We start from the raw sequence: 288358 nt of genomic DNA on the forward strand, positions 1-288358 counted from the left end.
GGAGCATATTACCTATGAGGAGAGGCTAAAGTATTGGTCGTATATAGTTTACAGAAGAGAAGACTGAGGTGTGATTTAATAGCATTCTTCAACTTCCTGAAGCGGTGCTCTAAAGAGGAGGGTGAGAAACTGTTCTCAATGGTGACAAATGGCAGAACAAGGAGCAATGGTCTGAAGTTACAGAAGGAGAGGAGTAGTTTGGATATTAGGAAAAAAACTATTTCACCAGGAGGGTGGTGAAGCACTGGAATGCGTTAGCTAGAGAGGTGGTGGATTCTCCATCCCTAGAGATTTTTAAGTCCTGGCTTGACAAGATCCTGGCTGGATGACTTAGTTGGGGTTGATCCTGTTTGAAGCAGGGAGCTGGACTAGACGACCTCCTGAGGTTCCTGCCAGGCCAATGATTCTATGATTCTTTGATTTGCAGTAAGGCCTGAGCCTACAAAGATTTATCCCCTTGTATAACTTTGAGTGCTGCAAGTGGTCCATTGACTGCAGTGAAATTGCTCTGTGTGTAAAATATATTTTTTTTGCCTTAGTCCCCAATCTGGCAAACTCTAAAGCTACATCTACAGTAGAGTGATCTGTCAGCAGAAGTTACTGCCAAAAGAGCGTGTCCACACACAACAAACAATCTGTTCTGTTGACAGAGAGCAGCCAGACTGCCTGGCCACTTTCTTGACAGAACAGGCCCCGGAACCCCATCAGACAGGGTCGCATGGCCGGCAAGCCCTTCTGCGAGCCCTGGCCAGGCACGCCCTTAAAGGGCCCCCCCCCAACCCAAGCTTCCTGCCTTTGCCTACCTTGTTGAGGGACAGCAGAGCTACTGCAGGGCTCGCACGCTTTCTTTGAGAGACTTTGCGCTTTCCAGATAGCCATGATGCCAGATCAGCCTCTGAGCTTGCGCTGGACCCACTCCCAGTTGCTTGAGCTGCTGCTCGTGCTGATCACGGCCATCCTAAACTTCCTCTGGGGGGGACACGCCTGACCCTGGGACTGAGGAGCATGCTGTGTAGGCCTGCAAGGTGTCATCATTGGGCCAACAATGGCCCTTCCAGCTGCGGGCCCACCCCCCCCATGGTTGTGGGATGCTGACTCTCTTGTCACTGGTTCTGGGGTGCCTGGCTCCGGTCCCGGGGCCCTGGCCCTGGCCCTGGTGGAGTGGTGGGGCTGGCCCAGCCCTTGAATGGTGCAGCTGTAAGGAAGACATGGAGGAGAGATGCTGAGTCATTCTCGCAATACAGCCCCTAAGGATGGGGATGTCCTGGGAGCACAGGCAGGTGTGCCTTGCACGGTGGGCCCTGCTGCACAGAGACCCCGTGGTGCCTTGTGGACTAGGCTGACTGCTGCTCCCTGTGATCCTCTGCTCAATGGGCTAGTGGCCAAGGGTGGGTGTGTCCAACCACATAGAAGGTGGTGGGTGAGCTGGGCACAGCCTGGCCTTACCTAGGGATCTGCTACATGCATTTGGCTCACAGTGCTGTCTGTGGGAGCAGGTGCTAATAATCACCTGCAGTCATGCCTGCTTGCCAGAGCTGCACTCCTTGGCCTGCTTCCGGCCGTGGCAGGCGCTGGTGGCCCCTCCCTCATGCTGTGGGGTGCACGCCACACTGGGTATTTACTGGAGCATTGGTAATGCTGCTTGACAATATTAACCTTTTGTGCTTCAGCATATTCTCTGGTTCCACTGCCAGACTAGAGAGGTTCAACCCACAGTTAATTTGTTTAAGAACCTGGAAGAGCAAAAGCCCTGTATGTTACATAAGGGTTGTTTATTTTCTTAGTTATTTTTGTTTCATCTTCTGTCTTTTAAAACTCTGATGTGAATACATCTCATGCTGACAGCATTTTGATATTGTAATGAACTGCCTTGACATTGTTTACCATCATAATTTGCCATAATAAGTGCCCTCAGTAGACTTGAATTGACAACTTCTTTATATTCCTGGCATTGTAATGCAGGATCAGACAAATGCTTTAAAAGAATTTTCTGAAGGCTGTTTCGTCCTTGGAGGGGGGAAAGAAAGTGTAGGCTGTGCAGTTGTAAAATGTGTTTCTCAAGCTAAACATTTTCATAATTGCCAAAAAGGCAGTTTATACAAAGAGTTGTTAACAATTGGGGTTTAAGTAACTTTTTAAAAAAGCTCTCGCTTAAACCCCAACTCCGCCCACCCACGGTTTGCAACTTAATCCGAAACAATTTTTCAAGGAGAAATTTGCATTCCAGTGAAGATTCTTCTGCACCAAGTTTCTGCTCAATATCATAAAAATAAGGCAGCTAAGTATAAACAAGAGTTTATCATTTGAACAGTCTCAGTTACATTCTTCTGCATAAATGAGTAGATAAATGACACATTTTTCTCATTTGTAATTTTTTAGTCAATGGTTCTCTAGTTGCCAAGATGTTCTAAATTTTGTGTGTGTGTTATTGTAACAGGGCACAGCAGGCTCCCCCTTTCTCCTGCCTGTGCTGTGCTCCAAAAACACTCTGAAACCTTCTGTCTCAGTAGTCACCAATGTAGTTAATTTACATAGTGCCATCCCATCACCTTCTCACCAGGTATAGTTTGGGTCAGTCTTGAGGATTCCATAATCTCTAGACCCAGAAGGGCAGCGCTACTGCACTTCTTCCCTCTGGGCCAGTATATAGCCCCAGGACAATTAGTCTGGCAGTTGGCCACAAGTTCCCCCAGCCAGCTCCAAATTTACCTTCTTTATTGGGAGTTGGAGGGCAGAGAACTGGCTCCGTGATTCCTGCCGAGCAATCTGCTACACCTCCTTCCTCCCCATTACTGAAGGCTCACCCTTGCTCATCCCTCTTCCATCAACTGGAGCGGGCAGCATGGAGGACGTTTTCCTCCTGGTGACCCTGGGAGTCTTCCTTGTGGGGCTTCTAGTATCCTCCACTCACAGAAATTACATTGCATGGGGGGTGGATGACCCCATGGGTTCACAGCTGCCCACAGGCTCTCAGAACATTTGCTATCCCAAATGGGTCCATCTCCTTTTCCACCTTCTTTTCTGGAAGGGGATGGGTGTTGATCTCCACTTTCCCTGGACACCCAGACCCTCAGGTTCTTCAGACCCAACAAGTGGGGCCTGGGCACCTTCTCCTGAGGGTTGCTTTACAGGGAACCCCAAAGGGCCTTTTCCCTCTTTTAAGGGTCCTGGATAGGGTGTGTCACTGCCCAGCCTCTGTTCTCTAGGGCTTTTAATTTATAGCAGATGGGTTCCTCTCTTCACTGGGGCTTTGTTGTTTAGAGATTTCCACCCTTCAACGTGAAGGAAGGCTCCCGTTTTTCCCACTGTGGACTTCTTCCCATCTCCTCCTTTTCCTCTTGGGAAGGGGACCCAATCTGTGCCTCTAGGTAAAGCAGCACCTTCACTACCCAAACCCTTTTCCACTGAAACCTGACCCAAGCCTCAAGTGGCACCTGGGCCACCAGGTGCTATCTCTCAGCCCTATAGACAAACACCAACATTTAGTACACCACAAATGGAAATTCAGTAGCTGACCAACCAAACTAAAACCAAATATTACCTATTTACTGTACAGATATAGGAATGTTTCAGCGGCAACTCACGCAGTGCCACTTCACCATGGCTGGGTTTTCCTGGTTGAAAAGGGATCTTTCTGGCTTCAGTCAGCCCTGATCAGGCTGTGAAAAGTCAGGCTTGTGGTTCAGCAGGGCAAAGGCAGGACCTGCCTTAGCTCTGTGCATTTCCCTCGAATCACTGGGCGTGTCCCTGCAGCTCATAGGCTTATGGGGGGCTGGAGAAGGCTGAGTGCACTGTAGCCCCTGAGCACCAGCTCGCAATTCCTATTGGCTGGGAACCCATGGGAGTTGTGGGAGCAGTGTTTGTGGGTTCAGGTAGCATGTTGGGCCTCCCTGCCACTTTGCCTGGAGCTACAGGGACCTACTGGTCATTTCCAATCAGCCACTTTAGGTATGCACTTCCTGCACCCCTTCGTGTATCCCAACAACCCTGAGCTTCCTCCTGCACCTCAAACCCCTTGGCCTCAGCCTGCAGCCCCTTTTGCAACTAAACGCTTCATCCCTTGTCCCATCCCGAGCCCAAACTCCCCACATGTGAGCATTCTGCTCCAGTCCTGAGCCCCCCCTGCACTCTGAACCCCTCAACTCCAGCCTGAAGCCTCCTCCTGCACCCTAAGCCCTTCAACTCTGACCTAACCCCAGAGCCTGCGCACCAGGCAGAGAGTTCTTATTACCCCCCTGAGCATCCCAATTCCCAGTCACAGACCGGTGAAAGCAAGGGAAGCTTGTGGGGAATGGAGTGAGGGGGCAGGGCCTCAGAGAAGGGTTGGAGCAGGGGTGAGACCTCAAGTGATGGGGTAGGGGTTAAGACAAACATATTTGGTTGTGTACCTTTAGAAATCCTAAAATTGCATTGTGCTGCTTTCTCTCCGGAGAAAGACCTGTGCTTACAGCTCTGGCTGTGAATAAAGATTTCTATGGATATGTTTTTGCCAAATATGAACAGGGTTTAGGCCATTTGTATCAGCCTGTAACTTAACTACAACAGAGATAGGCCTGAAGAGTGCTGTATTTCTCCTTGTTTTCCTTCAAAATTTCATTCTGCTCAATTCTCATGAGATTTTTCAGGTTTCTGTTTTCAGTGGCTGTCTTAATTCCCATCTCCACTCCCCACTTGTGAGTTGTTTTCTGGCTTGTGCTTCTCCACAGACTCACTCCAAGCTCTGAGGGGTAATCTATTACCAGCCATAGTAGCTTGCCTGGGGCTACAGAATGTATCACTTTTGCTTCCAAGCACAATTTGTAACCCATTAACCTCTTGCTCTTCCTAAGTGTATAAAGATGTCTTTCTTGAAATCTGGACTGTATTTGGCATAAGTTGTTTGTGGCTATATGCCATATACATACCTTTTTAAAATGAACACAATAAAATACATTCAGCCAAAAATATATATATATCTGCATTAGAACATTGTTCATTGTCTGACTTTAACTTACAAAGCCATACAAAAACTTCAGTGTTAGATCTATGAATAAGTTAGAGGTGATTCTTTACCATGGGGACTTGCTGGCTAGAAGGGGCTATTTTATACCTTGGGCATGATTTGGTATAAAAATTGTGCTTCTGAAGTATTGCATTTTATGGAAGTCAGATACAGTTTGCTCAGTCAAGGCCCAAAGGATCTGAGAACATTAGATACAGCAAAGAGAGGGTCTGGAAACATGTTTTAAGTCAGTTTCATACTTCTTGAATTTTCTGTCTTCCATTGATTCAGTATAACTCCATGGATTTAACAGTGTAGTAGGATTAAAATATGAGACATCTATATTATCTTGATCAATATCTATGGTAAATGAAACCACACATTAGTACAGCTGTAATGCAATAGGTTTTCGTGTACTATGCATATGAATAATCTCTATGGCTACAGTTTCAAAAACAGCCTCTAAGTTTGCATCTTCATTTGTCGAGGTATAATAATTTGCAGCCACAAAGTATATAGAATTTGAGTATGCAAATGACATTTGCCAGATATGCGTGCACACATTTTGTCTCCCTGGGATTCAAATGATTGAACACATTTTTGGGTACAAGTTTAGAGTCCAGAACAAGGTTCATTTGCAAATGTTGTCTTTTATGTCACATTAACCACAATGTGCAATTTGTAAATAAATGATACTGTCCAGCTAACTGCAGGGTCCTATTTTCTTCCTTGTGGAGAAACCATTGGCTATCAGTTGAGAAATCATCAGGACTGGTTTGATGAGAATGAGGTAGAAACTGAATGCCTGATTGAGGCAAAAAAGGAAAGCCTTTTGGGCTTGGCAAAGTGACACCAACTGCACAACAGAGAGAGAAGTGCAGGCTAAGGCCCAGGAAGAAGTCCAACATAAAACAAGGAATCTGAAAAACCAGTGGAGGACTGAGACGGCGTGAGAACTACAGCAGCTCTCAGACATCAATGATACAAGAGGTTTCTTCAGTGCTACCAAAACTGTTTATGGACTGAGAAACCCTGGAATCAGTCCCCTGAGATTAAAGGATGGTACCCAACTCTTGAAAGACAATGAAACCATTGTATAATGAGCACTTGAACTGCCCCTCCACCGTGGTCCTAGAATCCCTTGACCAAATCCCTCAGCAACCACCTAGGGATGATCTTGCAGCACTTCCTACCCTGAGTGAGGTTCAAGCTGCCATCAAAATGATGAAGTGCAACGAAGCAACTGGACTAGATGGAATCTCCGCTGCAGTCTTCAAAGAAGGTGGGTCAGAGCTCCACAAACAGCTCCACCTCCTGACTCTCAAAGTCTGAGATAGGGAGTAAATGCCACGAGATTTTATCAGTTTCATCAAGATGGGTGACAAGTTGGACTGTGGAAACTATTGTGGCATCTCCCTCCTGGCCATGGCAGGGGAAATCTTAGCTTGAATCCTTGTAAACTGACTCCTACCACTCTCAGAAGAAGTACTCCCAGAATCTCAGTGTGGCTTCTGACCATTCTGGGGAACAGTGGACATGATTTTCAATGCCCAGCAACTGCAAGAAAAATGTGAGCAAAACCAAGTCTTATACGTGAGGTTCATTGACCTGACCAAAATATACAACTCAGTCTATTGTAGCACCCTGTGGACCATACTCTCAAAGATCAGCTGCCCCAAAAATTCATTAGCATCTTGAGGCTGCTTCATGACAATATGACTGCCCCAGTACTGAGAAACAATGGCTCCCAAAGCAATCCCTTTGAGGTCACAGTGGAAGTCAAACAAGGCTGCATCATTGCCCCATCACTGTTCTGCATCTTCGTCGCCTTGACTCTTCACTTCATTGATGGCAAGCTTCCAGATGGCATGAAGATTGAAACACTTCTCTTTCGTTCTATAGACAATCTCAGAGACTGAAGGCTAAAAGCAAAACCTCCATGACCTCAATCATGGAGCTCCAGTATGTGGATGACATGGTTGCTGCTTTTTCTCCAGCAGACCTTCGTACCATCTTAGATGCCTTTTCTGAAGCATATGAGAATCTCAGCCTCACACTGAACATCAAAAAGACCAAGGTGTTCCACCAACTCTCACTGATAGGACAATTTCATCTACCTTCTATTGAAGTCAATGGCATACTGCTGGGAAATGTGGAGCACTTCCCATACCTTGGAAGTCATCTTTCTGCTAAAGTCGACATTGATGGAGAAATCCAGCATAGTCTGAGCCTTGCGAGCTCTGCTTTTGCCTGCTTGCGACAAGGGGTCTTCGAGAACTGGGACATCTATCCCAAGACAAAGCTCCTTGTGTACTGTATGCATGTGAAACCTGCACAACATACAAGTATCATTTGAAAGCACTTGAACAATATCATTAAAGCTGCCTCAGGAGAATCCTAAATGTCTCTTGGAAGGATAGGCACGAGAACACTAGTGTCCTGGAAGATCAAACATGACCAGCATTGAAGCTATTATCATTTTTCAATAAGTTTGTTGGACTGGTCACTTAGTTCAAATGTCTGATCAGTGCCTCCCAAAACAGATTCTGTTTTCCAAGTTGGCGGAAGGATAGAGGAGCATTGGGGGCTAGCGGCAGTGATAAAAGGACATGCTGAAGGTACACATGAAAAAGTGGAGCATTGTTGTTGACCCCTGGGAGAACCTTGCACAAGACTGTCGCCAGGGAAGAATGGTAACCTGCGAGGGCATGGAGCAATTTGAGAGGTCCGCAGTGCAGATGAGGAGTGGCAGAGAAGAAGAATGAGCATCAGAACCAGCTCCATGCCCCTCCAAACAGCTACCAACACCTTCCCCTTCTGTGATAAGATCTGTGGCTTCAGAACCAGGCTGATTGTCCATCAATGGACTCACAAATAGGGTGACATGAAGATGTTCTACTTGATAACAACTGATCACTAAGAAAGAAGAATTTTCATTCAGTCTCCCCACCAGACTCATTCTGGCATCATACTGTGTATGTACTGGGTGTAGCACTTTCTATCTAGGAGTCTTCCATGTTAAATTAATATAGCTAACAGTTCCCTCCTTTGAATGCCCCCCGTCCATCTGTGAAGTAGGCAAATGCTGTTAATCTTATTTTACAGGTTAGAATCTATGGAACAGAGAGTTGAAACAACTTTTCCAAAGTCTTACATGACTACCTTGTTATGGTGTCTCCTAGAAAGTTTAACTGTCATCTTCTGCGAACATGCTGATGTTCTGATAAGAAGGGACACCAATATGGCAGAACACACGTGCCTTCATATATAGATAGTGAATAGCTGTTTCTCTCACTCATGGAGATGCAGTCAAAAAGAATGATTCTGTGGATTGCAACATATCCTGTATTTGTTTTGTTTAATTTTAGATTATAGCATGAGAAGATGCCAATTTTTAAAGTGCCAGTGATACACAGATTTGGAATATTACCCAGCAGGCAATATAAAGAACTCCAAAAGGAATTTTTGAGAAAATATTTTCCAAGTCGTCCATATGAAATCCACAGTGACAAACCAATGTAAGTGCAGTTTAAATATAAATCCTGAAGATCACTTTATTATGTGGTCAAAGGTTCTTTAAATTTCAGTTTCTGCTGATCATTAACTACCCGTACAGGTTACTTGAGCTGACTAACATGTTATTATCTATTTAGCCAGTCAACTCTGGGAATGTGTAAGGCTTGGAAAAAATAGTTTATTCCCAGTAAGAGCGGCAAAATAATGACATCTGTCAGGCTTGCTTTAGAGGCATTTCATGGAAGGCTTGCTCACAGCTTCCCCTTCCTCCTTATCCAAATGCTTGGGGAATTTGGGTGGTTGATTGCAAAAGCTAAAAGCAGTCCATTACTTATAATATTGGTCCTACATCTGGAAATCAGTTAGGCATCTAACTGGTGTCTAATTCAGTTGACATGTTGTACAGAGGTGTAGTTTGACTTTTATATTGGGGAGAGTGAAAAACTTGTGCACATGCATGTGCACACTGAAACCAGTTCCCTGGGCTCACTGGCGCTCTCTGACTGCCTGGAGTGGCACTTGGGCTGCTGGTGCTGGGGAAAGGGATGGGTCCGCTTAACTGGGGAGCCCCAGCTGTTGCTGGAAGCCAGTCGGGCATTGGCTGCTGCAGCAATATCACTGCTCTGGTGCTGCTGTTGCTGCTTCCCTGCTGGAGCTGCTGCTGCCGCCATCGGGAGAACTTCATATTCCAGGCTCCTGCTTCCTCCCACCCACGTCTGTATCCCATTGTCTTCCCCCATCACCCTTCACCCCTGCCCTCCCCCATGAACACTACTGTTGTACAGGAAATGGACAGGCACTAGGATCAAGGAAATGGCATCCAGCAGCCAAGGCACCAACCCGCAGTTCAGGTTAAAAATTACTCTGTCTGGTTCCCTGCAAGCTCAAGTGTGTGTGGAGAAAAGGAATCCTAGGATGAGCAGGACAGACTCTCCTCCTGGGCAGGTGGAGCAGAGCAAGCCCTGCAGGGCTGGTTGGTGCTTGCAGAAACGGGGGGGCAATGGAAGGTGACACCCCTCCCTGGGCCTCACCTTTGTTGTCGTGAGGGGGCAATGTCACCTTGCACTCCTCTAAACTATGCCTCACGTGTTTTACTATTCATATGACTACAGCAGGTCTGATTAACATATGCGTGCTTGTAATGCAAATGGCTTGCTTCCGCAAGGGCAAGATTCCCAGCCATTGTGATTTATTTGAGCAGTGTGGAAAGCTGATCACAAGGATGCAGTCTGATAAAATCCAAATAATTTGAAATCACTTAAGGCCAGATCTTTAGCTGACATCAATGGGTTTAGCTCCCTTGAAAAGTATGCAAAATTGTACACAATTCTGAAGATCCTGAAATCAAACATTCATAGATTACAGTGCCAGAATCGCTGTGATTATCTAGTCTGGTCTCCTTTAATAACATAGGGCTTACAGCTTTCACAAAACAGTTTAGCTTGAGCTCAAAATCTCCTGTTAAAATATCCAGTCTTGATTTGAAAATTGCCAGTGATGCATAAACGACCATGACGCGTGGTAGACTCTTCCTGTAATTGGTTATCCTCAGTGTTAAAAAGTATGCTTTATTTTCAGTCTGAGTTTGTCTAACTTTAGCTTCCAGGCATTGCATTGTGCTATGCGTATGTCTGCTAGTCTGAAGATCCCATTAGCACATACTTATTCCTCAGCAGGTACTTCTGTACTGTGATTGTCATCCTTTAACCTTTTCTTTGTTAGACTCAAGGAAGTTTATTACTTAGTTTATTGCTACAAGGGATGTTTTCTAATTCTTGTGGTTCTTTTCTGAGCCTTCTCCAATTTATTAACACCTTGATTGTGCACCCCAGATATATTTCTGCTGGATAAGGCCACAGCACATCAACCTAAAACTTGAAAAAATACCTAAACCAATCACGCAGAACCAGGTTATTCTTCTCCATTTTAATTTGGACTTTCTAGCAGTTTCTCTTTGTTCTAGTGAAATCCAAAAGGAAATGACTTAAGGGGCATAATCCTAAATCAGAGAGCTGCAATATAATAGAAAGTTGAGCTATAACACATAGTTGTGTGTTCCCCAAAAACAAATCTACTTGAAAACCTTTTCCATCTGTCAGGTGCATTAATCTGCATCTTGTACTTTTTGTGAAACTATATACAATTTCTCTAATGCACTGGGGGAATGATCGTGATGACAAGCAAATTTGCTCTACAGAAAATTGATATTGAAATTGATATTTGTATCATATGTTTTGACTTTTTCCAAGAAGCAGATTGGTAACAGAGGTAAGGATCTCCATGGTGACACTCTTATGAGGAATAAATCTGCTCGGGAATGTATTGACCAGACTGCAGGCTACTGCCTGTAGTTCACTTACTGCTTATAGGACAACTGGTTTGTCAGTTAACTGAGACATAACATAATACAGCATGATTGCAGAAAAATGCTCTTCCTGTGGTGATATTTGTTTCACTGTTCAGGAGGATCTTTGAACAAAGTATTTGGTGTAGCAACATGACAGAGTGGGTCATGATTCTGCTTTAGCGGGGTCATCAGCATTGATGTTAGGCTTGCTTGGGCTTGAGATTGCAGCCAAAGTCCAAGCCCCACTGCCTAGGGCTGAAGCCCTCAAGCTTTGGTGCCCTCCAAGGTGTGGGAGCTTTGGCTATGACTTTGATCCTCCCGCCCAAGGTGGTGGTGCTCAGGCTTTGGTTCCCCTTCCTGTGGTGGTGGAGTAATTTTGATTATCAGAAGGGTGTCACAACGCAAAGGAGTTTGAAAGCCCCAATGTAGTGCTTTGGTATACTCTGCTAGTTGGTCCTTACACCAGTTAAAGAACAGAAGTTGTTAGTAATGTTTTGGAGCTGACAGTTTTTGCTGCCCAGTTGCTTACTGGTTTTTTCCCTCTGTCTGTAATGCTCTGTCACTAGACTCTAATGCCTGTATTTGTAAAGACTTTCTTTTTGCATCAGTCAGCTATTGGCTAGAAATAACTACATTACTTTGCCATTAAATATTCAAGATGAGCTATGGCAGACTGTAAGAAGCACCCAATTAAGCAGTTCAGCCTCTACATATAAGGCTACAAATGAGCAGTCTTCTATCTTTTCAGTAATGCATCACTGACGGGTCAGAAATTACTATATGTAAAATAATTGATAAGGCACAAGTTATTTGTAAAATACATAGTTGGAATAGAAAAGCAGGTCAGAGAGGTGATTTTGCCTTAGGCCCTTCCTCTGACTTAGGGGAAAATGTAACTTACGTTCCATTTTTCTGCTGCCTGAGGAAAGCTGAAATGCTATATCTAATCTCAGTACTTTCTATTTCTGATGGGTGTTCTGTATTACAGAGTCATAGAAATCAGGGATGGAAAAACATGTTAGTTTTTAGTCATCCCCTCAATCCAGCTCATATAACCTGGTGAATCACCAGAAATTAAAAAAAAAAAATGGGAAAAAATATGTGCCCTGTTTTTCTGGTTTGGCCAAGTCAAATTAGTGCAAGACAAGAAATGGGGAATGAGGCAGGGAAGTTGGTTTTGTGTGACTGGTGTGCACCCCATATCCTGCAAATGACCACACTCTGGGCCCTCACATAAATTACTGTAATCTGAAAGCACGTGATAAACTTCTCTGTTAGTTTATTTATATTGAAATTACCACCATATATATGCCTGCCATCTACTGATTAACTATCACCTGTCTTAAGTTAATGAGAGAGGCGGTGTTGTTGCAGCTGTGGAGAACTCTGTACAAACATGGAAGTTTGCCCCTTGTGCCAAATATACACACATACATACATACATACATACATATATATATATATATATATACACACACACATATATATATATATATATATATATATATAAATCTAATGGAAGATATTATCTTGTCTCTTTAATTGGTTGACACACATGTGCTTAATTTCTGATGCCAACTCACTGCTTCTAAGCATACCTACTGCCAGGCCTGCCAACAAGAATTCCAGGCCTTTAGATCGTACTGTCAATGGACCTTCTATCCCCCTCATTTGGATGGAGCCATAAGACATACCGCCCCCCCCAGCATAACCCTGAGTGCCACCCCTCAACCAGAGGACAACCTTGTCAGTTGCAGCCACATCCACCACCTGCCTGGAGGACTCCGACACCATCTGCAGACCCATCTCCCACCTACCTGGGAGAGTCCCACACCAGCAGTATCTCGCCTCCTTTCCTGCACACAACCCACGCTATTTCGTAAAATCATACAACTGGAAGGGACCTCTAGAGCTCATCAAGTCCAGTTCCCCGCACTCATGGTGCACCAAACACCATCTAGACCAGCTCTCGGCAAAATACATCCCGCAGGCTGAATCTGTCCCACCAAGGCATTAGATCTGGCCCTTGGGAGCCTCTGCTGGCTCCATGCCTGCCCTGACCCTGCTCAGCACTCGGAACAGCCAGCTACAGAGCCATGTGTATGTTTGTGAGCACTGAGAGTCTGGGGGAGGGAGGCATCTCATGCTGACCATGCCTCAGCAGCTCCTATTGGATGGTTTCTGCCAATAGGAACTTCCTGTTGGCAGGACAGGCAGCATGTGAAGTACTTTTCCCCTGGGCTACCAGAGTTCAGTTCAGAGCTGCACACGAAGCCCCTGCAGCAGCTTTGAGCAGGTGTGGGGACTGGGAGGGCTGGGACCCTGACTAAGGTACCTGCTGTGCTGCCAGCCAGGAGCCACCCAGGTAAGCACCTCTTGGCCAGAGCCTGCCTCTGGCACCCCAGCCCCTCCCTCTCCCAACCTTCTGCCCCCACAACCCTCTGCACCCTCTCTTTTACTCAAACTCCATGTAATCCAAACCCTCTTCACCCTCACTCCTGCACCCATATTCCCTCCCTGACCCTGCTCCTCCTCCTACATCCCTCTTCTAGGTCAGAATCCTCTTTTGCACCCAGACCCCCTCTCAGACTCTGCACCCCCTCCACCTTCCCAGATCCACACCCTCTTCTGCACCCCAGTGACTTACCCCAAACTCCCTTCTCCCAATGCCCAGTGCTTTTTTCGTGTCAGTACTTCCTGGTACTGAGTACTGACACCTCAGCAGCTCCAGCCATGGAATTTCCTGGGGGCTGGGGTTCAGCGGTGAGCCGGCTGAACACCAGCTCCTTTGTTTTTTCACAAAAAAGGTGCTGACAGTGTCTCATTTCAAAAGGAAACAAGAGGCTTTGTGGAGGGCTGACAGAAATCAGCATGTTCCAGGATCCCAGCTGTGTTTGAAATTTCATCATTTGAAAAATTAAAAGTTATTCTGTAACATCAAATTTTTCTTCCCCTCTGCTTAAGAAGTTTGTTTTCTTCTATAAAATTTTCTTCCCAGGTAGAAACTGAATGAATATCATGAAACCCATTTATTGACTATCAGGAAACATATGTTTGTTGCCAAATATACAGAGAAAGAGGGTCAATTCCCTTTCCCCTCCCCGCTACCTGTCTTAACCTTAAAGCATAGGAGCCCTGCTGAAAGAAACTCTCTTATACTTTTTAAGACTCAATGAAACAAACCAACCTGGAATACCCGATATAAATTGTGCTTAAAAATATTGGAAAATCTAATATGAGTTCCACAGCAGTCTCCGATCTCATGAATACAAGCATCTTTCATGGAATATTTCCAATATCGCAAAATCCATATCTACGCAAACCATTTTTTGTTTCTGTTTCCAGCCTGTGGACTACCAAGCCCTCATGCTGAAACAATGCAGCAGTGAGAGACCATATGAAAGCCAAGACAGCCCATAGGCTGTCAAACTGCTACCCCTCAGCATCCCCTACCCCGGTAAACCCCAATGGAACCCCACAATGGCTCATGGAAAACTGATGTTAAAAATGGAGGCTGTAACTGAATTCAAAACAAAACAAAAACCAAAAACAAACAGAAGACTCTGCAGCCTTGAGAAGACAACACTTTGCACTACACCCAGAGCTGGGCTTAGGGGCCAGCAAGCCAGGTGGTTGCCTGGGGCTGCCACTTTCAAGGGGCTGCCAATAATTTGGTCTGGTGTGTTGGGCTTGGTTGCTGTCTTGGCGGCCATCTTTCCCCCATGCTGCACACTCCCAAGGGGGCACTCACCTCCCAGGCCGGCCCCACCTCAGTGCCCATGCTCCTGTGTGGCCCCTGCCATTCTGCCTGCGCTCCCTGACAGGCTCTCCACTCCTGGGGTGGCCCTGGCTGGGCTGCCTGTGCTCCTGGCACAGCCCCTGCCATGCTGCCTGAGCGCTCTGCTCCCAGGTGGGTGCTTTGCTCCTGGGCCAGCTCCCTCTGCGCTGCATGCGCTCCCAGGTGGCCCCTCCACTCCTGGGTGGCCCCCACCACTCTACAGGCTCCAGGACTGGGCTGGCTGTTTGATGCGGAGCTGGGGCGGAGAACTGGGCTTGGGACTATTGTGGGGGTTGCCAAAATTTGCCTGGGGCCACCACTTGGCTAAGACTGTCCCTGACTACACCACTGGGATAACATGACCATAAAACCAGTATAGCCAACCCACAAGGAATCACCCCAGTGTCTATGTCTAGCCCAGAGGGATTTGTCAGCAAAATGGCTGTTTTGTCAAGAGAACCTGCGGAGCGTCCAGATCCCCACGGATGTTCTGTCCACAGCAAGTTGTCAGAACACAGCGCTTTTGTCAACAGCTGTACCCCGCTCTCCGTGAGGAAGAGCACCTCTGTTGAGAGAGAGCTCTTGACAAAATGCCAGTCTGGATGTTCCGGGGGAACCTTCTGTTGACAGAAGAGGCTTCCAGGATGCCGCACAACCTTGTCTGCTGTGCTTCCGGGTGGCCATTTTGCTGACAGCGTGGCTGGGCAGTCTGACCGCTCTCTGTCAACAGAGCGGATCGCTCGTTCGATAGGGCTTTTGCAGTCTGGCCACGATCTGTTAACAGAAGTTTGTTGCAAGATATCTTCTGATGCAAACTTCTGCTGACAAAGTCTGTAAGGATATTTCTGATACTTGTAGTGATCTCAGGCAAGTCACTTAACTTAATGGACACTTGCAGTAAGTAATTTTCTTCTCCCTCTTCCTCCCCTTTTCTCCCCCTGCTTTCTGTCCTATGTAACTGTTTTGTTCATTTAATCCATAAAATTCATTCAGGTTTTTTCTATCTTTCTGTTAAATTCTCATTGTGCCAGTTTAATTTTTTTCAGAATTCCAGACCTGAAGAAGTGAGTGTGTCCCACAAAAGCTCATCACCTAACGAATTGTCTTGCTAATCTTTAAAGAGCTACATGACTGCTTTTCCGTTTTGTGAAGATTCAGATGAACACAACTATTCTCTGTGCCTATAAAGATATGTCTGCTCTGCAGCCAGGAGGTGTGATTCTCACCACAGGCTAGCTGTGCACAGACTAGCTCACCAAAAATAAGAGTGGCCTGAGTGGCTCAGGTAATACTTTGGGCTGGCTACCTAAACTCAGTCCTGTCCAAGATCTTATGTATGTACTCAGCTGGCTAGACCAACCTGCCATCCAGGCCATCACGAGCACAGTGCTGTTTTAGTGCACTAGCTGGAGTAGAGTTGGTCTGTGTATGTCTACCCAAGCTGGGAATTACACCTCCCAGCTTCAGAGTAGATACGCATTATGGCTACGTCTGCCACATTTGGGATTGTTATGCCGACATCCCTGAACACCTCATTCCATGAGGAAGAAGGGATGTCTTGACAGGGGGTTTCTGACATTTGACCCCTCTCCTGACAGAACTGTTGGCAAAAGATGCGCAAATGCCTTGTGCAATTTTGTATCTTTTGCTGACAGTTCTCAGCAATTTATACACAGCCTGTGAGTGAGACTACATTGCCATAAAGCCTCTGTAGAGGATGGTGTGTGACTGATGCCCCTGCTGTCAGCATACAAGAGCAAAAAGGATGAGTGGAGTTCTAGCCATATTGAAAAGTTAGCGGTGAAACTCCCAATATAGGACCAGTGTGACTACCAAAGTGAGCATCTGGCTGGGACAATCTTGTGCAGTGCCTTTCCTTGGCTGAATTTTCAGCATCCCTATACCTGTCAAAATCCAATGTAGATAAGTAGCAGAGAGGGAGCCGTGCTAGTCTATATACTATCAAAACAAAAAAGCAGTCAAATAGCACTTTAAAGGCTAACAAAATAGTTTATTAGGTGAGCTTTCGTGGGACAGACCCACTTCTTCAGACCATAGCCAGACCAGAACAGACTCAATGCTTAAGGCACAGAGAACCAAACACAGTAATCAAAGTTGACAAATCAGAAAAAAATTATCAAGGTGAGCAAATCAGAGAGCAGAGGGGTGGGGGGTCAAGAATTAGATTACGCCAAGTAAGACCACCCCCCACCCCTCTACTCTCTGATTTGCTCACCTTGATAATTTTTTTTCTGATTTGTCAACTTTGATTACTCTTTTTGGTTCTCTGTGCCTTAAATATTGAGTCTGTTCTGGTATGGCTCTGGTCTGAAGAAGTGGGTCTGTCCCTTGAAAGCTCACCTAATAAATTATTTTGTTAGCCTTTAAAGTGCTACTTGACTGCTTTTTTGTTTTGACAGAGTAGATAAGAGCAGGCAAAACAGTCTGTACAGGCTGATACTTTACAATAACTATTATATTAGAAAAACAACATATTACAACTTTACTTTTTTTTACCCTACTTTTTAGTTTAATTTACTTTTAAAAAATCTGCATTAAATAAACCCCAGAAAACTAATACTGTCCTTGGACACTTTTCTAACACTTGGAAATAAACTGTTTCGGAAGTGAAACATGTAAGTGCAATGATATTTTGGATATTTCTTTAGCAATCCCTTGGAGATCACAGAAAAATTCATTCAGAAGTTCAATGATGCAACAAATCCACAGGATAAAGAAGACTTACTAGAGCTAGCTAAGAAAATGCTTGCCAGATGCAAGGTTTGTGTGCACAAATAAGGGGTAATTTATTTTACTTATTCATGGCATTTGGATGCTTTGTTTCTTTTATTTAAAACACGAAGTGCAAACTTGTTGGGAGAAAGGATTGTGGGGGAACCAGAGGAGCAATAACAAATTATAAAGGAAATGTAATAGTTAATATCTAGGCTCTCTGTTACATATATTAATTTAGCCAGTAAAGGGGCATGTATATACCCCTGTGGACCATCTGTCCTAGGATCTTGTCATTGCTTAATATATATTTTTAAAAAGAGTATAGTAATAGAATATTATACAGCTTTTCACTGGTGTACACCTGAATGGACCTATTTTAAGTTTCTTTAAGAGAACTTTTAGCAATGTGCAGCAGTTAGCTCTTTAGCTGGTATGCTGTTTTGTCTTGTTTTCATTTTGATTTGTCCATTAAAATGTTTGCAACTGTTTTGAAGAGTGAAAACAGTAAATACTGCACTTTGACAGCCCTAAATGATTCCTTGTGGGCTTACTAAGCCAAAAACAGATGATGTGTAAAAACAGACTAGCCATTCAAATTTGAAAGATATTAAAAAAGCAATTTAAATGGCATTTAATAGGCCTTAAAGAGAAGGCTGTGGTGCTAATACAGCTTCTGCACACTTGGGCCCTATTTGCAAATAATGGACTTTCAGTATGACTATTATCTTTTTTTTATTTTAATGGACCTTCTGCTTGGCAGGAAAGGTACATTGGCTAACAGTGTTCCAGACCTCCCCTTTCTCTTGTATAACTGGCACCATGAGATAGAGGCATATTAGTGAGATTTGGCTGATTTTGTACTTGTGTGTAGATTTCCATTTTCATCAGATTGATTCTAGACTTTCTTCAATTCTAGGAGAATACTGTATCCTGACATTGCATCCATCCTAGTGAACAGGAAGGCAGAACTAGAAAACTGCCTTATCTTAGTGCACTTACTAATTGTATTAATTTTGTCACCACAAGGGCACAAAAGCTGTTGCCTTCTCATCCTTCACTGTTGTGCCAATACTCAATTTGGGTTAGGTGAGAAAAGCCAATTTCAATGGCAAAAACAATAAAAAGCCAATAAATACAACCAGTTGCTAGAATGCAGAAGGGAACTTAATGGAAAGAATGTTAAAATAAAATAGTTTCCCAATGTTGATCCCAAGAGCTAAATTCATGCACAATGTTAGGAAAAATCAGATGTAATGTTTTATATGTTTTCCTTATTTAAGCAAAAGAAGTAAGTAAAATGTGCTAGCATTTTGACTTTGAAATCCTCCCTAAAAAGGATATCTATTCAAAGTATTGATGTGGACTAGAGTTTGATCTAAAAGCTGCAGAAGGCTAAAGTTTCTGAGACGTATATTGTCAGGATAGCATATTGTTGATTCCATAACAATTTCAACCCTACAGAGTTAGTCATAACAGTGGCCTTTTACTAAGTCAGCGTAGTCACTACTGTGATTCAGAGATGGTAGTTAAGTGTTTTTCAGGCAAGGTACTTAAGAGAGGTAATAACACTGTAATAAAGTATTCCTAGTCTTAATTAAGTGTTAACCCAAGAGATTACGCATTGCTGCCTCAATTGTTCCTGCTATTGTGTTTTGCATCAGCAAACTCTTACCAATGATGCCTTTAAAATGAACATTTTTATTTCATATGAATTGGTTGGAGGAAAAAGTTTTATTTTAAACTAAATGAAAGCAAAACACCTTTGCCTTTTTTCTTTACCCTTTCCCTCTTTTTTTCCAAACAGAGAAGATTAGGCCTTCGTATGTTAGGTTCTGGGAAGCATGTGGACCTCCCACTAGCGTGGACTGAAGCAATTATATTGGCTCAGTGCAAAGGTGAAATCCAGGAAGGTACAATCTTCTTACATTATATTTCTGTTAACTACTTTAGGATTTTTCTAAATGATCAGTAAAAGCAAACTGAGCTCACTCCCAACTATGAAGACTTGGAAGAAAGCCAAGACAAATAAGAATTTTTTTTTTCCACTTGCAGAAAGAAATTTTACAAATATATGCGGAAACCATGAGGTTGCTGTACTGTTTACAGAGTATTTCAGAGACCTCTGTTTTTATGTTTGATTTGTTAAATTGCAAAATCATTACCATTTAAGCACGTCTTCATGACATTACCTTGTAATCTGTCTCCAAAATCAGTTACTAATTAAATGTAATTTAAAATGACATTTAATGATCTTAAAGGGCTTTAAATAACTTCTTGTTTTTACCTTTCCTAATTATGCCCATTAATAAAATTGCAGAATACTGAGTTCTGAAGACTTTTTAAATGAAAATGTTAACTTGTTGTTTCAGTCTAAAATGCTCTTAATTGTGATAGTCCTTCCTTAGTAAAGTCAGGTAAAGAGAGACTCCTGTGCAGATTCCTGCATGCACACGAAGGTGTTTTCACTTTTTTTACTGAAAGATAGCATTTCATTTATAATAAGATTTATCAAAATAATGTCCAGGCGACATTACAAAAAATCAGGTGTAATGTACTGTAAATCCATAAGCATTGCACATACCTTAGTTTTTCTGGTCAGGCTGGAGAACAGATTCAGTAGAGTGGCTAAAGAGGGGATCATGCAATCCTACATATTTGAAACAGAAATGATGAAATGAGTGCATGTGCGACATCTATGCTCTACAGTCTGCACAACTGATATGTAGGACAAAGCAAAGTCACCTGACTCCTATATTAGAGATGCAATGGAACTCGTGCTCTTTTAAAACTATACAGGGTCATTCCAAAAGTACAATGGGACACCATGCGAATCAGCTTGCCAATAGAGTGATATTGCTGATTAAAAAAATCCTGGGATGGGGGAGTGGGAATAAGTACAAACATTCTCTACATTTTACTGCAATATCGGATCATGATTAGAAGGTCTTTAGATGTAGGTTTTGGATTTTTTGGTGTACTTTGAGATTATGACTGCGACACGTGAAAAAAAGCAAATCTACCAAGGAAGAGGATGCAATTCAATAGCGTGACTGTGAAAGCAATATCAGGACTACTATGTAATCTTCGGCTGCTTTTATTAAGCTGGGTATTCTTCAGGGGTTTGTGGATATTGTGATATCAATAAAAACTACTCTAATGGGGAATAAAAAACATAGAGGGAGTGCAGAGATCAATATGCTCCTCACTGTGCTTTTCCTGGTTTTTCCTTTCTCATTTTGTAATTTTGGGCTGACTTAAACGTTATTTGTTTTGTAAGTTGCAGGGTGTGAGTAAGAAGCTGAAGCCTAAGGCACTTGATTGAAAAGTGCCCTTTTTCTCTTCAGATTCTCTTACTGCTAAAAATCATATGCATTTTAATTTGGTGATGCTGATGACTAGATTATCATAAGACAATAATGTTCACAAAGTTACATAGTCACTTGCATTCTGTAGTTCAGTGACCATTCGTCCCGTTTTCTCCAGGACAGTCCATTATTTAAGCTGTCTCACAGGCATCCTGACTTTTTTAAGAATATGAGCAAATTGTCCCATATTTTGTGGGGTGCATGCTCCCTGGCACACAGTGTCTTAAGGTGTCAGCCCCCTCTGCCAGGGAGCTCCTCCGCTGGGTGGCTGCCCCATTTCCTGGTACTCCAGAGAAGCAGCCCCCATGACCAGTGAGCCCAACCATGGGGTGACTTCTTAATTCCCTGGTGCCCCCCTGCTGGGAGGTTGTGGAGCCCCCATTCCTGGTGCCTTCCTGTGGGGCAGCTACCCTCATTGCTGAGGAGCCTGACATGAAACAGCAGCCCCCCATGCCCAAAGGCCAGTGTCCTATATTTGCCATAGGGCAATGTGGTCACCTTATTCAGTAAACAAATAAATAGTAAGCCAGACTCATTATGATGTAACCCAATTAATGTCAATCCAAGAAAGCTAGGGATGAATTTGTCTCTGTATGCTGGTTTCTTCAAGAACTGAGAAGTCTGAGAAGGTATTATACAAAATCTTATCGGTGACTAGGAGAACAATGTTCAGAGCTATGAAACTTATGGGGGAGGAAAAAGCCCAGAGCTGTCAGCTGATCAAAGATCATATCATTGAAAATGACCGATAATTTGGAATATAAGATGAATGTAAGAAACATCAGAATTCTAGAAGTTCTAATTCTGTGCATTCTACTGTCGTGTTGGGAGACTTATAAGTTCTTTTGATGGATAGTTTGATAAGATTGTGAAACAGGTTTTTGTCATTGCTGAAAAAGGTCGTTCAAAGATCTATTACAATTGGGAAGGAATACTGTATTAATATGTGGATGCATTTTTCTTATGGAGGGTCAAATATCCCTCTTTTAGGTCATGTGACTTAGAAGCAGTCTACCAATATCAACCAGCCACCATCAAATTGTTAACTATTTAAAAAGTAATAATAATACAATAGCTGCACCACTTAGGCTAAGTCTACACTAGCTCCCGCCTTTTGAAAGGGGAATGCTAATGAGACACTTCAGGATATGCTAATAAGGCACTGCCATGAATATGTAGCACCTCATTAGCATAATGCCAGCCACGGCGATTCAAAAGTAGCGCTTTCGAATCGTGTGCCACTCGTGTAGACGGGGGCCTTTCGAAAGGACCCCCCAGTCTTCAAAAGCCCCGTATTCCGATTCGATTCTTATTTATTCCACTTTTGAATCACTGTAGCTGTCATTATGCTATTATATTCATGGCAGCACCTCATTAGCATATCCCGAAGTGTCACATTAGCATCCCCCCTTCGAAAAGCTGGGGCTAGTGTAGACATAGCCTTAATATTAAATCCGTATTCTGAGAAATTATGTGTCTCATTACTATTGTTTGTCCCTGTAGGCCACAATCATGCAACAGTATTCACAAGTATAAAGCCCAAGGCCCTCATGGAGTCCCTTTAGCAGGAACCTCTGTTTTATTCAGACATGAGGATGCTCTTGTCATTCAATAAATAATGGAAGAACATTGTTTTCACTGGCTGCTTTTCTGGAGAAAAGGCTTTCACATAATTAATAAATAAAAGCATTACCCTTTTCCTTTTTATTATTTTGGAGAGGAAAAAGATATAAGAATTTTGCACAGCAGACAGGAGCAAGGAAGGAGCTACAGACTGAACCTCTCTCATCTGGCACCCTTGGTATCTGACTGGTGCCAAACAAGAGATTTTGTGTGACCACGGGAGGTCAAAATTCTCTAGCACATTACCAACACTGCCACTGCTTACTGCATTCTGAGAAGACAGGTGGAGATGAATTAGAGCTAAATAACAGCACAGAACACTTAGAGCCAGGACAGGTGACCGTAAACAAACTTTATGGGACTGTGGGAAACTTGGACGTGGCCATAATAAGTGGTTGTGTAGCTAACTAAAATCATGCCGGATTAAGGATGTTGCCAGATGAGAGAGTTCTGGATTAGAAAGGCTGAACCTTTAGTACATACACACATGATAGTAAGCTCACTGGGAAACGGACTGTGATTTACAGTTCTTAGCACAAAATATTCCCTAACCAGTTGAGATGTTTACATTCAATAATAATATTCACCATCAATAATAATATTCTTCTATTTTTGGACAAGTGGAACTTTTGTTCAAAAAGTGGCTGGGAAATTTGTTGCACAAAGACTGATCCAACATATGTATGGGCAAGATGAGACAGTATTGAAGCTGGAAGATTTAGGAACATGGTTATACGCCTGCTGCAGGATTTGTGTATTTGTGTTGCGAAACGGGGGAGAGATTCTTCTTCCCACAGACTTTGAAAGTTGACAGTTAAGGCAGAGGAATTTTAAGTCAAGAATGAGGAACTTTGGCAGGCACAGATAACAAGCAGTCATTTTTGGAAATGAGCTTTTGTGAGTAAGACCCACTTCCTCAGATGATGATGATGATGATTGTTGCGATCTGAGCAAGTGAGGGTTACCGACGAAAGCTCACGACCTAATAAATTTATTTATCTTTCTTTATTCATGACCTGGATGAGGAGATGGATTGCACCCTCAGCAAATTTGCAGGTGACACTAAGCTAAGGGGAGAGGTAGATATGCTGGAGGGTTACAATCGGGTCCAGAGTGACCTACACAAATTGGAGGATTGGGCCAAAAGAAACATGGTGAAGTTCAACAAGGACAAGTGCAGAGTCCTGCACTTGGGATGAAAGAATTCCAAGTACTGTTACAGGCAGGGGACCGACTGACTAAGCACTAGTGCAGCAGAAAAGGACCTGGGGATTACAGTGGATAAGAGACTGGATATGAGTCAACAGTGTGCCCTTGTAGCCAGGAAGGCTTATGGCATATTGTGGTGCATTAGGAGAGGCATTTCCAGCAGATCGAGAGAAGTTATTATTCCCCTGTACTCGGCACTGGTGAGGCCGCATCTGGAGTATTGTGTCCAGTTCCAGGCTCCCCAGTATAGAAAGGATGTGCATGTATTGGAGAGGCTTCAGCAGAGGGCAACAAAAATGATTAAGGGGCTGGAGCACATGACCTATGAGGAGAGGCTGAGAGATTTGGGCTTATTTAGTTTGCAGAAGAGAAGGCTGAGGGGTGATTTGATAGCAGCCTTCAACTTCCTGAAACGGGGCTCTAAAGCAGATAGAGACTATTCTCAATGGTGACAGATGGCAGAACAAGAAACCATGGTCTGAAGTTACAGGGGAAGAGGTGTAGGTTGGATATTAGGAAAAACTATTTCATCAGGAGGGTGGTGACTGGAATACGTTACCAACAGAGGTGGTGGAATCTCCATCCCTAGAGGATTTTAAGTCCTGGCTTGACATAGTTATGGCTGGGTTGATTTAGTTGGGGTTGATCCTGCTTTAGTCAGGGCACTGGACTAGACCTCCTGAGGTCCCTTCCAGCCCTAGAATTTTATGAGTCTATGAAATTTGTGAGTCTTTAAGGTGCTACAGGACTGCTTGTTATTGGCATGCACGTTTGAGGAAATTTGCATAGTGACAGCCTGGCCTAAACTTTTCCTATGCGTCCTATAAATCTGTCACTTTCCTGACTATCAGAGTCACACAAATCATTAACCAAAACTGAACAAAGCCATAATATATATATTTTTTGAAATGCAGTAGTTGGAAAAGCAATTTAACTGCCTTTTCAACCATAAAAAGCAATTCTCTCTTTTGCACTTTAGTTTTGTAAGGTCATTTTTATTGATATCACAAAAAAGATCAGTGCGCCTAACAAAAAATGACAGAAAAGTTGACACTGTGGGAACTTTCTGAAATGTGACATATCTCAAGGAGCAGCTTACATTATAGTTCTTGGCGGTCAAAGGGTGAGCAGTCAGTTGGACTCAGTTCTCCAGGGTCAGCCTCTACTAGGCTGCTGGTGCTTTATTTACCTGCATGGCCATGGGTACAGCCACTTGCAGCTCCCTTGGGCTGATCCTAAAAGAGCTAGAGCCATACAATGGCTCAGGTACCAAACTCCTTTTGAAGGCAGGGCTTATGCCATGCTCCTCTCCTTGGCATTTCCTATTGGCTGGCTTACCCTCATCATGCTGGCTCCTATGGATTCATTGCTATTTGCCTTAACTCTCGCTGTACAATGTATAAGGCAGGGGTGGGGAATCCTTTTTTTGGGTCAGGGGTCACTGACCCACAGGAAAATCAGTCAGGGCCCACATACAAGTGAGAAGCAAAAATAAATAAATCCATTAAATTAAATTAAAATTAGATTAAAAACACAGACCCCTCACTGATATGGCCTCTGATTGAGACACCGCACACCCCTCACGCTTCAGGCCCATGGGCAGGGACGATGGAGGTGGGAGGACCGAGGTTCAGGGCCTCCCCCTGGGCCAGATTAATTTTTCTGGGGGCCCAGGCAGGACTAGAAATAGAGGTTCAGGGCTCAGGGTGTAGGAGAGGGCTTCCAGGAAGCAGGTGTGGGGTCTAGCAGGAAGGGAGGGTGCAGGAGCAGCCTGAGGGTGGGGGATTGGGACAGGAGGAGGATGCAGGAGCAGGATGGGGGGAGGGTTGGGGTGGGAGGGGGATGCAGTAGTGGGCTGAGGATGAGGGATCTGGCAGGAGTGAGAGCAGGCTGGCCATGGGGGTCTGGGCAATGGGAGGGTACTTACCTCTGTGTGCTGCTGCCTCCACTCCCTCCCCCAACAGGGGGAATGGCAGCATGGAGAAGCACTCCCTGGAGAGGCTTTTCCCCCACCACTTCCAGGCACTGCCCTCCCCTTGCTGCTCTTACTGGCCAATCTGATTGCAGCCAATCAGAGCAGCAGGGGGAAAGGCCTCTCTAGCAGGGGCTGCACAGCTGGTCCCCCAGCTGGGAGAGAGGGAAGGGGAGCAGCATCTTCTTGGGCAGGATCCAGCCCTGGCTTGCCCGACTCCAGCTTGTGAGGCTCATGGCTCTACGCCACAGAGGGCTGGATGCTGGGGGGCAGAGCCCTGAGTCTAAGGGGCTGCATCCAGGCAAGTCACAGGCTGGATGTGGACCATGGGTGAAGTGTTCCACACCCCGGTATACGGTACCTGGGTATTTACCCTGAGGGTGTTGATTCCATGGGATGACCAAGCCCCTGCCGGTAGGTGCTGCAATCCCTAAATTCCTTCGTGACTTGAGCCCTAAGGACTGAACTCTGTATTGGATTTTGTTTAGTTTCGTAATTTAATTTTGTTTCTATTTTGTTTTCACTTTAGAAGTTTTGGACAGCCTTTTAATTTCTTTGGACCATGCTCCTATGGACCCAGAGCATGTCCCTGTTTTATTTTTCATCGCTGAATCCATCTTGTATCGGATCTGTTGTGATGCAGCACGGACACCTTACTTATATTCCAGTGAAATTAAGTTATCAAAGGTTAGTTGTATTTTTAAAGTAGCTTTTAGGTTTTGGGTTTTTTTGCATCTAGACACATGGGCCACATCTACACAAGTGGCTTTTCTTGGCAAAATCAGGCGATCGCTGGTAAAAACTGGGGGGTGTCTGCACGGCAGATGAGCTCTGTCAAGCGTTGTCTGACAAAATCCGGCAGCTCTGCCAGCAGCTTTATACCCAGGTAGGTGAAGCGCCTCTCTTGACAGTGTTCTGTTGACAAAGCACACATGTAGATGTTCTGGGGCCCCTTTTGTCGGGCAGATGGGTCCTCCACAGTGCCAGCCAGCTGGAGCTGGGAGGTGCCTTCTCCACCATAAGTGGGGCTCTATGGTCTGTGTCCCCGGCCACGTTTAAAGGCACAGGCAGACCTGGAAGCCCCATGCAGGAAATCGGAGGTGTGGTTGCAGGCTGGCAGCACATGGCCAGCACTGCATCCCAGCAGCCATGCCTTGTGCTTCAAAAGCATGTTGCAGGCTGCTCAAGACTGGCCTGGCTGGTCCCAGGATCCCTCTCGGGGGACCAGGAAATGGGTCTCTTCCTGGTCCAGCCCTGAGCTCTGGGACCTGCTGGCCCTCTGGGCAGATGAGCCAGTCTTGCTGGACCCCAGTGCCAAGTGGTGCAATGCCCCCAGCTATGGCCATATTGCCAGAGCCCTGCTGGAGTGCAGCTGCCCTGCCCGCACCCTCGAGCAGGAGCATGCAAAAGTAGAAGAACTCTGCCAGGGCTACATGTGGGCCAGAGATGCCTGGCATAGGTCGGGAGCAGGGGTTCCCACTTGCCCCTACTATGAGGAGCTGGACAACATGCTGGGGAGTAATAATGGCACACTCAGCCAGCACACCTTGGACACTGGGGAGAAGCCCCTGCCCTGACCAAGAAGGTGCCTGAGAAGCAGAATGCCTGCCGGAGCCAGCTGAGGACCTGCCCTCCAACCTCGACTCCAGCCAGGCGCCCTCATCATCACCTTGTCCTCCAGCCCTCCCAGTGCAACCATGTACACATGGGCACCTCCAGAGTTGTTCACAGGACGATCTGGTGAGTCCCCCCGGGTCACATACACCTGAGCGGAGCGGGGGAGGTGAGGCATGCCACAGGTGCTGCCGGGATGGCCTGGGCAGGAACTCACACCCTGGGCCTGGCATGTGTACCATGTACGTGGCAGGGCATCCCACCCAGACCCTGCAGGCAGCCCCTGGGCATGGCTGTCGGCCCACTGACAGCCCCACAACAGGCTGCATGATCCCCAGGGCCCTGGAGGGAAGGCTGTCTGCCCCTGTCATGCCTGGGAGCGGGTCAGCCACATGAATGACAGGCCTACCCTTCACCATGGAGTGTGGCCCTCCACTAGCAGGCAATGGGCAGTACCCACTCCCATGAACAGCGCCATGGGCTTCATGCATGTGGCGGACCTCGGGAAGGCCACGTCTGCACCTGGCTCAGCCACCACCCAGGTGGGGACCCCTCCATGTCTGGCTCCCTGCTCTGGGGCACTAGCCTGTTGGACTGGCCTGAGGCTGAAGGCTGGTCCCCATGACACTACTGTGATCCCATGACACTATCTCAAATGGCAGGGCCAGTCATTCGGGGGGGCACAGGTGCACACACCTCAGATAGCCCAATCCCACAGCCTGGGGGTGGGGGCTACTGCTCACTGGGGGGAGGGACTGGGCCTTGGGGGGCTGTGCTGTGGGAAGGAATCATTGTCCCTCCTTCCCTCCCTACAGCTTCACTGTCCCGGGGCCAAGCCAGCCCCACTGCCTAGCCAGGCAGCTCCAGGGAGGAGCCAGGGCTGGCGGAACTGGCACCAGTGCCACGGAGGGAGGGCGCCCCACCAGCACTGAGGTGTGGCTGTGGCCTGAGGGCCCATTGCCACACAAATGAGAATGGCCAACGGGTGGGGCAGCCATCTGCAAGCAGACCGAGTTGGTTTGGCAGTGGCTGCAGCAGGAAGAGGGGTGGCACTGCGACTGGATGCAGGCCTTGGACCAGTGGCTCGCCTGGATCAACTGTGCTCTAGACCTCATGGAGGCCTGGCTGGCCTGGGGCGCTGCACCTGCAGCTCCTGCAACACCCCTTCCCTCTGCTGCTGGTGTCCCCTCTCCTGCCCCTGCTCCCCTGACCCGACACCCTCGGTGTTGTTGCAGGCCCTGCACTGGGCAGTGGAAATGGCCAGCATCTCCGCCCCCACCTCTTCTCCCCCCACCGAGCCTTCCAATAGCCATACCTCCCTGTGATGCCAGCCCTATCCCAGCCTCAAGGGGGACCCCGGATGTGGGGGTGGATGGGGATCCCATGGCCAGCATTGCTCACGGATGTCTACCCCCTCCCAGTTCAGATGCCCCCCATCCTCCTCCCCAGAACGTTGGACACAGTGCACTTTTGTACATAGTTCAAATGCAAATGTTTATTTGTACAGAGAATCGTATTTTGGGTGTTTAAAAAGGTCTGTTTTGTTATGTACATATTTTATTTAGCAGAGTTAAGAGAGTTCTTTAAAGCCCACACCTGTCTCTTCTTGTGGGGTGAGGGCTGGGGATGGGAGGAGTGGAGGAGTGGTGTGGGGAGTGGGAAAGGCTGCGGTTTCAAGGCACCCCCTGGGTGTGACCTGGGGAGGGTCATTGGAGGCAGTGGGCAGAATACTCCTGCAGGGCCTCACGGATGTGCACCCTGTCCATCTGCGCTTGGTGGCTGGGGCCAGTGCCCAGTTATTGACTGGGGCCTCCACCCTCCAGCCCCCACCCCAGGAGGAAGTCCTCCCACTGCTGCTTCACCAGGCTATGGAGGGTGCAGCAGATGGCCACGATATGGTGGACATTCTGCTCCCCCACATCCAGCCAATTCAGGAGGCACAGGAACCTCCCCTTTAAGCACCCGAAGGTGAGCTCTACCTGGTTCCGTGCCTGGGTTAGCCGGGCATTAAATAGGTCCTGAGTGGGGTCCAGGTGCCCAGTGTATGGCCTCATCAGCCATGGCAGGAGAGGGTAGGCCGCAGTGCCCACTATGCACAGAGGCAGCCAGCCTCCTGGCGGGGGACGCTGGTACCCGCCTCCATCCACCAGAACGGATGAGTTCTAGAACTCCCTGGCGTCATGGCTCTGGCCTGACCAGCTGACATACACGTCAAGGAATTGTCCTCGGTGGTTTACCAGGGCCAGCATGAGCAAGGATTGTCAGACCCTCCTATTTATGTATCATGTGCCACTGTGAGCCAGGGCCTGGATGGGGATCTGAGTCCCGTCCAGGGCCCTGAAGCGATTGGAACAGCTGAGGCATTCGAAGCCAGCCATGAGGGCATCCACATCGCTGATCTGGATGAGCCTCCGCAGCAGGATGGCATTGTTGACCCACAACAACTGCAAGGGGAGGAGATCAGACCTGCCTGTGAGGGTCTCGGGGGGGGGCAGCGCCCCTGGGCTCTGGCGAGCCCCACAGCTGTTGTCCCCATCCCCTCTCTGCCCCTCCCCATCCCATTCCTTCTCCCCGTCCCCATCCCCTCTGTCCCCTCCCTGCATGCAGAGCTTGCAGCCTGAGGGTGCCTTACCTGAATCACAATGGCCCCTACAGTGGACCTCCCAATGCCAAACTACTGGCCCAGCGAGTGGTAGCTGTTGGGATCGGCCAGCTTCCACAGGACAGTCATGACCTGCTTCTCAAGGGGGAGGGTGGGCCACATGTTGGTGTCCTGTCGTCAGAGGGCAGGGGTGAGCCAGATGCACAATTCGAGGAACGTCTCCTTGTGCGTCCAAAAGTTCTGGGTCCATTGCTGGTTACCCCTTTGTCCCATGACCGCCAGATCTGCCTGGGCATTTAAGGGGGCAAGGGAGGCTGGGGCACTGTGGTGCTGTGGGCCTGCTCCACAGGCTGCTTGTCTGGGTCATCCCCCCGATGCGGTGGAACAGACTGATGATCATCAGTGGCAGGGCCAGCAGGAGCTGGGTCTCAGTCCAGAGCAAGCCAGGGGGCTGCTCTGGCATGTCAGTGGTTTGGAAAGAGCTAGATGTCTCTCAAATGGCAAGGGAGCCAAGACCCAGCTTTGCTTTCCCTCAACGAGGCAGGCAAGCCTCAGCACAGGCAGAGAGTGTGGGTCAGGGGACCCTTTAAGCGTGCAGAGGGCCAGCGGTCAGAAGGTATTTCCCTCCATGCACGCTTGCCTTCTTGGGTTACGGGGTCGGTTCTGTCAACAGAGTCGCCGGAGTGTGTGGCTGCTCTGTGGAGCGAGCAGATCGCTGTTCTGATCAGCTTTTGTGTGTAGACGCAATCTGCCGATAGAGGACACAATTTGTGTGTAAACGCAATCTGCCGGGGAATCTCTTCCAACAGTGACTTATGTTGACATAGGCTGCCTGTGCAGACATGGCCCTGGTATATATCTGAGTAATTAAATATGGCGTTACCCTGGGTTTGTACTACTATAAATGAGAGCAGAAGATGATTGAATTTGTCACAAAACAAAGTGTTTTCTAATATTGTTTGCTGTATGCTTGGCAATAATTTGGTTTGATTATAACGTTTTATCTCTCTGAATACCTTATGTCCTGGAAGGCCCCCACCCCCCCAAAAAAAAAGCGGGGAGAGAGAGAGATTAGGAAAATGAAGTTTAATCTTTCACTGAGTACATAATAACAGAGTATAAAATACAAATAAAAGTCTATTTTTGTTCATAATGCATACTAAAGACTTAATGGATACAGCACTCTTTCATGGTCTAGTTCTGAGTTTCATTATCCTTCTTTCCTCTTTAACTCTAAAACCCCACTTCCAAAAGTTGTTGATGTGGTAATGCCTCATTCTACAACAAGAGGAGGATTTCAGTCACAAACCGTAAAATGTTATTCACTCATAACGACTGAAATCCTCATTAAACCTGTACAGTCTGAATGAAATTAAGCGCTAAAGCTGGGTGAAATTATTTTGATTGTCTTTGGGGGAGAGGAAGAAAATCCAAATTAGGTTTGAGCAAAACACTGTGCATATTTGTGTCAATTTCACTGAATGTTTTTGGGAAATAAAAAAAAAAATAAGGAAAGAAAGAAAGAAACCAGATGAACAAAACAAAACTTCAAAACCCTAAGAAAAAAGTGTCATTTTCATCGTTTTTGACATAACACATTTTGATTTTCTAATTCAAAATGACATACGGAAATTTCATTGTTTCATCAAGAAATTATTTAAGAATGTAATAAAAAGCTTGAAATCTAAATAATTTCATTTTGGGTCAACCTGAAACAATTATTTTTAGCTTGGATTTTTTGGAATGACCAAGAAACAAACAAAAATCTTATTCACATGCTTTGTTGTAAAATTGATCCCACACAGCACGAACACTAACCATGGTTCTCTGTCAGCACTGTTTCTAATGCTGCTGCTATATGTGTCCATTGTTTCCCCAGATTAAACCTTTCTTTCATGCTCACCTGGCCAAAATAGCTACATAAGAGGAAAGTATGTTTTACTGCCTCTTTCCTTCTATCACAACAAGGAAGAGTATCGGCTTTGAAGGCAGCGTTAACAGCTGGAAAATGCTCCTCCATTCTCAGAACTTGATATGCCATAGATTGGAACAAGTTGCAAGGGTGTGGCTGTATATCCCCTTTATATTGCAAGTTGAAACTGAATTGTTAATTATTTTGGAAAGTTGAAACAAAATTGATTCTGCCATCTTTTAGTTATGTACACAGGAAAAGAGAATTTTTTACACTCATTTCAAGTTCCAATGTTCAGTCATGTCTGAGCTGTCTGCTCGGGGGAAGAAAGCATTACAAAGATAATTAAATGTACAATATATAGGCTTAGTGGCTACACTGTCACATATTTCAATTCAGATTTAACAGATTTTAACTAAAACTTTAAAAAAATACATTTTCCTGCTTTGCTTTAGCATGGAAAATTTCAGCCCCCCCTCCGCCCATGAACATTTTACTTGGAAAATGGATCGTTTCAACTTACGCTCTTTTGCAGCCTCAGTAAGAGCAGTGCCTCATGTACTCTGTGACTGTTGGGGCCTAAATTATGCAGGAATCTCTGTGTAATTTTCTGCACTAGGACAAAGCAGAATTTTGTGATGAATTTATTGTGACAGCCTTATAGAATGTCAGTAGGTTCCTCTTCTAGCTTTTCCTTTTGTGGAAGCACATGAGGACCAATATTTGATGGAACCAGAGGTGAAGGTAAGCTGGTGCTAAGAACCATGAAGCTAGTCAGGTGAAAGGAGCTGGCTGGGGGTATACACGCCTCCCTCAACTCCAGGGGTGCCCCAGTCCCTGGCCCCTCACCCTAGTGCCTGTTAGGGAGGCCAGGGGGTCAGCATCCGCACCTGCTAGATCACTGCTGCTCTTTTGGCAATCAGAGAACGGGGGAAAGTGTGCAGCCTGTGTGCACTCACTCCTGGCTGCCACAGGGAGGGGCAATGGAGTACTTTGTGCAAGTTGGGCACTTTTCCCTCACTCCCTGATAGTCAGGGAAAGAGGAGAAAGAGCAGCAGAAACCTGGTATTTGTGGCTGCAGCCCTCTGCCCTCCTGAAATGACACCCTTGCCTCCTCCATTCACTTCATGCCCCCCCACCCCTTGCTTTGAGAGCCCATACCTCAGTCTCCACACTGCACCCCTCCACCCTCAGCCCTGACTCCTGAACCTCCCCTATCCCTCTGCCCCGAGCCACCCACACCCCTACCCTAAACCCCTCCTCACCTCCATCTGACTCTTGCACCCCTGCACATCCCCACCCTTGCCCTGAGCCCCCCCACATACACTCTACCCCCTGTCCTGAGACCACCTCACACTCTAATCCACGCCCTGACTCCCCCCACAACTCCACGCCCTACTTACATTTCAGTACTGTTGTATTGCACTCCCTCCCCCTTGCCCTGAGCCCCCAAGTAAGTGTGATATGACAATACCTGTAAGACACTTAAATTACTTTCAGCCACGGATTTAACCCTCCTCTTCCTCCTGTTAAATTATTTTCCAATAAAAGGCACCTACCAGGCACACTGCAGAAGATTTACCTTATTGTAAGGAAGCTAAATTTTGGGCTCTTAAACAAGCCTCTCAGGATCTCTTTTTGGTATTTGTTACAAAGCAGACAATAAGCACGCCAGCTGAGATCATTTAAAGCTGAAATTCCTGGAATGTTCCCCTGGTTTTGGTAATGTACATTTTAAGTAGCTCCCTTGGAAACCGGGAGATATTCTCAGCCTCCCATATTCTTTGCGGAATCAGGATCTCCCATTCATTTCCCAAGAGTCTTTGTATCACTGCCAGCATTCTAAATGAACAGCAGAAAAAAATAATTAAACAAATGGAAGGCCTAATTCTGCTCTCAGTCAAGTCAGAGTGTTTCTTCATTGACTGGAGGAGAAGCAGAACTGGCCTGAACTGCACTTTCGGTGGTGCGTGAGTTTGATCTAATGTTTACTGGTGTAAATCAAGCGCCGCATTCTGGAAGCTGATGGAATTGTGTGGATAACAAACTGGTGTGAGGGAGAACTCAAGCCATAAAGGGCCAACCCTGCAATCTGTACACAGCCTGTCTACGGCCTGCAAGGTCAGGCCATTAGTAGCTTCAGCATCTCAGCCAAGTCTTACCCGTCCATATCTGCAAATACTTTAGGAGATGTCTGGTTACAAAAAGCCCCTTACCCACTCAAAATCAGTTGTCTTCAGATAACCAAAATTAAAAAGACAAATCAGAAAAATGTGCTCGTGTCTGGGAGAAGCTGGTCACAATGATGCTTCCCCCTACTTACCTCTGGCTTTCTCCTGAGCTGTGCCATGTTGCCAGGTATTGATCCTGGTCAAAGAAGAAACACTATGAAAACACAGAGAAAGAAATACAAAAATATTCCTTATTCCCTTAACATCCTTGTCGGATCTCTTTACTTACATACAACACTTTTGTGGTGAACCGTTGTTCCAAAATACATGTTTTCTCCTGAGCATCTGTCTGGGAGTTTGGCCAGGAGAAGGATAGCCCTTTTCTTGTGTTAAAAATAGTCTCTAGTTTTTGTCTGTGTTCATAGGATTGGCACAGGGAAGAACAAAACTTTAAAGCTTTCTTTAAATGTAACACATCCATTAGTTTTCTAGGTACTGCCAGAATTCTGTCTTTGTCACAGTAAATACGGTTGCTCTTCCTGCTTCTTGCTCAGGGGTCTTAAATGGAACCCTTACTTTGATTGCATATGCTCTTTCAAGGTACTCTTCTTGGATCTTTAGCTAAATCCATCTGCAATATGTTCAGAACTCACTGTTTCAGAAAAAAGAAAAGGCAATATGATTGTTTGCTCAGCTGCTCCCGGGTGTCCAACTATTATGAAATTTTAAATTCTGAATGGTTTTGCAAGATTTCCAATCTGTTGTTTAATATTTTATTTTCTTTAATGATGGCTATACAGAGATTAGCTTTCTCATTTCTTTTCACACGCTTTGTTGGCTTTGCTTCTCTTAGCTTGGCCTCTGCTATCAAAGCCACTATCTAAACCTGAGGAACCATTTAAACCTGTAAGCCGCCAAACGTAGTATCTGGCTCTATGGTTTCAAAATGGATGTCACTAAAATGCTCATGTCGGCTTGATGGAGTGCTTTTGCCCTAGCACTACCATTTCAGGGCCTGTTCCACACAGCACTGTTGACAAAGATGAGAGCTGTATGATTCTGCTGGTTGGCCTTGTAACCATAGAATCATCATCTGGGGGTAGATTTTCTCTGGTTTTATGTCATTTTTCCTTATTTCTATTTCCTCAAACAGCCTGTTGTGGGTAGCTGTAGGGTACAAATGCACAAGTGACAAAGCATTCTTAATTTACTCTGTGTCATTAAAATACATAGAATGGAAAACACAAGAGGAAGCTATTATTGTTCTACATCTGTGAAATCTGAAGACAAGATCTGATTTAGCATGTTCTTTGCTCCAGTTTCATGGTGGTGTAATTCAGTGGAGTTACATCACTGTACAAGTGGAGGAAGGCAGTGGTGAGTAAAAGCCATAAACCAGAGGTGATGTCTACGCAGTGACTGTGAGTGGTCTTATATAAAAAAATTATATTTCTTTTGACAGGTTGGCTTTTTAGTCTTTTTAAGACTCCTCGTTTTTCACCTGTGTGGTCACCTGGAGTCTTCTGGAGAACACACGTATCGGCTTCACATAGATCTAAAAGGTAGATCATTGTATATTTGCTATATAAGCAACCTTAAAATGACGTTTTACTACTAATTTTGGAAATGGAAGTGACCTAATCAAATGTCTCAAGTTTTCCTGCAATCAAGAAATTGCCATTTGATTCCAAGGAGTACTGTCCTCCTGAACGGAGAATTTCATGTGCACCAGTGAGCATGCAAAGCAGTCAACACAGCCTTGTTAAATGAGGTAAAATAAAAAAAAATAGATCTGTAGGTGAAGAAAGAAAAAAATCAGAGCACCTCTGCATCACTATATAATTAGTAAATAAATGTTCAATACTGATTCAGAAATGCACAGTATATTGTGATTTTTGATACCGTTAGCTGATCTCAAATAGATAGTTGCTTATAAGCAGGAACGCTGAGTATTTTAAAAACATACATGAACCGAATCAATATCTTTTAAAACAAGTTTGGAATGCAATTATTATAAATTACCTGTAAAATCTGATAGAGCACCATCTATTTTTGGTGATGACAGGTGACAGGTCACTGCTATAAATACAAAAAAATGGTATTGCAAAAGTCCTAAGTTTCCCCTCAGGTTTGGCGTTAAAAACAGCCCCATCCTGCAGGTTGCTGAGTGCCTGCAACTCACACAGACTGACAGTGAAACAGGACAGTGCTCATAGGGCTGAGGTCCTGTCACTTATTTGTTATGCTGACATTGCTGGTAAATTAATCTAATGCCAGGTATTCATATTCTATTTCAGACTTTTCAGCAGGCATGCTCACGGTATGCAGTGAATCAATAGGCTGTTGCTGTAGTAAGACTGCAGAGGCATTGCAGTCTTGCTACTATCGCTTGGTTGTCATGGCCACAAGTAATACACAAAATGAAGAACAGAGAATCAGCTGATGTAAAAAAAAATGATCACCCTGGTTTTCCTGAAATCTTATATTTTGCGAGCTTTGTCCCCACCGGTCAGTTACAGAACACATAGAAATAGAAGAGTTTCACAACAGAGCTTCCTATGTCTGCCAGTGCTTACACTGATCTGCATTGAGCAATATTTTGTCATACAGACAGTCAAAGCTGCATTCATCCAACCATTGGGGTGATAGTAATACATCCTTTCAAAATCCTTTTATTAAATGCAGCTGAATTCCTGTGGCTTGCTACATTACTCCATCTCTTCAGTGCCAAGCGTTGCTAGTGAGAGGAATCAAATCCCATTTGCAGTACAGGTAGCCTGTGAATGCTAATCATGGAGCTTCAAGTCTTATCACAGGATATACGTATTTTTGGAAAAAAATGTTCCATGTTAGTTTATAAAAGTTGAATTTGGTTTCCACGCAGCTAGCCAAAAATTAAGGCAGTCACTGAATGACTGCATGAAGAGACATTTTACATTGCGATTCATTGTTAGCTGGGAGCTCCCTCACCTTGTTTGGAGTTAGTCTTAGTTAACTAGGAATTCAGTCATAACAGGAGACTTCAGCTGTATGTTACTCATGGGTTACGTAAGCTATGAATCATGCTTGTAGTATTGTGTTATACCACAAGAGGTCACACAATGTTTATAAATCTACTCCCATGGAAAATTTGCTAATGATTCCATTGACTAAGTAGTGAGGTTAAATAGCACACAATAAATAAAAGGCAAACAAAATAAATTGTAAAACAGGAAGACAATTTTCACAAAATTATTTCTCATGCCACAGCACTTTCAGCTTGTGAGGCTTGCTACCATCCATATCCAAACATCCTAACGGCTGTGCATTTTATGCTGAAGGCTGGAGAAGTCATATGCGGTGCCGTGGTACATTCTGATGTAAGCTTGGAAGAAATACAGAAGCAGAGTCCTCTTGGCATGGTGGGTAACAAAGTGAGATGATATATGATGCATCAAAAAGGATTACTCTGATCAAATAAGCATGCTTGAAAATTCAGTAAAAATAATTAAAGCTGAGCTAGACAAACTACCTGTGGTCCAGGGACAGGATAAACAGACTAGACATTCATTTGTCGTGATCACAGCCTGGATTTGTGAAACACAGCTTTCCACGAATACACTATCCATGTTTCTTTTATGGAATCGTCCGTGTGATACTATGGTGACTCAGTGCATGTTAGTGGCTGGGATGGTGCTGGTATCCCTCTCGAGATTCTGTTTTCATGATAGCATTCACTCCCGGTCTATGGCATCTGCTTCCTTCAGTGTGTGGAAGTGGCTGGGGATAGGTGGTTTTATGGGGAGTTCATGCACAGCTCTTTTGCATCAACATTGTACTTGACTGGACCTTGCTGCCCTTGGGGGCAGGTGGAGTACAGATGGGGGAAGCAGTGTAGACCAGCTAGCTTTTTGAGGGCTCCCCTGAGATGTGCAAGCTTCCCTGTAGATATTGGGGTGGCTGCACAGTTGAATGGTCATATCCCTTGCTCTCTTTGTGCAGCCCCAGATCCCTCCCCTTGAAGGAGATGATGCATCAAAAACTGGGTGCAATGGACCATAGAGAATATTTCTGTAAGTTTTCTCCTCTGGCTGCCTTTTCTGTGCTAGGGGACGATAGGATCCATAATTATGTGATGCACAATAGCCTATCATTTATACGATTAAAAATTGCCTAATTATGTGTCTAGCTCACAGGCTGTAATGACAGGAAAAGGACGGCTGCAGTCTCTCATGGGTAAACAATATTTCCTGCTTTTTTCTCTTTACTTAATTACGTGTTTACCTGAGGGAGCGTAGGCTGTGTGAGGCCTGACTAACATTATTTTCGTTTGTCTTTTCCTAGTCTAAGTAAACACAAATAATATTTATAAAACTAATAATTCTTTGCTGTTAAATAACCATTTTCATCCAAGAATGCCAAAGTACTCTACAAAGGAGGGCAAGTATCATTATCTCAGTTCACAGAGCGAGAAACTAGGGCTGTGTTTGCACTACAAACTTGTCAACAAAAGTCAGCTTTCTTTGACAAAACAGCTGAGGTGCACACATGGAAATAATCTTCCCACAGCTGTAAATCCCTGGCTATGTTGACATCATAAAACCACCACAATGAGCAGCAAAGAGCTATTTGTGAAGCAGTTAGAATGACAGAGCATCAATGTGGATATCTTACTAGGTTGTAAGTATCAGAGAGGTAGCCATGTTAGTCTGTAGCTTTGAGAACAACAGGAAGTCCTGTGGCATCTTATAGACTAACAGATATTTTGGCGCATAAACTTTCGTGGGCAAAGACCCGCTTCATCAGATGCATGAGTGGGGGGGGGGGGGGGTTCCAGAGGGGTATTTAAAAAGTGGAGTCCCAGTAAAAGGGAGGGCCAGAGCTGACAAGGTCTGTTCAGCAAGGTGGAAATGGCCCATTATCAATAGTATGTATCAAGAGAGTCAAAAACAAGTCAGATCAGACAGGGGGATATGAGCCATTGTCAGAGTCTAATGGGGAGATATTAACACCCAGGGCAGAGAAGCTGCTTTTGTAAGGGGCCAGCCACTCCAAGTCTCTGTTTAATCCTTGGTTAATGGAGTTAAATTTGCAAATAAATCGCAGGTCAGAGATTTCTCTCTCCCTCTGGTTTTTGAAAGTTTGATCTTGCCTGGTTGAGTCATTCTGACTGGCCTCTAGAAGATGTCTGCCCTATAATGTCTATTACGACCACTCTGCTCAGCAGTTTGAAATCTACTGCAATGAAGGTACACAATTATGTGCCTCTTCCCCAGTTTAGCGGCACAGGAATTTTTGAAACTTCACTTCCTGTTCACTTCCAGCAGGCGCAGTTCACACAGCATTATTCCCACTGACAAGCTTGGCTTTATGCAGCAGATGCGCTCGTGGATGGAGTGTACTAGAGCAGTTGGATCTGCTGGGTACATGGGGGTAGCCAGCTGTGTAGTCACAAGTTTGCACCAGCTGTAGGATATGTAGTATGTACATGCTGAGTGCTCATAGCCTGCAGCAATACCATGTACAGTCAAGAAGCTGAGGCAGGCATACCAGGGCCATGACTAAAGAACACAGACAATTTAATAGAGCCCAAAAGGGGCTGAGACAGTTCCAACCAGGTTACTGTGACAGGCCTTGCGGGATTGATTGGGGCGTGAGCTTAGAGACAGAGCTGCAGATTGAGGGACCTTACAGGGGCACTAAGGTAAGACCTTGTTGGAGGTACATCCAGAAGGGGGGTTGATTTTTATTGCATACAGACCATGTGATTCTGCCAAAGATCTGAGTGACTTACATCCCACCACAAACAGAATTCAGGCACACACACTGAGATGGGAGTGATCACAACAGATGTATTATGAAGACCACGCAGAAGTAGCCTCTTTGGTTGCGGTACTCCATTGCAAGGTTGTCGGGGGGACAAAATACGATATGCATTCCATTTATTGCCCCATGGAAGTTAGGGAATCTCATTGTCTCCAATCCATCAATTATTTCCTAGACATTACTGAGGGTCACAGTCCTTCATAGCAGGAGGCAATTAATGGCACCATGCACTTGCATCACTGTCTCCCCCTCTGGTGGATTTCCAACTCCAAACTGATTTGCAGCTGACTCGTTGCAGTCTGGAGTTGCCAGCGTCCCCACAACAATTGCCATTTGCTTTTCTGCAGCGAGGCAGTTCTCATTCTAGTATCCTTGTGCCACAGGGCAGTGGTGAGCTCCACACAAAGTTGCAGAAAGGTTCTGAGGCCCTCAGGAGGTCATTGAGTCCAGCCCTCTGCCTAAAGCAGGATCAACGCTAACTACATCATCCCAGCCAGGATTTCTCAAAATGGGACTTAAAAAACCCCTAGGGATGGAGATTCCACCACCTATCTAGGTAATGTATTCCAGTACTTCACCACTCTCCTGGTGAATTAGTTTTTCATAATATCCAACGTACACCTCTCCCTCTGTAACTTTAGACCGTTGCTCCTTGTTCTGCCGTCTGTCACCACTGAGAACAGCATTTCTCCTTCCTCTTTAGTTCCCCCCTTCAGGAAGTTGAAGTCTGCTATCAAATCCCCCCCGCACTCTTCTCTTCTACAAACTAAATAAGCCCAGATCCCTCAGCCACACATAGGTCATGTGCTCCAGCCCCTTAATCATTTTCTTTGCCCTCTGCTGGACCCTTTCTGATGCATCCATGTCCCTTCCATATTGGGAGGGGGCCCAGATCTGGACAAGTTCTATGGCCACTGCTCATCACCTCAGACATGCATCATGATGCAATTCCACCGCTCAGTCCTGGTTTCCTGAGCCCATTGTGGTGCACTCTAGCAAGCTGTTCCGTGAGTACTGACAGCAATCTGAATTATTTATTTCCATGGCAGGAAGCAGGAAAAGCAATGCCGATTCTCTCTGTCTCACAGCTTAGGAAATACTGCTGGACCATACTGAGGATGTGTTTATTACACTCATCCTCAGAATGGTCAGCGGCTCAGGATGCATGTTATCAGGCAGAAATGGTGGGAGCACAGTTTCCAAAGGCTGTTGAAAAATGGCACAAAATTGAATGAGAAGCCCATGAAATGATGTGTCAGAAAGAACTGCACCACAGTATGGCAAGCACATCCCCATGATGCTTTGTGAGCTGTTCCCAGTGGTAGAGAGTGACACAGGATGGCAGGCTGCACAGTGGGATAACTACTCATGATGCCATGCTCTCTCTCAATGCAAGATAATAACTATGGATGTGTTCAGCCAACACAGGGAGCATTGTGTGGGTCAGCACATAGTTGGAGCAGGGGCAGAGTGGGGTGCATGGCCGTTTCCACTCTCTTGGAACCCCCATCATCGGTCGCCACTGGTAGACATACTCCACCGATGTTCTGATCGTCCGCTTAACTCTGCAGTCTAGAAATGGCATAATCTACGGAGAGGGGAAGACTCACATTTTTCACCAACAGTAAAGTACCCAGAATAACGAGCCATCTAGAAAATGTAGACCTAAGTACCTAAGGGTTCAAAGCCACAAAATTGAGCTTGATTTTTCCTTACATACACAAGTCTGGCAGTCAGTTGTTGAAGTTGCTGAGGCGTGGAAACAGTACATGTTCTGAGAAGTGGGTGGTTTCACTCTCAAATTAAATGAACAAAGGGGAGGCATCTTATATAGGAAAAATATTTATTAAAATGTTTTAAAAGCATCCACTCAAGGTTGTAGGCCCTTGTACATAAATGTATTAAGGCAGAAGCATGGTCTTATGATTAAAAGAAGTCATGCACAGGCATCTTCCTCTGTGTACTACTCTTCTAAGCTTAATCTCTACAGTGACTGGTGAATGGCTAAGGCAGAAGGATTGTGAAATCTGGAAGCCTTTAGTCATGAACCAGCATTTAGGTGCTGGACGTATATAGCAGTTGTTCCCTTTTGAGGACTGAGGTGGTAGAATGGTCCGGCTGCTGCATATTTAGGATCCATTCTGCTCACCTCACATGGGGAGTAGGTTAGAAAAGGTGTCCTAAACATAGTCCAACTCAAGCCCCCTGACTGAATAACCATGTCCAATGGGTTCACCTACATGCAGTCAAAATCAAACAGTAAACTTTGGAACATAGAATATTCAGACTCTGGTGGACAACCTAGACAGTGAGTGACCTGAAAGATGCATGGCAATTATTCCCTGTGAGTTGTGATGGTTCAAGATCGATATCGCTGCCCTGGCAGAAACAGGTAGACCAGAAGAAGGGTGGCTAAGAGAAGAAGGCAAAGAGTACACATTTTTCTAGAAAGGAACCCAAAGGAAGAAAAATGAATTCATGGAGTAGGATTTACCATCAAAAACAAACTGACAAAAGTCCTATCTGAGGTCCCTGTTGGCATCAATGGCATCTCATGAGTCTCTGCTTGAAGCTTACCAAAAGCCAACAGGCAACTGTCATTAATGCTTATGCACCAACTCTAGATGCTGAAGATGATGTGAAGGAGAAGTTCTACAACCAACTGAACACAGTCCTGAAAGACATACTCAAAGAAGACAAGATTATTTTCTTCTGGGATTTCAATGCCAGGGTCAGAAGAGAGGCAGATCTCTGGAAGACTACCACTGGGGAAGAAGGAGTTGGCAACAGCAACTAACATGGAGTGCTCCCCCTTACACAATGGCTACGTCTACACGTGAAGCCTACATCAAAATAGGCTATTTCGATGAATAACGTCTACACGTCCTCCAGGGCTGGCAATGTCGATGTTCAACTTCGACGTTGCGCGGCACCACATCGAAATAGACGCTGCGAGAGAACGTCTACACGCCAAAGTAGCACACATTGAAATAAGGGTGCCAGGCACAGCTGCAGACAGGGTCACAAGGCGGACTTAACAGCAAGCCGCTCCCTTAAAGGGCCCCTCCCAGACACAGTTGCACTAAACAACACAAAATACACAGAGCTGACAACTGGTTGCAGACCCTGTGCCTGCAGCATGCATCCCCAGCTGCCGCAGCAGCAGCCAGAAGCCCTGGGCTAAGGGCTGCTGCCCACGGTGACCATAGAGCCCCGCAGGGGCTGGAGAGAGAGCATCTCTCAACCCCTCAGCTGATGGTCGCCATGGCGGACCCCGCTATTTCGAAGTTGCGGGATGCGCAACGACTACACGGTCCCTACTTCGACGTTGAACGTCGAAGTAGGGCGCTATTCCTATCCCCTCATGGGGTTAGCGACTTCGATGTCTCGCCGCCTAACGTCGAAGTTAACTTCGAAATAGCGCCCGGCGCGTGTAGCCGTGACGGGTGCTATTTCGAAGTTAGTGCCGCTACTTCGAAATAGCGTGCACGTGTAGACACGGCTAATGTGTGAAACATGAGCTAGTCATCACAAACACTGTGTTCCACCAGAAAAACAAAATTCAGACTTCCTTGATTGAAGCACTGGCGCCTTATAGACTAAGTCATCATCCATGCTCTGGACTGGCATGATGTACTTGTCACATGTGCAATGACTAGTGCTGATGACTGCTGGACCGATCACTGCCTTATTCTATCCACAATGGTGATTAGGATTGTCACCAAACAGAGAAGTCAGAGGAAACAGATCTGATGAAAGGTCAATGTACAAGGCTTGAAGGACCCCACCAGATGAAGTGACTTTCAGATAGCACTCCAAAGGAAGCTGCCAACAGTACACCCTGAACACGTGGAAGAACACTGTTGTCAGTTGAAAAATGCCATCACTGGTGCTTGTGGAGAAACCATTGGCTATCAGTTGAGAAATCATCAGGGCTAGTTTGATGAGAATGAGGTAGAAACTGAATGCCTGATTGAGGCAAAAAAGGAAAGCCTTTTGGGCTTGGCAAAGTGACACCAACTGCACAACAGAGAGACAAGTGCAGGCTAAGGCCCAGGCAGAAGTCCAACATAAAACAAGGAATCTGAAAAACCAGTGGAGGACTGGGAAGGCATGAGAACTACAGCATCTCTCAATGTCAATGATGTCAATGATACAAGAGGTTTCTTCAGTGCTACCAAAACTGTTTATGGACTGAGAAACCCTGGAATCAGTCCCCTGAGATTAAAGGATGGTACCCAACTCTTGAAAGACAATGAAACCATTGTATAATGAGCTCTTGAACTGCCCCTCCACCGTGGTCCTAGAATCCCTTGACCAAATCCCTCAGCAACCACCTAGGGATGATCTTGCAGCACTTCCTACCCTGAGTGAGGTTCAAGCTGCCATCAAAATGATGAAGTGCAACGAAGCAACTGGACTAGATGGAATCTCCACCGAAGTCTTCAAAGAAGGTGGGCCAGAGCTCCACAAACAGCTCCAGCTCCTGATCTGGGATAGGGAGCAGATGCCACAAGATTTCAGCGACACACTGATCATCAGCCTTTTCAAGAAGGGTGATGAGTCAGTCTGTGGAAACTATCGTGATAGCTCCCTCCTGGCAACAGCAGGGAAAATCTTATCTCGAATCCTTGCAAACCACTTCCTGCCACTCTCAGAAGAAATTCGCCCAGAATCCCAATGTGACTTCTGACCATTCCAAGGAACAGCAGATATGATCTTCACTGCCCAGCAACTGCAAGAAAAATGGCATGAACACAACCAAGCCTTATATGTGAGTTTAATCGACATGACCAAAGCATTTGCGTCAGTCAGTCATAGCACCCTGTGGACCATCCTTTCAAAGATTGGCTTCCCCAAAACATTCATTAGCATTTTAAGGCTGCTTCATGACAAAATGACTGTTACATTATTGAGCAACAGCAGATCCCAAACTGACCCCTTTGAGGTCAAAATGGGATCAAGCAAGGCTGCGTCAGTGCCCCATCACAGTTCTGCATCTTCATTGCCGTGACCCTTCACCTCATTGATAGCAAGCTTCCAGATGGTGTGAGGATTGTTAGTAGAATGAATGGAAAGCTATTCAGTGTCAGGATGCTGAAGGCTAAAAGCAAGAACTCCACAACATTGATCATGGAGCTCCAGTGTGCGGACGACAATATGGTTTTTGCTCTTTCTTCCACAGCTTTCAGACCATCTTAAGTGCCTTTGCTGAAGGATGCAAGCATCTTGGCCACATGCTGAACATCAAAAAGACCAAGGTGCTCCACCAACCCTCACTAATGGGACAGTCTCATGCACCTTCTATTGAAGTCAATGGAGAACTCCTGGAAAATGTGGAGCACTTTTCATACCTTGGAAGTCATCTTTCCATTAAAGTCAACATTGATGCAGAAATTCAGCATTGTCTGAGCTGTGCAACCTTTGCTTTCGCCTGCCTGAGACAAAGGGTCTTCAAGAACCAGGACATTTATCCCAAGACAAAGATCCTTGTATACCATGCAGCGGTTGTTCCAATGCTATTGTATACATGTGAAACCAGGACAACATAGAGGAGTCAATTGGTGGTACTTGAACATTATTATCAATGCTGCCTCAAGAGAATCTTAAATATCTCTTGGGAGGATAGGTGCATGAATGCTAGCATCCTGGAAGAGTCGAACATGACCAGCATTGAAGCCATTATTATTCATCAACAACTTTGTTGGACGGGTCATGTGATTCGGATGTCTGATCAGTGCCTCCCAAAACAGATGCTGTTTTCTGAATTGGGGGAAGGACAGAGGAGTGTTTGGGGGTCAGCATAAGTGATATAAGGACACATCAGAGGCACATATTAAAAAGTGCATCATCGGTGTCGAACCTTGGGGAGCCTTGCCTGAGACTGTCTCCAGTGGAGGGTGGTAATCTGTGAGGGGTAGTGCAATTTGAGAGGTCCCGCAGCAATGCAGACAAGGAGAGGTGGAGAAGAAGAAAAGAGCATCAAAAACTGCCCCGAGCCCCTGCAACAGCTTTTAACCTTCTGCGATAATATGTGCGGCTCCAGAATTGGGCTGATCAACCACCAAAGGATCACAAATAGGGTGACATGGAAACATCTTACTCATTATTGAGTGACTGACATGATTCCTTATGGTTAAGATGCTTGTCCACTGGGACTCAGTAAGCCTAGGTTCAGTAGGCATAGACCATAAAATGGGAATAATAATACTGTACTTTCCTACCTGCCACAGACATTGTGAGGGCCTGGCAAATTAAGTAATGTTTATGAACTTCTGTGATTTTATAGTGGTGAGGCTCATGTCATTACAGAGAGAGAAAGAAAAATGTATATTTAACTGTCCTCTTGAATGTCAACTTCATCTCTCAAAATATAAATGGTCTCTGTCAATCTATCATGAAGAAACCCTATCAAACCACCCATAACTGTCTCATCCCACTTCCTCTGAAAAAGAAGGAAAAAGAAGGAAAAAGAAGCTGAGCATTGGAGAATACTGTGACAATCAATAAACTTGGGCTGTCTCATACCAAGAGGGAAAGAAAGGTAACAAAGAGCCAAACAACACCCCCACCCACCAAAAAAAAAACCCCAAAAAACAAAAAAACCCACCACATCTGGGGAGGAGGAGGTTTGGTAAGAGCTGTTAGGAGTGAGGGGATGAGACAGATGGATGTGAATGGCCTATCCTCTAAGCCTGATGTTGGGACATACCTGTAAAAGAAGATCTTTATTAGAGCACTGAGGAGAACTTTAAAGACCAGTAGAGCCAAGTTAAAGTAAATCATTCACTGAAGAGTACCCATTATAAAGAAAAAAATGCAGGTGTAGTGTGATTGTTACAGCTTGAAGCCTTGAGCAAATGTTCTGCTGTGCAACGGGAATGCACTGATGGAATTGAGGCTTTAAAGCAGGGACGTAAGGTTTGACGTTTAAGGAGGGTTATGTTGCTAGATCTCTGCTAATCTGTGGATATCTGCTTTATATTGGTGAGCATCCACATTCATGGATGGGGGTGCAGACATTCACAGATCATTTTTGCGGATGCAGGTGCAGATACAAATTTTGTATAAGCACAGGGCTCTACGTGTTATAAAGAGGGATACAGGGTATGCAAACTGCACAACTGGAGAAAAAACACAGGTATGATCTTAACAAAAAGCAGTCAAGTAGCACTTTAAAGACTAGCAGAATGGTTTATTAGGTGAGCTTTCGTGGGACAGGCCCACTTCTTCAGACCATAGCCAGGCCAGAACAGACTCAATATTTAAGGCACAGAGAATCAAAAACAGTAAGCAAGGAGGACAAATCAGAAAAAGATAATCAAGGTGAGCAAATCAGAGAGTGGAGGGGTGGGGGGGAAGGTCAAGAATTAGACTGAGCCAAGTATGCAGACAAGCCCCTACAGTGACTCGGAAAGTTCCCATCATGATTTAAACCATGTGTTAATGTGCCGAATTTGAATATAAAAGCCAGCTTGGCTGTTTCTCTTTCCAAAACGGTGCGATAATTCCTTTTCAGTAACACACATACCTTGAGGTCACTGACAGAATGCCCCATTCCATTAAAATGTTGACTAACTGGTTTGTGGATCTGGAGTGTTTTGATGTCTGTTTTGTGCCCATTGACCCTTTGTCTGAGGGAGTTAGAAGTCTGTCCAATATACAAAGCATCTGGGCATTGTTGGCACATGATGGCGTATATGATGTTAGTAGAGGAGCATGAGAAAGTACCCGTGATTCTGTGAGTAACCTGGTTAGGTCCAGTGATGGTATTTCCAGAGAAGATATGTGGACAAAGCTGGCAGCGGGCTTTGTTGCAGGGAAAGGTTCCAGGACTGGTATTCCTAGGGTATAGACTGTGGCTGTTAGTGAGGATCCTCATGAGGTTGGGAGGTTGTCTGTAGGAGAGAACAGGCCTGTCACCCAGGGCCTTCTGGAGTGTGACATCCTGATTAAGGGTAGGTTGTAGGTCTTTAATAATTCGTTGCAGTGGTCTGAGTTGGGGGCTGTAGGTGATGACCAGTGGTGTTCTGTTCTTGGCTTTTTTGGGCCGATCTTGGAGTAGCTGGTCTCTGGGTATTCGTCTGGCCCTGTCGATTTGTTTTTTTACTTCTCCTGGTGGGTAATTCAGGTTTATGAATATTTGGTAAACAAATCGATCTGTTGTTGGTTCTCTGTGCCTTAAATATTGAGTCTGTTCTGGTCTGGCTATGGTCTGAAGAAGTGGGTCTGTCCCACAAAAGCTCACCTAATAAACTATTTTGCTAGTCTTTAAAGTGCTACTTGACTGCTTTTTGTTTTGATAGTGTCTAGACTAGCATGGCTCCCTCTGTTACTATTCAGCATGCAAGGTATGATCTTGTGCTTCTCCCCTGGGAAGTGTGATACAAAACTCTCAGTCCAGGAGAGGTGAAGGTGGGTAAGATAAGAGGCTTTATGCCACTTTTTGTACCCTTCTGCTTCTAGGCTGCTGTAGGGACCACAATGGGATATAATTCAGGTGGCCCCGAGGTGCCACCTATGTTCTAACATATCAAACCAAGGTGCCTGTAGGCAGCAGCACCTTTTGGACTCATTGTAATGGTGCCTGCTCTGGTCTCTCTCTCAGCCCCATCTTAGTGCACCCCTATACTGGAGCAGACAGAAGAGACTTTGTAGTTCCTGTGCTGAGGGAATTCTTTTGTGGCCAGACTCAGGCTTTTTATTATACTTATATGCTGCTGCAGCTGTAGTATCAGAGGAAAAATACCCCTCCCTACTTTGTTACTACATCCAGTATATGGAAAGGCTGCAAATAAACATGATACCAACATTTTAATTAATCTAATCAGGTGATCAAGTCTCCTCAATAACTGGGGAGACATAAGGAGAACCTTTTTGTAACGATGAGCACCACTCACCAGTAGGAAAAGCATGCGTAATACGAGAAAGAAACCAAGGAGAAAGCTTGCCCTGCTGTCAAATCCCTTCTTTCAGTCACAGAACTTTGGAGTATTTTGAAAGTATATAGCTATTCCTCGTCTTTGTTGAAAGATGCAGAACTTCTTAATACAAATAATTAACACTTATAGGGATTACTTCTGAAAACCAACTGTGTCTAAGGCTTTTGAGTGCACTGTCATCATAACCAGGGTGCTAAGAGAACATAAACAATTACCTACAGTTTTCAACAGCAGATTACAGCAGTGTTTTCTATGTCTGCTTTTATTTTACTTATTTCAAGGTCTGCTGTTCTTTGTCATAATTCTGAATCCCTAAATATGTGTAACAGGGCAGCAAGGATTATAGAAATTATAGACTAGTTCAGAACAGACAGCTAAAATGTTTGGAAAGTGATTCGGTTACCATTAGTGAATTTAATTTCTATAGCATATTTAAGTCTACTATATCATAAAATTATTCCCCGAGGCTTACTGAATCAAGAAATAGAGTATCTGCAGCCTTCTCCAGCCAGTGAGGATGAATGACAGCTCCCTCATTGGAGCCCTAGGTAATTTGAAAAACCAATTCTAGTGCACTTCCTGATCCCTGAGCTGCCTGAGTCTTTCTCATATTGCCATGTAGGAAATTTTCTACAACCCTGAGGCTGCATCAACTCAGGCACTCAGTGGCCATCAGTGAGGGAATTCAAGGGCTCGAGAAACAAAGAACTATAAGGTTCGAAGAGCAGTCTGCTCGTTTTCTTGTTGCTTGCCACTGGGCAGCTGTGGAACTGTCCAGCTATGAAGCAGGCGTTTGGAGGAGAGAAGCTTGAGCAGGCTGATGCTATGAATGGATCAGCCGCTGCAGAGCCAGCATTTGTGCACAAGGTCCCAGATTGTTTTCTTCTGGATCAGGCCTTTTTTATTCATGGACTCTGATTGCACTAGTACAGCCATTCTAGTGTAGGTTTAGTCAGGTCTGGCCTGAGGGCCAGGGGAGAAAGGCAATTGCCTTGGTCCCTGTGCCTTCCGGGCCCTGCATTCCAACTGATATCAGCATCCACCACCCAATGGCTAGGCCCCCTCGTCAGCATGCGGCACTGAGCCCCAGCCACTAGCCAGGTCTCTCTCGGCTGGCTCTGTGTTTAGTTCAAAACCATTTTCACAGTGTAAAAGGAATAGACTGTTAAATGGATATCAAGACTATCCAGAATTACAATTAATGAGACATGTGGAGGAAGAGTTACCCAGCTTCATACTTCAGAGTTAAGTCAATTCCTAGCTATTAGAGAAAAGTGTGGGATATAGCATGAAGGACAGACTACTCCACATCTGCTCACATTTTCCTCTGAGGCATCTGGTGCTATCCACTGTCCGAGATTATACTCATTCTAATCCATTATGGCATCCTGTTACCCTATAACGTATGTCACTTAGCCCATGGAGCAGCTAGTCAAAATATTATGTATCAATTTAGTAATTTCTCAATGATAGATTTTTGTCTCACTTCCACTCTAACAGCTTTTAAGGAGCTTAGAAGGCTAGGATTAGTCATGCATCTTTTGCAGGCATTCATCATGTTGATTTGATCCAGTTTAATTACTGAATTATTATAAATCCATCATTGGGGTCAGCAACCCCTGGCCTGGGTGCCAAGAGTGGCTTGCAATCTGATTTCCATTGATTGGCATGTGAGATGGGAGTTCAGCCCTGCCCCTCCTCCCTCATGGAGCTTGCTCAAAGCCATGCCACCTGTGCATTAACATAAGACCAGCTAATGCTATCAACCACCACCTAAACGGTAAAGCTCTGCATCTTTATTTATTTACTAATGAAGCTGTTGTAAGTAGGACTATTAGCGACTTTAAAAAGTATCACCAGCATTCGGCTTGTACGTAGAGGTCAAAAGGTCAAAATTCAGTACTCCCCCCTTGGAAAGGTTGCTGACCCCTGTCCTACATCAAAACTCCAATACTCATGTGGAGTCCCATAAAGTCAGGAGGACTCCACAGTGGAAGATCCTGATACAGGTTTGTTGCTTCAAGTCAGTCTTAGGCAATGCTGACATTTTATACAGCACTCCAACATATAAACAAAATAAGGTCAGTCCTGATTTTGCAATCTGGTAAGTGTGTTGGAAATAGACATTTACCATGGACTCCTATTGGAATTAGTGGGGTTCTGCATGAACATGGGGCTCTGACTACACAAATCAGATTACAGAGGCAGGACTTTGGCTGCTTAAATGCTTTCTACCAGGATACCCAAAGTGCACTCATTTACATTATCAATGAATATTATTTGACTTCATAGACTTCAGCAGTTCTACTTTTTGTTATAGTCTCAGAAGGCTGACCTTTCTTTCTGTTTTTTCTTTTTTTTTTGATAAAGCTAATTTCTGTCTGAAGTTAAGTCTTAATAAAACTGACTTGTACTGGTAGTGATAGCTCAAGCACAAACTTAACAGTAACAGCACAGACTGGGCCACTAGTTTTAAGTATTGCCAAGGAAACAACTTTGGGTGGTGAGCTCTTCACAATATATGGACCTACTGGAGAAACAACAGTAGTACAACTTCTGTTGGCTGGATGTTGAGATTTTTTGGTCACAGGTGAGAGAGGCATTTGTGGCATTGCATTTTCTATGACAATAGAATGCTGAACAAATATTGTACAGGAAAAAAATTCTAACTAAAATATGTGTAGAAAAAAAGAAAGAGTAGCTTTCTATTCAAGAGATTTTACCTGTTGGATTTCACTTTATTTTTTTTCTTAGTTCTTTTTGGACTCTGATTCATCAGTTCAATTAAAGCTCGAACAAAAAGAAAATAAGATTCAGCGCTTTCTTTGGCATAGTCTTGTTGCCTGGGTTTGTGTACACAACAACTCTTCTCGACTAGATGAAGTTCTCCAGCATCTTCTGTTCTATAAGGATGACCTCCATCAAAAGAACTGGTAAGGATAACTCTATAAACTTGATATAGCCCTTATGGAAACAACCTTGTTGCTTAAATTTTAAATAACCTTTGTGCTTAAATGTTAATCACACCTAAATTGCTTATGAAAAAGATTTATAATGTCAGTGCCAAAAGCAGAAAGCAATTTATGTACTTTGCATTACTTCATTTTATCAATAAACTGTTCCTACCCTTTTCGCTAGAAGCACATACAGATTTTGTACTAGTTTATCTTTATTAAATTTGTTATTGATAGGAACTTCATTCCAGAACTTTAAGTTGCCTTACTTTTCCAAGTAGTTAAACAGCAGAAATGAAGTGTGCCATTCTTCTGGGAACTATACCAAATATTGATTATTTTCTTTTCTTTTCTTACTTGTGAAATTTAACCAAAACTAATCTTAAATGATTAAAATTGATTTTGAAAAGGAAAATTTAAGCATCAATAGGCAAAGAAAAATCTTGGCTGTGTTTAGAAGGGTGAGGCTGTGTCTAGACGAGCCCCCAACTTTGAAGGGGGCATGGTAATTAGGGTGTTGGGAGATTACTAATGAAGTGCTGCGGTGCATATGCAGCACTTCGTTAGGCTAAATCTCCCTCGTGGAAACTTCGAAGTGTCAAACTGCAAAGTGCCTGCTTGCGCGTAGCCATGGCTCAGCCGCGGGTACTTCAAAGTGCCTGCGCTACTTCGAAGCGAAATTTTGGGGAGTAAAGGGACTTCAAAGTAGCATTGGCACTTTGACATGTCAAACTTCAAAGTGCCGGCTTAACTGGTTTAATGGCTGGATCCCTCTTGTTAAAGCAATTAAATGGAGTTCCACTTCAGTATGGCAGGACAGGGACTGGGCACCAGAGGATGGAGGGCGGCAGTGGCGGGAGCCACACATGACTCATTGAAGAGTCACATGCAGTTTGTTTGGGAATCCCTGGGCTAAGGAATTTTTCCTAAAACACCTTTGCTGCAAACAACACATCCTTGCCCTAAGCAACCAGCCATTTTATAGCTACCTGTCTGCTGTACTACCCTTCTCTTCCAATTGGTAAGTAATCTTAGCTCCTGCTTACCTTTTAATATTTCTGAGAGTAGCAGAATCTCTCAAACTTGAGTATCTCCAGTGAATGTCATAGAGACGATGTTTATACTCTCAGATCCTTAGAGAAACACTAGGGTTGGATCCTCCTTCCCATCCTTTGTATTTATTCATAACCAGGGGTGAAGGTAATAAAAAAATCTTCCAGGCAGTGCACTATTACAACCTATCCCCACCTTGTGGGCTGGGGGTGGGGGCACTGTGATAAAACAGTGCCTAGAAGAAATTTGTGTTGGGTGGAGTGCGAGGGGTTCAGGGTAGTGGGAGCAGGTGTGTGAATGGTGTCAGGAAGCAGGGGGTGGGGTGTGAGGCATTGTTCCTGCTAAGATTTTTCATCTATGAGTGGAGTGAGTTTTGTCTTGTGCACCAATTCTAAGGTCATGTGTGCTTGTTCCTGTGTGCCACCCTGGCACCATGCCCATCAGGTACTAAATAGGGATGTTTTTAAATCACACATGCGCACCCACATCCCAGAGGGAAGGGGTGAGCCCCAACCCAGCCACACACACACACATACATGACAGTGGGGGTCCAAAGGGGATATATCCCCTTGCCAGCCCTTCAAGGGCAGCTGGGATCTCATGGAAGAGTTTACAGAGGCTGGAGTGGCATTGTGCCTCTCTGCCACTCTCCTGGGGTGGGATGGGACTTAAGGGCTCACTGCCCTCAGCCTGCCCCTTCTGGGGGGGCTGGAGCCCCTGCTTACAAGGTAGCGAAGTTTATATTTTGTCTCATTGTCTCAAAGTCGCTGACTGGTTCTTTAGTTTCTAGACCATATTCCATTATAGAAATGGACCAAAGCAGCAAGTAGGTGGATTTGCAGATGTAAGGTTGGGTTTGAGCCCATCTGTACACAGTAGTCAGACATTTACTTGTTTGACAACAGGACACAAATCTCTGCACAATAAAAGTCCACACAAAAATTATTATCCTGCCACTACCAGCTTCTCATCTTGCCCCACACCATTGTCATTAATTTCCCTAGTTCTATGTTACTTTGTCCTAGGCTTTCCTGAATCTGATAGAGGGGGCAGCAACAAAACTCAAAAAGGCCGTCCGTCACAGTTACCTTTTCACGCATGCAGTGAGGAAAATGGATTGAGTGTGACCAACCAGTGCAGCAGAGGAAGGCGTCTATCAGCCAGCTATATAAATCCCACAGAAGTGGAACAGAGGATAATTAAAATGGCAACCCTTCTTTGTCTTGCAAACCTCCTCTGGCCCCTCAAGACAGTGCTTCGGAGCTTCATGCTCCCTGGTCTTGGGGATCTCCTAACCCCTGCAGGCATGGCACACCTCTTCTGCAAGGATAGGCAATAATATGCATTACCCAAAGACTTAGTAATTAGTTGAAATCTCCCTATACCTGCCAGATGATCCAGTCATCTGGGAAAATGGGTCTTACCCACTAAAGCTCATAGCCTAATACATTTGTTATTCATTAAGGTGCTAAATTCAGTGCAACTTTGCTGTATATATCACGTGGCCTGACTGCACAACTTCAGTCCGCTATGATACCTAGTTCATGGAGCCTCAATTAAGGGTACTGATAACAGTGACAAGATTCAGAAATAAGTTGGGCTAGATCTTTGGGCCAACCCAAGTGTTCTTTGTGTTGCTGCAGCTATTCTGGGGCAAAAAGCTTTTCCCAGGAGCAACAGTTTCTGCCATGGTAAAGTAGAAGCAGCTCTGTGCTGCTCTAATCCACATGAAGACTGAACCAGCCCCTGACTGCTCCAAGGACTGACTGATGGGATGAAAAAAGTGGTGTAAACATCTTTTGCACCCTACTCACTCCAGCTGCACAGAACCCTCTGTGTTCAGTCATGGAACTTTTTTGGTTCTTTTTATTGCTAGACCTGGCAGGTAAAATGCAATATAATGGATTAACACAGTGAAATACGTGCCAGTGAAGTGCATAAGAATCACTTAGAAATAGTAATTTCCAAAGATATGTAGCATCAGCATAAAAGCATCAGTGTGTAGTACTGCAGAACTAGAAAGCATTCATGTTACAAATTGCTCTTTTTAAAGCCATTAATAAAAAGAGGCCAAATTCAGTTCGTAAAATTTGAATCCATTAACTGCTTAGGCACTCTTCGGACGTGACCTCTGAAGGGTGAATTTCAGCCTTAAGTGACTTCACTGCTATGTCTTTCAATTATTTACAATTTGTTTATGGGAGCACCCTATGTGTGTGAGGGCTAGGCAGAGCAGTCCATATGTTGAGACTCTCACAGTTTAAGGATGGACGGGCAGTCACAGATTCACAGAATCATAGATTCCAAGGCCAGAGGTATGTGACTGCCGGTATAACACTGGCCATAGAATGTCTACCTCCCCTGCACCAATTCCTAGAGCTTCCTTTTTTTCAATAATCAGCCAATCTTGATTAAAAGTTTTGAGTGATGGAGAATTAAGGTGATCAGATTGCCCCATGGCAAATACAGCACACCAGCCTCCAGGTATGGGGGTGGGACTGCTGTCCCATGTCAGGGCTCCTTGGCAACGGGGGTTGCTGCTCTTAGGTGGGGCATCTGGGAAGGGATTCTGCAGCCTTCAATGGGGGGGCACCAGGGATGAAGGGGAGTGGTGTTCCAAAGCCTCCTGGCAGTAGGAAATGAAGCAGGAACTGCTCCCTGAGGTGTGGGAGGCTAGGGAATGAGGGAGTTGCTGTGGAGGGGCTCCCTGGCAATGGGAGCTGCCTCCCCTACATGTAGGGAACTAGGGAACGAGGCAGCCACCCCGTTGTGGAGTTTACCGGCAGTGGGGGTGGCTACCATGCGGTGCCAGGGAATGGGGCAACTGCCCCACATAGGAGCTCCCCTGAAGCAGGAGCTGCTGCCACAAAGTGCAGAGCTCCAGGGAACAGGGCAGCCACCCGGAGGAGGAGGTCTCTGGCATGAGAGGCTGCCATCACAAGACACAGGGCGCCAGTGAGCAGAAGCCCCACAAAATATGGGACAATTTGCCCACTTTCTTAAAAAAGTTGGGACACCTGTGAGACAGCTTAAATAAGGGACTGTCCCAGGAAAAATGGGATAGATGGTCACCGTCTGGAGACTCTGTTGTTACCCTGTCTGAGTTTTTCCAGTGATAGTTAATTGGTGTTAAAAAAAAAAATTACCTTATTTCGCATCTGAATTTGTCTCCCTTCAGCTTCTAGCTTTTGGATCTTGTTTCTTTCTATGCAATACTGAAGAGCTCACAATCTAATATTTGTTTCCCATGTAGATAAGGACTATAATCAAGTCACCTTTTGATTATACATCTTTCATCCAAAATAATAAATTCTATCTCTGGTCCTTCTGACAATATCTGGCTTCTTAAGGGCTGGTTGGTGTGGGCTTTACTATTCTCCTCTTAAAGTTGCAATAACACCTGGTGGATACTTGCTTGGTTTGCTCCTCTGCAGCTCTTAAAATGGCGTGGGTGGGTGGGTGGGGGAAGGGAAGGAAACGACAATCTGTTTCAGATGCTCAGCAGCTCATCTGTGATCCACATACCAGCTGGAGAACTGCTCTTTTCGATCACACAGGCCAAATTATGAACTCTTAAACTTTCCATGAACTGCATTTTAAAAGATGCTTCCAGAGCACATGGCATGTCCACCACTAGGAGAGTGTGATGAGCCATATTAAAAGACTCTATGTCTTTGTCCTCCTCTAGTGGCAGGTCTATGTAAGTAGTTAAATAAATCTGCAGCTGGTGTCAGTTTGGGGGCTAACAGTGTATCTATATGGACGGTTTAATTCACAGCTTTTTGGTGTGTGTCTGGTAACCTGTATTTGCATGTGATGCACCCGTAGTATGCTCATAGCCTATTCCATCTCACTTCACGTGACATAAACACAAGGCAGCAGTTTGTTGCAAACACAGCTGGAACCAGAATTGTTCAACATATTCATAAGCGTTCTGGAAAAAAGGGGTAAACAGTGAGATGGTAAAATTTGCGGATGATACAAAACTGCTCAAGCAGACTGTGAAGAGTTACTTAGGGATCTCACAAAACTGTGTGACTGGACAATAAGGTGGCAGATGACTTAACAAGCTGGCAGTGTTGATAAATGCAAAGTAATGCACATTGGGAAATGTTATCACATTTACACGCACACATAATGATGGGAGTCTAAATGAGCTGATGCCACTAAAAAAAGAGATCTTGGAGTCATTGGCTATGTCTAGCTTTTAATGTTTTGTTAACAAAATGGACATTTTGTCGCCAAGAGCTGCAGAGCGTCCAGATTGTCAAGTGTGTTCTGTCAACAGTAAGTCAACAGAACACAACGTTCTTGTCAACAGCTGTGCCCCACTTGCCATGAGGACGAATACTGCTGTCACCAGTCTGGACATTCTGGGAGGCCCTTCTGCCAACAGAAAAGGCCTCCGGGATGCAGGGCAGCCCTCTCTGCTGTGCTTCCAGGTGTCTGTTTTGCTGATAGAGCAGCCAGGCAATATGGCTGTTCTCTGTTGATTGAGCAGATCGCTGTTTCGATCTGTTTGGCGGTCTGGAGGTGATCTGTTGTCACAAAACATCTTCCAGTACAGACTTCTGCTGATAAATCCCTGTAATCTAGACATAGCCATTGTGGATAGTTATCTGAAAACTTCCAGACCGTCTGTAACAGCAGTCAAAGAAGCTAACAATGTCGGAAATCATTAGGAAAGGGACAGATAAGAAGAGAGAAAATATGCTATTGCCTTTAAATAAATCCATGGTACACCCACATCTCGAATACTGCATGCAGGTCTGTCCAGCCCATCTTAAAAAAGATGCTTTGAAATTGGAAAAGGTACAGAAAAGGGCACCAACATTGATTAGGGGCATGGAACAGCTTCTGTATGAGAAGAGATTAATAAAACTGGGATTTTGTATCTTGGAAATCAGAAAACTCAGGGAGCATATGATAGAAGTCTGTCATCACTGGTGTAGAGAAAGTAAACAAGGAAGTGTCGTCTGCTCTTCATAATACAATAACTAAGGGTTATTAAATAAAATTAACAGGCAGCAGATTTAAAGCAAACACAAGGAAGTTTTTCTTTACACAATGAACACCCTGCAGAACTCTTTACCAGAGGATGTTGGGAAGGCCAAAAAATGTTAGGTAAATTCACGGAGGATAGGCCAATCAATGGCTATTGGCCAGGATGGATAGAGATGCAAAACCATGCCCTGAAGTCTTCCTAACCTTTGTTTGCCATAAGCTGGGACTGGGTGACTAGGGATGGATCACTTGATAATTACTCATTCTGCTTATTCCCTCTGGGGCACCTGACACTGGCCATTGTCAAAAGACAGGCTACTGGGCTAGATGGACCATTGATCTGATCCAGTGTGACCATTCTTATGCTCATAAACTGAGGCTACGTTTAGATTGCGGAGAACTGTCAGGAGAGGCTTTGCCGACATTTGCCCCATCCACATGGGGCCAAATGTCAGAAAACCTCCCTTTGTTGAGACCTCCCTTCTTTCTCATGGAACGAGGCATACAGGGCTGTCGACAGAATGCTACCAATGCAGCAGATCTCTTCTGAGAGATCTACGGTCTGGATGCACTCTCTATTGACAAAACTTCTGGCAGCAGAAATTTTGTGGACAGAAGCCTGGAGTCTAGACATCACCTGAGAGGCTAGCGTTTTCTGGGGATATCCTAGTATCCTTTGCTTTACATCTGAGCTGCATGCAACAAGGTATTGGTTTTGCTGTGAATTGTGGAAAGCTATGTAGGTATATATTTTAAAAAAATCCCATAAGTGGACTGTCTCAGCCCCATGCTTCCCATTTGATGCGCCTCATGTCATTTTCCAGTTGCTGTGAGCCAGCCTGATCCCAGCAATGCTCTGCTCCATGGTGGTGACAACTGTGATTATGCACAGGCTGCGTGGGCTGTATTACAGCACTTGGGGTGGCACAGATTCAGCACTGGGTTTTGCTTATCGCACCACTGAACAGAGAACGTTGAAGCAAGAGAATATTCCGTGACAGCAGCAGCAGCTCCCCGAGCAGTAGGAGGATACTCTACAATAGTGGTAGTGGGCTGACGCTGACGGTAAGTTTGCCAACCAACCCTCCGGGATTGTCTTGGAGTCTCCTGGAATTGACAGCAATGACTGCTGAAGGCAATCCTGGAGACCCGAACAAGCTGTTTAAAGAAAACGACATTTTGTCACGTTGGTGAGGGGGGGCGGAATCCCCCAGAACAGCTTCAGTCTGAGTTGGCAACCCGAGCGGAAGACCAGAACAATGCTGACCTGTTGAAGCAAGAGGACCAGTTCTCAGATCAGCCACATGGTATACAGTGCTGTTACTGGGCCTAGGAGATTAGGTTGGATTGGTGGGAGAGGCTCCCTTTGCAGAGCTCTGTTGATCGATCGTAGAAGTAGAATTTCAGGATAGGGAGGACTGCTTTTGAGATCTGTGTAAAACTGCTCTTGGAGCTTCAGTGGCAATATACTAACATGCAGTGCTCCATACGCCTGGAGAAACGGGTTGCCATTGACATCTGGGAAGCTGGCCACCCTAGAACATCATTGGTCCACAGCCAAACAGTTCACCATGACAAGACCAACTGTGACTTTTCATGCACAGGGGCCCCAAACAGCATAGTCATAAGATGCCCTCTCATCCCCTGCCAGAGCCGGAATTTATAGACAGACATTTCTTCATGGTGCTTTAAGGATTGTGGTTGATTACCACGGCAGATTTAAAGACACAGGTGATGAATGGGGGCGGGGGGGGGGTGCACAGCAGGCCCATATGCAGCTCCCAGTGTCGTCCTTCCTCCACTCACCGTCAGCACCATGCTGCTTCTAATGAGAGCAGGGGCAGTCCCACCCCATCCTCGGGGTGATGTGGCCTGAAAACAGCACAAGCTCCCTAGCTTGCACTACTCTCTGGCTGTACCACTCCAGGGGGTGGGATGAGGGATTCCAGCGTGGTGCTTCCGCAGAAAGGGGGAGGCAAGGGCAGAGCAGGGTTGGGAAGGGCGGGGCAGGGGCATGTGGCCATTGTACCCTCTGTAATCTTGGTACTGGTCACCTGTTTACAGACAAGAATACAGGATGGTCTGGGAGGGTCCACGATGCTAGCATTTCAGTGTTAGTTAGACAAATAGAGAGAGGCTCCCAGGATCACTGTAGACAATGATGATGCAGAGGTTGATTTGGTTATTCTGGGAGACCTGGCTTTTCCGCTGATGCTCTGGCTAATGAAGTTGTACTGAAGCTGCCTGGACAGAAAGAACATTTTAATTTATTGTCTCATTGGCTGCAGAATAGTAGTCAATTGTGCATTTGGCTGTTGAAAGGCAGATGTCCCTGTTTGTGTAATAGGTTTGAGACAAGAGAAAAAAAATTTCCAGCCATTCTAACTGCATGTTGTGTTTTGCACAATGTTGTGAGAGTAAAGCCGGAAAGGTGAGTAGGAGGCTGAAGTGAGGAGACTTACATGGAGGTTTAAGCAGCCAGCAAGGTATCCCACAGAACACAGACAACCAATGCTGTAAGGGATGTCTGTTGTTTGTGTTTTGAGTCTCATGGCTGACTTCTGTTATCCCACAGGGTTTGTGCTGGGATGCAGATACTGGGGGATTGTGTGGGTGAGGTTAGTGTTCTCTATGTGCTTTTGTAGAAACAGTGGATTATTTCATTGTTAAAGGGTGTGTTAACTGCAGTGATCACTCATGATGTATATTCTGCGAAGTGCTCATTACAGAACAATAAACAAATCAATCACAAAGTTGTAATAAAACTAAGAGAAATGTATCTTTTGTTGGAAACAACATTCAGTAACCTATCAATAAAATTACCAGCTGTACGCAAAACTTTAAGAAAGTGTCAAATACATCAAGTTGGGAAAAAGAGGTGAGCTAACACTCAGTCTTTGGATCTCTTGTCTTCATGGGTTCTGGGTTAATGGCTGCCGCTCAAAATTCTGAATGGTGTTGAAGAGCTCCCACATGCACGTTTTCTTGGTGTCCAGAGAATGGATCTGAGAGGAGTGGGAACATTGCTGTGGAGATGCAGTGATCAGAGGTTGCTGCTGGTCCCAGTATTGTCCAGGGGCTGAAGGACATGGCTGGGTTCCAAATAATGGAATTGCAGGGCCTGATAGCCTAGCAGCAGCATATTATTCTTCAGGAAGGTGTTGTAGCTCGAGGTCATATCGATGAGGCGCCTCCTCATCTTTCTGTCTTTGCTATGAGTTCCTTTGCCATAATGATTCTGTTGTTACTCACAGCCACTCTTTCCCTGGGCCTGATACACTGTCTTTGGCCACTGCATTGGTTTCCTGGGAGAGGTGCACTTCTTTCTTCCTGTGCATCCTCATGCACAGACGCCACCTCCGTCAGCCTGGTTTTCCTGTGTGACTCAGAGGGTGCCTACTCCACGTGGATGTCAGGATAGTGTATCTGCTTTCATGCGAGTGGGGGGTAGGATGCTCAGAGCTATGTTCCCAGTTTGGTTTTGGAGTTTTGTTTGTGCACTGCAGACCCTCCTGTGGTGTTGGAGATATAAAGGGAAGGCTGAAGTGGTGTAGTTGGGCGTGAGTTAGATAGCAATCCTTTCTACATCCCCTTTGATGAAAAGGTTGAGAATAGCCATTTTCAAAAAAGCAAAAAGTGGACCAGTGAGAGAGGATGAAAAACTATTCACCAGGATAGTACTTCTAGATGTGGACTGGAAGTGGCTTGCAAGCTATACTGGGAGCGTGGGCATGCAACTATTCTCTATAACGTGTGAAACAAAATCAAGCAATTTCTCAGTCTTAATTTCTGTTGCGCCTTCTGTAGTAGACATGGAGTAAATGCAGGGAAAAGGAGAGAGTGTCCTGGCAAGATTGCCAACTTGAATGCATTTTATAGGGCATTTGTATCTCAGCAGGGAGCCAGCATTGTTTGTATCTTGACCAGCTACCCAATGCTCAGTTATGTCTACCTTAAACTACAAGAACTAAACAAATTTCTCCTCCTGGAAGCACAGTCCCAATATACTGTTGAATTCTGCAAACAAATGCTTTCATTGTTTGAATCTGCCACAAGAGAGTATCTAGAAGAATGGGATATTTCAAGCAGCTGGATGGAGAAGGAACACTGTTGAGTGAAAATAAGAAGGGAGTGGTGCTTTGCAGGAGCCTGGGCTGATGGGTACAAGGGTGCATGTGGAACTGAAAGCTTGCTTTGGGGGCAGTACCCTGTGGCAGAAGTGGCCGGTGCATGACAGATGTGCAGTGGGTAAGGAGAGAGCAGCTGGATGTGCAGTACCAGGGAGTGTTGTCTGGAGGCGAAGGGAGACATGAGTCAGAGATATGCAGGTGGCTAAGGAGTGTACTTGTAGGAATGACGTCACCTGTGCAGCATGATGTTGCACACACCGTGTATCGCAGGTCATGCACCATGGGGTGAGGTCACCTTGGTGGAGGTGGGACATCAGAACACCTATAATATTCTGGGAATGAGTGAATGACCACCACAGTCCTGAATCCCAAAAAGATGCCATCTCTGAGGAGGCATCCTTCTGGTGAGCCCCTGATGGACTGAGCTGATTGTCCTCAGTGGAAATGAAGGGACAGTGCAGGCAGAAAACTTTGAACAGTGCCTGGGATGGGTCATATTGTAATTGTGTAAAATCCTGTCCAGTGCACCAAAAATGCACAGATCACAGGTCTTCCTCTGGATTCTCTTTTCATATATCAGTTCAGTGTACTTCCTCTTGAGCTGCTTGTTCTTTATCTGATTGACAACATGGTCATGACCCCTTGCTAGACATCTATTTTGCAATGTCTACAAAACAGTTCTTTATTCCTATGGCTGGCTACAAAAGCTTCCTGAACTATTGCTTCTTCCCATGAGATGAATTGAGATCTGGGGTCTCGTATTTCCCCACAGTAGCAGTTGGAATGTTGTGGGCCTTGTGGACTGCAGTTTTTGTTGCATTGCCAGAAAGATATCCTGAGATCCAAGAGGAAGTGGGCAAAATCTGGTTTTGTGCCATCTTTTGAATGGGCAAAAGCCATCCTGGAAACCTGACACCAGAGCAGTAGGCAGACAGGGCAGTAATGATCAACCTGCAAAGCCATTGGAATGATGCAAAAAGTGGGGCACAACAACTGAACACACATGAACAGACCAAATTAATACAAGTAGAATCAAACCTAATCCATTTTTCAGAAGTTCCCAGTAAAAGCAGAGTTAGTGCACAGTGATGGGTTGTGTCACGAGTATGCACGTAACTGTTTTGATCTGGTATAAATCCCCTATGTAGCCGAAGGTGTGGACAGAAATTGATCTTGGAACAATTTTAAATTCCTTCTTAAGATCACTGTCTCTGTTAATATTTTTAAATCTTGAGTTTTTCTTTTCTCTGCATATATGAAATCATGAGAGACTTCTGGCCATTTTCTTTGTAAGGGCATTTTCTTTCCTGGATAGCCTCATATTATCACTAGCTTTTGTCTTTTCCATCAGTGTTGCTATGACAGCCTTATACTGCCCATATGTTGTTGGCACTGATGCATTTTTTTAATCCATGCTGCAGTTAAGGTGCCTTTGGGTAAAGCTTTTATGTAGGTTGGGAAGATAAAGGTGGAGCTGAAAGCCCTTTTTTATAAAGGCTATATTCAGTTTAGGTAAAGATGTAGATCCTCTGCATTTGCTCAGTTTTTATGTGATTTGTGAGGACAATTTTTCCTGGAATCAGTGTACAAATTAGATTCTAAGTAGTAACTTTGTTCTCTAATAAAGGTCTGTTTTTATGTAAAAAACTATAGCCCTATTGAGATCACAACAAGCCCTTATGGAAAAGCCATATGAAATTTAATAGGCAATTACAACTTGTCTGCTGCATAATTCTTTATTAAATTATATAAGTTTTTAGATTAACTCATTGAGAAATGTGATATCCTATTCACTTGTTTTAATCTCCATGACATTTCTATAGAACTCCATTCATTTCATCTCTGCTAAATTCTTCAGGGCTATGTCTACACGAGAAGCATCTGTCGACAGAAGTAACGGTCAGAAGGGATTTCCTAGCAAAACTTCTTTCGAAAGATTGTGTCTACACACAAAAGAGGACTGAAAGAGCAATCTGCTCTGTCTGGAGCATCTACACAGCTGTTTTCTCAAGAGAACACTGTCGAGAGAGGTTTTATACCTGAATGGGGAGAGGTATAACACTGCTGGCAGATGTGCCTAGTTTTGTCAACAGACTGTTGACAAAGCACATTTTGTGTGTAGATGCTCCGCAAGTTGTTCCAACAAAAGCCCAGTTTCGCCCGAAAAACCCTCTCATGTAGATGTAGCATAGGACTTTTCCATAACGCCAAACACTTTTTTCCTTTGAACCTCAGAAATATATGCTTGGTAGGTTATTTTAGTCATTAAAGACATGATCTAAGTACCATACAAGTCTATATGAGTCTTTCAATGGTTCTCAGTGGACATTGGATCAGGTGCTCCAAAAGTTGTTAAGATTGTAAGTTTCAAAATGTGGACATCTTTAATAAAGCTTTTAAAATATGTTCTGCTAATTTAAATGTCCATTTTTCTTAGCTTTCAGAATTGTGGAAGGCAGAGTTGGAAAGAACCTTTCAAATTATCTCCTCCATCTCCAGGCTAGTTCTCTACAGTACAGTAATCGTGTCTTCCCTTGGAATACTATTCTAGACTACCAGATTGTGCAGTCAGGAAATTTTTCTGATTTGCAGTCTAAATTCCTCTTTCCCTTTTTGTTTCAACCTTGTAAAATATGGCTTATTAAAGCTATTGTGCTATAACACTATTCATGCACAGACAGAATGATTTTATAAAAATCTTCACAGTAAGTAATGTTACAATTACAAATGAAATTATGTCAAATGCAAGATCAACTGTGGCTCATTTTTTCTCCTGTTTTTACACTCACAATCCCATAAATAAATCCTCTCTTTCCTTGGTATGTATACTTTTCAGACATTTATTTCCTCTCATCATATACTCTCCTGCCCGTTACCAGTTGCTTAGCTAATCGGCACTGTACAAACAGACTTAGACCCTTCAATCTCTCTCAAAAGTCAGTTCCTCGGGCCCTTGATAATTTGTGATTCTTTTCTGAGTATTTTTCCATATATTTGGTAGTGAGTGAGGTGTCCAGAACTGAAGGCAACATTCACAACATACGAATGGCCAGACTGGGTCAGAACAAAGGTCCATCTAGCCCAGTATCCTGTCTTCTGGCAGGGGCTAGTGCTGGGTGCCCCAGAAGGGATGAACAGAACAGGTAATCATCAAGTGATTTATTCCTTGTTCATTCCAGCTTCTGGCAAACAGAAGTAGGGACACCATCCCCAAACATCTTGGCTAACAGGCATTGATATACTTATCCTCCGTGAATTTAGCTAGTTCTTTTGTGAACCCTGTTATAATCTTAGCCTTCATAACATTGACTAGCAAAGGGTGCCACAGGTTACCTGCACAGTGTGTGAAGAAATAGTTCCTTTCATTTGTTTTAAACCTGTTGCCTACTAATTTTGTTACCCCTAGTTCTTGTGTTATGAGAAAGAGCAAATAGCACTTCCTTATTTACTTTCTCCACACCAGTCATGATTTTATAGTCATCAATCATATCTCCCCAGAGTTGTCTCTATTCCAAGCTGAAAGTCCAGTGTTATTAATCTCTCCTCATACAGAAGCCATTCTAGTTCCCTAACCATTTTTGTTGCCCTTTTCAGAATCTTTTCCAATTCCCATATATCTTTTTTGAAATGGGGCAAACTCTTCTTCAAACGGTATTCAAGATATGGGCATACCATGCATTTACATAGAGGCAATAAGATGTTTTCCATCTTATTCTTCATCCCTTCCTTAATGATTCCCAACACTGGTTGCTTTTTTGACTGCTGCTGCACATCGAGTGGATGTTTTCAGTGAACTATCCACAATAACTAAGCAATCTCTTTCCCGAGTGATACCTGCTAATTTAAATTGAATGTCATGTGCCATTTTGTTGCCCAGTCACCCAGTTTTTTTTTTGTAGCTCTTTGCAATCTACCTGGGACTTATCTATCTTAACTATCTATTCTGGGACCTGTCCTCTTCTACATATTCATAAATGAGCTTGGAAAGTGCCCCTCACTATTTCTTTTTACTTTTTTGTTTAGCCACAGTGGCACCTTCTCAGTTTATTTTTAAGTCTTTTACTTGGGGAGATGGTATTTTTAAATTGAGCCTCTAGTATGGTGTCATTAAAAACTTTCCACACAGATTGCAGGGATTTAACTTTTGGCACTGTACCTTTTATTTTCTGTTTAAATAACCTCCTCATTTTGGTGTAGTTCCCCTTCCTGAAATGTGATGTACACTTGAATCAGAAACAAGTAGAAAGGATCTATATAATCTCTGCTCCATAATGTGATGTGACTCTGTATGCAGCTCACATTTTAACTAGCTTTTTCTGAAACCATGTTGAATTGTAAACTCATGTCTGATTTGTTATCCATATCACATTTTGGAAGGGAATAATGCTGAAAGTGACCAAGTTGCTGCCTTGCATTAAATACCTGATTCAGATTATTCTCCCCTCAATATATTTGCTTGCATTTTTCAAGGTAAATCATATGGTTATTTGTCTGAGCAAATTACTGAACTCTCTGGATACCTTGGTATTTGTATCCTTCTTGATCTTTACTCCTTCTTTTTGATCACTTAATGAGGACACTGAATAAAGCTTGACATAATATTGATTTTTCTTCAGCTCAGACTCTCCCACAATCCTGAGACATATAGGCTACGTCTACACGTGAAGCCAACATCGAAATAGCTTATTTCAATGTAGCAACATCGAAATAGGCTATTTCGATGAATAACGTCTACACGTCCTCCAGGGCTGGCAATGTCGATGTTCAACTTCGACGTTGCACGGCACCACATCGAAATAGGCGCTGCGAGGGTACGTCTACACGCCAAAGTAGCACACATCGAAATAAGGGTGCCAGGCACAGCTGCAGACAGGGTCACAGGGCGGACTCAACAGCAAGCCGCTCCCTTAAAGGGCCCCTCCCAGACACAGTTGCACTAAACACCACAAGATCCACAGAGCCGACAACTGGTTGCAGACCCTGTGCATGCAGCATGGATCCCCAGCTGCCGCAGCAGCAGCCAGAAGCCCTGGGCTAAGGGCTGCTGCCCACGGTGACCATAGAGCCCCGCAGGGGCTGGAGAGAGAGCATCTCTCAACCCCCCAGCTGATGGCCGCCATGGAGGACCTGGCAATTTCGACGTTGCGGGACGCGGATCGTCTACACGGTCCCTACTTCGACATTGAACGTCGAAGTAGGGCGCTATTCCGATCCCCTCATAAGGTTAGCGACTTCGACGTCTCACCGCCTAACGTCGAAGTTAACTTCGAAATAGCGCCCGATGCGTGGAGCCGCGACGGGCGCTATTTCGAAGTTAGTGCCGCTACTTCGAAGTAGCGTGCACGTGTAGACACAGCTATGGAGTGTTCTCCTTCTTTCTGCTGCTTTGGGAGTCAGTTCAAAGTTGTAGGATGGCACATGCTAGCCAGCCACATTTCCTTCTTTGGTCTGTTGCCAGCTATTCTGCCTCCATAGCAGCAAACTGGTAGATGAGTTCTTTTTGCCAGCTTATTCCTGTATCCATATTTTCCAGCAGCAGTCAACAGTTTTCTCCTCCATCTCCTGGACTGAGTATGAAGCGGTCAGATGGTCAGGCCACACCAGCACTGTAGCTGCACTCTCTTGCCTTGAGATTACCTTTGCTTCTTTTCAGGCATGGCCAAAGAAGTCTCACAAGCACTGAGCTAAATTCAGGCATCAGTGTATCTGCAGCAAAGCTTTTACAGATTCTTTGGAGGGCAAATTTTGTCTTGCCTCTCCTCAGCCAACAGACCTTGAGCTGCTAGGGCACAGGAAGCTCAGATCCAAGAAGCTGTGACTCCAAAACAGGAAATTCTGATTTAGAGATACAGAGTGGGGACTCAGGGACGCCAACGATCAGGAGGACTTCTACAGGCCTGGCACAGAACAAGACCCAAAAGGAAAAATCCCTAGTCCAAGTGGCTCTGAAGCTCGCTCTGGAGAGGAACGGTACTCACACTCAGCTCCTCTTCTTCCCAAACCGAATCGGGGAACTTTGTCGATGAAACCTTACTTCCCAGGCAGCAGGGGTATACGTCTCAGGAGGAGCACAGTGAGAGAGACATAGGTAGAAGGGCCCAAGGCACTGTATAAAACAAATTTCAGAAGACTGTGCCCTAGCAACTAGCAAATAGTTGGGTGACAATCATTGAAAAGTTGGCCAAAAAGATGTAAAAATCTAAAGAGAGAAAAAAAAAAAAGGAAAGGAAAAATATATAAAATGAAAATGTGTCACATGTGTTTATCCTCTGACCCAAACACATCCTCTTTTATTAAGGAAAGGGAACTCTTAGATTCAGGCTCTGAGGAGAACATATTGTGGGGGAGGTGGTAAAAATGTTTTTTAGCCTCTGAAGTATTTGAAAACACAAACAAAAAGGTTATATCCATAACCCAGATCCAGGTGCTAGAAGACAGGTTTCCTTTTTGGCTTGTCCTCTAAATCCTCTTCTGAGACAGCGATCCCACTGTGCCCATCCTTTCAGGATGGGATCAGAATCATAGAATCATAGAACAATAGAGCTGGAAGACACCTAAAAAAGCCATTGAGTCCAGCCCCCTGCTCTAAGCAGGACCAAACCCATCAGATCAGCCCCACCAGGGGTTTGTTGGGGTGATACTTAAACACCTCCAGGGATGGAGACTCTGCTACTTCCCTGGGTAGACCATTCCAATGCTTCACCACCCTCCTAGTGAAAAAGTTTTTCCTAATGTTTAACCTGGACCTTTCCAGCCACAACTTGAGACCATTGTTCTGTGTTCTGCCATCCGTGACCACTGTGAACAGCCTCTCTCCAGTCTCTTTGCAGCCTCCCTTCAGTAAGTTGAAGGCTGTTATTAAGGCCCTCCTCAGTCTTCTCTTCTGCAGACTAAACAGCCCCAGTTCCCTCAACCTTTCTTCATAAGTCATATGCTCCAGCCCCCTAATTATTTTGGTCGCCCTCTGCTGGACCGTCTCTAGTGTATCCACATCCTTCCTATAAATGGGGGCCAAGAACTGGACACAGTACTCCAGGTGCGGCCTCTCCAAAGCCGAATAAAGAGGAATAATCACTTCTTTGGATCTACTGGCAATGCTCCTCTTGATGCAACTTAATATGCCATTAGCTTTCTTGGCTACAACGGCATACTGTTGACTCATGTCCAGCTTCTCCTCCACTACAACTCCCAGGTCCTTTTCTGCAAAACTACTACCAAGTCAGTTGGACCCCAGCCTGTAAAAATGCTTGGGATTCTTCCGGCCCAAGTGCAGGACTCTGCACTTGCCCTTATTGAACCTCATCAGATTTCTTGCAGCCCAATCTTCCAATTTGTCTAAGTCAGTCTGGAAACTTCTAATAAGGGCAAATATGTAAGCAGGCATACACTTAGGTATTACATCTTGCAAGAGAGGAAAAAACGCTTTAAGATCTACCCATTATCAGTGTTGCAGCGACATCTCAGGTATAAATATATATGTATAGTAATCCCATTTTAGGAAGACCGTGGTTTCCTTTCACAAAGATCTAACTGACATAAAGTTGGAAAACATCCTAAAGAAAGGAACTTTGAGGCTTCATTGATTACTCTAAGAACATCTCTGTCCTCTATGTACTTTTCAATAAGCCACAGTGTCCTAGCTGGATCCCCTTTCTGCTAGGAAAGAAACCATCTATTCCTATGAAAACTTTCCCTAGCAACAGCTTTTTCAGCAAATGGATCAAGGGATGCATGAGATTTTCAGCCAGAGCCATGACATCCAGCTCAGCAACCACATGCCACATCTGTCTTTACATCTGGAAGACTGACCAACTCAGAACAGGTTTTGTGCTCATTTAATTTCATTGACTCTCTTTTCTCTGTGGAAGAACTAGACAAAATAGCGACAGAAAGGTCTGCCAATCCAAAACAATCTCTCCCCTCAGTGCTCTAAAGAGGGGCTACAAACCTAGTAACAGAGGAAATGGGTATATATGGGGGAAAATGTTGGACAAGGGATTGGGTGGTATATCCAGAAGTGGTCCCCTGCCTTTAAGAGCCCAGTATGATAGCAAACAAATGCACCTTCACCCAAAACTGCACGTGCAAGGCAGTATTCTCTGCTTTTCAGAATCATGGTTTTGACTGACCACAGAACTAGGTAAGAAAGGTGGCATGTTGCAGATACTCCTCAGACTAAAGCCCCCACCCTATCCCCCAGCTCAGAATGACAGCTCACTACTAGTACCAGTCACTGATTTGGCTTCTCATCAGTCTCCAGGGTTTTCAAGAAGCTGGTGGTAATTATAGCCAGACCTTAGGTCTCAGGATACTCACCTATCCCACTTGAGATTGCATTTTGATTGAAGTGCTACAGTCTAGATGCTGGATCTGCTTCAAGCATATGGATTTGTGCTTATCACCAAGAAGATCTCCTGGGCTCTCTCCACAAAGCTAGTTCACATGGGAGTGGAAATAGAAACTTTGCTCAAAGGCCAATCCCTCACTAGACAAATACCATGAAATCCAGGCCCTGATATCCATGTTGCTAAATTATTCGGGGCCAACTATAATGTCTACAGCTATTGGGACTCCTGGTTTAATGCTCAGGAATTAACCCATGAGGAAGGTCCCATATTGACTTTTCTCTTGAAAGTGTCAAACTGTTCAGCAGGAAGCATGCAAGATCAGGTGCTGGATCTAGGCCAGGAGCTGAATTCTCTCATATGGTGAACAATTCCTATAGAATGTCTGCAAGGGACGTCCCACCTGCCTTCCAGTGCCACAGGTACCCACAGCTGATGCCACCCTGATGAGATGGGAAGTGCATCTGATGAATGAGACAGTGCAAGACACCTGGAATCCCAGGGAAAGAACCAGAACATCAATTTAATTATGTTTCCAGTAAACAAAGTGATACAAATCATTATCTAAGGACTTGTTCCACACCATTTGAACAGAAACCTAGTATTTTTGAGATCCACCAGTGACCTGTTGTTACCGGTACCACAGTGTTTCATCCGTGAATGATGTCAAGGTATAACAGAAGTAAGACACTATTAAGGCATGATGCTAGTTCAGTGGTTCTCACACCAAGGGTTGGGATCCAAAGTGGGCTGCAACTCTATTTTAGGGGGGTTGCTAGGGCTGGCATTAGACTTACTGGAGTGCATGGCTGAAGTCCAAGCCCCGTCCCCCACCCACCCAAATGCTTCAGCCCCAGGCTTGGACTTCAGTCTGGAGCAGATGCGTGATGTCAGACCCACTGCTTGGAGAAGAATTTCTTGGACTTCTGCTTTGGCTCTCCACTTGGGGTGGTGGGGCCCAGATGGAGTCAACCTTCAATTACCCACCATGGCATTGTGTAGTAATTTTTGTTATTAAAAAGGGGCCATGGTACAATGGAGTCTGAGAACAGCTGAGCTAGTTGATCTGCCCTTGCTGTGGATCCAGAAAGAAATGTGGTAAGTGTGTGCTTATTCAGGGCATGGGTATTATCAGACACTTAACTCAACTACATTTCTCATAAACACTGTGGCACACTTTCACTTGTTGTCTAAACTCTGATGTTATCTGGTTCCAACAAATGCCTGCATTTATTGACACTAATTGGTTCTAGCTAAATAGTACACTAATTGCCTCTGGCCAGCCAGTATTTCAAAAATCCATTATTATTTTATTTTGTGTTAAAGCATGTTTTTTTTTATTCCTGTCTTGAAATATTTAGGTTGGATTCTGTATTAGGTTTGTTGGTCCTTGGAGAGGCTGCCAAATTAAACTTGTCCTGCTTGAAGGTTTTAATGGATCTAGTGAGAGATTTTATTTCAAGCTCTATGTCTCTGCAAAAGCAGGTAACAGCAGTACTAATTTAGATGTAGGTGGAAAATGTATTTGTTACAAACACTAAATTGGATAGAAGCAAGGAATTTGTTTTCTTTACCATTTAAAACTGAAGATCATGTTGGTCTGAGCATTTTGAGCATTTTGAGAGGGGCACAGAATGAGCGAACCAGTCATTTCAATAGACACCTGGAAGCTTAACCCTCCTATTCTTCTACCACTGTGTGTGTTTACTGAATGATTATTTCCTCTTCTCTATTACCCATAGGACATTAGACTATATGACGTGACTATGCTCCTATTGTATGCTCTACGTTGTTTTGTTAGAACTTTGATTTTGTGATGGATTTTTTAGGTATTTGACAGAAGTTTTATATTTCTGCTAACAGAAAGACAGCTGCATGAAAAATCTATCATCTTGGAGCTGGGAGATAGGCTACATATATACCACTGTGCTCAGAGACATTTGTTTAAGTGGGATTACCTCAGATTTACAAAAAACAGCTTTTCTTGGATTCTGTGATTGTAGAAAACCACGTAAGCACCCAGAAGAATTACGTGGAGCAAGTTTTTCTGACCTCCTGCATTACAGTCCTTCAGATGGTACACATGACTGTAAGTACTAAATAAGCAAAAACAAAGCAACCCCCACACTTTTGATGCACATTCCTGCCAATTTTACACAGATGCTAAATTCAGCTATAGAAAACTCAGTTTGGTGCCTTTTCTTCACTTCCTTGAAAACTGTGGGATAATTTGCAACTTACTTATTATTAGCCCTATGGTGTTCTTACTATAAGTAATGTAAGCATCCAGGTGCATTAACTATTTTATATTTACATTGTAATTATTCCGAATCACATGTTCTTAGGTGAGTAAATGGTAGTTACAGGTGTCAATGAGCAGAAGCAAAACACAATTGCACCATAATCTCAATGTAACTACAAGGTAAATTACAGAATGCAGAATGCTATTCCTAGCTTGTCCAGTGGCAGGCTGCAGATCTCTTAAGCTTACCTACCTTCATTAATAACCTCCATTTGTAAAGTGTTTTGAGACGGAGTGACAAAAAGTGCTCGATAGAGAAGAGTTAAGCATTATTATTCTTATGAGCTGTGACTTATAAAAATAAATGAATAATAAGCAAGAAATTAGAAACAGAAGCTCCTCTCTCTCTCTCTCTCTCTCTCTCTCTCTCTGCATAAACTCTAAAAATTACTCATTTGACCAGTATCGGAGGGGTAGCCATGTTAGTCTGGATCTGTAACAGCAATGAAGGGTCCTGTGGCACCTTATAGACTAACAGAAAAGTTTTGAGCATGAGCTTTCGTGAGCACAGACTCACTCCAGTGTTATTTTCAACAGTTCCTAACACCTTTAATTTATTTTACACTGGAACATGGCACAGGATGCAGAAAATATTAAGATCCAGTAAAACTTCTCTCTTTCTACCAGTATCCACTTTATATAAGCTGGATGTCTAAATATCTGGACACATGATTCATATGTGCACGCAAATGATTGCAAATAATTATGTTTGCAAATGCCATTATTCTATACACAGTTTATACCATAGTTACATATGAACTGTCTAAATATAGAAATAGCTGGCCACATAGTTATCCTCCAAATGTCCAGTTGCAGGAACCATGCCATGGAAGCACTGTTACATATTTATGTTATGTGCATATGTCTGGGCCAAATATTTGAATTTTTAGGCTAGTACATGTGATCGTTTGGAGTGATTACATACTTTTTAAGGAAAGAATGGACATGTGTATAGAAAAATACAGGATAAAACTTGTTTTTAAGGGACAGCCCTTCACAATTCGTGGACAAAAATCATATCTTAGTATAATGCTACGTGACTCCTTTGCCTTATTGTTATTTTGAAACATGATTTTTAGCTCATCAGATATATCTTAGTAGTTCTCCGGAATTTGCAGTCATTCTGATAGCATCTGTTGCCATTAGAAGTTTTAACTACCTGAAGAACACTACATCCGTGACAGATGCCTGTGAAACCTGAAAGAATATAGCTGTTGTAATATATTTGCAGTTCTAAAAATTTATCTTCTTCATTCCTTCTACCACCACTTTTCTGTAACTACTATACAACTCCATTTATATCTGATGTCCAGTACACAGATGTGCATTTCTTGCAGGTAAATGATTATCTCCCCCTTTAAAAATTACTTGCTCATTGTTGAGATCAATCAAAAGGCTTTGCATGTCTCTTTTGTATCTCCTGCTAGGAAAGCAAGTAGTCCTGTGACTCCTTTTGTCATGATTCATCCTTTTCTTTTTGTCAGATATGCTCAGAGAAAAATGCGGTACACAAAAAGCCTATTATTAACCATAGTATTTCTCTAATAGTATGAGGCATCCTAAATGATCTTCCCACACAGCAATGTCAGTGACATCTGCCATAAAAAAATAAAGCCAAATATATGTATTTGTCATTTTGGAGGTATTCTAAAAAGCCTCATCTCCTTTAGTTGCCAGGTTTCAGAAAAAAGTTATAAAATATATTTTTTTCACAGCACATCTGATCTGGATAAATAGAACTTCACTGCTTGTTTTACTTTTTCCTGATTTCCTTTTGTGGTTTTAAGAAATGCACTGAACTTGGGGGACTAAGGAAAGAGGGTTATGGAAGACAGCTATCACAGCCTCTGCCCCTCTAATGCCATTCTGCTAGGTTGGGATTTATCACCATACATACCAGTCATTGCTGGAGTCCTTAAGGAATTTCCATGTATGTTTCATTCCATAGGCAAGTCCCAAAACTGGATGAAATTTGGAATTAAGAGCTGGCCTGAGTTCATCAAAGACACAGCAGATCAAAAGAATTGAGGTGGGCAGTCAGGGTCAAGGCTTTTATTGGATGGAAGGAAGGAAGTGGCTTGGCCTGGAGATGCCAATGGTTTTGGATGCAATTTGGGGAAAAATTATAGGTCTAGATTTTTGGAAGACTATTTCCTGATGGGGGCAGAAGGTTAAATCAGCTGAAACAAGAAAAATACTTATATGACTCAGATATTGCAGAAAAGGGCATGATAAGGAAGCTTATGCAGATAGAAAAATAGATTTTAAAGGGCCAGGAACAGCACTGTAGTTTGAAACCACTTCTTATTTGCTAAAAACTGATGCATCTGTAGTGTTCACTTCTAATGAATTAACTAGGCAACAAAGAACATTGAAGGACAATGAAACCTGATGACTGATTGACTGAATCCACTTATCTGTAAATAAGCAGAGGGACACTAAGCTAATAATTGTATGCTTGAGAAAAGTGTCATGGAATTCTTAATGAACTTACATTATCAGAATACAGGTTTTATGTTTCCTTAAAAAAATGACACTCACTATAGCACCTACCAATGAAACAGTGTTAGGCCATAGTTTTGATATTTAGTCGAGGCAAAGAATGACCGACTGAATGTCTTACAGCTTCTGCATTTCTTCCTAGAGATCTCCTATCAAAATTAGGACCATTTCTGGCCCTGCTTAGCTAGCTAGACCTGATGAGATGATACCCCGAGGCACTCCATATAAACACAGTATATATACACAGACATCGGCAGATTTATTGCATACCATCAGATAGAGATACTGGGCTTGTTAGAGTTCCCAACATTGGGCACAATGCCTGTCTAACTACTTTGTGGAACAGATGGGCTTTCATGTTTTTCCTGAGCTGGCACAGGGCAACAGTGTCTGGATTTGAACACCCTTTGGTAGCTCACAAAGTAACTGAAGATGGCAAGTCCCCCCCTCCAGCCTCACTGTCTCATTACTCATAGCAACAACTGCAGGGGGGGTCTGCCTCTCCTACTTGCATCATCCATTACACCGAATACACACAGATACCAGGGCTGGATTAACTCTTCTGGGGGCCTGGGGCAATTAGATGTTCTAAGGCACCCTAAACTCCAGGGTGGGATAGAAAATGAGGGGTTCAATGTGCAGAAGGGGGCTGCAGGTGGAGGCAGAAAAGTGGATGAGGGGAAGAGAGAGGTCTCCAACATGGTGGTATGGGTTTGGGGTGGGAGGGGACTCCAAGGCTGGAGCCAAGAGGCTTGGAGCACAGGAGCAGGGCCAGGGTGGAAGTTTGGGGTGGGGATGCAGGGTCTGGGAGGGAGTTAGGGTGCAGGAGGAGGCTCAGGGCTAAGGAAGTGGGGTCTGTGAGGGAGTGAGGATGTAGGAGGGATTTCAGGACGGGGGTTATGGGGTTTGGAGGGAGTTAGGTGCTGGAACGGACTCAGGGTTGGGTGGGGCGGTATAGGAGAGTATAAGGACTCAGGGTGCCTCAGAACTAGGGTTTGGGCAGCAGGGCACTTACCTGGGGCAGTTCCTGTTGGGGGTGGTGGTGCCTCATTGTCCTGCGCTCATCTGCTGGCACCACCCCCTCACAACGCCCCACGAGTCCTGGCCAATGGGATCTGTAAGTGAGGAGCGTGCAGGCAAGGGCAGCACGGGGGCAGCGGGCAGTACGGATGGGAGCGATGTGACTTCAATATTAGGGGAATGGTAGGGCACGGCGCCAACTCCTGCCTCCCAGGAAGGACTAACTCCTTTCCCAATCCAGCCCTGGGTCTGTGAAGCAATGAATGAGTGTAACCTTGATTAGTCACATGCTTAAAAATTAATCATGCTTAACCACGCAATTAATTGTGCTGTTAAATAACACATACTGCACTTGAAATTAGCCACAAAATACAATACCGTTTATTTCAAAATTTTGGACGTTTCCTACCTTTTAAAGTATATTAGGTCGGTGACAACTGAGAATAAGTGGTGTACAATGCTCACTTTCTATTTATTTTTTGTTACTAATACTTGGACTGGAAAAAAACAAGAGAAGCAGTATCTTTTCATCCCCCCCATTACAAGTAGTCTAGTACAATCTCTGCATATATGTAAAGCTGGAGTTACAGATACAGAATTGTATACATTAAAAAAAAAAAGACAACCCCTGTGTTTAGAAATAAAATAATGTAAAGCTTCAGAGCCTGCAAGTCCACAGAGTCCTACTTCTCGTTCACTCAGACAAACACTTTTGTTTACCCTTCCAGGAAGTAATGCTGGCTGCTTCTTGTTCGCAGTGTCACCTGACAATGAAAGCACTTGTTTGCATGGCATCACTGCAGCCAGCATCCCAAAATATTTACATGTCCTGAGTTTAAAAGAGTGCCAGTGCTGGCTGGCCCTTGTACAGACAACTTTTTCTCCCTCCAGGTCAGTGTCCCTGCCGGTAGGACTCAGTGTCCCTGCTGTGGCAGTGATGTTAAAGCATGGACGCAGGAGCACTGCTTGATCCCACCTGCAGGGCTGCTGAGGGGAGAAAAAAGGGCAGCTGCCCCAGGACCCTGTGATTTAAAGGGGCTTAGGGCTCCTGGCCACTGTGGCAGTGTACATGCCCTTCAAATACTCACTAGAGTCCAGCATGAAGGACTGGCTAAGACCCCAGTCCTTTGGGGGCCCAGAGCTGTCCTCTCATGCTAAGGATGCCGGGCCCAGTGAAGGGTGCACCAGTAAGTCCCAGTGTCTGCTTTCACCCGTGCCTGTGCCAGATGTACTAGAGAGTCATATGCCCTTTAACACTTCAGCCACCACTCCAGAAGACATGCATCCATAGTGCTAACAGGCTCTGTTCAATAATGATCCAAAGCAGTGCACACCAACTCATGTTCATTTTCATCATCTGCGTCTGGTGCTACAAACAGAAGGTTGTTTTTCTTTTTCGGTGATTCAGGTTCTGTAGTGTCTGCATCAGGGAGCTGCTCTTTTAAGACTTCTAAAAGCATGTTCCACATCATCCTTCAGATTTTGGAAGGTACTTCAGATTCTTAAACCTTGGGTCAAGTGCTGTAGCTATCTTTAGAAGTGTCACATTGGTACCTTCTTTGTGCTTCATCAAATCTGCAGTGAGGGTGTTCTTAAAATGAACATGTCTTGGGCCATCATCCATGACATGAAATATATGACAGAACTGGGTAAAATAAAGACATACAATTCTCCTCCAGGGAGCAGAGTCACAAATGTAAATAAAACATTTTTTAACAAACATCGCCAGCATGGAAACACGTCGGCTATGTCTAGACAGCATGCTGCTGCCAGCAGGGTGATAAAAAAATGGGGCACTCAACAATGCAAATGGCTGCTCATTTGCATAGTCACAAACCTCATTTGCATAGTCACGTGAGATCACTCTTCAGTGAGAGGCTTGTGTTATCTCAAAACAAGCCGTGTAGATGGGGTTCTGTCAGCGAAAAAGCCCTTTGTTGGCAGCTTTCTGAAAAAAAAAATTAGGAATAAGGGGCTGCTGACAAGGGGGGTTTTCACCAACAGATCCCCATCTACACAGCGTGTTTTGTGATGACAGAAGCTTCTTCTGGGACAACAATCTCTCACAACTATGCAAATGAGAGGCCATTTGCATTGTTGAGTGCCGTCATTTGCATCATCCTGCCAACAACAGCACACTGTCTAGCTGTAGCCATCCTCTGGGATGGTGACCAACACTCAAAGGGCATACAAATGCTTAACATATCAGGCATCTAAATATCCTGCAATGTCTGCTATAAAAGTGCCATGGGAACACTTTTTCTTGCTTTCAGGTGACAATGTAAATTAGAAGTGGACAGTATTATCTCCTGCAAGTGTAAACAAACTTCTTTCTCTTAGTGATTGGCTGAACAAAAAATAGGACTGAGTGGACTTTGAAAGTGCTAACATTTTATAATTGCTTTATTTTTGAGAGCAATTATAAAACAATCTTCATTGTAAGTTGCACTTTCATGCTAAAGAGATTGTTCTACAGTACTTGTATAAGATAAATTAAAATACTATTTCTTGCATAACTATAACTTTTAGAGTTCAAATACTTGTAATAAAAAATTATAAAGTGAGCACTGTACATTTTGTATTCTGTGTTGTAGTTGAAAATGTGAAAAAAACACCCAAAATATTTAGTAAATTTCAATTGGTATTCAATTGTTATTAGTACAATTAAATCAGCTATTAATAAGGATTAATTTTTTAATCATGATTAATTTTTTTCAGTTAATCACTTGACTTAACTGCAAATTAATTGACAGCCATAGTATTGACCCATTTGATCTCCCCCTAGTCAAAAGTTTCCAACTTGGTATGGCCAAGTTTGTCTTCCAGGACCCTTCCAACAACCTCAAATGGTAGGACTACACCTATTCAACCTAGTGGGAGTTGTCAACGGGGAGATTCCTGTACTATAGTAATCTTAATAGATTTAGAAATAAAATTCATTACAAATGATTATGGCAGTGATTCTCAACATTTTTCACACTATGACTCCATGTCATAATAGAAAAAAATTCAGTAGCCTTCATATCAGATGTTTCAGCAACCTCTTCCATCTCATCATTCAGAAAGTGAGGGTGATAGCAACTATCTGCAATCGAGGGCCAAGTTCTGAAATCCCTACTCAGTTTTCATTTTAGTCTTACTTGGACAAATTCCTGTTCAGTGCTTTTTTCAGGCCAGTACTTGCTGGTACTGAGTACGGGGACCTCATCAGCCCCAGCCAGGGGATTGTCTGGAGGTGGTGGTGAGGGCCGAGACGGGAGGAGCTGGCTGAGTACTGGCTCCTCTTTTTTTTTTATTAAAAAGGTACTGCTCCGATTCAAGCCAATGAGAATTCTCTTTCTTTATCTAATCCAGTATTTCTGACAGTGCTGGGAAATCACACATCTGGTTGTCAGCAAGACGACAGCTCTTTTGTAGCCCAATTCCCAGTCTGTGTGAGGTAAAGGGATGCCTTAGTGCATTAGCTCTCTATTCCTTGCCTCACTCCTTCCAACCTTGGCTTGCTAGCTGTCTGCTAGGTTATGCTGGGACTCATTTATTGCCTCCTGCTCCATCCTCTAGGAGCAGCAGGACCCTTACTAACCAATCTCTTCCTCCAGCTGTGGGACTCCACTGCCATCTTGACAAAAGTAGCTTTACCTGCTCTGCTTCCACACTGCACCTGCAGTTGGCTCCTATATCTCACATTGCTCATGGTTTGGTGGCAACCCATCCCGCCCAGGAAGGACCCACTCAATGAGACTGCAAAGATGTTCAACAAAGATGGAGCTGAATAGGCTTTGCTCCCTCCTGGGTGTGTTTTTTTAACATGTTCTCAGAATGTTCCTTGGCCTCATTTTTGGTAGCCCCCTAGAAGATTTCATTGGAATGATGCATCCCACCAGAGAAGGTATTTTCCTAGTCTGCTGTTCTCAGGCCAAGTGCTGACTTTCATACAGCCATAATTTCAGTCTTACCTAGTACAGCTAAGGTTTGCAGTCCGTCAAGCTATAGGTCATTTGTCTCAGTCAGCATATGTATGTTTTATAAATATTCATAACTGCTAATTGTGTGAGGACAGCCATATGAATACAGTTGCAAATGCTGGATGTGAGCTCAACTGCCCAGTTATAAATATTCCTCTGAGCCAACTTGTCTTCTTGGCAAATCACAGGAGACCACAAGTGAAGAAACGGAGACAAACCAAATCAAAATATACAGAAAAAAAAAAAAACTAACAGGACATGGCACAATCCAATCATTTGTGTGCTCTTGAGTGCCTGGCATGCTCACCCCAACATAACAAAAACTATCTGGAGTCCAGTTGGTGAAATATTTATTTTGGAAAGTGGAAATTTCAGAAGAATTTTTAAACGTAAGAAATAGGTTGTCTTCTGTGAAATGCAGCTGCTCTTAAAATCCCTACAAGCTGCATTTTTCTGTCAGGAATGGTGTCAGAATTAAATAAAAAATGTCTAGGAAAATATTGATCTCAGTGTTGTTACACTGAACTTCATGGCCTATACCGCAGCATATTGCTATCTTTCCTGTACAGCGAAATCTTTGCTAAAACTATTAATCATTGTTGTATATAATTAGGTAGTGTCAGTACTCTGCTGGGTGCTTTATAGAAATGTGTGAAGACAAACTCCCTGCCCCAAGCATTAACATTCTGAATAGGCGATATATAACTGCTGACGGGTTAGGATGGGAGTTAACACAAACCTGTAGTTAAACTAGTCACACACAGAAAACTTGAGGGTATTATACATTTATTTATCTCTACAGGGTGGAGTGGAGATTACAGGCCTTTTGATAATGTAAGATGTTGCTAAGTTTTTAAAAACTGTGTCTCTAAAGTTAGGCTTCTAAATCTATATTTAATTTCTAAATAAATGGCCTGATTTTCGTAAGTGGTATTTTAAGATTCCAGTTCTCTATACAAGAATTCATTTCATTGTAAGTAATTTCCCTATGCTTCTTACACAGTTAACTCCTGAGCCAGGATAAAATCCACAGCTCATACTTTATTCCCTGTTGTCTTATCTCCAGGATCATTCAATTTTTTTCTAATGGTGCATTAGGATTTTTTCCCATACTGATTATATAAAAATACCTCTAAAAAGTTTATGTGACAAAGCTAATACCCGCTGAAGCTAGTAGAGCTGCCTTTCAGGAAGGCAAAGAGAAAAATCAATTGACATTTTGCCTGTGTTCTATGCTATATCAGAAAGCAGCAGAATTTATAAACACAGTTCAGACTTCAGCCTCTCTCATTTTCAGAGAGGTCAGTATGCGGAAGAATGTGTCTCATTTAAGATTTACATGCTATCGTAATTGTCTTGACTCTTGCATTAGAATTGCATTGTGGTGATACAGCTGCTGCTGAATTACCAGTGACATTTTTGTTTTCAGTGCATGCTAAATTAACAATAAGCTGAAAGACCAGAAAATGGAATAATCAGAAAACTCAGAATGGTTCGTTTCAGGTCCGTTGAACGGCTAACAATTCCTTCTTCCTTCCATCCTTTCTTTCTACCTTTCTTGTTAGGACTTCTGTTGGTGGCACTTTATATGTTTTTGCCAGAATATTCACTTGGTTATCTGTCAAAAGCAGATTTCCTTTCAATATATTTAAAGGAACATTTTTGATAGCTGTCACTAGGTCATCCAAAGCAGAACAGAAGAGTGCCTTGTGAAGCTGCAGGGGACTGGAATGAGTAGTTTTATAACAGTCAGTTTTCTCTGCAACTGTCTAGACATGATTGTTAGGTTGCAGTCGACTTTTTATGACAGTTCTAACATACTTCCATCTGTCTTTATGAGCAGAATTGTGTGTGTGTGTTTGCATTAACTGTGTGCCATTTGGATGCAATACGTTCTCACAAATATTCTTCTTTAAGAAGACAGCAGCAGAGTTTAAATCAACAAGAGAAGAGCCATAGGACTCATTTGTTAAATCATCAATGGATTTTAAAAGGGGTTTTGACTTGCTGGAGTATAGTTGGCTGGATGATTTTATTATTTTTAATTTATCTTGTGGGTTTTAAAGCAAACCATATTCAGATTGACAGTTCTTCTATTGGGCTGGTAATATATTGTTCCTCACTGAAAAAAAATATATAAGCATGTAAAGGGAGGTGGTTTGTGCAAAACACTCTTCATCAGCTGCTTATGAAAGTGTGAGTGAATGCTATGAAATGGGCATATTTTCACCCTTCTGTTTTGCTATTAATTATCATCTTTGTGGTCGCACCTATAGTCTGAATACATGCAGGATGACCAAACCTTATTGAGCTCATAATCAAAGCCTGCTGTTGTGCAAATTGATCTGGTGGAGGGCAGGGGCAGAAGAGTTCTGTAATGTTCTCATTCGCCTCAAGGTTCACCTGATATAGTCGTAGACAAAATGGTTCGTACACATTCACTACTCCCAAGAGCCCCAAGCTATCCATTATTATCAAAGCTCTATTTCTGATCGAAAATGTTCAACTAATGTATTATTCAGCAGATGCTGGTGAAATTAGACTAATCTATTTACAAATATTTTTTCTGTGATTTCTCCATCTCTGATGCCCGTAGCCAAATATATTTATTCATACAGCTATCATGCTCAAAAATTTTCTTCCACTGCCCAGGGACATTTATACTGTCAGTTGATTTTCCAGCTTAGAACTGGAATATCTCTGAAAGAAGCAGAATCTTTCCAAATAGAGGAAACCCAAGTGCAAATGTTTTAGTTGTGTGTGTGCACGAGTGCAGTATATATGTGCAAAGCAAATTCACAAAGAAAACTCACGTGTAGTTAGCAAATTAATAATTGAAATGCTTGGACACTCAGCATTAAGGCTAAACTTATCATAAGGTATATAAACCCATTCCTTGTATACCCAAATATGACAGGGTCAGACCAGAGAGCTACTACAGTGGGGGAGAGAGCACCCCCAAAAAGGGAGGAAAAGGCCAGCTCCCTTGCTAATGAAAGGTGGATTGCTGCAGGACAGTCAGGAGCAGCTGGCAGGGAACTGGCCTGGGCAGATGAGAATCTGCTGGCTGGTGGCTCCACTTAGGGGCCTGTTGAAGACCTGTGGGTGCCCTTTTAAATGCTGCCTTGGGTGAGAGAAGAGCATGGTAGAGGATCAGAGACAAATATCAACACCAACACCACTAGCTGCTATGTGTTCGGGTTAGCTGGTGGAGGAGGGGGTAGCTCAGAGGGAATAGCTGTATCCTGCCTGGAAACTAGTGGCAAGCCTGACCCCTAATGAGGGGAGATGGCTGCGGGCCCAAAAAGTGATGAGGGAAAGGGAGGCCCTTGTCACACCAAACTGCTGAACTTTATCCCTTTGGTAATCCCAGCCTCTCTTCTGCCTTTCTTTTTTTCCCTTATACAGCTTCTTTGTAAGGTGCAATGTTGGGTTACAATCGAAAATTCATAGAATCCTAGAGCTGGAAGAGACCTCACGAGGTCATTGAGTCCAGCCCTGCCCAAAGAAGGACCAACTCTAACTAAATCATCTCAGCCAGGACTTGGGCAAGCTGGGATTTAAAAACCTTTAGGGATTGAGACTGCATCACCTCTCTAGGTTACCCATTCTGGTGCTTCCGCACCCTTCTAGTGGAAGTTTTTCCTAATATCCAACCTAAACCTTCCCCTCTGTAATTTCAGTCCATTGCTCTTTGTTCTGCCATCTGTCACTACTGAGAACAGCCTTTCTCCAACATCTTTAGAGGCCCCCCTTCAGGAAGTTGAAGGCTGTGATCAAATCACCCCTCACTCTTCTCTTCTGCAAACTAAATAAGCCCAAATCCCTCAGCCTCTCCTCATAGATCATGTGCTCCAGCCCCCTAATCATTTTTGTTGCCCTCCACTGGGCCCTCTCCAATGTATCCACTTCCTCTCTATGCTGGGGAGGCCCAGAACTGATGCTCCAAATGTGGCCTTGCCAGTGCTGAATAAATTAGAGCTTATGAATTGCACAGCGTATAGCCTCATGGAGCACACTCCAGCAGTCTGCAGAGAACTGCCGAGTAGTCCACTGGCTCACATTCATTTCAAGCTCTCATTTAAAAATTTACCTCTTGAATTTAAACACCTTCCATGGAGTTGATCTAGCCTCTTCATGGACCATTCTCAAGTCCCTGCTCCACATCCTATTTAAAGCTTGTACTTGACCTGTCTGTGCCTTCGCGCAATCTGTCCACCATGGGTGTGAAGTGCCTTTGCTGAAATTTCTGCCATCTGGAACGACCTTCCTGTAGCTCTCTGCACATTAGTATTCTCTCTGGTTGAAAATCTTCTGTAAACACATATCCCGCCTCTTCCTTTGACTAAATTTCTTAATTTCTCTCATGTCCCTGTGTTCATTTATGGATTTTAACATGGTAACAATGTGGAAAGCATTTTGTGATAGTTTGTTTAAGGGACCTTCTGCAAACAAAATTGGATTGTATATAAGTCCTTCGTGGTGGCGTTTTTTTTATTAATTCTTATGGTTTTCATGATCTCTTTCTCATCCAATTAATTTTTGTGCTCTCTCCCTAGAATTATCAGTTGCACTATGATAATTAAATTTCTATTAGACTCCACAGCACTAAGCCAAGCTCCCTTCAACACTTCAGGAGAAACCTAACACATAATTTGCTGTACCATTTTTACTCAGCATTTAATACAGTGTTTGTTTCTTTGTCACTTCCTAAACTATATTAATCTGAAACTAAAATTATTACATGTATCACACACAAAATACAATTATTTGCAGGTGAAGAACTATTCTGGGTTATTCGCTATGGTGTTGTTTGCAGTCTGGTTGTGATGTGCAATGAACTCTGTGGAGATGTGAGTCGAGAAGGCTTAAGGAATGTAGTGTGGAAAGCATTACAGAAACAAAAGGTCAGTGAAAAGGATGGTCGAGTCCTGGAAGCTGTAAGAGTAGCTGAGGTATGTATAAAGTCCAGTAACTGGAGTGAACCATCATTTCAGCCGGGTCACTAGTGTAACATAACCTGAACATTTATTTTTAGAGTGATAAAGTGAGGGTGCCTTTAATTAAAGGAACAACCTCTGAGCCATGACTATAGGTTGAACATCACTAGTCTGGCACTCTCTCAGCTGGCACCACCCATAATCCAGCATGATTTCAGTTAGCTGGACAACCATTTATCATGGGTGTGGCCAAGCTTCCTGTAGTTCCATAAAGTTTGCTTCCAGCCACCAGTCCTGGCTTTCAGTGTTCTGTGCTGTTATTTACCTGTAATTTATCCCTAAATGTCTTCTAAGAGCCCAGTAAGCAGTGGAAGTGTTAGTAATGCTGCTAGACAATATTGGCCTCTCATGGGCTGGCAAATTCTCTCATTCAGTGCCAGTCAGTTTCTGAGGGTGCCAAACTAGAGAGGCTTTACCTATGGTAGCAAGTGCATTGGTCTTCAAAGCCTACCCTGATATATGTCAAAAGGTGGAGTGCTTTAATTTAGAATAGTTATTAAAGGGTTGCTCTTTAGGTAAAAGACCAACATTTTAAATTATGAAACAATTAAAAAAAACCCTGTCAACTTCTAAATCCCCCAATATTTTGATCGTGTTCTTATACTGCCTCCATGTTATTCAAACACATCAAAATAGTGAATGACTTTCTCTTTCTGGTTTACGGGTTCACGATAATAAGTGATCTTCATAATCCTAGTGATGGTGCTGATGCTTAGGCCTGCTGACAGGCGGGCTGGGAGAGGGCAGTTACACAGGGGCCCTGCATTTCAAAGGGGGCCAGGAGCTCTGCCCACCATGGGTTGAGCTCCGGCCACCATGGGTTGAGCTCCGGCTCCTTGAAGTGCTGTGCCAGTGCTGCTCTGGGCGATGGGGGGTGGGGGCGGCAGGAAGGAGAGGGGCAGCACCAGGGGCTGAGTGTCCTTGGTCCTCCCCCTTCTACCTTTGCCCCCCACCCCCAGGGTCACAGAGCCGACCCCCACACCCTGCTCTGGGGCCCACAGTAGCTGTCAGCCATGCTGCTGGTACCTAGGCAGGAATAAGAGAGTGCTGTGCCAGCTTTTGTTCAGATGGAAACAAAAGACTAAAAAAGAATTGTTATGGTTTCTAAGGCCCATTCCATCTCCCATGGCAATCAATGTTAAAACTGCCTTTGGCGACTAGAGTGAGGGATTATTATGTGAATTATATTATTGCCTAGAGTCTCCAACTGAGATCAGGTCCCCATTCTGCTAGATAGTGTAAAAACACACAGTAAGAGGCAGTTCCTGCCTCAAAGAGCTTATACTTCAAGTAAAGAAGAGAAACAAAGAGTGGGGAAAAGGGAGTATTACCCCCATTCTACAGATGTGGAACAGGGAGGCCGAGAAAGGAAACAACTTGCTTTAGGTCACACAGGAGGGTCTGTTGGAGGGTCAGGAATTGACCCAGGACCCTAAATCCCACTCAAATGCTTTTATCACAAGACTATACTTCAAAAAATCCCAGACATACGTGCTCACTAGATAGTATCTCTGAGTTGTGTAACATTTCAAGGGACACCAAGCAGGGCTACTGCCTATAGTCATCATTGTTAAGTCTGTGCACTGAGCCTTTGAAAGTCACTCTTCAGATTTAATGAAGGAAGGAAATCAGGGAATTTGACGTGGTGCACAAGGAGCAAAAAACTCTTTTAAATGCCAATGCTGATATTTTATTTAACTTAATGAAAACAGATGCTTTCATTCCGTAACTTCTTAAACTGTCAGCTATATTTGGCTGTATCTCGCAGCAGCAAATTAAACTGAAAACAGTGTCGTCAATAGCTAGAGGGTCTAGCATGCCACATTTGCTCCACAGAATAGAAGTGGATAAAAGGAGAACATCACTGGGACATAAGAATCTGGCAATTATTTTTTCAAGTGTCTTTTAGAGAAGCTGAGTTCTTTGAATGCAGCCTCCATTCTTCATAAGACAGAAACAGAATTACAGAAGTGGGACAATTTATAGTTAAGACAGGTAAGGAAGATAAATTTGCTGAAAATGGCATCTGCAGAAAAGTTAAATTATGTATTAAATTCTCAGCCCCATCCTATTATCTTAGGAAATTAGATAAGAACGTCTGATTTATTTAACTGGGATGAAAATAGGCCTATGAGATTAACTATTTAAATCTTTGATAGCCTAGAGAACACAAGGGGATTTGGCAGTTAGTCACTAGGTATTCTTGGACATTTGCCTTTACCCAACAGAATTAAGGGATGCTGTTTACCTGTTTCTGCACAAGTGCATGCAGAGCAGGGAAGAATGCTCAGACTAGCACTTTTTGAATGCTGGTGGTGGGCAGTTTCACACACAGTAGCAACTCACGGTGATAAGGAGCATGGTGAACTGGGCTTGAGGCACGTCCACAGTTCCTCTAACTTAATGTGTATGCTATCATTTGGCAGCAAGTGCAGGCAGGAGAGAGAGGTGTGCACAATGGGAGGGAGTGCACAATGTACTTTTCACCATCAGGAATATAGGACATTATCCAGCATGTGTCCCCCATTGTTTCAAGAGATCCTCTCTGGTAAAAAACTACTGAGCACTTCCATCCAGCTGCTACAGGTACACTTATACACAGCACTTCTTTTTAGGATCAAGGCTACAGTGGGGGCCTGAAGCCACCTAGCACCTCAGCTGACAAACAGATCAAAACAGAAATTTGGCCTCTTTCTGTACTTTAATTTCAGTGAACCAAATTACAAGACAACTGATAATTCAAGTTAGCTTGAATGGCCCACCAGTACATGTACAGAAGATCTCTTACGGACTATGATTAGTAGTCTGGCACACAACAACCTTGCCTAAAGGTGAATCATATAAACTTTATGAATTAAATTTAGCTATGGTGAGGGCAGGTCCTATTTTGGTCAACAGGTAATGTTTGTGCTTACTCTAACTCTTTTGTCCTTTTAGGAAGAGAATAGTTTCTTTAGGAATAATATTTTTAAGCCTTGCCAGGAATCATAATAGGATTTCAGTTAGAAACTTTGAAAATGAAGACAATTCCTCTCTGTCTTCCCGGATATAAATAGATACAGATTGTACAGTGGCACTGAACTGGATTTATATGTTGCTTTAAAGATATTACAAAATAATGAAAAATTAACTTGCTAGAATAGAATAGCTCGCTGTAATCTATTAAGAGTGAGACATATGACTCCCACATCCTTAAGCAGGTTGCAGTAGCAGTTTTTAAGGTAGCCGAGTTGCTTCTGGGATACAGTGGAATTGCTTTTCAGATGATGGAAGATGTGCATTTGCCATACAAGCCCTCATCGTGAGAACTGCAAAATTCTCCACCACCACCAGTGCTAATAGGAAGACACCCACAGGCTCCTCTAAACAGGTCGGTTAGAGATGTTAAGACCATGTAGAGGATCAGCAAGAGAAGAAAGCAGAAACAAACAGTTCACAAATACTTCTTGCCAAAGGGCAAATCTCTCAGTTTAAAATAAGAAACCCCAGAACTTTAATTCAATCCACAAATGAATTCCAAAAAAATCTTTGCTTTCCAAACCATCTGGTAAGGACTCCTCAACCTCACACCTACCTTCATTCCCACCACAGGGCTTTTCTGTGTTTTATATGTCCTCTCAGGAATCTTCCCCAAATACACACACATGATGTCAGAGTATTGGATCTGCTCAGGTTCAACCTGTATGTAAAAGAGGTGGGCTGGTAGAATGCTGCTGAGTGGGTACAAGGTGCTGCTGTATAGTAGTAAAGTAGCAGGTGACTTAACATTCAGAAGCTAATATTGCACTGAATTAGTAGAAAGTATACAAACAAGATTATTGTCTCAAGAGAATAAATATACTAGGAAAGGAAGCAAAAAGACCATCTAGTTTCTCCCTGAAAAATTAGTCTTATGTGCAGAATGAGTTTTATATCATGCCTTCTAATACACATATTTACTGTTAGGGTGCAGCTGACTGCACTTTGGTGTCCATTTAGGGGAGTTTTTGTAATGTTTAGAAATGCAGGCTAAGGAATTGTCCTGCACACTTTATCAGCACTGGGGCTTGTAATCCAGATGTCATTCTTTGACTTGGCAGAATTCAGTTTTTATTTTTTTATAATTTCAAAAGATGTATAGATGAAAATAAAAATAATATTAATTTCACGTTTGGGCAAAAATGTGAGATCAGACAATTATTAAGCGACAGAGAACGAGGTTCAAAACATTAGAGTTTTATAGCTATTAAAACACAAATTGTCAGCATTACATGGCCGTGTCTACACATGCCCCAAACTTCGAAATGGCCACGCAAATGGCCATTTCGAAGTTTACTAATGAAGCGCTGAAATGCATATTCAGCACTTCATTAGCATGCGGGCGGCAGCGGCGCTTCGAAATTGACGCGGCTTGCCGCCGTGCGTCTCGTCCAGACGGGGCTCCTTTGCGAAAGGATCCTGCCTACTTCGAAGTCCCCTTATTCCCAGGAGACTTCGAAGTAGGCGGGGTCCTTTCGAAAAGGAGCCCCGTCTGGACGAGACGCACGGCGGCAAGCCGCGTCAATTTCGAAGCGCCGCTGCCGCCCGCATGCTAATGAAGTGCTGAATATGCATTTCAGCGCTTCATTAGTAAACTTCGAAATGGCCATTTGCGTGGCCATTTCGAAGTTTGGGGCACGTGTAGACGTAGCCCATATGAAATATACAACTTAAATCAAACTCTGCTGTTCTCAAGCAGATTTTTATTACTTTGCCTATCTGTAAATTTCAGTTATCAATGGAAATTAGTTGGTTTGTGTGTGGACAGCAAAATCAAATCACACATTTACTGAGAAAAATCTAATCCTTCCAACCCTATTCATACTTCATTTTTTCTCTTTCTGTATGACTTCAATTAACCATTTTTCTGATTAATACACAACAGAAAAAAATACCATGAGTGCTTTGGAGGTGGGCCCTATCACATGTGTAATTAGATATGTAAATTCTTACTGCTGATATAGGAACTGACATTTCTTGGGGATGGATTAAGTCAACTGGAGTGCTCTCTCGCACCAGCATAGAGCGACTATGTTAGAAAGCGAGCAGTGGTGCAGCTCTCTACTGCAGTGAGAGCCTTAGATTCATATGGAAATAGGACTCAGCTGTGTCAGATGCTGCACAAGTCTCTCTGCATGTTCCAGTGTGTCCAGTCTCTCCTGCATGCTCCAGGGGTAGGAGTGACAACTGGGTTTGAATGGAGGTACTAGAGGCAAAGAGAATGCACACAGAGTCACAGAAGTATAGTACTGGAAGGAACCTCAATAGGTTAGCTAGTCCAGTCCCCTGCTCTGAGGCAGGACTAAGTATCATCTAGGTAGGGCGACCATCTCTTCCTGTCCCAAATATAGCACAGGGAGATATGTGGGGGAGGAGTGGGTCCTCCAAGTCCCAGGGAGTTGGGAAAGAGGCAGCAGCTGCCAGCGCTCCCTGGTAGCCCAGGAAGGTGGCAGCCGCCAGAGATCCCCCGGATCCCTGCGAAAGCGACAGCCCCCGGCACTCCTTGGGAGCCCAGGGAAGTGGCAGCTATCCACATTCCCTCAGCTTCCCCAAGGCTGGAGGCGGGGAGAAGGCAAATACAGGACAATTAGTCCCTTTAAAAAAAAAAGTCGGGACACCTTTTTAGCATCCCAAATGTGGGACCAACCCGCCCAGTACGGCACAGATTGTCACCCTACATCTAGGACATCCCTGACAGGTTTCTGTTTAGCCTGTTCTTAAAAACTTCCAGTAATGGAAATGCCTCAACCTCTCTAGGTAATTTGTTCCAGTGCTTAACTGCCTTTACAGTTAGGGAGCTTTTCCTAATGTCTAACCTAAATCTCCCTTGCTGCAATTTAAGCCCATTAAGTCTTATCCTATCCTCAGTGGATAAGGAGAACAATTTATTGCAAGGAGTAGGCACCACCATGTCATGTGGTAGGCACTTGACAAAATTACTGGACTCAGTGATGGACACTGGTGGGAGGTTATGTTATTCAGTCATCATTCAACACATAAAATAGTGCACAGTGTCCCAAACTGGAAAACAAACAAACCCAGTAACCTAACTAACTAGCTAATAAATAAATAAATAAATAAATAAATAAGACTAAGAATTCAACTCATGGTAGTGTTTTTTAATGTAACTCACTGCTACAGTCTATTTTTTTTTTCTGAGACAGGGCACTGAAATAAACGTTTACACTAAACTCGTATAACCAGTGCACTATTGTCATTAATTTTATGATTTTTGTTTAAATAATATATTGTGTTCCTATCAAGTATTACTTTTAAATTATATTTAAAACAAAAACCCAAAAAATGCAGAAACCCAGTTCAGATAATTCAGTGAAAGGCCTAATCTTACATCCATTGCTGGTAAGGGCAAAACTCACTGAATTTAGCAGCTGTAGGATCAGGCCCTAAAAAAAAAAACTATCCAGTGGTATTGTGTTGGCTCCAACCTTGTCACAGCTGTACTTGAACAAATGACTTAAGTTTAGAGATAAAATAAATAAATAATTTGATTGAATAGTCAGAATTTTATTTTTAGAGCCAGGTATGGATTATTGCAATACAATACTATTGTATTACATTAAATTGTACCCAATGCTATATTGTTCCAGTATAACATTTAATTTGGCACATCTGCAATTCACTCTGTATTAGTGTTGAAGTTTGAGATTAAAGTGTGCTTTTCAGACTGAAAGAAATTTCGGTAAAAGTACTGGTTCTTTCATCCGATTAATAGCAAGACTTGCTTGGAACTTAGTCTTTGATTTCCTTTGTTTAATTGCGGTCCTAAGTTAATGTAGAAATGGGTGCAGAAAGTTTTAAATTTCAGTATCAATGAAACTTCCCACAATAATGATTTCATTTTATTTCAGTTCAGAAGAGCTGTGGGTTGATTTGTGTGTGTTGAGGGGGCAGGGGGCGGGGGAAAAGAAAAATATAGCAACCAACATCCATATTTAAAACTGGAGAAAAAATTCTAATATGTTTCCTTCTTTCAATTAATATACATGGAAACTGGGGGATGTTGGGGTGTGTCTCTCAGTGGAGGAGGTTTCCCTTCCCCTCACTGTGATCAAGGCAAACCCCCCTTCTGGACAGGGGTTGTCTCAGGGTGGGTGAGAATCTCCTCTGCCTCCTGACCAGGGCATCCACTCTGTGAGGCAGACTCCAACTGTGGTTTGTTGCAAGCAAGAACTGGGGTAGAACAATTTTTTTCAGGGGGGAGGGCACCGCTGGTGGCTCCCTGTTGTTGTTGGTGGAAATGCCGCCACAACTCTGCGTCAGGCAAACTGCCTCTGTCTGCAGGCACCGCCCAACCTGCCATTGGCTGAAGTTCCCAGTCCTGGCCGATGGGATGGTTGGAAGCTGTAGAGTCAGCTGTGGGGGGTCAGAAAGCAAAGGTAATGTGTTGAGCTGCCTCCAAAGACCTCAAAAATTTTACTATCGACACTTGTGTCCGTGTATGGACACATTGCCAGCTCATTTTTATCACCTTCCTCCTTATGTCAGTGTCCCTCCACCCATCCTCTAATGTTCTCCAGAATAAAGAAACTGATTATTTTAAAACAAAAAAGCAGTCAAATAGCACTTTAAAGACGAACAAAATAATTTATTAGGTGAGCTTTCGTGGGACAGACCCACTTCTTCAGACCATAGCCAGACCAGAACAGACTCAATATTTAAGGTACAGAGAACCAAAAACAGTAATCAAAGTTGACAAAATCAGAAAAAAATTATCAAGCTGAGCAAATCAGAAAGCAGAGGGGCGGGAAGTCAAGAATTAGATTAAGCCAAGTATGCCAAAGAGCCCCTGTAATGCCCCAGAAAATTTGCATCCCAGTTCAAACCACGTGTTAATGTGTTGAATTTGAATATGAAAGAGCGTTCAGCAGCTTCTCTTTCTAAAGCAGAGTGAAAATTCTTCTTCAATAAGATGCAGACTCTTAAGTCATTAACAGAATGGCCCACTCCATTAAAATGTAGACTAACTGGTTTGTGGAGCAGGAATGTTTTGATGTCTGCTTTGTGCCCATTAACTCTTTGTCTGAGAGAGTTTGACATCTGTCCAATATACAAAGCATCTGGGCATGGTTGGCACATGATGGCCTATATGATGTTAGTTGAGGAATATGAGAATGTGCCCATGATTCTGTGAATAACCTGGTTAGGTCCAGTGATGGTATCGCCAGAATAGATATGTGGACAAAGCTGGCAGCGGGCTTTGTTGCAAAGAAAAGTCCCAGGACTTGTATTCCTGCAGTATAGACTATGGCTATTGGTTAGAATCCTCATAAGGTTGGGAGGTTGTCTGTAGGAGAGAACAGGCCTGTCACCTAGGGCCTTCTGGAGTGTGGCATCCTGATTAAGGATAGGTTGTAGGTCTTTAATAATGCGTTGCAGTGGTTTGAATTGGAGGCTGTAGGTGATGACCAGTGGTGTTCTGTTCTTGGCTTTTTTGGGCCTATCTTGGAGTAGCTGGTCTCTGGGTATTCGTCTGGCCCTGTCAATTTGTTTTTTTATTTCTCCTGGTGGGTAATTCAAGTTTATGAATATTTGGTAGAGATCTTGTAGTTTTTGGTCTCTGTCAGTTGGTTCAGAGCAAATGCAATTGTACCTAAGGGCTTGACTGTAAACAATGGATCTAGTTATGTATGCAGGATGGAAGCTAGAAGGGTGTAGGTAAGTATAGCGATCAGTGGGTTTCTGGTACAGTGTGGTACCGATCAGGCCATCCTTGATTTGTGCTGCAGTGTCCAGGAAATGTATCTCTTAGCATAGTAATCGAGGCATAAGTTGATGGTGGGGTGCAGATTGTTAAAGTCTCTGTGGAATTCTTCTGGAGTCTCTATACCATGGGTCTGTCCCACAAAAGCTCATCTAATAAATTATTTTGTCAGTTTTTAAAGTGCTACTTGACTGCTTTTTCGTTTTGATAGTATATAGACTAGCATGGCTCCCTCTTTGTGATTATTTTAAGTCTTCTCTCATAAGTCATGTTCCTATATGTTGGTCTCCTCAAGACTTTCCCTAATTTGTTCATATCTTCCCCAGAGTGTGGTGCCCAGAACTGGACGTATTTCTCCAGTTGTGGCATTACCAGTCATAAGCAGACTAGAAGGATTACTTCTTATGTCTTGCTTACAACATGCCTGCAAATGCATCCCTGAATGATCTTTTTTCCCTTTCACAACAGCACAGTATTATTGACCCATAGTTTGTGATCTCCTACCACTCCCAGATCCTTTGCTGCAGAACTGCTTCCCAGGCAGTCATTTCCCATGTTGTGCTGCAACTGATTATTGCTGTCTAAGCACAGTTGTCTGCATTTGTCCTTATTTCATTTCATGCTGTTTAATTCAGATCATTTCTCCAGTTTGCCAAAATCATTTTGAATTCTAACGCTGTCCTCCTAAGAGCTTGCAATCCCTCTCAGCACACTATCATTCACATGCTTTCTAAGTTTGCTGTCTTCGCTATTATCTAAATCACGTATGAAGATATTGAATAGAAACGAGGCAGGGGAGAATCCTGAGGGATCCCACTTAAGGTGTCCTGCCAGGTCAGTTGTGAACCATTGATAATGATTCTCCTGTGCCCCCACATAGGCTCCCTGGCAGCATGTTTCAAAGGGAACAATTGTGCCAGGAAGCCAATGGGAATATTTGGTCCAGAAATTATGCAGAGATACACCGTCATAGTGTGGATGGCCTTGATCACCTGAATGTACCTATGTGTAGAAGCCTACAACCTTTCCCATGAAGAAGGAAATGCTGCAATCTCCCCTCCCCCAACCATAGGATAGGTTGTTGCAGCAGGAGGAGCTTTGGTGGGGAGGGGAATGCTCGTAGACTTCAGGAGTGAGGTGGGCTCTGAAAATCTACATACACAGTAGCTGCCCTTCCAGGCAAAGATGAGCATGTTTTCTTTGCTTGAAAGAGTACTCTGTTCAAACTAGCCAAGTCATGAATTTGGTTGCAGAGGCAAAAGCAATTTCAGAAATTCACGGAAGGTGAAAGAGCTGAACACACAACTGCTTAACTTAGTGCATTGAATGTACTTCCTGAGTGTTCCTTAACTTCCACTCAGCAGGGGCGTACTCAATAGCTTAATGGATTCTTGTCTCTCAGCACACTGAAGTATACATCTGTACCAGACATTTCAGCATAAAACAACTTTTCAGTGGTCTCTCCACCACAGCCATTCTCCAAAGGCTGAAACTGCTCTGTATGATTTTAAGAGACAGGCACTGAAATTGTTGCCTCAAGTAATTAGATTTTGCAGACATTAAGCTATGCTAATATAACATTTCAGAGTTACTTTGATTAATGCAGCAGAAGATTTTTTTCCAGATAACTCTGGCATTCCATTTTATACCATTTTCCCCCTTTTTCTTTTACAGCTGATGCTGCTGATTTCTTTCTAACAGAAACAGCAACCTAAAGAGTATATACTGAGTTGTGCTATAGTCCCCCCTGCTGCTAGAGAACTGTGGGAGGAAAAACCATCTCTCTGATGGTTTATTCCTGTCGAGTCTTAAGAGAACAACAGTGGTACTCATATCAAGGGCTGCCGTCTACCTTTCTTTTCCTGGGGCTAGGTTTGTGCAGCTCTTACACTGGTGAGCACTTATCCATGAGTAGTATACTGGTGGCAGAAGGAACAGTGACCCTGGGATGCTATCCAAGTTCTCAGAAGAATTAGATGCACAGATCCTCTTGCAGACAGATGCTCTGGAGTGCAGAGAGAGTAGATAGGCCAGGCAGAGCTCAGTCACTTTATTTAATGGAAAGACTGTGGTATAGTGGGTGCAAAAGGCAGCAATGCCTGGGGACAGTTCTGTATGACAGGAGCAAATGTCCTGTGCAGCAGTCCTCACTGCAGCTGAGGGACTGACTGTGGAAAGCATATCTAGTGGAGTTAAAGATGAAGGAGGAATACAAAGGCAACAGAAAGAGTCTCAGAGGGATGCTACTAGGAACTCATTCTGTCCATTACAGCAAGGCAAATCCATTCCCTCAAGTACCTCACTTCTCAAAGCATAGCTCGCCTTGGCTTGCTGTATCTGACATGGCATGTGGACAGAGTAGGACATCCTCGATATGACAGAAAGGCCATGGTTCATACCCCAGCTGTAGACATTAGTATTCCTGATGCAGCATCCAACAATAGATGGTAGTACTCCAGCAGGTCCCAAAAAGGTGTTGTGTTTGATGCAGTTTTGGAGCAAAGTGATGTGACCACTTCATGCCTTTGTTTTCACCAACAGTTCCATGAGGACAGTTCAGGGAATGGCAATGCAGAAAGAATCCTGCTTGCTCTTAACAGAGCGTGTATGCCCTGCTATGAAGACTTGGAAGAAATGTGGAGGAAATTTGTATAGTCATTTGTGCTGCACATTTCTGGGGCTACACTGCCTCTTTGGGATGCAGTGAGAACCCTTTGAAAAATTATCTGCTGGATAAGTTTCCAAAGCCACACCTATATTATCCCCATGTGGCAGGTGCAACCCACTAGTGGCTGAGTTGCATGTTTTCACTTGTGGAAATGGCTGATTTAGTACTGCAAACCTTTTGGACCATTCACCTACCCCCGGGTGCACACTAGGTTACAAATCCGGGCGCACCAGATGTTTTCAGCCTTAGCGATGCCTCTCGTAAACTCCCAGATTTGTTCAAGTGAAATGGGTCTCATGCTATGGGCATGCATTTGTTAACACAACACTCACAGTCCAAAATAGAGATTTACAGAGAAGCAGAAACAGAACCCTAAACTCTGCAACCTTCCTCTGGCAAAGCAATAATCCAGACTAAATTGTGAACCTAATGTATGAGGAGAAAATCGAAAATTGCCATACACACACTAGCATAATAAGCAAAGGTTAATTGATGGGCTTTGATTGTGATCGTTCCTGAGAGATTTGCGATGAGCAAGGCTTTGCTGTACAGGCAATTCTGCAGCATATGCTGGCACATCTAGGAAGAGTCATCATGTCTAAGTACTTTCTGCCATCTGCTATAAAACCTGAAATATTGAAAGATTTTCTTCTCCTCTTTCTGTCTGTACAACTGACTTCATTCTTGCCATTTATGACCCATTAATATTTTGTGTAGTCCTCTTTTATAAAAGTTTGTCTGATACATGTTTTATGCTACTGAATTACATTATAGTAATGGGTACAGAAAGAACAAAAGATAAATAACTTTCCAAACTGACAGAGCCAGCTTCATGAATTGGTTGCCTTATAGCCACCTTTTGCACTGCAGGAAACTGGGGTTAACTGAAACAGATGTCCATCATTTCAAGTTTTTCATTTTTAGGTTGTCTTGCAAAGTTGGAGGCCTCCATCCTTAGCTGTGTCTAATACCTATGGATGAAACTTTGAGCAGGGCATTTGTGGGTTCCCTTACTCCCCTTGCCACCAGGAAGCAATCGGATCCTTGACGTAGGTCAGGAAAGCTGCACAGCTGCTCTAGACTAACTAGAGCTCGCAATGGCTATGAAGGGCCATCTACCCCAATGGAGAAAAGCTTTATACTAATAATGCACCATTTCCCCCTGCAAGCCAACAACCATCCCAGCTCCGCTTTGCTGAGGCTGCTTGGAGGATAGCACAGAAAGCAGCTCTGTCACTGTGAACAACAAGAGGTCCTGTGGCACCTTATAGACTAACAGATATTTTGGAACATAAGCATTCATGGGTAAAGGCCCGCTTCGTCAGATATCTGTTAGTCTATAAGGTGCCACAGGACTTCATATTGTTCTCGAAGACACAGACTAACACAGCTACCTCTCTGATATTTGTCACTGTTTACATGTTAATGGTGAAAGAAGATTCAGTGCTTTTTAATCCCATCACAGTACAAAGGAACTGGCTTGGAGCAGAGGGCTATGGCCACAGATAGTTCTGAACTAGTTTGCATCTTTCTTTAGCAACTACTTTGTCAATACAAAGTATAGCACTGATGGTTTCTAAGGAGAGTTAAGTCTCAGGTCTCTTAAGCCCAAAGGACAGATGTATTTATACAGTACAGGACTTTGAGAAGGGGATTCAGAGAGTTTGGCAGGGGTTCCAGGAAGGACTTGGAAAGACTACTAAGATGAACAAACATGTTTGTTTTGGTCTTAAAAACTAAAAAACAGCAGGTTACAATTTATCTTGTGTAGAAATCACCTTCTGGGAAAGGGTGATTCATTGGCAGAGAGACTAACAGAATATGGTGACCCTAAAGCAAGAGGTTGCATATTAGGTCCTTGGTGAACACGGCGGGGAAATCTGCAATGGCTCTGTTGAATTCGGAGGCTTATTTACCCTTTTTCCCATATACCTGAAAGAAATTAAAGGCGTGACTGAGAGTGAACACATGCTCTGTTCACTAGGGAAAGCAAGCTCCTTAGTACTTGTTCCATGTTCACAGTTTTTCTATTAAGGAAAGACAAGGGTTGATAATGTGTCAAAAATATTGAAGTGGTGTAGTATTTTCCCCATTTCGATGTTACAGACAGCCAAAACAATTTTAATGGGCATTTGTGCATAGACAAATCTGATGAGAAATTGTATGCTGAGTCTCTGCACAGACTGAATTTTTACAACTCAGTTACAAAGGTTTGGGTGAAAATAAAGTAAAGCCAAAACCAAAACCAAAACCAGGATTTATAATGGAAATGCTGACAGCCATAACTGTGTAGTGACACTAGCAGAATCTGCTATAAAAAAATTAAAAGGTTTAGGAATTGAAGTGAAATGAAGCAGCAAATTGTACAGTTACTAACTTTCTTAATTGATCAAATGTACCTACATAATGACAGTAATAAACGTTACCTCAAAAAACAGACTTTGATAGGGCTAAGAAGTGTGATTAATATTGATACAAAAAGCTTTCTTTATTCCATCAGTTTACCATGACAAGGGTTGAGAGGGATATAAATGAAGTTTGACTGGTAAAGGGCTGCACAAAGATTTATAACAGTCAGCAGATAGTTTGCCATTGGTATTTTAAAACAGAAGAGACAAGATACAACTTCCGATTTATTTTCAAGAAAGATCAATTATGAACATAAAAAGTGACTGGTTAGAACATTGTGTGACATTTTGAAGCTAGCATCTCCAATGGTTATAAGCAGATTCTAATGAAGAAAAATATGCCTCATGGGCATCTCTTAGTTAAAACATCCCCAGAGAAGAAAAGTAATTAAAAACAGTCAAGGTTATCGTCAAAACAAGATAACAGGAACAGATACATTACTATTTAAATATAAAATATAATAAGAAAAATATTGTTGTCCCTTTCCCAAAAATATGTCATATTTTTATACGCAATATTGCTGTAATTATGCCAGTCCTAGCATATTAAAGAGACAAAGGAGTGAGGTAATATCTTTTATCTTTTATTGGACCAACTTCTGTAGGCGGGAGAGACAAGTTGGGCTAATAAAAGATATTACCTCATCTACCTTGTCTCTGTTCAGAGTTTGTAATTTATTTCTAGTGTAGCTAATATTCTTTTGGACTAAGGGGCAGTTTCTGATATTGAATCAAAATAGTTATATATACTGGAAGATTTACCCAACATTGCCCAGGTCCTTCAGGGCAGGGGGGCTGGGAGTTTAGGGGGTACAGGAGGCAGGGCAGGAGCTTGGGGATGAGAAGGGCTTGTGGCAGGTAGGTGATGGTGTTGGGGAGTACAGGAGTTGTGGTTGGGGGTGGGGGGGGGTCAGGGCAGGGGGTGATGGATGCAGGTGTCAGGACAGAGGGTTGGAAGGTCTCAGGGGGCTGCTAACAAGGCATGGGGGTGCAGAAGTCATGGCAGAGGGTTAGGAGGTATGAGGAGGCTCATGGCAGGGGGTGGGGGATGCAAGAATCAGGGCAGAAGAAGAAGAATCAGGCCCCAAGGCCAGCTGGGCGCAGCAGAGGCCATGCTGCCCAGCTGGTGGTGGCTCCCCAGGGCTGGCACATTTGCTGCCCCTCTGTGTGGTCATTCTGGAGTATAACTGTCCCTGCTATCAGAGCCCTCCCTTTCCATTTGAAGAGAAACACACGGATTCCAGGCACATCCCATTGTCCTGGCACAAGCAAACCCTTAGCTTGCTTTAAATTATGTTAAGAGGAGGTTGCTTACCAATTTGTTGGTCTTAGCTCTTATCATTTAAGAGGAGCTCTTGAACAGTTTCTCTCTCTCTCTCTCTCTCTCTCACACACACAAACTCTCAAATATATTGTAGATCGGCACTGATGTGTATTGGCGCACACGAGGTTCCATTTAAATGGGAGGGGAAAAGTTCAAAGTTTCTGAACCTGACTTCACCTATTTTTCAAGTGCCTCTATTTGCATATATAAAACCAAATTATCAGTCATGGGAAATGAATATTTTACACACACATGTCTTCTACTCAAATTCTATTACCCTGTGGGTGCACAAAACTGCCAGTTTTCCTGTTCTTGGGAGGTGGGCATGCAAAGCTGCATATGTAATTAAAGCTTACAGAATGGCTGTCTGTAAGATTGGAGAGTTACTCATTATACCTTCACAAGGCTCTGTAAAAAGTTTTTAATCAAATAAATTTAGGTAAGATTTAAATTGATATAATAAGTGTTATTTTATTGAAACTGAGAAGTGCCTATTAATGATTCCAAAGAGAAACACACAGGGAAGTTTTATTTTAATCATTTTGTTCTATAAATGTAATCAAATAATCTTCAATGTGCCTTTGATTTCCTTTACCTCACTCTATACGGTGACTCAAAGGAGAAGAACTGAATCAAAGTGAGCCGTGGATGACAGAAAGCCCTATGTGCCTTATTTATAATTCTCACTGTAGATGGATTATAGCCCAGATCTTTTTTGCCATTACCTTGTTTCAAGCAGTTTGTAGTGGGTAGGCTTAATTTAGTTTCTCTTTTCGTTCAACAGGCTGAGGCAAATGGTCCAGCAAATCCTTTTATTAGTTCAAGTGCAAAAGCTTCAGCATGTCCCAGGACTTTTTCCTCCTGCCAATATGTGGGCTGGAGAGTGGCCAGTACACTCTCCCAGGTCTACTTACCACCTGTTGGTCCCACCATCCCTCTGCCAAGCAAACCTCAAAAGAAGCTGCCTTCTATGCAACATCAGTACTCAGAACACTGCGATGTGGAGAAAAAAAACGCATGTCCTTCTCCAAGGTATTTGATTCCTACAGATGAACCGGAGTGCCTGTCCCTTAACTCTGTGTGTTCTTCTGTTTGTAAAGGAGATGTCTATATATATAGGTCCCATGTTAATTATATTTATATTCAATATTTTTACAATACTCCCTTGTCCTCTGAATTCAGCATCTGAAAAGTTTCTGCAAAACATGTTTGGAGTAAAATTAGTCTGGTTGCATCCAATTTTTATGCTGAAAGACTTCTATGCTTTGCATGCAGTCACTTAGGTGGATAACATCTCAGCCTAGTGCATTATCAGTTTAAGAATAGGGCCTTTAAAAACAAAAAGAAACATTTTGCACACCAGAGTCATCAAATTAAGGATTTCCGATTTAATCTGAGCCAAGTGATATAGTAACCCAGCTTTTAGGAAGGTAAACAATAAGAAAAGTGAAACAAGGTCACTCGGGACTGTATGCTGGTTTAAATGAACTTTTCTGGCCCAGTCCTGTCGTCCTGCCACATATGAAAGTAACTCCAAGGATCTCAGTTATTAAATATATGTTTACTAATATTTGAGGAGGGCTAGTATGAAATGTCCAACTTTCCACCATGTATTTAAAAGATGCAGTGCATGGGCAAAATACCACTATTTTACCACTCATCCTGGTACAAAGAAGAGTTACACCTCCATATATACAACTGAAATGTTTGATATTAATTTTTGTATGTGTAAGGACTGCAGGATACTAAGGACTTCAATTAAGCCTTGTGTGCATAAGGCTTTTTTGGTCTCGCATGCCGTTTGGATGTTCATTTTTCTCCTGCCCCCAGAAACGTGATTTTCAGTATGCATGTACACTGGATAAATAGGTGTGAAATTACCAGATCTGTGTGCACGGTTTCCTGCATAAATAGTAAAGTGGGGAGGGGTGGGAAGGGACAGAGGAGAGAACAAAACATATTTAGAAGTCAGTTTGAAGATTTGATTCTATATAGTCGTATCACTGTCTATGTCGTCATAATTTTCCTTGTCTGTTCTGGAAAGATTTTTTCTGTGCCATACCCATTTCTCATTTTATCTTTGAATTGCTATAGCATATTTGATCAGTTAATATTTGTATAGCCCCTCAAAGGTCAACTGCATTATATAATTGCTATTATTATGTAATTAAGAAGTCACTTTCATTTAGTAGAATTTAGTTTTAAAATAGAAAGCACACCCTAGGTCAGTATGAAACATTGCTTTCTGACTCGAAGGAATTAAATATCTATACAACTTCACTTCAGACGAGCATAGGAGAGGTCATATTCCAATTTGACTAAAGGATATTTTTTAGAAGAAAAAAATCAGTGTTCTTTCAGCTACAAATAATCCTGACAAGCTCTGCTTTTTGAAGAGTGGTAAATTCTTAGGTACCGACACATAGCAATGGGCAAAAATACCTTCAGATGAGACAGCTGCATATAAACATGCAACAGCTTCTGGCAATAAATAAAGCATGACTTTCTCCACATGTATCAAAGGCAAAAGGTGTCAGATCTGTATTGAAGTATGACTACTGTCTGTTGCCTAAACAAGAAGGACTATAATCCAGAAATGTTTGATGCTAGTTTTTGAAGCCATGCACTGCTGCTTCAAGATACAGAAAATAATTTATAACGATTATAGTAATTCATGTTCTGAAAGCAATATGTAACTGGGTAGGCTCACTGAACAGAGACAGGTTTGCAGAAATGGATTTTCAGACCCTCATGACCTAGTTTTGTGGCATTGTGGAAGCCAATAATTTATCTAGTAAAAGTGCTTGAACCTTCTCTTTGAAGCCTGAAATTGTGTGATGCTCAACATGTGAAAGTCAAATTAGGCCTCCATCAACTTTTGCCCACAGTCCTCTTCAGTTCCTGAAAAATCTGCTCATTTCATCTGGCACCCTCAGACACCTTCTCAACTCAAGCAAATAGCTACCAGAGTTGTGTCTGAGTTGTGTCTGTCTGTGATGTCCCTCCCCATTCCAGAGACCTTTCAGGCATGCAGGGATTGCTGGAGCACAGCGATGTTCAGGCTATGCCCCTTTTCTCGCAGACATACTCTTAATGTACCCCTTCCATCTGTCCCCAGGCCTTATACTTGGAGAATCTCTAGTGGTGTTGTAGCAGTGTCAAGGAACTGGGGGTGGGGCAAGAGAAGTGAAGAGAGATGTGCCAGTTTACACCAGCTGAAGAGCTGATCCAATATTCTTCTGATGCTAGGAACTCTATGTCAAACTCAATACAACTAAGCAGCAGATTTAAACATATTCTTCCCTTCAGCTGTTTCAAAACACCGTGCATATGGGAGAACCCAAGGGAAAGGAAATCACTTCTAGGAAATGAGAGGGGGCTGAAGCACTTCTGGGCTTGTGAGCTGCCTCCCAGTGAAGTGAAAGGCATGGAACTGGTAATAAACAACCCTCCTCTGAAAAAGCCCAACATCCCCCACACTGAGTCATGCCACAGCCTAGCGACAGCAGCAGGGCTCTGCCAAAAAAGGAGAGGGATTAACTCAGATACCTCCCACAGGCTTCAAAATGCTAGAATCCTGACTGCCAAGATACTACATACTTGATTTTCCATTGTATCTGTGCACTAGTTGGCACTCCCTTCGTTATCCAGCTGGGGTGTTTGAAAGCAACAGGTTAAATACACAAGTACATCCCCACTTCCTCACCATCTCGGCCCTTCCCCACACCAGTGTACTGCGTCTATCACCTTACACAAGGACCAGATCCACTGGGCTGTCAGCTGTTCCTCTGTGAAGAAAGATATCTCCATTAGCTACCTCTGGCCCTTTTGCCCTGCTTACACAGTGTACAGTAGCATTAGCAGTCCAAAGGAAACACGCCCATAATTATTTCTCTGAAGCTTTCAGCTTCAATGTGGGGCAAGGGGTGCCAGGGAGCAGAGCATCAGCCCCACAGCCTGAAAGGGTTGGCAGATTCCAACCCCCATTAAGAAATGTTGCTTTAGGATGCACATGGGGATGGGTGATAACCCTCCCAACCCTCCACACACACGCTGCCTCTCTTCTGATTGGCTTTCTTTATGTCTACCTCTGAGCCCTGCCTGACAGCACCACCTTCTGACTGCAGCCTGCCTGGCAGACTGCAGCTGCCCAAAAGAGGGAACACGGGTGCTGAAAATACAAAACAATTTGCTTTAAAAGAATAAAAAAAAAAAGTCAGGACAGTTGTCTTAAATAAGGGACTGTCCCAGCCAAAACGAGATGGAAGGTCACCCTAATACTAGGTGTTCAGTAACCAGTGGAGGTGTCAGTTAAAACACAGACAGTTCTGTGATCCAGCTGTGTGAGGGACTTTCTCTTCCCCAGTATTGTGCTCTAGGGCTTCGTAGAGATTGCAGGTGTCTGCTGCTTTGGGAGCCTTCTGCCAACATCCTGGTGATCCTCATTCCATGAGGAAGAAGGGAGGTGTTGGCTGAGGGAGTTTCCTGATATGTGTCCTTGTGTAGATGGACCAAATGTCAAGAAAGCCTCTCCCAACAGAAATGATGGCAGGAGATACGCAAATGTATTGCACAATTTGCATACCTTTTGTCAACAGATCGTTTTAGTCTAGATCAGTGGTTCTTAACCTGCGGGTGTGTGATGCCCTTTTGAGGGGGGTGGGGGGGTGGTGAGACATGCCAGATTTTTTTAGATGGTAAATCATCAAAAACACAAATTAGGGACAGGCACATAAACACAACTACTTTGTTTCATCAGATCTGTGAATATACTAACATTATACATTTTAAACAATGACTGTAATACAGAAACAAAAAAAATATTTTCAAGTTTTTAAGCAAATTGTGAAATTAACTCGCTACAAAATATAGTGTGCCATCATGGTGCAAGGTATTTCTTGATGCATGCATAGATAATGATGTGGTAGCGCGGGGACTTTGAATTCATTTAGCCGCTAACTGTTAGCGCGTTGCGTACCGCTTACGTCCACGGCAAAACTCCGCAACACCTCTGGGTAGCACTTTTGTATTTTTGTATGCCAACTGTACTATTGTTTGTGGTGAGTAATAACATAAAACTATTTTACGTATAGTTAATACGCTTTAAAAAGTGTATAGACCTGCCCATCTCCATTTTTTGATGTGGGGTGTGAGAACATATTTGATTATTGATATGAGGTGTGAGAACATATTTTGAGAACCAAAGGGGTGCAGGCTTCAATAAAGGTTAAGAACCACTGATCTAGACATGGCTTGGGAGTAAGAATCTGACAGATCACTCTCATAGCCATTACTAGTCACAATGCTCTCAGAGGCCTACTCAGGCTGTCAGTCCTTCTGAACTGGTGTCTGGCAAATGGCAGGGCACAGAACAAGCTCTTTGTCTCACCAGGCTTTTCACTGAACTTTATAATAGGGGATGGGGTTTGTTAACAGGCAGGTGTGCTGTTAACTAGCTGATTGGTTATTGAGTGTTTTTACTGATGTATAGCACTGAGTTGATTTCAAGGCAGGTGACAGTATATATTTCTAAACAAATAAATAAGTCTGTTGCATAGCTCCTTTGAACCTTAGTTCCAGTCAAAGGTTATTTATTATATAACACTCTTTTCAGTTACCGTGCTGGTCTGTGTTAGCTATGATATGGAAACTGGTTCAGAATTTAACAGCCAAAGAGAGTCACGCGGTAGTTTAAGAGAAGAAGTTAAATACTGCTTGTATTTGCTAAAACTTAAATACAGAAACACTAGAGCCAAATGTGTGTGCGTCCCTCCTCTGTCCCCACCCTTTCCAATCAGTACATAAAGAGCAGTATCTGGTGCTATTTCTGCTGACCTGGTAATGTGTAGAAATAAGTGCATTTTTATAGTTTGTTTTTCCAAACAAGAGACAAAATCATGCTGGCAGTGGATACTAATTTTGTCAGACTGCCTCAGTATATTAACAACTGCAAAATAGTATTTTAAAAAAGTCAGCTAGAAAAAGGTTTTGTTCAAATAACTTTCCTTCCTGGCCAGGCAACAATAAATTTGCTCCATTTTCTAGCTGCTTCTACAGCGTATGCCTTTGGAAACACAGGTACAGAGACTGAATATGCTTGGCTTGATTCACCTCTGCTGGCATAAGGAGGTAAAAGTTGCCTATCACTACTTGCAGAAGGGTAGGAGCAATGTACCCCTGGAGCCCCACTAGTGGATGCTGGCGTAAGTTGAACTAACAGGCCATGTCCTCTCTACAGCCAATACTATTAGCTATTTGTGGACTCATACACCTTGAGGCCAGAAAGGATCATCTTTATCCTCAAGTCTGACCTCCTGCACATTGCAGGCCACAAGACCTCACCCATCCTTTCCTGTGGTAGTCCTGTAAACTCTGGCTGATTTACTAAAGTCCTCAAATCTGGATTTAAAGTCTTCACATTCAGCGAATTCAACATTTACTCTAGTTCAAAACCAGTAACTGACTCATGCCTCATGAGTGGTGAACCACCCCCCGCTTTCCCCCACCGGGGTTTCTGCCAACCTGAACTCAGAGGAAATTCCTTCCCAGTCCCAAATATGATGATAAATTCAACCCTGAGCATGTGGGTGAGACCCACCAGTCAGACAAACGAGAAGGAATTCCATGTAATAACTCACAGCCTTCTCCATCTAGTGTCCCATTTCTAGTGGCTCCATTTTGCTCTGTCAAAACAAAAATATGGCAATTACATGACATACATAACGTCTGTTGTTCGCAATGCTTCAGAATCACCTCCCATAGGACCAGAAAAAAATTATGTCAGTGACTTTATTGCAATTGCAAGATGCCAATTTGAACAAAATTTGACCTATTATCTATTCCACTTAACATCCTTAACTGGCTGAGGTCTCTGCTTTTTCTTTCCAACAAAATAGACAAACCTCCTCTTGCTTTTTTACTCACTTTCACACTGTAATATCGCTTTAATGTACTCATCCCTACAACATTCCACATTGTCTCTTTCCAGCTGAAATGCACTGTATGTTATCTCCCTCTTCCTTCACTACAACCCCCAATTACTCACCTCCCTCTTTCAATCTCTCCTTACAGTAATTCAGGTCTTCCTCCTCTCAGCCACTACTTGTTCCCAAAAAGAGTGGAGCAGCATCAGCACTAACCTAACCACGTATCTTTAATACTTTGTCATATTCATTTATCTTCTTGAGCAGCTTCCACTTTTCTCTCCAGCTGTGCCACTGCAATTTAAGATTAGTAATTGTTAAACATCCATCATATGTAAATCGAATTGTCTCTACATAGTTAGCTGTTAACCAGAGCACAGTAGCTGTCACCCCTACCCCTTTTTTCATTCAGATAAAAAAAAGAGTTCAAATAAAGGGGCACACCCATTGCAAACATTATGATACCCACATAGATCGAAAAAACTAGACAGATAAAAAGAATTCCTCCCACCCAAGTTATTTTATTGTCCTTATGTAGTGATAAACTTTATATAGTCTCATTATTCTCAGCTGTCCTACTTCTAGGCAGAAATAGTTGCTTGTTGTCCCTAAGTTTCCAAGTAAAATATTTTAAGCAGTCATGCAGTTCAACAAATTGTCCATTAGTCTAATGTCAAGAATCCAGAGGCAAACTCGGTGAAAACATGTCACACAAACAAATGTGTCATCAGAGGAGTTGTTTTCCAGCATATCTTCCCTGCCATTGTCTTTTCATTGAGGCTCATTATAAACAAAGCATTCAATCTGGTACAACAGCTGTGACACAACCATCCTAACAGGTATGTCACTTCAAAAGAAGAAACACCCACCCTACAAAAAGCAGACTGTTGCTAGGCCAAAAAGAAACCTCCTTGTAAATATTTTATTTTTGTTTCCTCTGATCTGTTAAATATTGTTTTTCGGATGCTGACAACTGTTTCTTAGATGCATGATTCTTCAAAACCCTCACCTGTGCTGAATAGAATTTACTCATGTGGGTAGCTCAGCTGGAACATGACTAAGTGCTAGTTGCTGCAAAGTAAGGTTTGCACAACTGTGCCCCGAAAGAATTTATCCATTTATTTCAGTGGGGGAGCAGGATAGTGTGAAAAAAGAGTGATGTTCTAAGAATCATTGCTATGAAGTGTGCAATTACTTAGAGGTGATAAACAAGGAACTTATTCTTCCAACAGAATCATTGTTTTATTCATTTCACAGCAGTCCTGATTTCTCTATCCCCAAAGTGCTGAAGAAAGTAGAAACCACATCCCATTGCAGATAATGGATTACCTCAATGCCCTTCTAGTCACCTGCAGCCAAATTATGCAGCTCTTACCTAGGGCTAGTCTGCCCTTTCTGGTAGTTTAATGTTCTAGAGATCGATCTCCCAAGAGGTCAATTTAGCGGGTCTAGTAGGAAAGTGCTCAGTCAACCACTACTCATGCTCCCATCGATGCTGGTACTCCAGGGGGTCATGAGGCGTAAGAGAAGTCAATGGGAGAGTTTCTGGGGAGACCGCAGCAAGTGGAGCTAAGTTGTGTCAACTCCAGCTATGGCATTGACTTAGCTGGAGTTGTGCAACTTGGATCAACTTTGCCTAGTAGGATTAGTACCTTCCACCAGAAGTCTAATCATCTTGAACTCTGTGAGGGTTCCTCACACACTAAGATACTACTTCACCTTAGTAAGGATGGCAGAATCTGACCCCCTAGAAATCAGCCAGGTGTCCTTGAAAGCATTTTCATCAGTGTTCTGGACAGGGATAGTGAGGGGAACAGGGGAAGAGTTAACAGTATCGTCAACTCTTCCATCTCCAGTTCTCCAAGTGATCACACTCGTCAGTATTTTAGTATTGCAATTAATTATTCTCCTCACCAGCACACCAATCAGCCTGAGCATTGTAATGAGGTTATATTTTAACAAGACCAGCTGTCATTTTAATTGGCACAGACAGCCGCCTAGCAGTGCTTAGTGTCAGAAAAGGAAAAGCAGTCAGAGAGCAATACAGTGAGGACAGACTGGCTAAAAAGTCAGACTGGATACAAGAGATGTAGTCAAATAAATGCACATAGCAGGAGGTGTGGTTCATACGCATGCATGGTACCTCCTTGCTGTCACACCTGCAACAATTTAGCCCACTGTGTGGCTCAGTTTCCTGACTCCCTGGTTCTGCCCCCACTTTTCAGGGCATTGCCAGTCCGTTCTCATATTTGCTCTGCAGCATGAGAGTTTAATTCTGTATTTCACCATAGGGAAGACTGTTTCTTACCACATGAGCTTTCAGACAGCTATGAGAACAACAAGAAGTCCTGTGGCACCTTATAGTCTAATGGATATTTTGGAGCATAAGCTTTCGTGGGCAAAGACCCACTTCTGGTGGGCAAATTACTTCTGGTGAAGTGGGTCTGTGCGCACGAAAGCTTATGCTCCAAAATATCTGTTAGTCTATAAGGTGCCACAGGACTTCTTCTTGTTCTTGAAGATACAGACTAACACAGCTACCTCTCTGATGCTTTTCGCCAGAGAACTATGCTGAATGTTGCACTTACAGCCCGAAAAGCGGAGACAAGCTTGTCTCTCTCACCAATGGAAGTTGCTCCAAAAAGAGATACAATGTCACCCACCTCGCCTCTAATGCCCAGGCATCAGCATGGCTACACTACTGCATACAACATTTTCAATGCCTTTAAAATGATTTACCTAGGGATGGCATGAAATATTTGTATGAGAGGATACCGTCATGGGCCTGAGGGAGCTCTTGGGAACCCTTGTTAGAATTCTGCACACAAACCGAAGGCAATTATCCCAGCCTGTCCTGCAGCTCACTTCATCTCTGGCTAAGCATCCCTGGGGCTCATAAAAATCTTTTTGCTTTAGGAAAGGACTATGTTGCATAGATTTGTGATAACATTTAATTCTGGCCCTTCCCACTCCTCCCCTCCCCGAAGTTCGCACCACTTTGCCTGTCTTACACAGGACATGAATATCATGCCACATCTATCACGGATTTTTAAACCACTGTCCGTCACCAGTACATTCTATGTAAAAGCCCCAGGAACAATAGCTAAATCTTTTGCAGTCTCTGGTCCTTCTCTTTTTCTGGAGTTAAAATCTCTGCTTTGGGGTAAGCTTTTGTTTAAAATTAAAAAAAAAAAAAAACATAAGCAGCTGCTACCTGTGTAATAAGGAACACACTATACCACATGAAGCTTTCCAGAATATTATACAATTTGTTAGACAGATGGTGGTCAAGATATTCCTTAGCTGCTCTGAGAGAGTGTTTTTGTTTAACATTTTAGAGCTCCTCTTCTGTGCCCTTGCTCTCTGCATAATTTACACCCCCACTAAATGACTCTGGAGACACATAGATGTGCGTCCCACTGGACACCCCTGAAGGACAAGTTTTGCAGAGCATGGTACAGAAGACTCTTACTAGAGTGGATCAGATCCAATGCTGGGTTTGTGTGCACACACAAAGCCATGGATTACAGTCAAAAGGTTGCTATATGGAACTGAGAATGAAGTTTGGCTCACTATTGAAGGGAAAGGCAGTTATGGCCATGTGCCAAAAAGACTGCATAATTGTGTTTCTAATTTGCACGTTGAATTAACTTTGGCCTATATTGCTTTTGTCATATACGGGACCTAGTAAAGGAGTAGAAAACAGTCAGGAAATAAACATTTAACTTATAGGCCATAATTAGAAGAGGTAAATTACCTTCAAGAACCCAAAACAATCTTTTACACATAATTTCCTTCCAACTGATTTATGTTCTCAGAATATTCCAAATTGTACCAGCCTTTGCTAAGGCGTGTGGGTGTGGCGGGGTTGGGGGAGAGGTGGGACAGGGGAGTTGGAGGTGGCAGGAAGGTAATATTGAAGAATACTATCTTATTTTTTTTTTTTTAAAAAAACGAACAAATAAAAACACTGTGCCACAAGATGGCAACCTAAAGTCACTCTGCTATAGAACACATTCTTTCCATCTTCAGTTCTTAAAAATGTTTTCCAATTACTTCTATTAAGCCTGTGCTGTAAAAAGATATCAGTCATGGTTGTGAAGTAATAAGGCATGTGTTTGCATGTCGTGATCTTTACCTGATGATATTCTGAGAAGTAACAAAGAGTCAAAATTTTATCTGTTAACAAAAAAAGTTAATATTCATTTGATACTTAATTTTTAAAAATAGGGGGAAGGAAGAGTGCCAGAAAAACTTTTGATCATTGCTAGACAGAGTTAAGAAGCAGAACTAGAAAATAGTTGGTTCTAATTATAATTTGAATATTCTGGGGATTGCTGTCTAAATTTTTAGTCTGAGGCTTGAATTCCACCTGGAACATTCTGCAGTTTGCTAGCAGTAACTCAGATTCAGAACTAGTGAAAATCCCCTATTAATGCAACCGAATGTGACAGGTTGCCTTTGTTGTACAGTTTCTCTTAATTTCAATAAGAAGCTGATTATTGGAGCTGATAATTGTTTCTAGTTGGCTCTGCATAATTTAAACTAAATTGAGGTTCTATGAGAAGAAATCGAAACAGAATAAAATGTGAAACAGCATTTTTGAAATTATCCATCCTCTATTCTGAGCATTTCTAATACACATGATAGGAAGAAACCAACACTGCTTAGTATTATGTTTCAAAGTTCTATATGCTCACTAACTGAGATATTTGCATACTATCTCAGAAATGCCTGTGAATATCAACTCAAAATAGTCTGGGTACTTTTTGCTTGTGTTTGTGTTTGCTTTGACCCATTTCTTCAGTGATTCAGTGGTTTAATGAATGATTTGGCTGTTGCACCAATGGGTAAGTAAGCAGTGAATTGTATGCAAGAACTAGAGAATAAATCCAAGAACACAACTGAGTATTCACACTCGAAATCTTGTCAATTAGGGAGAAAAAACATATCTCATGATAGTTTTATCCAATCATGGATACCAACAGCTAGAACTTGATTCTGAATGCTTCTAAACATTTTGAATAGAGCTGAGCAAAACTTTTTATATAAGCTCTTCCCCCTGCACCACTGGAAGAATGCTGATTCAGGTTTACCATGACAATTAATGAATCTGAGTTGTGTTGTTATTTTATGTGACAAGATGGTACATTTTAGCATTTTCAAAATTAAAAAGCATTGACTTCATTTCAGAGAGATTCTTCCATTTTGGATTTTCTGTCAATTTTATAGAGACATGTTTAAACAATTCAGCATATTGAACTTGAAAATTAAACATTCCGTTAAAACTTAAAATGTAAATTTGATTTTGTTTTAACACAAAGTGATTTTTTTCATTTTTTGTACCTGCACACAAACCAAACATACAGTTAGTTGAACAGTGCTATTTATGTCTATACACCTACGATTATTTACAGTTGTACAGGTTATTTTCTCTTTTCTACTAATTAATTCTTACTATATCCCTATAAGGCAGGTGGGTGGGATTATAATCTCCACTTTGCAGATGATGAACAAACAAAGTGAAATTGAATTATTTGTTCGAGTCAGAATGAGTCACTGGTAGAGTTGGGAATTAGAACTCAAGAATTTCTAGTTCCTTTGCTCAGTAATCTAGCATTATGTTTATTCTAGGCTCATAATTTTGGTCTCTGAATGCTACTTACTGTCAGTATACAATATCTGATATATTTTCACAAGTTACCAACAGTGTCATGAGCAAGACATGAGAAGTCATTCTTCCACTCTAGGCCGCATTGGAGTATTATGCCCAGTTCTGGGCTCCACATTTCAGGAAAGATGTAGAGAAATTGGAGAAGTTCCAGAGGAGAACAACAAGAATAATTAAAGGTCTAGAGAACATGAGTTATGAGGGAAGACTGAAAGAACTGGGCTTGTTTAGTTTAGAAAAGAGAAGACTCAGAGAACAAGATAGCACTTTTCAAGTATCTGAAAGAGGGTTACAAGGAAGAGGGAGTAAAATTGTTCTCTTTGGCTTCTGAGGATAGGACAAGAAGCAATGGTCTTAAACTGCAGCAAGGGTGGTTTAGGTTGGACATTAGGAAAAACTTCCTAACAGTCAGGGTGGTTAAACACTGGAATAAATTGCCTAGCGAGATTGTGGAATCTCCATCACTGGAGATATTTAAGAGCAGGTTAGATACACATCTATCAGGGATGGTCTAGACGGTCCTTGGTCCTTCTGTGAGGGCAGGGAATGGAACTCAATGACCTCTCAAGGTCCCTTCCAGTTCCAGTGTTGTATGGTTCTATGAAATCAATTGCAAACATAAAGGTCTCATGACCAAGTTATTGTTGCAAATTAAATTCAGGTTGCTGCTAAACTGTATTCTAATTCGAGAGCCTTGAAAAAAATGAAAGTTCTGCCTCCTGCCCTAGTATTCTCTCCCCCCCTTGTGCCCCTCCCCACCCCTCCTGCCCCAGGTGAGGTGTGTTGTGCTCTGGAGAGCTGAGAGGGACAAAGCTAAGTGTCTTCACTTGGGCTTTTTAGTCCCATAACAGCAGGTTTTGGAACTTCTGACAACTAAAATTCCCTTTTCTTAGATAATTAAGAATATATTACCATGCATTAATGCTGGTGTATAAAAACATGCTTTAAAATTATGATTTAGGAGAAATGTAAATATTAGTTTCCAAAAAAGTTAATAGCATACATCCTAGACTCCTAAGAAAGCCAAAAATTATAACAACTCATCCAGGGTGCCCATGGTAGAGATTGTAGGAAGCATATGCTGCCCACTTGGGGTGAGCCATACACTTAAATGATTGCTGTGCTATACTGAAATGTGTACCAATGCAGTGGCAAGGCCTCAGGTTCCACACAGAGTGCAGGGTTTGGTGGGCATTTAATGAAGGCTGAAGGGAAGTCCTCCACACCTGCATCCACTTCCGCACTGAAGTACAAGTGGGAAGGAAAGGAAGGGCAAACAATGCTGCCTGCTTGTCTGTGTAGGAAAGGGACATAACTGCTTCCCTGCCATTTGTGCACAGCAACCCAAGTGTGAGAATGCAGTCCACAGCTTTAAGGTGTCTGATAATTAGTGCATCCTCAGAAGTGCTGTGCTTCTTATAGCCTTCCATAGATCGGAGGCCTCCTGCTTTTTTACCGAAGGCAGCACTGATTCTTGGAGCCACAAGAGGGCCTTTCATTTTATCAGGCTTCTAGGATTAAAAAAACCCCGCATAATTAATAGTTATGATTCTCCAGGCTACATTTCCTAAGCCTAATTGAAGGCGATTACAGATGCATCTTCCAAAAAAAGAGGCAATTCAAGGATATGCATCAACTCTGGTAGATTCTGAGTCCACGATTAAAAACAGCTGCTTAAAATAATGAACCATCAGTAACTGCAGGAAAACATACATCAGATGCATATTAAAGAGCTACCTATTAAGCAAAACTACATAGTAATTAAGATTAAAATGTACAACGACAGCTCCACCACACAAAAAAATCACTTATGTCTGATCATGCATACTTGATACTAAAATTCTAATAGTGACAACTGTATGCAGCATGAGACAGTAGTGTAGCTTCATATTTCCTTTTCTTAGATCTTGCTTCATCTTGTTCACCATGGCTACAGCTACACTACCTTCCCCTTTCGGAGGAGGAATGTAAATGAGGAAGACTGAAAATGCAAATGAAGCACTGATTTACAAATCTCATGCTTCATTCGCATAATCTTGTGTGATCACATTTCTGGAAGAGACTTTTATGAAAGAAAAAACAGCGACGTAGACAGGGGTCCTTCAGAAAAAAAACCCACCAGTTTTGAAAGAACCCACCTTTCTGAAACAAAACAAGAAGAAGGGCTCTTTTGAAAACAGGTTCCTCTCCCCGCCCGCAGGGAACCCTGTCTACACAGCTGTTGTTGCTTTCAGGAAAGTCTCTTCTGAAAATGTGACCATGTGAGATTATGCAAGTTTGTAAATCAGCGTGATATTTGCATTTTCAATCTCCCTCATGTGCATTCCTCCTCTGAAAGGGGAATGTAGTGTATATGCAACCTGTGAGTACACACTGATTGGTAGGCATGTGTATTTTTGATTAGTTCTGCCAGTGGGAGTCTAATATGGAATAGCATGTATATAGTTATGTTTATCAATACTGTGGTCTGCACTTTCTAGATGTAACAACTGCCTTTGGAAACCCCAACATGAAGCAACCAATGTGAGAAACTCTAAAGGGAGCTGATGTTTCAACTGTGTTGAGACACCCTCTAAAAAGCTCTTTCAAGGGCATCTCAGGTTGGGAGCACAAGAACTGAGGTACAGATGCCCTTAGCCCTTTCTGAAAATGTTACTCTTCTTATATCAATTTATTGAGTATTCCCTGAGCTTCAAGTTAAGCACACCTAAATATTTTGCAGCGCTGCAGCTATGGTGTCTATGTTCCAAGTTCTTTTCTTTATCCCAGCAACTAAGTCCCAGCTCTAGGTACCTCCACAATCCACAAAACCCATGCTAATTTGCCACACTGGTATGTGCTTAGATGCACCTGGGTGTGCTTAATGCTTCTCACTATATGCACCTTGACACCTATTGTCCATCTAATCCCAGCATGATTCACTAGCCATGGAAATATATCAAACATTTGTCTAGGGTTGAGGCTGACTGGTAGGTGGCCTCTGAGTAGAGGGGAGAATTTAAATCAGGTGTCCAGGATTCGAAGTGAGCCTTTTGGGGCTAAAACTTACATGGACATCACCACCACCATGTACAGCAAGGCTGATGCCTAACTCACTCATGCGGGAAGCAGCGTACATGCCTAACCTACCTAACCAGGGGAGAGGTGCTTGGCTGTGGATTGCACAAGAGGTGCCAACCTCAGAGGGAAGAGACTTAGGACCTACCACTCTCACCAACATCTCCCCGTTGTCTGTCTTAGGCAGCTCCTTGCAGAGAATGCCTGCTTGTGTAGCTGCCATTCTTGGGTACCTTCCCCCCAACATTGTATAGGGTGGGAAGGCATCTAGCTCAGCCTTTGTGGAGCCCGTTGCTGGTCCAGTAGTTTTCTAGAGGCCTAAGAGTTCAGCACAGCAATACCCAAGTCCCTTTGTGGGCCTGGGCCTATGGACTAATAAATAGATCTTTTCCAAAGTTTTATAGAAATTAGACGGAAAACATTTAGAGCCAGAATGGAAGCCCATGCTGAAGATGGTGTGGACTTACAGAGCCACACTGGCAGATCCTGGAGATATTGTCCTTCAGAAGGGCAGGAAGGCTTTTAGCGCTCCTGAGGCTCACCATCTCTACACTTCCCCTTACTAAGGTGCTGTGTACACTCGCCTCTGTGGCAGCCAAGTCTGCCAGCTCCTTCAGGCTGGCTCCTGACTCTGCTTCCTCCCTTCTTTTCAGGTGGCTTGCACAGGAATGTTTACACCGGTGCTCAGAGAAGCTTGGAAGTCAAGTGTGTGTGTATGCATGTGGCCTCTCTTTCAACAGAAAGTTTCACTGTCTCTTTCTACAAAATTTGTACATACGTACAAGGGTCAGCCACTTTATATCATCATGCTCTTATGGGAGACCCTAACAAATCTATGACAAAATCTACCACCAACAGAATGTTTATTGACCTGCTCTTCAGGCATTGCCTGCCATATGCTACACCTTCAAATAGTGTAAGTCACAGCATTTTATCAGCTAAAGAGCATCATGCATATGGCTTCTTTGACTCTGCTATTAGTGAGTTACACATCTGTCTGTTTAAAAAAGACCCTCATGTCTATCTTATGTGTAAAAAAGTTTCCCTTTGATCTAATTTTACAAGAATTCTGACCTTTAAATATATGTTAATATGATGATCTACAAGTGAAAATTTATGATGGAAGCTGTCCAAAGTTACACTTCAAACCCAGGCTTAAATTAGGGAAAATGTGTTTAGCTGTAGTGCTTTCTGTCCCTTCATATTGTGTTCTAGCTACTCAAATTAATTTTGAGTTCACTTACTGTAATGTACCTGTTTTTTAACCAAGTCCTATTTGGTCAATAGTCTCTCTATTCTCATAGCGCTAAATTTGTAGCTATGTTTATAAGCTGTTCACAAAATATCGAATTCTGGCTTGCGTTTCAGAATGGGCTGTAAAATTTATCATTTTCTTCTGCAGTTGAGCCTTTGTAGTACACCCCAGTAGGAGAATTCAGCCTTCCAGTAAAAGTGAAAGAACAGAGACTTTGCATTCAAATGATCTGTTTCAGAATAGCCTGAATTTTAATTAGATGAATTAAAACAAGTTCTATGCTTTAGGATTTGACATTTTAACACATGTATGGTATCTGGAGCCGGTGGAGCCCTATGATGCCAGCCTCCGTCACCTTCTCATTACATTTTTCAAAACAACCATCTTAAAGATTTCTCCCATGCTTTTCCCTTATGCTTTGGAGGAACTTGCCATCAACATCTTACGCATCTAGAAACTACTTCCTTCACTTTCAGATCCCTCCCTTTGCATTTCCTTGATGCCTGCAAAAAAAACAAAAAAACTTGTCAGTAATTAGACAGCTGCTAAGCTGTTGTCCCTGCGTGTTGTGTTATTTTGTTTGCACTTCAGTTTGTAAACAGCTGTTGCCTCTTGCCTTTGACTTAGACTGTCATCTCTTTGGGGCAGAGAGCGGTCTGTGTTTGTACAGTACCAAGCAAAGGGGCAGAGGAAAGAAGACATCAAACTGCAGAACACTTTCAGGTTCTGGAAAAATTAGCAGCCTGTCCATTCATGTGGCACATGCAATTTTATTTCTAGAGATAGAAATATCTATTAGCTATCCACATGGGTGTGTGTGCAGCTATGTGCTATCATGTGCATCATGGCTGGCACCCTGCCTCTCACTCTGCTCTTATGACACCCAGTTCTGAGAAAAGTTGCTTCTCTGCATACCAGAGGAGAGGCTGCCACTGGCAAGTTACTGGGGAAAGTATGTGCCAGCCCAAAGCAGTCACTGCACAATGAGCTTTTTATGCCACCGGCTGCATCATCCATCAAGGTCTTATCTGCCATGCCAGAATGTTAAGGTGGAAACGCTCTGGTGTGAGCAATGAATATCTGTTATAATTCCCACCCAGTCCCTTGTCACTGACCCCACATTCTGCCCATCTGTGTTTGACCTGCCCCATTGTCAGTGGTCCATACTGAGTGGGTTCTGAACCGGGTCAGGTCTCCGTGCAGCCAGCCAGTATTGCTGGGGCCTTCATGATAGCCTCTTGTGCAGCTGCAGCACAACAAAGACAGTGACACACATTGTCAATAAATGCCTGCTGACTAGGTGTAGCAGCAGTTTAGAATAATGGCATCAAGCCACTGAAGATACTGCTACTTGGCAAGACAACTGTGCATACCTTAAATAAACTAGATAAAAATGCATGGGGTCAGATTCACCACCTCCCTGACAGCCCTTTTGTGCTCGTGCAAAAGGGCTGACGCAAAGGCTCTGCCTAATTAGCTCTTGTGGCCTAGGCAAATCTCTAAATGGCATAAGGCAGGCAGAGTCTCCTTTGCTGTATCAAGGGTGGTGACACAGGTTGTGCCTTGCTTCATCTAAACACACTGGCTACGTCTACACGTGAAGCCTACATCGAAGTAGCTTATTTCAATGTAGCGACATCGAAATAGGCTATTTCGATGAATAACGTCTACACTTCCTCCAGGGCTGGCAACGTCGATGTTCAACATCGACGTTGCGCAGCACCACATCGAAATAGGCGCTGCGAGGGAACGTCTACACACCAAAGTAGCACACATCGAAATAAGGGTGCCAGGCACAGCTGCAGACAGCATCACAGGGTGGACTCAACAGCAAGCCGCTCCCTTAAAGGGCCCCTCCTAGACACAGTTGCACTAAACAACACAAGATCCACAGAGCCGACAACAGGTTGCAGACCCTGTGCATGCAGCATGGATCCCCAGCTGCAGCAGCAGCAGCCAGAAGCCCTGGGCTAAGGGCTGCTGCCCACGGTGACCATAGAGCCCCGCAGGGGCTGGAGAGAGAGCATCTCTCAACCCCCCAGCTGATGGCCGCCATGGAGGACCTGGCAATTTCGACGTTGCGGGACGCGGATCGTCTACACAGTCCCTACTTCGACGTTGAACGTCGAAGTAGGGCGCTATTCCCATCCCCTCATGGGGTTAGCGGCTTCGACGTCTCGCCGCCTAACGTCGATGTTAACATCGAAATAGCGCCCAACACGTGTAGCCGTGACGGGCGCTATTTCGAAGTTAGTGCCGCTACTTCGAAGTAGCGTGCACGTGTAGACACGGCTTCTGTGTGTGACCAAGCTTATCTCCTAGGTGCCCGTTTGGAAATGCCCAGAAACCTTTCTGAAAAGGCGTGTAACATCTCCAGAATATCATGGCTCATGCAGGAAATGCAAGCTTGGGTATTGGATTGAACAGTTATTTATTATGCCTGTCCAACAAAGCTGAAAATAAGTGAGTGCGTCTATTTATCACATATTAGCCCATGAATCAGATTACACAAAGTGAAGCCTGTGTCAGCTAATCATAGTTTTGAATTAATCATTATTCACTTCAAAATGTTGTTTTTAATTCTAGCGAGTCTGAAACCTGCTTATTCATGACAGTACAATATTCACTTTGTAATTCAGATGAATATTAGTGTTATAGACTTTTTTCTTTTTTTTTGCTTTACTGAGCCTTTTAGAAGCCAACTGATGTTTTACTTCCTAAAGCACAGTGCAGCGTTTTATTGCTAGACATGGGGTTGGTCTGTTACACAGACAAATGATGTAGAGTAATTACATTTTGCTTGGCTAGTGAAGTGAAGCTAGGTGTTTTGTCCAGGAAGAATTATGGAAGTTGGAGAAGGTTTTTGCATAGCTGTAGTTATTAAGTAAGGGCACCAGTGTTTTTTTCTGCTTTGACTGCTACAGAGCAGAGCAGTGAATGACAGTGGCCTGATGAGATCTTTTATGAGAATAAGGTTAAAAGAAGGTCTGTGAGAGCTGAGCCCCTGGCTCTGAAGCTGTAGGGAGACCCAGCCTCTGGTTTTGTTTTGTGAGGTACTATACATATCTTCGCTCATTTGATCTCATATCACGATGTTCATGGAGCTCAGGGTGTCTGATGCTACTTAGTCTTAAGAACAACAAGAAGTCTTGTGGCACCTTATCGACTAACAGACTTCATGGATGAAGCAGGTCTTTGCCCATGAAAGCTTACAGTCCAAAATATCTGTTAGTCTATAAGGTGCCACAAGACTTCTTGATCTCGAAGCTACAGGCTAACACGGCTACCTCTCTGACACTTAGTCACAGTTCAATGTACAATTTTATATAAGCACACTAAATTATTAGTCAAGAAAACTATCTGTCATTTTGAAAAGAAAAAAAAATCTGTACATTTGAAAAACTCCAAATAGCTAGTTAATCTCTATCACTTTTTTAATGGCTTATTTTAAAGCGATATGAGTGAGGCATGGCTGGACATTAAACATTAATTATAGAATCGTAGAACACTGGAACTGGAAGGGACCTCAAGAGGTCATCGAGCCCAGTTCCCTGCCCTCTTGGCAGGTCCAAACACCATCTAGATCATCCCCAACAAGTGTCTATCTAACCTGCTCTTAAATATCTCCAGCGATGGACATTCGACAACCTCCCTAGGTGAGTTATTCCAATGTTTAACCACCCTGACAGTTAGGAAGTTTTTCCAAATGTCTAACCTAAACCTCCCTTGCTGCAGTTTAAGCCCATTGCTCCTTGTCCTACCCTCAGAGGCCAAGGAGAACAATTTTTCTCCCTTCTCCTTGTAACCCTCTTTGAGGTACTTGAAAACTGCTATCATGTCCTCTATATTTTTTCTCTTCTAAACTAAACACCCCAGTTCTTTCAGTCTTCCCTCATAGCTCATGTTCTCTAGACCTTTAATCATTCTTGCTACTCTTCTCTGGACCTTTTCCAATTTCTCCACCTCTTTCTTGAAATGTGGTGCCCAGAACTGGACACAATACTCCAGCTGAGGCCTAATGAGCACCGAGTAGAGCGGAGGAATGACTTCTCATGTCTTGCTCACAACACACCTGTTAATGCATCCCAGAATCATGTTTGCTTTTTTGGCAACAGCATCACACTGTTGACGCATATTTAGCTTGTTGTCCACTATGACCCCTAAGTCCCTTTCCTAAGTGGAGTATTTTGCATTTGTCCTTTTTAAACTTCATTCTGTTTACCTCAGACCGTTTCTCCAGTTTGTCCAGATCATTCTGAATTAAAAATCTGTACTGAACATGTTTTTCAGATTTAATGTTAACTAGCAAGTGTTGACAAACCAACATTTTATACGTTAGTAACCAGAAAACAAATAATTTGAAATCCCTTGATTTACAATATTTTAACAATCAACCCCCACCAAACTCATATGGTATGTTAACTCCACCAGAAAGTCAGAAATAGATTTTCTTAAATGAGGTAACAGGATTCTTCCTCACCCCTTTATTGTGGGCTGCAATTTTCCCTTCTGGGCAGCAGGTCTCACATCTGCTATAGAGATGTCATCATCAAGGCTGGTGACAGATTTCACCAGGCACTGGGCAATGTGTGTGTATGGGGGAGAGGGGGGTGGCTCTAGGGCCCCTGGAAGGAGCAGAACCTCAGGCAGAAGGGGTCGGGCTAGGGACAGGCTGCTGTGTGTACTATGCCACACCTCTCCCAGTGCAAGGGCTCTGCAGGCAATATAAAGGGCTCAGGGTTACAGCCATTGTAGCAGTAGTGCCAGCAGCCCAGAGCCCTGGGCTATTTTAAGTTGCTGGACCCCACTGGACCCCACTTTGTCTTCCCCCATTGGTGGCCCTGGTCGTCATAGTTCTATCATATCTTCACTGTGATCTCCTGCAGTTCCATTTTAACAGTCGGGAGTGCAGGTGGTCAGTTTGATATATCATAATGCGGCTTCAAAAAGGAACATTTCCAAAGAGAGGCTCCTGTGTTACACCCAAAAAATGTTCAGTTGCACAGAGGTAGTTGCACAAGCAAAATATGGAGTAGCTGCACACATCAAATAGCAGTTGTAGGCGGCTGATAATGAGAAGCTGATGCCCTAAACAATGACAGATAATTTACAGTCTCCTCATGTCTTACAGAGACATTACAACGACCACAACGGCAGGCATCTTGCACTGACAAGGAGCAGAAACTTTTTACTGCAACACACTATGCTATAAAGTAACCCTTTGACTATTCTGAGTCTTATAACAACGCAGTAACAACCAGGGAACAATTGAATCTACAGTTAAGGCAAATGCAGACATGGTAGTGCTGATGCCAAGTAATAAGAAAAAATGAAATTTCCCCGTAGTATTCTGTGTTGGAAATTGCAGATAAAAAGTGGAGACGATTCAGCTATTTACTATGTTTTTTTTTTAAGCTGGGATTTATTAACCTTGTTCCATGTCTTCAAACTACTTAGGTGCTTCTGGCCACTTTTAGTAAGTTGTGTTAAAACAAAAGAAAACAAAACAAAAAAAACCAAATACCTGAAGCATCTGAGGCACGCATCAGTTTTCATTAGGTCATGTCGGATTTCATCATCCTATATCATTTGATGTACATTAGCCTGATGCCATCTGAGGATAACATTCTATTACAGGTGTAAAGGTTTACCATTGATATTTTCAACAGAAATAAGTTGAGTGCAATCACCAAATGAGCAGAGAGTTGGTGCGAAGTACTTTCTTGAAATTAAAGAAGCCAGCCTATCCATAGTTTAAAAGAAAATGATTTTCATTCAGTCGGCTGCGGCTATAGCAAATTACCAAGAGAAGAGGAAGAGAATTTACAGAGAGAGAAAGAAACAGCATTGAAAACAAGAATCTCAAAGAAAACCTGTATGCATAAGAAACATCAATTTAGAACTTACAGTCAGGAAGGCATAAACTACCTATGCTAAGAGTGAGGTAAAACAAATATACTCGAACGAATAACAACCACCGCTGAGAAAACTAACACAGCAACCAGCCAGCAATGGAGCAAGATGAAATGGCACAGAGCACTTCAAAGTTCAGAGAAGATCATCACCTCCTAGATTTAAAATACAAAGCCATGTAATGAGGATATTGTCAAAATGATATTTATAAACTACGTCATCCTCAAAAGACTGCAAACTGATTTACAGCCTGCAGGCCAGAATACATACTACATTACAGTAAGGGGCTTAAGCACCTTTCCAGATCATACTCCCTACTGACACATTATGGGCCCACCAAGCACATTACCATCAAGCCCCTCTTGCTTCCCCAAGTCCAGAATACATGATCATCATATTCCCTTTTGTAGGGTCTCATTTACTAAGCATTTATAACAGGGATGGGCAAAATACAGCCCATGGGCTGATCCAGCTCACTGAGTCTTTGGTTCCAGCCTGCAGTCTGGCTGGGAGCTGTGGGGATTGTGCCGGGGGGTGGGGGGGCAGGAGCAGTGCACAAACACACCCCCACTAAGTAAAGGGCTTACGGCACAGGGCGGCAAGTGGCCCCCAGCAGCTGTCTGCTTTGAGTAGCCTGGGGCTGCAGCAGGCAGGAAGCTTGCCTGAGGGTCCTGCTGAGCTGCTGGCCAGGAGCAACCTAGGTAAGCACCTCCTGGCCACAGCCTGCATCTGGTGTCCCACCCCCTCATTCCCTGCCCCAGTTCACCACCCAAACTCTCTGCTTCCTCCCAGCGCTACTGCCCCAAGTCACAACTTCCTCCTTCATTCCAAATCCTTCCCAGACCCCGCATCCCCTGTACCCCAGTCCCCACCCCGAGCTCCCTTCTGCACCCTGCCTCCATCCTCAACCCCACACCTCCTCCATAAAAAATGCAGCCTTTGATCACTTACAGAAAACCTTGGTGTGCCCACCCTGCCGATCAGAAACTATTGCCCATGCCTGCTTGATAAAGATACAGTTTCCTATGATCCATTTCACCTGGGGTTTGCAATTTCACCCGCAGTCCCCAGGGCTTCAGGTTCCCTGCTTCCCCTTCAGGTACCTCAAAGCCAAGGAGTTCTGTCAACTCTACTGCATCCCCTCATCTCTCTGGAGAGTATTTCCCATGCCCTCAAGCCTCCTGTCCCGGACCCTGGATTCAAGTCATGCATTTCGCTGGGTCAGGGATTCCACAGCCCTCCTGGCCTGGGCTGGGCTGGGCCCCAGTCAGGATTGCTCCTGTAAGTCTACCGTTCCCCACCCTTAGTACTAACTCTAGAGCAGGGATTCCCAGCCTATGGGTTGGGACCCAGACATAGATCACCATTCAATTTTCTAAGGGTAGCCAGTTGGGTGGCTCCAAGCCACATGTGGCTCTTTAAGGAGCCATTTGTGACTCCTGCCACTGCTGCCACTCATTCCTCTGGCTGCCAGTCCCTGCCCTGCAGTACTGAAATGGAACTCAATTTAATTGGTTTAATGGCCGGCAGGAGGGATCCCACCCTGAAACCAATTAAATTGAGTACCATTTCAGCAGGCAGGGCAGGGAACTGCTCATGCTGCAGGTGGGGAAAGAGAGTAGGAAGGCTGGGAGGAGCTGCATAGAGGAGGTGGTGGCAGCCCCATGAAAGAGCAGCAGTGACAGTGAGTGAAGCTCGTGTGAGGTAGGTGGGGGGGTGGCAGTTTGAGTCTGAGAATGGTTTAATCTGGGGGGGTGGGGAGGTGCATTTTTCCCAGGGGAGAACCTCCGCCCCATATTGAATTGCTTTGGGTCACAAAGTCTTCCTGAATTTTCAAAATGGGTTTCTTTCTCAAAAAGGTTGGGAACCGCTGCTCTAGGGGCTTGTTTTATCCAACCTGCCCTGCCCCCACTGCTGTATGGCCTGATTTTTGCCACTTGACCTACCTGTCATGGGACTTATTTTCTCCACCCAGGGAAGTAAGCAAAGTATGACCTGGTGAGACTATATCCCTCACCCCTTACTGGGGCAGTCACTCTGTGACATATCCCTTCACACCACTCTGATCGCTAGAAAAGAATTGTACAGACAGTAGACCCAGCCCCCAGAGAATCCCCCTGGAGTAAAGAGCACCTTATGGCACAGAGACATCATAGTGGCTCTGTATTACCTGGTGCCAAGGGCATGGTCTGGGGAAGGAGATGGGATTGCAGAGCTCCTCCTAGAATGACCATCTGAAACCATTAAATAGCAAAATTCAAGTTAAAGCAACCTCAAGACTTCTCCAGTTTATTCTGGCAGCAAAGCCTACCTTCCTGCTGGCCTGAAAATAAGGAAAGCTGAATCTAGTGTCCTTTTGGAATTGTATGGGTTCTCAGAAAAGAGGATAGTACCTCACTGCGTCAGCTACAAATGAAACAAAAAAGTTGCATTAAAATTGAAAAAAAAAATAATTATAGCCATAACAGTAATGTTTTACAATGCAGTTCAGGAACAATCATTCCCCTCGGTTGCATGCGAGGAGAGAACAGTGTAATTCAAGATGGGGCAACAAAAGACATCGTCAATTTGTCACAGCATTTGGGGGTCACTGGGAGATTGGGATGCCTCTGCCATGTTTCTTCCTTCCTCGCTTCCCTTGTGCTGGCCAAATGAGGATGTGTGATGCAACTGCCCTTAGGCCAGCTCCACACCACGGGAGAATCCATAGGTGCAGATAAGTGCAGATTTCTAAACTGTATCAGGGCAGGCCTGACTTTCGGGGCTATGTCTTCTGTTGGTGCTTTTTGCCCCTAATCCCGCCCCCCCATATTTTACACTTTCTCTCTGGTTACCCTATAAGCCCAGGTGCAGGCAGCCATACTGGCTTTAGGGCAGTAACAGAGAGATAGCCATGCTAGTCTATATATTATCAAAACAAAAAAAGCAGTCCAATAGCACTTTAAAGACTAACAAAATATGATCTGAAGAAGTGGGTCTGTCCCATGGAAGCTCATCACCTAGTAAATTATTTTGTTAGTCTTTAAAGTGCTACTGGACTGCTTTTTTTGTTTTGGCTTTAGGGCAGCTTTGCATGGCTCTGACAGAACAAAGGGACCAGCACAAGTGAAGATGAAAGCCAACATGTAAATAAAAAGTACTGTTAACTGCTATAACTAATTTTTCTGTGTGTTTTCAGATCATCCTTTTGTTCCATTTAATAAAACATAAAGCTCTCACTTTGGAAATATAATAGTTCTGGGTTTAAAGCTCTTTCTTCCACTGAGGGCAATTTATAAACTTTTGCTGTGGAGTATGGAGGTGTTTTGATATTTGAAGGAAACCTGCCATTTACAGTAGGAGAATGTAGAAGAGGTACTATGTGGATAATTATCTCAATTCATTAGCACAGCTCAAAGCTTAAGAGTGAGAACTTTATCACAATGATTTACAAGTAAAGTTATCAACACCCGCTACATTAATGCTTATCTTTTATTCAGCATTAAGTAGTTTATTGCGATACATGTAATGCCTATAGAAAATACATCAACAATATGAAGAAAAAATGAAAGATGTGTTGTTTTTATCCATAGTGAAAAAACACTGATGTTACTCACTAGCCATGGTTGCACTAGCACCCCACTTTTGGAAGGGGGATGCTAATGAGCCACTTCAGCAGATGCTAATGAGGGGCTGCCATGAGTATGCAGCCCCTCATTAGCATAATGGTGACCACGCACGTTATGAAAGTGCCGCGTTCGAAATGCATGCCATTGGGGTGTAGAGGGGGGGCTTTCGTAAGGACCCCCAGACTTCGAAAGCCCCTTCTTCCCATTTGGTTTTCGGAAGAAGGGGCTTTCGAAATCCAGGGGGTCCTTTCAAAAGGCCCCCGTCTACACCAGCGGCATGTGTTTCAAAAGCAGCACTTTCGAAACGCACGTGGCCACCATTATGCTAACGAGGCGCTGCATGTGCATGGGAGCACCTCATTAGCATCTGCCGAAGTGACTCATTAGCATCCCCCTTTTGAAAGGGGGGTGCTAGTGTAGCCACAGCCACTGTGTTGGTGGCAGCTTCCTTTTCAGTAAGAATTTGACAAGGATTTCAGTAAGACAATTCAAAGCTGTTAGCTAAAGTGCATATCGCATTCACTGAACTGGCTATTTTGGTCTCATGTGAGGTCAAAGTGATTTCACATTAGTGAATATTTGCTGCTTGTACAGTTGGTTCATATATATCAGGCACTTCAGGGATGCAGTGCCACAGTTAATTGAAAATACTGGGCTTGCACAAATACACTCAGGTATTATATCATGTTGTGTTCAGTGCTACAAGTCCTGCAACCATTTTTCTTCCTCTGTTGAAAATGTATGAATATTACTATTAGAAAATAGAGCGGAAGAGAAGTATCGTGCAGATTAGCATGGAGGAAATAGAAAAAGCCCATTAAAATGTCAGCTTTCAACACTCTGAGATTCCTCTGTGCTAGAGGGCTTGTGAATACACAGAATGCAGTGAGCTGGCTGGGAATGGCTGTTGTTTTGGAAGTCATTTTGTAAAGCGGAGGTCACATTTTCCTCCCCTTTAAAATCTCACAGCCCTGAGCAAAAGTTTAAAGATTATCAGTGTCAACTTATATCCTCAGTGCAGAATCTGCAAAGGTGGATTTGATTGGTAAGTCATCTATTTTCTGTTCACTAGAAAAATCATGATTTGCATTTCTCTTTTTCTTCTGTGAGTCACTGTGCCCTCTATTGATCTTCAGCTACCAGCTTCAACTTAAATCAATTCAGGGTTATTTAGCGTGCACACTGAGAAACTACCACTTGTACTTCAGATGCTACAAAACCAGTGCCAAGGAAATGTAAGCAGATCACATAGTTTCTCTGGATGAAATTGAACTGTGTTATACAGCACAAAATTGAGAGGCAGCTGATGTAGAACTAAGAAGCTGAAAGAGTTTAACCAACCAAATCATCAAAAATGGTACAGGTTGGCAAGAATATGAGACATATATGGTATAGTTAATTGTGTATCACCTTTAATGGTATAATTTGTCCATCTGTGAACTACAGTCTTACTTGGTAGCTAAAGAAAATGGGTTAGGGTTGATATAGTTAAGAAACATTTTATAGGGTTGTTTTTAAAGTTCATATATTATCCTCCTTTTTAGTCGTGCCTAACTGGGCTATAGAAATTCAAACTTAGCTGAGTTTTATCATATAAGATCTTAGTGCTCTGACAGAAATGCACAGGGAAAATGATTATTGTATGGATATACAGTAAACTCTGATATCCAGCATTCTATTATCCAGAAATCTCAGATAACCGGCATTTTAAACATAAATATATTTTAGTTACATTTTCCATAAGCACAGTATAGTGAAAGTAAATACAAATAAATTCAGCAAATACAGTGTAAGTTTACAATGTACAGTGCTACTGTTGTTGGTAAATAAAGTACTCTGCATACGTTTGTTTGTTTCTTAATATCTAATCTTGTTTTTCTTCAGCATTATACACTGCTAAATACCTCTCTATTATCCAGAATATTTGAATATCTGGCAACCTCCCAGTCCCCAGGCTGCCAGATGTGAAACTGTTTACTGTAGTTTTTGAAAGCTTGGAGAGCCTCACTGGTGAAAAACATCTTATTCTTTATATTCTTTATCTAGTTCCATCCAGAAGATGTACTTTATAGGCGAGTAAAAAAGACAGATTCCTGTTCCAGTTTTTTATGCTTTGCTATTAGTAAAAAGGTGTTTTTCATTTTTAAAGAAAGACATTTTATTTGTATCTCTTTGAAGATGAGGAAATATTGGCCAACCTTCTCCCCTATTTGGAGGAAAAATACTTTGAAATTGCTAAGCTTTTTAACTTCAGAAATCCTTTACTGTACAGGTGCAGTATATTTTAGTTACAAAATTGTATTAGGCTCTTTACACATTACCTGAATTTATACTATTTTTACAAGTAGGCATAATTGCTTAAATAAATATGCAATAGTCAATTCAAAATGCTTTGGGGAAAAAAAAAACAAATGAGCAAAATGAGACCTATGCCAAAAATAACTAGATTATCAGGGAAGCCCAGGGGAAAAAATGGGAATGCACAGGAAGGGAGTATTCATTCAACATCATGGTTGTGTCTACATTTGCATTTCTCCTTTGAAAGAAGCATGCAAATGAAGGAACTCAAAATGCAAATGAGGTGCAGATTTACATATCTGGCACCTCATTTGCTTATGCTGCTTTCAAAAGAAGAAAAGCAGTGTAGATGCCTTTCAAAAGTAAACCCCATCTTCAAAAGAACACTTCTTCCCATTTTTTTTGGAAGAAGGGCTCTTTTGAAATGGGGTTTAATTTCCTTTCAAAAGCATATGTAAATGAGGTGCCAGATATGTAAATCTCCACCTAATTTGCATTTTCGATTTTCCTCCTTTGCATGCCTCTTTTGAAGGAGGAATGCAAGTGTGGACACATCCCATGGTCATATGCAAGTAATGCAACTGGCCAGGCTTCATTCAGACCTGAAGTCCTTCACTTTTCTGAGCTCACAATCGGTTGTTTTTCAGTCTTTTCTGTGAGTTAGCAGGTCCCTGTGTAGTTCCATCTCATGCGCTGTAAATCCCTTCATCACCCCCATTTTGACTGGCTACAAATAGGAGGAAACCATAAAATTGAGGCTAAAGAACAAGACTGGGAGGAAGTAGGAGATCTGGGTTCAAGTTGGTGTATAATAGGGTTACTTCACTGTCTAAGAGGTGTTGTGAGGCCAAACTAATATTTGTTTTGTGCTTTGGGATCTTTATGTGACAGGCACTATATATGTACAATATATTGCAATTATTTTTTATTGTTACTACAGGATGACAGTGCAACTTAAATTTTAGGAACCTCCTTTATTTCATTCAGTTTCTGCCCTTTTTCACTGTGCGAAACAGCTCAGGTATAGAAAGAAAAGAAGCTTCACACAATGTCCATTTTCTACCTGACTGCATGTAGGACTTTGTCCTTGTTCCTTTATTTGGTTTCTCACCTTATCTGTTCGATTGGCAAGCAAATTTTTGTAGCTGTAATTCACCACTTGTGCAGCACCATCTGTGGTAGTCACTGTGTAAACTGTACTCTACACCTGATGTAGTGATACTGGATTTTTGACGACCACGTTATGTAATCCTGCGTGGAGCCATGGAGAAAATAATAGCTGAGAGCTGTCTACACTGCAGCCACTACTGATGGAGCTGCATGGGTAGTGAATGACAGTTACAGAGCTTGAAAGTATGAACAAAAGCCCAGAGAAGCCATATTCGCTCACTAACCGTTCGCTGGTTTGTTTCAGTAGCAGATTCTTGGAGGTTTGTGTGCAATGGTTGTCACGGCTCCCGGGCTAGGTCGGCTGGTTGTTGGAGTGTTGCCTGCCCCCTGACACTTCCCGTGTGAAGAAAATAAGGAGGAAAAAGAGAGAGCCAGGTGTTCAGTAGGAGTGTTGCTTTTCAAATTAGATACCTTTGAGGGGAATAGGAGTGGGAGAAGGGACTTGGAGGCCTCTTGGAGCCCTCCATCTGCTCCCATCAGCCCACTCCTGGCAATAGCAGGAGAGTGGGTAGCATGAGGAAGCCCAGCTGCTGGAGACAGGAGGCTGGGGGAATTTCTCTGGGGCCCCATGTGAGTGGTGAGAATGGCAGGCTTAGGAATAATGGTCCCTGCTCTCAAATACCTTCATCAATAAGGAAAAGGATCATAAAAGGCACAATAAACTCTCCCAAGGGCATACTCCTAACAGGACAACATGAGAGACTAGGTTATCCCCAGCATATAAGCACAGGGAGTGAAAATATTCTTCATTTCCATTTCCCCATTCCTTGCATCAGGCTGGTCCTCTGAATTATCACAAGAAGGGGGCAACAAGATCGGGACCTGGGTGTCCAGATTTGCCTTTAAGGGGTGGAGGAACAATTTCTCCCCTCTGTGAGGGGAACTGAAGGGCTTTGACCAGGCATTTTCTTTTAGTGTCAGCCGGCTCCAAAGCCCACCAATGTGAGTAGAAAGATTCCATTACTTCAGTGGGCTTTGGATGGAAGCCCGGTTGACAATTCTGAAAGCAAGCAAGGCAGTGCCATCACTTTTCGGATACATGGTCTTGTAGCCCAGAGTTCTAGGTATTGCAGTAGTCATTACAATGGATCGTTGGAATACTGTTGCTGAATGGGGTTGACAGACCTGCTGAGCTCGTGGGCAAGGCTGGGTGGTCCCCAGCTCCATGGCCTCAGAAGGGGAGGGGCCTTCAGCAGAAGGGGCAGGGCTGGAGCTAGCTTCCCCCAGGTAGCCTCTGTGCTGCCCAGAGTGAGCTGCATGGGACTCTGGCAGCAATTTAAAGGGCCCAGTGCTCCAGCTGCTACCACAACAGTAGCAGCAGCGGCCTTGAGCCGTGCGCCCTTTTGAATTGCCAGGCCCTAAGGCAGTTGCTCCCTTCCCTTTCCTTGTCGGGTGGGTCTGCTGTTGCCCCTCTGCTGAGCAGTAGCAGTAGTCAGCATCTTGCAGGTCAGTTTCCCATTGGAGGAGAAATCAATAACAGAGACTTTTGGTATTTTCTTAATAGAACTTGTTGATTTACTCCAGTTTTGGACAGAAGGAGTTAACCACAACTGCCTTTCAGGAATCCCAGCCCAAATATTAATACTGTAGGGTCTCAACATTTACGAGGATTCCATGTTCAGAACCCTCGTGAATGTTGATTTGCACGAATATGGGGTCACTTGGTGCCCTGGGGAAGTGGCTGCTGCCTGCACTCCCTGCCCTGGAGCCCCAGGAAGCGGCAGCCTCAACCAGCCATTTGCGAATAACTGAATTTGTGAACATTAAGTTCATGAAAGTGGGGACCTTACAGTCCCTGGTTCTCTAGAAGCAACGCATCACCCAGCACTAACTCTGGAGTCTAAGGCAGAAAGCAACTTCTGCCTGCTTGCAACAGCTACCTCTAAAGAGCTCCCATCATAACAAAGCTGACAACACAGCATTTCTTCAAAGACCACCCTGCTCGAGGGGGGTGAGTGAAAGTCGTAAGACTATGTAACAGCACACTCCTGTGACTTCTGCCATAAAAATACCTATTCACAGGATTTAGGTGCTAGTGGGGCTAAATAGATGAGGTGGTACCTTTTACTGAACCAAATGGTGTTGGTGGAAGTTGGGACAGATCGTTTACTCAACAACTCGCGTGTAGCTCAGACCTGAGGAAGAGCTCTATGAAATGCTAAAGTTTGTTCCTGCCACCAACACAAGTTGGTTGAACAAAAGATATTTCCTCACCTATCTTGTCTGTGTCATATCCTGGGATCAACATGGTTGCAAAGAATATTGCAAACAGTTGTAGATACAACTGTGATGGGTATTATAGTTAATTTGATGGTAAAGAGACCATTGCAACAATCATGCGGCAAGTACAGAAGTAGACTTTTTATTTAACTGCAATATTTGTACTTTTTCCTTACATTTAGCACACAATAGGGATTAAGGAGAAACAACATTGCTTGCAGTTGTAAAGATTTCGCTATTGACCATAACTCAGAGCTGGCCTGAGTGATACAGTGATGAAAATTCCTGAGCTCTATTTATGTCATCATGCTGACTGCTGTTTCCATTGATCTAAATGCACTGGTTGAAGATTTCCCCCCAAGGACTAGCATACACAAAGACAAAGTTTATTCAATAGTATTTAATAATATAAACACTACCAAAATGATTTCAGGAAAAGGATTGCTGACAGGTAATGATGTTGGGTGTTTCTCTTTTTACTAAAGGGAAGAACTTTTGCAAGCAAGACTACCAGTGTGTCCATATCCAGATATCCTTACCCGCACAGACAGAGAACTAAAGAAGATAATTGAGGATCAGGTGATTATTTGTTAATAGCCTAATCCTAGTGTCCTGGATTACCACTGATTTCTGACTTCTGAGTATAGAGCACTGTTTTCTTCTGATACGTGTTCCTAACAACTGAACCCAAACCTTTGACTCAGTTTTCTGGTGACTATCCTTTATCCTTGACAGATCAAAAAGATTTTTTCATCAGTTTGTTCTTGTAAGATTTAAATGAGCTGGAGAGTCAGGAGGTTAATCCATTAAAGCAATACATGAATCCACTGCTCTGCATTCAGGCAGAAACTTCTTTATCTAAAAATATATCATTACATTCTATTTTTATTTATTTAGAAAGATATATTCAATTTGACCTTGTTGCTTAAATTCAGCTTACTAGACATGACAATACTACAACTGTAATTTTTCACTCTGGCCTATAGAGACACAGGGCATGTCTTCACTACCTGCTGGATCAATGGCAACAATCAATCCAGTGCTGACATGGGGAGGGGGAAGAGGAGGTTGATTTATCATGTCTAGACCAGACATGATAAATCAAGTGCTGAGAACTCCACCAAAACAACTCTAGTACTCTACCAAAATGAAAAGAGTAATTGGAGTTGATGGGAAAATGTTAGCTGTCGACTTACTGTGGTAAAGATACCACAGTAAGCAGACCTAATTACATTGACTTCAGCTATGTTAGTGCCATTAGCAATTCCTGATTGGCAACAGATGCTCATAGTACTGAAATGTGTCAGGTGCTAAATTATGACACATTGTGCCAATGATTTGTGTAATAACATTTAGTTACATGTTATTAGTTTGTAATTTTGTGTGAACTGCTATATTGTGAATTTTGTCATTGTCATAGTGCCTAGGAACCCCATTCACAGACCCGAACCTCATTGTGATTGGTCTTGTACAGACACAAAATAAAGCAGTCTCTGCCCCAAAGAGATGGATACAGACAGACCAATAGGGGAATCACATGAAACCATGAGACAAGATTGATCAACCTGACCAGCAGTGGTCACAGCCACCCGATTTGCTAAGGCTTTCGAAGGCGCTGTGGCAGAGGAGAGTTTTCAGGGGAGATCTGAAGGAGGATAATAGGTTGGTTTTGCAAATGTTCACTGGGAGCTTCTCCCAAGCATGAAAGGAAGTACGGGAATGACTGCTGCTGGATGATGTGATCTGGAGCTAAGTAGTTAGGGTTGGAACAATACCAGGCTGGACAACAAACTAGCAGGTGGTATAATTAAATAAATGGCTTGCATTCAAGTGGATTTTAATACTGTGATCCTGCTCCCATTAAAGTAAATAGGAGGGTTGCAGTAGGGTCTGGCCTGGATAGTATTATGCCGATACCCTTATGAGGAGATAAGAGGAATGCCGTATTACTTCGATAGCTACCATATTTTGCATCAGATATAAAAGAATTTGACCATTCATGGGTCCACATTATACCTTCAGTTGCATTTATGTTCTGACTTAATTTGGGTTTCACATGTAGAGCAAAATTTAGTTGGTAATAATTGATCAAACAGCCATTTTCACCATTGCTGGGGTGTTATCAGCTGTGGCTGTGTCAAATTCAAGATGCTGTATTCTTCTAACACCGGTTGACAGACTCAAGAGGAGAAGGGGGACCAATTTGCAATTTTTAATCACCATGCCTGCTGAGATCTCCCTAGCATGGTTGGTAGTATTCCTGCAAAAGAACAACCTGCAGTCCTCCTCAATCCTCAGTTTTGGTGGTAACACTGGGAGAGGCCTGTGGGAACATCATACAAATTGGTGCTGGAATCTTGTTTATTTAATGAAGTATACAGGGTCCATCTTCTGTGAACACAGGAGGAACCAAGAATGAAAAAAAGTTCTTAGGTTACAGTCTGTACTTCTTTCAGCCATCAGCCTGACCCCAAAGCTCTCTCTTTCTCTTCTCCTAGGATCACTCTGCTCACAGGCTGCTACTTTGATTTCTTTCTTTGCTCGCCATCTCCCTCATTCTTGTTTGTCCCTCTCTCACACAGACAAAACCCCCTAGTCTGGTTCAATCACACAGCCGTGATGTTGATTGTTCCTGGGCAGACGAACAGGTCTTGTGTTAGGTGTGACCTTTTGACTGTCTCAAAGACTTTAAGGCCAGAAGAGACCACTGTAATCATTTACTCTGGCTTCCTGCACATCACCTCACTCCCACAGGCTCCTGAATTAGACCCGTAATCTCTGTCTGAGTTACTGAAGTCCTCAAATAATAGTTTAACAATTCCAAGTTACCAAGAATCCACCATTTATGCTAGTTTAAACGTATAAGTGACCCAAACCCCTAGAGCCAATTTCAATCTGGCCTTGGGGAATTCCTGCCTGACCCCAAACTTGTCAATCAGCAATCTTCTATGACGGGTACAGTCACACATCAGGTTCAATGAGAATTTAATTCATCCCATAAGAAGATTTATCCACGTTCATAACAATCTACTCTGCAACTAAGAGCGATTCATTTCCTTTTTTGGTACCTTTAATCATGGACTTCATACTCACATATGCCAGACGATCGCACAGTACTGTCCAAACCTGTCTCTGGAAGGATTGTGTTTGAACATCTGAACGTGGAAACGTTTTTTTTTGTTTGGACTGTTATAGACCATTGTAATGAGTTGTGAGCAGTGTTCTCTGTAGGCTGAGTACTTGGGTGGCTGCCCAGGAGAGATTCTAGTGCTGCCCAGCTGATTAGCATGTGTTTCTCTTGGTGGTGCACATCCACACATGCCTCGGTGCATGTAACAAAATTTATCACACATAGGCTACGTCTACACGTGAAGCCTACATCGAAGTAGCTTATTTCGATGTAGCAACATCGAAATAGGCTATTTCGATGAATAATGTCTACACGTCCTCCAGGGCTGGCAACGTCGATGTTCAACTTCGACGCTGGGCAGCACCAGATCGAAATAGGCGCTGCGAAGGAACGTCTACACGCCAAAGTAGCACACATAGAAATAAGGGTGCCAGGCACAGCTGCAGACAGGGTCACAGGGCGGACTCAACAGCAAGCCGCTCCCTTAAAGGGCCCCTCCCAGACACAGTTGCACTAAACAACACAAGATCCACAGAGCTGACAACTGGTTGCAGACCCTGTGCCTGCAGCATGGATCCCCAGCTGCAGCAGCAACAGCCAGAAGCCCTGGGCTAAGGGCTGCTGCCCATGGTGACCATAGAGCCCCGCAGGGGCTGGAGAGAGAGCGTCTCTCAACCCCTCAGCTGATGGCCGCCATGGTGGACCCCGCTATTTCGAAGTTGCGGGACGCGCAATGACTACACGGTCCCTACTTCGACGTTGAACGTCGAAGTAGGGCGCTATCCCCATCTCCTGATGAGGATAGCGACTTCGACGTCTCGCCGCCTAACGTCGAAGTTAACTTTGAAATAGCGCCTGACGCGTGTAGCCGTGACGGGCGCTATTTCGAAGTTAGTGCCGCTACTTTGAAGTAGCATGCATGTGTAGACACGGCTATACTGATGTCAAAAATTAGAGGGAATGCTGGTGGTGAGCCTCCTCTGGTCTGGACGAGCCTCTCCTACTTGCCAAGATTGATGGGACTCTCCATTTGAACTTCAGGGAGGAGGCACTGTTTGTCTCTCAAGCCCATTCATAGCTGCAGTAAGATCAGCCAGGCTAGTGAGATTCACGCTGACTGATCAGACATGTTTCCCAACAGATAAGGGGTACCAAGCCCAGCTCCTAAATTTCTAAGGTATATTCTCTCAGATGTGCAAGAGCGTGAGGTCACATGGAGCTTTGCTCTGCCTTTTGCATCCTTGGGTAAGGGCTGGTTCGAATCTTGTTAGACAGATGAATTTCCGCTCCTGGTGAGTGCCACTGTGTGTGGTTGTCAGATGTTGTGGGCATGCCTGTGCTTTAATTTCTTAGAGCACACCTCTCTGGGATCCAAAGAGCCTCTAGAGCAAGTCTTCATAGACTACACAAAGCTGTGCAAACCTGCGACCTGTTGTATGCGATCATGCAGCATTGCTCTCTCTCTTGCTCTGCCTGTGAGGTCTGATGTACACTTCAGCAGAGCAGGCCACGACCTTTATTGAACTCATTCTCAAAGCCATGTCCTGCAGGCAGTACTATAAGGAAAACAAAAGATTATTGATTCACAGATTTTTGAGTGGATTTCCAGCAAGAATCCCACATTTCTGTGCCCACTTTCGCCACGGTCTTCAGTAGTGTTCAACATTTACTAAACAGAAAAGCATCCAGGTGGCAGGGGCGGAATGGGACCATACTCTTGGTATGATATCAGGTTTAAATGTCTAGTTCTGGAAAGTGGCTGTGCTGGAACACATTCAGTGGAGGGCACTGAAAATGATTAGGGGGCTGGAGCACAAGATCTGTGAGGCGAGGCTGAGGGATTTGGGCTTGTTTAGTTTGCAGAAGAGAAGACTGAGGGGTGATTTAATAGGAGCCTTCAACTTCCTGAAGGGGAGCTCTGAAGAGGAGGGTGAGAAACTGTTCTCAGTGGTGTCAGATGGCAGGATAAGAAGCAATGGTCTGACATTAAAGAGGGATAGGTGTAGGCTGGATATTAGGAAAAACTACTTCACCAGGCAGGTGGTGAAGCACTGGAATGCGTTGCCTCGTGAGGTGGTGGAATCTCCATCCCTTGAGGTTTTTAAGTCCCAGCTTGACAAGGTTCTGGCTGGGATGACTTCGTGGGTTGATCCTGCTTGAAGCAGGGGGCTGAACTGGATGACCTCCTGAGGTCCCTTCCAGCCCTATGCTTCTATGCTTCTGTGATTCCATGATTCGGGCATGCATGTGATCCCAGAGGTCAGTGCTTTGAAGAGGGTTCAAACCTCAGTGCCTGGAATGCAAGTGCTCTAGAGATTGTGTATTTTGCTTCACAAAGAACAATAGTAAATAAATAATTTTTCTTTGTTATGGTAATCAGAAGTAATGTCTTGGTGTTGGGGTTTGCTTTTGCCCTCTCAATTCTCATATGAATCTCCTCTATGAAAGCACAAGATTCCCTTCCTCTTTGTATGCATTATATATGATTCACCTTTCTTTGCTGATTTCAGCAGTGCTGATTTTATAAAGCCAGGCTTGGGAACAAAAGAAATCTATTGTGTGGTTATGTTAAACAGCTTTTAGGTTCAATTTTTCCATTGAATTGTCACTGTGTAGACACCAAAAATTTCACGGGTATTAAAATCTTTTTGATAATTCAGAGCACTTCTCTCAGCTGACAGTCATTGTAACCATGGACAGCATGGCCATGAGCCAGTGGTTTGTTTCGGGCTGGGGAAGGATTTTAGGAAAAGGAAACTTTTTAGGATTGATTACCCTGTAAGGCATCAGTGGCCTCACAGTATTGCAGTCTGCTTCCCAAAAACATGAGAAAATTTACATTTCAGCCCCGAATTCATCATACTTGGTCTTTCGCTCTGCAGTTTCTTCCCTCCCTGCCTCCCGTCCAACATAAACCACCAAAGCACCAGCATTGAGGTTGCTGTGTTACTCAGACTTAGATTTTCTGTATTTAAGAGTCTGTAGCTGCAGGGCCTCCATTAATGCAGTAATAACATTGCCATTGAGGAACAAAAGAAGAGACATTAACTTCTGCTTCTTGATTGCAGCACTGTACTACTTTCAGTCTTTTTCAGCAAAATGTTTTCACTTCTGGCACAGCCTATGTTCCCTTGAAAGGCTGAAATAAGCAAATACGTTTCTGACTGCATTTCCCCCCCCCGCCCCCTCCCCCAGTTTGTCAGCATTGAGAATGTCTGTAAGAGAAACCATGAGACAGATAGGGAATAGGACTACCAATGGTGCTACTTTTAAGGTAGAGCTAAGCATGCAGTCCACAAATGAATAATATTTTCCATGGGATGTGTGAGCCTTCCTCCCTGTAAAATCATATGCTTCTGTTTTAGCAGCAATAGGGCAAGCTGTCATATCCATTCACCAGCCTGACCCTTGCACGCAGCCCCAAATCTCCCACAGACATACTCCTCCTAAATACGTGACCTTAAATTTTCATTAACTCTTGCTGTTTGTGCAACTGTTTTGCTCAGGCGAAGCCCATTTATGTCAAATTGTGTTTTTTCTTATATAGACACCATTCACCAAGATGAAACCATTCTCTTTTTTTGCAACAGTGGCAGAAGGAGTTGCAGATTGGACTGAAGGAAGAGGAGGAGCTCCTGGAGAGAGATCTTCAGGAAAAACAACGGTGGGAGGAAGAGCATTTCAGAGAAATTATGAAAAGGCGAGAAGAAAAGCTGCACAAGACAACCAAACCTTATGAGCTTCTTGCTAAGCACAAAGACGACACTCTGTTACAGTGAATTAACAAGCACCAACTGACCGTGTTTCACCAACCAGCACAGATGTAGGACTCAGTTTCTAATTTAAGTTGAAATACGTGAAATTAAAATAAAAAAGTAGGATAAATGCTTATGCTCCCCAGTGAGTGGTAATATGGCATTGGGTGTCAGGCCTGCAGTTCTGTGAAACTTGGGGAATCCATTCTTCTCAGGATTTCAGCGTACACATGGGAAGTAAGGGTTTTTGCACCTGGTTTCCCCATGCCCAGATGCCAGCCCTGCTGCCGCCAGCCTCAGTTTCCAGACTCTGGGTGGCCCCTGCAGAGTTAGGCTGGCCCTTGTGCAGCACCACCAACCGTTGGAGAGGGGTGGCGGAGAGGAGGCAGTTGCCCCAGGGCCCAGCATTTTAAAGTGCCCAGGGCTCTGGCAGCAGCTGCTGCTGCTTTGGCAGAGGCACTGGCTGGAGCTCTGGGCCCCTTCAAAATGCTGCAGCAGCACTGCTCTGGCTGCCCGTGGCTGTCAGAGATTGGAGGGGGAGCCCCAGTGCCATGGTACAGGTGATGCTGAGGGCTGACTGCCCTTGGCCCTGCCCCTGCCAGGTGTGGCACTGGGGCCCCCTTCCCCCCCTTGCCGCAGGGCCTGTGGTGCCCACTGGTGTTGCTGCCTCCAGGGGTCCCATTGCCCACTGGCCCTGCTGTGGTGGGCTTCACAGCCTGTCAGGCCTGAAGGCCCTGCTGCCAGCCCAAGGCTCTGCTCCTGGCCTCTGTCTGGGGCTCTGCTCCTGGTCTCTGCCCAGGGCTCTGCAGCTCCCCCAGCTGTGGCTCCAGCCTGGGGCGGGTAGTGTGAGGTCAGGATTCCCAATTCTCCCAGGCCATAAAGACTGAACACCATTGCTACAAATGGCATCTGGTGGGTCTGGTCCAGGAGAGCTGGGCATCAGAGGGGCATGAAATAGGTGTGAGAAAGGAGGCAACACTCAGCAGTCCCACCCTAAAAATTATTCCAGTGCCAGTGGCTTTCAGCAGCTCAGGGAGAACCCCTGGGTGTTCCTGAGCTGTTGAAGCATTTCTATGCCAATCACTCTGAGAGGCTGGTGTGTGTTCGGGTGAGGTGTTTTCCTGGGGAAGAGGAAGGGTAGGGCTACACGGCAAAGTTATTTCAAAATAATGGCCGTTATTTTGAAATAACTATGCTAGCACTGACACAACACAACAGGTATTTGGAAATAATTTTGAAATAGTGGTTGGCTTATTTTGAAATGGATAAACCTCATTGCGCAGGGAATAGCGCCTATTTCGAGAGAGAGGCTGTGTAGATGGGAAAGAGAATGTATTTCAAAATAAGCTGTAGTGCATCCAGTGGTTCTATTTCAAAAGAGGCACTGTGATTAGAGGATGCATTTTGAAATAGCTAAGCGTGATTGCGAAGTGCGTTTTTGTGTGTAGCAGCCTTATTTCAAAATAAACTATTCCAGAATATCTCTTCCAGAATAGAAATAAGGCTGCTGTGTAGACATACCTGAAGAAATTGGAGCACAGAAGTATCTAGTCATCCCTTACTGCTGGAATAGTCCCTTTAGCTCATGGGTAGCCAGGTTTAAGTTAGATGGTCCCTTTTGTTACATGGCAGACTTGGGTGGACCTGGTGTCATGGAACTTCTGCCCCACGTGTGACCTGAGCTGATTTTCATGTAAGGCTAATGCATTCAGGTCTTCAGCAGGAGGGAATGAACCTGTGAGTCTAGGGGGCTAAAGCTATGTTCTCTATGGCATGAGCTAAAAACCAGCTTGTGCTCAGCTGGGGGTATAGAGCAGAGGCTTCACTCTCCCTTGTCACTGGTCTCAATACATTTGTTGCATTAGCTACAGCTGAGGTTCTAGCCCATTCCTCCTAGATATGTGCTAAAAGGACCCATTTCAGTAAATGGGGTTAGGGAAAACCTTTTCATAATTTAGACTTCCTAAGGTTCATTTGGAGTTTCTGTTGCATCAAAGCCTCTGCCCCAGCTATTGCTTGATTTTACACATGGATCTTTTTGGAAATACACTACACTGTAAAGTCCTCCCAACATGTGACTTAGAGACTGACAAAACCCGCCTGCATTAGGGATGAGAGGAGAGGGTGTCTTCTAAGTCATTCCATTATTGGTGATTTGTAAATGAGCCTCTGAAGCTTTGTAATTGTTTCTCCAGCATTGTCTTTTAAACCCTGAAACTTGTTGCAACTCTAATCTTTGTAAAACCTTGAAACTTTGTAACTCACAGCAACTTTGCTTCATAAGTTCAGACACTATGCTGGCACAAAACTTTGAAATGGCCATGCAAATGGCCAAATCAAAGATTACTAATGAGGTGCTGAAATGCATATTCAGCGCCTCATTTGTATACCACCAGCCGCAGCTCTTCGAAATTGCTGTCTTTTGCTCCCATGAGGCTCATCCAGACATGGGTCCTTTTCAAAAGGACCCCACCAACTTTGAAATCCCCTTATTCCTATGAGTGTGTGTGTGTGTTTGAGTGGAGACTATTGTGTATATGGGGTTAGAAACTGCAAGGCTGAGCACATGGAGATGAGTCATCAACCCAATCAAGGCTGAACAAAAGAGAGTGCTGACTGGTTGGATCAAGGGAAGTCTGGGCATGCTCTTTGGTGATAAATGTGGATGAGTCACAGGGGTTGTACAGAGGCAATAAAAGGAGAGAGCGAGAGCACATGACAGTAGTTTTTTTTTTAATCCTCTGGCCTTTCTGCAGCTAGTTTCTTTCCTGACCAGCTCTCCAGCCATGTTCAGCAGACAGGTCCTTCAGGACCAACACGGGTTGGCTCCTTCTGCAATCCATAAGCCTGTGTAAGTGTGTGAACGCCTGAGGGCAGGAATGAATGTGTGTGAATTAATGAAGGTGTGTGTGAGTGTGTGTGTGAGAGAGAGAGGGATAGCTGGTTCTCTTTTCAGTTTAAACCTTTAGTGGCAGCTTTATCCTCTTTAGTTAACCATATAGTGGAGTGTTTAATTCCTCAATCAATAAATCCACACTAGCGTAACCCTGGGTGGTCTCACTAGTGTAAATTAAGGTAACAGTTTCTATTTCCAAAAATGACATTGAAGTTTCCAATTTTTACCTGATTCCAAGTCAAAAATCATGTGAAATCAGAAAGATTTTTCATGGTCTCTGTCAGAGCCATCAATCCATCAAACAACATCTCACATTTGGAACAGGACTTGTAAACTTCTGTGAATGTGGCCTTAGTTATGGCTTTAAACAAAGCAGGTGAGTTTTCCTGGGTTCAGATTTCTCCAAGAAAGGCAATAACTGGAGCTTTATGAACCCAAGTGCAAGAACTTTCATGCATCATCACTTTTTTGCTAGACTCATTTGAGATAAGATCTATTTGAAAAGTGGTCCTTGTACCTGCAGCAATTGAGAGGCTCAACTCAGGGCAACTTTCTGTTATATTTTTCCAATAATGTAATTAGCATTTTTTCCTATTAATTCTTGACATGATCACACAGCATATTTTATCATTTGTAAACAGAAGTAGCTGGTGTTCATTACTAAACAATTAAATATGAATTAGTTCTAAATAATTGATAAGCTGCATTTATGAATCATCTCTGAAAAAGAATAAGTATTAACTGAGTTTTGGCTGTGAGAGAAAATCTGAGCATAAAACCTGCTATAAATTTGTCAGAATATGGGAGCAATGAATTGAAACAAATGCTTCTTGAAAGTTTTTTTTTTAAACAAACCCAAAGAAATTAGCAAGAATGAGCTAGAATCATATTACTCTTGAAATAAAGCAGATCTCCCACGGTTGGCAATGGGCCTCTTGGGCGTGTTCTGATGTGATGTGAATGAACAGTTGTAACACTTGCATTTACTAATTAGGCATGTGATTGCATGTTAAGATGTTTGAAAGTCTGACCCTTCAAAGTGTCATTGTTCAGCGCCCTAGCTAAAAGAGCTGTGATGAATGGGGGAGTTTGTTTCTTTGAGCAGAGGTGTCAACTGCCCAAAGACAATATTACATTGCTTCATGTTTGGAAGGTTATTTTTGAAGATCTGTAAAATGCACATTTCAAGACTTGGGGTGGGGGACCCTAGAGATCTCAATACGCCCAAGAGGCCCAGTGCCTTTGAATTGTTCCCCAAGCTCAACTACTCATTCCCCTTTTCTGTGACAATGGGCCTGACTGGAGTCATTTGACCCCTCCCCTCTGTGCCTACTTAACAGCTGTTCTGAATCCCTCCCAAAACACAGGCAAATTCCTCTGTGCCATAGGAGTTAATGTTGATTGGTTCAGAACTGTATCCCATGAGAAACATCTCTGAGGGATTAGGAATAAAATACCATGGAGTATGGTCTTTTCACTGATCCTGCCTCTCTCACCCCCAAGACCTCCATTCCACAGCTACTGCACGCTGACCCTCCAGTGTAGCGGCACAGGGGCCTCTGAAGGACTGGTGGAATTTGTCACAAAGCGCATGCTTCCTCCACCTAGTCCAGCCAGTGTCCATCAGCTTTGGCTCACTTCCAAACTCTGGGAAGAGGCAACAAGACGAGGTATATGGCCCAAACGATAGCACATGTATGGCCATTTTAAATCTGTTGTAGCCACACTCCTTTCAGTGGCAATAACAAGAAGTCTTATGGCACTTATAGACTAACAGATATTTTGGAGCATAAGCTTTTGTGGGCAAAGACCCGCTTCATCAGATGCATGGGGGGGGGGCGGTTCCAGAGGGGTATTTAAAGAGTGGGGTCCCAGAAAAAGGGATGGACAGAGCTGACAAGGTCTATCCACCAAGGTGGAAATGGACCATTGTCAATAGGATGTATCAAAACAGTAAAAAACAAGTCAGATCAGACAGGGGGATATGAGCCATTGTCAGAGTCTAATGGGGAGATATTAACACCCAGGGCAGAGAAGCTGCCTTTTAAGCTGCGAGCCACTCCCAGGCGCTGTTTAATACTTGGTTAATGGAGTCAAATTTGCAAATAAATTGCAGCTCAGAGATTTCTCTCTCCATTTGATTTTTGAAATTTCTTTGTTTCAGAACTGTCACCCTTAAATCTGCCACTGTGTGTCCAGGGAGACTGAAGTGTTCACCCACAGGCTGCTGTACATTACCATTCCCGATGGCTGATTTATGTCCATTTATTCTTTTACGGAGAGACTGTTCAGTATGGCCAATGTAAATTGCAGTGGGGCATTGCTGGCATGTGATGGCATATATTATGTTAGTAGCTGTGCAGGTAAAGGAGCCCCGATGGTATGGTTGAAGTTAGGTCCTGTGATGATGTCACTGGTGTAGGTATGTGAGCAGAGTTGGCAGCAAGGACCATTGCAGGGGCTGGTTCCAGATCTAGAGCCACTGGTTTGTGATTTGTAGTGGCTGGTGAGGATTTATTTAAGGTTGGCAGGCTGTCTATAGGCGAGGACAGGCCTGCCTCCCAAGGTCTGTGAGAGTGAAAGATCATTGTTCAGGATGGGTTGCAGATCATTGATGAGAGGCCTTAGGTGGGGGCTGTACGTGATGGTCAGTGGTGTTCTCGTGTTTTCCTTGCAAGGCCTGTCTTGTAGCAGGTGGCTTCTGGGAACCCATCTGGCTCTGTCAGTCTGTTTCTTCACTTCCTAAGGTGGGTATTGTAGTTTGAGGAAATCTTGGTAAAGGTCTTGTAGATGTTTGCGTCTGTCTGATGGATCAGAGCAAATACAGTTGTACCTTAATGCCTGGCTGTAAACAATGGATTGTGTAGTATGCCCTGGATGGAAGCTGGATGCCCTGGATGGAAGCTGGAGGCTTGTAGATAAGCATAGCAGGCCATGTGTTGCTTCTGATTTATGTAGGTATCAGAGAAGAATCCAAATGGTCTTGTGGTTACCGACTTATTCCTTGGCTTGTATTGAGTATGCTCACATGGACGAAGCATGCTTTGTAATACTGATGAGGCTGTCTGCCTTCACTCTGCCTCCCCCCGGCATCTCTACCAACAGCAGGCACAGGTCAGCTCTGGGAACTGTCATATTTGCATTTGTTTTGATGTCAGATGAAAATCAGAACATAATGACTATGTCTACACTAGCCCCTTCCTTTCAGAAACAGGCTGGTAACGAGCGAGTTGGGGATATGGTAATGAGGTGCTGCCATGAATATGCAGCACCTCATTAGCATAATGGCCAACATACATGCAATTTGAATGTGCCAGTTTAGAAATGTGTGCCATCCATGTAGGCAGGGGCTTTTTGAGAGGACCCCTTGGACTTCAAAAGCCCCTTTTTCCTATTTGATTTTAGGACGAAGGGACTTTTGAAGTCTGGGGGGGGTCCTTTCAAAAAGCCCCCAGCTCCACAGGTGGCGTGCATTTCGAAACCAGCAGTTTTGAAGCATGTGTGGCTGCCATTATGCTAATGAGGCACTGCATATTCATGGAGTGCCTCATTAGCATGTTCTGAAGTGCCCCATTACCATAGCCCTTCTGAAAGGAGGGTGTAGTGTGGCCACAGCCAATAACGTATTAAATATTGGCCATTCGCTAGCACGTCCCCATTGGTTCAAAACAGTAGCAGCTACATTGCCAACTCTCTAAATATTTTATATCTGAATGCTGCTCTGAAACATTTTAATCACATTTGTTCTTTGGGAGAAAAGTGCAGAGAAGGGGGAACTTTTCTTTGTCTGCGAATGAGCATAAACGCTCCAAGCTGTGGAGATTTTCTTTTGGTGGCGTCAGCCTATAAATCACAGGTTGGCTGCCTGTGAATTAAAGCATTTGGAATACTCATTATAACAATCCTAATGGAATTTCCTGACATCCCAGGTGCATTTGGAACCTTATTTATAAACAAAGTTAAATTTGAACAGTCAAGTTCTCTACCATAAATTTGAATATTTACATAGTTTAACCCATTTCATGATGATTCTGTTATTTTTGAACAATAGACATTTTTCAGAGCAACGTACCAAGATGGTGGCTAACTTAGCTTTAATATTATTCACGTGCACCTTCTTAGCCTTAGCTGAGGGCTAATTTACATAATACCTGCTTCTGTATCATTACCTTATTCCCCATTCATATGTTAGAGTGAAAACAAAAAACTAGATCTGTTTTAAAAAAAAACAAAGTGAAAACTACAAGAAGTCCTGTGGCACCTTATAGACTAACAGATATTTTGGAGCATAAGCTTTTGTGGGCAAAGCCCCTCTTAGTCAGATGCATCAAGTGAAAACTGATGTCAGCAGAACAAAAACGCAGTCATGCAGCACTAAAAACTAACAAAATAACATTAGATGATGAGCTTTTGTGGGATAGAGCCACTTCTTCTGCTCATAGCCTAACCAGAACAGCCTCCATATATAAAGCACAGAGGTCAAAAAATAATCAAGGTTGACAAATCAGAAAAATTGTTATCAAGGTTGGCAAATCAGAAGAGCAGAGGGGTGGCAGGAGTGGGGTGGGGAAGTTAAGAGTAAGATCTAATAGAAATAAATGTAATTGGAGGTACACATCTCCTAGAACTGGAAGGGATGTCAGGAGGTCATCTAGGCCAGTTGCCTGCCCTTTTGGCAAGACTAAGCACCAGCCCTGTCATCTATTTGCTCTAATGCCTAAATGACCTCCTCAAGGATTGAGTTTACAACCCCAGGTTTAGTACACCAATATGCAAACCACTGAGCTAGCCCTCCTCCCGTCTAACTCTTAACTTCCCCACCCCATACAACCCTCCCCCCACCACCACCATCTCTGATTTTCTGATTTGCCAACCTTGATAATTTTTGGACCTCGGTTTTTTTATATATTGAGTCTGTTCTGGTATGGCTATGATCTGAAGAAGTAGATCTGTTCCACAAAAGCTCATCACCTAGTAAGTTATTTTGTTAGTCTTTAAAGTGCTACACGACTGCTTTTTTGTTTCGCTAGAGTACAGACTAACACGCCTATCTCTCTGTCACTGGTCTCAGCAGAAGGAGATGTGCTTCTTTGCTGTGAGGACCAACTTATGGCTGCAGCTGCAGAGGCACTCAGTCCTCACAGGTGTGCCTGGGGCTCTTGGGTCTTATTCTCATTCATGTCAAGGCCATTTTACACCACCCTGGTCATGAAAAGAAGTCTTAGCATGTAAGAGCTTGGCTTCATGTGTGGCATAGCTGCACTGCTGTAGCATTTTAGTGAAGACACTGGTACGCCAATGGGGCAGCTTCTTTGGTTGGCATAGCTACACTACCTTCTACAGAGGCAGTAATGATATTGCCAGGAGACATGCACCCCTTAACGTACCGCTAGCTGCACAGGGCCCTCATTCAGGGCTGTGGATTTTTCATACCCTTGATCAATGTAGTTACAGCAAGATTGGTCTCTGGTGCACACCTAGCATACATGTTACTTACACCCACATTGAGGGCTGTTTACGTTGCCATAGTGATATTAGTGGCCCTGGTGTCACTGGGAAACTGTCCCATGGTGAGTGAGCAAGGCTTGAGGCCACTGAGAGCATCACTAGATCACAGACCAGAGCTGCTGCTACTGCTTTCAAGGGTGAAGCATACTCTCCCTGAGCTCCACATCAGGCCGTTATTATGGGCAGTGGCGAGAAGAGGCCATGCACCCTCTTGTCCTTCCCTGCCTGCTCTGGGAGTTCAGTACCACTGTATTAGTGGTAGTTGTGTTAAAGTAGTACTGAAAGGCCAGGACCCTATTACAGAAAGAATGGCAACGTTAATGTCTTGTTCCTCCTTGTTCTCTAATGGGAAATGATGTCATTTATAGCCAATGTAAAGAAAAACTATCAACTGACATGTAACCTCTCCAGGCCGCTCACCTCATCCCAGGGTATTGGCTGAGTACAGCACGTTATTTGGCCTTCCAGTATTTTGCAGTATTGGATTTCTACTGCTGTACCTTTTGCTATTGAGCAAGTGATAGCGTACCAGCCTCAGCACTGACAGCTCCTTCTTTTGAACGTTGAATTTGGAATGCTGTTTTCCATTGAACATAATAGAGGGGACAACTGCTACAACCTCTCCATATGCCATTACCACGGCCCTATTAGACATGCTATATTCAGTCCATGTCTCCCAAATCCAGAAAGCATTACATGATTTTTGTACAGATTTTAGTCAGAAGAAACTCCCGTTGGAGTCAATTAAGCTTGACCGAATGCAGGACTTTAGGATTAGGCCAGTTAATTAAAATGGAAATTTTGTTTCAATAAGGCATAATGAATATAGCCCCCATAAAGTGTGTGTGTGTGTGTGTGTGTGTGTGTGTGTGTGTGTGGTGTGGGGGGGGAGGAAGAGTTGTATAACCAGCTATATACGGCAAAGCAGTTTAACATTTTTCATTAAAGTTCAAGACTGCTTTTATTTTATTTTCTGTCTTGTTACCAGCCCATTCCAACTGGCTCTGAGCAGCATACACACCTACATTTCCTAGGCTTTCATTAAAAGCAAGCTTAATAGTTGAGGCTAGTGGGTGGCCCATCAGCTGCCTAACAGATGGCTGCCAAGCAAGATTGGCATTATTGCAAGGGGGCTGCCAGAAATGTCTTCTGAACCTTACTCCTCCCCTAATAGCACCTAAAGCAGTGTCAGCTGCCAAGACCCTGAGACATAAAGGGCTATATGATCCAGAATGCTGAGCAGTGAACACCACGCCCAGTGTTGCCAACCGTCAGTAAATATACGGACAGCCCGTAAAAAAAGTAGCCAAAATTGGATGTGTCTGTAAAGTCCGTTTAGAAAAAAAAAAAAAAAGTAGGTGTCTGTAAATTTTGTAGAAGTGCAATAAAATTTCAAAAAACAGGAATTATTCCATAGCAATTAAATTTCTTCTGTGCTGCTTCAACCATTTTCCTATGCTTGAAGGATTAATAACTGTCAGAAATGGATCTGGGACAATTACTTCAGCTATGGTTAACAGCATCAGTATTCGGATGTACAGTCACAAAATGGAAAACTTCCAGGACCATGACTAACTGAATGAAAGTGAGTTAAAAAGAATATTGTTCTTGTGATGTATGAATGACGGTGATTACTTTTCACTTTGGGCCATTTATGTTGTTGTAATATAATATAAAAATTATGTGTGTAAAAGAAGTCTGTCTGTAAATTTTTCCCATTTTGCCCATGAATGAAATTTCTGTGGGTTGGCAACCCTGACCACGTCCCCAGTGTGTGCTCTGTGTCTTTCTCTACAAGCCCTGGGTTATAGCAGGTTGCTGTGTCTTCTGTTGGAGACCCGGCAGTTACTGGGTTCTCATCGCTGTTTGCAAATCAGGCCATTTCAGCGCATGTGGATTTAGGAACTTAACTTTAGGCACCAAGTTTAAGAAATCTGGGCCCTATTACAGGTCAGACTGCCTTCAAACCATTAGTGAGAGAGAAGCAAGAAATAATGAGTTCTTTATATTTAACAAATTAAACAGCAGGCAGATGCAGAGATTGGACGGTTGCATGCTGTTACATGGATGGTACCTCGTTGCTGCTGATAGGCCAAAATCATGCTGGTTGTAATGACACTGCAAAGGAGTCACAGCAGGAATAAATTCTGTTCCTTCTGTTCATTGTTGCTGCTATGCTCTGTAGAACAAGAGCTCTGTACTCTGGCATTTTTTTTCTTCATCAAGTTTCAGTTCATTCCTCTAAGAGTGACATTAGAGGAGAAGTGACAGTTCACCCACTGTTGCTGGAATGTTCACCCACAAATGCAGCACTGGGATGAGCTGAGCAATGGGAAAATTCTGCTTGCTCTGATAGTTCTTCACACTAATTTGCAAATTGTTGTTTAGGCAAACAGCAGCACAGCCCAGAATGAAGTGGGCATTTGCTGCCAAAGGACGTCATGTTTAAATTTTCACGATCGTGGAGCTTGTTCTTAAGGGCAGATCCGCACTTATAAAGCTGCCCACCATGATGCAGCTGCATGCTGCTGTTGTGCTTCATGTTTGGAGAACTTTTTGTGTTGGTGGCATTGATCCACTTCTGTGAGTAGTAGTGGCTGTGTCAATGGGAGAAGCCCTCCCACTGACATAATTTGGACTCTGAAAATTCTGGGAGGCACTGGCAATGCATGCAGCCCCTGCATTCTCACATACAAAATGAGAATGGGTGCACAATTACCCATTTAGCGGGCAAAACTACAGATTTGCATAGGCAAAGATCACCTTCCTTTTTTCCTTTTGGTAGTAGAAAATTTGACCTAGTAACATCCAAAGATGCAATTGTGTGCTGTTTGGGTGCAGAGGGTGAAGCTCTTAGAGGAAAACCAGAATGCATTTCTGCTATGGCAAAACGATCAGTCCTCAATCTCCAAACGTGATAGTTTCAAACACCTTCAGAGCCAGGTGCAAACGACACTTTGCAAAATGCAAGGTGAGTGGTGGGAGAGTAAAGCTGATGAAGTCCAATACTACGCGGACACCAAGAACTCCAAGATGTTTTTCAGTGCTATCAAAAGTATATATGGACCTTCAAAGCCAAGTACTACACCTCTCCTGTCTGCAGATGGCATGACCCTTCTGAGGGAGAAGAACAGCATCAACAATAGGTGGAGAGAGCACTTCGGCTACTTTCTCAAGAGACCCTCTATTGTCGATCCTGTGGCCGGAGGCCAGCTCCCTCAGAAACCCACAATAGTCAGTCTTTTCCTACCCCTTACACTGGATGAGGTCAAAAAGGCAATCAGCCAGACCAGCTCTGGTAAAGCCCCTGGGATGGACGGTATCCCTGCTGAAATTTTCAAAGTGGCAGGACCAGTGTTACTTAAAGCCTTTCACAACATCTTGAACAGCATCTGGGAAGAAGGAGACATGCCCAAAGACTTCAAGGATGCCACAATCATCTCGCTCTTCAAGAACAAGGGCAACAAAGCTGACTGTGGAAATTACCGGGGCATCTCCCTTCTCTGTATTGCTGGGAAGATCTTGGCTGGAGTCATCCTCAACTGTCTGATCACCAGCATCTCATAGCAGAACCTACCTGAGGCACAGTGTGGTTTTTGCCCAGGCCGCAGCACCATGGACATGATCTTTGCAGATCATCAGGTCCAGGAAAAGTGCATAAAGCAGAACTTGGATCTGTACGCTGTCTTTATAGACCTGACAAAAGGCGTTTGACACCATCAACAGAGAAGCCCTGTGGATTATTCTGTCAAAACTTGGCTGCCCAAGAAGATTCGTTATCCTCATACGCCTGTGCCACAATGACATGACTGGCTTTGTTCTTTCAAATGGCAAGTCCTCAGATCCATTTGAGATATCCAATGGTGTGAAGCAAGGGTGTGTGCTGGCCCCGGTGTTATTCAGGCTCTTTTTCACTTGCTTCCTCAGCTATGCAGTTAGGGACCTGGACCATGGAGTGTACATAAAATACAGACTTGATGGGTCACTTTTCAACCTTCGTCGTCTGAATGCTAAAACCAAGATGCTTGAGAGGCTCATCCGTGAAGCCCTTTTTGCTGACGACTGTGCACTTCTGGCACACAAGGAATCTCATCTCCAACTCATTGTCAATAAGTTTGCTGATGCCACTCGCCTCTTTGGTTTGACCATCAGCCTAGGAAAGACCAAGGTACTGTTTCAACCTGCTGGGGGATCTGCTGCTGTCCCCCCCTTCAATTTTTATTGAAGGAAAAGAGTTTAAAAACAGTAGAGGAGTTCAAGTACCTTGGCAATGAGCTAACCAATGAGGGCTCCCTTGACAAAGAAATCAATGCCAGAATCCGCCAGGCCAGCCGGGCACTAGGACGTCAGAGCGCGAGTGTTGAATCAGCACAATATCTGACAGTCCGCTAAACTGAAAGTGTACAAGGCTGTAGTCCTGACCAGTCTCCTGTATGGCTGTGAAACCTGGACCTTGTACAGAAAACATATAAAACTGTTGGAGCGCTTCCACACACGCAGCCTGAGGTCAATACTGTGCATTCGATGGAAGGACAGCGTTATGAACCTGGAAGTCCTGGACAGAGCAGGAACCATGAGCATCAAAGCCATGACTGTGAAAGCCCAGCTTCACTGGACAGGGCACGTCATACAAATGGCAGAGTCAAGAATCCCTAAACAACTCCTCTACGGTGAACTCTCCAGGGCAAAAGGAATCAAGGTAGGCCTCACAAAAGGTATAAAGACTGTGTGAAGGCCAACATTGCTCATGCTGGTTTAAAACCAGATCAGCTAGAGCAGCATGCAAAAGACCGAACAGGCTGGCGTGCTCTCGTACAACACGCGTATGACAACTTTGAAAAGCAGCAATGCGTATGCCTCATTGATGCTCGTGAGAGGAAGAAAGTGACAGCAGCAGCTGCACCAACAGAGCCAGGACAGTTCCCTTGCCCCCACTGTGAATGCTCATGCCTTTCAAAGCTTGGACACCACAGCCACATGCGAGTCCACAACCGATGAGCCTGTGCAAGCTCAAGACGTCATCGTTGGACATGATGGACTACCTACTACTACCAGTTGAAAATTTGACCAAGTAACATCCAAAGATGCATTTGCATGCTCTTCGGGTGCAGAGTGGTTGTCTATAGCGTGTCTCAGCCACCAATAACTCATGGCAGCTTAAGCAATTTGTGATGTCTTGAATATGAAAGGCTTAATGTAAAGCCAAATTCAATTCAGTTTAATTTTTAATACATCTGTATAATTTCCTAAGAGTTAGTATTATTTTTCTCCCCTCAAGTGCAAATACTGTCTCTTTAATAAAAGTTTGCAGCAATGTTACTAAATCACAGATTCTCCGTGTACTATTATGACACAGTTCTAAAGTTTCTTGGGTAACAGATTGTCCCTGAATACCAAATGCAAAGTCGCCTTCGTACATGCTGACAGTTCACTGATAGATGACCTTGTACAGATCAAAACATGGTTGGCCTGCAAAATCCCCACAGAAGATTTTCTGTAGCTGGAGGCATAGTTAGGGATTAGTAGCTAGTTTTTTTTTTTAAGCTAGCACAGCAGAGTTACAGGAAATTTTACACTGAGGAAAACTTATTTTGCTTAAAACCTAGGCTTTTTTGCCTTTCACTTTTTAAAAATTTCACTGGCTGCAATATGTTTACTAATTATCAAAAGAATTGTGTTTTCTCCACTGTTGGAATCATGCCATTGCTGCATTCAGGTAGCTAAGAAGTGGCCCGCTCCCTCAATGATAAGTCAAACTAACTGGAAGTTGACACCCTCCATGGTAGGAATGTTGTTAATCCAGCATCTTGCATACCCATTCACTTTAAAATGTTCAGTGATTGAAGAACTTTAAATGATAAGTGCCAAATATTACATATTTGTAATAGCTTTTTCTTCTTTGCTTTACAGCATGCTGACAACCAACACCTACATCAGTGTAAATCTGCAGTGCTTCACTGAAATCAGTGATGCCTTGATTAAGGACAAGTGTACCAGTTCTAAAGTGCTAATAACGCCCTGAAACTTTGCAGTCTCCAACTGAATCCTTTGTAAGGGTCAGAAAAGCCTCTGCATGAAAATCCTGGCTCCACTGTAGACAACAGAAAATTGCCATGACTTCAGTGGAGCCAGGATTTCACTCTGTGGTTTCTTTTCAAATTGTTGGTCTTTGTCTAGGGCTGGCAGACAAAATGCCAAAACAAAGGGTGGTTGCTGTCAGTGTGTTTCTCTCATGGAAATCTCATCAGGTTTCACAGCCAATTTTGCAAATGTGAGATAGTTCAGGTAAGCATCCTAACTTCTGAATGTTTATAAAAACAGAGCTTGAACAGTAAACATTTTGAGGTCCTTTCCATGCTTATTTTTGGCCCAGATCCTCTAAGGTAGGCCAGGGCCCAATTTCCATGAAGTTCAATGGGATTTAGGCACCCAACTAACATTTGATCAGGGCCTATGTGGTCTGAACATTGGTTAAGAGACCCTATGGATTGTTTTATGTTACAGATGAACATATTGGCTTATGATCTTATTTACAGTGTATGAATTAAGTCTGCCTCTTGAGGTACCAAAGATTAACAAAAATCAGTTTCAGTATGGGCCTGGAAAAGATTTTAAGCCTTCAGTGATTTTAAACCTTACTGATATATTTAAATTTTGCTCATTATCTTAAGAGTCCCCACTCAGGAGCCAGGTGTCCTCCACCCAAGAATGAGACGAGATTAAACAGAGCTTCAAAACATGACATCTGTGTGCATTCAACCATTAACACACTATCATTGTGTCTCTGGAAAGAAAACAATTTACATATGCAAAGCTCACCAACATCTGCCTAATCAAGTACACATGAGTCTATCATCAGCATGCATAAGCAATAGTGTGCAAATGCTGCACCTAAAAAGTTGTATAGGAAAGTGGACTGAGGCCCCTTAAAATATTTGGACCCAGATTCTTTTCTAGTGCAAGTTGACATAGCTCTTACAAGCCAACGGAGCTGCCTAATTTATCCCAGGACTGAAACTGGTGCTTGATTGGAAAAGCTAATTGCTCCAGTGACTTTCTTCCAGAATCCCACTAAAAACCTGAATCATGGAACAAACTAAGGTATTCTGATTTGTCAGAACTTCTTAGGATGGTTGGACGATTGGGGGAGGTGATTGATAGTGAGGGTGGATTCTAATGTAAAAATCAATATTTACATTGGAGTACTTCACCCCCTTGCCCAGCATAATAGTGAAAAGAACATTCCCTAGACAAATGGGATACGCGAGCAAGAAAGGAAACCACTCAAGGCATTGTTGGAGGCAAATAGGTTTTATTTTATAAACAGTGGCTGTCTAAGATGTTCTTTAGCACTATGGATTCTATTGGGATAATTTGCAGTTAAGGGTTGAGTTGGTCTTAATTAATGTTCCTTTTCCTTTTTATAAACAAGCTTCTAGAATAACTTCACCCAACATTTTGAGGACATTGAGTGATGTCATTAAAGTCTAACTATGTAATTTCTGCTTGTTTTCTCCTCTTTTAATTTACTGAACAATAAAATCCTAATTTGATTAGCAAACCCAAGACAATTTTGTGGTTATTTTACTTGGGGACAAGATGCTGTCTGATACTTCGTCAACGAACAGTGCCTCCATTTTCCTCCAGGAGGCAGAAAAAGCTTATGGCAAGTAATTGCCAAGTAACTAGTCATGGGTGAGGAGAACCACCTATATCCGTTCCACCAAGACTCCATTAGAACGTTAAGACGCAAAAAGTCACTGAGCAGCAACCTGTCCTGGAATTAACAGGCACTGTTACAATATAAATTAAGATTCAAAATATTGCTTTTTAATCTCACTTAATCTTCCATCCTGTGGCTGCATATGACACTTACATCAGTCCAATCTTTAGTGCGTCTAGTATGAGCTAGTATTCAGAAAGGTGTCAGTGTTTAGATTCATTAGTCATATTACAGTCATTTTGGACAGCTAGTTAGTTAGACAATATATCAGTTGCATTAATACCCAACAGCAACACCAAAAACTGTGCAGTTTTTCTCTTGCTGCATGTGTTTTCCTGATGCAGTAGTGAGTAATTCCACCTACATTACTATTACTAATACACTTATGGGTTATGCAAAGAAATTGGTGGGATATAATGAATGCCCAAAGTACTGTTCCTGCTCCTCAGCTTTTCATAAATATATGTGCACTTGCTTGGTGCTGCAGCGTAAGCTCCCTTGCCAAGTCTCACTTTGGAGGACTTCTTTTAAGCAGAGGTGGAAAAAGTACCCCAAAAGTTACTTGAGTAAAAGTGTAGCTGCCTTCACTTCTGGATACTTGAGTGTAATCAAGATGTGATGTTTGTGCACATGCACATACTTTTACTCAAGTAGTTGTCCAGGACAACACAGTGAATTGTACTAAAGTACAATCCCCTTGCCCCAAAACCAGCTGTACATTTACTCAAGTACTTTTGGGGTACTTTTTCCACCCCTGCGTTTAAGGATCCCAGTGCTAACAATATTTTGCTTTCAGATCCTAAAGTTGCCCATGGCCTATTGGTAATTTCTCCCTTAGCAAGATGCTGACATTCTACCAGTAATATTTGTATCTGATATCTAGTTTAATCAATTGTTTCATGTGCATCTTTTGTGCTGTGTGAAAGCAATGTTCCAAATTATTTTAAATGGGTATTGTGTATAAAAATGAATAAAGGAATACAATAATTCACATCCATTTTCACCCAGAGAACTCCCACCATTAAAAATTCTGAAATCCTTGGCCCCTTGCCAAAATATGCAAGAAATCCAGAGAGCGTTTTTTAAAATATGAAGAAAGCATAGTTCACTTTTAGCATGGTTCTTGCTCTTTTCTGGAAAGAAGCCAGATTGCATGAAAAGTGGTTACTTATCAAACTGCATATTTTCCATTGCACTTAGCTCTTACCCTATTGGCTGGGGTAAGAGCCAGGCTAATATTAAGTACCAGATTACTCCAGGAGCCCTGGCTTTCTCTTTGGGGACACTAGTACAAGATCTGGAAACATGATTTGTCAAGCAGCAATTGCAATTTTATTACACTAGTTTCCTCATTTCATCATCTTAATTTGCACTCATCATTCTGGGCTTATGAATATTTTGGGATTTACATATTTAAACCCGATATGCCACAGAGTATAGATTTGCATGCGCACTTGTCTGGGAATTTTCTCCCTCTGTAAGGATTGGCCAGAGACTATGTATTTCAGTGACCATCTGAGATTATTTTTCTTCACCATAATTAGTATCTTCAGCTTTCCCTTGTTCACTGTTTAGCTATTGAGTTAATAAATATTGAGGCGGACCTTCTTTAACAGAAGTCCATATCTACTTGTTATAGGTTTTTTTCAGGTGCCATGGCAATCTAGAAATCTTTTTGTCAGTATGGAAAAAAGGAAAGTTATGGCTATTCATGGGGCAATATTTTACAATGACTGCTACTCAGAACTTTCCTGGTATAATGCATGTAATAAGAGGTCAAATCTTTATTGCAGGTCTTGTTGCCTTAGTTTAAAATGCCTCCTAACAACCTGTTCACCACCATATTAGAATTAGTGACATATAAGTTCGAAGTAAGAAAGGAAAACAGGACAGGAAGAAAGCTCTGTTTCAATGGTTTGCCCTTCATAGTAGCTCACAGGTTAATTTTTTCTCTAGTCTGCAGTATTTTGAACATGCAGCAGGTCTTCCATGGAGGTAGGAGGAAAGACAATCCAGAGTAAAATGAAATGCAGTAGTATAGTGTGTGTGTGTGAGAGAGAGAGAGAGAGAGACGGGAGATGGTATTTGGGGTAGTGAAGAATGAACTGGTGTTTTCAAATACACTGCAGTTAACAGTAGATGCCACCTAATTTTATTTTTATATGGCAAGAACTTCTAGCTATAGTGTTTGAGAATAAGAAAATAAACAAGAATCAACAACCTTTGTCAAGAGACTTAGTTTATCTCTGAAAGACCAATCATTCTGTTAAAGGAAATTACAACAGGATAGCAGAAATCCAGGACAAATTGGGCTGTAATTAAATTGCTTCATTTTAGCTGGGTTTAATTTAAGGACGTACCTCTTCATTAAAATGCATAGTGCAATGGCATCGTCACACAAATGTACATATTCCACTGAGGTGCTCGCAGGAGTGCGAGTATTCAGATATTCACCTTTCTCTACAGCGCCTTTGGAGATCAGCAACATCTATTTACACTGCCTGAAACTCAATAACTAGGAAAGGAAAAAGATCTATCTGAAACACCTTTCCAGTTTCTGTAAAGGCAGGTCAGTGAGAGTGATAGAATAGCTGGCTTTCCTTTTCAATATCCACAAATGGATCTTGTTGTCTGTGTTTAGGCTATCTCACTGCATCCTAATGGCTCCATGTCATACACTACTGTGTTTAAGGACACAGTTAAACAGGATTCTTTCCATTAACTCCTGTGGAAATAACGTACATCTTATGTGTGGCAGTGTATGTTAATGTCCCTGGATCAACAATGTTTTTATGACATAATTCCATTTGGCCCCCATTTGGATGTAACAACCCATCTTCTTCAATGCAAAAACAACCAATGAGATTAGATGTACAAGCTGTCTATCTGTAGCAAGAATTTCAACCTTGGGGAATTGTTTAAAGAATGGCTTCCTGTTTCGATAGGCAGAAACCTGGGCTCCATGAAAAACTCTACAGCGTCTTTCAGTAGCTGGGAAGTTACAGAGGTGCTGGGATCATTTTTATAGGGGGCGTAGTGATAGAAACCACAAATTTGGTTATTTCAAACCAGGTGGTGTGGCAGTGCTCCCAGCACCCAGAGTTCAAGCACCACTAGAAGCTTCCATGACAGCTGGATCTGTTATAAAAAACTAAACAAAACTTTTTACTTTCATGCCAAGGGAAAAGGTCACAAAGGAAACTCATTCATATAAATGGCTGGTGTAACAAACAGTGAAAACAAACTGAAGGATAAATTGGCTATGATAAATGCTTGTGTTAAACGTGGTTATTTATTATGTGTTCCATTACATAAATTGGTTGCAGAATTATAACAAATGCTCTTTATTAATCTACCTTCCCAGTGGCTGAAGAATGACTTGAGGCAATTATATGTAGTGTGGAGCTCAATTCCATTATTGTTGATGGGAAGAATAGGCCAGCCATCCTCATAATAATACAGAAATGGCGGAAATTCTACGGCACCTGCTTGTCTAGATCTTGCTTCTAACATTTCTTTTCAGCCTGACACGGTGGGTCATTTCATTGCTTGCTAACAACATTAGCTCTAGCCACATGCAGTTTTTGAGCATCTAGGTACGAGAAAGACCAAGTATACTGTCCTTGCCCTATTCTTCTTACTTAAACTATATGTTGTTATAGAAAAAGCAAATTGGGTTTGATCTCAGAAGTAAGGACATTCATCTTAACATTGAGTTAAGTTAAGCTTTTTACTTGTAATGCTATAGTATCTTTCATTGTAAATGCCCTTCAGTGCATAGAGGAGGACAGCTGGAGCGGTAGAGTACAACATGTTATGTCTTAGGTATTTAGATTTCAAGCTTTTCAGTGCTAGGACCACATTTCTTTTAAAAACAGACTTCCACAAGCAGTTTGGATGGGTTATATAAGCACTGGGACATGACCCAAAGTACTCACTGTGAATGAAACCAAGCTGGAAGGGGTTGCAAGTGCTTTGGAGGTTAGGATTATACTTCGAAGTGATCTGGGCAAACTGGAGCAATAGTCTGAGGTAAATAGGATGAAATTCGATAAGTACAAATGCAAAGCCCTCCACTTGAGAAAGAAGAATGGGCTGCAGACATAACTGGGAAACAGTAGTCTAGGAAAAAGTACTGCAGAAAAGGCATCTGGGGGTCACAGCGGACCGCAAGCTAAATATAAATCAACAGTATGCCACTGTTGTGAAAACAAAAACCAAACACTGTCATGGGCCAGGGATTGTGAGCAGAGCCATTTTTTTCAAATTCAGTTACAGAATCAATCCTTCAAGAACCACAGTGCACGTGAATATGAGACAGTCCTTAATAAATAACATCAAACCATACTTTTCGTCACCCCTATTTTAATAACAGCGCACACACTATGATTTAGCCCAGTTAGAACTTTAAGTTACGCCCCCATCTCCAGGTTTTACCTGCCTCAGCACCCAAATCTACCCCACCTAGCCCTAGGCTTTACCTCCCCCATCCCACAAACCGCCCCAGGCTTAATCCCTGACTCTCAACCTCCCCCAGCTTCCGCAGGCTTAACCTCTCTGAGCCCCCCTCCCCTCCCCCCAGGATTAACTCACAGTGCGTAGTTCTGCTGCGGCCTCCCCGCCCCCGCTGGTCCCTGTCACCTCTTCCTCCTCGGTGGGCTGTGTGGCTCCAGCAGGGGCAGGCTCAGCTGCCCATCCCCCCAGCTCTTTTGCTGGCTAACTTCTGCCCACCTGGGGCAGCTTGCTGCCCTGCTGCCCTTGACTGCTCAGCAGCTCTGGAGCTGCCACCACTTAAATGGAATTTATTTTTAAATAAACAAATTCTGTTTAAGCAGCAGCTGCCTCTGGAGCTGCAAATGGCTCCTTAAAGAGCTGCAGGTTGCCAACCCCTGTTCTGGGGTGTATTAACATTAGTGTGAGAAAGAAATAAAGTAATTCTTCCACTCTACTCTGAGCTAATTAGGCACCAATTAGATATTGTGTCTAGTCCTGGGCACCACATTGCAGGAAAGAAGTGAGCTAATTTGAAAAAGTCTAGAGCAGAATAACAAAAATTATAAAGGGCGAGAAAACGTGGCATAAGAGGGAAGACTGAAAGGGGTGTGTGTGTGTGTGTGTTTTAAGTTTAGAAAAGGGAAGACTGAGAAGAGACTTCATAACAGCTTTCAAGTACCTAAAATGGTGTTACAAGGCGGAGGGAGAAAAATTATTCTCCTTAATCACTAATGACAGGAAAAGGAGCAATGGGCTTAAATTGCAGCAAGGAAGGTTTTGGTTGGCCATTAGAAAAAAATTCTTAACAGCCAGAGTGGTTAAGAACTAGAATGAATGGCCTAGGGAGGTCATGGACTCTCAGTAACTGAAGATTTTAAAGAGCGGGTTAGACAAATGCCTGTCAGGGATAGCCCACATGACGCTTGTTCTTGCCATGAGTGCAGGAAACTGGACTTGATGATACTTTGGCAGTGGTGATGGCTGGAGCTCTGGCCCCCTTTGAATTGCCAGGGCAGTGCTGCTGCATGAGGCTGGGTGGGGCGGGGGTGAGATTCAGCACCGTGGTCCAGGTGGCACTGAGGGCCAAATGTTTTAGGTCCTACCCCTTCCGCTCTTGCCCTGGAACCTACAGCGGCTGTCAGTGCCATTGCTGAGGCCTAAGGTTTTTGGGCACCTGATTCTAATCAACACTAATGTGTAACCACATTGACACGAATTAGGTTGTTGCTGATCTACTTGAATGCTGGAACAATAAAAGGCTTTGTGACCCAATGAAAGTGAAGCTCCCATAAAAATTTTACATCTTCCCCCTAGAGACGCCACATGAACAAGCACCCCTTCTTTGGCCTAATAAAGACGTCATAGAACTGGTGGCAACAAGGTTACCAGTTATCCAGTTTTTGATTTGCACACCTGGTTGAAAAGGGACCCTGTTGCTGTGGTTAGCCACACAGTTGCGCTAAGGCAGTCTCTCTATTTGCCCTGCCTTGGCATGGCCTCTGGGACATCCCTTCCTGCACCCCAACCCCAAGTTTCTTCCCACATATAGAACCCTTCGGTTCCAGCCTGGAGCCACTTACTGACCCCAAAGTCCTCATCCTGGCCCCATTCCAGATGCCTCCAGATGCTTGGGGAAAGTGAGGAAGAGGTAGGGAGATGGAGTGAAGGGCAGGGCCACAGTGAAGGGCTGTGTTCACTTTTGTGCCATTAGAAAGTTGTCAGCCTTAGCTGGCAGTGGACACTGAGGGGGAAATAGGGACTGGCATGATGGCCCTCTGCCTTCCTCCACCCTCAAGAGGAAAAGGCCTATCATGCTTCTGTCACTTTGTAACAACAGATACTGTCAGACCTTTCGTTTTCTGTCCATGGGCTGTGCCTGGAACTCTTTCTTGGGATGTGCAGGGCGGAGTGAGCAGGGGGCGAGCTGAGGCCTGGGAGATAGTTTGGCAAAATAAAAAAAGAAAATGAAAACAGGAACTAAAAGGAAACTTATCTTCAACATTTGGGTTAAATGCTCTCTCTTATTCTACGTCCATTTTACCTATTTAGATTACAAGCTTTTCAGTGCAAAGACCACATCATCCTCTGTTCATACAGTACTTACCAATACCTACTCCTGTCGAAGGCCTCTGGGTGATACCACAATACAAATAATAATAATAATAACAACAACAACAAAAATAGCCTCCTCATGCAGCTATAAAACCCAGAGCTTAAACATATAGCCACTGGTTCAGACAGCTGAAGGTGTATAGTCCAATCTATAAATAGGAAATGGTTTTATCTAATAGTAGTCCAAGGTCCTGCCAGGTCAGCTATGGTAGTGAAGGTGTCATTAAACCAGAGACCTCATGTCCCAGACAAGAAATAATCCATTACATTATCTTGGATTCATAATGTTGTACCTCTTACTAGTCAGCCAAAAAAACCTACAAACACTGTAATATAGCAAGGGAGATAGAGCCAATCTGCCATGTCCAGCACTTGCATCATTCGCATCGTCCCTTGCAGAAGGAGCCTGAAATAACTATGGTGATCATAAAGTCATCAGGTTAGTGTGTCCCAATGTGTCCCATTGCCCAGAGGCTGGGTATTAGCTTTTATAAAGGGTTACATTAACTCCCACTGTATTTTAGAAGTATTACTGATGGCTTCAGTCTCTTTTCCCTCTCCGTACTTCCACAGCTCCATAATACGGATGTTACGTTCTATCGGCCAATTGGCCATTTACAATAGCCTCATTACAATTCATGTCAATTAGTTGCCATGGTATACCGTCAGCTAGCACGGGTACATTTTGATTAACCTCATCATCCATTAAGCTCTTCACCAAATCCCCAAAACATACATCTGCAGGCCTCACTTCACCTTCCAGCACAGAACACGTTTGTTTACGGTAATACCAACCTTGTGATTTAACATTGCTTATCAGTCATCTCCCTGTCCCAAGCCACTCATGACCAGGTTGACCTTAGTTACTGTAAGCTAATTGTTATACTGACCTAATGGTTCTTGCATTGCCACCTTATAATAACTATGTAGTATCTACATAACCAATGTATGGCTCAGATGCCAATGACAAGCGAAGGGCCCCACAGCTGCTAGTAAGTGGAATTTTCACCATCCCCCTCAGGAAAACTGCATTGATAACAGACAGCAGTATTTGCAGTGGGTGACCTTATTGTGATAATTATAAGACAAAGGCCTCTTAGAAGATGAGCAGGCTGAGGACTGGCTTATTACTGCTGGGAGTGTGAGGCTAGAAGAGTGCACTCATCAACGGCATGTGAACTGTAGGAATGCCCGGCTGTTTGGTCTCTGAGCAGACCAGGCCTCCACAAGCCTTCATTTTGGTTGAGGGATGCAGTGACCTGCACAGATTCTCTTTCCACCAGCTGGCCATTTCCCAGCCCAGAAGTACCAGGAGTCATCATCCAAAAATGCACTGTCACATCTGTCTTACTGCTATTATGAGATGAAGTGCAGACCCAAATGAACAGCTGGTGTGCTGTGACCACTGCTTATGCCACATTTCAGAGACACATCATCGGGTCTTGTGTTTCCCACCTCCATCTGTTTGTTGTAGCCCCTGGTGTCTCTTGTCTTAAACTTAGATTGTAAACTCTTTCAGGTGGCGAACAGCTGGTGCTGTGTGGGACCAGTGCCTCATACAGTGGGGCCCTTGGCTCAAGGTATTTGTATGGCACTACTAAATCTTATTAATACACGTCAGAAAAGCAATTATGTGCATGCCTTTCCTCACATGTGGGTAAGATATTGTTTTCAGACAATTGGAAAACTCCATTTTCATCCATCAAATTCCAAAGACACTTCATACTAGGTTTTTAACAGTCAAGAGCTATACAGAGGTTTCTCAAAGCTGTGTAAGAAGTTGGAAACAAAATTACACAGAAATGTTTCAAATGCTACATGCAAGGACTGCCTGCGGTTTGGCTAGTCACATCCACATCAGACGTTTCCTAACTTTTTATTTATAGGGTATAACAAACAGTTAGGCAGTGCACTGTTTGGAAATTATGCGCATTTTTCAGGAGGTTTAACTTGTTCTTCCAAGTCTGCTGTCTTAGAATATGGTCAGCACTGCACCGGGATATTGTATTGTTATCTACACAGCGCACTCAAGTTTTACAGCAAGGAACCAGCACAAAATTTCCTGTGTCAGGATAACCATCCAAACTTTTTGCTACATTAGCATATCTGCCTATTTCAGATGCTTGCAATTAATTATCTTGAAATCCTTAGTAATTACCAGAGCAGCTACTTCTCTGCTGATCAGCAAATATACTGAGGCATTTGTGTTATTCAGAGTTATGAGATGACCAGGCTTAGTAAAAGATCAATATTTGTATAAATGCAAGTGAATGGGTGCAGCTGAGATGGGGGTGGGGGAGCAACATTTCTTCCCATTTTCAGAGACATCAGCTATTTACCTGATTTAATATTTCACATCAACCTATGGAATGCATTGGAGGCAGGAGAGGAAGTGTCTTGTTGCGACTGGGAATATGAGAAAGTTCAGCAAATATCACCTGTTATACACCCACAGCCTCATTTTAGTCACCTGCCTTTTGGACTGCATATGCTCATCCAGAAGCTCTCCTTGGACCAGCTGTAATCTGTAATACATATATTCATTGCTGCCTTTTTAATTTAGCTACAGGCAAGACAAATCCTACCCAGAGTGTTAAAAGGTGGAATGACAGGCATGAAATATATCATTTGGTATAACGGTGCTGCATGATGAGAGTGTCTTAAAACACACTGCTTGAGAAAGTGACCATCAGCCAGCCAGCAGTTCTGTAACACCCTTACGCAGCATCTCCAAAGCACCAGACTTGGCACTGAAAACATATCAAAGGTAAAAAGCCGCCCTAGGATTCTTTTTCTGAAATAAGCCCAATGAGCTGCACTCATACTTGCATGGAACTGGGCTTGTGGGGACACTGATATCTCCTTGCTGGAGCTCACTGAAGTATACGGGCTACACGTAGTGTTTGGCAAGACAGCCATGGTGAGAATGAATATCAGCAATGGCCCCTCCTAACAAATCCTGAGGGCCTTCCATCACAGAAAGCAATAAGAGGCCAACACCATACCCCTTGTGTAATTATGCTGACTTGCAGAAGATTTGTACCTATGATTAATTTGACACATGTGCATTTATACTTACATTATTAATATTTACAGTTAAAGGTGAATAGGGTGATTATCAAAGCCACAGGAGGCAGGTAGGTGCCTAATTACCATTGAGAAACTCGTAATTCTTATTACTATAGAGGTGGAGAAATATCTTAGAGCTCTGGAAGATAGGAGAGAGGTCCAGGAAGCCAACTATAGCCTGCTAGGGAAGAAATTGAAGTCCTGAACCTCTACCGTACCATTTTCTGAAATGCTTCCAACATGGCTGGCAGGTAGATCCCCCTTTTGGGAAGGCTAGCCCCTGGCTTCTTGCATTCTGCTTATTTCTCCCCACATTCCCTTGGCTAGATCCCGGCTGAGAGCCCACTGCCAGCTGGAACCACAAGGCACCCTCTCTCATGGAGGAGCCCCAGTAGGACTGTAAACCTACGTGCCATTTTCCTTGGCTGGAGAGGACCCAGGCCAGCCACAGCCCTGTCATGCCTTCCCATCCCCAGACCTCAGGCTGCCCCAGGGAAAAGACAGAGGTTGATAAAGTACAGGCAGGAACTGAAGAGAAGCTGTAAGACCAAAAAGGGTCTCAAATCAATTGTACCACAGAGAGGCAGACAACTAAATATTTATTAATTTTATAAGTGTTTATACATAATTCTAGAAGTCTACACATTAAGATGACTGGCCAGTATTAAATAAGGATATTGTAATACTAAGCATCATAGAAGCATGGTGGAATGATGATAACCAACCAGACACATGAAGATATAGACTAACACGGCTACCTCTGAGACTATTCATCATGCAAATCACTGCATTTAGCCATTTGGAGTGGAAATCAATCAACTACATGAAGAAACTTGCACAGATCCAGACAGACATCATCTTCCTTCCCAAGTGCAAGAAGATCGACATAATACCCAAAGGACTAAAAGTGAAAAGCCCATTACAATCAACCTATTGTGAAGCTACAGACTAACATGGCTACCTCTCTGAGACTGTGCAGCCAGACGTGGTAATAGTGAGGTGCAAAATGCATAAGAATGGCAGACTAGGTCATGAACACAATGCGAATTCCAGTGGCACCTGGTAGACCTGTGGTTCTTAACCTGGGGTATACACACCCCCGGTGGTGTGTGATGCACTTCCTGGGGGTGTGAGACATGCCAGATTTTTTTAGAAGGTAAACCATCTAAAACACAAATTAAGCACAGGCACATAAGTACAACTACTTTGTTTCATCAAACTATGTATTTATTAACATTATACCTTTTTTAACAATTACTGTAAGACACAAACAAAACATTTATTTGCAAGTTTTTAAGCGAATTGTGGTGAAATTATCTTGCTACAAAATACAGTGTACCACCACATTGAGGGGTATTTCTTGACGCGTGTGCAGCTGATGATGGGGCAGCACAGCGGTTTTGTTTGAATTCAGTTGTCCACCAACTTTTAGTGCATCAATTACAGTTTATTTCCAAAGCAAAACTCTGCAACATCTCTGGGTAGCACTTACATATTTTTGTATGCCTACTGTACTATTATCGGCGGTGTGTAATAACATAAAACTATTTTACATATATTTAATAGGCATTTAAAAGTGTATTGTCCCCCCCATCTCCATTATTGATTTTTCATAAGAGGTGCGAGAACATATGGTGAGAACCAAGAGGTGCAGTATACAGTATAGGCTGAGAACCACTGTTAAAGACTAGCAGGTTTTTTGGACCATAAGCTTTCATGGGCAAAGACCTACTTCATCAGATGCATGTTGGTGAGGGAGCAGCTTCACATGTGAAAGAAAGCAGCAAGTCAAAGATGGCAAAAATTCTAATTGAATCAAACTGTATCATAACATTTCCATGAACCGCAACTCCACTCTTTAATGATAAGAATGCAGGAGTAAAAATGTACCACCAACCTCTTGACCAGAATGGGGACAGTGATTGTGAGAAGCTCAGGGATACTAGAAATGCTACAAAAACAGCAAACCCAGTAATAATGGGGGATTTTAGTCATTCTCTTGTTGATTTGGTCTCCATCACCTCAGGATGGGATTCAGTGAGAAAGTTTCTAGATACTGTTAATGGCCTCTTCTTGGACCAGTGTTCCTGGAACCTACGAAGGAAAGGGCAATTCTTGATTTAATCATACATGGAACACAGGATCAAGTCCTGGAATATGGCTGAATAACTTAGCAATAGTGACCATAAGGTAAATATAACATTCTTATAGGGTGAAAAATATCAAAGGGACCCACCACAGAATCATTTAACTCCAAAAAAGGGGGAATTACACCAAAATGAGGAAGATAGTTAAATGGAAATTAAGAGGAAGTCACAAGAGTGAAACAGCTGCAAGGTATATACAACCTTTACTAAAGCACCATATTAGAGGCTGAAAATAAATATATTTCCGAAATAACAATAAAAACTGTAAAAGAGCCAAAAATGCCTCAACCTCTACACAACAGTGTAAAAGAGAGGGCAACGGGTAAGAAAGACATCTTTTAAAAATTGGGAATCAAGTGCTGCTGAAGAGACGGAGAATAAACGCTGAGGAGCCAAGTGCAAGAATATAGCAACTAGTAAAAAACCCACAAATACTAAGATCAGAAGCAAGGAGCCTACCAATCAGTAGTGATGGCAGATGGAGGTGCCACAGGAGCACTCCAGGTAAACAGGGCTGTTTCTGAGAAGTAAAGTGAATTCTTTCCATTGGTCTTTGCTAGAGATAAAGTGTAGGAGAGTCCCACATCTAAGCCATTCTTTTTTGGTAAGAAATCTGAGGAACTATGCCAGATTGATGGAGATGTCAGTGGAGCAGATTTTGGAACAAGCTGACAAGTGAAAGAGTAGTAAGTCATCAGGACCAGAAGATGTTCATTCAAGTGTTCTGAAGGAACTCAAATATGAAATTGTAGCACTGTGAACTATTTTATTTTGCCCATCTCTGAAATCAGCTACTGCACCAGATTACTGGAGGACAGCAAATATAACACAGAACTTTAAAAAGGGCCCCAAAAGTGGTCCACTACAGCTCAGAAAACCTAACTTAAGCATCCGATAGACTGCAATTCTAGTAAGAACCAGAATTATCAGACACATGTATGAACATGGTATGTTCGGGAAGGGTCCATATGGCTTTTGTAAAAGGAAATCATGCCCCATCAACCACTGGAATTCATTCAGAGTGTCAACATGCATATGGACAAGGGTGATTTGGTAGAGAAAGAGCACTTGGTCCTTGGGAAAATCTTTGATTATGTCTCACCCCAAAGCCTGTTAAGCATAGTAAACTCTTATGGCATAAAAGGTAAAGGTTCTCTCATGGATGAGTGAAAGGATGAAAGATAGGAAACAAAGGGGACATATAAATAACCAGCTTTCACAGGGGATAGAGGTAAATAGAGGGATAAGTTCAAAGCAGATTGAAGAGGTACAAAGGGATCTGAGAAAACTGGATGATGAGGGAAGAAAATGGCAGATGAAATTAAGTGTTGATAAATGCAAAGTAATGCACATTAGAAAACAATCACAATCAAACATAAAAAATCATGGGATCTATATTAGCTGTTACTAGGCAAGAAAAATGTTGATGTCGTCATGGCTAGTTCTCTGAAACGAACATGCTCAATGAGCAGTTACAGTCATAAATAAATAAATAAATAAACAAAGCTACATAAATGTTAGGAACCATTAGGAAAGCTATAGATAGTAAGACATAAATAATATCACCATATAAATCTGTGGTACACATTTCCTTTCATTATATATTCTTGGCAACCCCATTTCTGAAGTGTGCTTTTGGTTTTGCTACATTTGCATCTGTGGCATCTCCCTGAAATCAATAATCAAGTCTGGCTATGTCTACACGACAGCCTAACTTCAAAATAAGCCACTCTATTTGTGCTACAATAATTGCAGAGCTTATTTTGAGTGTAGGTCAAGATAGACTATTTCCAAACATCCCTTACTCCTCCTGCAATGAGGACTACAGGGATGCTGAAATAGCATGCCTGTTATTTCGGAAAAATATTTTGAAATAATGGGTGGTTATTAAAGACACTGAGTAGCTATTTCAGGATACTGAGGTAGCCAGAAATAGATCAGCCTTGCAGGCATAGCTTCAGTGAAATTCTGTAAAGAAAAAGGATCATGTGTCCAGATCAGAACATTTCTCTAATTCCTTAACAATAGGAATTTAGGGGATATATCCCAGAATAATTCCTGCATCCATTTTCAATCGAGCCATAAATCTCACAATTTGAGACATTGCCAGAAAATATAGGCCCCGATTCTCATTCATGTCATTACTTTGCTTGGACACAAACAGTGGTGGCTGTACTGTACTTTCTAGTCTATGTTGTGAGACAATGAAGGGGGCCTATCTGACCATGTAGTGAGTCAGTATGGCCTCCTGCAGACTCAGAGGCAGAGGAGGCTGCGCAGAGGCCCTGGTGGGCGGGTCCGGGGCCAGAATACCAGAGGCCTGCCCCTCAGAGGGCAGGGCCCAGGGCTAGAAGAGCCAAGGGCAGGGCTCAGGACCCATTAAAGCCTGGGCCTCCGGGCAGGGAGGAGGCGCCTGCACGAGCTCCCCAGCGCCAAGGGTAGAGGGCCTGTCGCCGCCCGGCCAGGCCGGAGGAGCAAGCCCCCAGCGGCTCTGAACAACCCCGGATCCAGATGCCCCAGGGGGACTACCCGGACTTCCCAGACCTGCCAGGACCTTCACGCCGGCGGAGACCGCGCACCTTGGAAGGAGCCCCAGGAGCGGTCTGCCCCAGAGTCTCGGAGGATCCCTACAGCCCTCAGGCCCAGGATCGCCTCGGGTCCCCTGTGCTACCGCCGCCCGACTATCCCAATGACATTGATATGAGCGACTGGCCGGAGCCCCTGAAGGTGGACGACCTGGAGGAGACCGACCTAGAGGGACCCCCCCGACCAGATGGACTGGGACCTTCCGCCAGCGGAGGGAGAGGTAGGAAGTGGCCCGGGGAACGACGCTCCCGAACCCATGGCAGCGTGTTGCGGCCTGGATCCCCACTGCCGTGGTCATGTGTGAGCGACCCCCAGGGCCCCGGGCCGGGTCGCAGTAGAGTGGGAGGGCCTGTGACCCCCTACCCCCTCCTTGACAGGGCCAGCCCACGCTGGGCCTGTGCTCAAACCCTTGTGCTGTTGCCCCGCCCCAAACTGAGGGCTGGGCCTGTGCTAAACCCTTGCGCTGTTGCTCCACCCCAAACTGAGGGCTGGGCCTGTGCTAAACCCTTGTGCTGTTGCCCCGCCCCCAAACTGAGGGCTGGGCCAGAATTGTACTGCTATTGTGAACTGCTGTCCCGCCCTGAACTGAGGGCTGGGCCGGTACCGTATTGCTATTGAGAACTCCTGCCCTGCCCTAGACTGAGGGCTGGGGGCCTGTATTGTATGGTAACGGTGAACTGCTGACCGCCCCGAACTGAGTGCGGGGCTGGTGTTGTAACCCCTTTTGGGCACCACCCGCCCTTGGCCAAGGGGCTGGGCGTCCCAGGACTTCTTACAGACCTCCTTAGTAAATTAAGCAGGCTCAACACTACTGATGCTTATGTTTTGGTTCCCAGGGTCTCCACAGAAATTGGGAATAACTGCAATGCACTGCCATTCTGCCACACTTGGGTATACCCCAAACAGACCCTTACACCATAAACTGGACATAGGGCTGCTATAGAACTTTGTGCTAGAAGGAATGAGGCCCCTGGGTTGGTGATAGTCTCAGGGGTACTTCTGTTTGTTTGAAAGCCCCTTTGCACTGGCAAGGTGGCATTAAAGGGCCTTTGCATAACAGGCAATCAGGCAGTGGCCCATTAAGATGATTGCCAACACCATAATGTTCCCTCAAGCATTTTGATGTTAATTTTGCATCTGTTTTGTTTGTAAGACTGGCATGCAAAATATATTGTATAAAGAGATGTTTATTCTCTGATATTCACTGGCACTCCCTGCACGAGGGAATGACAATCAGACACCAAAACACCCCAAACAGAGAAAAGAAAGAAGGTTTAAATCTCTGAGGTAAGCTGTTAAATCAACTGATTGCGTACAACATTAATGTTGCCCTAAAATATATGGTGTTAGGTCTTTTATGAAAGCTCATTATCTTCTGCACTTAACTGACGTGAGCTCTGTATACAGGTTGTGTGTGTGCACATGCAGAAGTAGACATTGTATCCACGGTATAATTTCAGCATCACATGACTATAGGGGTGGTGAAACAATCAGACAGGGAAGGGCTTACCTCTCCAACCAGTAAGTCCACTTTCAGGTACTCATTTATTGTCCAACACAGCCGATTGACAAATTCCTTACTTTTAGCTTGAGAACTTTTTTGTTGAAATTTTGTTACTATCTCTAAAGTTTGTGAGCAGTTCACATACCATAATTGTGGCACCATCAAGTAGATAGATGCCTCTTAGCACCTGCTGTGCTTCTTTCCAGAAACCAGAGCTATGGAAAAGAAAACATTTGCAATTTCCTAGATATAGGCACATTTACTCATGAGCTGTTAGAAATCAAAGCTATGTTGTATTCTTAAGGCACACTCTTTCAGTCCCCATACTAGACTATTAGGTATATCTGTGGTGTCCACTGCCACAATATCTTTTCCTCCTGCAAGAAATTGATTCTTTGTATGATGTTTGATGTGTAAGCCTTCCCATTGTGCACCTTAACACTTGTTCAGTGTGTTAGTATTTATGTCACCACAGGTGCAAAGGATTTCCGTATTAGATCTCATTCATCCTGGGTAGGTAGAGGCCTAAGGAGCAAAACAAACCACCTCCTTTGTTCTCCAGACTTCAGAGATCCAATACTGGCTAAAGTTCTAATTAATTTTCGTACACATGGGGTCTCTATCCTACAGTACCTGTACTTTGCATGGATAAGTTCCCTTTCTCATCTTATTTTTTACATTGTTGCGTACCTAATTTTCATACACATGGGGTCCGTATCCTACAGTACACCTGGGGTCTCTGTTCCTACAGTACCTGTACTTTGCATGGATAAGTTCCCTTTCTCATCTTATCTTTACATTGTCGCGTACCTATTTGCCCTTTGCTTTCTCTCATTCTTTATTCAGATCACTTTTCATAACAGATTATTTAATACAATTGGGTATGTGGGTAAAGTAATTCTACTGGCAGCTAGCGTGTGGGTTCCTGTGTCCTGATCTGGACTTTTCCAAAATTATTACATAGAGTAAAAAACCTCAGAGCTATTGTATGGAAAACACTAATAAGTAGCTGGTATAAAAGGAGGCTGGATCCAAGGCTGGGTTCAGCATATAAAATACCCACTCCCTAGACTTTGCAAGGCTCTTGTTCTCTGGAGCACTGTCATCCTCTCGCAAGTCCAGCTCAGTCAGGCATGAATTCCCAAACCCTCACTTCACCCTACTCACTCTCTGTAAGAGAGACAGGATTCCAGATTAAAGCAGTTAGGTGATGGCTAAAGACAAGCACTGCAGACACTGAGGGTTTATTGGGTTGACGTATGCTCCCTTGCCTAATTTTCCCTCTAGTTCCATATAAAAACCTTACTGTGGACCAAATGTTATCTCAGCTGAGGGCTTTCCTAGTAAATATTAAGCTGGAAAAGCACTCGCCTGCATCCAAAGTGATACAGGTTGAACCTCTCTAGTCTGGCACTCTCTCATCCAGCAACATCCATCATCCAGCATGATTTTCGTTAGCCAGACAACCACTTATCATGAATGTGGCCAAGTTTCCCGTGGCCTCATAAAATTTGTTTGCAGCCACCACTCCTGGCTCTCAGTGTTCTGTGCTGTTATTTCACTGTAATTTACCCCTAAACGTATTCTACATGCCCAGTAAGCAGTAGGAGTGTTGGTAATGCTGCTAGATAATACTGACTTCCTGTAGTTCAGCAAATTCTCTGGTTCAGCGCTGGTCAGGTCCTGAGGGTGCTGGATGAGAGAGGTTCAACCTGTGCAGGAATTGTGGCTCAGCCCCCAGAGCAGACATACATATCTGCTGATCTTCCATCTATCAGCAGCTGAGTAGATGTTGCTGTATGTAGAAGCTGCCTCCCTTGGGCTCTGACTGGTTTCACTCTCACGTGTCTAAGGTATGACCAGCCAGGTGGGTTGCCAACAATATGGTCACAGAACAGCTTCAGTACATGTCTAGTAACTTGCCTGTAATAGGGCAGTTTAACCCATTAATAGCTCTGTTAGGGGAACAGAGAGTCAGGAAACCTAGGAGGCACGTGCTGGGTATCAGCTGATCAGCAGTTTAGGACTGGATCACTCTCTGAGCTGGATAATATGAAGCAGAGCTCAGCTTCGTGAGTGAGGTGGAAACCATGACAGCGAAAGGATATACTCTGATAATCCAAACAGGCAGGCTAACCCCATAGAACCATTACCTTCCCATCTCCCTTTAGGACTGGAAAGAGCCCAGCCCAACCGCTACCTGTGGCCAGAGGACCCTAGTCTGAACCCCTGACTGGAGTGTCATTTCTGTTATTTTTTGCACACCTATCTTTCATTGGTTGTGAAGACAATGAACAGAGCTGTGGAGAAAAGGCCAACAAACTAACCTGGGTATGGCTATCTCCAGCCAGGGACTAGGTCCCTCATCATATACTGTTACAGTTGTTTTGGATGTTCCTGAGTCCTTCTAGATGAAGCTCCATTCCCTGCAAGTGGCCAGAGACAGAATATCCACCTAAGATCCAGGAATCCTTTCATCTCCTCCCTGCCAGAGGAAAAAAAAAACCAAAAAAAACAAATGCTGAAGTATAAAGCACTAGAGATACACGAGCACTGCGTTACTGATCCTTCACAATAAAGCAAATAGGAACTCCTCACTCCCAACACCCTTGCTGTTGTAGTCCTAGATCTCATCTCAGTGCAGACAGACGTTCCTGCCGTCACGTCTCTGCAGCATTTTGAATTAGGCTAAACCCACCAACTCAAAAGGCCAGATTCAAACTACATAAACTAGAATTCCTCTCACCTTGCTGGCTGAGGCATAATGGCAAAGTTTAAGTCTCAAGGCTGGTATACCAGAGCCATGCCTGGTAAATATGGACAAAGGGCTATGGACTCGGCACAACTACTTTACCTTATAGGCTGCACTTTGAATACAGGATTATCACAAATTGATTTTCATTTTTGCAATGTTAACTGTCAATAGTTCTGAAACCAAGGAATGTTACACACCATTTTATCAAAATGTAATTTGTCATTAGCCAAACTGTAGCAGGGTTAAGAAGCTGGCAACAAAATCATACACACAATAGCTGCATCAGGTCACGGGACAGCTGTACAATTGCACTAATTGGTAGTTAAATGTTTAACATAGGGGAATCTGTCAATACAAAGTACATAAGGGAAGCCTTTCTACTGCATGTGTGGGACATTTCTTTTGCTCTGAAAATAAAACATCTTTAGCTCAGAGCTTGCTTTTCTGCAAAAGAACATTAGGAGGACCAGGGATATGCCATACCACATCTCAGACCCATTCTTACTAAATCTATTTCAGGACCGTCTAGATACCTAATACACATTTATCAGCCAAAGCGCTCATTACAAATGAGTGAACTGTTCAGCTGGTCCCCTGCTCCTTGTCTTGGCATGAACTGGGTGTGCTTTGGAAATGACGCTTAGTGCTCAGAGGAAGAGAACCTCCTCTGCAGTACAGTAATCTGTCTGGCTAGCTCAAAGTGTCCAGCCCTACTCATTTGATAGGACATTTTCCATGAACTGGAGCCTTGATGACAGGGGAGAAATGAAAGATCCTGCCTGTTCACAGAATGAAGAAGGGAGAAAAATAACACAAAAAGCCCTCTATTTTGAAAGAGAGAAATCTGCTGGTAAAGATAAAAAGGAAATGGCTGAGATACTCAAAATCTTATACTTCATTCTGAGGTTACACTCCTGTGGAGACAATGAGAAAAATGGGTGAATTAAGGCTGGACAGTCACCCACCTTGCATTTCAAGGTATTATATTTCTCCTTTATGTCCAAGCTTGAACAGGGGGCAGAGATGGGCTTTAGTATTCGGTTTTGTTGTTTAAAAATGAAAATCTTATTTATCAGGTGTGCATAGATACATTGCAGTAGATTTCAAAATGTCCCTAAACACGTGGTGTGGGGCACCATTGGAAAGATAACTAGAAAAGATTGAGAGGCTTGGAAGAAAGAGTGGAGGATGGTCCTAACCTATTCTTTCAGGGCACAGTCTTGCAAGGTACTCAGGATCCTGGTCCAGATGCAGCAAAACAGTTAAGCACATCCCTCTCTTCAGTCCCATTGAATTTATCTGGAAGGAAGCCACATGTTTGGAAGCTCTTATAATTTCATATGATCATAGACTCCTAGAGCTGGAAGGGACCTTAGGAGGTCATCTAGTCCAGCCCTCTGCCCAAGCAGGATCAACCCCAACTAAATCATCCCAGCCAGGACTTTGTTAACCCAAGACTTAAAAACTTCTAGGGATGGAAATTCCACCACCTCTCTAGGTAACACATTCCAGTGATTCACCACCCTCCTGGTGAAATAGTTTTTCCTAATATCCAATTTATCCCTCTCCCTCTGTAACTTCAGGTCCTTGCTCTGCCATCTGTCACTACTGAGAACAGTCTCTCTTCATCCTCTTTTAGTTCCTCCCTTCAGGGAGCTGGAGGAGTCTATTCTCACTCTTCTCTTCTGCAAACGAAATAAGACCATGTCCCTCAGCGTCTCTTCATAGCTCAAGTGCTTCAGCCCCCTAATCGTTTTCATTGCCCTCCAATGGACCTGCTCCAATGCATCCACATCTTTTCTCTGCTGGGGGGCCCAGAACTGGACACAATACTCCAGATGAGGCCTCACCAGTACCAACTAGAAGGGAATAATAACTTCTCTAGATCTGCTGGAACTACCTCTTCTACTGTACCCCAATATGCCTTTAGCCTTCTTGGCTACAAGCTCACATTACTGACTCATATCCAGCCTCTCATCCACCATAATCCCCAGATCCTGTACTGCTATTTAGCCAGGTGGCCTGCAGCTTGTAACAATGGCTTAGATTCTTCCATCCCAAGTGCAGGACTCTGCACTTCTCCTTGTTGAACCTTTTGTTCCAATCCTCCAATTTATCTAAGTCACTCTGGACCCTATCCCTACCCTCCAACATATCTACCTGTCCCCCTAGCTCAGTGTCATCCACAGATTTGCTGAGGGTACAATCCATCCCCTCATCCAGGTTATTAATAAAGATGTTGAACAGTACTGGCCCTAGTACTGAACCTTGGGGATCCCCACTTGAAACTGCCTGCCAACCAGACATTGAGCCATTGATCACTACCCGTTGGCCCTGACCATCTAGCCAGCATTCTAGCTATCTTACAGTTCATGTATCCGGCCCATACTTCCTTAACGTATGGGCAAGAATGTTGTAGGAGACTGTATCAAAAGCTTTGCTAAAGTCAAGGTATATCCCATCCATTGACTTCCTCATGTCCACAGAGCCAGTTACGTCATCATAGAAGCTGATCAGATTGGTCAGGCATGGAGCCAATAAAAAGGGTCTGTTGTTTTTGTGTGGGTGTTAGTATAGAGGTAAGTATTTTTACATGCCCGTGACTGTGGTATCTGTGTGATGGTAAGAAGTAGGTGGCGGGGGCAGTCGGTCTATGTACAGGTATGTGTACTGGTGTCTAGGCATGCACAGTATATGGTTTTGCACATAGGTGTGTTTAGGTATTTTAAAACACTTCCTCCCCCTAGAGATTCAGAAAACTTATAGAGAACCATTAGAATTCATTAAAATTAATAGAGATATGTATTGTTTTTGAGAAATCCAAAAATGTACCAAGTTTTCCCCACCCTGCTTTCATAAATAGTGCATACTCAATAAGCTAGTGACATCAGGCCTTTTAAAACACTACGTACTGGACCAATCAGAATAGAAGATCCCTCGTCTTGCTGGCTCCAAGGATGATGACATTAGTGATGCAGCCAGCTTGAAGCAGATATTCATTTGCAGTTTTCAACCCTGAAAGAAAATTGCCAGCCAGATGCTGTGTTTCTCTGAACTAGAGAATCACTCCTTTAAATGGTAGCATCCAAATGTAAAGTAAAAAAGTGATTTTCGTATTCAATACTCAATATCAACTTTAATTAAAATTGATACATGTTTAAATTATTTAAATTAGGTTGCTCTTCTTTGATCATGAGCTCTCATTTTAAAGAGAGAAGAGTGCACATTCCAGCCATGATGCCCTAATTAAAGGTGATAGCCTTAATTAGCTTCCAGCTACTTACTATGTGCATCACATCTCTGGCCAAAAATCTCTCTTTATCTCTCTCTCCCTCTCATTTTAAAAACAGTTTTGTATTCTCACAAAATTGATAAATAGCAGCAGTGACAAGCCTGTGTTTCTTTCTGCTCCAAGACAACATGGAACAAAGTGATAACACTAATACAGAAAACTTTTGCTGGATATGGCAGGTTGTAATAATTTCTTAAACAAGTATGGACTGAAACTCATTTCACAGCAGCCAGCCAAATTTTTATGAAGCATGTTAGTGGGGCCTTCATTGTGCTGTCTCTAGCATCAGATCTCTCTCCCAAATGCTCACAACCCTCACAGATATCTTTTAAACATCTGACTGACAGCCATCAATTCTACTGCCTTTGAGACAACTGGTCCCCAGACCAGTGAAGCTCTCATATGAATTTTGCCCATACCCACCCCTGCCTTGCAGTGAGATGGAGAATATGCTCTTGCTCCTATGACAGACACTTTGGAGGTGTTTACGCTGATTTTTGTAGGTCTCTCTCCTGTCACTCTTCCAACACTGATGCAGACCAGCTGCATGTGGCATTGGTGGGAACACTAGTGTAGACCAGCTGCCAGCAATGATACCTTTATGCTGACCAGAGCAGATCTAGATGACACGGTAGTAAAAATACCAAAGAACAGTTTAAAACATTGTGATTCCACAAATCTATTGACAGCCTCTTCAAAGAATATCACTGATAAAAGCATATAGTTGTAAGAGCTCTTAAGATACATTGATTGCCTGATTTATGCTATGGACATAGGCATAGAAACTATATTATACTTTCACAGCTAGAGCTGATTCCTTCTGGTATAAAGTGAGACACATTGACAGACTATTGTGGCTGAGTTTGAACAGCTAATCATCATACTGTAGCAACCGCACAAAAACTTCAACCTCCAATTCTCTGGATCTAGAAAATAACTTCAAAAAACAAACTTAAGAAGAAATAATTACAGTGTCCTTAATCTGAAAATACAATTGGAAAGGGGATATGTCTCATATTGGCAGCTCATGAAACAGGAAAAAGTGGAAGAACGTACTTATGTTTAACCTTGAACTGCTCCCTGAGAGAATTGGTGTGCTTTTTCATTCAGAAAAAAAAAAAGCCAGAAGATTTTAAACCACTCTTTCACAGATGCGAAAAGAATATGAAACACTGAATGTCATGCTGTAGAAACCTTGCTATTATTTTGAGTTAAAACTGAGCCATAGGAGGAACAGTTTTATTGTAACCGTACTTTCAATAGGGCTATGGCTCTATGGCAATTTGTTTTCAAAATAATTTACACAGTGTGAGCTATGTAAATAGCATAAATTATTTCGAAATAACTTATTCTGAACGTGGTACCCTCCAAACGGCACCAAAGTTTGGAATAAGGGGTTGTTCCAAATGTTCTGTTACCCTCGTACAGTGAGGGGTGCTGGAACTGGAATAGTACACCCGAAATAGCAGTGCGATTTTGAGTTCTGTGAAAATCTGTGGCTATGCTATTTTGGCATAGCTTTGTACTTCAAAATTGCACCCGTCATGGAGCTGTAGCCTAGAAGACTTTTTTACTTTCCAGATCTCTCTCAGAATAATGAGTTGAAGGTTTTGCTTTTGTATTTTTTTTTACTTGACTCAATGGGAGCCTTTCAGGATTTAAGGTTTTGGAAGTGATTTGCCATCATATAATGCTGTTTAATTGGCATTTTGTAAGAAATAAATGTAACAGAGCAATGGATGGGATAAGGCTTGCGCACACATAAGGATCAGGGTAATGTGCTAGAGGGTCCATAATTCTAACAACAAGAAGAGATTTTCTAAGAGTTCTTTGGAGCAGAAAGACCTGAATTCTAGCTCCAATTTTGCCATGTACAGCCTAGAGGCAACCGTAAAACACTAGGTAGTGAAATATTTGTTTAAAGATGTACCAAAATGGAATGCTTGTACTTGGGAAATAATTTCTTATGGATTTAATTTGATCTACAGATAGTATTAAAAACAACCAACCCCTGTGATATACTGTGGATTACATAAACCATACACAGCCCTAATGAAATAAGACGGGTTGCACAGGATATAAATTGGCACAGAACTCAGGACATTTGGCAAGAAGTTATGTAATATCTAGGATCCTTGGTGTGGAGAAATATAGGTGCCTTATTGTGTTATCTTTTAACTGTATTAAGCAGCTTAAAAATTCTTGTGCACAAGAGCAACATTAGAAAAGTCTGAGATGAACTTAAGCTGGTATTGCCGATAGGAAATCCATCATATTACACTGACTATATTTCATGATACCATATTAATGTTAATTTTGCTGATCAGATTGCTAATATGACAAATCTGCAGTTGTATTAGCAATTTTTCATCCTATCATATTTGCATTATAGAAGAAATCCACTGATGCAGCAAGACCTTAAAAATATATCAGCAAAAGAAAGTCTAACTGTAAAATTATATGATGAAAGATTACTAATTCAGGGCAGCGAGCTCATTCAGATGAAATTTTGGCACAGACTCTCTCAACTTTTCCCAAGGTAACGGACACCTTTCTTGTGACGCAGGAATTCGTGAAACTGAACAGTGTAAACAGTTAAAATGTCTAATTAAAAGTCACTGGAGTGGATAGATCTTGAACAAATTATATGTCATCAATGCGTAGAAGAAGCGGACAACTTTCTGGATTGGATTTACTGTCACAGAAATTCATCTGGGGGTGGGGTGGGAGGGAACATTAATACCACTGTCTTACTCTGGAGGTTTCCTCCAGGGAAAGACAACTTTAACCTGCAGACAAGTCTTCACAGGGAGCCTGCAGAGGGAGCCCAAAGAGATGCGTTGAATCAGCTATCTGGCCAGGCCTTTTCTTCAGACAGTGATATCGAGTTCTAGACTTTACACCACAGAACAGGGACTGACGGCATATTTTGTCATCACTCCCCAACTCCAGAGTGTCTTCGTACCTACTGGGTCCCCTATCACAGAGGTGAGCCAACTTTTTATGTTGGGCCCCACTTTTTGGCCCTGCAATTACCAGGGCACCCCCAACCTGTCTAATGTACTCCAAACCTATGGAAATTTCAGTTATGTTCATATGAAAAAAAAATCCTTTTGGCGTGTGTAACCAAATATGTAGAATGTAAAAACTTTACTAACTGGTATATAAATGTGACTGCAAATGCATAAAGACAGTAATATATTTCAACCTTTTTAATGAGATGGAGGAGCCTGAGAACCAGCAGCCAATCATGCTGTACCCCGCTTAAAATATCTCACGCCCGCAAGGGGGCCTTTCCCTCCACTTTGTGCATCCTGTGTGCACCTCTGTCTTATAACATGGTTTCTGATGGTCAATATTGACAAAACCCAGAGCTAAATCAAGTGCTGACAGTGTTCCAACGATATGGAGTGAGGCAGTCCATCTTATGTATCGTCAAAGAGATCTCATTCAAGACTAATGCTAAAAGTCATCTGCAAAATACTATTTCTTAGGTCACACTTTAGTTCCTTTAATTTTATCTGGGCTAAAAATGGACACTAAACTTGCTTTTTGAGCCCTCTCTTTTGGGAGCTGGAGGCTTGAGGATGGATAATTCCTTCTGAAGGTTTTATGGCAGAATTTTACAAAGCAAATATTCCCTCCTCTCCCTTATTTTATACAGCCCTGGCAAACAGAAGTGCTGAGTCATCTAATTACACACCCTGTCTGCACCAGTCACAGGTCTGCATATTTGGCTACTGAAACTTGAAGAAAAAAGTGAATTTGAATCACAAAGCTACATATCAAGAGAGATAAAAGAAGGAAGCTAGTAAATAACCTGACTAGCTCAGCAACTGATATAACAGTTCTGCAACAACAGTTTAATGTCTCCATGTGGGAGCCATTAACTCTTCTGCATATAAATATTCATATTGTATATTTATGATATGCCACTGAGAGAAGAAAGTCAAGAACAGTATTAGGTTGGGCCTATTATATAAAAGGTTAAGCATCTTGAGGAAACATCATTGTACCTCACAAATTAGTCCCCAAATAGAAATTTACAAAAGAATCATTGAGAACATGTCACTATGACTTCATAAATGAAGTATGGATCACTGAAATGACAGCTCCACTTCTAAATACAATGGAAATCTCTGCCACAAGATTGGAAGCTCTGTCTCCTGTACAGACAAGCATCTCAAGGGCTGGAGTGAGACTGTTCAATAAACTACCATCTGAGGACTATTAGAGATACCACCGTCTGGTCCAAGTGTAAGGCCCACTTCTCAAATCTTGTCTTCTCTAACAGACAAGGAGGAGTGTATACATTAAAACCAACCAAACAAAAACCAAAAAGCAACCACCCAAAATCAAAGCTCTGCTGCACACAAAGACCTCCTGTGTGTTGAAGATAAGAAAAGAATAAACCATATTTGATTTATCATCATCATCATCATCAACAACAACAATGGGCTCAGCGCCCATCAGTGTCCAATGCCTCCCTTATTATTTCCTTCCATCTTTCCCTGTCTAGCGTGGGATGGCTTAGTTTCTGTACACTAGCTCTGCACCAAACTACTATATCATCTACCCACTCTCTGTGGGGTCTGCCTCTCCTATTTGAACTGTCCATTATTCTGAATACCACGGTCTTGACATTTTGCTCATTGTTCATTCTGCAGATATGCCCAAATAGCTGTAACTTCCATTGTATAACCTCCTGCAGTAGGTTCTCTTTCAGCTGTATCTTCCTATATAATCCCTCATTGGTCACCTTTCTAACTGTTCCTTGATCTGGTCCATCACGCTTTCTAGGTGCATGATTAAGATACTTGGCAATATCAGATCTCCTTGTCTCGTACCTCTACTCGTTCTAAACCAACTTCCCAGAACTCTGCACATTCTGACCTCTGCCTCCTCACTGTCATTGATATCCCTCAACAACCGTGTCAGTCTGCTATCCACTCTTTATGACTCCAACACCACCCAAGTCACTTTCTGATCTATACTGTCAAATGTCTTCTGAAAATCGATGAAGCAAGTGTAGATGTTCTTGTTCTTTTGTTGAGCTTTCTCTGCTATCAATCTTAGTGCCAATTTCCATTGTATAGTACTTCTATCTTTCCTGAATCCCGCTTGCTCATCCACTAAATGTTCTTCTACCTGCGATCCCAGTCTCTGTACCAGTAGCACCAGCAGCACCTTGATGTTAGTTAAGTTGCTAAAGGAATAGCTGGAAAGTGCTCAGCTGCTATGGTCACAAGGGTGATGTAAGATCCTACATAAAATAGAAAGGCAAGATTTGGTTTAACATTTAACCCTCACACTGAGATATAAAGGAAAACCCATCCACAGTTCAGGACTCCTCTGACTTTCACTTCACAGTATTTTAAGAGCTCGAATACAGCATTAAAATGTACCAGCTCACCTATATTTTTAATACCGAATACTCACTCTTCAGCACCTGCTGAATCAATAAATAAACAAATATAGAAAAGGAACACTATTTTTTTCTCTTTATCCTATATACTTCTAAAGATACCTTCTTGAACTTATTTTTGGGCAGTGAAAATGCATAACAAGATGAAGCATTAGACTATGATGCTTTAACATAATTTTAAAGTTAATTTACTTCTGAGAAAAGGTGCTCTTAGAGATGCAAGTGTTCTAGTCCTAAAATACTGCCAATAGCAGTAGTTGAAATCCTTTCCTGCAACTATTCATCTTCCATAATCAATAGGGACAACTTCAGCTGGGGAAAAGCCAATTCATTCTCCATTGCCCATTCAGTCTTTGACCTTGCTGCTGACATTGCCAGGAAAGGTGACAATTATTGCTACTTTGGGTAGATGTTGTGATATAGGCAAAAACATAACAATGGCCATACAGGGTCAGAACAATTGTCCATCTAACTCACTGTCTTCTCTTCTGACAGTGGCCAATGCCAGTTCCTTCAGAGGGAACACACAGAAAAGGTAATCATCAACTGGTTCATCCTCTGTTGTCCCTTCCCAGCTTCTGGCAAACAGAGGCTGAAACTGTTTTATTTTAAATCTGACTTATTGTCAAACATAAACTTCAGAAGAAATGAAATTATGATCACAGAAAAGGAGAGTGTGAAATTCAATAATTAAATTGTCCCTGGCTTTATCACTGGGCCATGGAGTTGCTGTGGGGACAAAAGGACTCATAGGTCTCCTCTGGAAGGGCGAGAGGATACTGAAGTCCCCATTCCTCTTAAAACACGCCAGCACACTCAGGGTTACAAACCACTTCAGAAAGTAGAGGAAAGCAGGTGGGGTAATAATGCTCAAAGGCAAGTCTGTTATGCCTTTTTGCGTTCCCCTGCATTATGGAGCTTTCAGGATGATTATGTGATAGGGATCATTTCTCATTATTTTTACAGAGTAAACAGTCTGGCCCTAAACTTGTGAAATTGGGTGACTGAACTATTACTTAACTGAATGTGTTTGTAACATGGGACTGCAGCTGTATTTTCTCTATAGAAAAACCAGACACTAATGTGCACTTTGACTCCTAATATCAGAAAGTTTGTACACAGAGATCAAAACAACCTTCCCTGTCATTACAGTGAAAACCTCCTTCCCTGTAGTTACAGTGATGAGATTATTTCAGCGCACAAAGACTATTTTGAGAAGGTCACGTACCACAACTCAGCACTAGAGAGGAGAGAGAGAACAGATTTCCCTGCCTTGTGAAGAAAAAGGTAGAATCAACAAGATGACTTCAAGGTTAGTGCCAATCCAGAGATGCCTGACTGAATAGCGTGGAAAGAAAGTGTGACATTTGCAGTGCTTCTGAAGGATATGTTCCCTTTGTTCTGTAAGATTACAATAATGCTTCCTGTTCTTTAAGCTAAACATTGGTGGCGAACTGACTCTTCCACCTGAGATAATGCTTAGCTAATACACTTGAAAAAATGAAACTGACTTTGGAAGGGGAATGGGTGAGGTGTAGCTTTCTGCTTACTGAATCAAAAGGGTCTCTTCTACAAAATATGCAGAAGAAAAATACACCCCTGGCCAAGGTCTTTTATGGGGAACAATAAAAAAAAACACCGGACCAAGCTTCTGGTCTTTGCACTACCCATACACATTAAACACACACTAAGCAAGAGGAGGGAAAGGAAACATCTCTCTCTCTCTCATAACCAGATGTGTGAGGGAGCCTAAAAGGCACCCTAGACTAAGAACCAGATGTATGGTAGTTTCTTGAACGCTATAGCCAGATGACCCTAGCTGTGAATTCAGATGCTTGGTAATATTTTCAGAAGGCCCTATGTGACTCAGGAGCTTAGGGCTAGATTCAAAAAGGGGACATAGGAGTCCAGCTGCCTCTTTAGCTATGTAAATCCAAAATTTAGATCCTCAAAACCCCAACTCAGCTGCTGCCTAACTCAATAGGCCCCTAAATTTCCGTTGGCAAGGCTCCCAAGTTACCTAAATGTAGTCCATACCAGAAAGGTGTTCCCAGCAGTGGATCTCAAGTAGAGATAGGTGCCTCCTTTCAGCCTGGACTTATGTGCTGAACTTCATGAAGGGGGCAGGACTTAGGGTGCACTCTCTCCTTGGTGCCTCCCATTGGCTAATTATGTGGCTGCCCTTCCTAGCACGCTGGCTTTTGTGGATTCCATTTGTAGGCTTCTATCTCTTCCTGAAACATTGTACAGGAACCTCATCTAGGCTTTGTAGATTCTATTGCTGTTCCCTTATTTTCTAGATGCTTGCAAAATAGAGCCTGCAGTTCTGTGCTGCAACATCTAGGGCCTTTGTGGCTCTGGAGAAAAGGGTCTTAAGACCCTTGATCAACAAATTGATAAGTTGAATGTCAAGTGATTTTTCATAGTCCTCTTTTCTGAGTTCACAGTTTAATCACTGAAAACAAGCTGAGATGATTCAGTTGTTGCTTTCATGCATCAGTTTAGGCAGAAACTTCTTTTTTTTTTCTTCCTGTCTAGAAGCTGGACCATATCCCATCTGAAAAAAATCTATTGGCAGATGACTACAAAGCCTAAAACATCTGCTCAATGTAAATGTTGTTAACACCTTTGCCCATTGATGAGTTCTTAAATGCTCCTTTGGAGAAGAGAACACTGCAAGAATCTGACTGTGTTATCTAGTGAAGGGGAGAGAGCTATTTATTTACTTTACTTCTAAATGCCAATACAGTTCTTGTGTGGTGGAAGCAGCTTTCAGGGCAATCTCTCCAGTGAAATACTTGTACCTTACAGAGAATATGCCAAGCGCATTTGGGGGGAGACTTGAAATACTTGGCATGCTAGAGAGCACACAAATGCATTATTTATAACTCTAAAAATGTTGACCATCAGCATTAGATTTTAATTCCTTACCCTCTGCTATCCATCCTGTATTTATGTATGTGTGTGTGCGTGTCTGTATCTATTTTGTGATGATGCATTCTCAACTTTGGCGTCAATGACATGATGTAATTACTGTTTGTTGGGGCTACACAAAAATGAGACTATAATACATAAACGAGTGTAGATTAGCATGGGGTAATCATGTCTCTCCAGTATTACAAACTTTAAACTACAGCTAAATTGCTCCCATCTCTTATGGGGTTTGAATAATTATCTCATGAAATTTATATTAAGTTATATTGCTATTAGAAAATGCATTCAGTCTAGAGGTAATTGGTATATTTTTTATGCTGAATTAAGTTAAACTTGTAATTTTAACAAGGCAACTGTCTGAACTGAGGCTTTTGGCCTCATTTATATGCACAAGATATTCTGATCATCCTTGAATCAATGCTGATATTTTTTTCAAGTACAGCCTGCCTCTACTTCTGACTTCACTGTGTCTTTCTAAACTTACTCTCTCCAAAGCTCATATCCTACTAAATATTGATGAGTAGCAGCAACCAAAGCATTAGAACTTTCTCATCAGCTGCAGTCATACATTTGCCCTACTGTCAGAAAAACCAGCCTGAGGCAACCATGTTAATGCCCATCAGCAGATTTTTGTGTAAGCCTCACTATGACCTGGCCAGCTCCTGGAGCTGGGGGAGAAGTGGTTATTCTGTCCTACAACTGACTATGGTAACTGGTGACAGAGCGCTCTGCTCCCATTTCTCACCATGCTCACAAAGATTCCTTCTGAAGAGCTGTGAGAATGTAGGACCTGGGTCAGGCAGTGTCAGCCTGCATTAATATTTAGTCTTCACCAGTTAACCTTACCCAGCTCTAATTTGCTCATTCCCAGTTGAATCTCCCTCTGTTGTAGCGATGGCTTAGGGCTCGTCCTTTCTTTGATGGTGTTGGTGTTGACATACTGGGCTCTGTATGCTTTGCCAGCTGTGGTAACTTTATTCATTTTCCCAACAGGCAGCATCACTAGTGTTCTGGATACAGTGAGGAGTCACCTTGGATGGAGGCACCACTTATCAATAAAAAAGAATCCAGGAACCTAATGTGATGAGAAGGAGAACACTATGGAGTGCTAAAGGCCTTCAGCCTCTTTGGCCTAAGGCCACAAAAGCACTTAGGTGCTGCAGCACTGACCTACAATGTCTGTTTGCAGGACTCTAGAAAATAAGGGAACAGCAATAGGATCTATGAAGCCTAGGTGAAGTCCCTATACTATAAATGGGGCGAGGGGGAGATAGAAGCCTACAAATGAGATCCATAAAAGTCAGCATGCTAGGTGGGATCCGCCTAATTAGCCAGTGGGAGGTGCCAAGGAGAGGGGTGTGTCCTAACCCCTGGCCTTTCTCATGGAGTTCAGTAGCTATGACTGGGCTGCTAGGAGGCACTGCTGGGAACCACTTTCATAGTGTCCGGAGGCTTAGGTGCCTAAGTTGTTCCATGGGAGAATGAATTAGGCACCTATTTCTGTACACACGAAGACTGGCCTCAAAATTATGAGGTGAATGGCAGCATGTCCACCCACATATTTTTAATGAGGTCTTATCTGGTCAGTGTTCCCTAAGTGTTCCCCTTGGCTTGAACCCAGCCAAGGAGATAGACATTCTCTTCCCTGTCTTCACTGATTAGCGGGGAGATAGCACCTACAGTGAGTCAGCTGTGTGCATATTGAGAGGCAGAATATTTAGGCACAGAGAGGACTTTCATAGAAGAAATTTAGGCACGGAGTGAGTTTAAACATCTTGAGAGTTAGGTAGCAAGTGACTGAGGGTTTTGTGGATCACAGTGGCGCTGAAAACTTGAAATGAAGTGCCCACATCTTTCCTTTTAGGCACTGTAACAGAGATCCTATTTTCCTGAAGAGTCCTGTGGTTCCAGGTAGCAGAAGGCTGAGTATTTTCTCTCTTCATCTGGGAAAACCAGCAAATGCTGGTTTAATTGCTCATCTCAGTAACTCACCACAGTTCTTAATCTAACCCCGTCACTTCAGGGGCAAGCCATAGTCTGATTCAGCAACTCTCATCATTGGCTAGCAGAGAGGAAAGGATGGGGGAATCTCTTTGTGTCTGATAGTTGCAGGCATGGAGGCAAAACGTTACATTCTTTAACTCAGTCTCTCCTTCTCCAGCAGGAGTGTACCTCCCACAGACATGAGGGGCTCCAGGTGGCTCTTCTCAAGGTATGGCTTTTCCTGCCCCTCCCCACTGTCTCTGCAAGTTTCCCTCCTGATACCTGACAGTGTTCCTTCTTTTCCCATTCTCCAGCAGCACATCATCCTCCCACAGCTCCTGGGGTGCTACTGAATTGACTGAAGGGGAGGCTTTTTAACCAGTTCCAGCTAGTCCTTGTTTGGCTTCAGGCGTCCCAATCAATCTAACTGTCTCAATTGGTCCTAACAGGTTCTTGATTGCCTTCTGGTGTCTTGATTAACCTGAGGTAGACCTTGTTTGGTTACCAGGGAAACAGGGATTTGTTTAGCCTGGAGCTAATATGTCTGCTTTCTACTACTTTCTTTCAGCCATCTTACCTGACCCCTTCACAACGACTAAATCCTTTGGGCTATGGTTACACTATAGTGATCTGTCGACAGAAGTTACTTTCAGAAGAGATTTCCCGACAAAACTTCTGTTGACAGAGTGGGGCCATACACAAAAGACAATCGGAAGAGTGTTCCACTCTGTCGACAGAGCAGCTGGACTGCCTGGCTGCTCTCTCGACAAAACAGGCACCTGGAAGCACAGCAGACAGGGCTGCCTATTGTTCTGGATGACCTGTCTGTCAACAGAAGGCCCCCAGAACATCCACACAGCTCGTTTGTCAACAGAATCTGTCAACAAAGATGCTCTTCTTCATCTGTGGGAGGCAGAAAGTTGTCGGTGGAGGTGCCAACTTTTGTCAACAAACTGTCAGCAAAACTCATTTTGTGTGTGGACGTTCCACCAGTTTTGTCGACAAAACTGGGGTTTTGTTGGCAAAACTTGCTAGTGGAGCCATAGTCTTTGAGGATTTGGGCCTTTGCCATTCAGAAAGAGAACATCTGTATCTTCCACGAATGAAACTTTATTTCAGTAAAAAGAAGTCAGTAAAAAACTGGTTCATGCTTAGCTTATAGCATGGTGACCCTCATTATTTTGACACTTGCTTGGACTTGGTGTCAACATTTGCTTCCAATACATAACTAAGAGAGTATTTGATGGTAGGATTTCAATCCACTCTATACCAGCCATGCTTGCTTCCAAGAAGCTGTCTTCATTATGACTGGGAAAATTCTAACATTTGAATAGGGCCAATCCCGGCCTTCACGACAGCTAAGAAAATCAAATTCTGCCACTTATCATTCTGCATAGGAAGTGACCTGACATGTCTGGTGGTCACGTTATTCACTGTCAGACTTCTGTGTGTGTAGCCACTCTCACCAAAACAAAATCCACACTAGAGGGCTGCTCAGAAGGAGTAGCAGCTTTTTGACAGGCAAAGCACAAAACACAAAAGAGCTATTTTCACGTTGCCCACTGTGTAATTGAACAGCTGTTAAAAACTTACCTTATAGTTGGAGCTGCCACAACCTGTTCCAGAATGCACAGCAGTGTATGAGGTGAGCCTAGCACTTGGCAGTGGTGCCTCATGCTGGGGCAGGTGGGGGTGGGTGGGGAGAGGAGAGATGAAGGGTGCAGTCCTCATCAACGTCCCCTGCATGTTTTCTGCAGCGCAAGCTTAACAGCTACCATCTTGCTGGGCCTCACCAACAGTGATTACAAGAGCAGCCTTATAAAATAGCTCCTGAGAGTGGTAAATTGCCATGGTACTAAGGCAGCTTCTTTAAGCACTATCAGTTAGACCAAAATTTGTGCCTCACCCAGCACACCATTCTTCAAACTCTCTGGATCTGCATTTTCCTACTGGAACGAGCAAACTGTGACATTTAAATCAAATCAAAATTTCTCCTTCAATCTGTACATATTTATCAATTAAATGAAAAGGAATATGCGAAATGTATTGTGTACCTTTTAAACATTCTTGGTTAGATTGTGCCTCACTCAACTGGACTGACAAGCCACCCCTGTATAAAAGGTCAAAGACTTTTTTGTTGCTCCAAAGAGCGTAAAGATGCATAAGGGTCAGTGGAATTAAAAAAAAAAAAGTTGACTGATATAAAGATGGTTGGCTGATGGGATGACTGGTTTTGTCATAAATATTGCAAAAGGGATTTGATTTACTGAACTGAATGAAGCCTTGAAACTGACATACGAATCTTTTACCGTTGCAGTTATTGTCAATAAATCCGGATTCCTGGCCATTTGTATATTGTAATTCCAATCTGAATTACTCAAAGGCACAGTTAAATAAACTATGGAGGTATATCTATGTAGAGTGGTAAATATGGGAGATCAAAGTCTGATTGTGTCTCGTGCAATGCATGGTTTATGATTTTAAGAAAGCTGAAGATGTATATGTCTGAAGACATGTACTTCTTGTTCTGAACCTTGTGCTGCTCATTAAAGCTGCGTCTACACGTGCACGCTACTTCGAAGTAGCGGCACCAACTTCGAAATAGTGCCCGTCGCGTCTACACGCGTCGGGCGCTATTTCGAAGTTAACTTCGACGTTAGGCGGCGAGACGTCGAAGTCGCTAACCTCATGAGGAGATAGGAATAGCGCCCTACTTCGACGTTCAACGTCGAAGTAGGGACCGTGTAGACGATCCGCGTCCCGCAACGTCGAAATTGCTGGGTCCTCCATGGCGGCCATCAGCTGGGGGGTTGAGAGATGCTCTCTCTCCAGCCCCTGCGGGGCTCTATGGTCACCGTGGGCAGCAGCCCTTAGCCCAGGGCTTCTGGCTGCTTCTGCGGCAGCTGGGGATCTATGCTGCAGGCACAGGGTCTGCAACCAGTTGTCAGCTCTGTGTATCTTGTGTTGTTTAGTGCAACTGTGTCTGGGAGGGGCCCTTTAAGGGAGCGGCTGGCTGTTGAGTCCGCCCTGTGACCCTGTCTGCAGCTGTGCCTGGCATCCCTATTTCGATGTGTGCTGCTTTGACGTGTAGACGTTCCCTCGCTGCGCCTATTTCGATGTTGGGCTGAGCAACGTCGAAGTTGAACATCGACGTTGCCGGCCCTGGAGGATGTGTAGACGTTATTCATCGAAATAGCCTATTTCGATGTCGCAACATCGAAATAAGCTATTTCGATGTTGGCTGCACGTGTAGACGTAGCCTAAGTGATATAGACAGCTGTCTAGTTTTCATTATGAAAGATGTCTTACAAGAAGTGAACTGTCACAGGCAACATGCCATGAAGTTTGCCTCAGGCCCTGCAAATAGCAAGTCTGGCATTAATGTCACCTTTCATGAAATGTCCAGTCTCTGGTTAATTCTTAATGGAATTAGCTTAATAGAATTATGTCACTTCTAGGAAACAGAAAGCAATCCAGGATAGCTATCTTTGTGTTTCCGAAGATTCATATTGGTCAGTCCTTCTGTTAGCAGGAAACAATCCTTTTCAAATAATATATCTGTGTCCAGGATGCTGAATACACACTACTGCATCATAATGGCTAATTCATCCAAAGGTAACGTGAACCAGAAAATTCAGATCTACATATGACATTCTCGCAAATTCTAAAAGTATTAAAATCCCATTACAAAGGCAGAAATGCAGAAATATAAAGAAAATGAGGTCAGGGAAGTAGGGAAATTACTGGGAGATGGAGGGTAGAGTCTTGGAATACTTCCCCAGGAAAAACTGAAAGAGCAAATGCAATATTATTATTTTAAAATATTTTCAGCAATTAAGAGCACATTTTATGGACTAAATTCAGGATTTTTATACGAAATTTTCTAAGGGGAAAATTCACCCCATCCAGAGAGCCAGTGTGACAGACTGTATCTCTGTATTCATACCGTACACACTATTGTAACAATCTTTGTCCAAGGTATGCCTTTAAAATCGTCAACTCACAAGGCCAAGGCTGGACAGGATTTATGGGATTTGCTTCAACTCAGAGCTGATTAGGGATAATTGTATTTTATTAAGCTTATCTATTCCATGTTACTGCAATTAATTCACATAGATGAATGAGATGCGATTTGGAGTGCTTACATCCCTTTCTGCCACAGGGAGTTCCGATCCTGAAGTGTCTCACATCTTGGCCACAGCGGACACTGCTCCAGCTGGGGAAAAGGCCCAGGATGCTCCTGAGGCTGAGAGTCCCGGGCTGAAATTCCTATAGGGGCAGTATCATCCTGATAAAATCTATGTGATAAAACTATACATGAAATTACAAGATTCCACTATCTGTTGGCAATAACAAGTTTTAAACCGAGGTTGGCAAACAGGTCTACCTCAAACCAAAGAACATATGCACTGTTTAATTTGCATGTAAGCAGTAAACAGGGTTACCATGCAGGAAGAGAAACAAAGGAAGTGCAAACAGGCAAGGAAAAAAGCAGCAGGGAATATCCTTCCCATAGACGTTTTGTTTTCTGGAACCAAGCTGGAAATGTTTTTCCATGAGGGGACTGAAACTATTCAAATACCTCAAGGAACCTCCCTCTCTTTCTCACTACTAATCACATTCAAAGAACCTTATACAACAAATGAAGCATTATTTGGATTCTGGGAGAAGCAGTCCTGACCTTAGGAATTTTGTTATTAAGACCACTGAAAGTATGTGGTGGGAAAACTTTGCTTTGAATTTACCATATTTGTTAAATTACATACCAGCTGTGATTATCTTTCTTGTAAACATTTCTGGCTTGGGTGACTCATCATTTGTACTCCATTAAAACCTATCTCTTTGTAGTTAATCAGCTGGGTTCATTGTTTTATCTAATCCCGTGTGTTTAAATGGAACGATCTGGGGAATGCCATTTGAGGTGGCATTTCTTTCTATTCAAGAAATCATGGACTTTACGAGATTTATATTGTAGTATGCTGGAGGGAATTGGAAGTGTGGTTGTGTTTTCAAGTGACCCTACATTATAACCAACACTGGTGAGAGTGAGAATTTAACTGAAGTGTAGCTGGCAAATGGCAGTAGTATATAACCTCTCAGGTTGTCGTATGCTTGCTGGACGGCTCATTGTGAGTGGGCTCAGCTGGAGCTCCTTCAAAAAGGCATCGTAAGGCACCATTGGAGACTGTGCAGCAGTGACACAGCTACTCATTAGTCTAGATTGTGCCCTGGTATGTCACAGCCAGTACAAAACCTATGCATTGCTTAAATCTTAGTTAAGCTTTATTGTAGTGGATACAATGACTTTGTACTCTGCACTGAAGTTAATTTCAGCCAGGTAGAATAACTTGCAAATGGCAGGCTAAATTCTATTAGGAAAAATGCATGTACCCCAATCACTGAACTTCAAGCATGCTAATGTATTTCTTACCAGTCTCACCTGAAATAGAGTGATAAGCCAATCTGTGTTGTGTATTAAACTGAAGTGGTGCTTGCTGTGGGTGTATTGTTCAAATCTCATAACTTCAACCACCCTAGAAGTGTGCTTAAAATACTGTGAGGTTTTAAATGGCATGTTTGTTTAAATTAAACACCTTAAAATACTGTGAGGTTTAAAACGGCATGTTTGTTTAAATTAATTTTAAAACAAAACTTTTATTACATCTCTTTCCGGTAGAGTGGGCAATTATCACCCCCAAAGCAGTGTGTAGTAGAAATATTCTAGAAACTAGTAGCTAAAAAGTTAACACCACTTAACTGATATTTTGAGCCTATTCATTGTCACATTAGATTTTTTTAAAATCACTCTTATTTTTCACAAGTTCCCTGAACTCAGAAATTTCATTCTCCTCCCTCCTGTTCCCCCATGAGCCCATCTGCCTTTTCTGTAGCAGTTCATGGTTCAACAATTCTCCTTCTTTATTGGCTAAACTAAATGAGATTCCTAATTTAGTTTTTCAATAGAAAGTGAAACCTGACAGTGGTTTGTCATCCATGAATGACTGCAGAAAGCACTGTCTGTTCAGTGTTCAAGCAGAGAGAGAGAGAGAGAGAGAGAGAGAGAGAGGAAAGACAGTGCGACATTCAAGCTTTATTCCTTCCTCCACGGATGCTGTCCTCGCTCATCGAGCACTTCCTGAAAAGGAGAGCTTGAGACACAATCATATATCACAGCCTCTATTAGGAAGCTGTTTATTGTAACATTGATGTCTTGCAGGGGACGAGGCTAGTTTACGCTTGTCATATCTTCTCCTCCTACCCCCTTGCAATTGCCACTCCACTGCTCTTCTCCTCTTCCTGTCTCATTTTCCCTAAGAGGCCTAACTGAATGGGGAGTTGAAAAAGCAGCTCCTATTTAAGGTCCTGTAACTAAACGTCGGCTTCAAACAGCAGTGGCTTCTTTTTGAAGGCTGTGATTTTCTTACTCAGCTGCTGGCTGCCTTTACATAGGTCTCCATTATTTCCATTTATTTAAATTGGAAATAGTAATAAAGTGCTGCTGTTGTTTTACCCTCTCCCTAGAAATGTCCATTTCTGCCTCCCTTCTCTTTTTGTGGGCCACCTTCTCAAGCTCACTTCCGGAGGGAACCAATTATGTCGCCTTTCCTAAGACTGCATTTCTGCTTCTGTATATCTAGCTTTTGGGAGCTCTCTTAGCCATCTCATATTACCTCCTAATTCAGCCCACATCTTCCTGAAACATGTTCCCTCAAACCTCTGCCACCTTGGTACATTTGGTGACTTGGGAGCCCTCTTCCCATTCTCCCTGCCTTCTTCTTTCTTCATTCTTATCTCCTTCCCTCAGTAGCTACTCCCCAGCACTCATTCCTAGTATCAGTTCCCAGGAGCTCTCCAAGTCTATTATTACTCCCCTGACGCAAGTCATCCTCTGATTCCAAAAAGTCTCCCACCTCCTTTCCTTCCCCTCATCCCAGTCTCAGGAGACCCTCCACACTCAAAATCTTTCCCTCATGGCCTTGGCCAGTTTTCTCTTCCTGACCCGTTTGCCCTGCCTTGCCACCTGACCTCTTTCCTCTGCTGGCCCGGTGTGTAGTGAGCCTTTTGTGTGGCTGCCTGATGCCTGTGGGGCAGAATTAAAATTATTCCTTCAGGCCTCCTGCTGCCTCATGGGCTGAAGGGACTCTTGGAACCTAGGTAACCATGCTGGGCTCTGAGCTGAGGCAGTGCTGTTTCCATTCAGCAACCCACATCTGTAAATTGCAATGGCACCATGGTAGGATAGGAGACGAGCAGTTGGGGCACCCAGAGAGATATAGAGAAATCATTCTAGGGGCAAAAGGTGAGGTGTGTATATCCACCTGTATCCTCCCTGCTACGGAACCTATGCTAAAGATACCATCATTTTCAAACTCAGATCACACAGAGTATTTTGAGTCTAACTCATCTGTAAGAGACCTGAATTGCACAATCTATATGTACCGCTTCCATAAAAATAATGAAACCCAATTAAAATTCACACTAGTAGTTATATTTATCAGGTGGGGAAAATATTGTGATGGCAACTTCCTTTCAAGGAGGAGAAGGCCCACTGGCCACGCTGACTTGTGCTGACTGAGCAAATGAAAGAATAAGTATCTCTTTCTGCTGCTATTTAAATGTTAGGTCTGTTGTGTCTGTCGACAGGAGGTGAAACACTCAGAACTGACTTAACCAATTACTGCAGCCCTTCGCTGTGGCTGAACTTGCTGTGAGTGTTACAATTGCACCAATACAGATGAGACTCAAACTGGGACCCACATAGACTGCAGGAGACAAGTCCACACAATGAGGTAAAAGACATTTCTGACAGCAGAGTAGAACTAGTAGGAGTTCCAATAAGCTGTTCTCAGCACGGTCACCATTTTGCACAAGAGTTATCATAGCAGAAGCTTTTAATGAGCCTTTTATCACAAGTTGGCTCTCCCTAGCCGATCCTTATTACTTTTAGGCTAAAAGCAAAAAAGAAAAAAAAAAAACTGCTTTGTTGGAGAATATAGGCCCATGCGCTTCTTTCCTTCCTGTAAATTTTAACCCATCCCTCCCAAACATACCAGATACAGGGGAAACTTTATGGAAGAGTTTCACAAATCTAACGGAATCAGAGTCCAAATGCTGTTCTTCTTCCCTCTGATTCTGTGCAGCCAAGGAAGCTGAAGTTCTTATGCATGCAAACTTTGAGCCCCTAAACCTTTATTTTGAATAGCTGATCACACTACGATTTATAACATTACGTGCACAACATATAGGTGCACTCATGTGACAACAAACCACAGTAGGAAGGGATTGTAGTGCTTCTCAATTAAAAACACTAAATAAAAGTCGTGCATTCATTTATGGTACAGTCATTTGAATATGTCAGAAGATTTTGGCTGTTAAAGTACACAAGAAGCAAATAAAACAAATGCAAACTCTACTAGCACCACTTGAGGGGCGGAGGTTCTGTAGGTTTCCTAAACGTTTAGTTTCACAAAGAGCAAACTGTCCCCTTATTAGATTCCAGATCTTACTTTGCAAGAAAATCTTCACACATGCACAAGTGGCTACTTAGCTTATGAGCTGGGTAGTCAATAGTTACTTAGATGCTTCCCCACACAGACATAAGTGAGATGTTAATCGCAAAGAAATCATCTCTTACTATCATGGGCAAAAACAAAGGACAGCATACCGAGAAGCAGTATGGGCAAATGTGCCAACACGTCAGCAAACAGCACAATTAGCCTTTGTCTACACCACCAGCTTTTAGAAACAGCGATGTGCTGACATATCCATGTTGCTAAAAGTCAGTCAGTGTAAACACTGTTTGTTGGTGCATTTGCTGACAAATAATTTCTACCATCTAGGACAGGGGTCTATAACCTGCAGCTCCAGAGCAACATACGGCTCTTTAAGAATTTCTTTGTGGCTCCCAATGTTCTAACTGCAAAGTAAAAAGACACCCTCCTGATTATTTTTGATAAACAGTGAATGTCTAAAAGCCCAACAATGAACAACTCATATCAGAGGCTGCTTCTACACATGCCACCTCCCGCTGGAGTTGGCATGGTAACGAGGCAATTCGAAGGAGGCTAATGAGGCACTAACATGAATATTCAGAGCCACAGTAGCATAATGGTGGCCCCCTGAATTTCAACGTGCAGAATTCGAATTGCAGATTGACAGTGTAGATGGGAGCAGCTTTGAAATAAGCGCCCCGCTTTGACATTCCCTTACTCCCACAGAACTAGAAGAAGCTGCCCCCGGCTTCCCCGTCAATCTGCAATTCGAAGTCTGCATTTTGAAATTCATACGGCTGCCATTGTGCTAACGAGGCTCTGAATAGGCGTGTTAGTGCCCCATTAGCCTGCTTTGAATTGCCTCATTATCATTCCACCTCTGACAGGAGGTGGCACACATAGAAGCAACCTAAATAGCAAACGATATGTGATCTCCAACTGTTGGATAACTCCCCCTTTAGTATGTGCAGTGCACTGCAAGATATGCTACTGTATTTGTGTTTTGCTCGTGTTGCTAATAAAGTTGTTATTTTGAAAAGGGTGCTTGCGGCACTCCTGCTGTGAAGGGCAACACGCATTTTAAGAAAGAAAACTGAAATTAAATGTGAAGTAAAATGGGCATAGTTAAAATAGGTTTGGGAGTGAAAGTCAGGAAAACAGTGGTGCAAACACACACATGCAAAGTGTGAGGAACTAGAACATGTCAAAAGTTTATAGATGTCCTGCAGTAAATATGTATTGCATTGCAAACCATTGTGTGTGTGTGTGTGTGTGTGTGTGTGTGTGTGTGTGTGTGTGTGTGTGTGTGTGTGTGTGTGTGTGTGTGTGCTGTTCTTACAATCGAGGTTACAAAACGTACGGTTTGATGTTATTAAAGACCATCTTGTATTCACATGAATCATAGGTCTTGAATTACTAAGTTTTTACTGAATTTAAAAAAAAATTGCTCTTCTGCTTGCTGACCCCTGCTGTAGGAGCAGCCTTCGAGCTGTTGATGGGAGACCGCTCCTGCTGACAACGACCTGTTTACACTGCAATTTGTATACATTTGTCTTTCAGGGGAGGGTTTAAGCACTTGTGAATGACAAAAGTTTTGTAATTCAGCTGGCTGTGCAGACAAAGCTTTAGGTACAGGATTACCCTTAAGAAGAGGCAGCTGCAGAAATCTAGGAGGGTTTGCAACCTAGTGTGAAGTAGGCCCTCAAGCTGAACAAACATTAATGATAATAATTGGAGATATCCCCAGATCATCTCCAGGTAGGACTGTGTAAATTGGAATCACCTCATGTTAAAAACATAACATAAAAATAATGTTTTAAAGATGCAAGTGACTGTATTCTAAACATTTCAACTGTGGGAGATGAGGTAGGTGAGATAACCTTGTCACGGACCACCAGCTCTTGGTGGAAAGTATAAGCTTTTGAACTACACACAGCTGGGGAAGGAAATAGAGGGAGCTCAAAGGATTATCTTACCTACCTCACTGATGTCTTGGGACGAACAATGCAAAATATAAAATAGTAATTCTCCCTTTAGGGTGGGAAATTGGTCTAGATAGGAGATGGATTCTGATCCTTCCCCATTTTTCCAACTTCAGCCTAACTAGATGAAATGTTACGAAAGGTGTTTCACTCACTGTTTTTCTCACTTCTATATATTCATTCTTTCACTGGTGGCCTGTTCATGACTGTACTGAAGCAGAACATAGGAGGAAGGCAAGAAAACTTCCCTCCTGTAATGTGCCTTTTCTTAAGCTAAGGAAGCTCAGTTTATAGCCTTTGACTCTGAGCTTCAAAATTATCATAGGAACCATAAACCGTAGCGTAAATTCTTCCTCTGACTGACATGAAAAAGGACTAATTTGCTTGGTCAAAATCCTTCACACTATCAGTTGATGAAAGAACATTTTGTTCTGATTAGCCCTTCTGGTGTTTCTTATTTAAATAATATTCAAAAGCCTCCCAACTTGAGAAGTAGCTGGCACATGAGAGGTGATCTGACAGGCCTTTCCACCTCCTAAGTGCTGGGAGAGTTCAAACAGTGTATCTGAATTTCATGCCTCAGGTCCTTTTACACTTGGAACACTGGCTGAAGTAACCGTATCGGTGATGAAGCTGTCTGCTCTACAGTGTCTCCATTAAGGGCTACAATATTTTTGTCATTCTAATAACCTTTTCAAATCCATATTTAATTAGGAGATTGGCCCATAGGCCAACCTGGCCTTTATACTCATGAAACTTGTAGTTCTTTCTCCCCCTTGATTTTTAATATCTCAGTGCTTCTGATTCTAGCTTCTTTGATTGAAAAGTAACTTTGTCAGCTATGGGCACCCGCATGGCCCCACCATATGCTAATATATTTATGGCTGACCTGGAACAATGATTCCTCAGCTCTCGTCCCCTTTTACCCCTCCTCTACTTAAGATATATTGATGACATCTTTATGATTTGAACCCATGGTATAGAGACTCTAGAAGAATTCCACAGCAACTTTAACAATCTGCACCCCACCATCAACTTATGCCTCGATTACTCAACATGAGAGATACATTTCCTGGATACTACAGTACAAATCAAGGATGTCCTGATCGGTACCACACTCTACCGGAAACCCACTGATCGCTATACTTACTTACACCCTTCTAGCTTCCATCCTGCACGCATAACTAGATCCATTGTTTATAGTCAAGCCCCTAGGTACAATCGCATTTGCTTTGATCCTACTGACAGAGACCAAAAACAACAAGATCTTTACCAAATATTCATAAACCTGAATTACCCACCAGGAGAAATAAAAAAACAAATCGACAGGGCCAGACGAATACCCAGAGACCAGCTACTCCAAGATAGGCACAAAAAAGCCAAAACCAGAACACCACTGGTCATCACCTACAGCCCCCAACTTAAACCACTGCAATGCATTATTAAAGACCTACCACCTATCCTTAATCAGGATGCCACACTCCAGAAGGCCCTAGGTGACAGGCCTGTTCTCTCCTACAGACAACCTCTCAACCTTATGAGGATTCTCACCCACAACCACAGTCTATACTACAGGAACACCAGTCCTGGAACTTTTCCTTGCAACAAAGCCTGCTGCCAGCTTTGTCCACATCTCTATTCTGGAGATATCATCAATGGACCTAACTAGGTTATTCACAGAATCATGGGTACATTCTCATGTTCCTCAACTAACATCATATATGCCATCATGTGTCAGCAATGCCCAGATGCTTTGTATATTGGATAGACTTCAAACTGTCTTAGACAAAGAGTTAATTGCACAAAACAGACATAAAAACTCTCCTGATCCACAAACCTGTCAGCCAGCATTTTAATGGAGTGGTCCAATCTGTTAATGACTTCAAAGTTTGCGTCTTACTGAAGAGGAATTTTCACAACCCTCTTGAGAGAGAGGCTGCTGAACTCTCTTTTATATTCAAATTCGACACATTAACATGTGGTTTGAACTAGAATGTGAATTTTCTGGGTCATTATAGGGGCTCTATTGCATACTTGGCTTAATTTAATTCTTGACTCCCCCCACCCTTCTGCCCCTGTACTCTCTGAATCACTCACCTTGATAATTTTTTTCTGATTTGTCAACCTTGATTACTATTTTTGGTTCTCTTACTATTTTTGAGTCTCTTCTGGGGTGGCTACGGTCTGAAGAAGTGGGTCTGTCCCGTGAAAGCTCACCTAATAAATTATTTTGTTAGTCTTTAAAGTGCTACTTGACTGCTTTTTTGTTTTGCCAGCTAAGTGCAAACTGGACTGAAAGTTTGCCATTGTGAATTTTCTTCATTAAAATGTTTGTCCTGCTCTCTCTGCTTTTACCTTTGTCTGATCTTAAGAGCTTACAAAAAATTACAGGCCAGAGCCTCCACTTTTCAATGCCAGCTGATTTACAGGAGGAGAGGGGCTGCCATCAGACTGAAACCATCAGAAGAAGTTCCCTTACAGCTGACTGCCAGGCAGTTGTAGTAGAGTCGATTCTCTTGCAGAGCTACTCAGGTGGCATCTCGCTAAAAGGGGACAGCTCAGCTGTGTAACTGGCTTATGTGCAGGTTGCCCACACATGGAGAATTTGTAAAGCAACTAGTAACAGAGAGATAGCCGTGTGCCACTGGACTGCCTTTTGGTTTTGTAAAGCAACTAGCTCTTGCGGCTGGTACTGTCACGTAAATGATAACAGTAAAGCAAACTCTAAAGCCTGAGGACATCTTAGCTTACAATAAACTGGGCTGTATATTAACAGTTTTCCTCTTACCTCTCTTAGCATACCAAGTGACTTTCAAAATGCAGGTCTTCAAAGGGTGGGATTGATGGGATTCCTATGTTTCTTTGGCTAACAGCTCGTGCCTGATCCGTCATTGCTTCCGATGTTCTTTTGTATCTCCTGTCATTACCAATAAAAGCTTTCATTATGAGTCTGGTCCCTTCTATTGCAAATATAAATAAAATCTAGCAAAATCGTAAGTAAACCCTTTATTGCTAGCAGTTGATAGGATAGGGCAAATATTAATTTTATGCCTGAAGAATCTCATTAAGCAGCTTCATTGCAATAAAAAGAATTGGCACCAGAAACCACGTATTTCACTGCTTTGTCTTTTCTGTCATTCAGCACAACTGGTAATACTACAAAATGTCAGTGGAGAGGGGGAAACACTCTGTTTCTCTCATATGTGTTCAGAAATTTAACACACATCAGCTGTAGTGGGGATAATATCCGGAGCTGTTTTTCCTGAGGCATAGCAATGCTCCCCCCAGAGACCACAAGGACAAACCAGAGAAGACTTACTTAGAAAGGGCATTGTGGTTTCATAAAAACCATTAAATGAAGTGCACTGAGCTTATGACCAGATTGTATTTCACAGACTAAGCAAACACAATTGTTCCACAATGCATTGTAACGCACTGGCTCCTTTTAGAATACTTCAGTTTCTAATTTTAACAGCACAGAATGTCCTAAAGGCAGGTAGAGAAGATAATCAAATGAAGTGGGAATTTAAAAAGGGCAGAAGAAGCACACAATAATTCTCCTGCTTGAGGAGTGCTACATTAAACGCACAGAAGCCTTTACAGCTTCATGATTCCTGCCAAGATGTCAACTTTGCAGAAGTGCAAATATTCCCACATGTCCCTCTGGGCAAAAGACAAGGTGATTTTTGATTCTAAATTAATAATTGATTGACACTAAGCATGCCTAATCACCCTATTTTTCTGTGTTTGATTCATAAAGTGGAAGATCAATGAGCCATTCACTATGTTTTATGAGCTCTTTCATGGCAGGGATGCTGTTGACACAAAGAGGGATGTCATCTCTTAAATTTGTTGCTGTACTGCTTTCGGTCTCTATTACTTCCACATCCTTTTCTGTCATATATCACTCTAAAATTAATATTATATACAGGACAAATTACATTTCTTGGTAATAATTATTTATGTTTGCAGACAGCAGACTAAGTCAATAATAAAAACCCTGAACCATGCCACAGTAACACCTGTGGAAGAGAAGGTAGTTGTAACTGGGACAGGGGGTACTCCAGCAATATTCTGTAAAAAATAAAGGTGAGCTGGTACTTAGCTGGTTTCCTGCCCTCCTCTCTCCAGCCAGTCCCCTGGCTGGGGCTGCTGAGCTGCTGGTACTCAGTACTGGCAAGTACCAGCACAAAAAAGCACTGTGTATAACTATGCCCTCCTCGTCCTCCTGAGCCTCAGTTTAATTCTTCTGCAAAGCAAAAGCCAGAGTTCTGCCTTTTCAGGATTCTTCAAAAAGCAATATGCAGAATTAAACCTCATGACTTACTGTATATAAAACTCTGATAACTGGATATTAATAATTCACAGTCAATGTTAAAGAATGTACCTTACATTTTCTTAGCAGAACAAACATTTAATGAGCACAAAAACGCCTTTTAACTAGCCAGCCAGCGTATATAATATTTGTAACACTGTGATAGCTTCTGGTTAAAAGTTTTTCAAACTGTAAACCTGCTATGTTTTACATAGATTTCCCCTTGTTTTTTTTCAGTTCTATTGAAAACTAACATTTCAAGATGTTAAAAACTGTAATGAACTGTGTTACTCAAATACATATGAAGTAATCCCCCATATATGCCTCAACCATTTTATGAAGTTACAAAGTACACCTGTTTGCCCCTTCCCTACCTGCGCTCTTCCACCCAGTTGGGTGCACTGCATTTTTGCTGGTCCTGCAGGATTGTGAGCAAAATTCACCTATGAAAACATTAAATTGGAACTAAGCGATTCAGGTACCTAGAGTACCCCCAAGGCCTAATTCATAAGACGCATTTAGAGAAACTTACATGAAATTATTTAAAAATAAGATGTTTTAAATAATGGGATTTTTCTGCCTTTTTCTTTTCTAGATACAACAGAAAAATTAATATAAACATTCTCCCAAGAAGCCTATATCTGTGCAAATGAACCCCATCAATCCATAGAACTAAACGATAAAGACATCTCCAGATTCATACAGAATGGTGATGATGAAAAAATAGAATAGAACTCCTTAGCGCTCTGGAATCTTGAAGGACTAGCCTGGCCAGATTTATGGTTCTGCTACTCCACGAGGTGAACCAATTAAAAATTATGCTGAATTGGGTCAGAGATGAAGCAACAATCCAGTGGATGAAGAATGCAGAAGATGATGCACAGCTAGTATCAGTAAGGAGTTACCACTTATGGGCCACCCAGCTCAGAAAAATAGTCATAAATGTCTACAGGCCCTGACCCTGCAGTCCCTAAGCAGACAAAACTCTCACAGAAAACCAGAAGGGCTGATGGGTTAGGCCTATTACAGGAAAGTGGCTCATGGTAAAAAAGTGTTGTTAGATGAGAAAACAATCTAACCCACAGTTTCAACTCTGCTTAGGGTGATACCCAGTAACAAACCTGAGTAATCAGCATTTCAGAATAATGCAAGCAAATACGGGCATCGGTACGCTCATCTCTAATTCGCTGTAAATGGCACACTCATGGGCCGCATCTACAGTACAGAGAGCTTTCAAAAGATGATCTTCTTTTGAAAGAGCGGATCCACAGACAAAAAAAGTGGATCAAAAGATTGATCCACTGTTTTGATAGAGAGCATCCATACAGCCCCTGCTCTTTTGAAAGAGTGGGCCAGGGATTGAAAAGTTCAGCGCCAGGAGGACTGCTCTTTCAACAAAAGGACCATGGAGTGTCTCCACATGCTTTTGTTTGAGAGGAGCTTTTGAAAGGAAGCATGCTTCCTGATCTGGGAGCAGAAGACGGCTTACAGAAGAAGAACCGTGTCCTTTTGATTTCGGATCGAAAGAGAGCATTTTGTCTGTGAACTCTCCCCGGGTTCTGTCAAGAAAGGGCCTGATTTTCCAAGAGAACTTGATAATGTAGACATGGCCACACTGAATGGTGGCAGCAGAGTATCAGGGGCAGAGATGAGTGCACTTCCCAACTCCCCTACCTGCGCTGGCACTATTCCAGGGTCTGGCCAGTAGACCTCTGCACTGTGTGAAATCCCTGGCCCAGACAGCCTGAACAGGCCTGTTACTCACTGGCAGGTTTACAGGTACATGATATAACCCCAGAGTCAGGAGAAGGATGGTAGGCTTGAGGGAGGATGTAACATAGGATGGGGCAAATAATTTTCGCGAAGTGAAAAATTTTGTCATTTTTGTTGTGTGTGGGTTTTTTTGCACCTGCAAAATGGCTTTTGTTTAGAATTTTATTTTAATAAGCTCATCCAAATAGAAGAGTCAATTTTTTACATATTTGGACACAAAAATTACTCATTGTGCAAGTGAAATGTTGACCAGAAGAAATTTCAAAATTAAGATATGTGTGTGTGTGTGATTTTGAAAATAACATTTCACAGGGATTTTGCATAAAACAAACAAAATCTAAAAATTCAGATTTTGAGGTACCTGAATTGTAATTATTTGGTGATGCTCTTATGCAAAGACAGTAATCTCAACACAGCGTGGAAGCTGTGAGACAGAGTATAAATGTTTTGTGCATGAGAGGGGTTAAGACACAAAACACAGTTGTTCCTCTCCTCTTGTGATGGTGAACTGAGGATATGGCACTCTAGAGAAGCAGGCTCTCTGCCTTTCCAGGCAATGTCTTTCAACAGCTTACTTCTCAGGTGGGCTATGGTTGTTCCCCATGTATCTCTGCAAACAACTCTCCTGTCTACGTTACACTGATGGAGAAGGGGTAGGTTATGACAGACCTCAACGTTGCTGGAATTCAGACTCACTAATAATTCCTGGTTTATATGAACATTACTAGTTATGAAACCTGGAATACTTCTCTCTCTCTCTCTCTCTCTCTCTCTCTCGTGTGTGTACAGGAGTTTGCCTAAGCATGGGTTGGGAGAACAACTACAGAAATAGCAGTGAAATATCAATCTTTCTGATGCTATCTGCAGCTAGAAATCCATAAACACTTACCTTTCCCCTCACCACATCTCCAGAAAGAAAAGCTTCAGTGCTACATGCACAAAAAGGAGTGTTAGTTGGTTCTCTTTAGGAACCTACATAACTGGAAATCGACCTTGCATATGGTTATTAACCCCTAGAACATTCTTTAATAAAAATTTTAAAATAAATTTCAAACATAAGGCCAACAATCCAACTTTTGTCCCCCACTATGTCATGGAATCTTTATGTTTTAAATATATCCCTGGAGGTGCTTGCCTTCTAAAAAGGTTAATAAAGTACGTTGATTGCTCAAGACTGCTGGAGAGTTTACGATGATTAGTATCACTGAAATTTGGAGAGAGGCCAAAAAAGTATTTTGTGGGTTGCATTTACGAATGTGCTACGCACATACATAATTGTTAATACATTTAGCTGCTAGGGTGAAATCAGTGAAGCACACAGCATAGACGATTGTTGCTCTTAGGTAAACTGAGGGGTGTAATTTCAAGAGTGTGTGTTTGTGTGTAAAGCAGGTGAGTAGCACCCATTAACACTAATGGGAGCAGTGCACTCTATGCCAGATATACAATGAATGATGTTTGAATTATTGTCCAAATTTAGAGACATTGTTTAGTACCCTTTTCTTTGACTAGTGCTGAAAAGTTATTGCTGTGAAATCAGTGTTTCCTTAAAGAAACCAGCAACTAGATACAGAAGACTGAAGGTGCTTTTTTACAAAACGGCTCCTTCCCATATGTGGATAGACAAGTTACAGTCTCTGGCAGCTTAGGGTAATGTAGTTCAGTGGTTAGATCAGGAAGTCAAGTGTCCTAAGTTGTGTTCCTGTCTCTGCTACTGATTTGCAATGTGCCCTTGAAACAGTCACTAAACTTGTTGGGCTGCCTGTGTTGAAGTTTTTCCAAACTTCGCCCATAGTTATCAAGCAACGGTGTAGCTCCACTAGTGGCAGGATCACTTTTTTTGGTATTCGTTCTTCTCCATGCCAAAGAGCTAAATGGATTACTGTGCATGCTCCTTGCCTCTTTTATGGTGCCAGGCAGAAGGCAGCCGGCTGGTGTCCAGCTTGCAGTGAGAGAGCAGGGAGAGCCAGGGTGCTCATTTAGCTGTCTCAAAACGCAGCAGTGAGACGTAGGGAGAGGAGCTGCTGATGCTGGCTTAAAGCTGCCCCAGTCTCCAGCCCTGAGGGACTTCGAGCTGGAATGACCAGACTCCAGCACTGGAGCAGAAGCCCCACAAGTGAAGCCAGGCTACCTAGAAAGCACTGTGGGGAAAAGCTCCTCAGCCTCAAAAATAATCAGTCAGATTTTTATACTAAATGTTGTTTTCAGAGGCAATTTCTAACTGGGGAGGAAAGGATGAGAAAAAAGGGCATTTTATAATACATTGCTGCTGCAGTGGAATTCAGCGGTTTAGTGCTGGAGAGGGACAAATTATTAATTACTGTTACTAGGGGGCTGTGACCTCTGCTTACTACACTGGCCAATTCCCTGCCTCTCGGGGGGGAGCGGGGGTGTCAGGGAACTAAGCAGCCAGCCCCAGACATCCCAGGGGTTGGGGAGCTGTGCAGCCAGCCCCAACCTTCCTGGAGGCAGTCCAAGGTGCATGGGCAGCCCTAGCCTTCCTGAGGTTAGGGAGCCTCCCCCTTTACTGGGGCTCCTCACCCTTCCTCCACCCCCTGGGCAGCCGACAGGTGCATTCGCCTGATGATGTCATTCTGTTGCCTGCGAGGAAAATTTTTTTTTATATACAGAGAGATTATTATTGCAAACATCCTCGTATCAGACAGAAGCATTTTTAAAGACATCAGCACTTTCTTGGCTTGAAAAGGTTCTTTTAAAGCAAAATAAATGTGAAGCATTGCTATTGCTTTTTTTTTTTTTTTTTTTTTTTACTTCTACTGCATGTATAGGCACGTTCGGTTTTCATCCACAACTTTTCTTTGCAAGTAAGCAAATGCGCTGTGTGCTCTTAGTTTGTGGCATATCTGCTTCCTTCAGTGCATGACAGGGCCATGTCTCACAGCCCTAGGGATGCTATTTTAATCCTGTTCTATTTTGAGTCAAAGATTGTAGCTGTTTAGAAATATGCAATACAAAAAATGCATGACTGAGCAATAAAGAATACGTTTTAATAACCAGATCTTTATTATAATGGTAAAAATTGTGTATTAGCACTACTAGAATAGAAGTGATAAGGTTTTAAAAGCAAAACATTCTCCCTTTTCTCCAGATGGTAACCAGCCAAAGATATAGCGGTTTCTCTAGAATCCACCCCATCCACTTCATTATGTACTACAATAACGTGTAAATTCTGTTGCACATGGAAATGTAATGCCCTTGTTGGTTCCTTTGAGTTCTTTATAAGATGTAGTCAATAGATTGGAGATTGATGTTCAGTTTTATACCATTAAATATAGGACTACAATCAGATCTTGCTTTATCAGCTCAAGCAAAAAAATGTTGCCGGGGTTACAGGATGATGTGCCAGAGTATAGTCAAAAGTATAGGAGGTGGGGATGGGTAAGAAAAAAAACTGGAAAGTTTGTAAAACCTCACAAAAATTTTAAAAAGGAGTCCAGCACATTTCTCCTCTGCCATCATAACTTTTCAATTAAAGAGCAAGGGAGGAGAAATAGCAGCCCAAATTCGTTTATAGTTTACAGCCCTGTAAATCTGAAGTTCACAGAGTGAAACAGTGTTACCCCAAATCGATACTGGTGAAAATGAAAACAAAACTTGCTTCACAGTTTCGACTGACTCAGGCAGCCACTGGCAAAAATTCAGTGCCATGGCAGAGAAATCTAACCAGTTAATCCAGTTTCCCGGCTCTGTTATGAGCCATTCAAAGTGTAGGTCCTCTGGACAGCAGCACATCCTGGACTTTGATGAACAGGCCCGTGTGATAAATGTGCGATACACAGAAATGCTGCTTGTCTTTATTTACTGGCCATGGTCCTATGACAGCATTACACAGTGCCCAGATCCACAAAGGGAGTTAAGTGCCTACGTCTTGAGTTTAAGCACTTAGATCCTAGGAATGTCATTTCATGTTTGGGGGTCGGGGTTGGGAGGCAGTGGGGCCGACAATCACGCTGACCCCCAGGGCACAGTGGGAGGAAGCCCAGCTCCATGCCCCCACAGAAGAGGCAGGGTTGTGGGCAGTCATCTCTCAGGCCCCTCCCAAGCTGGCAGAGAGGCACAATGCTGCTTCGGCCCCTGTGAACTGCTCCACGTGGCCTTCAAGGGTAGGCCTGGGGGCAATTTCCCCTCTTGATCCCTTACTGTTGTGTATGTGTGTGCGTGTGCATGTGTGTGTGCGCACATGGGTGTGTGAGCACGCATGCATGGCTGGGCTCCCTGCTTCCCTCTAGGGTGTGTGCAGCAGGGCTCGCCCTTCTCTCCGATGCAGGAGTCAGCAACCAGTGGCTCTGGAGCTGCATGTGACTCTTCAAGGAGTCACTTGCAGCCCTGAACGCCACCACCACTGCTGCCTCTTGCAGCTCCTTGTGCTGCCGTGGCTGAAATAATGGAACTAAATTTAATTGGTTTAATGGTGCTGGGGGGAGGACGCATATTTAGGTCCATTATCTCAGTGGCAGCAGGGCAGGGAGCTGCCCATGCTGGAGGTGGGGGAAGCGATCAGGAGAGCTTGGGGAAAGGGTGGCTGCGTCTGTCCCTGCCGGAGCCATGCAGCCCCACTGAGAAGAAGCAGGAAGAGCAGCGGGGTAGGGGAGGCAGCGATGGAGGAGCAGCAGCAGCACAGGTAGCTGGAGGAGCTTGTTGGCTGAGACAGGATAATCCCAGGGAAGGAGGGAGAGTGGATTTGGGTGTTGAGGGCCGAGGTGCATAAAGCCTAGAGATAGAGGGTGGGGTTGGGGCTGAGAGGGGTTAGACCTGGGGATGGAGAGCAGATGTGGGGGCTGAGGTGGGTAAACTCTGGAGATGGGGGTAACAACTTTCTAACTCATATTAATCATTGTGTCTTAAAATAGGGGTGACGAAAAGTGCAGTTTGATGTTGTTTATTAAGGACTGTCTCGTATTCATGTGCTTTGTGGCTCTTGAACTACTGATTTTGTAACTGAATTTGAAAAAATGGCTCTTCATACTATTTTGGTTGTAGACCCCTGCTCTAGGGTGAGGCTGGGCTCCCCGCTTCCCTCTGTGTGTGTGTGTGTGTGTGTGTGTGTGTGTGTGTGTGTGTGGGTGGGTGGGTGGCTGGGCTCACCCCTTCCCTTGGGTGGGGAAAGGTGCACATTCCTGCTTTAAATTATCTCCATTAACAACTGATGGGCATGGTGCCACACGTGAACAAGCACACATGACCTCACTATTAGCGCACAAGACAAAACTCACTCCACTCATAGACGAAAAATCTTAGCAGGAACGGTAACTCACACCCAACCCCCTGCTTCCTGACACCCCCGCCTTCATGCACACACCATCCATCTGCCCTGGACCCTCCACCCAACACTTAAAGTTCTGCAACCTTATCAATGAGTCACATCAGGAACACTAATGTTGTTACCTGCTTAAGGTGCAAAGCCAAAGCTGGACAGAGCAGGATCGCAAAGTCAGCAAACTGTAGGGCAGGTTTTGGATGAGACAGGGAACATGGACAGTGGGTGGAAGAGGCAAGGGAAGGCATTGCCTCCCCTCATTCTTAGTGCTCAACCCCTTGGTTCTTCCTATCCCCATTTTGACAATTCCTCCAGGTTCCTACAGCAGGCTATGCAGCCCAGCAGGTCTTCCTGGGATGGGGTGCAGGGAATCTAGTGACTTAAAAGTGAACAGTTCTCCACCTTGGAAGGCCTGTTAGCTTAAGGCTGAACCTGTGAATGATACGTCAAAAGACAAGCACCAACTGGAGGTATATATTTTCAGTTTCTGAATTTACTGACAAAAAATAGTTGTGCATTGGTGTAATAGTCTACAAGATCTTAGTTTAAAATGTGCTTTAAATATTTCACTAGTTTCTTGCTGAAGATTATAAAATCACATCTCTAAAAAATCCTTTCATAGATTTTAGGTGCAGAACTAAGTATTCATCTTTAGCCCTAAATGCTTTGCTCTTCAGAAATATAGTTTTCAAATAAATTCTTCAAAAGCCCATCCTTATCTAAAATACACATTTTAATTTTAATTACTGTAGTACAAAAACTTTCATCCAAAGTCTATTGGTCCTTTCTGTCTATTACTGCTGTAATCTTTCTCACTTCAACCCTATGCTGAAGAGAACCCTCAAAGGGACAACATCCCTTTTCCTTCAGGTACCTGGGAAAATGAGTCTCCCTTTCTTTATTATTTTCAATTTTTTAAAAAAATAAAGAAAGGAAAACTCATTTGTAACCTTCTCTCTCCCTTTTCTTCCACACAGCTAGACAAATGTGTTTCCCTTTCTTCTGCTGTTTGATGAACTATTTTAAAAGGACCCTTCGCAAAAATCAGCACCTTAGTAAGATATAAAATTCTTTGTTATGCCTAAAGTCTTTGGAAAGATTTTTTTTTATTATCCAAAAGTGAAATTTCATAAATATGTCCAGTGCGTTTTTGTGCCAGTACATAGCACCCGTAACTCCCTACCCCACCCCCACTTTTTTTTTTTTTAAACAAAAGCAGCACTGGATATAAATGGGGCCAGGATTTCACTTCTTGAGACTTAAAACTCCTCCTCCCTTTTCGGACTGGAGTAGCTTTTTGTTAGAGGAACACAACGTGATCTAATGGAATTCACCCCAGAGGCTTGCTTCCAGCTGCAGGGTCCCACCCCATGGCCCAGGGGTTGAGTATTGGCACCTGTTTTTTTTACAAAACAAAAAAGCACTGAACATACCTATTATTATGGTGAATACACAAAATAAATTAGTGAACTTTGTTATGAATAAAATAAACTGTGCTGACTGATTCATTTAAAATAATGCCTTTGTTTCAGTGTGTTAAATATGTAGTAATCAGGAATGATTACTTTATGAAGGCTTAAGAGTACATTTAAAATATAAAATCAGTATAGAAATACTAATTAAGAAAACGTAAAACAGATGGGCCGCATCACCTAGTCCATAATAATGTGATATTCAGCAGGACAGCTGACTTGCCCTTCCTACAAAATTTTTGCAAACACATCTCCGAAAGAATTCAAGGTTTATAAAAGAAAACCCTTTGACTGAAATTTTGTATTCCCAAATGTAGCGTGTTTACTTAGCTGCCTTCTGCATGTCCAGTCCTCGCAAGCTGGCGTGCAGTGGAAAACGTGCTCCATTTTCTGTAGAAAGAAATTATAGAAGAATTTTTTTTCAAATGTGATTTGCTGTGTTTGGGTTCAAGGTTTTGGCCAAAAAAGATGAGTGGGGAAAGGGAGGAAAGCGAACAGGGGACAGTGGAGGGGGTTGGAGTCTGGGGCAGAACAGAAGTGGAACATGGGCAAGACAGGAGCATGCCTCCCCAAGTGAGTTTTGCCCACCACGGTAGGCAGGGGGGTAAACAGGAGCTTTCCTGCATCTCCAATTAGCTGGCATGTGCTTCCTACAGTCACAGTGAGGGCACAAGGGGAAAGAGACTTGAGACAAGTAGATAAAGGCCTACATTTTCAAAACAGGCCCCTAATATTGACTGAGATCTAACACAGAGAAGGCAGGTCATTTTAGCACAAATCTGGTTTAGCTTATTTTCCAGGCCCTGGATTCAGTTCTGACACCCCTTTTGTGATTTGTTGTTTTCTGGGTGCTTTGGGGTACGCAGCAATCTTGCAACATTGCCATAAGATAGAGACTTATGCTCCATCTTCTATTGTTTATATGCTAGAAACAAGCAGGCCCCTAGCCCAGGATGCATGTGCTGTTTGGCCTTTCACTTTACACACTCAGCAACCGCTTGAGTTAAACCAAATGGCTTTCAGTTGCATTTTAGGAGCCCATACTCTTTGGGACACCATGGTGGGTACATCTGAGAGCTCTAGTTAAAGCCATGTTTGGGAATGTCCTTCTCTTGGCCGTGGTCTGTGTCTCTACATTGTGCTTTGCTATCATCACTGAAAGGCGATGGACTATAACACCAGAGAGCACTTGGTAAAACTTACATTCTTCTGAGGCAAGAGCTGGTCATGCTGCTCCTTTACCCGTAACTCTGTGTACCATATCCTTCCAGGCTACCCTTAAAAGGAGCGCACAGAGCTCACACAAAACATTCAGCTCCTCTAGAATATTTTGAACAGACAACATCCTAACTAACATGGCCACCGCAGATGACAGTAAAGCTCTAAACCAAGGGTGTCCAATACGTTTGCCACTGTGAGGAATAGGACACCATGTTGCGGTAAATATGGCTTTCAAGCCTCATGTGGCTCTTGGAGCCTTTAAAAGGGGAATGCCATCTGCCCACTCCCACTTGGTGGCTCTGGTAAGTTGCTGGCATTGAATTAGAATGGGGGTACTGGTGGTCCTGGCTCTGGGGGAGATCATTCAGTTAGAGCTGGGGGGGCCTGGAGGTTCCTGGCTCTCGGGGAGGGGGAGGGCATTTATTTAGAGTGGGTGGGAGGAATGTGGTGAATATGGAAAGATGACAACCCCAAGCGTGGCAATCTTTGAATTCCTCTTGGACACTGCTGGGCTAGTACATTTAATGACATAAGCGTCCACCAATATTAGTTACCACTCTTGTAAACAAGCAAATGTCTATTTTAGGCTTATTTTATCCATTCTCAGTTATCAATTGTGTCATTTAGAATGCAAGAGGATGTTTAGCTTCAAGCACTGCACTCTTACCACAGACTTAAATACCACTTGTCATTCGAAGTGAAAAGTTTTGGGCTTGTAAATTCAATCCCCAGTAGACACAGCAATCAACATTGCAAAAGTACTCTCATGATTGGTTGCAACCCCACAGTGCAAAGACTCTTTGCTGGATGGAGCTATTATACTTCCAGACACTGTGGCTAGAACGTGAACACAACAATCTTTTCTATTTCCCTTGAGGACCTGAGCAAACTATATTGCAAGAAGTGTGTATGTTTGGCAGTTGAACACCCACAGAATATGGTCGGGTCTCTAATATGAGTCCTGTAATCCATTCAGTGAGATTGTACATAAAGATGTTGTGATTCACTTCAGAGTTCTGGCGGTTCCTTTGGGGAAACCAAACACATGGCCCCCTGAAATAGATGATCTACTTGGTGAGGGTTGTGGTAGCCCAGAAACAATTGCAGGTTTCACTCTAGTGGGGAAAAATTTCACTCTAGTGGGGAAAAGAGGGGCAATTTGCGAAGGATCACCACATCCCAGGGAGTGTTTGCCACGGAGGAAGCATGGACTGTGGAACCAACATAATGCATTTCCTGATTTAATGCCTTGCCCTGGTGAGTTTCAAACCTGCCCCTAATCTGGATTGCCCTACTGAATGGAGGTTGAGGTAAATTCCAGGAAAATGTTTCTATCACATGCAAGGAGATTAGCACATTCGGGGACAAGAAATGTACAACTCTCTGTGCTAACATGGATAAATCTGGACATATACGATTGCAAAACTTTAATATCAGGGCAGAGAATTGTAGCTCTCTATCTACATAACACAAAAATAATGCCACAATAAAAATTCAACTTTCCATTTCCTTCCCCCAACCTACCCTTCTTCCTTCAATACACCAACCCACAAAAATGCTTTAAAAAGGTTTTCCAGTCATAAAACAGTCAGTCTCCAGTAACAAGGAGGGATTCCCATCCTAGATGAGGTCAACATTTACCCACTTCCCAGGGTCCATTTTTGCTGGAAACTCGGACAACAATAACACAGAAATTCCAGGCCAAGCTTTTATTCCTAAATTCCTACATGCCTACATTTTCCTTGCAGAGAAGTCTTTGTCCAAAATGCTAGAGTCATCTGTTCAAAGCGAAGATCCAGATCACTTCTTGTTTCCAGGTCAGAGTTAGGAAGTCAACTCTATCATAAGGAGTGAGCAAAAATTAGTCACTATGTTCCAGTAGTTTTCCAGGAACTTCAGCCAGGGAGGGTGAAAAGAAGTACCCTGACACAGCAAAAACAAAGAAACAAAGAAACAAACAAACAAAATCCAGCAGAAAACATCAACTGAGTCTAGAAACAGAAATCAGTGACTGAGGGAGCAATGTCTTCGCCATGGAAACCAGTGAATAGGGGCACTTCATGTACAGCCATCCTGTTTAATACAATTATGTTTCACTGTACCCATTGGGACAAACGCATTTTTTCCAAAGAATGTCTCATTTTTATAATATCATCTCTATTGCCAGAGTTGCACCAAATCTGAAATACTGTAACTTGAATTTCCACCTCAAGGGCCCTGCCATCTCCACCCTCCCTCCCATTTATATTTTCTATGGGATCATCTACCAAAGCTGGAATAAATGGTTCAGACAAGCAGCATAGTTTTCTCACACAGTTATGTTTGTGTCCCTGGGTCATGACTGACTGACTACCTCTGCTACTTGCCTTTCAAGGCAGCATGCATTACTGTTTTGGATCTTAGATGCATATTTACTGTAATCTTCAATTCAGCTTTCAACCAGCACCATTTGGTTTCATACATCTCAACTTTAAACCCTGAAAACGTTTAAGAGGCAAAGCACAGAACTTGTTTGGAGTTGTGGGTGTTTTTTTGTTTTGTTTTGTTTGGATAAAGACCCCTGAATTTCATTATTCTTTCTTCAAAGGCCTAATTGTAATTTAGAGTCCACCTGAACCAGTGACAAGGAGCAAACAGCATGTGGAAGAACAAGGACCATCAATTACTGAGTCTCTTGCACTTTTGTCTTCAAGAACGAGCATCTCTTTGACAGAACATCTGACTTAAAAGGGGAGACAAGTCTCTCCTCTAATTTTAGTGCAGCCTCCATCATCATCTAGAGATTCACACCGATATAACTCATTTACCAACTTGCCTCTTTGATTTAATGAGTATTTCTGTCCCTGTATTTTGCCTACTTCAATAATAGAAACATAAAAAACTAGTTTTAAAAACATTCTGGATACTAGTGGTTTAAACTATAAAATATGTGACACCCAATTTTTGTGAGAGAGAATGAGTGTTGTGTTTAATGCATGTATAACACAGGCACTGTCTCACACATAACAGTTATGAACAGGACAACATTACATTCTAGTGATTTTTCCCAGCCTTCTTGTGCTACTTTAAAGCTCCCATAAAATATGACCTGTTGCACCTCTCTCTCAACAGGAAACACTATTTCTTTTGACTATTTATCCTTCCATCTTGATTGTTCCATAGTGTTGAGAACAAGGCATGAGCAGTCATTCTTCTACTCTTCTCAGTGCTGATTAGGCCTCAGTTGGGGTCTTTTGCCCAGTTCTGGGCACAGCATTTCAAGAAAGATGTGGAGAAATTGGAAAAGATCAAGAGAAGAGGAACAAGAATGATTAAAGGTCTAGAGAATATGAGCTATGAGGGAAGACTAAAAGAACTGGGCTTGTTTAGTTTAGAAAAGAGAAGATTTAGAGGGGACATGATGGTGGTTTTCAAGTACTTCAAAGAGGGTTACAAGGAGGAGGGAGAAAAATTGTTCTCCTTGGCCTCTGAGGATAGGACAAGAAGCAATGGGCTTAAACTTCAGCAAGGAAGGTTTAGGTTGGACATTAGGAAAAACTTCCTAACTGTCAGGGTGGTTAAACACTGCAATAAATTGCCTAGGGTGGTTATGGAATCTCCATCACTGGAGATATTTAAGAGCAGGTTAGGTACGCATCTATCAGAGATGGTCTAAACAGTGCTTGGTCCTGCCATGAGGGCGGGGGACTGGACTCAATGACCTCTCAAGGTCCCTTCCAGTTCTAGTGTTCTAAGATATAATGAAATTATCCACAGCATTTTTTCGCTCCGCATCTTAGTGCACTGAAATTCCCTCAGTTACCAAAAGCCTCCACCATCCAGAAGTATACATCATCATCTATCATTGATAGAAGAAAATCAAGGCTGTATTTCACTTAAATTAGCCCCACTGCATCAAAAGCTATGATGGTTTTACAGCCTGAACTAGCTGCTCAGAATAGCTTCCTCTCTTCCATCATAAAAACTGAAATACTTAAATGAGCGCTCTATGGGAGAGTGATGTTTGGGAATAACCTCAGTTACACAGCCTGCTAGAATTAAAACATTTCACCCTCTCTAAAATGGGAAAGGAAAGCTCAGGCTAGAAATGATTCCATTTATAAGTCTTAAACCAAACTCTTGATAAATGAAACAGCTATACCTGCTGGTGTTCTTTGATGAGGGGGATCATTCCTCTACTCATCTCAAACCCCATCTCAAATGATCATATTTTCAGTGATCCCAAATACTATCGACAGTTGCAATGTTTCCCATACTTCACTCCAACAATTTTCTTCAGGCTTGATCAAAAAAGATTACTTTTCAGCATAAAGGCCTCCATACACATTCAATCCCCATCCAAAGCCTCTTTGTTGAGGCAACCAACTGGAATGCCAGTGGGGTTCCAGTCACAATATGAACACAGACCATCCACTTATTTCAAATAGGTCATTGAACATCTGTCAGGTGGTAATGATTTTCAGTAACTGTCTCTAATAACCATGGCTAGATTCTAAAATCTGAAGGAGTAGGCTGGTGCAATTGAAGTAGCATGGTGACAATGAATTTTACCCCAAATTGAGCCTCTGCCAGCTATATTACTGTCAAAGATACCAGCATCAAATTTCACTACCGAAGTATGATCTGTCAGAAGAATCAAATCAAATGGTAAGAAAACAGCAGGAACAATACGTAACTAAACCATTTGTCTAGAAGACCAGACTCCTCACCTCAAACTGAATCAGATTGTCTGCCTGACTGATCTGCTTTTGGGAGTTTTCCATTTATTTTTACTTCAGATTTTTTTTGCTGAGGCCTTTATAACTAGAGCAGCAAAGGGCAACCGAAGGCTGAAGCACTACATATTATGATATAAAAATAGGTGCTTTCAGTGTAAAAAATGCAGTGTAAAATGAACTATAACAGTATTCATTTGAATAGATGTTTCATAGAAATTTCCTGTCAGATCACATACAGTTTCTGTCAACAGACAAATATATAACTGCACTAATATATGCATGAACTTGTTTTAAATGTAAAAGACATGTATAACAGAGATGGCTATAAATCTTTGAAGTGGGTTTTGGTGATGTCATAAGCATGAGAGGGAGGGCGATCATATGGCTAAAGAAGTGAACTGATGTGAGGTTGATAAAATACTTGTGGAAGAATTCTGTGCCAAAAAAAATATTCTGGGCATCATATTTTAAAATTCTGCACATTTTGTGTGTCAAGATAATGCAATATAATCATACCAGGGTCTTTTTTTTTTGTAATTATCTCAGAATAACTGTCAGCAACTATGTAACGATACAGACAACAAAAAATATTCACAGGAGTAGAGTTAAACACCAAAGTCCTGTTTCCCTGCCCCAATTCCCTGTGAGAAGCCCAGCCACGGGTCACCTCCCCAGCTCATACACTTGCACTCCTTCCCACCAAATCTCAGCTGTAGTGCACCCATCAGCCAAGACACTCATATCCCCTTCCTCCAGAACCCAGGGATCCAGGGGGAGAACAGCCTAATGGTGGGTCCTGGGCTTGCATAGAGTTTTTGCACTCTGTCTCCCTTCTACAGGATGCACCAGAACTGCAGCTGCCCGTAACCGTCCAGCTTCCTCCCTGCTTGCTCCCCCAGGGCAGTGTCTTCTAGTGGTACAGTGGTGCAGAATTCTCCCAGAAGTAACAACATTAAGAAGTAACATTAAATAAAGGGAAGAAGGATTCTTTCGAAGATGGGGGTTTACTCTCGAAAGAGCAGTGTCTACACTAGTTTTCTTCTTTCATAAGAAGCTCTTTGAAATAAGACTATGCAAATGAGATGCCAAATATGCAAACATACACCTCATTTGCATTTCCGATTTTCGCCATTTGTGTACCTCTTTCGAAAGAGGAATGCAAGTGTAGCCACACCGCCTGAGTATTTGTGTGTTGGAATATTCAGACGTACTTAAAAACAAAAAAAGTATTCGAGTTTCATATACCTAAAACCCATGAAGCTTAAAAATTAACTATAATTTTAACTCTACCCATCTGTGTACACACATTAATGAAAATAAATGGTATTTTTAAAGCTGTCACAGGTATGTAACATTGGGAAATTAAACATGCCCTTGTTATCGCTTGTCAGCCTGTATGTTCAATTGCTACAAAAATATCACCCAAAAAAAAAAATCTCCTAAGAACAACACACTTGCAATTACAAGAGATAGGCTTCTTTCACTCCCCAGCAAAGTGAAGAGCAAATTGCATGGAGGGTGTGAAGCCCTAATAGCAGTGTATGTATATTATATGTGCCAAGTTCTTGCTAGATAGCAAAGCAAGATTACTAATCACTTAGACCCAGCATGTCAGTAAGAGCAACAGAAAGAGGCTGCATATAACCTTGACACTACAGGAAGAAGATTATACTATGTGGTACTGGGTAACATATTGCAGCAGATTTTTAGAGCATGTTGTAACATATCACTCCCCAGTCTCTTTAAAGAACCAAAAACAAGAGTAAACGTTCAGGGGCAGATTCTGATGCTCATGCTTATGGGGAATAGTGCCTTAGTTGCGGAGTAATCCCTTGTTTATGAGATGGTGGGCAATGGAAAATGTGAGTCAGAGATCAGGTCTAGGGGAATACTTAACAAGCAAGCTTCTCTGTACAAGTAAGGGAGGCAGAACCTAGTCCTCAGTTAATCATGATAGGTCAGGAAATGACCTCAATAAATACTAAGTAAGGAAATCATACTGCAACTTTATGGCTTGTATTATAAAAAGTATAGTACATCTCCTAATTTAATACAGGATGATGTCAATGGGAGTTTGCCAGGATAAAAACTGGTTGAAAATCTGAAGTTGTTGCTCACTTACTGTAGAGTTTTCAATTTTGAGTTAATTATGTACAAATCAAGGTGTCAAGATGACTCACGCTCAGCTCTTTGGAGCCTCAACAATAAAATATTGCTTCAGTGTCTTTGCCATCAAATCTTTTCTTAGTGCCACTGATCATTTTATTGTTATACGTGTGTATTGAGGATAAGCACTTCTGTACATGAACTTTTGCTCCCTGATTCATACGCCATGTCCACGCGATCTTGTCCAGTTGAACATGGTGCATACTTTCCAAGGTTTTGTTTTGTGTTTTATTGTTATACAAAATTATTTTTATGTAAAGAGATATTTATGCATTCAAGGCCAAATCCCAAGGTATGCTAACGCCACTTTGTATTCTCTAACTTAATGCCCCTTCTAAGCTGCCAGTAGCCAAGAAAGGACGATATAGTGGCACACTCATATGCAGTGCCAAACCACTGAACTCCTGAGCGAAAGGCTTCTATCAACCTCAGTGGAAACAGTGCTGGGCCAATAACTCCTACTGGCACCAGTGAGAAGTTCTGAAGAGCAGGTTCCAGCTATCTGCAACAAAAGTCATTGATAATTTAATTGAATATATTTCTGCAAATCTAAGGGACTTAACTGTATTGAAAATGTAAAAGGGAAGTAACCATGAAACACTGAGTAAGGGAGCCATTTACCATTCATAAACAATTCAGACACAGACTAATGAATTTTCTCCATACTTTGCACAAATGTCCGCTTTTGCTGCCAAAGTAATTCTAGCGACTTGTAGGTTAAGCTATTTCTGTAAGCTAAATTGGGGGGCTAAAATAAAGACTCAATAATGGTTGTTGCGTGAAACATCAGGTGTGCAATTACCATAACTTTCAGTCTGGTCCGTATTGTTCTTCCAAATGCTTTAGAGCTTACAAGCGTGCTATTTCATTCTGATACATTTCTTAATGGTAATTCACTAGAATTACACTGTATGAACGTATGAAACTCTTTGTAAGACTCACGGTGCTAAGACCTGGCTGTTGAGTGTGAGCCTTTCAGTCTCTAGATCAGGGGCTCCCAAATGTTTCAACATCACACCCCCATTTGGATTCTTGAGAAACCCTTGTGCCCCTCATCCAACTCCCCTTTAAAAAATATTCAATTCATAATTTAAAATAAACACAAAAACTTGATATTAAAATGTTATTTAAAAATAAGCACAAATACTTGTTCTTGACCCCTTGTGGGTCCCTGGTGCAGCCCCAGCTAGCCAGCTGCCTGAGCTCTGTGCCAGCCACCAGAGTTGCCCACACCAGCCGCCTGCCTGCCCAAGCCTTGCGCTGCCAGAGCCACCTGCCCGCCAGCCGCCCGAGCCCTGCACTGCTGGAGCCAGCTGCACAAGATTTGCTGCCGGGGCCAGCTGCCTGCCCGCCAGCCCCCTGAGGCCTGTGCTGTGAGGGCTGGATGCCTGCCCACCATCCTGAGCCACCCAAGCCCTGCACTGCTGAGACTAGCTGCCCAAGCCCTGCGAGCCCGATGCCCGCTGGAGCTCGCTGTCCCCCAAATCCAGGCACCACCAGCCCCCCTCTCTTACCACATCCCCTTTCCCCTCCCTTGAGCCAGGCACACCCAGCCCCCCAATCTAACTCCATCTTCCTCCCGCTCCTCCCCAACCCACACTCACTCAGCTTTGCAGGAAGCAGCTGATTCCATGTGGAAAGTCGCCAGTGGCCTGCTTTTTGTAGAGGCTGCGCCAGGTCACCCACGTAAAATGGCAGGGGCTGAGAGCCAGAAGCAAAGGGTGACTCTTTCTTGAGCTAGAGGGAATGATGGGAGGGGCTGGGTCACCTCCTGTCTCCCCAGGAATTTCTTCACACCCTCTCGGGGGGCATGTGCCCCAGTTTGGGGAACCATGTTCTAGATTAAGGAGTAACTGACATCCTGTTTAAGGAGGTGCCTGGTGGTTGCCTGAGAGCAAAAAGAAGTCCTCCCTCAGTTTATATGCAATGTGCTTCTTTTCCTTAGCTGTGCAACTCTTTCAATAGAAGCCACAGTAATTATATCACCCTATGGACAGTTGACAATTGTTTAATGGCTCTAAGAAGCCTGCAGGCTTTAGGAAGGGGGATCATCCATTTTCGCTACTCAGTAGAACAAGGCAACTGGAGCACAAATTGTCAACTGTCCGTAATGGCAAAACAGTAGAGACAAAGGGCCTTGCCCTAAAGTTCTTCTTTACATTAGCAAAGATTCATTTCTTCCAGGCACCCTGTGCTGACATGTTAGCTATGTCTACACTATGGTGCAAATTCGAAAGCCACAGTTCGACAGATCACTTTTCGAAATCCAGTGTCCACACATGAGCAGAGGCTGGCGCCTCTGATCTGCCCTCTCAAAAGAGCGTCCACACTGCAACAGGCACCCTTTCAAAAGAAAGGGCCAGGAAATGGCATGGATGGGGTCGCATGGCAGACAAATCCTTCCGGGCCCACAGACAGATGCTCCCTTAAAGGTCCCCTCCCCAACAACCTCTCCCCACACACACTGACACCTGTAGAGCTGCCATGAGCCCTGCAGACCTAGTACGGGCACCAGAGGGCACGTGCACGGCCACATGGTCCAACACCGTGGTTGCCTTGCTGTCAATGGTGGTAGCAGCTGCCCTACACCTTATCCTGCCCCCCACCATGGAACCCCTGGACCTGGGATCCTACCAGCACTCTCACTGGATGCCCCCTCAACTCTGAAGCCACCTCAGCACCTCCGATTGGTGGGAGCAGTTGGTGATGGGGGAGTGGGGTGACGTCAGGTGGCTCCAGAATTTTAGGATGAGGAGGCAGATGATCCTGGAGCTTTACCAGTGGCTCGCTCCCACCTAGAAACATCAGGACATGCAGATGTGTCCTGCCCTCCCCATTGAAAAGAGGGTCTGCACAGCTCTATGAAAGCTGGCCACCCTGGACAGCTACATCTCCATTGGGCACCAATTTGGGGTGGGCAAGGTCACCACTGGGGCTGTTGTCATGGAGGTAAGGCAAGCTTGGGTCACACATGCACCAGAGGGAGGGAGCTCCCAGGAGAGGGGGACCATCAGGGACTGGGAGCTGGGAGAGGCATGGAGGGTGGCAGAGCTGAAGGCCAGCCACGCCCCATCACACCCTTATGACTGCACACACCCTCTATCCCATAGAGGTGGTCTGGGCCATCAATGCTATGCTCCTGCAGAGGGTTGCCCATGCGTGGGACACGGACACGGCTGCCACTGGCTTCACGGCACTCAGGTTCCCAAAATGCTTCAGCACCCTGGATGAGACCCATATCCCAATCCACACCCCAGAACACAGCGGGAGCCAGGACAGAAGCAGAAAGGGGCACAACTCCGTCGTGCTCCAGGCCCTGGTGGACAGCAGGGGCTGGTTCCAGAACACCTTTGTGGGCCGGGTAGGCCACCTGCATGATGTGCACATGTTTAGGAACTCCGGCATCTGCTGGAGGATGCAGGCAGGGACCGTCATTTCCCAGATGGAGCTCCAGCTCAGAGACACCACCATCCCCTATGCATGGTGGAGGAAGCTGACTATCCCCTCTAGCCCTGGCTCATACAGCCTATACTGGCCACCCTAACCCCAGTCAGGAGCTATTCGACTCCCGGCTCAACGATGCCCCAAACGTGGTCGAGCATCCATTTGGGTGTTTGAAGGGCTGGTGGTGGTGGTGCCTCCTGGCACACCTGGAGGTGGAACTGCACAACATCCCACAAATGGTGGACACCTGCTGCACCTCGCACAATATTGTTGAGAGCAAGGGTGAGGTGTTCCACCAGGAATACGAGCAGCCGGTCACCACCTAGATGCCAAGCCCCTTGGAAAGGGGTCCACATCTGGGAGGCCCTCTATGAGCACTTCACTCAGGGTCCTCACTGAGCAAGCCCCCAGCCAACCCTAACATGCCCACCGCACACACTCTGCCTCCTCATCCCTCCCCTGCAGCCCCATGGCACGTGGGGATTTAGTTCAAATAAACTACTATGTAAAAGGACAATATGGGTATATAAACAAATGAGCAGAGAACTATATACAGTGGGGAAGGAGGGGGAAAATATGTGCACTGGGGCAGGGGACATGGGATCACCGCAACTGGGGTGGGGGGAGACTTACTGTAACGCAGGGATCCTGCCAGACATGGGATCCCCTCTTACCCCTGATTGAGGGTCCGCAGGGGGGCTGGGATTGGGCAGAGAGAACAGGGAGGTAGGGACGTGTGGGACGGGGGCTCATTGGGGATGTTGGCCTTGGCGGGGGGGGGTGGCCTCAGTGGGGAGGGGTCATCTGGAGGGGCAGGAGCTCCCTGAATGTGCCTCTCATGTCCCAGAGGGTCCCCATTAACTCCCACCAGGGTGCCCACTGCCAGGTCAAGTTCTCCTCCTCCAGGTGGAGATGGATGGAGGCAGTGTGGAGGACGTCTCTGTGTTCTGCTTCTGGGCCCTGCTGGCGCAGGTCTGCCCTGGTGCTGTTGCGGGGGTTGCCCAGATGCCATCCCCGACCTATGGCAGGCTGTCCCGAGCCATGGATGGTGGGAGGTCTCCCAGCCCTCTGATGGCGCAGCTGTATGAAAGGAAAGGAAGAGACAGACAGCCCATAAGTCCTGCACAGCTGCCCTGTGGGCCAAGCCCTCTGCCCTCCTGAGGGCAGCAGCCCCCTGTCCCCTGTCTGATGGCAGGGTAGCCTGGGGGATCTCAGAGGCCGATGGGTTCTCCTGGTGAGGTCTGGCCCTGCCCATTCCCTCCCCTACACAAGTGGGCTGTTGTGCTGCCCAAGGGAGTCGGTGCTGAGTGTCACTGGCAGCCGTTATGGCATCCTGAGGGCCATGGCCAGCTGGGCTGGGCTGTATCCAGCCTGTGTCCACTGGGTGTGTGAGTGGCCCTCTGGTGGCTGTGGTGCCCCTGCCCAGTGACCTGTGCTCTGTGCCCTGCCAGGTACTTACCTGAGGGTCCCCCGCTGAGGTCTAGGGATGCCTGGCTAGCTGAAGCTTGGCTCAAGGACCTTCAGGGGAGGTCAACCACCAGTTCCCCCTTATTGCTGGATCACTCCATCCCTGGCTCCATGCCTGGAATGGTGGAACTATCTGGGGGTCCCGGCTCCTCCTTGTCCCCAGTGTGAGGCTCGTCAGCTGTGCTGTCCAGGACAGTGGGTGGGGAGGAGCTGTCCCTGGGCCCTAGGAGGCTCCATAGCTCCCTTTAGAAGGGGCAGGATATGGGCCCTGCATCTTACAGTCCAGCTGAGTCCCATGCCCGGGCATAGCCCTGCTGTAGCTCTTTGACTTTACTCCTGACTTGGTCAGGGGTGCGGGCAGGGAGTCCCTGGGAGGACAGTCCATCTGTGAGCAGGTGAATGCAGCCACGTTGCGGAGCTTGGTGCCCATCTCCTTGAGGACCCAGAGCTCTGGCTCAGTCCAGGAGGGGGCATGTATTTTCATAGCCTGGCCACAGGCTCCTGGGAGCCTTGGGAAAACTTGGGTGGGGGAGGGACAGAGGGGGAAGGAGCCCCGGCGCTGGCTGCTGGACACACCTGGCTGTCTCATTCAGGGGGTGTCCCTGAGGTGTGTTGAGTGAATGCATGCAAAGGGTGCTCCTGGTACGCTCTCAGCTTCCTGCCACAGGGTTTCTCCATCTGTGCAGTTTTAAGGGCTGCTGGATGCATGGACCATAGAGCACCCCTGCCGCCGGCTAGCATATACCCACGTCCCAGCTGGCTGGCGCCACCGAGGACCTGCTCTTTTGAAAGAGCTGCACGCAAAGCATCTACACGTTTTCTTTCCAAAGGCCCTTTTGAGAGGGGGAGCGCTTCCTACTTAGGGTTAGGAAGCACACACCCTTGGATTTACTTTTGAAAGGGGATGGTTTGTGTATAGATGCTCCATGCTCCCTTTGGAAAGAGGGCCAAAGATTCTGAACATACCAGCTAGTGGAGACATTGCTTTTCTCTCTCCCCTTTCTCCCACTTCTCCATATCTAAGGAACTTCAGCAGGGGTTTTGGACAAATAAACAAAGAAAAGCTACTCTATGAAACATGACAAAACTCATTAAATTACCTCTGTCACACTACTACCTGACCACCTTCAACATTCATTTTGTAGAATATACAGAGACCACAGGACACGAACGAGATGAGACTCCTTTTCATGTCAGGGGATAACTACATTTGCCGAGCTTACTGACATGACAAAGAGGTGTTTAAAAGAATTCAACCCATGCCTCTGAATTTGCTTTCAGCCTAGCAGAAAATTAAAGGAACTCCTAGGCATTTTCTCATGCAATTATGCATAAAGAGACTCAAGCTCAGTTTTCATGATAACAAGCAACTGTGTAATGATAAGCAATCCTTGGCATTCTCTGCCTCCATCTTTCTTCTCCAATAGAGGACTGACACTCTTTGCAATGAGGTCTTTTCCCTCCTACCAGCTCTCAGTGGTATCCAGGGAAAACAGTAAATTAAAGGTTGTGCCTATGAATTACTGAGCATTTCCAACCTGGCTGAGGCAAAAAAGATTTATGCTATGAAACCAATAGCTCTCTGCAGATTGTCCTTTCTGTGTGTATTGTCTGGTAAAATAAGATATGTCTCTCTCACTTTCTCTCTCTGTTAGATAGCCTATAAAGGTCACAAAAGCTAAATCCAAACATAATGACATTGAGAAATGTCTCTATTGCTGAGTAAGTACTAGGTGACTATAATAGCATCAATTTATTAATATGAAACATTTTTGCAGAACATAAAGCCAATTTACTATGTTCCAACACGAGGCAAATAAATACATCTAAAATTAGATTGTGTTTGCTGTCTGAGATAAAGTAGCCTGAATTGGAAATGAGGTAAAGAAGCCAGTTTAAGCTTTGCTGCTTTTTTATCTGGAATGAAAAATAGCTGACTTCATAACAATTTCTAAGGCAAAATCCTTATATAGGGACAAAAATATTTCATTCCCATGTGAATTGCATTACTATGCTGTTCCATGCAACATTAACTGAATTCATAATCTGTAAACAGAAGATCACCCAGGCCTAAATCTGCAGTTACTGTGCATACCTTAGAAATCATGCCCATCTTGGTATGGATTCCCTCAGCTTTTCCTTGAAGATAGAGATTTCACTTCTGCCATTCAAATGAAGAAACCACACTGGTCTTATGCAGTTCACTCCAGATTCGTAATGATATATTGAAAAGTAGAACTGAGCTCTAATGCAATGGAAAAACTGATCAATCCAAACTCTTGAGGCCTGATTCTCAGCTGCCTTGCACGTTGTATGGTCACTTATACCGGAAAGTGGCTGTAAAACATAACCCTATCAGAATGACAGCATTCTACATCTATTTTGCACACACATGCATGACTATGCAAGACCATGGAGAATCAGGTCCTTAATGATATCTTGCTTCTATTTTCTTTTGTTCAGAGTCTGAAATCTGTGAGCTGGGACATACCAAGATTAACCATAATTTCAGTCTTCTTTATATACTTTTCAAGCCCTGAAGTGCAGCTTGTGGGGCTAAGCTCTTCCTCAGATTTTGCTGCTGCTTTTACTCCTGCGTCAGTAGTCAACATAAAAATTTAAACCTACCAATTTCTGTCTAGAGAGGCCTCTGTAATAGCATGAAAATACTTTGTCTTCCTTTGTTATTTGCCAGAACTCATACGCCCACCTGATTAAGTGTTACTAGAAAGCGTGACTACTCAAATAACTTGTTAAAATTTGGTTCCAGATGAGAAATAACCCGACACTTGAAACTTAACAGCAAAGGTCAGGCAACACCCAAACAAGAAAATAATTTGTCTGAGGAAAAGCCTTTGGGTTCCAAGGTCATCCAAACACCAAATGACCTAAAGACAGATTACAGCTTCTATTAATCTTTTCAAAGTAGAACACTGTGAAATGGCATAGGTTGCATATTACACCACATGAAGGGTATTCCCATTATGGAATATATTCTCCTTTTGATGCTCACCCACAAGTCCTGTTCTGCTCGTGTCCCCAAAGGAGAAGTAACGTCTCTAGTACAAACCGAAATCTTCCTAGAAACAAGTAAGCACAAGTAACACAGATTTCAAATTTGCTTTTAAAATTATTTTGAATGTCTAACTTTTGTCAGGAACCATTAAGAGTAGGGTAATCATCCATCCCATAGTGAGCAGGACGATCCTCTCATTTGGGATGCCAAAAAAAATCTCGGCTTATTTTTTTAAAGGGGATGAGTTGTCCCATATTTGCTCCCCCCCCTGATTTTCTGCCAGCACCGCTGCTTGTGGAAGTCACTTCCCCAGGCCTTGGGGAAGCAGGGAACATAGGCAGCTGTTGCTTTCCTGAGGCTCTGGGGCAGGGACGGCAGCTGGCGCTTACCCCGGGCTCTGGGGGATCTCCAGCAGCTGCCAGGTGCCAGCTGCCACTTCCTCCCAGGGAGGCTGGGCGCTGAAGCTTCTCCGTGGCTCCAGGGCACAGCTGGTGGCTGCCACTTCCCTAGGCTTCGGGGGAGTGCCAGGGCTGCTGCCTCCTTCCTGGTTCCCTGGGGCTTGACTGAGCTGGGAGGAGCCACCCCTCCCCCAATATCTCCCTGCCCCGCATTTGGGACAGGGAGATATGGTTGCCCTAGTTAAGAGGTAAAAAGAAAGAGCAAAGCACTTGCTGCGCCTTCCCCTTTTGTTAAAATGTTCTGGTTATAGGACACTGTCACGGGGTACCTCACCCCCAGAGCAGCTTCTGGCAGTGTAGTGCAAACTGGTTGTGGAACCTGCAGCACTTTTTAAGACGAGGTTAGGCTAACACTCCTCAAGAATGGTTTAGAGAATACTTAATCTCATCATGAGTGCAGGGACCTGGACCAGCTAACCTCTTGAGGTCCCTTCCAGTCCTATGAACACCACAAGCACAGCTCTGTCTCCGTTTCCCCTACTGAGCTGTCTGTAAGGGCAGCAAAGCGGCATGCTGAATAGTGATGTTTCAGGAGTCTAATTTATTTAACTCAAAGGTCAACATTACACAGATAGGTTTCCACTTCAGCATCCTAGCTGGAGGGAAAAGGGCCTGAGTTATTTCCAGGTCCTTAACCAGTGAGGCTCTTTTGACCCAGACCCCTTTCTGGGGTTGGGATCTCTTGCCATCAGCAGTGCCAGGGTACGCCGGAGGTCAAAAAACTTCCTTGGACCATCATGTAATTAATCTGACCTGGAGCTCTTGTTATTACCCAACAAAGTCCTTCAATCTAGACCAGGTGTTAAACAACAGTTGGCATTCACAGCCCCCTCCTTTTTCAAGTCTCTCCCAGGTAGGAGCTTTACTCCCTTTCCTACTGATCTTCCTCACTGTGCGCTCTGAGAAGTCCACCGCCTACAGCAGCTTTGTCTGTCTCATTCTGGGGATTGTTCCCTTCTCCAATAGCCTCTCTTCTCCAGGGACACCCCAGTAGGAATGGTTTCCTAGCCAGCTTCCTTAACGAGTTCTTTCTCCAGGTGCTTCCTCACTATGGTTTCTTCTGCCTGAGCCCACATGACCCTCAAAGATGTTCCTTAACCAATTAACTAATTCCCAGTTACTCAGCGAGTTAACTGCTTTCAGAACCTGCCTCTTTCCTTTTTGCAGAGCCTGTCAGTGGCAGGTGGGGCCCCTCACCCCTTCAAAAGGCCAACACCGTCAGACAGACACATTTATTTATTGTGTGGGGGGTCTAGCCACTTGTCTTACATTGTTGTCAGTGGAAGCTGTGTGGTTAATATGCACTGTTTTGAAAAGTGTTGGGGCATGTGCACAGGGGAGGGGAAGACAATTTGACAGCACTTGTTTCAAACACACACACATGCTGTCCTCTTCCAGTGCTTAAATTTCAGCTTTCTTTCCCATGTGGATAAATGTGACAGTGCAGAGGAGGACTTGCCAAGCTCGTGTAGGATGAGCTGTTTAGTCTCTTGTTTACTGTGACACTACTGAGAAGTTGTTTTTGAACAATGCATGGGAGTAGGTAGGTGGAGCTCAGTGTGATGAGTGAGTCCGTAGGGCTGCCTAGGATCAGTAACCTAACAAAACACCAGTTTTGGGACTGATTCTGCTATCATTTAACTAAGTTTTGTATAGTACCAACTTCAGGGGAGTTACTTCTGAGCTAGGCCAGCATAAGTGGAACAGTGACTTTCCATGTGATCTGTCTGTGCACGTGTGGGGACCTGGACCTCACAGTTTCTGGAGGATGGGGCACAGATATCACAGGTTCATCCATATTCTGGAGTATATGCTTTGGTGAAGCCTTAGTTCTTTATTTAAGCAGCGTGAAGGCTACATTGCCAGGGAGTTATTTGTGAAGCTGTTTGTTAGTCAGTTTGTCTAGTGCCTATTGAGAGACAGTAACAACATTGAGCTTGGCTCTCTTTAAGCCACTTTCCAAGTTAGCAGTGCAAAATTCTGTAGTTTCAAATAATCAGAGGATCTTCGGCTTCTACCTTCTCCAGAAGGGTTGCGGAAACTTGGTACCATGCTCTTCGCCATGGACACACGCACACACGTTAGGCCATGGACGGCCAGCCTGCGGCTCTTGAACCCCATGAGGCTCTTTGAGGCATTACATGGGGCTCCTCCTCAGAGCCGTGCACCATGAGTGCTGTCCACTGCTCTGTGCAAGCATCCCATCACTTTGTGGGAAAAGCATGTGGCGGCAGTGGGGGTAGCTCCAGTGAGTCACTGACATCAAGTTAGAGTTGTGGGGAGGACTGGGGGGTGACTGGCTGTTGGGGAGTGGGAGAGCATTTAGTTAGAGCAATGGGGAGTTGGGGGGGTCTGGCTCTGGAGGAGGGGAGGGGGATTGGGTTAGAGAGGGTAGGCTGGGGTTGCCTGGGGATGTAGGAGGGCCTGAGCCACATGTCTACCTATCTATCTAGATATGGTGAAGTGAACCTGCCTACATAGATAGATAGATATGTAATATGTGGCTCTGCACTGTATCCATGTGGCTCTTCACATTCTATCTGTGGTTCTTTGTCCCTAACTGATTGGTGGCCCAGGCATTAGATTGCTTTCATCCAGCACAAGAGGATACAAGATTGGCAATTGGGAGGGTTCATTTAATAGCCTTCCCTGGCTATGTCTACACTAGCCCAAAAACTTCGAAATGGCCATGTAAATGGCCATTTCGAAGTTTACTAATGAAGCGCTGAAATACATATTCAGCGCCTCATTAGCATGCGGGCAGCCGTGGCACTTAGAAATTGACGCAGCTCGCCACCGCGCGGTTCGTCCACACAGGGCTCCTTTTTGAAAGGACCTCGCCTACTTCGAAGTGCCCTTATTCCTATGAGCAGACATGGCCCCTGTGTTGTAAACCATAGGTGAAAAAATGAAGGTACAACTTCCTCTAGAGCAGGTTTTGTAATGAGTTCAGTGGAATAAAATTGCAGAGTTTACCACCCATTGCCCAGATTGTGTCACCAATATCTGCAGACAGTGAAGGCCTTTAAATGAGAAAACGAGCCATGCCTGTGGCTTCAGGATCCAACAGATGGAGGGGGTAGGAAGTGTTGGAAAGATGTGGTTACATGTCCTTCTCTATCTGAATCTTTCCAATATACTTCAAGATTCCTGGTGCTATATGACAAGCCGTATGTCCTGGGACCTTCTTTTCTGTTCCCCATTACCCTTCAATATCTTATTCTGTTTTGATACAGTAGTTTTTTGAAAGTAGCCTACCCCATTTCCAGTGAGCTGACTTGACCCATCCATTGGCATGAACTGATCCCAAACCTTTCTAAATGTTCACATTTATCTCCATCTCTTACACTGTTTTCCGGATACCATTTTCCAGAAGGTTCTCATCCCATGTTCTGGGGCTTCCCTGATAGTTGTATCCTAGATAGTGAAGCATATGCATAGGAAACGCTGAAGCTTGTCTGCTTTGGAGCTTCCCAATTGGAAGCATTTCAACCATAGAAGATCCAGAATGTTCATCTTCAGAGTTTGCAGATGGGGATCCAGCTTTTCTGTGAACTCTCCAGAAAGCCTCCTCTGAGAAGAATCCCGTTGGTGGGTAGGAGCTTGATGAGCTTCATCTCACTCTTCCTAGAGAGGGGAAAGAGGGCTCTGTATTCATTGCCCCAGAGCTGCCTGCTATTGGGTAGGGGTACCAGAGGACTTGAAGTTTACCTATATAAAAGCTAGGGAGGAAAGGTGGCAGGTAGCTCCCTTCTCAAAAAGTTCATGTTGTTCCAAGAAACTCACCAGTATCTCTGCCTGACTGAACTGCAGGTTCCATCTATGGTTCAAATAACACTCACAGATGGACACAGCTCAGCACCTGAACTTCCAGATAATCAGAGGAGCCAAAAAGTTTTTCTTACCTCTGCCGTTTCCTTTTCTGCTGAACAAAGACTACTACTGTAGCCACAGCTTTGCTACTTCCAGGTTACACTACTATAATGTGTTATATCTGGATTAGACCAGGAAGCGCCCCTAGAAGCTAAACATGGGAGATCAAGCAGCTGTCAGCCATTGTATACTGGTTACCAACAATGTCCAGTTTAGTGTCCTGGTCTTCATTTATCTGTGTGTCTATGAGCATTTCTAACGGTTACATGTTAGTAAATATGAACGGGGGCCAGACTTCAATGGCAACTTTTTCCTCAATCATACAGAAAATGGCAGCTGTCTTCAGCTGAGACCCAAGAACCCATGGTATGTTTCATAGGGGCTGAGAGAGAAGCAAGGAAGGAATTTACTCGGTGCACAGCCTGCAGCTATGGAACCAGCTTCTTTCTTAAGTAGGTGGAATCTGGTGTACCACCTTCAAAGCAAGATGCTCAACTCATCTCTTGGTGCAGGGTCTTCTACCAAGGGGCGGTATCTCCTGCCTTCACTTAGCCTCTGATTCTTTTACTAAGAGTCTTTGCTGGCTGGAGGAGAGGATAGAGCTGTGCTCCCACTTTGAGAGAAATCCATACAGTATGCACATTTATGTAAAAGAACCAAGATGCTACAGGGGTGGGTGCATTAGATGTCAGACTGATCATTTAAAAGGAAAACAATTCCTGAAGTGCCTTTTGGGGGAGATTGAATACCACGCCTTGTACAGTGGTAGAACACATAAAGCTGAAAGGCTAGTGAGTTTAATAATCTAAGAAGATTAAAACTCTTAATTATTTCCTAGAAAGGCACTGCATAGAGTGGCAGTGCTAATATGAAATTGGATTTCTAAAGAAAAACACAATCGATATGGGTATGACATCGCTGACAGCCTTTTGGAAAGCTCAGATTGTTCGCAGCTGTCTAATGCAATTTCATTGCCAGGGGGATGGATGAGATGATCCAACAAAGTCTTTCCAATCTCTAACTTTCTTCCTGTGATATAGTTATTACATAAAAGTGTGTTAACCTAGGGAAGGAATGCAATTGTTTTCTTGCATAGAAATCATTTTACAGTATAAGCAAATATTAAATGCTTCCCTGTGCACAAACACAACCGGTGTATTTCAGCAGTGTGTGCTCAAGTGGCCCTTGGTACAGTTATAACAACAGGTCTAAGAGAAGGTTTATCTGACTCTTCTACCTATTTTGGGGGAGACAATTTATTCCTGAGTCTCTCATAAACATTTGTGTGGAGTAAATTTGTGTCTTTGCTTTGGAATGGCCCAGATTTGGCCAGATTATACGCATCTTCAAAACACTGCCCTGGGGAAGATATCTCCAGATCCTATTACAAGGTCTTCACTCTCCTTCACGCTATCAAGGTTGCATACAGTATTAATTCCCTCTCATAGTTCACAGGAGCAAGGTACTAAGATGTCCAGCATTATACATAATATGTTGGTTTGAACAGCAGTATTGCCTGCTCTGGTTTCGATTGGGACAGAGCATTTTTGTTTAAACAGAAAACCAAATGAAGAGTTTCCTAAGCTCCTTTCAGTTCCTTCCCTGGGGTGCATGTACCTCTGGGATTTAAGACTTGTTAAATGAGCAACCTTATATGAGGTCTCCTGTCTACAATGTAAGCAGCTCATTATAGCTTCATTCAAACTACAGTCATTCCTTGTTAAACAAGTACTTTACTTACACGTACTCACCAAAACGAGGGACACGTGTACCTACCTTTGTTCACTAGATGAGTGAACTCCCTCCTGCTAATACAGGCCTTCCCCCGCTTCCCCACGGGGCAGCCACCCCGCCCTCCCCTGCCAGCCCCACGCACCCATCCCACCACAGACTGAATATCCCCACTGGCCCCCCACACCCAAACTGGTGCTACCTGACCCCGTCCCCCCTCCACCAGTCCCACAGACTTAACGTCCCACAGCCCGAACCCCCACTGGCTCCAGGGTCCCCAGCCCACCATAGCCTGACCTCCCCACCTGTCAGCCCATGCACCCAGCCTGCAGCAGCCTGAACCCCTCACCCGCCCACCCCACACACCCAACCCACCGCCAGGTTTTAACCCTCCCTCCGACTCACGGCCTCAAACTGCCCCCAGCCTTTAACCCTTCCCAAACCTCCCCCAACCCAAGGTTCACTTACCTTTCAAAAGCAGCACCAGCTGCTGCCACTCCTTCCCCGAGTAAGGAGCACTAGGAACTGATCAGAGACATTTACATATATTTGAATAGTAATTTAGTGTCCCTCTTCTGAGTTTTCCCCTACAAGCAGAAAGTTGGGAACCAACTGTGCTCATATAGTGAGGAATGAGTGTATTAGTGAAAACTGAGATTTGCTACTGCAAGCACTAGCATGGCAAGCATACAAAGCATCATCTGTCTGTTAAAGACAGTTGTAGGTTGGTCAGCAAATGTGAAGCAAACAGTGAGAGACAGATACACGAGTGCCTCGATTTACATGAGGGTTCCAGTCCCACGCACACTCGCATACCTTGAATTTTGCATGTTCTGCAGCGGGGGAAGCAGCAGGAGTACCTGGAGCTGCTTTTGGAAGGTAAATCCTGGGGTGGGGGAGCAGTTGGGGAGGGTTAAGCCTGGTGGTGGGCTGGGGCCATGGGAGGGAGGGGTTAAGCCTTGGGTGGTTTAGGACTGCTGGAGGGGGTTGGTGGTTGGAATTGAGCAAGGGCTGGGCTGTGGGGTTGAGCTGGAGCTGTGCATGGGGGAGGGGGGACTGTTGTCAGGGGGGCTGAACTGGGGCTGGCAGGGCTGAACTGGGGGGGTTGTTGAGCCAGAGCAGGGAGGTTGATCTGGAGCCATGCTTGGGGGTGAGGGGATTGAGCCAGAGCCAAGCCTGAGGGGTGGTGAGCCAGAGCCAGAGCCGGGTGCGAGGGTAGGGGGTGAGCCAGAGCTGTGCGGAGCTGGGCGGTGGGTTGAGCCAGGGCGTGGGAGGGGGAGCGAGATTTTGAGTTGTGCTTAACTCACATTAATGCGAGTTCAGTGCAACTCAGGGTGTACTGTATATTGTACTCTGCAGTTAGATCGATTGCATAGGGTTAGCAATAACAAACACATCTACAGCTGAGAGTAGCACCTGAAAATACAATGCAGGAAAGCCATAACGGCAGCATTTTGCTACCACATTGTCATTTTGAGGCACTAGGCTTTTGTTCCCACCCAGGCTGTGAGCCTGCTCTTTGAAGAGCCCCCTCCAGCCGCAGTGCTCCATTTCAAGCTCTCTCGGAGTTCGGGCCTTTGCAACTACAAAGGTTCCAAGTGACATTTCTCTCCCTCTATTGATTCAGCTGCAGTAATTGTGCCTTTGGCAATGTTGTCTGTATCTGTTTGGGGTCTTCTTTTTCTTTGCTTTCAGGTGCTTAAAAATGCCTCCTGGTTTAAGTGTCTGATATACCTTTATTGAAGCTGAGCTTTCTTTTTTCTGGTTTTGATGGACTGCTGCTGTGCAAACGGACAGCCCCTTCTCTCTCCATCTCTCAGGGGTAGGAAAGCAGTCACATAAGCATACTGCTCTGTTTTTATCTTCTATTCATAGAGTGCAAACTAATTTCAACCCTCCCTTCCCATATAGGAGGAGGACATTTAAATCTAAAATAAAATTCTAATGGCAGGAAAGAGTGTTTCTCTTTAATAATGATCAGCTCCAAAGAAGCAAGCGCTGGGTTGCTTCTCTTGTGGCTACAGATCCTGCTGAGTATTCTAAGGACGTCTTTCCCCTATTTTCACTGTACCAGGAGACTGAATGAAAAAGTAACATTACGCTGTAATAGGCTGCCTCAAGGAAATTTATATATATAAATGAAAAGAAAAAAAAAGCCACCAAACACAACGTTACAGAAAGCCTTCTCTAAATTTGCTGACTTTTATATGTGGCTCTTTATTTAGAGGGTTTTTTTCTGTTCTACTTCTAGTCTGTTCACTTTGATCTTCAGAGCCATTATTTAAGTAATAAGAGTATGAAGGGCCATGCATTGTTGAATAACCCCTTGGCTATAAAGACGTTGCAAAGCACAGCACTTAGCCCAGTGGCACAATTTCCTTAAAACAATATGATCACAAGCAGCTTGTGGCAATTCCAAGAGGAAAATACCTTTTGAAACGAAATAAAATGTATCAGCCAGAAGATCACAACGCTGTGTGGGACTAAAAAGATGAAAACAAGTCCTGATGTTTTATAGTAATGTCAGGTTTCTGTATAAGCCAGTGCATTATGATGATGAAGTGCTGTAATTGTAAGGGACTCAGTTAATAAAATTCAGTGCCAGCTAGCATCTATTTTAAGATGACGCAGGGACATCCTCTTCAACCTCATGCTGCGTGGTTATTCTCTGCATGCATCATAGTTGTATTTAGAAGTCAGAAAACCGCTCTGCAGTGGAGCACTTAGGACTTAGGCCAGGTCTATACTACAGGGGAAAGTTGATTTAAGATACATAACCCCAGCTACATGAATTGCATGGCTGGAGTCGACGTATCCTAATTTTTCCTGTTGTTCCCACAGCGGGACGTCAGCTGAAGAAACTCCCTCATCAACTTCCTGCCCTCCTTGTGACAATGAGTGCCAAGGTCAACGGTGGAGCCTGGATGGTTCGATTTAGCCCAGCCCCACCAGGCATGTTAAATCAAACCCCGGAAGATTGACTGCAACTGTGTCAATCTTCTGGTTACTGCAGATGGACCCTGAGCCTTTGCAGCCTCATTTTATAGTTTCCCAAATGCCCTTTGTGTGCTGCAGAACCCAAAGTATGGGATGATGACCTCTGCAATAGGAAAACCAATGTGATATTTCACTACCACCTCTGAAACCAGGAATTCTGGCAAGCTCATGAGTGAGCCTCTTTTGAGACCGAGGTCACATTGTGATTGCCATAGTCACTTTGACTAGCTCCTCACTCCATAAACAACCACTCCTCAGTCAATGAGACTACGTAGCATGGTCCAAACTAAAGTGAAATTCTTAATCTTTGAGATTTCCCTGACACTGGTAACTAGTGTCCATGCTATTACCCATACTTATCTAGTTTTAGTACCACAAATGTTAGTTCAATGCTTCTGTAAAACATTTGCTAGATCATGCATGAGATACAGAATCAACGCCAACAACAGATACCCATAAAAGCATATTTCTCTCCAAGATTAAATGAAGCAATTTGCATTCAGTATAAACACCTCCAAGGTCAAAGGAAGGATTGCTGAAATGTATACAGTGGCCTAGCTGGAAGTAAAGAATGCTAGAATTGTGTATGGCAGAGAGAATGACAAAATGTCAATTAGAAACACAACGGTGGAAATTAGAAAATATGTGGGCATGAAAATTTTCCCACTCCAGCTAAAGAGGCTAAAGCTGATTTCTGTTAAGACAAACCCAGTACGGTTTGGCATTAACTGTAACAGTAAGCATCATCCATCAACCATCCTGTTACACAAGTGCCCAAACACACAGACTCGGGCCTAGATTTTTCTGAAGTGGCTATTCATTTTTAGCTGCCCAGCTTGAATAGTTAATCCTGACCAGCGTTGCCTGTAAGCTGTGTGCTCATGAAGTTGCTCAGACACGATCCAAATGTTGCCCAGCTGCTTAGCAGAATGTCCCCAGCCATGTTTTGTTTCTAAAGGTGAGGCACATTTGCCCCCAGGCCTAGGTGCACATAAAAATTTTATTCTGCACGTGGATGGAGAAGATTAGAGGGAACATCCTGATTTCCCGCAAGTATTGAATCTCTGCCCTTTCCTTTTAGCTTTATTAGAAGTAATAAATACTAGTAACAGACTTCAGGCCAGAACCATTTAAGAAAATTAAAGGTCATCTATCTGCCAGCTGAATGTATTCTCTTCTTGGCCTCACAGGTGCGAGAGAGACACAGCCAAGAGCAGCATCACAAAGGATCCCTGAAAGTTGGCATGCTAAACTGTGTATACAATTAAACTGAGCCAATGGCTTAACAACCCACACAAGAGGCCTGGGTCTCTGGATTCCAGGAAGCTAGAGCAGGGAGGCTGCAGTATTGTTTTCAGGCCCTCGCTCTAAGTTAAGGGCTGGATTTCAATCAAGCATTTAGCATAAAGAAAGCTTAAGTGTGCTCGCTTTAAACAGCTGAAAGGAATCCCACAGAGTAAGTGTGCAAAATATGATCACGTACCAAATAACTTTACTGGGCAACAACTCACAGCTCAAGCAGCAAAGTGTGCAAAAGTTTTCCTCCAGTAGCAGGAGAAAGAAATGTTCTTCCATAGGCCAAGCAGCAGCAACGGAGCTGCACTGCAAGATGCAACTCCAACTCGCAGAAGTTTTTACAGTACCCACTGCCCTCATTTGCGTCTGTGGGACGTAGCCAGTAGGTGCGTGCAACAGACGCTGCACTCAGTCAGCCACTGCCACACCCAGCCCCGGCTCAAATCGACACTGCTCGGCGTTGGCAAAAGACTCCACCCCCCCAACCTCCTCCAAGCAAGATTCCATGGCATATAAGGGCACATGCACCACGTATTAATTCCTCAGGTTCTGCCCCCACACTTCACCAGTTCCATTGTGCTGAGAGCCTGCCTTGCCTGTGGACATGGGGACAGGATTATCCCAAGGCACTTCGGTCTAACTTGAAAAAAATCTGCAAGGTCAGCCTAGTGTAGACTATGAGATCCCTGAGACCCAGACTTTGTCCTTCTAGTTTTCTGTGTAGCTGTCAGGAAACTATTGCCTTTGTAGAAACGAAGGAATAAATAGTAAAAGTACCTTCAAGTCCCAGCATCTCTGACACTGCTGTCACCTCATTCTAATACAGACTCCATGTAAAAAAAAAAAAACAGTGACTATGCTGGACCTCCACAAAGATTATATTATTACAGGTGTACAGTGGGCGATGCTACATATTGAATTATTTTGTCCTAGGGAATATAATACTTGACAGCTGAAGGCTGTGAAAGTTATAATTGCTCCTTTCCACAGTTAGGACTGTCACACATGTATTAAACTAGCTGCAACATTACAAATCACCTCGATCACCTTGATCGACCAGTCCATCAGCCCTCCCGGAGAGAGCACTGATCAGAACATCATTAGTGTTGCTCCAGCCAGTCCTTCAGCCACTTGCTAACCAGGCTGTTAGTGGCAGCATTACAAATAATGCTCTCTTGATGCCTGGGGTCGATTCTGCTCTCATTCACACTGCCGTAAGTCAGAAACAAGGCCACTGAAGCTTGGGGGACAGTCCTGTGTACACGTACATTGCCATGGGTCCGCTAAAGTCAGTGAAACTACAACAATTACCCTCGCTGAGGATCTGGCACAATATGCGAAAAGGGTGTGAGAAGAGAATCAACCTGCTTCAAGTACTCTCCCTAGGGTTAACCCCTTATAAGGGATGTTCTCCTGGCAATGAATTATATTAGTTTTTCTGTTTACGTGCTCTGGAACAATGTAATTATACAAATTAAAGTATGCAAAAAAATTACAGCAGATGAAAGTCTGGACTCATTGAACTCAGTGGTAAACACTCTTTGATCTCACTATGGTCACGATTTCACTCCATATGAGTTATGATCAGAATACACATCACGGGTGCCTAAAATTGAGGATCTATTTTCAGACTTACCTAGATTTACTTCTCACATGCTTACATTTCTTCAGCGGGTGTCATGGATGCCTATCACCTGCTCAGAATCAGGCTACCTACTTAGATTCCTAAATATGGATTTAAGGCAACCAAAGTTGAGAAATGTGGCTTATAGGTTATAAATTAATTCAATAATTTTAAAAGATCGCTGAAAGTAGCAATCATGCTGTACTTTCTTTTGACTTTCTTTGCTCAGGGGAGGAAAATAAATCCTTAGTTTTAATGAACATGGGGAGTATTTTTATTGCTATTTGAATTAGGGAACATGACTGTTAGCTAATGGTCGGGTGGGATACCACCTATGCCCTTGTTTTCATCCAAGTCTTCAACTGCTAGGACAGAGTCCCTTCGCAGCGGGCAGCCCAGGCAGGCTGAGGGATGCCCCAGGGTCCTAACACCTGAGTCTTTAACTACTAGGACGGAGTCCCTGCACAGCAGGCAGCCAGGAAGTACAACGGGTGCCCCACATGTTGTACTGAGAACCTCCTACACCCATGTCTTTAACTGCTAGGATGAGGTCCCTTTGCAGCAGGCAGCCAGGAAGGCTGATGCGTGCCCCAAGAGTCTGCTCCGTGGAGGCAGCACGACTCAGCGCTCAGCTCTCAGTACGCCCCACCAGTGACCAGGCTATTACAGCTGAAAAGCAGCTGGGCTCTTTGTTTTGTGCACGGTTTGCACAGTAACAAGAGGAGTCAGGGTACCACTTAATCAATTACTTGTTTATTTAACTAAAGAGTTAAGCTCTTATGGTTACAAGGTTTACACTTTGATTACAAATAGCTAGCATACACTTTAATTACACTTTAATTCATAGATCTATATTTGTTAAATGTGCGCAAAAGGTAAAATACCTAGTAGGTCTTATTCTCACCCCTGCATTACCAACGTGGCATGGCCAGTGTCTTCTCTCAATCTCTTGGGAAGAGCTCTTTTATGAGGAAAGGGGCGTCCCCTGGGACCTCGAGAGGCAAAAACCTTCCTGTCCGGCAGGCAGAGATAATTGGAGCTCAAAGAGGGGTCTGCCAGACCCTCCTCTTATACCTCTTGGGTCACGTACGCTTCTTCCTTATCTAAAAGGGTGCCAACTGAATTAAATCATCCCGTGATGCTGGTTCTCACAGGGAGTTCAAGCATGTGAGGTGGAGACAATTTAGGGCATTTTTTTCTTAATGGGCCAGAGATTCCTCTGTCTGGGACCAAGTGTGGGTGTATTAATCACCAGTACCAGCCAAGGGCAGCCCGAGGCACTGGCAGTCTGTTAGTCCATTGTCCTTTGTTGTCTGGTTTCAGTCCATTCAGGGTCAGTCTGGCTCTTGCTCCGGAGCATCAAAGACCTGTGCTAGGAGATAAGCACATCTGGGCTACGTCTACACGTGCACGCTACATCGAAATAGCTTATTTCAATGTAGCGACATCGAAATAGTCTATTTCGATGAATAACGTCTACATGTCCTCCAGGGCTGGCAATGTCAACGTTCACCTTCGACGCTGGGCAGCACCACATCGAAATAGGCGCTGCGAGGGAACGTCTACACGCCAAAGTAGCACACATCGAAATAAGGGTGCCAGGCACAGCTGCAGACAGGGTCACAGGGCGGACTCAACAGCAAGCCGTTCCCTTAAAGGGCCCCTCCCAGACACAGTTGCACTAAACACCACAAGATCCACAGAGCCGACAACTGGTTGCAGACCCTGTGCATGCAGCATGGATCCCCAGCTGCAGCAGCAGCAGCCAGAAGCCCTGGGCTGAGGGCTGCTGCACACGGTGACCATAGAGCCCCACAGGGGCTGGAGAGAGAGCATCTCTCAACCCCTCAGCTGATGGCCGCCATGGCGGACCCAGCTATTTCGATGTTGCGGGATGCGGATCGTCTACACATGCCCTACTTCGACGTTCAACTTCGAAGTAGGGTGCTATTCCCATCCCTTCATGGGGTTAGCGACTTTGACGTCTCACCGCCTAACGTCGATTTCAACTTCGAAATAGCGCCCAACACGTGTAGCCGTGACGGGTGCTATTTCAAAGTTGGCGCCGCTACTTCGAAGTAGCGTGCACGTGTAGACACGGCCCTGAGCTCTCAGGCATTCCAGGAATTTTAACCCTTTTGTGCCTGAAGCACCTAAGGAAAGCAAGATGGAAAGGTGGGCGGGGGGGCTGTCTGTCTGGCTACAATGACTCAGTTTTATTTTCCCCAAGCTGATGTATTTTTCCTGATATCTGCTGCAGAGCTGGAGGCTGACCAGTTACAACAATGATACATGTAGAGTGGGTCACACTTACAGGCATTCTGACCCTTCCTGTTTATAAAATTCTATAGATAAATCAGGATCAAAGCATTGCAGGACAACTGGCCACTCTACATAGCCCCACACAAAAGCTGTTCTTAAGCCTGAGGGAAGTATTTTTGGGACTGCTGGAGAATATGAGTCAAAACTAGATTTAAATTACCTAGATTTAAGTTACCGTAACTAGATTAAAGTTACCGTACGTGGAAGCACACATGCGTTTGCAGGGTTTTTAGTTTGTAAATGAAGAGATTGTTTTGCCTAATCTGAGTCAATGCTTCTTTCTGGGTTGTGGTCTTTCAACTTTCTAGCTTTCAAACTCTCCATCTTTCTGTTCGAAGGGGATCAGAAAGGGATCTGCTACATATGAGATCACCACGAAGGGCTTTTTATTATTAACTCTCTATCCACAGAAGTTTTCTAAGATTAGAGTCATTCACGTGTCAGTTAGAACAAATTGTCAATCCACATCTTTATCTGAGCTTACAAAACCATTTTTACCTGTCTGCCAGGTTAAGCAGGTTCATTCACATACAGACAAGTTCTACCAGATTTAGCTTAGTTCATTAACTTTGTGCCTTCCCTGTTTAAATTGACTGTTCCTCTTCTAAGGCTGACGACCTCTTTCTCCTCCCTGACCTCCAGCCTTCAAATGCTCAATTGTCCTTCGATTGTTCATATTGGTTACAATTCATTTCCTCCTATGTCCACCCTAAATCTATTTCCCTTGCAAGCACATGCTCTCAATGACATTAGAACACTGAAATTCTAAGCTTGGAAACAAAGACTTTAAGCTTTATTTAAACCCAGATTTACGAAAGCATTTGCTGTAACCTACTGATGAGTCTTGGAGGGACCCTCAATGGTCAGGGGAGGTCATGTAAAAATGTTAAATTCCATGAATTTTAAATGATAAAAAATGGATGCATGTCAGAAGCCTCGCAATGGTGAGGCCATTCTGCTATTGCAGCCTTGAAACCCCTGTTGTGTGTTTGCCTGGATTTCCTTTATGCAAAAGAGTACAAGTCCCATTCAAATACATTATAATGTGAGACAGAAGTTCAAGTACTCATGCAGATCGGCCAGTACAAGATATATCCCTGATTTCAGATCTCTCCCAGGAGCAGAGTTAAAATGTAAGAGATTTGCCTTATGAAGAGGGTGTATTTATAGCATGAAGAGGGTTGAGTCTGAGAACTCTTGTCCTCAAGATAATGCCTTGAGGTGGGAGAATGATGCTGAGCACTTTTAAAAAATGAAGTTAGTATATCCAAGGGGAGATTTTTTTTCTCAAATATAAGTTATCTTAGGCTATGGCTACACTATAGTTGCTATCTCAGGACACAAGTAGCAACTCCACATTTAAACACAGCTCTCAAAATAGCAACACTATTTCAAGAGTGGTATTTCAGTCCCGGTCCCCCTAGTTGTACAAGCGTTAGTGAAAACTTCGCAATAGCTACTTATTTCACAATAAATTACCTATTTGCATGACACAAATTGCAAAAGTTATTTCAAGTTACGGCTACAGTGTAGCTGTAGTGTTAGACTTCCCAGTACTTCCCCTGTTTACTCTAGTGAGGAACAGCTTTTGTCATCTACACAGGTCCATTCACAACACCACATGTAACAATTAGGCTGCTAAATTTATATTTAGACACCTAAATAAGTGGCCTGATTTTTAGAAGCCCTCAATACACGAAAGTTCCCAATGACTTCAGGCGAATTAAATGAGGATTTAATGAGCTAATTAAGCATCTACTTTTAAAGTCTTGGCTTTAAACTTATACGTTTATTTTTCAAAACTTCTTAATAAATGGTCATTGCAGGAAAAGTTATGGTGACAAAAATATGCTTACTCATGGTTCTTGCTTAGCAGAAGGGTAGAAGTGTCCCAAAATTCCTGTCTGCAAGGGTATTAAATTGGAAACTATTATTTAAACTATGAACTGGGCATTCCTGGCTTACAGTTGGTGTCTTTTGGAATATTACTTTGGGAAATATGGAGCTCTCACCCCCAAACACTGCTCAAAACCTAAGAAAAGGTAAAGACTTGAATCATGTGAAACAAGTGGCAAATAATTGTCCATAAGACACAATTCCTTGAATATACAGCCTAGTCTTGGACCTTTTTTAATAAAAGTATGTGTGTGATCTATAGACACTCTTCAGAAACTCAGTAGAAACAAAAGAGAAAAGCAAGCATAATATCAAGGGAAAAAAAAATCAAAACAAGGAACGCTAGGAAACAGGAAGGCACTAAAAAGTGGTCCATGCATGACTTTGATAAGTTAAAAGCTCTTCTACATTCCTATTTAACAGTGGTAGTTTGAAGTTGAAACAGGAGGAACTGTATGAGAACTGCAGCCCTAGGTGTGCTCAAGTCATTGTTGCTCTGCTTTTCATATTAATCTTCTGGCAAACTTTTAAGCAATGTTTGGTAGGAAGGGCAAGTCTGTGTTTCCTTTTCTATCTTGAGAGACCAGCAGTGTTTCTGGTGGACTTTAAGGTGCCTGTACACTAGCCCCGTGTTTCGAAAGCAATTTCACAAGGGGGCGCAGTTGCGAAAGAGGCCGCAGAGCATCCACACGCACAAGGGCCTCTTTCGAAATTGTTTTCAATGAAAAGGGGTGAGCACTTCAAAATCACTCTTCTCATCCAATTTCAAGAAGCTGGGTGATCCTGTTCTATGGCTCGTTTCTCAACTGCAAAAATGGGGATAAAGATACTTGCTTCCTTTGCAAGCACACTGAGATCTACTAATAAGTGTTATATAAAAGCTAGTTGTTATTTTTATTATCATTACCAAACAATTTTCTGTAGGTCACCAAACACCCCATACAATGTGTCACTATTGAGTTGGATGGGACATAAAACGGTTCTTTGAATTATCAACAGCTTTAAGCTAATTCTGAATCAGTTAATGAAACTGGTACTTGGCTTTTTATAGTGTAATAAATATATTTGTTATTTCATCATATTGCCATAATTATCTTCTTAAAAGTTCTTTATGTTCAATGGGCCAAATACAGCTGCTTCTGCTACTGGCCTGGAGTCCTCTGCCTATGGCAGACCTCTCATGGTTCTACCAAGCACAGCATACAGGTGGAAGTTGACAGATGTTGTGTAATGAGGCTATACCCCAGCAAACCATGGAGCTGTGCTTTGCTGGGATTCCCAGCTCCTTAACATAAAATGCAGGGGGAAGGGTGAGCTTTAAAGGGAAAGCATGCATGGATCCAATGGCCCTTGAGCTGTGCAGACCCATTTCCACCAACACGGAGAAAGGTAGGAGCCATGGGAGGTAGTGTTGCTTAAGGCTGAAGAGCAACACCTCTTCCATTCCTGATCTGAGAAAGAAAAGTCTTTCTGAACTTGGCCTTCAAAGAAATCCCCTTATCCTACTCCACAGCTTGCTTACTAGGACTGTGTGCTGGGACAGGTACAAACAGAGGGACCAGTCCTGTAAACACTCCCTATATAGAAACCCTAGTGAAGTCTTGACATCAATGAGCATCCTATGTATGTGCCAGTCTTGTTAGATCAGGGCCTTGGTGTTAGTATGAACACAGTTTCTTATTGGTGGGAGGGGGAGGTAATGCTGAATGAGACAAATAGTAACTTGAGCTCTCCATCAGTGTACAGTGCCCAACTATCCCTTATGCCCCTTTAAACAGTCAGGTGGTTTTTAATAAGTGAATGCCACAAAATGGAGTGATTGTGGCTGGCATGGTAAAAAGTCATTCAGCTCCTCCTTTCGGTAAGAGCATAAGGAAGGCCATACTGGGCCAGACCAGTGATACATCTAGCACATCATCTGACAGTGGCCAATGCCAGGTGCCCCAGAGGGAATGAACTGAACAGGTAATCATGAAGTGATCCATTCCCTGCTGTCCGTTCCCAGCTTCTGGCAAATACAAGTGGAGAACATGCAGAGCATGGTGTTGCATCCCTGCCCATCCTGGCTGCTTGTCATTGATAGACCTATCTTCCCTGAACTTACCTGGTTCCTTTTTCAACCTTGTTAGGCTACGTTTACACTGCAGAGTTATTTTGGGATACCAAGGTGTCCCAAAATAGCTACTCCACGTCTGTGAAACGCACCCGGTATTTTGAAATATGTTTTGGCATCCATCTACACCTCATTGCAGGAGGTGCAAGGGATACCTCGAAATAGCACAGTATTTCAACCTTAGGCTCTGTGTAGATAGCACCAAATGCCAAAATAGCCTATTTCGAAGTTAACTCAAAATAGAATATGCCATTTGCATAGTGCCAATTGTGTACTTATTTCAAGTTAAGGGTGCAGTGTAAACTCAGCATTAATGTTTTGGCCTTCACCACATCCCCAGCATGAAGTTCCACCCGTTGATTGTGCACCATGTGAAATAATATTTCCTTTTGTTTGTTTTAAAACCGTTGTCTATTAATTTCATTGGATGACCCCTACTTCTTGATTTATGAGAAGGCACAAATACAATTTCCTTATTCACTTTTTATATCCAAGTCAAGATTTTATAAACCGTTATTTTTGCTAATATGCAGCTGAAATGTAAAATTCAGTGGCAGGGCAGCTTAGCTCAGAAATGATATTTTTCCCCAAATCCAGATTTTAGGACCATTACTCAAGTTCAGGCTATGTTTACATGATGAGATAAATTCAAATTAATTAAAATCTATTTTGTAATGCTGGGTTCTATAAATTTCAGTTTGAGTATCCTCACCTTCCCACAGGCTCTCCACCAAGTCAACTTATTGTTGCCACCCTCAATCACCAAACATCAACTGGTGCAGCAGTGCATTGTGGGAACTTATCCCAGAGTTCCCTCAGCCCCATAGCATTCTGGGTATTTTCACTGGTGCAGCATGGGAAAAAATGTCCCTCAAGTGGTTTTGGGTGTATGATGTCATCTTCCCACATTGCATTGCCTTCATTCCCCACCCATGAAAAGCAAATGGTCATTTTTCCAGGAGGAAGGAAGGAAAAGTAGGGCATCAACAAAGATTACCAAGTTAACTGAAATTTCTTGCTTCTATAACTGTAGCTGTAAGTGAATTATCAAAGATTTTACAAAAAGCAGCAGGTATCTGAGTCTTCTCAACTGACCCTCCAGTAACTGTCCCCGCTTTCTTGATTACATATAACCTCTGAAAACAATACAGGAACAATGCAAAGCTTGAAGAAATAGTGGGATAGTAAAGATCTTGAACAAGAGAGATTTTGTGAGGCAGGGTTTTTGTCTTCCCAATCCATTACACAGCTTCTGTGCCCTGGGATCACCCAGCAGTCTGTGTCTACTCAACTGGCCCTCCCCTGACTCTTCCCTGTGTTAAGGAGGCCAGAGAGTGAAGAAAGACAATAGATAAGGTTGGAGAAAAGATTTTGGGTTTCCCACTATGCTACACAGGGTTGTTCAACATGGGCAGTGAGGCTCACCAAATTTCAACAAGTGGTGGTGCTCAGGTGGGGAGGCCAATCCTGGCTGACTGTTGGGGTGCTGGTCCCCCTCATCCCTTGGGAGGGGGTGGATCAGAGGATGATGAGCTAGTTGACATGGTCCCCAAAATATTTTTGGGCTGGGGGGCATAGTTTCCATGGTCGAGGGCCCATTGAAATGGTCCCACCAGCAGCAGCAAGCCCACCAAAATATTTTTGGACTTGGGGCTGTGGAGTCTGTGGCTTGAAGGCCAGTTGAGATGGTCCCCCTGGTGGCTTCAAGTCCCCAAAAATCTTAGCCACCAGGGGAGACTCTTCCCACTACCCTCCCATGGCAGCAAGACCTCAAATGTATATTGAGGGCAAGGGGTGGTTCTGGGGTCTGTGGCTGCAGCGTCAGTTGAAGGGGTCCCTGAGGCATCTGCAAGGCCCCACAAGTCTTAGCCACTTGGGGAGACTGCCCCCAGGGGAACAGCGAGCCCCCCGTAGTCTTTTCTGCCCTTGGAGCCCTCACCGTGCACAAGCCAGGACATGGTGCTGCCTGGCAGCATGGTCTGCACTGACCAGCAGGCACATCCTTTTATTGGGTCGGGGGCTAACCATGTGATGTGGTTGAGCATGGCAAAGACCCTAACTGTGTGGTGCCTGTGAGGGGAGAAGGGTGCCCCCTGCACAAATGTAAACTGCAAAAGAGAAGTTTCTCGACCTCGCATACAAGCACAACCCCTGCAACAGCCTAGTGGCCACATGGTGCAGTGAGGCAGAGGCTGGTACCCGCACTGAACAAAAAATCCAAATGCTTAGCTTGCAGAGGTAGTGACAGAACCATGAACTCCATGTTGGAGATATTTTTAAGGGGCAGATGCGCTCACAGCACTGATAGCAAAGAAAGAAAGAAGTTTCTCAGCCTCTCACACAAGCATGACACCACAGGCTTACCAGTGCTGCATTCAAATTCGCAGGCTTCCTGTTACCCAATTCCTGCTCACCTGGAGAGCAGTGGAGATGGAACCAGCCAGCGCAGAAGACTGTGGGGCATTGTGGGATACATAGGGGACACCTCTGGAGGCTAAGGAACTCGATTTAAAGACATGGCACATCATTTGAACTCTTAAATTCAAACTTAATGCTACACCCACATGCTTTCGAAGATGTTATGATACCGATATTAGTGATCCTTAAAATCGAGCTAATGGTATTTACAGTGAAGACAGGGATGTTGTAAAATCAAGATGAATGCCTTAAATTCGACTTTATCATGTAGTGTAGACATAGCCTTAGTGTCTTGTTCTGAAGGAAGGGTCTTTAAAGTTAGCTAGACCACTTTGAGAAGTTAGGTACTGATAATCAGGAGTAAGGGTATCAGAATTTGAACCTATTTTAATTATAAGACTACAAATGAAAAGCAATTAGAATTGAATGGCCTTAGAATTTTTCATCACATCTGCAGCTTGAGGCTATTACTAACAAGAGCCAAGTAATATTATTTTAAACAGAATTACAGGCTGTGAATCCATAATGTAGGTTACTCTTGAACATTTAAAACATACATATTAACAGGAGTTAGTAGAGACAAACTGTGCTTCCTAATAATCATCAGAACACCAAACAGTGATCAGCATTAAGAAAAAAAATAATGACAGCACATAACCAGCACCTTGACAAGACCTTGTGAACGCAGAGGGATTTGACAGACAGATGGCTGTATGCTTCCAATAACAAGCAGAGCTGCCAAACGTGTCATGCAAGGTTCTGGCAGACTCACTGAGACACTAAGATATCTTCTGCATTGTGTCTGAACCATTCCAAAGACCTGAAGAGTCAGAAAGCTTTTGCTTTTCGTTTTGTTGTTGTTTGGAATTCCCCGTCACGCATTTAGGAACTAGCTCATGGTTGCACCAGTAGCTGATGTGTGAAGTTACATAAGAAAAGCTGGTAAAGCATTCCCGCCTCTCGCCTTCCACTGCCAAGTTTGTTAATATGTTTCCCAACTTCAGGCTACTAGTAGTACCGTCAAAAATAGGCTGATAGCTTAAAATGGCTGATGTGTTTCTGTCAGACATACGATGGCTATATCCATGCTGCAGTGATCCTTCGAAAGTTCTTCTGGCAGGTCTCCCACATTCAAATATGTGCATCTTAAAATAATCATGCTTAGCTCTTATTAATCAGATCCCCATGTTGTAGGTCTGTTCATATGCATAGATTAGGTGACAGCGCCTGAAAAGGGAGTGCATACAGCTATATTCGTCCAGATAGAGGCTGAATCAAAGATCTTTCAAAATTTGGTCAAGAATGACTCTTTGGGTGAGCTGGTCTTGTGGTGGGATGGTGTAACTTGTTTTCATAGCTTCGCGAGCTTCCGAAGTTGGGAGGTTCTCCTGTGCACTGCAACAACCAAAGTATTTGAGCTGGGAGTGGAATTTGAACATTACAAGAAGAGCAACTTTTGCAAAGTTTCAGGAATACTTTGTGGCTGGATATTGGATAGATGGTGCTGTGGCCAAGTGGATTTTTGTTCCTGTCTTTCCCACAAAGATTTAAAAATGGTGGGGGGGGGGGAGATAAGACAACAACACGAAGGAAAAGACAGCATTCAGATGAAGCCAATGAGCCAGATTTTTGCCTTCCACCTCTTCTTAGCATATGCATAATATGCCTCAGGTGAATTGTGACCGCAGTTCACCACTGAATTTGGTCAAGTGGCCGGATTGTTATCTCCCCCCGGCTCAGGCTGGTACTGACAGGGAGTGTGATGTGAATGCTGAGCCATGTTGTCTGTTACATCAGAATAAATCTGGGATAATATTGAGGTTCATTGGTTCAATTCATTCCCACATCAAAACACAGGCTGCAGGCCTCTGAAGTGAAAGTATTGTCCATTCCTTTAAAAAAGCTTAATGTGCTCAAATCCAGGGGATTGGAACATTTCCATCTCAGAATTCTAAAAGGCCTGGCATATGAGATTTCTAATCCACTAGCAAGGATTTTTAATAAATCTGCCTAATCAGTGGTATTACTCTGTGACTGGACAACAGCTAATGGAGTAGATAGATTGAAGGTACAGGAAAGAGTGATCTGAGCAATTACAGACTTGTTACTCCCATGTCAATAACATGCAAGATTTAGGAACAATTCATGAAAAAATGAATAATTAGATTAATGGAGATAAATGGAAACGGGGGTGTAATGCAACATGAGTCTCCCATAGGTAGAGTGTGACAGACTAACCTGATATCCTTCCTTGAGAAAATAACTCCATTTTAGACTAGGGAATTGCAGTAAACCTAATATACTTGGATGACAGCAAAGCATTTAACACAATGCCACATGGGAAAGTATTAGTTAAATTAGAGAAGATGTGGATTAATACAAGAATTGTAAGATGGGTCAGGAAACAGCTAAAGAGGACAAAGCAACAGATTGTGCTGCAAGGTGAATTATGGGACCGGTAGAAGGTTACTACGATCAGTCTTGGGAATGTTCTTAATCAATATGTTTATTAATGACCTTGGTGGAAAATGTAGGCACATGGTAATTAAATATGCTGATGGTACAAGGTTGGGAGGCATTATGGGATGACAGTAATGTTACACGGGAAGATCTGGACAGCGGTGATGTTTGAGGTTGCAGAAATTATAAGAAATTCAATAGTACAAACTGCCAGGCATGCACTTAGAGTCTAAGAATTTCTTCTACAAGCTGAAGGCTCATTGATTGGAAGCAACAGAAGAGAGAGAGAGAGAGCTGGCATATTTTGGCTGATCACAGGCTGACAATGAGCGGCCAAGGTGATGTGACTGAAAAAGCCAAACGTGATCCTGTGATGTATCAGGTAGAGCTAGGAAAGAATTAATGTGATCGTACAAGGCACTAGTAAGATCTCACCTGGAATACTGTGTACAACTGTAGTCGTCTGTGTTCAAAACAGATTCATTCAAATTGGACCAGGTGTGGAAAAGAGCATCTAGGGAGATCAGGGAAACAGAGGACACACGTTAACGTTACATCTACATTACAGCACACTTTCAAAAGGTGAGCGTCCAGAAGATATCCCCCTGGGAGATACAATTACCTCCCATAAATATTTCGGGTGAGACAGGGTGCTAAGCGGCAGGCAGGGGGGTGGTAAGCTAGTTAAACTGAACAACATTATTGGCACAAGAACAAAAAAGCACAAATTGGCCATGAACTAGTCCAGGCTAGAAATCAGAAAAAGGTTTGTGACCATCAGAGGTGTGAGTGGGGCTGTCCCTAGGGGGTCACTAGGCCTGGGACAACCCCCAGCCCCTTCCCCCAGGTGCACAGTCCAGGGTAACTCCCCTCTGTGGCAGCAGAGAAGCAGAGCACATCAGGCTAGAAGAGAGCGGTGGGGTGGGGGTGAAGCAGGCGGCCACTTTCACTCTGGCCCCCACTATCATGGTGAGTGAGGAGGGTGGGGCTGGCCCCTGTTTCCCTGCCTGAGGCCCCCTGCTAATCTCCCAGCTCACGTTGCTTGGAAGAGGGGCTTTGGGCAAGGGGGCAGAGTCAGGGTGGAGCTTTGGGCAAGGGGTAGAGTGGGGGCAGGATGGGGTGTTTAAGGAGTGGGGCCTGCAGTGCGCTTGCCCTGGGCCCCTTGCCTGGGGAAGGGGATGCCCCAGACCCCATGTGCCCCTAGGGATGGCCTTGTGTGTGGGGTTGGGAAGGACTTTTCATCCAGCTCAGAGTGGAAGTGACCCTGGAGATGGGAGACTGTTTACTTACATCTGTCGCATGGGATATGAGCCGTCTGCCAGGGCTGGCTGGGTACAGCTCATTTAGCCAGTTCCCTGCCACTGGAGGCTCTTCAGACACTGGAGCACCTCAGTCCCAGCTGTGTCATCCTCCCCTCATCCCCCTCAAATGACTCCTGCTGGGCTTTCATTCCTGAACACTGCTGCCCATGTCGGAGCAGGCTGGGACAGTGAGCTTCTGCTCTGTGATCACAGCCAGGACTTGACGCAGCCTGGACTGAGGGCTTCCTCTTCTACTTGAGCTAGGACCACATGGGCTAAGGGCTTCTGTCCACCACCCTGCTCCAGCTGGCGCTTGGGAGGCTGGCTCGGGGCATCTGCCCCTCCACCGGCATTCCAGTGGGACCAAGGCTTCAGCTCCACAGCTGGGGCTGGTGTTCCCAGGGGACTTTTTCCCCTGCAGTTCCTGCCAGGATTCAGGGTGACCGAGCAGAGCCCAGCATGGAAGTGAGAAAGGCAGTCTTGGGACTTCCTACAACAACTTTGCAAACCTCTCCCCCCAGCACCACCTTAGTTACAACACAATGAAATTTCAGATATAAACATTTGAAATAGTGAAATTGACGAATTCTGAAACCATGGGCCTGTGAAATGGATCAGAATGGGCTGTGGATTTGGTAGAGCCTTGCTTATGATCCTTAGACAATGTCTACTTTACACTGGTGGGGGTGTAATTACACATTCTCACACTAGCTTCTGCTGAGCTATACGTTTAAACAAGTGTAGCCACAATAGCTGGATAAGCAACAATGGAGGTAGAGCTGAGTCCTGCTGAGTACAAACCTGCCTGAAACCTGTGGACAATGCACTTGGCATAACTGTGCTATGTCTCTCCTACCACTACCTGTGCTACCATCGCTACGCTGCTGTTTGTACTCAGTGGGGAGAGCTAACACAAGTATGCATACAGGGACAGGGGAATGACACCCCTAACTTGTTGTGTAGATATAGGTCAACTCTGCGGTCCCCACTGCTCCCATGGGCACTGCACAGGAAAAATTACAGTTCACCGTGCCCTCACGCATTTACGATTGGGATGGCAGGCCATGGATTTAAACGCGAGCAAACTGGAAAACGGTAAATAATTTTCATGATAAAATTTTAAAAGTGATAAAAACAGTTTTTCTTTTCAATATTTTTTGCAGAAACAAAACTTTTTGCATTGTCAATGAAAAGCTGGGAAAATTACAATAAATTGAACATTTTGTTTCAATAAAAGGGCAATTTTTATTGAAAGAAATTGAGGGGTGTTTTTCACCAGCCCTTCTTCGCTCCTGGTCCCTGTGTATGAGTACTGGTGCAAGGACAGCCAACTCTCCCACACAAACAAAAAAGGTAATCACCCAGGATGTGTCTAGACTAGTCCCCAACTTCAAAGGGGGCATGGTAATAAGGGTGTTGGGCGATTACTAATGAAGTGCTGCCGTGCATATGCAGCACTTCATTAGGCTAAATCTCCTCCTGCGGCAACTTCCAAGTGTCAAACTTTGGAGCGTCAGCTTTTGTGTAGCCACATGTCAGCCGCAGGTACTTTGCAGTGCCCACGCTACTTCGAAGTCCCTTTACTTCTCAGAATGTTGTACTCATACACAGGGACCAGAAGCCAAGAAGAGCTGTCTCAATTTTTTTTCAATAAAAATTTTTAGGGATAAAGGGACTTCAAAGGAACGTGGGCACTTTGAAGTACCTACAGCTACACGAAAGCCAGCACTTCAAAGTTAGACACTATGGCCGTTTCTAAACATGGGCCAGTTCCTTCGGAAGTTGCATGCGAATACACGGAGCAAAAGATGCTGATGAGGCATGGAGACAAATTCCCTGCACCTCATTAGCATAACATCACGTGATGTGGAGTCCAGACGGCTGTCCTTCTGGACTCCAAAATGCCGTGTAGAAGCATGGCCCCGGGGGGCGGGGGGCTTCCGGAAGGAAGTCCTCCTTCTGGAGGCCCCTTCTTCTCTGACCTGTGGGTAACGAGGAACTAGAATGTGAACAGAGGTGCTAATTGTAGGCACCCACATCTGGAAATTCAAGCCATAGTTTCTGCCATGCCCTTAGCTACTGGTATTGCCTCAAGCTTTGGACACACGTTCACTTGTACTAGTATTTAGAAAACATTGAAAATAACTAAGGTAAATTTAAATAGGTCTTGCTGCAGAGCACAAAAGTCACTGCATTTAAATGGTTTGTCTCTGGTACACGTGCACATGCTTGGAATACGCAGCTTGCGCTGCACAGTTCATCCAGCTTGCAAGCTCCATTGGCTCACAGCTGGCAGCTTGAGCTCCAATGTGGTTTAACAGCACGGGCTCTATTATGAGCCTCCTGGCAGCAAGCAGGTAAAAGAAAAACTTCAAAACCATTTTCCTTTGTTGGGAGAACTCCCTCCAGGAAGTCAAGGAAATGGTGCTGTCTGTCTGATACAGTTACACTCAGCCAGCAGCCTTGTGGCTCAGCGAGTAGCATTGCAGTCACTCAGCACGTACCGTAACATGCCTTGATGGTAGAAAACGAGCTTTATGATGCGCAGCAAGAGATGAATTGTGGAAGAAAAGTGCTGAACACGTTAACACAAACTGGGATTTATCTGGATCATTCTACCCACTCAGCACATATATGCTGTGTGTGCAACACAGCACAGTAAACACTTTCGTATTCGGCATTCTTTCATCTGGAACTCTCAAATAATCAGCGTTTTAACCAAAAGTAAATTTTAGTTACATTGTCCATTAGTACAGCATAGGGAAAGTAAAAACAAATAAATACAGCAAACACAGTATAAGTTTACTATGTACAATCCTACCATTGTTGGTAAATAAAGTACTTTGCATACATTTTTGTTTGTTTCTTAACATCTAATCTTGTCTTGCTTTTGTGCTGTGCATTGCTAGGTACCTCTCTATTATCCAGAATGTTTGAACATTCAGCAGCTGGATATGAAACAGTCTGCGGTACATAGAACTGCAGTCTATGTTGGGATAGTAATGAGCATGGATTAGTTTTGTAACATCTGCATATTTTATCCAAATTGTGTGTATTTATAAAATATACAAACTTTACATATGCTGGTGTATATTGTGATGACATATAATGTGTAAGCCAAGGATTCAATATTGCTCCTAGAGATACCAGATGAGCTCCTACTGATTTAAAAGGGGATTGTTTGTTCTAACAGAATTCTGTCTGAAAAGAAATAAGTGCAGTATGAGAATGTCTACACTGCAAATAAAACTCCATGCCTGACCTGGGCCGACTCCGTGCAGGCCTGTTTAATAGTGGCGTAGGCGTTTGGGTTCAGTTTGAAGCCAGGCCTCTAGGACCCTGTAAGGCGGAGGAGCCTAAAGTTCGGGTTTCAGACCATGCCCAAACATCCACCCTGCAATTAAACAGCCCCTCCGGCATGAGCTGGTGACCCCAAGCTGGCTAGTATGGACCAGCTACAGGTTTATATTTGCATGGTATATATCCTCTGTGACAATAGAGAGAATAACCTGCTTGTGCCTATGGGCTACTGACAAAGGCACAATAACACAAACTACCAGCAGCACCCATTCTGCCATGCCATCCAAAATGTATGCAGGTCTGCCTGGGGTGAGACCAAGTTGGACAATGCCTCACCCAGGCAGGCTCTGCTGGCAGGACTATGGAAAAGTCATGGCAGAGTTTACAGCTTCTCCATCCCCAGCAGAGTCCTAAGGAAAAGAGTTGAGCAGTGGTGCTGGATTGTCCTCTAATTAAGGAGAATTAATCAAGGGTGTCCTTAAAAAAATCATTTCAAGGTTTATTTTCCTTTCTACTCATAAAGTACCATATAAGATGTTCCCCTAGCCAGTGCAAATATTTGTCATATCAAAATGCTCCCCATTTGTTCTAGGTTTGTGTACTGTGCTTGGTCTGGGGTTGAAAAGGCATATTCTGCACAAAGTCTGGCTTCTTTGACTGTTCACAACTGTATGGGTATTTCAATACTGTGACCTTAAAGAGAGTGTGTTTATAAATGCAGTCCACATACATAACATGCAAATAACAAAACATAAACAAGACTTGAGTTTATCATGTGAGATGATACAACTGAAACCAAAGTAACAGCAATGTACTAGTGATGCTTGGGTCTAATATATCAGTAGCACTTTTTTTTTTGGTCCCTTATGTTGTACTAGGTGTTTACCCTACCTTCCCCACCACCCCAGTGATGGACAAGACACATTCATAAGAGACGTTGCTAATCTTTTCATTTTCAGGTATTCCCTTTTAGTTCCAGTACTCTTTTGTGTGTGTTCTGGCACAGAGAATCATCAACTTTAAGGTCAGAAAGGACCATTTCTGGTCCTCTAATCTGACCTCCTAACCACTGCAAGCCACGGAACCTCACTCACCCACTTCCATAACAGATCCCTAACCTCTGGATGCATTACTGAAATTCTCAAAAAAATAGGAGCATTTTCTCACACATGAATTGATCTGCTGGTGGTATTTCCATTAACTTTCACCAACAGCGTTTTGCACGTTCTTTGTTGATATCTCTAATGGTAGTTATCCTTAACATTCTTCTGGTCAATGCCACCCAATGTCCTTAATCAGATGATGGCTGTGTCAGTGTCAGGAGAGTGCATAATGGTTCAGCACTAGCAGCAAACTTCAGACTCAATAGGTCAGTTCCTTTATCCTGATAAGGTCCCTTTTGTGATGCGCTGATGGTGGAAAGGGGGATTGATCCTATCTTATTTGGACAACATGGGTGCATTGGAGGTATAGGATTGGGAAGAAGATATGACCGAAGTTTTGGTCTGGTTTGGTGATCTCAAAGCCAATGCAATGATTTATATATTTTAAGGCCAGAAGGAAAAAGTTATCCTGTCTGATCTCTTATACAAGGGAGGCCAAAGAATTTCATTCATTTCCTCCTGAACTGAGTCAAAGAGCTTGTATTTGATGAAAGTGCATCTTCCAGTCTTGATTTGAAGCCATCAAGGGATGGAAAATCCACCACTTCCCTTGGTAGTTTGTTCCAGTGGCTAACCACCATCCCCATTAAAAAGAAAGGAAAAGGAAAGAAAAGAATGAGTACCTTATCTCAAAGTTGAATTTGTCTGCCTTGAGTTTAGAGCCATTAGTTGCTGATATCTTTCACAAGCACTAAAACTTACTTTGAAAGGCTTTGTAAAAAGAAGTCGCAGTTGGTGCCGGTACTGCATGAAACTTAGGCTGTGTCTACACTACCCACAAATTTCAAAAGGTGGAAAACCAAAAATCAAAATGGAAACAAGGGATTTCAAATGAACACGGCTACACACACAAAGCGGATTGCTGTACCGGTCCCCTATTTCCAAAGAAGCCTCCAGTCTTTTGTAAGGGAGCATCCACACAGTGACGCGAGCCCTTTCGAAAGAAAAAGCCAGGAAACACTACACACGGAGTCACACGCCCAGTAAGCCCTTCCGGGTCTCACAACCAGCGGCTCCCTTAAAGGGCCTCTCCCAAACACACCCACCCTGCACACACACAACACTGGAGAGCAGCAGACATTCGCTGCGCTTGGAGTGCCAGCAGCCGCCTGAGGCTGATGCCTTCACCGACAGCAGGGCCTAGATGCCATGGTCATCCTGGCCATGGTGAAAACATTCCAGTCCATAAACCACACCTCCAGGGTCCTGTAAGCCCTGGCCACAGGGCAACTGCTACACCCTGTTCCCCATCCCCTACAGTGCTCTGGAGTCACCCCAGCAGTGGCAGCTGGTAGGAGAGGCTACTACTCGGCCAGTGGGATGAGGAAAAGTGACTCCAGAACTTCCTACTGTTGAGGCACACATTCATGGAGCTGTGCCAGTGGCTCACACCCACCCCACAGCATGGGGACACCCACATGTGGCCCACACTCCTGGTCAAGAAACACGTGGGGATCACGCTGTGGAAGCTGGCCACCTCAGATAGCCACCGTTTGGTGGGACACCAATTTGGGGTGGGCAAGGCCATTCTTGGAGTCATCCTTCTGGAGGTAAGCCTGGCTGGGGCCCCACAAACACACCGGGAAGGAAGGGAGTGGGCCCCCGGGAGGGGGCCCCTGCAGGGGAGGGGAGTGGGGGGACCCGCAGGGGAGGTCAGGGCATGGAGGACCATGGGGCTCCCTGCCATGAGGCTCACTTGTCAATGCCTCCCTGCCCCACACACATAGGTAGTCCAGGCAATGAACTGCATGACCCTGCAGCGGGCCACCCTCCTTGGGGACCCGGATGACGCCATGGCAGGATTTGCAGCCATCAGGCTTCCCACCTGCTTTGGCGCCCTTGACAGCACCCATATAGCAATCCATGCCCTGGACCACAACACTGGCTGCTACATAAACCACAAGAGGTACCACTCAGTGGTGCTGTAGGCCCTTGTTGAGCCAGGGGCTGGTTCAGTGACATCTGTGTGGGCTCGTCTGGGAAAGCCCATGGTGCCTGGGTACTGAGGAACTCCTGGCTGGGGCACCGTATGGAGGAGGGCACATAAGTCCCTGAGTGGGAGCTGCCTGTGGAGGCCACCACAATGCCACCATACCTAGTGGCCGACGGGGCACACCACCGCCAGCCAGGACACTTTTAATCACTCTCTCAACCATGCCTGCAACACAGTGGAACAGGCCTTCAGATGCCTAGAGGGGCCCTTCCGGTGCCTTAACACGTGGCTGGATATCAGCTTCTCCAACGTCCCCAGGGTGGTCGTGGCCTGTTGTGCACTTCACAACGTAGCGGAGGGCAAGCATAAGCATTTCATGCAGGGGTGGGCTGTGAACAGTGACCCCAGGTACGAGCAGCTGCCCACGGCTCCATGCCGCCAGGGGCACAGAGATGGTGTTAGGGTCCCGGAGGCCTTCAGCCGGGAGCCTCACTGACCCACCTCCTGGAACCCTCCAGCCCAGACCCAACCCATGCACCCACCCCACACCACTGACCCCCACGCGCCCACCCTGCACCGCAATCCGCACATGTGCAGGGGACACTGGGGTGTGCCACGGAACACTTTACTGAATGGGAACTAACGAAACATGTAAATAAACTGCATTTGAATAAAAAGTGGTATGAGGCTCTCTAAACCGGGAGCTAGGTACGGGAGCAAACAGGGGAGAACTATGTACTTGGGGGGGCCCACCCCCATAGATAGGGCCACAGGCATGAGCACGGACAGGCCTAGTCCTCCACAGGGGTGGAGGGGCGGGACCCTCGGTGGGTGCGGGGGCCCCTGCCACCCCAGGGCAGTCTCCCCCAGCCCATGCTGGTGGTGAGCCAGCAGCCCAGTGCGAGCCAGGCAGCTGGGGACAGGTGGCTGGGATGGGTACAGTGGGTGGAGCAGCAGAGGAGGTAGGCAGGGGGGCAAGGCCCCGGAGGACCAAGTCTGCCTCACCCCAGACCTCCTGCCACCAGGCCCTGTCTTCCCACTCCATGAGGACCCACGCCTGGAGGATGGCTGTCTGCTCCCGGATGGCAGCGATGTGGGCCATTGCAGCCTCCTCTGGGTCATAGCAGTGGTGACAGTGGGCCCTCCAGGGCCAGGCAGGCAGCAGTCTGGGCGGCAGGGATGGGGGTGCCCCAGCCCCATCGGATGGTGAGGCTGAAGTGCTGGCACCCGGATGGGACTGGCCTGGCCCTCGGAGGATGACACTGCAGAGACACAAGGGGGAGAGGGCCCACCTTTTAGTGTTGCTGCCTGGCCCCGGGGTCTCCGCCCGCCTGCCCCACACCATCCTCCTGACCATTCCCCAATGCAGCATCCGCTCAACCGACCCCCCTGGAGAGGCCCGTGTGGCCTCTGAGGCCACATCCATGGTGTGCCCACTGGCTGCAGTCTGGCCCCTGTGCCACGTCCCAGTTGGTGGGGGTTGTGGTGCTGTTCATGGACACAAGTGCTGGATGTTGCCATGCTTGGGTCTGGGACGCGGCTGGGGGACGCAGGACGGAGCACCTTCCTCTCACCCCAGGCTGTCTGATCCACCCATTATCTACCTGGGGCTCCGGAGAATTGATCCGGGACACTTGCCTCGAGGGGGCCTGAATGGTGGAGCCAGACCTGATGGCAATGGTGAGGGGCCCTTTGTCCTTTGAGCCACCCCCTGGCTCTACCGCCCCAGTCCAGCCTGCTGGTCCTGGCTGGTCATGCGCTTCTGCCTCGGGGTCCAACTTGGGGCCGGCCTTGTCAACCATGGCTACCAGTTCGGGGGCATCCTTGCAGCCGAGGACCTGGTCCAGCTCCTGGTAGCGCGGGCACCTCCCAGCAGCCCCTGCCCACATTTGCCTTTGGGCGTCCCTGGTTCGGCTGTAGGTCTGCCTGAGTTCCTTCACCTTCGATCTTACTTCATTGGCTGTGCCCTGGGGGTGGCCCCACTTCCACAGCCCCAGTGACAGCCAATCGAAGGCTGCTGCATTTCAGGGTCGCCCGGTGCTGTGTAAGAGCATGTCCTCATCAGCCCACAGGCTGAGGAGGTCTTTAACCTCAGCCTGTGTCCAGGAGGGCCCTCCTCTTCTGGCCCTGGCTCTGGCTTGCCTCCAGAGACCCATCAGGCTGGGAGGAGGGGGCTTCCTGGGGGTCTTGGGAGTCTGGGAGGCTCGCTAGCTGGCCGATGGGCTGTGTGGCTACTGGGGTCTGTGGTGCTGGAGGGTGTACCCCTCAGAGCTCATACTCCTGAGGCTCTTGGCGCACACACAGCTTCCAGCACAGTGTTTCTGGGTCCTTGCAGCTTTATGAGGCTGGCCCCGGAGACCACAGAGCCCCACTGGGGCTTGCTAGAGCATCTCCATTCTCCCTGAAGCCACCGCCACGGCAGACCAGCTATTTAGAAAGAGCGGCCTGAGGGCATCTACACTTGCCCTGCTTCGAAAATCAATTTAGAAAGGGGCCACTCGCCACTGGCAGAGCCAAAAATAGAACATACATCTCCGGAGTCCCAATCCAGTGCGCTAGCAACTAAACAACATTGCCTCTCTTTCTGCATGCCAAATATTTGTCTATGTACAGAAACCTGCCATCGTATTGGGCGTGCCTGACAGTCTAGCTGAGGAGAGCATGGAATGACTCAGCAAAGACAGATGCCCTGTAAACCCTCACCATCCCTTGTCCCTCCCATTCTGTGGTGATATACCAGGGTTCCTAATGCCTTTTATTGTTTTACTTGCTATGGAAGAGAAGCACTTAGGGCTAAATCTACAAGATTTAAGTGCTTAACCATTACTTAAAGTGCTTAAGCCCAAAGTTTAAATCCCCAAAAACTCCTGTCTAACTGCTGCCTAGGTATCTGTCAGCAGATTCCCCTCATTTTCTTGAGGTGGACACATGCACAGCCACTTCAGTCTAATACCCAGCACTTAACTTATGCCTAAACGCCACAACAATCCTCAAACAAAGTGTCCCCCACCCAGCTGAACCTCTAGCCATTGTTCAGAGATTGTCTACCACATCAATCCTGTAAAAAATGGTGGTGGTGGTGCCACCTCTCCCATTGTAACCTGGCAGCCCAGTGCCTAGGTCTCCCACTGAGTGCCCTCTCTACTGGGTTATGGGATAGTCAGGGAGTGTGTTGCTCTCCATCTCTCATTTGAGCTGCTCCCCTTTCTATAACTAATTAAATACGGCACTGGGCAAAGAGGGAAAGCAACAAGTGTGTGTGTGGCAGTCACATTCTAGCCTTGTAGTTAGGCCACCCACCTGAAAGGTAGGAGGTGCAGCTTTAAGCTCCTCTGTCATTGCATATTATACACAAAGTAAAACAGCTTCCATTGGAATAGCCCAATGCCTAGTGGTTAGATCTTTCTTGGGGCAGATCTGTGTTCAACTCCCTGTTCTGATGCAGGAAGAGTGGGGATCTGAACTCAGAGCCCCTACCTCCTGGGTGAGTGCTCTAATAACTCGGTAGAAGGTGACACTATCTCTTCTTCCAGTTTGTGTGAGGAAGGGATTGCCTGGCTCAGACACCTAACCCCGGGTGTGGGTCATGAATCCCAAGTGGAGGGAGGTGGCTCCTATAAAGATGACTAACTCAAGGGTATGGCATCGGCCATGCACCTTTCCTCAGCATTTCCTGTTGGCTAGCTCAGGCGACTCCCCACTCAGCATGCTGGCTTCTGTGGATCTCATTCTCTGGGCACCTAACGGTTCTCATGCTTTGTAGAGAAACCTGGATGCCTAGGTTGGGGCAGTGGAGTCCAGTGAACTGAGTGCCAAAAAATGGGATCATTTACAGGGTCAGACTCTCAATTCCCTTTACAATAAGGATTTAGCTCAGAGCAAGTTATATGCCATATTGCTTGAAATACGTTCATCATCATCAATAACTGTGGGCTCAGCTCCCATTGGTGTCCAATGCCTCCCTCACTATTTCCTTCCATCTTTCCCTATCCAGTGCAGAGCGGCTTAGTTTCTGTAGACTAGCTCCACATCAATCTACTACATCATCTATCCATTCTCTGTGGGGTCTGCCTCTCCTATTCAAGCCATCCATTATGCCGAATACTAGGGTCTTGATTTTTCGTTCGTCGTTCATTCTGCAAATATGTCCAAATAGCTGTAACTTCTGTTTTATAACATTCTGCAGCAGGTTCTCTTTTGGCTGTATCTTCCTATATAATTCCTCATTGGTGACCTTCTGCATCCATCCTATTCTCAGAATCTTTCTATAACAACTCCTTTCGAATGCCAGTATTTTTCTTTTCAAATCTTTCATTATCACCCAGGTCTCACATCCGTACAACATGCTGCTGAATACACACGTTTTCAAGACACCAAGGTTTGCTCTTAACCTAATTGCTTTGCTTTTCCAGATCTTATCCATCGCCTTCAAACTCACTCTATCTTTCACTATTCTAGTCTCTCTTTCCTTCTTACAGTCTAGATCATACATTATGTTGCTCCCCAGATATGTGAACTTCTCTACATTTTTCTAGTTCAATACCAACCACACTGATCTTCCTTCCTATTTCCTTATCTCCAAATACCATTGTTTTGTTTTATCGATGTTCATAATCAATCTGTACCGCTTCCCTCCTTCTTTTAACACCTGCACCATTTTCGCTAGCTTCTCCTCATCTTCCTCAAGGATAACTATATCATCCGCGAACCTCAAGTTAATTCTTTTCCCATGCACAGATATCCCTTCTACCTCTTCCTTGATCTTGTCCATCGCTCTCTCCAGATGTGCGATGAAGATACTTGGCAATATTGGATCTCCTTGTCTCGTACCTCTACTTGTTTTAAACCAACTTTCCAACTCCCCACATATTCTCACTGCTGCCTCCGCGTTATCATTGATATCTTTCAACAACCGTATTAGTCTACTATCCTTTCCATATGACTCTAACACCACCCAAGTCACTTTCTGATCTATACTGTCAAATGCCTTTTGAAAATCAATGAAGCAAGTGTATACATTTTTGTTCTCTCTCATTTTCTTTTGAATTTTATCTTGATGTTTGTGATCACTAGATTGTGTCTATATCCGCTCCTTGGAAAGTTCAGCATTGCTGTAGTGATGTTATCCATCTTCTTCTTATCAAAATCATATCTGTCATGTTCTTGGACTTCCCGTCATTCGATCGCCATGTCCACTTCCTACAGTCCTTTTGTTGGAATCTTGTGTTGCAAATCACCATCTCATACTCTGTGGCAAACTCTAACAGTTTCTCACCTCGTTCTTTTCTTTCTCCATAACCAAACCTTCCCATGACTCTCTCCCAACCTTCATTATCTGTTCCAACCTTCTCATTCCAATCCCCTCTGATGATCAACACATCTTTCTTCAGTATCTCCTCCACCGTCTTTGTCAAGTCTTTATAAAATAGCTTAATCTCTTCCTCCGTACTGTGCAACGTGCGTGCATACACCTGAATGACTCAGATGTTGAACGGTTTTGCTTTGAATCGCGTGACCATCATTCTTGCACTCACCGGTCTGTATCCTAATAATGCTCTTCTAGCTGTTTTGCTAAGAAGGAATCCAAGTCCTGCTTCATGCTTCATTTCGTTTCCTGACCAAATGACTTTGCAACCGTATATCTCTCCTGAACCGTCCAAGGCATCTCTGCCAGTCCAAGTCTATCACATCGATATCTCTCCATTCCCTTCCAAAGCAGCTCTAATTTTCCAGTTGCCCACAGTGTTCGGATGTTCCATGTTCCAATGGATAGCTTATGTGTTAGGTGTAATTTTCTTTCGGTAGCCAACTTATTGACCCAACCCCGATCGTCTGATTGGTATTGTGGAACTTGTTTATCCGGGCAACGTCCGAGCCGGCATCTTTAACATTTGGTTGTACTGGCATCAGATTTAATTCATATTGCTGTTTGACAGTCAGTGCATAGACACACATTTGACCAACCCTCCTCCTTCATCCAGGCTTGGGACTGGCATGGGGCTCTCAGTGGCTTCATGGTGGAGTTTTGAAATACCCTGAAAATCTAAAAATGTCATTTTAGTTTTCAATTCAGTGTGATCAGTTCAAAAGCCCTGAAATTTGTAGTCTGTTATTAAATGTGAGTGCGCCTTTAATGATTCATTGATATTTGACATCCAATAGCTGCCTAATTGCATTTAAATTACATGCTTATGTGAGATACTTAAGTATTTAACATTCACTGACTTGTAAATAATTGATTTTTTTAAATAGTGAACTATCAGCCCCCCTCATTGAGCAAGAAACCAGTCACCAGAGAGGAGGATTAGCTGGGTGCTTAGCACTGCTTCATCCCATCACACAACTGTGGACAGTTGCAAGGCAACTGTGTGGCTTAAAGAAACCCATTTATTCTTGTGTTGCTTTGAGAAATACCGCCACTGAAGAATGTTTAACCACAGGAGTCACTCTTCATAGTGACAACTCCATGGCCCTTACTGAAGTGGCACAGAAGAAATTTCTAAAGGCTCAGCTACTATGCAGGACCATTAAGCCTCTGAGGCATGGGGGTGGGGGAGAATGTCAATGTCATGTCATAAGCAGAAACAAGCTTTGAAATAGAGGAGGGGATAACGCAAGAAGCCTGTACAGTTATGTCATTTTCAACCCAATAAAAATACCAGCAGCATGAACAATAAATGTTCGGTATGAAATGCTGCTGTCTCTGGGAGAAACCTGAATGGCTCATTTTAACCTAAAACCTGACACACAATTGTGCTGCAACTTGAAGTCTTAAGAGCTCACTCTAACTACAATAAGAAAAAAAGAGATGCACTGAAATCATGTGTTAAACAAGGTTTCTGGATTCTATGTAAGGAGAGAACACATTTCACCCAAGCTGCTTAACAAAAAAAAAAAAAAAAAATCAAATTTCAATATGTCCTCAAGGATCTCAGAAAGAATATACACCCACAGATAAGGTCACTGATGAAGTGATTCAATGTGCCTTGAATGTTTAAAGTTGTTCCTAGGGAGTATTTGTAATATATATATATTTTTGCAATGAAAAATGTGGCATAAAGTGATAAGAACTCTTTCTGGTCCCAGTCATCTTTAGTAAGGTAAAACAGTGCATCCATAGAGAGCACTTCTGATGCTGGATTTAAATTGTTTCTAATAAAAGAGAACCAGCTGCAGCATTTTCATGAAAGACATGGAGTTCTGAATTCCTTTAGTTTTGTTGCCTTATGACTTAGGTGGGGCCATTGTACACAAATATGCAGAGTTCTGCATTCTTGATAAAAACAGGCTTTCCTAGTTTGTGTTGTATGCTACATTTCTCTACACAGCATAAATTTATATTGAAAAGCAAAAAATGAGAGCCAAGTAAAAAGAAAATTATTATAAAGGCCTTTTCTTTACCTAGCTAATGTGTCAACACTAAGGCTGCATCTACACTAGCAAGTACATTCAAAATTAGGATCCGAAGACGGGGCTCTTTCGAAAGAACCCGCGGAGCCTCCACACACACCCTGAGCTCTTTTGAAAGTAACTTCGAAAGAACTCCTGCGTTCTTTCGAAGTCGGTCCTCTGTTCCCGGGATGGGAAGAGCACCCTCCTTTGAAAGATTATTTTGAAAGAGAGGAAGTGTAGATGCTCCACAGCCCATTCTTTCAAAAGAGGGAGTCCTCCATGGCCGGCGATCAGCTGGCAGGCGGCAGCGCCACTCGCAGAACAGATAGAGCTCTATGGTTCTAGTGTCCGGCCACACTTAAGAGGACGCAAGCTCCCAGAAACCCTCCGGCAGGAAGCTGAGAGCATGCAGCCATCAGTGAGGCCATGCTGCTCTCCAGCTCACAAGCCCCTGCAACAGCCAGCCACTCCCCCACACCATCCGGACCCATGGCCAGCCACCCGGACCCCCGCCCACCCCAAGGGCCCTCCAAAGACACTGGGGAGTCGTCCCAGGAGGCGGGCCAGGCCCTGAAGTGCCGAGCCCCCTCCTGGATGGAGGCTGAGATCAAGGACCTCCTCTCCCTCTGGGAGGATGAGGAGGTCCTCCAACAAACGGGGGTCCATCGCCGCAATGCGGTCGCCTTCCAGCTGCTGGCAAAGGGGCTGCTCAGCCGCGGCCACCTCACCCACACACCGGACCAGGTCCGGTCAAAGGTAAAAGAACTGCGGCAGGGGTATTGCTGGGCCCGTGATGCAGCCGGGTGGTCTGGGGCAGCCCCCACAAGCTGCCCCTACTACCAAGAGCTCCACCGCCTCCTGGGGCCGAAGGAAGCCAGACCCCCCCCACAATCTTCCCCAACATGTTGGTCAGTGATCCCGAGCCCGAGATGGCGACCGAGGGTGAGGAGCACCCGGGGTCGTTAGCCAGCCCCAGGCGATGGCGGACAGCACGGCCACTCGACCCCACCAGCGATGATGAGGGCTCAAGCGAGGGGGCCCTCATCATCGACCTCCCAGCCAGGCCGTCCAGCTGGGCCCCGTCCGACTGTGCCTCGCCTGCCTTCCTGGAGGAACCCCTGGGTAGGTGGTGTGCACACCAGCCTCCCTAGTGCCCAGGGAGGGAGTGTCAGGTCCCACCCGGGGTGGCCACAGGCATCCCACACAGCCACCAGTCCAGGTGCATGTGGACCCTGGACAGCTATGTTCTCCGGGCTCTTAGGGGAATGATGCGCGGCACTCAGCACCACATAGATTGGACAGCATCAGGGGCTACCCAGACGTGGAGGGAGCAGGGAACAGTGTGGGAGCGGGGTGCATTCCCGGTACCCCTGTGGGGCACCCAGGGACTTGTACCCGGGAGGGGGGCAGGACACGGGGACCTGCACCTGGGACTAACGGCCCATTCCCCCTCCCTTTCTGTCTCCACAGCTCCTGCAGCCAGTGGCCGGACCAACCCCACCACTGAGGGTGTCAAAAAGTCCAGCAGTTTGGACCCCTGGCTGACAGCAGAGCTGTGCCAGCAGCAGGGGAGCCACCAGCCACGAGCCCATCAGTGCTGGGAGCAGAATTGGCTGGTGGGAGGGGCACTCAGAAGTGGGAGCCAGTGGCCAGGAGGCTGAGAGGTTCCTGGGAAATTTAGGTACCACCATTTACCTCCCAGGGTCAGGCAAACTCCCTGGTTCAGGACCAGTTAAGTCCCAAGGGTGCCAGACCAGGGTAGTTCAATAGGTACAGAAAATTTAAAGTGGTCATAAAGGAGAAATGAGTAGAGCCCTGCAAACCCACCAATATCTGCTTTATGTCTGCTGGCATTCACAGTCATAGATGTGGATATCTGCAATTCATTTTGTGACCGTAGATGCAGATGGAGATACAAATTTTGCACTAAGAACCCTGCAAATTTTCAGATAGCTGCTTTGTGTAGCTGCTCATATCTGTATCCATGCACACGGATGCAGACATCCACAGACGATTTTTGCAGTTGAAGCTATGGATGCAGAGTTCAATTTTATATCCACACAGTGCTCTAGAAATTAGGACTATTCTTGTGCAGAGGGCATGCCACCTGCAGAAGGTGGTTTGTAGTTAAGGCAAACTGCACTCCATTGATCTTCTTCCACTGTAAAGCCCATTACAACTGACGTAACTCATAATCCAAGATTGCTTAATGTCACATAGGATGAATAGTGTAGGAGTCAAAGCTTCCAAGGCAGGAAGGGACCATTGTGATCATCTGGTCTGACTTCGGCAGTAACCCAAGCAGTGAACTTTCCCCAAAATAATTCCCAGAGTATATCTTTTGGAGAAAGAGCCAATCTTGATTTAAAAATTGTCACTCCTGGAGAAACTACCTTGGCCCTTGTTAAATTGTTCCAAAGGCTTATAATCCTCACTATCAAAAACCTACACCTTATTTCCAACCTAAATTTGTCTAGCTTCAACTTCTAGCCTTTTGGATCATGTTATACCTTTCTCTGCTAGACTAAAGAGCATTTCAGTATTTTGTGTGTGCTCCACTTACCTATTTATAGCACATGGAGGATACATATGTACCTAGACTGTAAATAAGTCACCCTTAACTTTCTCTTTGGTAATATAATTAGATTAAGCTCATTCAATCACTATAATGTATGTTTTCAAGTTCCTTAACCATTCTGTGAACCTTCTCCAATTTATCAACAGTGTTCTTGAACTGTGAGCACCAGCACCAGCACACTATTCCAGCAGTGGTCACATGAGTGCCAAATACAGAGATAAAATAACCTCTCTACTCCTACTCAAAGATTCCCCAGTTTATAAATTCCAGGGTCACAATGGAAATGCAAAATTTTAATCAAAATGCCATGTGGTACCAAGTCAAACACCAAACGGAAGTCTAACCACCTTAAGTCAACACTATTATATTTATCAAAAAAACTTTTAATATCATAAAAAAACTCAAATTATTTTGGTAGGATCTCCTTCCATGACAACATTGACCAGTATTAACTACTTTAATCCTCCTCCTTAATTCTTTTATTAGTCAAGTCCTATTTCAGCCAAACCCTTACCTTGCCTAGCATCTGTCTGAGACTAACAAGTTGATAACTAGCAAGTTCATCCCATTTACCATTTCTTTAAAATCGACTCATTAGCATTGTCAAGGCTTCCTCCCCATTCTGACACTCCAAATGCAGAAAGTGGAGGGTTGGCATAAAACCTTAAAAGTACCTTGTCTCTAAAGGCTCCACTTAAAAAAAGCTTCCCAAGGTTACAGATTCCCTCACCCTGGTGAATAACTGCAAACACCATCAAGTGCAAAAAGCCCCCCTTAAAACCCAGGAAGATACACTTGGATATCTTCCTGTGGGGTAAACCCCAGTCTTCACCCTTAGGAGATAGCCTGGAAACGAAGAGCTGTAATACGAAAGCTGACCTTGCTTTAGGCTGGCATTCACACAGATACTCTCTAGGACACAGAAATTAAATCATCACCTTAAAAAAGTAATTTATTCACAAAAAAAAGATGGAACAGTACCAAGAAAGTAAATAGCACACTTAGTTGCCAGATGTAATTATAGCAACTAAAGATTATTAATATTAGAGCATAGAGAATTACTTCCCTGGGATTCATCTTAGAAATTACAGAGTACGGGGGGAAAAGTCATCAGCCAGCCTGAGAAATTCCACACCAGACCAAAAATAAAAATAACTTGATTGCGTCTTACTAAACATTTCTTTTCTACTTACATATCTATGCTCTAATTATGATGTGGCCAGGATATTTACTGGATTTATCAGCATTTTTGGTGTCTCCCTGCTCCAGTTGCAAAACCCAGACAAAGACCCCTTAGCCTGCAATTGTTCCATTTAAAATTAGGATTTCTTTCTCCCCATTGGCTTACATGGCTGCCCCAACAGAGATCCTCTAAGGGTTAAACCTTTATAGGTGTTCATTCGTGACAAGCATTCTGGAACTTCTGCAGTTCGCCAAGACCTAGTGAAAATCAATATTAATTATCAGTAGTTTTTCATGTTGCAGAGATATTAGCAGAATGGAAAGAGTACTGTATTCACCCTATGAGCTGATTGTTTCTCCTCACAAAAAAAAACGTATCTAACACTTCAGCTTTTTCTTCATTATGATTGATAATTCTATGATTTCCATCTAGTAACTGACAATACCATTGCCAGGGTGTTTTCTTATCCACAAATCTAGCCATAGAGTTATTGCCTTGTGTCCCTTTGCTTCCCTTATGAATTTACTACAGTTCCTAACTTCTAATTTATAGTCATGACTCTTCACTTCCCCTTTCTTCCATGTGCTATAAATAGGTAAGTGAAACACACATAAAAATATGGAAATGCCATATGTATCCTTTTCCTTCTTTGGCACACTTGTATGTTTAGTCCCTAATGATATATTTTAAAACAGACAAATTGCTTTACCTTTGTTACTAATAGGTTGTGGCCACATTTGGCCAAAACTTCGAAATAGCCGTGCTAATGGCCAAATTGGAGAATACTAATGAGGCGTGAAATGAATAGCATGCTGCCTGCCACAACACTTCAAAATCCCCTTATTCCTATCAGGACCCCCGTGTAGACAAGCCGCACGTGAGCGAAACGTGGCACTTCCAAAGTGCTGTGGCCAGCAGCATGCTAATGAGGCATTGAATATTCACTTCAACTTCTCATTAGTATTCTCTGATTTGGCCATTAGTATGGCCATTTCAAAGTTTTGGTCAAATGTGGCCACAGCCATAGTGTATAATTAAAACTGGAAAAAAATTTAAACATGGGCATTACCTTCCATTGTTTATGCTCCTTATTTTCTGCATTTGACTCAGTCTGTATAATATAAGATAGATTACTATGTTTCACTTTTATTTCTAATCCGATTCAATTTCAGGTTTATATGCAAAAACACAATGATGTAATGTAATTGCAAACACCGCCGAGGAATACTTAAAATATTGGTTATGAGAATTTTTTAAATTATTTTATTTTTTCTCTTAATTTTAACATGAAGTTTGAGTTCACAGCTCCTTGTCAAGAGCAAATGTAATGAATCGTGCTGCGTATATGTGGAAAAAGTTCATTCTATCTTGTTATGATTTGCTAGCTGACCTGCTTAGGATCGACTTGTGTGCTGAACTGAGGCTTTTATTCTTTACTCTGACTTTTCTTCACACAGATCATTTGTACTTGCACATTAATGAAGGATGAAGCACACTAAGAGGATGTGATTAGAGAAACAGTTTAAATTCAGCCTCTGTCCACAGCTCAAGCACGGGAATGGAAATTTCTGGGAGTATTAAAGGGCTAATGCATTCACAGCCATACCCCTTGGCTAAAGGAAGGGAGTGCCATACAGCATACAACAGGGATCTTTTGTGGTCAGTTAAATGCTGCTGTTCACAAGACAACCCATCTTATTTAACTAGGTGATGATGACAGCAAGACAATTGCAACAAAGAGAAAAGTGGTGAATCTGGAGACACGACGGAGTCCCTTAAAACTGTATGCAATAGCTGGAGAACACTGATAAATTTAAAAAAATAGTAGATTGTATTAAGTTATTTGACCAAAGTGGGGCAGACACTGTTTTTCCTTGGGAGGGAAATTCTGGCCTCATTATAACCAAGTACAAAAATCCCAGGCTACAGCTACATTGTAGCCATGACTCAAAATAATTTAGGCAATTTGTGCAATGCAAATTCCATAATTTATTTTGAGTTAACTTATTTGGAACTTGGTGCTGTCCGCGTGGCACCAAAATTAGAAATAAGAGGGCATTTCTAAGTTTCCACTACCCCCATACGACGTGGGGTACCAGAACCAGAATACCACATTCGTAATAGCACTGCTATTTTAAGTGTGGTGTTTAGCCGTGGAATTGCTATTTTGGGACACATTTGTATCCCAAAATAGCAACTATAGGGTAGCCATAGCGCCATTGATATAAGTTGGAATTTTACTCCGGATGTAGTGGCAGACAATTTAATATTACCATGTCCCTTCTTCTCCCTTGTTTTGTCTTCTTCACTCCAGAGGCAGCTTGCAATTTTTTTCAACAGGTGCATCACAAATCACAAAAGTTACTTCTGCCTCTGCCCAGTGGGCACCTTACTAGCTATTAAACGCTTACCTTATTTATAATGAAGAAGCACTAGGCAGACATGTGAAATGAAGCTGCCACCACCACCACTGCTTCAGGGGATGCAGCAGGCAGCAACACGTTTAGGATTTATGGGTCCCTACGCATTACTACTAAACTGATGCCCCTATGCCCCCAAACAACTTGGGGTGGGTAATTTTTAAAGATCTCATTTTGTAATCTTCAGCAACACGCTAATATTGTTAAAGCAGATTTTAAACTAAGGTCCTGTGGTCCAACACATTAAATTCAGAAACTGATACTACAAACCTGTCAGTTGGCTTCATCACCACTGGGATCTGGTTCCACAGGTTCAACGTTCTGCTAATAGACCTGCTAGAAAGCTGGGTCACTTTTAAGTTAACACGCTCATTTCTGGAGAAAGACTCATCAGCCTGCAGTAGCCACAGAACCAGGATAGGAAAAGGTGGAAAGATGGATATTAAAACCCAGTGGTTTTTATAGGTGTCCTATGCAGATTTTCAGGTGTCCTATGCAGCTGCATAGTCTGCATAAGGATAAGAACACCCTGGGTGCAGGAGTAGACACTGAAGTAGGCACAAACTTATTGCATGGCAATGGGAGACAGTGTGGCACAGGCCTAATCCCCACTCCCTGCAGCATGAGCTTAACTGCTCCAGTCTTATTATGGCCCCCATGAAGCAATGGTTACCTTCGCATATCTTTATAAGGTAACTTCTGGGCATGGTAAGTTGCCATGGTAACAAGGCAGCTTTTTTGAGGCACTATTATACTAAGATTTGTGCCTTACCCAACTCAAACTTTCTGGCAAGTTGTGACATTTAAATCAAACCACAATTTGTCCATAAAAATGTACATATTTTTCAATTTGATGATATGCAAAATATGTTTTGTAGCACTGGGAAATTCTTCAGTGGGTTGTGCTTCACTTTCTTTGGCTAATGAGCTTCCCTTACCTCAGACATTCAGTTGCATGTACGTTTTAGCATCCAAGCTGTTTGTGGCCAAAACGGTTACTTTCCGTGAAGCAGCTGACATGTCACAGATGGGAAAGCAGAGGCAGAGAAGTTAGGTAATTTGGCCAAGAGCACCAAGTGATTGGAACAGAACTCAGCAATTCCTGGCTCCTGGAGCTCTATTTACACCAGACCTCTATAAAAAGGCATTCTGCTCTATTTAACACTAAGGTTTTTGCAGGCAGTTCAAGCCGAATACTACAAATACTTACGATATGGTGGAGGCCGGGGGGGAAGAACTGTGCATTTGCCAGTCTTCTTTTTCATAAAATCCCTTCATCCTCACCTGATCGTGGTAGCCCAAATTTCCGTTCAAATTAGAGAATAATGGCAGCTGAAAAAATTCATTTTAGCAAAACAAATCTCAAATTATATGGGCATCTAAAAACACCAACATTCATATTATTTGATTTTTAAAGCTCTCATAACTTAATATGACCAAATATCATCTTTCAAATGACTCCCATGCTGCAGTCTTGTATTCCACAATTTAGCTTGTTGCAATGTTGTGGAAGAGTTATGGCATGCCTTCCGTTCCAAATAGAGGCTAAGAGTGGAAAACTTGGCAGACTCCCAGCTCAGCTGTGCTGAGATAAGGTATTGAAGAGGTAACAGTATATATGACTTAATGGCTTCACTAGGCCACCCACAATGGAATTCTTTTCTATGGTTCCCTGAGCAAAGGGGATTATGTGATCAGACATTTCATAGAAGTAATGACCTGAGTGTGTGCCTCATTTCCCTTTCTCCTGGCGATACCCTTACAAAGGCCATTTGGATGAGAGATTGAAAGATACTTTGGTGTGCACCATTCTATGTCTGAAGATGACAGAATGTCACCTTTTTCTCCTTTGGAGGATTTCTAATCACAACATTCTTATGACAGCTGGGATACAGAACAAGATAAACCCATATGGAGCTCAGAAATAACATCTTCACCTTTCTACAATGCAAGATTCCCAAAGGGAAACTATTGAATGATTTGAGGGTAACTGTTGGAACCTGGAAACATCTAAAATGGAGGTTTTGCATTTGTAAAGTGCCAGATTTACAGCCCTTCAATAGAAGGCCTCTATTCCCAAGGAGTGGATCTGTGGGCTACTGCGGTGCAAGCTTCCTCTAAGAGTCCTGGAAATGTAGGTAAGCTCAGATCTGGAAGGACCATGAATAGGGTAAACAGGTGCTGTACTCGAGTCTCTATAACAATTCAATTCTTGGCCTGCTTCCTAGAGCTGGTCAAAGACAAAATACGTCTAACCCTCCTGGCAGCTGTCATCAGCAGCCGCAAACAGCCAGAGCAGTGGTTTCAGCCAAGGGTACAGACACCCCTGGGCACACAGAGGTCTTCCCGGAGGGCAGGGGGAAAGTACAGCATCTCATCTAGATACTGTCTTAGTTTTACAACGGGCTACATTAAAAGTACCATTGAAGCCAGTGCAAACTAAAATGTCATTCAGGCAATGGTTTGTTTATACCACTCTCTGTACTATGCACTGAAATGCAGGTACAATAGTTCTATTCTAATTGATTTGTTTTAGAATTATAGTAAAAAACTGTGTTATCCATCCCTGTGCCAGCTAGAATGCTCTATAGACCAGCATTTCTAATCTTCATAGAGAGTCTGGTCTATAGTTAGTTGGCATGGAGCCAGGAGGCTCCCAACTTGGCTCTATGCGGCTCCCCAGAAGCAGCAGCATGTGCCTGCTGCTTGCAAGTGGAGGACCGGTCATGAGAGGTTCAGCGTGTGGGAGAGAATGCAGCACCAGGGCTCTGGGAGGGAAATTGGGTACAGGCAGGGGCTTGGGAGTTGGCGCTTGAGGATTTCTTGGTACTAGACCTAGGAACTGTCACCTTGGGAGACTCCCCACAATCTGTGACCCATCCCTGTTGCTCCTGGCAGAGGTACAGCTGGGTGGCTTTGTGCATTGCCCCCTTCCCAAATGCTGGCTCTGCAGCTTCCATTAGTTCGCAACCAGTTGAAAATTATTCAGTAAATGGGGCACTACATGCTTACAAATATTTATCATCTTCACAGACATTCAGGTTGGGCTCAGACTACAAGTCAAACTACGCAAACTAAGCTAGCCCCCGACCCAATAGAAGGGTGTGCCTGCTGGTCAGTGCGGACCATGCTGCCAGGCAGCACCATGTCCTGGCTTGCGCACAGCGAGGGCTCCAAGGTTGGGAAAGGTTTGCAGGGCCTTGCTGCCCCCGGGGGCAGGGGAAGTCTCCCCTGGCAGTTAGGATTTTTGGGGGCATGCTGCCACCGAGGGGGACCATTTCAACTGGCTCTGCAGCCATGGGCCCCCCACCACCCACCCACCCACACACCCAGCCCAAAAAGATTTTCAGGGAACAATGTCAACAGGCCCATCATCCTATCCGATCCACCTAAACCCACCCCCCCTCACCATGGGATGAAGGGGTTCCAGCACCCTGACAGTCAGTGCTGTCTCCCCCTCAACCTGAGCACCACTGCTTGTTGAAATTTGGCGAGCCCCATCCCCCATGTTGGACAACTGTGTGTAGTGTGGTGGGGATCCCAAAATCTTTTTCCTACCCTTTCCTATCCTCTTTCTTCAAGCTTTGGCCCCTTTGACACAGGGAAGCGTGGGTGGAGGGTCAGTTGAGAAGACAGACACAGACACCTTGCTGTGCTGTAAGCCCATGGCAGCCACATGCTGTTTTTTTGTGAAATCTTTGATATTTCTATTATGAAAGTAAGAGATTTCAGCCCCATCCCATTTTGAAAGCCCCAAATCATTTTCCTAACCTTTTCTATCCTCTTTCTTCAAGCTTTGGTCCCCTTAACTCAGGGAAGAGTGGGTGGAGACCCAGTTGAGAAGACACAGACTGCTGCATGATCCCAGGGCACATAAGAGGTGTAATGGACTGGGAAGCCAAAAACCCTGCCTCACAAAATCCCTTTTTCCAAAACCTTTACTATTTACTCTTTCTTCAAGCTATGCATTGTTCCCGTATTATTTTCATGCATCATACGTAATCAGGGGAAGTGGGACAGTAGCTGGAGGGCCAGTTGAGAAGAATCAGATATGTGCTGCTTTTTGTCAAATCTTAGCTAATTCAGGCACAATTACAATTATAGAAAGCAATTCAGTTATAGAAGCAAGAGATTTCAGTTAATTTGTCGGTCTTTGTTGAGGCCCTACTTTTCCTTCCTTCCTCCCTGGAAAAATGGCCATTTGCTGTCCACGGGAGGGGAATGAGGGCAATTTAATGTGGGAGGATGACATCACATGCCCACAACCACTTGCAGGGCATTTTTTTCCCATGCTGCACCAGCAAAAATAACCAGAATGGTATAGAGCTGAGGGAACTGTGGGATAGGTTCCCACAATGCAGTGCTGCAGCAGTCGGTGTTTGGCAGTTGAGTGTGGCAGCAATAAATCGACTTCGCAGGGAGCCTGTGGGGAGGGGAGGATACTTTAAATTAATAAAACCCAGTGTTCCAAAACTGATTTTAATAAATTCAATCTCATAGTGTAGACGTAGCCACAGAGAACCATCACTCATTCTTATCGCTTTCATCTATTGTCAAAGCTTTTCTAGCAGCAAAACATACTGAAACCAAGGTGGCAATGTTAATGCAGTAGGGAGGAATTAGGGCCAAAGTCTAAACTTCTGTAAATCGCTGTGGTTTTGCAGACTATAGCAAGGAGGCCCGCTGGTAGGGCACATATGACACATGTGGCTTTATTTGCTTTTAATTAAAATCTGCTCTTTTGAAACAGATGACGTAGTCTCAGCCTTTTAAGTAGCCTTAGAAAACCAGTCAAGCAAACTTCAGAATTCAAGATAAGAATTCTAAAGTCTGACCTGTGACTCCAAAGGTAGATAGAACTGATCATAACATGGCAGTTTCAAACTGACTAAAACCTCCAGCAAAAGCTCTGTGCTTCTTTGGTCCAGCGATGCATGATGCCGTCTGACCTCCCCTTAGACATGGCATTGACTGCACACTCTTCTGTGTCCCTGAATGAGTCAATTGGGCCAGATGCAACAACTTTACAGAATCAGGCACAATTCAGCAGCATGCATTATAGGTAGAACAGCAATAACCTGGCATGTCCACTGACTGCATAGCAATGCCAGTTCTGTAGGAAAGAAAACGGGAAGTGCATTTCTGTTTTTTTAAGGGATGTATAAATGAAGGAACACATAGGGTTAGTCAACACTATACCTGTTTTCTGGCATAGCTATGCTGGCAAAGCCCCCTGATAGAGAGGCAGTTCCACCAGCAAAAGGAAATCTTTTATTGGTATGTTAAACAGCTCCCTACATCACATAACTTATGCTGTCAAAAGGGCTGGTTTGGTGATATAAGCTGCATCTACACAAGAGGTTCACAGGCTATTGGTTGAAGATATAATTTTTTTTCCATACTCCTAACTGAAGTAGCTATGGAAGCAAAACTCTGTAGTGTAGAGACAAAAGCTATGAGGGTAATAAAGCATCCTCCCATAGGAAAATAAGACTAATATAAATACTTATCTCCTTCTTCCACCCCCCAAAAACCTACGTACAATGAACCCCCACCCCATATACTAATTTTCAATAGCTGGTTTTTACTTTGAAAAAAATACTGTTGATCGCACCATCTCTGATGAGAAAAATATCTCCATATGAATATGTTCTTACTTCTGTTTGGGATAACTTACAAATAAAAAATTGTGGCAAATCAAAGGGATGGTCTCTTGAGATATTCTATCACTTACAATTTACTGTGACTAGGGCACTCAACATAGTTTTAAACCTGATATCAGAACTGGAATTTAAAGGAAGGGGAAAAACACTTCAGCACTACACAGAAAATCAATCAAACTATAGGCCTAAAAATACCTCAGCTTTGGACATTTTTTTCATTCTTATCAGACTTGAAAGCATGCCCATTGATCTAGCAAGAGCAATTTGCTAATAATCAGACCAGCAAGGGAGGACTTGGGATTTTAACCAAGAATGGGGGTGGGCGGCGGATGAGGGGAGGAGATAGTCAGACCTCCAAACCCATAGCTGTAACAGGAAAGATAAAGAGTAGCTACTACTCTTGCTCACTGAAAAGCAGATAGCATTACACTAACCCACAACCAAATTATCCTACCAAGCAACACATTTAGAAGCCTGCAGATTCATGCACATTTACAGCTGCCAGCCATCTGTGGCTCTGAGATACCATAAATTATTTTTTTAGCACTTAATGAAATAGGCAGGGAACCCCTGGTCTTTCCTATCAGTTGCCTGTGCTAATGGTGAGTTGACCGCACCAGCCCCAGTGTTATATTAACAATATCTGCCACTGAATTAAACAGGTAAAGCGGGTTTGCTGCACGTAAACCAGACTATTACTCATTTAAATTCCTCATTTTAAATTACAGGAATACATGAAAGCCATTCAATAGACATTTGTGCGTATTAGTCTAATATACATTAAAAGATGGAACATTAATTGTAAAAGAATGAACATTTCTGATTAATGTTTAATAAGGTAACAGGCTGTCTGCTGCAGCCTTCTAGATGGCATACAAAAAATCAAAGGTATTCATTTTCTCATAAAATATGTATTTTTTTTATTTTAAAAGAAAGAAGCAGATCAATTTTAGTTTGAAAGGCACATTAAAAATGTAAACTCAAGAGCATGGGATACATTTCACAGAAGATTGCAACTGCTAACTGTTTTTTCTCATCTACCAGAAGAAATCAAATGAAGCCAGTTTGCCTCTGGGGTTTTATACATCATTACAACTGATCTTAATAATGAAGTTAAAATTAACTGAAAGGAGACGAAATTAAAGGGAAAAATCTTCTCTTTTTCCTCTCTACCAGCATATGGAAATTGGACGAAAGTCATGTCCTCTGGGGATATTTAAAAAAGATGGCACAGTATCTCGGATATAGGTCACAGTGGATCCAGATTATACAAGAGTCTCTTTATATTTATATAAGTAATAAATTCTTGTTCTCCAAACAATACACACAGAATACAAAATACAGCAAATAAGCATTGCTGTATCTCCACTGTTAACAGTGCTCATAATTAATTTCAGGAGCATAATTCTCTGATATGTACATATCCAAGACAGCCTTTCTTCAATTCCTCCACTGGAGAATGAAAGCTACTATGTAAAGGTCAGCAAAAGCACCTAATTTACACAAGCCTCATACTAATTGACTTTGCTCACATTGTTCAGGCTTGAATGCAAAAAGTTTTGATTGCCCTCTGCTTTGTCTATACTGCATGGCCTACATACTTGATAGCTGAACCACATACATGCTTACACATGGTCCCTACATCCATGCCAAGTGTCTACATTATGCTGTGTTGGACATGGTTATAACACTGTTTACATGCATATGTCCATACCCACACCATCACTGCATGATGTGACATTAGCAGGACTATTTCCAGCACAGTATCCCATGGTTCTGTGAATCCCTGGGAAACACTCTAGGACCCACTTTGCTGTGTGCTATTGATGCTGTGCTCTGCCTTCACACATTTACCAATGGCTGTTCCTAATCACATCACCCTTCACTATTATCTCCTGCCCACGTGGGTGTGCGAAGGGGCATTTGCCCTGCTTTGGCCCTACAAGGTTAAACCCTGCCTGGGAGAGGGCTGAGTGTGTGGAGCCTGCAGTTGTGGCATGTAACAGCCAATTAGAGCCCAGCTGAGGTCTGTATGCATGAGGGCTCTTTGAGGGGAAGAGGGAAGACTCTTACTCCAGCTCTGGACTAGGAGGGATCTAGCTGCCAGGGAAGCTACAGGGGCCTCCTAACGCAGATCAGGACTGGGGAAAAGGCAGGAAGAGCCGGGGGAGCTCTGTCCAGGCAAGCTCCCAGGCTGCAGGGCCTGAGACAAGGCTTGAGGGTACTAGGGCTGCACGGAGGCAACCAAGGCAGCAGAAGACAGAAGGTCCAACCCTTTGCCAATGATGAGTGGCCATTTCAGACTGCAGTTTGCCCTGGACTAAGGGTCTAGATCATGGCTGGCAGTAGTCCACTGAGGCAAGGTGCGTATTGGGATTTGGGGTTACCTTGGAGCAGAGGACCCTTGAGAGAGGGACACAGTGGTGGGGCAGTACCCTGAGGGAAGGGATGCGGGTGTTCATTTAAGGTGGGGGAGAACAAAAAGATAACAGTGGGTAAGACACCAGCTGGAAGGGGGCACTCCAGAGGCTGGAGGCGCTAATTCCCAAGTAACCAGCAGGGGATGCTGCAGAAGTGGTGAGTCTCTCTCAATTACAGGATGGAAAATATGGACAAGGTGATCCAATCCTGCACCTTACTGCAGGGTAAATGACTAGGCAGTGGAGCAGGCAATCGATGAGATGCTGCAAGGAGTTTGGGCTGGAATTTCTGCCACGTCAAATATGACTGATCTTAAACGATGAATGAGCTGGCATGATACAGCTATGGTGAAGTATAGGATTGCTAAAGGGTATCCAGAGACAGACCATCACTTCTGATTCAGGAAACCGGCATGGTGTGGTGGGACCACATTGCTTTTTAGATCTGGGATGAGCCGCCATGGCTTCAGCGCTTCCAAATGAGGAAACCAACCTTCATGGAGCCACGGGAGGCATTTGCATCGAACCTCCAGCTTCAGAACAGTTTATCCAGGGGAGCCCTACGGGTTCAGAAGCAGGTTGCTGCTGCTGGTAGTTGGTGATCGGGTTTGGTCCATTGCAGATGACTTGGGGGTTAGAAAGTCCACTGTGCAGGTTTGTCAGGCATTTAACACCGTGATCTACCACGTTGTGGTTGCCATGAGAAGAGTTCCAAAAATTATAGCTAGATGACAGAGGATGGAATTCCAAACCACACAGGGACCATCGATAGCACCCATATGCCAATACTTGGCTTGTCACAAAGCAAAGTGAGTACATGCACTGAGACATTTCCCGCAATGCTTCCCAGGGTGAGCCACCTTGCCACCCCCTGCCCCCAGCATGAGGAAGTTGTATTTGTGTCTGCTGGAAGTGACCTCCCCAGCCACAGACAGCACCAGCTCCCACCTTTCAGCCTACACAGGCTCCACTGTTGCTCTGCAGGTTAGCAATGGGCACACTCCAACCCCCAGCTGCCCTCTGTGGACTCCAGCCCCATTCTACTGGCCACTTGCAAAGCCTCCACTCGCAAAGGAACAAAATATCACAGCCTCCCTGTCACACCAGAGAAAGCTTCACACACAACACTTAGGTTTGTTTATAGCAAAAGCAAGTATACGTTTATTTACCAAACAGAGCTTCAAAGGACAGCATGCAGAAATATTGACACCAAAGAGTTACAAAACATGCATTCGAGCCTAGACTGTACTGATGAGGTCCTCCCTAACTAAATTAACTGACCCGAAGGTCTTCTCCCATCATTCAACATCCCAGCGGGCTGTGAGCTTTTTGCAGGAAGCAAACCCATGGTCCATTTATTTCCTAGGTGAATGATGCAGAGTCAGTCTCTATACCTATATCTATAGCTCAGTAATCTACGGGCTTCACTTCTACACAGGGCTCTCTTCTGCTGGTTTATTTACTCCCATAAATTCCCTTTCACTGAAGATTTCACAATTGTTTCATTCAGAGAGGATTCAGGGTGGGGGGACGGCGCACAGGCCATCAACCCCTGTCCTCTCCCCACCTATAGCCAGCCACCCCTGCTCCACCCATGACTCTCCTTATTCATATCCCTCCCACCCCAGCTCCACTCATGCCCCACCATCTCCTCCCCCGACTCACCTCTTCCCCCAGAAGCACTGCACTACTTCCAGAAGGTGCAGGGGGAAGCCCCACCCCACCCCTGGAGCAGTGCAGCGTAGGGATAGCGTGAGCTCGGAAGCTCACACCACTTTCAAGCTGCACCACTCCCAGAGAGGGGTGGGAAGGGCCCCACACTCATTGGAAGTGGGGCAGCACTCACGGTGAGTCTGGGGAAGGGGCAACGCCGAGGGTGCATGTGGCCCCCTGTGCACATACCCACATCACCTTTGGTTTCATTAGCATTTGGCTCACGCTGTAAGTGGGCATCCATTATGAACCATACAATATTCAGCTCACAGACACACTCTGACAACATCTTTGGCCGGAAAGAAACTTGCCAGCTTCTGCTGACTGACGCCCAATTTACAAACCTAAAATATGCAGATTTTCAGTGTGTATATAAGCATAAGTCCTCACATATTATCTGTGTATAATGATTACAATGACCAGTGTGACACAGGCTTTCAGTAGAGACCTTACACAATATTCTTTGGCTAGATAGTGTGTAGATAAACCAGAACTGTATGTACCTCCCTGCTGATTGATACCCAGATGTTCCTGGGCTGCAATTATTATTTACTTGTTCTGCAAGTTTAGTGGACCACAGAGCCAGGTCAATGGTTCACAGTCTTTTCCAGCTGGAAAGATTCATGAGACCAAAGTATTAAGAAGCTCAGGATTGTACCTGAAGAGGGAAGAAGAGACCTTATTCCCCATAAAAGATATTGTTCTCTCCTGTACATCTATGACAACTGGTTAAATTACCTACTCCTAAATTGTGTCATAAAACTATGTTCCATCTTCAGTGACCCTGACAAAAGGCAATTCAGTTACAAGCTTAGCAGCTGCAGAATGGTCATGAAGCATGCAGGCGGTAGACTGAGATTTCATTGTTGCTGGCTATTCACTTACCTGAATGCTATTCATATAATCATTGCTTGCAGCACATTCACTAATGTTTGTGAGAGTAAATGGGAGTGTTTCCATCCCAGGCTGGTTCAGGACAAGCCTGGTTTATAAATTCTATTTCAGGTCGCCCGATCCTACCCATATGTACACCGTTCCTGGTTCCCAGCAGGCAAGAGGAAATGAAGAATGTCATATGTGGATACAACTTAGTACAGCAAGGAACCACAGGGTGCCATCTCCCTGTGCCAACAGACACCGTCACATCCCGTACGGCTGCTGGAAGTGCACGAGGGAACATTAGCACGTACCAGTGGAACGACATAACTTTGTGAAGGCTTTGCTCCCCTGTAGCTGAAGGTCATTAGCAGGTGATCCCAAACTTGTCTGGCCAGCAGTTCAGTGAGTCTCTCTATTAGGAAATGCCCTTGTTCCCTACGGCCAGGCCTGCCCACAACAATTTCAGACACAAGGCAGAACAGTCAATGACTCCCTTTGGTGCCCAGCAAACTGCCAGCTGCGCTGCTGGGCATGCTCTTCCAGCACAGAGAGGGCTTCCACATCACCTTTGCTGACTCTGGTATCATCCCACATGCACCTAGGAGCACAGGTGCCAAATTCCAGATTTTCTGGGGGTGCTGAACCCCCCGCACTCCATGCTAGGCCCTGTTTCCAATGTCCCAACCCCATCTCACCTCTTCCCAATCCTGTTCCATCCCCTTTTCTGAGGGCAACCGATATATAACCAGTGGCTTCCCATAGTGTGGGTCATAATCTAAAGGACAGGGGGCCACTGCTCCCCTCATAGAATCAGAATCCTAGGGTGGAAGGAACCCTAGGAGGTCTTTTACTCCAGCCCCCTGCCAGAAGCAGTATCAATCCTAACTAAATCATCCCACTTAGGACTTTGTCAAGCTGGGGCTTAAAAACCTCCAGGGATGGAGATTCCATCACTTCTCTAGGTAATGCAGTGCTTCACCACCCTCCAGGTGGTGGGGGGTAATCAGGAAAGTGAAAGCACAACTTTCTCCTAATATCCAACCTACACCTCTCCCTCCAAAACTTGACACCACTGCTCCTTGTTCTGTCATCCATCACTACTAAGAACAACCTCTCTCCATCCTCCTTAGAGCCCCACTTCAGGAAGTTGAAGGCTGCTATCAAATAGCCCTTCACTCTCCTCTTCTGCAAACTAAATCAGCCCATATCCCTCAGCCTCTCCTCATAGGTTAAGTGCTCCAGCCCCTTAATTATTTTTGTTGTCCTCCACTGGGCCTACTCCAATGCATCCACATCCTTTCTACACTGGAGCTGCGTCTACACGTGCACGCTACTTCGAAGGAGCGGCGCCAACTTCAAAATAGCGCCCGTCACGGCTACACGTGTTGGGTGGTATTTCGAAGTTAACTTCGATGTTAGGCGGCGAGACGTTGAAGTCGCTAACCCCATGAGGGGATGGGAATAGCACCCTACTTCGACATTTAACATCGAAATAGGGAACGTGTAGACGATCCGTGTCCCGCAACATCAAAATAGCGGGGTCCTCCATGGCGGCCATCAGCTGACGGGTTGAGAGACGCTCTCTCTCTCCAGCCCCTGCGGGGCTCTATGGTCACCATGTGCAGCAGCCCTTAGCCCAGGGCTTCTGCCTGCTGCTGCTGCAGCTGGGGATCCATGCTGCATGCACAGGGTCTGCAACTAGTTGTCGGCTCTGTGTATCTTGTGCTGTTTAGTGCAAGTGTGTCTAGGAGGGGCACTTTAAGGGAGCGGCTTCCTGTTGAGTCTGCCCTGTGACCCTGTCTGCAGCTGTTCCTGGCACCCTTATTTCGATGTGTGCTACTTTGGCATGTAGACGTTCCCTCGCAGCGCCTATTTCGATGTGGTGCTGCCCAACGTCGAAGTTGAACGTCGACGTTGCCAGCCCTGGAGGGCGTGTAGACGCTATTCATCGAAATAGCTTATTTCGATGTAGCGTGCACGTGTAGACGTAGCCTGGGGGGCCCAGAACTGGACACAATACCCCAGGTGCAGCCTCACCAGTGCTGAGCAGAGGGAAATAACTTCTCTAGATCTGCTGGAAATGCACCTCCTGATGCACCCCAATATGCCATTAGCTTTCTTGGCTACAAGGGCACACTGTTGATTTATATTCAGACTCTCATCCTCCATAATCTCCAGGTCCTTTTCTGCTGCACTGGTACTTAGCCAGTCAGCACCCAGCTGTAACAATGCTCGGGATTCTTCTGTCCCAAGTGCAAGACTCTGCAGTTGTCCTTGTTGAACTTCATGAGATTATTTTTGGCCCAATCCTCCAATTTATCTAGGTCACTCTGGACCCTACCCCTGCCCTCCAACATATCTAACTGTCTCTCTAGCTTAGTGTCATCCACAGATTTGCTGAGGGTACAATCCATCCCCTCATCCAGGTCACCAATAAAGATGTTGAAGAGTTCTGACATTAGTACTGAAGCAAAAAAAAAGTATTGACTACTTCAGCCTTTCCCATATCATCTGTCACCAGGTCACCTCCCTCATTCAGTAGTGGCCTGACACTCTTCCTGATAACCCTCTTACTGTCAACAATAACAACAATAATAAGAGGGAGAGGTGTAGGTTGGATATTAGGAGAAAGTTGTGCTTTCACTTTCCTGATTACCCCCCACCACCTGGAGGGTGGTGAAGCATTGGAATGCATTACTTAGAGAGGTGGTGGTTTCTCCATCCCTTGAGGTTTTTAAGTCCTGGCTGGACAAGGCACTGGCTGGGATGACTTAGTTGGGGTTGATCCCGCTTGAAGCAGGGAGCTGGACTAGATGACCTCCTGAGGTCCCTTCCAGCCCTATGATTCTGTGATTCTGTGAACATGTCTGTGGAAACCCTTTTTGTTGCCCTTCACATTCCTTGCTAGCTGCAATTCCAGTTGTGCTTTCACTTTCCTGATTACGCCCCCAGCATTCTCCAGCCATATATTTACACTCCTCCTCAGTCATCTGTCCAAGTTTCCACTTCTTATACGCATCCTTTTTGAGTTTAAGCTCACCAAGGATTTCTCTGGTAAGCCAAGCTGATTGCCTACCATATTTGCTTTTCTTACTGTGCATCAGGATGGTTTGTCCTTGCGCTTTCCATAAGACCTCTTTAAAATACTGTCAGTTCTCCTGAACTGCTTTCCCCTTCGTACTAGCTTCCCAGAGGATCCTGCCCATCCGTTCTCTCATGGAGTCAAAGTCTGGTCTTCTGAAATCAAGGGTCTGTATTTTACTGCTCACCTTTCTTCCTTTTGTCAGAATCCTGAAATCTACCATCTCATGATCTCCGCAGCCCAGGTTGCCGCCCACTTCTTTTTCTCCTACGAGTTCTTCCCTGTTTGTGAGCAGCAGGTCAAGTTGTGCATGGTCCCTGGTTGGTTCCTTCAGCACTTTTACCAGGACTTATCTCCAACATTCTCCAAAAAACTTCCTGGATTGTCTGTGTGATGCTGTATTGGTCTCCCAACAAATGTCTGGGTGATTAAAATCTCCCATGAGAACTAGGGCCTGTGATTTGGAAGCTTCTCTTAGTTGTCTGAAAATACCTCATCTACCTGATCTGGAGAGGAAGGAGCAGAGACTACTAACAATAAGAATAATATACCAATATTTAAAAAAATTAAAATGTTCAGAGTTTCCCCTGGAGGAAAGAAGCCCAGTCTCTTTTAGAGGCTTTCACCAGTTTACAATACATTCTTTAAAGTTGACAACATCTGGAGAACATAGTGGTTTTCTAAATGCCAGAATGGAAAAAGAGAGGTGACTTTCCAGTTCTGTGGAGGGGATCAAACAATCTCTGGCAGAGAGAGGATTCCCTCTTTATATTGCAAAATGAAGGAGCTTTTTCAGCTGTGAAGATGGACCGTGCAGAACTGAGCTACCTTGACCTCAAGACAAGGCTGGAGTTTCTTCTATACCAGAAGTTTGCTGAAACATGCTTTTGGTTGGTCACAGTTGCCTCAGCTGGTCAGGTCTTATTGTGGAAATCAGCAGGTTAACATCATTAGCAGCTGGTAGTCATCAGACTTGAATGTTGAGCAGGGATTTGAAGGTGGATAGGGTAGGAACTCCATGGATTTTTCTTAGGCAGCTTGCTCCATGCATGTGGGGTGGAGTTGGGTGGGTGAAGGAGGGGAGGAAATGTGACTGTTTATGCATGAACGTGAACCTGGTCACTAGTGTAGCTGAACTGGGAGAACGAAAGGCACTCAGCTCTAACTACAGGATTGAACCTGCCATCTCCCATCTCCTCATTACAGAGTATGGAAATATACATTAAGCTGATTAGAAATTTTACAAATTAGAAATGTTCACAAATAAAATCCTTTTGGGAAGCAGACTTGTTATCTCCCAGATAGACTAGTGCTGCTGACAACAATGGATTGTGCCTAAAGTTCCAGAAAGGAGAGAACAAGGGGCACAGATCCTGTTTAACTTCTACACTTGGACGGGCAGCACAATTACCAGTATAAATGCCTTACGTATTTAGCAGAGAAGGGTGGAAAAAGCCCCAGAGACGGAGCAGGGACTGGAGGAATGACGTGGGGAAGCATTGTAAACCACACTTTTGTCTGGATGTTTTGGAGAAATCTTTGAACAACAATAAGAATGAAGAAAGCATGAAAAAGAGACTGAAGTAGATGCACCACAGGGAAGTTGCCCCTCAACAAGGTTCCTCTTCAGACTCTTCTAATCTAAGAAATGCAACAAAGTAGCAAAGGCAGCAGGTGCTAAACCTGAAGCTCCTCGCTCCAGAGGGGGCACAGCAGCTGGGAGACGCTGAGAGCATTCACTATAGCTGTAGTCTTCCTCCTGCCTCTCACTCTGAAAAAGCCTTGTGATTTTACTGGCATCTTCACAGCAGCAAACTCTGGGGCTTGTGCTTTAACCACAGCGGCAGCATATAGAATTCCCCGGCACTGTGCACACAGTCTGTGGAAACACATGCTCTTGTTATTGCTAGCCTCCTCTCCTTCCCAGGCTCTGATTACACCAGAGAACCGATCCGCTGGTAACTGGGGCCAACCATGAAGACACCGTAGCCTGCTTCACCCACCCCACCTCACATGCACGGGGCAAGCTCCCTAAGAAAAAATCCACGGAGTTTCCACCCTATCCACCTTCAAATCCCTACTCAACACTCAAGTCTGATGACTACCAGCTGCTAAAGATGTTAACCTGCTGATTTCCACAATAAGACCTGACCAGCCGAGGCACCTGTGACCGACCAAAAGTAAACCAAAGAAAGCAGAGGCTGTACCTACAAACTGTGTACATTACAAGTCTATGCCAAACAGGTGTGTTGTCATTATCTTCTCCTCCTCCTCGTGTTTTTTCACCCACCGGTTGTATCTTGTCTTTAAAATCATAAGCTTTCCATGGCAGCAATTGCCTTTCATCATAGGTTTGCACCCAGACCAAGAGGCTCAGGGCCTGGCTGTGACCTCTTGGCACTGCTGCAGTGCAAGCAATATGGTAAGAATCACACTGTGGCTCTTTAGGTAGCCTTGTGATTATTTTAACTCCTTCCTTAGGCTTTTTCCTTTCATTTGGAAGTAAAACAAAGCATCACCCAGGCCTCCTTAGCTTCCCTGCCAAGGCAGATGAACCAGCTGGTCAGATTCTCCCTTCAGGAGCACCTGTCATTCCAATTCTCTCACCTTTTTACTGATCTTCTAACACCTACATGGCATGGCTAACCAGGTGAGTGAAGAGTATAACTCTGCACATCCCTACAGCATCCTAGAGCCTGACAGTTTCTTTTCAAGAAGTGTAACTAATACACCTTTTTCCACTTTGAAAAAGGACATTGCTAAGTAATATGGATTTTTCAAAAGCAAACCAAACTTCTGTTTTGTTCTGTTCATTTTAAAATTCTGTTTCTTCACTCCACAGTGCCTGCAGCAAACTAGCAGCTTGAGGGTGTGAAGAGACAGAGAAGAGAGTGACTGATCTGAGAGACAGAGGAGGAAGTCTCACTGGACTTGAGGCGTGGGCTTAACTGGCATTAAGTGCAATGAGTGGCTATTTTGCTGGTGCTCAGGCACTTATGTGCTGTAAGTACCCAGTGGCACAGGATTTCCAGTTGTAGTAATCAATACATCTAGTGAGGTTCCTGGAACTGTTGGGCAAACTTGCAAAAGTATCAGCTTCCCTTTGTCTCCCAGCCAAAAGTGAGACCTGTGTGAAACATTCTGGCAGGAATAAATGCCTTCTCAGATTGGCTAATGGTCGATAGGTCGCTTAGCGTTATGGTGTCATTGCATTCCACCAACATTATCCAGCTCAGCTGAATATGCTGGAAGACATAAAAGGCCAGAAAATACCAAAAATAATCAGCTCCATCCACTACAAGAAAGAGAATTTATTCCTCTTTTTCATTTTCTTTGGTGCAGCTTTGTGTGACATACAAAGGTGAGTGTCTTAGAGAGACTTG

The 288358-nt window shown here is 43.9% G+C and overlaps 1 protein-coding gene across 1 annotated transcript; it reads left to right on the top strand.

Moving 5' to 3' along the window:
* The first annotated feature begins 8365 nt into the window (after positions 1–8365).
* Positions 8366–139077, top strand: TMEM232 (transmembrane protein 232). Its single transcript, XM_074994181.1, has 13 exons — positions 8366–8499; positions 17292–17403; positions 19163–19268; positions 26057–26214; positions 35289–35388; positions 37076–37227; positions 51328–51506; positions 71421–71544; positions 71923–72148; positions 84625–84803; positions 100773–101020; positions 132589–132682; positions 138824–139077. Exons 1-13 carry the CDS (start codon positions 8366–8368, stop codon positions 139010–139012), a joined length of 2001 nt encoding a protein of 666 aa, XP_074850282.1. The 3' UTR covers positions 139013–139077.
* Positions 139078–288358: the final 149281 nt, after the last annotated feature.

Source organism: Carettochelys insculpta, chromosome 5 (genome assembly GCF_033958435.1).
Source record: "Carettochelys insculpta isolate YL-2023 chromosome 5, ASM3395843v1, whole genome shotgun sequence".
NCBI classification, from domain to species: Eukaryota; Metazoa; Chordata; order Testudines; family Carettochelyidae; genus Carettochelys; species Carettochelys insculpta.

Bases quoted from the DNA above. Each gene is read 5' to 3' on its own strand.
- TMEM232 (XM_074994181.1), top strand. From the start codon at position 8,366: ATGCCAATTTTTAAAGTGCCAGTGATACACAGATTTGGAATATTACCC. The intron at 8,500-17,291 runs GTAAGTGCAGTT...ATATTTCTTTAG, and splicing joins ATCCACAGTGACAAACCAAT to CAATCCCTTGGAGATCACAG. The intron at 19,269-26,056 runs GTACAATCTTCT...TTTTCACTTTAG, and splicing joins CAAAGGTGAAATCCAGGAAG to AAGTTTTGGACAGCCTTTTA.